Below are 288,358 nucleotides of genomic sequence, written 5' to 3' on the forward strand. Positions count from 1 at the left end.
GGGCTAGGCCAAGCTGAAGCCAGGGGGTGGGAACTTAGTCTCTATCTCCCACATGGGTATCAGGGTTCCAACAATTCTGGCCATCATCACCTGATGCCTCCCAGAGTGTGCATTACCAGAAAGCTGGACTCAGGAGTGGAGCAAGAACTTGAACCTAGGCACTCAGATACAGGACCTAGATATGCAAGCAGCTGTCTAAAACATCATGCCAAACACCTTACTCCTTCATTTCTTTTAAAAAAAAAAGGAAAAAAATTTGAAAGGCCAAAGAGAAGGAGGGAAGGAAAGAGGGAGAAAAGAGGAGGAGAAGAGGAAAGACAGAAAGAAAGAGAGAGAGAGAGAGAGAGACAGAGAGAGAGAGAGCACTCCCATTAGCTGGTTCACTCCCCAAATGCCTGCAATAGCCAAGACTAGGCTAGAACAAAGCCAGGAGGCAGGAACTCAATCTGAATATCCCACATGTGTAGTAGGAAGAAAAGTACTTCAGCCTTTACCTGCTGCCTCCTTTGGAAGCTGGAACTGGGGGCAGAGCTGGGTTTTGAACGTAGGCACTCTGAGAAGGGATGCAGGTATCCCAACTTGGCATTGTAATTGCTGTGCCAAACACCCATCCTGCCTCATTTTTAACTAAAGTACTGAATACATCTAATACATGTAACAATAGCTATTATACAAATGTACTTATACACAAGGAATTCAATTTTTGTTTTATTGCTTACATATGAATTGCACAGTGAATTTTTACACTTCAAAAAAAACTACTTCATTACATTTAATACATAGATAAGACAAATTCCATTTCTAGACAGGAAGAAGAGAAACATTTTGGGAAGGGATTGAAATTTAATTGCTGGTAAAGTGTAGTATTAGTACCCTAAAAGATAATTAGTTCAGAAGTACCAAGCAAGTACATGAATATGTATGTGACAACCAAACACTACCAATGCAGTGATGGTCAATACACATATAGAAGGAACATTCAAATGTTACCTGTTCAACGTCAAGGAAAAAAATAAAGTGATATAAGCAACTGTATACAGCAAAAATGAGAATGATTAACAATTTATTGAATTTTATATACTACAAAAATAGAGCAAGACAGTGAACTTCAGCAAATCCTAGCTTTCATTGTCTGAACTGGCTACAATACAGTATGCTCTCCTAGTCTCTGGAGAACCTCCTACAGACATGGTAGGTCACCAGAGAAAAGATCCATATCTCGGGAATCCTTGTCAACAAGACCAGTTCAGTGATCCAAGGTTTATGAAATCTTCTGTGATTCAAAACCAACATCAACAAAAATCCCAAAAAACCCAAGTCAACAGTTTACAAAGACCAAGAGAAAAGTGACAAACATGAACTGTGATGGTTTTCCTATGCATGCAGCACGTGCATTTCTAAATCACTGAGAAATGGTAAATTTTATAGAGCAAAGTTTATGTTTTGCATGAAAGCAAATTAATATATATCTTTTCTTAAACTATGAAATTTATATATCTTCATACAAAAGCACACAGTGTTGATCTATAAAATGGCATCCAAGTGGATGATGATTGTTCTGCATGTCCCCCTGCTTAGACTTTTTAAATGTACAGTCAGGAATTCACATCCTTCTTTAGAAATACAAAAGGTAAAAAGAAAAACCATAACATAAACTTTGACTTATTAACTGGTGAAGCATTTTATTTGATCAGAGGCAGTGACAGTGACAACAGGGCCATCTAGTCCTCCAGTGGTGACTGCACTGTTGCTCTGAACACAAGTCTTGTGCACTGACAGTTAATCCACCGTTTTAGTGTCAGTTTCCAGCTTAAAATAACTATTCTTTTCAATTGGTTGCCCTTTGGTTTAAATATTCAACAATTTTCAAGTATTCCATTATCATTTCCTCACTTTTTTTTTTCTGCTTCTACTAATGATGACCAAATAACTATAGAACAAAGTTAAAACATTCCATTCTTCATGGTGATTTTTCAAACAAAAACCAAAACTGAATTATATTTTGAGGTACAATTTTTGATATGTAAGAAGAAATTGAATCTGAAAAAGCAGTACAACTATAAACAGGTGATTTTATAAAAATGTCCTAAGAGAATTTTATTAGAGTTGGAAAGAGAATTGTTCATTTTTACAATGTGATGGAATTCACTAAAATGTACCTAGTTTCATGTCCATCAGTACATGTATAGGGTACACCTGTGATCCTGATAGCGAAAATCAAAAGAAGCTCACAAATTAAAAGTCGATTTGAAGAATTTTTGACCATGAGTATTTAAACCAATGCACAATATAAAACTATAAATTCATGTGCTCCTAACAGAAATCAAATGTATAAACTCCTCACAGGTGAACTAGTGGCTGTTTTAAATGTCTTTTTTTTCCTATACTAAATATATATATATTTATATATATCATATAATCAATGAAGCCACAGCAAAATACTATTCAAAATACTATTCAAAGCATGGCCTGTAAACGAATACATCTTATGATATAAAAAAATATTGCACAGTTCGGTACTCCAAGAGCAAGCTCTAAGCCTCTCAAGTAGAATGGTCAAATTTTTAGCAAAAACACACAGTATTACAAGAACCAGATGCTTTAGTATGGCGATTCTTAGGGTCATGTTCTAGGAAACTATTCCACAAGATGTCATTACTGTAAACACATTAAGGAATAGCTACCCCATGTTATCACAGGAAATGACTACAGGGATGCTTGTCACCACTTACCTAAGTCAGCATGGGAACAGAAAGCCACAGGACAGTTTTGCAGCCCCAGGATCAGGAATATAATTGTATGTATTTGCTTTTGAAGATAACCAAAGTCAAAAGCAATTCTATTTCTAAACAGTTCTGTTGACATTTAAGAAATACAGTAGACACATTACACATTTTCAATCCTCTGGAGGCTTACTTTTTACAAAAAGTTAACGTTTCTGAAAAGAATAAAATACACCATTTAACAATGGAATAATGTGAGACCAATACATATTCAAATTTAAATGTCAAAAGGAACCTCAAAACAAATTACATGGTATAAGTCTAAATTCAAAAGTACTCTAAATCATATATAGTTCCAAAACTTCTTATATGATATGCTAAGCATTTGGTTAAAGATAAGTTCCATCATTATTTTCAACAAGTATGTTAATATGCATTAAGTAAACCCTGAAAACTCAACTTGGCCTTAATTTTAAGCTTTAAAATCCTATGTTGAGGTCTTCCTGGGTCACTCAGTACACACACAGATCTGGAAACTTCATCTCATACACTGGGACAGACTGGTATTGGGCATGCCCAGAAGTAATTGTCAGTGTTCCTGATGGACTGGGAGGAGGACTGCAAAAGAAGAACGGGGCATTATCAACAGGTGTATCTACCAGCTGTTCATTTCACACAGCATTCTGTTTACTATCTACACACAGCAAAGTAAACCTCCTTAAGTGCAGAAATCAATGTGATGAAGTTTCTAGCCTTCTGTGAGGCTGTACAGCAAATAAGCCAGGATGCAGTCAAGTTGTTTTTTAAGTCTCATGTACAATTTTTATAATGGAATTGTAATCTACGAATTATTGTGAACTTTTCTGTTTCACTAGTAAAAGACCTTTCATATAGGCATATATTATCTTTGCTGAATACCATATGGTATTTCATTAAATGGCTACACCATCACTGAGTTAAAGATTTATTTATTTATTCATTTGAAAGCAGAACATGAGAGAGAGAAGAGGACACACATGCGCACACCAGAGAGAGAGAGGGAGAGACAGCAAGCGAGTGTGAGATTTTCCACCTACTGGTTCACTGCCCAGAAAGCTGCAAAAGCCAGGACTGAGTCAGGTGAAGCCCAGGAGCCAGGAACTCCATCCTGGTCTCGCAAACGGGTGACAAGGGCCCAAGCACTTGGACCATCACCCACTGCCTTCTTAGGCTCATTAGCAAGAAGGTGGACTGGAAGTGGAGTAGCTGAGACATGAACCAGCACTCTGATATGGGCTGCAGGCATTGTAAGCCCTAGCACAGCCCAGACCCCATTGTTGTTTCAAACTACTGGACAAATGCAGGTTCATTTTCATTATTAAACAATGTTCACAAGTACATTCTTTTAAAATTTTTTCCACTTTATTTGAAAGGAAGAAAGAGATGAATACAGACAGAAACAGAGAGAAATATTCCAATCTCTGGTTTGTTTATTCCCCCAATGCCCACAACAGCCAGGGTTGGGCCAGGCTGAATAAAGCCATAAGCCCAGAACGCATCCTACATAAGTACTTGGGTTTCCCATGTGGGTGGCAGGGACCTAAGTACTTGAGCCATCAAGCCGCTGCCTCCCTGGGTGTGCATTTGCAGGAAGCTGCATTGGAAGCAGAGGAGCCAGGACTTGAGCCAGGCACTCTGATATGTGATGGGCTTCCCAACTGGCATCTTAATAACTGTATAAAATGCCTACCCCTACAAGTACATTCCTAAGCATGCCTAATTTTATTCTTTCTCTTTGGTTTATAATCACAAAAGCAGAATTTCTGGTTTAAAGTACATTCACAATTTTGCCATTGGGACATTTTACTAGAACACCAGCAATTTACACTTTCAGCATTTGAGTATAATTTTTCTCTTACACTGTTATAAACATTGGACACAATCTAAAAAAAAGAAACACTGCCAATCTGTCAGCCTAAAGAGAAATCATTCTTTGAAGTTGTAGAATGCCTATGTGTCCACTGCCAGTGGACATTACTATTACTCATAGGCTTTTTTTTTTTCTTATCAATTTGGAAAAGTAATCTTTTGTCATATGACACAAATGCTTTCTACAATTATTTAATTCTTAACATTTTGACAAATGATTAAAAACTTCACATGGCAGCAATTATCTTCTTATGCTTTCTAGTTTTTGAGTTACAGTAAGAAAAATCCACCCCCCTCAACCAAGATTACAAAAAGTATTCTTGTATAAGTTGTAGTATTTCTTTTTTTTCTTTTTTTTTTCAAAGACTGGTCCATGCCACTTTTGGTCCAGTAACTGTTTTTTGTTTTTTGGGTTTTTTTTTTTTGACAGGCAGAGTTAGACAGTGAGAGAGAGAGAGAGAGAGAGAGAGAGAGAGACAGAGAGAAAGGTCTTCCTTCTGTTGGTTCATCCCCCAAATGGCTGCTACAGCTGGCGCACTGTGCCGATCTGAAGCCAGGAGCCAGGTGCCTCCTCCCGGTCTCCCATGCGGGTGCAGGGCCCAAGCACTTGGCCCATCCTCCACTGTCTTCCTGGGACACAGCAAAGAGCTGGACTGGAAGGAGCAACTGGGACAGAACCAGCGCCTCAACCGAGATTAGAACCAGGAGTGCCGGCGTTGCAGGCGGAGGATTAGCCTAGTGAGCCACGGCACCAGCCTAAATTGTAGTATTTCTATGTATTTTTCCAGAGTTAATTTTTCTATCTTAGTAAAAGAAATGAAATAGGAATCGCCTCCCACAGCCTTTCTTCCCTGCTGGTCAGTAGTTTCCAAGAGGTGTCTAAACAAGACTGACTGAACTGAACATTTGCTCTTCTAGAAAATCTGAAATCTTTATCACAATACTTTTTCATTCTGAATTTTCTTCTATCTATATGTATACTACATATACTACAAGTACGAAAGATCAATCATGTTTTCCTATCAACCAAAGCAAATGTTCCCTTGTTCTTTTCTCCTATAGAATTTTCCTGATTTTTTTTTTTTTGACAGGCAGAGTGGACGGTGAGAAAGAGAGACAGAGAGAAAGGTCTTCCTTTGCCGTTGGTTCACCCTCCAATGGCCGCCACGCTGAGGCCGGCGCACCGCGCTGATCTGAAGGCAGGAGCCAGGTGCTTCTCCTGGTCTCCCATGGGGTGCAGAGCCCAAGCACCTGGGCCATCCTCCACTGCACTCCCGGGCCACAGTAGAGAGCTGGCCTGGAAGAGGGGCAACCGGGACAGAATCCGGCGCCCCAACCGGGACTAGAACCTGGTGTGCTGGCACCGCTAGGCGGAGGATTAGCCTGTTGAGCCACGGCGCCGGCCTCCTAACTAATCTTGTTTGTGGACTCATTTGTATTGCCCTCAGCATCATTTTTTTCTGAGTGACATTGGATAAGTTACCTAATTCCTATGTGCATGTTTACACACTTGTAAAATTAAAAAAAAATCCACTACTACCTATTTTTAGGTCTATTGTAGATATTAAATTAAATAGTTGGGATCAGCACTGTGGCATAGTAGGTAAAGCCACAGCCTGTATGCCGGCATCCCATATGGGCACTGATTTGAGTCCTGGCTGCTCCACTTCCGATCCAGCTCTCTCCTGTGGCCTGGGAAAGCAGTGGAAGACGGCTCAAGTCTTTGGGCCCCTGCACCTGTGTGGGAGACCCAGGGGAAGCTCCTGATTCCTGGCTTCGGATTGGTGCAGCTCTGGCTGTTATGGTCAATTGGGGAGTGAACCAGTGGATGGAAGACTTCTCTCTCTGCCTCTCTGTAACTCTGCCTTTCAAATAAATCTTAAAAAAAAATTAAATAATGCAGGTAAAGTGCCTGGAATATCATAAGTACTCAATAACTGTTAACATTTGGTAGCCAATGTTCAATAAATGTTAAGTAATGGTAATAGCTAATATTAATTTGTTAGTATGACTGAATGTAACATGGTGACCCCAAGTGACATAGCCTTTAGGGACACAGGTTATGGATTTTGACTCTGCACTCTCCAGCTGTACGACTTACTACAAACTACCTACCTTCTCTAAGCCTTGCTATCTTCACTTAGAAAATATGAAAACATAACATCTACCTACCTCTCAGGGCTGTGGTGAGGATTAGCAGAAATCACAGGTATAAAATGCGTGACAAAAGATCAAATATACATAGACACTTGGTATTACCACTAACAGACATTAAAGAAGTAACTGCTCATGCCTAGCAATGTTCTCTGAATCCTGAGTCTATCATATAGTGCATTTTTTAGCCCAATTCCCTGTTCTGAAATTCTGTAAACGAGCGATCCTCTACTTAGTGGGGATCAAATGAATCCTAGGAAGGTGCCTAGAATAAGACTTGAAAATGATGAAAATGTACCTTGCATATGAAAAGAAAAAGGGCTGAAATAAAGAAGCGGATCTTGTTTCTTCCATTTACAAGTTACAGGGGTTGAAGCAAACCATATTTAATTAATAACTCTAAAAATATGAAAGACCTGATGTAGAAAAATGTTACAGAAGCATAGCTACCTGAGGCTCCTCTACCAAGCTACTGCACACAAGGCCTGGTTTCCCCACTGATGTCAATGTTCTTTCTTTGGATAGAACCCAGAGTTCTACCTCTCTTTCCTTTGTTACTTAGTTAACAAACAGATTCTAACCCAAGTGCTTTAAATACCACATGTTTTGGAGTATAGTAACTCATAACAGGACTCAAATGGGTATGCCATAGGCAAGATCAAGGGAAGTTCAACAATTCCACCCTGGAAAGAACTATGAGCTAAACCATATGAACTGCACACCTTTCTATCATGAAGGAATGAATGATCTAAAAAAGGAACTAGAAGATTAGAGAAGACAACTGAGCAAGAAATGGTGACAGATCCCATGTAGTAAATAGAATGACTGCTAAGACAAGGGGTCACTTGTCTGATCTTGTATTCAGCCTAAATGGAAAAAAAAAATAATAATGCTTAAACACAATCAGCTGCAAATTCATAGGAGTTTAACAGTTTTTATTTTGCTGTTGTTGTGTTAGTACTGATGCAGTAACAAAATGCTTACCGTATGGTGAGCTCCAATATTTGAGCAAGTCTATCATGTAGCAAATTTGCCTGTGAAGGGGGGAAAAAAATGAAGATAACATTTGTCATTTTCCAAATATCCACAGGAATATAACTAATGTAATTAAAGAACAAAGACTAACCAGTAACCATCATGCTGATGGTTCAGAATGCTTTAATGTTTTGACTTGGATTCACCTATTGGAATTTAATGTAAGGTTTCTCTTCTTTTTGTTTATTTTCATTTATATTTGAAATGGCACAGAAATACCACCGCAAGGGAGAGACAGAGAAAGACGGACACAGAGACAAACACACAAATTTTCCATTTGCTAGTTCACTCCCAAAATGTGCGCAACAGCTGAAGCTGGAGCTGGAACAGGCAGAAGCCAGGAGCCTGAACTAAATCCAGGTCTCCCAGTGGTAAGGACCCAAGTACTTCAGCTGTCATCTACTACTTTCCAGGGTGTGCATTACCTGTAGCCCTGACTTGAACCCAGGCATTCTAATATAGGATGCAGATGTCCCTACTGTCTAACAACTGTGCCAAATACTTGCCTCACCTTTCCCTTTCTTAAGCTCATTGATAACAAATAAAACACAGAACAAACCAGTCACAGCAAAATCAGTGAAAGCCACTGTAAAGTATTCATAAATATTCAGTTTGGGATCTGCCATTTTTATCAGTTTACACCATACAAATCATTTGGGCTTCATAGTTATGTTTTCAGAGTTTTTGGTGCCTGATATATTTTTTCTTTATGTTCTGAAGAGTTTCTTGAGGTTTGGAATTTACCAACCAAGAGTTTCTGTAAAATCACACTCCAACCTCACTTGTCATCTGTTTACTTACTTTGGATTCACACTGTGCTGCTATTTCTTCAAAAGGTGCTTTCTGGAATTTCTCTATGACAAGACGTCTCTTTTCCTTTTCTTGTTCTTCCATCCCACTGGTATCTACATAAATGTGAAGATCCATCAAAACAAATACAGTGTCCCAAAACCTTTCCAAAGACCCTGAGAGCTATGATCTATAAACCAAAAAAGGGCAATTTATGGGGGCACTTTTATAACAAAAAAATGCAAAAGGCATAACATCCTTGAAATGTCTAATTTGAGGCTAGAATAGAAAATTTTTAAATCTGAGGGTTTAAAAACAGATGTACAATAGCATCTCCTACAGTGCCTTTGTCTCTCTTTAAAAAAGTGGAGGGGAATAGAAACTTCCTACAAGACAGAAAAACTTCAAGATTCTTCCTAAAGGACCATTCTGGTTATTTTTTTGTTTTATAATTATGCCTTTGCATATATGAGGCATTAAATAAAATATCTGCTAAACTGAATATTGATACTGAGTGGACAACTGAAATACAAATGGGGTCACTGGAAGTTATATTTTTATTTATCATAATCTGAAATGGGATTTTTTTAATATTAAAATAATATATAGTCTGGCCAGAGTCTGAGAGACAATAACATCTTTCTACTACCACTGATGAAACAGCTGTGTGTGTCTGCTTAAGGAGTATGATAAGACAATTTTAAAAGACAGAAAATAGGGCTAAAAATGATATATTTATATAGAAACCAATTAATTTCTTTTTTGGTCATAATGCTTCTATTTATTGTGGCATATAAAATAGTACCAAGCTAACGATGGGTAAAACATTAGAGGAGCTCCTAAGTGCACAGTATCTTACCAATTGCTTTCTTCAACGCTTCAAATGTGATTTCTTCAGTATTATTAGCCTAGAGGAAAGTGGTTTTAAGTAAAATAAAGAGTTAAAGAATGTTAATTCAGATAATACCTCTGCCTAGTTACAAGTCACCTAAGAAACTCTTAACAATTTTTTTCTTGGTGTTGGCTTGGTTTGTGACTATCCTCTGCAGTGTCCAATACCTTCTACTTTTCCATTGCTCTAACAAGGTCTACTGCAGTATAAATTCCCCCAAACAATCCTACAGATTAGAACTAGACTGGCAGAATCAGCATCCCCTAGGCAACTCAATTCAGTCTCCAGGAATGTGATGTTCAACAACAGACCTGGGCTTCATAAGGAAACAACACACTGAGGTAGTCAAAGCTGAGCTGATACATTTTTAGCCTTGTGGTAAATAAGAACTAAGCACTCCACAGTCTGTAATTTTGGGAAACCATGGATGTTTACAAATCAAAAATAAAATATTCTACAATTTTTAAATGGTTTAAAATAACAGTCACTACTTTGGGCAGCATTCAATGAGAACGTTAATCAGCATCTGAAAATAGGCATATTTTAGGTCTTCTACGCTGAATCACCAAATTTTATTCCACATAAAAACCCTTTCACTTGGACTCTTAGATCAATCTCTTACTTTGAGATATATAAAAGGTATGACATCAACTTCTTCATGATAAAAAAGTCATTAATACTATTTGTGACAACAGCACATTTTTAGAAGGAATAATATATCTAGTTACTGTGGTATCACTGAATGAAAAATTAAGAAATGATACGTTGGGACTCTGGTCATCCCTAATTTTAGCTCATGGGCTTCTTTTGCTAAGTCTAAGACAGCAAGACTAATGAAAACAAAAGACTTCATGCTTTGCTCCTTAGCTTCTTTATAATACAAAATCAAGCAGCAAGAGTTCCACTACCTCAGTGTTTCTACTGAAGGTTCACATTTCTAGTTGCAGTCAGATTAAACCTGGGAATCTTCAGTTGCTTTGCTCTGGATGTTCGGAGCAGACATACAAGATTAGGCTCTGGCTAGTTAATTGTACCTAGCAGCAACCTAGTACTTTAATGAAAAAACCCACGATTGCTTCTATACTTGGCTAAGAGCTTTGGACTTCTCACAAACAACTATAGCACAGGAGAAAGAACATGGGAGAAGTTAGAAGATCAGTATTCTTGATACCTAAGATTTTTACTTATTACCTGTTCAGTGCAGGGAAAATGAAGAGCTAAAGTACCTTAGCGTATGAACTCTTTCCCCCTGATTTCTTCTAGTCTTCCTTGACTCACCTAATGATGATAAAATTCGTAGCAACAAGAACCTCCAAGTCATTCTGTCCATCAGTGTTTTCTTTACCTCCTCTAAATCCCTGGGAGTTATGTGTTGGCCCCATTCCTGCTCTCCTGTCTCTGCTCATCTCCAGCCAAGTTACTCTACTGTAGGTCCTTGTTCCCTTAAGTGTGGACAGTTACCATGTCCTGCCTCTAGTTTCTTCTTTTTAATTTAGCCTAGTCATATTTCTAAGATTTGTTTCTTGAAAATATAGTTCCAAGAACTGCTCTGCCTGAATATTAGGGCCTCCTTACTTCCTATCCAATTACATACAGAGCCTTCAGACCAGTGATAAATCCTTCTAAATTTGGCTGGAATGTATCTCCCAATCTTCCCTTTCATGCACCCTAGTTGAAAAATCAAAAGAAAACAAATAATAATAAAAAAAAAACCCAAGTGATTTATACCATTAGATGACTTTTATTTTCATGCAGTATAGCTGCTAAACACAAGCTACCTACTTTATCTGACACTCAACTAAACTGCAATCTGTCCTAACTGAGCAGAAACGGGTGCAAAGGCAGCATCCTAAGAGTTAGAACTTTCCTTTTACTTTTCCAGTTTTTGTTTACATATGACCTATGGCTCTACCTACAGTGTATAATGTTCTTGGGCCTACATGAAATCTGTTCTTCATTTTCTTCCAAGCATAGCAATTATGTCACTTCCACTGACACCTTAGTAATTTGATAGCATTTAGCATCGTAGGTTGTAACTAATACTGACTTAATGCCAGCACATATACAGATTTCTCTAACTATATTTGGGGAAAATGCAGAAGCACATATGTATAAAACAAAGGTCTGTTAATTGTTCTAGAACAAACAACAATCCTGTGTAGTCAATCTATGACTTCATTTTGTACAAAGAGAAATTTAACATGGACACAAAATTTTTTATATATATATACATATGTTTGTTTGTATGTATGTGTATCTATATCTATCTATCTATCTATATCTCCCATATGTGCCCCCAAGTAATCAAGAAACTTACTATCACCTTTGAGAGGAAAGAATCAAACAGTGATTTCAGTTTTCACTCATATCCATTCTTACACAGAAGAGGTCAAAGAATCATACCTATAGTGCTTTCTTTTTTTTTCTTTTTTCTTTTTTTTTTTTTTTTTTTTGACAGGCAGAGTGGATAGTGAGAGAGAGAGAGAGAGAGAGAGACAGAGAGAAAGGTCTTCCTTTTGCCGTTGGTTCACCCTCCAATGGCCGCTGCGGCCGGCGCATCGCACTGATCTGAAGCCAGGAGCCAGGTGCTTCTCCTGGTCTCCCATGTGGGTGCAGGGCCCAAGCACTTGGGCCATCCTCCACTGCCTTCCCGGGCCACAGCAGAGAGCTGGCCTGGAAGAGGGGCAACCGGGACAGAATCTGGCGCCCCAACCAGGACTAGAACCCGGTGTGCTGGCGCCACAAGGTGGAGGATTAGCCTGTTAAGCCACGGCGCCGGCCAATGCTTTCTAATGGTTAGGCAGATGTTCTCATATCAGGAGGCAGAGGCACTTTGTTTATGACATTCATCCTCCTGAATACCTTGATTTAATTTAGGTATCTTTGTATGTGTGTGTATTGAGGTATATGTATATGCTCACATACATAAATTTACATACATATATACATACATCTTTTTATATATGGCAATTTTTATAGAAAATCTCATTAAGTGAATTAAGGTTTGAATTGTAAATATTAGAACAAACATATCTCAAGTGGCACCAGGCACTTCCATAAACTGTAGTAACAACTGGCACTATATCTAAGGAAAATTAGAAGTTTGCTATGATCTCCATCTAAAAAAAAAACCTTTTTTTTTTTGGACAGGCAGAGTTAGAGAGAGAGAGAGAGAGACAGAGTTCTTCCTTCTGTTGGTTCACCCCCCTAATGGCCACTATAGCCAGTGCGCTGTGCCGCCAAAGGCAGGAGCCAGGTGCTTCCTCCTGGTCTCCCATGTGGGTGCAAGGCCCAAGGACTTGGGCCATCCTCCACTGCACTCTCGGGCCACAGCAGAGAGCTGGACTGGAAGAGGAGCAACCGGACAGAATCCGGCACCCCAACCAGGACTAGAACCTGGGGTGCTGGCGCCGCAGTGGAGGATTAGCCTAATGAGCCGCGGCGCCAACCATTTTTGTTTTTGTTTTTTTTAAGAATAAGCTCTAGGACTAGATATAACTGAAAATAAACTAGGATTATGTATAAAAATTTCAAATCCTTTTAATTAAATGAATAATGTTTACTGAGCAATTTTCATATCTTATTTCACTGGAAGTAAATAAACTTATCTATAGTTTGCTATGCTATTTTATTACACCATTAACTGGTGAATACGTGATGGGAATTTCTTCTAGGCATGCTATGAAACTGATTAATTCACTTTAGCCTAGAGATAAGGTTCTTATTCTGCCTTCTGGTATATATCAACAATTGTGTCTAATATACAAAATACAATGGCAAATGAAGTCAAAGCTCAAGTGCTTTCAAGTCAATGTGATACTAAACTGTATTTCATTTTTCAGCTGCTCAGAGACACATCTGACTTGGGACTTAGAGCAAATGAAAGAAACAATAAGATCTTCAAAAAGTACTGAATTATTAATGGATATTGAATGTGAAATGTGTCAAGAAACTTCTCACATTGTCTTTATGTACTTTTTTTTTTTTTTTTTTTTTTGACAGGCAGAGTGGAAAGTGAGAGAGAGAGACAGAAAGGTCTTCCTTTTTGCTGTTGGTTCACCCTCCAATGGCCGCCGCGGCTGGCGCGCTGCAGCCAGCACCTCGCGCTGATCCGAAGCCAGGAGCCAGGTGCTTCTCCTGGTCTCCCATGTGGGTGCAGGGCCCAAGGACTTAGGCCATCCTCCACTGCACTCCCGGGCCACAGCAGAGAGCTGGCCTGGAAGAGGGGCAACCGGGACAGAATTCGGCGCCCCGACCAGGACTAGAACCCGGTGTGCCAGCACCGCAGGTGGAGGATTAGCCTATTGCGCCAGCCTGTACTTTTTTTTTTTTTTTTTTTTGACAGATAGAGTTAGACAGTGAGAGAGAGAGAGACAGAGAGAAAGGTCTTCCTTCTGTTGGTTTGCTCCCCAAATGGCTGTTACGGCCGGAACACGCCGATCCAAAGCAAGGAGCCAGGTGCTTCCTCCTGGTCTCCCACGCGGGTGCAGGGGCCCAAGCACTTGGGCTATCCTCCACTGCCTTCCTGAGCCACAGCAGAGAGCTGGATTGGAAGAGGAGCAACCGGGACTAGAACCCAGTGCCCACATGCCGGCGCTGTAGGCGGAGGATTAACCAAGTGAGCCATGGCGCCGGCTCCATATGTACATTTTTGTATTTAATCCAAATAGACACATGCTTTACAAACAGTTTCAAGTGTTCTCTCATGTATTTTTTGAGAGAAATAAAAACAGTTAACAAAAGAATAACTGAAAAATACCAGTCAATAAGGATATATTGCATACCTGTCATCATTAAGTCAATAAGATAAAGATTTGGATGCATTTCTTCCCTCATGGGTAACAACAGGAAGCTCACAGTGAAAAAAAAGCAGAACAAGCACGATACTTTCCTCAGTAAGTAAGTAGTTCATAAACTAAAATGGCTTTGAGAGCAGAGGCGAATTTGGAGAAGACAATTTCTTTCAGCCTGAAATTGGTAAGAAACTTTAAACCAGACTTAGTATCCAGTTTCAGAATGAATTCTCACTGCCTCTTCAAGTACTCCTGCTGCTCTACTGATAAATTCTTAGTAAACACAAATAATCCTATAGGATTAACAGGGAGTTGTGCGGTCACAGAAGGTGTAAGTACCCTGATCACCAAAGAGTCTTAATTATTGAAGACAAATTAACTGACAGGGATTGGAAGACGGTGAAGAGAAAGGAGGCTGAGAAAGCATGAATTCAGACAACTTCCTTTCCCTTTTCTTGTACGGATATTCTTTTAATTATTTACACTGTACCAATGAGAAATAATAAAATACCTAGGAAGGCAAACAATGGGTAAATCACAAGGAGGAGACTGACTTGACATGCTGGCACTTCGGCATTTTTACTTGACTATCAAAAAATTCTCTGGTGGTTTGTGAGGAGTAAGTCCTAGAGCACACTGGCTGCGTTTTCTTCCTATAACTCAGGAGGGTACACTCTGGTGCTCTATTGAAACAGGAGGAGAGCATTCAGTCTATGAGGTTTCAAACAAGCCACAGTCCTCAAAAAGTACACAGTTCATTGATAACAGCTTAATATAAGCTATACTCAATTCATTGTTTTCTATCCAAAATGATTAAAAAATTTCCTGTAGATGTGCAGTTTTGAAATTTCCTAAAGTCAGTGACCATTTGACCTCACATGAGTGTGTATAATTCCATTTATTCCTGTAATTTATGTTTCATAAATTTTAAAAAATAAACAGGATACAGAGGGCCTACGAACTGAATAACATTGTGTAATACTTTTACCAACACACTCAAAAATCTTAGCTCTGTTTTAGTTTCTTTTATTATGCTGAGTTATAATGTGAAATTTTAATATAATAACATACAAGGGTAAGTTAATGTATCTTTATAGACAGTTGAAATGAGTTCAGCAAAATCAATTATAAACAAATCCAAGGCTAACTCCGATTAATTTCTACTAAGAATTTACTTGATTTGGGAACAATCTAGAGTTTTATTTTCTTCTGTTTTACAGAATGAAGAGCACACAATTCTTTTCTATAGTGACTATCTCAAGAAAGTATTCCAGAGTAAATATTCCGTGACTTACCACGTCATCAGGAGGAATGCTGTTCGGTAAAATATCCACCTGAATAGACACAGTGTCTACAATGCTTTTTCTTCTGGAAAGCCGATCTTCATCTAAAATAAAAATAGTTTTCCTCTCATTATTTGTTGAAAACATTACATTGATTTTTCGTTATAAACTCTACCTCTGGCTTTGAAAAGTTTACAAAAAATAAGAGTGTGTCCTTTTTGCTCTTTCTAAATATATAAAGTAGTGTGTTCTCAGACTTGTTTTTGTTTTATTTATTTGAAAGTCAAAGATACAGAGAGAGAGGGAGAGACAGAGAGATGGATCTTCCACCCTCTGGCTCACTCCTCAAACGGTCACATGGCAGGTCAAGGAGCTCAAGGACTTGGGTCAATTTCCACTGAATTCCCAGGTGCATTAGCAGGGAGCTGGATTGGAAGCAGAGCAACGAGGACTCGAAATGATGCCCATATGGATGCAGGTGCTGCAGGCGGCAGTTTTACCCACTACAATGCTGGTACCAAGTTTTATTTTATTTTTTAATTGAAAAGTAATTGCATACACTTAGTGTATTTCAAAAAGTTCATAGGAAATGATTCATATTTTGGTTTACATATTTTCAAAATCCATGCATATCAATGGGGTACAATGCACTATGTCATTGATGAATGATGAAATCAGGCTGATTTGCACATCTATGACCTCAAGTATTTATCATTACTTTCTGGTAAGAACATTTAAAATTCTCCTTTAGTGAATGGGCTGTCAAAGAAGGAGGCAGCTTTCTCTGAAGGGAGGAGAGAACTAATTTGATTATGGCCTTGTCTAAATAAGGTCAGAGTTTGTGAACTCAAGAGGCTTCCATAGCCTTGGCAGCTCATGACAAGAGCCTAGGGGGATTACTGATGCCATAAACAAGAGTGTCAATTGTTAAATCAACAACAGGAGTCATTGTGCACTTACTCCCCATGTAGGATCTCTGCCCTTAACGTGTTGTACTATGCAAATTAACGGTAAAACTAGTATTCAAACAGTACTTTATACTTTGTGTTTCTGTGTGGGTGCAAACAGTTGAAATCTTTACTTAGTATACACTAGTTGATCTTCTGTATATAAAGATAATTTAAAATGAATCTTAATGAAGAATGGGATGGGAGAGGGAATAGGAGATGGGATGGTTTGCGGGTGGGAGGGTGGTTAAGGGGGGAAAAACAGCTGTAATTCAAAAGTTGTACTTTGGAAATTTATATTTATTAAATAAAAGTTTAAAAAATTCTCCTTTAGCAATGCAGAAATATGTATTATTATTGTTAATATGGTTACCATGTTGTGTAAGTAAACATCAGAACTTATTTCTCCTATGTAAGCTTAAGAATACACATGTAAGTAAAATCATTCTGTATCATCACTCTGTGGCTAGTTTACCTTACTTAACATAATGTCCTTCAAGTTCATCCATGTTGTTGCAAAAGACAGAACTAGCTGTTTTTCATTTTTTAGGCAGAATAGTATTCTACTGTATGTATTTATGTGTATATATACACCACATTTTAAAAATCTACTCATCCACTGGTGAACATTCATTCAGGTGCTTTGGTATACACTACGAGTCACGATATCAATGGAAGTGCTATGAGACAGTACAGAGCTATCTCTGCTCACCTGCTTTTAGCTCTAACCAGGTTATCTTTTTTTATTTGAGGGGAAGAATGACAGAGAGAGAGAAAGACAGAGACAGAGACCTTCCATCCACTGGTTCACTCTGCCAATGCCTGGGACAGTCAAGGCTGGACCATGCTAAGGCTAGGACCCTGGAACTCCATCTGGTCTCCTATGTGAACGGCAGGAAAGCAATAAATTGAGCCATCATCTGCTGCCTCCCAGGTATATTAGCAGAAACCCGAGGCAGGACTTGATCCCAGGCACTCTGACATTGAAAGAGATGGGAAAGCTCTTCCTGTAAGCGGCCTTAGGTGACCTGCGAAAATGGTTCGCTACTCACTGGACCCAGAAAACCCCACAAAATCATGCAAATCAAGAGGCTCAAATCTTCACGTTCACTTGAAGAACATTGGAGAAACTGCCCAGGCCATCAAGGGTATGCATATACAAAAAGCCACCAAATACCTGAAAGATGTCACAGTAAAGAAGCAGTGTGTGCCGTTCCGTCGGTACAATGGTGGAGTTGGTAGATGTGCCCAGGCCAAGCAGTGGGGTTGGACCCAGGCTCGTTGGCCCAAAAAAAGTGCCAAGTTTCTGCTGCACATGCTTGAAAATGCAGAGAGTAATGCTGAGCTGAAGGGTTTGGGTGTAGATTCTCTGGTCATTGAGCACATCCAGGTGAACAAGGCCCCCAAGATGTGCCGCCGGACCTACAGAGCCCACGGCCAGATCAACCCGTACATGAGCTCCCCGTGCCACATCGAGATGATCCTCACTGAGAAGGAACAGATTGTTCCTAAGCCAGAAGAGGAGGTGGCACAGAAGAAAAAGATATCCCAGAAGAAACTAAAGAAGCAAAGACTTATGGCTCGGGAATAAACTCAGTATAAAATAAATATGAATTAAAAGAAAAAAAAAAGAGATGGGAAATGTGAGGAGTTAACTAGGCTAATGGGCAGCTGGGCAAGTTGGAAGGCAATCAGGTCAGTTAACCGCACTTACCAAAGCTAGACAGGATAGTAAGCCCTTCCTTCTGATTAGCTGTTTTTCTACTCCTGCCCTGATTGGTTAAATCTAGGTTTGATTTTCAGAAAGGGGCTAATCAGAGCCATATCTTGTTTATAAAGGGCAGACACTGGCAAGCTTCCTTGGCAACTCCTCCCTTGGAGCTCACCTCCTGAGTACTGTGGTAAGAGGTTTCTCACTTTCAATAAAACTTGCTTTATTCACTGCCCCTGTCCACATGGAAATTCTTCTTTGACGTGAGACAAGAACCGAGATCACCCTTGTCTTCTTCATCATCCTCCCCGACGATATGGGGCGAGGGCATCCCATTTGCAGCTTATTTTACTGCAACAAAACATCTACACCAAGGTCAACTTTTAAGGTCTCCCCAGAACTAAAAGTGAGGAAAAAATAAAGCCTGCTTCTCGTAGAATACACTATGAAATAAACTTCATGTTCAATCACACAGGCCAATGGTTGTGAAAGAGTCAAACTGAAGATAAACATAGGTAAGAAAAGAGAAGGGGCAGAAGAGATCATGGAGTGGCAAACCAAGGGGCAGAGAGAAAGCACAGTGGCCTGATAGTTAAGAAAAATGGTCAGAAATTCTAAAAGGAAAGAAAATGATATTCAATGGGAAATTCTTAAAACTACATTCTCATAACCTTTTCTCTTCTCATCTACATATTCATCTGCTTATGGTGGCTGCAGAGTAGCCCAGACACAATTACAGCCAAACATCTTGTAAAGCTCTAAAGTAGAGCTCATGGAGGACAGCACCCCTGTGTGTCACATACGTTCTTGCTCTGCCTTTCCTCTGTGGGCTGCACTGTGCTGAGTCCCCGGACAAATGTCAGGTCAGCATCTCCTAGGTCTCAAATGCACCCTCTGGAGAGGCTCTTGTTTTCTTCCCCAGATTGAGTTACCTCACTCTCCATTTTCTCATTCCTTTCTGCTACTCACAAAGGTAACAATCCCTTCTCTTTTTTTGTTCTTATCTGGGCACAAGGATCTACAGTTTAGAAGCAATACTTCTAAATGAAGGCCAGCATTAGAGCTCTGCCTAGCTTCCCTCTGATATTTTGCTGCTACCTGATGTATCCATGCCTAATTTATATAACTGCACCCAGATGGCTAAAGAAGAAAGAAAATAGTCTGAATGCAAGTCTGGTACAGGACTACATTAACTGAATTCTAACATAATTTGATATGGCTAGATAAAGAAAAAAAGATACAGGAACTGACTTAATTACATTCAATCAATCCTGAATGTATCTAGCATTATTAGACCACCCAGATTCAGATCAAAAGCTAACTGGAATGAGTGAAACTTGCAGGTACTTTGTTTAGACACAAACTTCAAAATGTAGTCTAATGCAAATATACTACTTATAAAGATACGCTGCATTGGTTCTATGTAAAAATATGAAATTACATCTCAAACTAATGTTCTACAGAATAAAAACAAATCAAAGCTCTTTTCAGTAGGGAATAAAAAATCATGTGAAAAACAACCTATTGTTTTTAAGCAAACTTTAAAACAGAAATTCAATCCCCTCCAGAAAGGAGATGGGACCTACATCGGAAACCAGGTTTACAAGTTTTGATTCACATGTAACCCTGGCACACTGCTATGGAGGAGAGTGGTGATCCAATCAGGCCCCATCAGGCCATGAGCATCTCTCCACGTTCCCCACCCTTCCTCCATGTTTGTGGTCTCCGAGCTCTTCTCCTCCAACAGGGGTTGGTTAAAAAACAACATTTTTTTTAAAGGGTACACTCTTTTTTAGATTTTTAAATTATTTTTATTTATGTGAGAGGTAGTTAAAGACAGTGAGAGGGAGATACAGAGAGAAAAGCTTTCCTTCCGTTGGTTCACAACCCAAATGGCTACTATGGCCAGCACACTGAGCCGATCCAAAGCCAGGAGCCAGGAGCTTCCTCCCAGTCTCCCATGCGGGTGCAGGGTCCCAAGCACTAGGGCCAGTGCTTTCCCAGGCCACAGCAGAGAGCGGTTTGGAAGAGGAGCAGCTGGGACACAAACCGGCGCCCAAATGGGATGCCAGTGCTGCAGGCGGAGGATTAACCTACTGCACCATGGTGCTGGCCCTAACAACAGATATTTTGACAAAGCAAATTAAGATAGCCATGTATTATAAGTGCTTTTAATCAACAGGACAAATCAAAACTATCTGAAAGTCAACTAGAACATTAAGACCTGAAATAAATACTAAAATCATTCCTATATTTATAGAAAATTGTTTCGTTTTTAAAGTACTTTCATGGAGCTGGCATTGTAGCATAGTGGGTGAAGCCACCACCTGCAATGCCAGCCAAAAACACATGGGTGCCAGTTCATGTCCTGCCTGCTCCATGTCCATTCCAGGTTCCTGCTAATGGCCTGGGAAAACCAGTGGAAGACAGCCCAAGTATCTGGACTTCGCCACCCATGTGGGAGACCCCGAAGAACCTCCTGGCTCCTGGTTTCAGCTTGGCCCAGTGCTGGCAGTTGCGGATGTCTGGGGAGTGATCCAGTAGTTGAAATATCACTCTACCCCCTTCTCCCCTCCACTCTCTGTAACTCTGACTTTCAAATAAATAAATGTTAAAAATAAATAAGTAAAGCACTTTCAAGTACATATTTACGAGCTAAAACACTGAGGGTTTTTGGTCCTTGCTTTCTCTCTGAGAACAGGTCACCAACATATTAATGGGCATGCCCAATGTCAAATGGTTATAACACAGCCAAAATTAATATAATAGACTTTTGACTCCAAGCCAACATAGACACAGCTTATGTTTTCTGGTTCAGACAAAATCAATTACCATCAGTTCTTTCAAACTACATTGCTTCACCTACTGCAGCTGCTTATCCATGGCAGCAAATGGCTGTTTGGAGGAAGATAAGACAATGATTGTATTTTTATTTATAAGTGATTTTTTTTCCTATTCTTTGTACAATGTTATGAGTTGTGTGTTCAGTGTAAAAGGATACACATACACACACATATCTGTGCATGTGTATCCTCTGTCCTTTCTTAGCAACTTTTTCAAAGACTAAGCCATACTAGAGTCTATTCATCCTCATGGACAATAACAGCAACTGAACAAATCCTAATGACAATGCATATATATGCTTCTATTTCTTTTCATTTTGCCATCAAAACTGTTGTTGCAAAGGCTGTCAATAATCATCTAGGAAAACCCAAAGAAAGGCTGTCATTCAGTCTCAGACTCCCTGAAGTTAAGTTATTGAAGCTTTCCCCTCCACCTCCCCAGGCGTCCTACACATCCACAATACAGCATTACAACTTTCTCCTGTTACATTCTAATGGGACACTTTGAGTCGTAGCCTTTTACATGCTCCTTCCCAGCATTCCTTTGCTAAGGAAAGGGGAATTCTTTAGCCATTCTGTCCTTTTCCTCTTCTTCACATCTTCACTTTGAGAGGTTACCCAGGAATCTTCCCTGAAGGCTTTAGCAAAATGTCCTATGTTGCTGACAACAAACTTCACTATAACCTCTCAATTCTCATACAAAACCCAGCCCTGACTCCTAACTGCCTAGAGGACTTTACTTGAATGTCCTCTTCCAAACTAGTCATGACTTCCTATTTATGTTAACAAAAATTCTACTTTCTATCATCTTAGATTCAAAACTACCTTACAGACTGTTATAGCTGTACACACACTTTTTTCATTCCTCATACAAACCTGGTCACATTAACCAATCCTCCTGAAACCAAAAACCAAAACCAAATCTAAGTGGCAAGGGAACCCTGTTCTCAGTTCTGAACATCCATACAAGTGCCAAAGTTGGAAACCTAGACACAGTCTCTGGCCTCTCCCTGTCCTCCAGTAAATTGTGTGTAGACTCTCCTGTAAATTTTTCCATACCCACTTCCCTGTATTCTCACTGATACCTTTTTAGTACAGATTACTTTCACCTCTCCTAGAGACTACTGAAAAACTCTCTTAAATGGTCATTCCATACCCAGTTTGCTAAACTACAACCACTCTGATTATTGTATCTCTTAATTAAAACTATTCAATTCCTCCTCATTGATTTCAGAATGAAATTCAAACTATTTAACTTGGATTTGCAATTTCCAATCCCATTCCCTCAATTCACTCCAAACTGATTGCATTAATTCCCTGAATAAATTGTTCACTCACACACGCTATCTCTGTTTAAACAGGGTTCACTTGTCTAACATTTGTCTTAGACTCTACTTAGGGACTTTTCTTCTTGATGATATCCCTGGCCCATCAAACCTGGATTGAATATTCTCCTGGATGCTGACTGAGGATCCTAAACTTCCCAGATTAAAGACTTCAGGCATATTACAACTGCTCACTTATAAGCCTTTTTAGAGACAAATTACACAAGAAAATGAAATTCTTTCCTATAATCCAGAATATTAGTAAAGCACTATTTTGGGAGAATTGAGAAAAAGAGTCACTCAAATCATTTTCTGTGTGTTGTGGTTTGGATGAGACCCCAACTTAGAAAGGCTCCTCAGAGAGTGGTGCTTAGCACATGCAAAGACATACACTATTCCCTCGAGTTCTAGGGTTACTGGAGATTTTTTTCAAAAATGCAATAATCAACTAAAATTGATGAGCACTTATTATATCAGTCACCAACAGTTCTGTTAGGTTTTAGACAGATCATATTCTTTCTCTAGAATCAGTTAGTGCACTTCCATTCTTCATTCACCTTCCCCACTAGATCTTAATCCTTGAAAGTAGAGACTGCATCCTTAATATTTTCCACTCCCCACCAAAGTCAGAAAAGTACATTTAGAAAAGGGGTATGAAATAAATGGAAACAAAATTCAATCTATATCATTCTGGGTCCCTGAATAATCCTTAAGCTAATTTATTAAGTACCAACTGTACAGGAAAGAGTTAATTCTACTGGTGTAATCTAATTGAATTATTTCAGCCTCACTATCTTCATTTGTAGACTGAGATGTTATCTTCCTCACCAAACTTTTATACAGATGAAGAAAGAATTGAATACAAAGCGCTTATCACAGTACCTGCATATAATTAGTCAATACATGGTAGCTACTACTGTGATGGTGGTATGACATGGTATTGATGTAGGCAGGCATCCAGGTGAAAACTGATTAGGTTGTGAGCTGGAAGACCATGCCTTCACCATGCCCTGTGTGACTTCATGCCCCTACCTTGGCCACACCTGTGTGCTCTCCCACCAATCAGGTTAATAAACCACTCCCTTTTGAAAGTGGATTAAAAATCTGGGACACAGTGTGCCTGCTCTCTCCTTTCCTTGGCTTCTTGCCAGTGCGGGGCTTGCTGCGGCCCTGCACCTAGATGCTCCTCCTGGCCTAGATGCTCCTCCACGTGGCTGGTTCCTGGCACCCGGTATGAATCCAGATTTATCCCTCTTTTAGATAAAGCTCTCACTCTCCGATGCATCCTTCTCACTGAATAAAAGCTTAAAAATGTAACATGCTGCCTCGTTTATCTATGCCAGTATTTAGAATCCTTCTCTGAATATTAGGCAAGAACCCACAAGAGCTTATTAATATTGGGAATTTATTAATAAGCATACGGTGATATGGTATGGCACCCCATATTCTGATTTCATATGGCACCCCAGATGGGACTTTTGGGGGAACTTTAAGAAGGCTATATTCTGATATCATATTTTAGGGGGGCAATCCCAATATCAGTATGATACACAATACATGGGTATTTTGCTATTTCTTTTTACATACTGCTATTAAATAACTTTAATTTTTAAAATGAATATCTGATGGCCATACAGCAAAAGGAAATGTCTTAACTGAGTATCCCATAGAATATCACCATTTCTTCAGCCTCCTTTTTTCATTAAGGCAAGCCACAGACTGGTTATAAAGTATCAAAGTCCTTACAAGTCAGAAAAATCGTAATTCATACATAGTGATTGCTTTGCACCCATACCATTAATTATAAACTGAAATATTCAGAATTCTTCCAGTCAATGACAGAAGGACATTACAAAGTAGGACAGATATTTTTCAGGGGTGGGAGGAACTAAGGAAGAGCAAACTATCTGTTTAAAAAAAAAAGTGCTAGAATTTTAATTTAGAATTAAGAGTAAAGTAACAGGGTAGAAGCACATAGCAAAAGAGTGAAAATAAACAATTGCTATAAGGAAGGCAAAGCAAAATACAAACTAAACTTCTAACTATGAAATACACAGGGAACTGGCTCCGTTTCTAAAGGCGCATTTTAGGAAGCTGTTTTCCTAGAGGACAGACGAGGGAAAAGGCAGGCCTAACTGGCAGCTGGATTTACCTTTGCACTTGCGCCTGGGTTTATGAGGCTTTTTGCCTGAAGGAAAGAGAGCTAAATCCAAATTATAAGAATAAAATATTTTAAGTCTTCTTAAAAATTGCTTTAAATAGAAAGTTCTATTAATACTTTTTCTTACATTTTTATTTCCCGAGAAATTCTTGAAGAACATAATCTCTTAATAGTATGACATTTAAAAAAATCGTGAAAGCATTCATGAACATCTTAAGACTATTCTGAATAACCACCATTGTAGCAGATGTGTACATATTTTGGATCTGCATAAAAAAGACAGCTATTTACAAAGATTTGACTGTTTCAGCAATTAGTCCAGAAAGCGATCTCACTGAAACCAAACAGTTCTCATATATATCAGAGGCACCCCACAGGAAGAACTGTTGCTTCCAACAAATGTAATATTTATGTAATCAATGGAAAGTCAGAGTATAAAATAGAAATTCCTTTTTTTCATTTTTAAAATAAAAACTGAATATAAAACACGATTCAGTTTTGCCTTCAAATACCACAGATTTACTTCAGGCAATGCAGAGAATGGAAGGAAATGCACAGTCCACAGCTGACAAGAATACTCCTAACTTAAATATAGTTAACAAATTTCTTTACACAGCAAACAGACTGTACTCCTTCACAGACAAAAGTGGCTAAATAATCACTAATTACTCATTAAACAATTTTCACCCATTTCTATAAATTAAATACAATATTATTCATGGAGGAAAGACATCATGTTAAGATAATTTATTAAATGTAATAATAAAATAGCAATAAAGACTCAAAACTTGATTTACTAATGATAAAATCATATTTATATCTTTGGATTTCCTAAAGGATTTTAAGTGAAACTTAAAAAATAAACACTCTTAAACATTTGAAAGAGTAGGCTACCCTCTTTTCTTGCCAATTGGATAATGTAAAAATTACCGAACTATAACCAGTTACCAAGGTTAAGAGTTTCAATGATCTTCCTCTTACCTGTTACCTGTGGTACGTATGGAACTGACAGCCTCTCCACGCTGTATCCACTTCCTCCCAGCGACTCTGCAATTTTGTTGGTCAGGAAATACAAATTTTTTTCATGTTTCTCTAAAGATTTTGGAAGCCTGCCAGGTTGATCAAAACAACAATCATTCAGTATTATTTAAATTACTTAGTAAAAAGTTATTAAGCAAAGCACTCCAGAGCAAAATCCTCTCTCTTCTAAATATAATCTCAAATTAATCTGTAATTAGTAACAATCAGTGCATTTTAGGTGACTAAACCGAGCACTTTAAAAGCAGATGGTGGGGGCCCTGGCCTGTAGTGCCAGCATCCCATTTGGGCGCTGGTGCGAGTCCCGGCTGCTCAACTTCTGCTCCAGCAATCTGCTACGGCCTGGGACAGCAGTGGAAGATGGCCCAAATCCTTGGGCCCCTGCACCTATGTGGGAGTCCAGGAAGAAGCTCCTTTCTGGCTCCTGGCTGTGGATCAGCACAGCTCCGGCCGTTGTGGCCATCTGGGGAGTGAACATGCAGATGGAAGACCTCTCTCTCTCTATTTCTCTCCCTGCCTCTCCTCTCTCTCTGTGTGTAACTCTGACTTTCAAGAGGAGGGGTGGGAGAGTAGGTGGGAAGAGTCAGTATGGTGGAAAAAATCACTATATTCCTAAAGTTGTACTTATAAAATGCATGAAATCTGTATTCCTTAAATACAGTTTCTTTGGGGGGAAAAATAAAATAAAAAACAAACATGAAAAAAAAAAATCTTAAGAAAAAAAGCAGATGGTGGGGTCAGTGCTGTGGCATAATGGGTAAAGCCACCACCTTCAGTGCTGGCATCCAGTTCAAGTCCCAGCTGCTCCACTTCTGATCCAGCTCCTGCTATGGCCTGGAAAAGCAGTAGAACATGGCCCAAATCCTTGGGCCCCTGCACCTGCATGGGAGACCTGGAAGAAGCTCCTGGCTCCTGGCTTCGGATTGGTGCGGCTCTGGCCACTGCGGCCAATTGGCGAGTGAACCAGCAGATGGAAGACCTCTCTTTCTCTGCCATCTCCTTCTCTCTCTGTGTAACTCTGACGTTCAAATAAATAAATAAATCTTAAAAAAAAAAAAAAAAAAGGAAAAAGCAGATGGTGTGTAGTCCCACATACTAACTACGGTGCTCTGACTCTTCTCCCCGTGATGTTCCAATAGTGAATTCAGCCTTATAATCTCTGTTCATATTGAACATGAGAAGCACACAGTCAAATCAATTCTTACTTTCATGCTAATTAAAAATCTTCTGTATAAAATAAAAAATGTAGCTCATTGATTATTAATAAAAACTACAATCAATTAGCCAAGTGACTGAAAGCACTTCCCAAACCATATAGTTTCACTTTGCTTTTAAAGTGCTGATATGATCTTACGCTGATGCTTCCAATATTAAATAGCTTGTAGAGCCAAAAATTTGAATAAAATATAGAAGTTTATTATTCATATATCTGTTTCCTTTGGCAAGCAAGTTACCAATTTTAATACATTCTTTCACAATTTTATGAGTATTGTTATCTATTACTGAAAATTTGCAACAGGATATTATGTTCTCTTAAATAAGGGTCTATTTATATAAGAGAACATAAAAAAAGTTATAGTTAAAAGACATATTCCTACATTAAAACAAATATGATATAGCTCTTTTTTTCCTTTTTTTCTTTTTTTGCGACACTCCATGTGCACATGAGTTGATATTTATAATGCACAAGAACTTCTTATAGTAAGGAGAGAGGCTGGGTTAATTAAATGACACAAACACAAAATAATGATCAGTATAAAATGGGAAAAAATAATTACAGCAATAATTTATGTCATTGGTTTTTCCAGTCAGCACTTCCCTAGAAGTATAAAGAATTCACATACATGCACTTATCTCTGAAAATATGCTCTGGTAGAAAATAAGGGGCTTCCATAGTTCGAATTTCAATAACCTGAAAGAGTCAAAAACAAAACAAATATCAAAAACCTTAGCTCTCAAGACCTTGCTAAAAAACTCTGTAAAACAATTTAAAAAGGACAAAACCTTTAAACATTTAAATGAAATATAATTTTATTTTGAAATTTAAGCTAAGTCTTGAGCCTAGAGTTCATTTTTGTTTTATTATTTTAAAACCCTAGAGTACACTGTAAAATTTTAACAATAAAGTAATATATAAAGTAAGAAATGATATTTTACATTTGCTCAAACCTACTATGAAGGAACAAGCATTTTTTCCAAAGAACTACTTTGGAAATACCATTGCAAATCACCACCCTGCAGGTTCTGAACACTTTCTGTAGCCTGTGCATGAGGCCTCAAACCGTTTGCGTAATGTGGCTCCGCCACGGCTCTGTGAGCAATGCAAACAGGGTATTCTGCTGTTAGAATATCTGCATCTCTAATGGCAGGCCTCAGAACTTACCCACATGTTTACTGAATGACTAAGTTTTATCAAGATACACAACAAAAACCTATATTTTTTAAGGACTGAAAGATGTACTTCCAATTTCATAAAAATTAGGTTCTTCTAAATGTTTTTTAAAATTTTTTTTTATTTTTATTTTTTATTTTTGACAGGCAGAGTGGACAGCAAGAGAGAGAGACAGAGAGAAAAGTCTTCCTTTTGCCATTGGTTCACCCTCCAATGGCCGCCACGGCCGGTGCACTGCGGCCAGCGCACCACGCTGATCCGAAGACAGGGGCCAGGTGCTTCTCCTGGTCTCCCATGGGGTGCAGGGCCCAAGCACTTGGGCCATCCTCCACTGCACTCCCTGGCCACAGCAGAGAGCTGGCCTGGAAGAGGGGCAACCAGGACAGAATCTGGCACTCCGACCAGGACTAGAACCCAGTATGCCGGCGCCTCAGGCAGAGGATTAGCTATTGAGCTGCGGCACCGGCCCATGTCAGATGTTTTTAAAGTGGACCCGGCCCATGTCAGATGTTTTTAAAGTGGACTTGTTCTGCTAAGTTAGGGACTCTGAAGTGTATGTTAAATCACATAAGTAACTATTTAAGAGTTATTACTGAAAAAACCTTAAGCATAATTGAAGGACTCAAGACAAAATTTTAAGACTCATGTTAATTCAATTTTTAAATATGCCTCAAGTAGAGTAAAATAATAATGTAACATAAGAACAAAAGTAACGTGATTTTGGAAAATTTAGATATTAAGAATCATAATGCTAAAAGAAAAAATTATACAAGTAATCACATAAGATATTGACAAAGAAAACTCACCCACTACATTAAAAAATTCTAATAAGTATCAAAGAAAATATAGGATAAAAATACTAACTGTAGTTGAGCTGTCATTTCAATTTAATTACTATTTTTATAGAATTGTCTTAATAATTTGATATATAATCATAAAATTAAAAATAATCACCACTGAAAGAAAATAAGCCATTTTTAGACAAGTTTAAGGACTTTTGTAAACACATTACCTTGCTAACATGCTGGCAAAATGCAGGGACAGCTATCATCTGACTTACAAAGTTGAGGTACGCTGCAACCAGGGCCATGATTCCACACCGATGGAACATTGGCAAATTATCCTCATTGATAATCGCACTGTCCTTGAATAAGAAACAAACACATCCAACAGATCACATTCTTAAGCTCCACTGACATTTTCTCTATGATTACACTGGAAAACTGCAGACAGTCTGGAATGCTAACAAAAACATCATCTTGTCAGAAGTTATTTTTTAAAAGAATTCTGAAAGGACAATAAATGCCCATTCACAGTGGAGTTAAATCTCTCAACTTCAATGTCTCTATCTTGAGAAAGCCTTTTCTGTGCTAACATCTCTGCTCTAACATCTCCTATATTTTATAATGTACAAGTGCAATTTAAAAACATCAAATATATAATTAGTAGTCAAGGACTATCTTTTCCATTAGACAGACAGTATGGGTGTACAGGCTGTCTTTTTCATCACAGCACCCCTACAGCCTTGAATGATATTTAGCATGAAGTCAATACTCACTTGTTAAAAAAAAGAATGCTATTATAATCTTGGTTATTTTAGATTTATAAGTAGACATCTCTAATTAAAATTCATGTCCTTGGATAAAGGCAATAACACTTTAGAAAAGGTGTCTGTTTCATTAAAAAAAAAAATAAAAACACAAAAACAGTTTTCTTCAGTGACAGGTAATGAAAGCACACCTGTAAGGCAATGACCAGGCGGATAAGATCGATAACCACTTCTTCGTTGGCCAGTTCAATGGTTATAAGAGCAAGAGAAGTGTAAAGTAGCTCATAGTTTTTCTGAACATTGTCTTCCTCTTTACAGCCCAAATATATGTGCCGATATAGCTGTTGCCCATTCTGTAAGGAAATGACAGAGAAAAAAGATAATTCTGTAAAATGTAGTAAAGGAAAATGTCACATGCATATAACCTTATAAAATAGTTCTTTTATTTCATAATGTAACATGGAAGTTGAGGTGATAATTATATGGTCAAACTGAATTCAAATGATTAACATCAGCAAATATGCTAACATACAACTACAAAACAATGGTAGAGTTGAAGAGCAAACCTTAAAAACAGCTACTAAGAAATAGTTCTAATGTAAACAATGTTTTTAGCAATAATTTGGGAAAACAAAATCAAATTATAGACTGATTTGAGAAAACACTAAAATGGATGGCAGAATCCTGGGAAGATACTTTTGTAGTACAGCCTTGGCAATGACACTGAATACTCTGCTGTGGGGAAATGGACTGGCTTTCTTGTCTTGGGGATAAACCTTATGCTGTGGGCTAAGAGCTATCCAAGTGGGCAGACACAGTGGCACAGTGAGCTAAGACTCAACCTGCAGTGCCAGCATCCCCTCTGGGCAGTGGTTGGTGTCCTGGCTGCTCTTCTTCTGATCCAGCTCTGTGCTAATGGCCTGGGAAAGCAGTGGAAGATGGCACATGTTCTTGGGCCCCTGTACCCACATGGGAGACTGAGAGGATGCTCCTGGTTCCTAGCTTCGGATCGGTGTAGTTCTGGTCACTGCAACCATATGGGAAGTGAACTAGCGTATGGAAGACCATTCTCTCTAATTCTACCTCTAACTCTACCTCTCAAATAAATAAATAAATAAATATTAACATAGGAGTGGAGTCTCCAAAGGCAAGTCCAAAGTCCATTTACAGGAAAGAGGGAAAAGAAACTCCACAGGCATTGCACAGAGGTTTCTCCCTAAACTAGATTAGTACGTTAATACCTAAGCATTAACCTAAGTATTTTAATAAAGGATATAGGGCTGGCACTGTGGCATAGCGGGTAAAGCTGCCACCTGTGGTGCCGGCATATCATATGGGCGACAGTTCAAGTCCTGGCGGCTCCACTTCCAATTCAGCTCTCTGCTGTGGCCTGGGAAAGCAGTGGAAGATGACCCAAGTCCTTGGGTCCCTGCACCTGTGTGGGAGACCAGCAGAAGCTCCTGGCTCCTGGAATGGCTGCCATGCTCCTGCCTTCCCTACTCCTCATCCTTCCCCATATTTGATTTAACTAGTTAGTGGTCAAGCATTAGTGTTTTTAAAGCGCCAAGCTTCCCAGGTAACTGTAGTGTTCAGCCAGCGTTAAGAACATGCATACCGCCACGTGGCAGGGGTTGGGTGGAGTGGGGGCTATCAGGCCTGTTTCTTGGCAGGTTCCTCTGAGTACTTCAGAAGAGAGAGCTGAGCAAGAACAGCATGAGACTCTGGTACCCAGCCTGTCTACAAAAAGTGTGTATTGTGCTCTGTTCTCCGTCCATCTGTGACAGTGACTGCTACATCTGCTGAAACCAGTGATGCATGCAGGCAGGCCTCTGTTGGTTACAGACAGGAAAACCGCTCTCCTACCAGATTCCTCTGTCTTTGAAGTTGACATTCAGCTCTGTACCACTCTGAACTCAGAGTTTGCTTTTCTCTAGAAAGGTCTTATGTACTAGGTCTTCTCAAACCCTAAGAAATACTCTTGAATCCCATGCTTTCTAAACATTAAAAAACATTAAAGCAGGCCGGCGCCGTGGCTCAACAGGCTAATCCTCCACCTTGCAGCGCCGGCACACCGGGTTCTAGTCCCGGTTGGGGCACCGATCCTGTCCCGGTTGCCCCTCTTCCAGGCCAGCTCTCTGCTGTGGCCAGGGAGTGCTGTGGAGGATGGCCCAAGTGCTTGGGCTCTGCACCCCATGGGAGACCAGGAGAAGCACCTGGCACCTGCCATCGGACCAGCATGGTGCGCCGGCCGCAGCGCGCTACCGCGGCGGCCATTGGAGGGTGAACCAACGGAAAAAGGAAGACCTTTCTCTCTGTCTCTCTCTCTCACTGTCCACTCTGCCTGTCAAAAAAAAAAAAAAAAAAAAACAAACATTAAAGCAGTGCTCACATACATAAGAGTTCAGGTTTCAGGTTCCATAAGTAATTTAAGTGTATTTTTAAAAATCATTTCTACATACCCACCATATTAAATAAAATTAAACTTTTGCAACTTTTATTATAACCATGCAGAATAAACAGGTTTAATGACTTTTTAAAGTATCTGGGTATTATTTAGTGAATTTGAAGAATGCATAACTTCTTTTGCAGTGATTTCTCCAACAGCCTTTTCAGAAATGGGAACTGAACACACCATAACACACACACAAGCATGCTTGTTCATATCATGGAATACATTTACTCCATGGAATACTGTGAAAGCTACCTACACATGGATGGATTCCACCAAGATAGAGCTGAATGAGAAAAACTAAACAGAATAACACACAAACTGAGGTTCCTCACATACAAAATATAAGTAGCCAAATAAACTAAATAATGTTGTTTAAAAGTCAGAGCTGTGGGACGGGTATTTGGCTGAGCAGTTCAGTGGCTGCACAGGAAATCCTTAGGAAGCCCACATCCCACATCTAAGTGCCTGAGAATGACACAGCCCCAGCTCCTGACTCCACAGCTTCCTGCTACTGTAGACCCTGGGAGGCAGCAATGATGGCTAGGAACACCTCCCAGGGTCAAGTGGAAGGGCATTCTGCCCAGGGACTGTCTTTTTTTTTGACAGGCAGAGTGGACAGTGAGAGAGAGAGACAGAGAGAAAGGTCTTCCTTTGCCGTTGGTTCACCCTCCAATGGCCGCAGCAGCTGGTGCACTTGCGGCCGGCGCACCATGCTGATCCGAAGGCAGAAGCCAGGTGCTTATCCCTGGCACTTGGGCCATTCTCCACTGCCCTTCCGGGCCACAGCAGAGAGCTGGACTGGAAGAGGGGCAACCGGGACAGAATCTGGTGCCCCGACCGGGACTAGAACCCAGTGTGCTGGCGCCGCAGTGGAGGATTAGCCTAGTGAGCCGCGGCGCCGGCCAGGACTGTCTTTTTTCAAACAGACTCAATCTAAGATGTTCTAAGATGAGCAAGTTTTAGGCATGGCAATAACATGAAACACAGCTTCCTGTACAGACAACTGCTAGCACAGAAAACATACTACCCATGCTGAATGCAAGATTCTCTCACAAAAAGGGCAGTCCACTGTCCTGTGGCTACAGAACACAATCCTTCTCTTTAGAACTTTGTAGAAATTTTTGTAAACTGCCAGTTAATGTTGCTTATGAAAATCAAATAGCATTTTTACTGATAAATTAAAGTGGAAAGGTAAATTAAAAAGAGTGTCTAATTCTAAAAATAAAATTTTGATGAAGGAAAAAGTATGAACTGATTTTTCCCAAGGAAGAAGATCCTATTAGTCATAGTCCATCCTATCAGTAACAAATGCTAACCACTTTAGCTATTTGACACTGCAAAACAGGACAACTAACTCAGGAACCAGTTAAAGGATTCAAAATTTAACATATAACAAAGCAGTCTCATCTTGCAGGCAAATAAATCAATCATTCAAATTGATGATGAGAAAAACTAAGCATGGAGAAGTGTTATTTCTATCACTATCATAACAGATAAAATGAAATCCAGTCTCAGTGTTCAGTATTATTGAAGGTCATCACATAAATACAAAGACCTTGAATCAATCATCAATTTAGTTTGCAAAATTCATTGTTTTATTCAGGATTAAAAAGTTCCTCAGTGATGTGCAATATCTTCTTTAGCTGGGTTATATTAAAAAATATACAAAAAAATACAAGTTGGTAAGAGTTAATGTCTCTGCCCTCTTGATTAACCAGCATTTTGATACACAAGGGTACTTCAAAATGTTCATGGAAAAATGGAATTAAAAAATAAGCTCAGTTTTATGCTAGAAAACTTTGAAATCTATGCAGTTTTCTGAATCCACATTTTCTATGAACTTTTTATGGCCTCTTTTTTTATGGCCCCTCATTATTATAACCCAACCTAAAAAATATTTTTATTCAAGGAATCAAGGAACAATATTTTCTTTTTTTTAAAAAAGATTTTTATTTATTTATTGAGAGAGTTACAGACAGTGAGAGGGAGAGTCAGAGAGAAAGGTCTTCCGTCCGTTGGTTCACTCCCCAAATGGCCGCAACAGCTGGAGCTGTGCCAGCCCAAAGCCAAGAGCCAGGGCTTCCCCTGGTCTCCCACACGAGTGCAGGGGCCCAAGGACCTGGGCCATCTTCTACTGCTTTCCCAGGCCATAGCAGAGAGCCGGACTGGAAGAGGAACAGCCAGGACCAGAACAGGTGCCCATATGGGATGCCAGCGCCACAGGTGGAAGATTAACCTACTGCACCACTGTGCCAGCCTACAATATTTTCAAAATAAATTTTGAAACTGAAGGAATTCACTTGATGCACAGAAATCAATAATGATAGAGATGGCAACATTAAAGATGGTGACTGCAGACAGTGTGGTCTAAGGAGGCAGAAGCATGGACCCAAGAGATTTCTGCACCAACCTTCCTACGTGTCTGTGTTCCCTGCAACTCTATAGACAGAGCTCCATTACCCACCATGATGAGTGCAGCACGGAGCTTAGAACATGTCATCTTTCAACACTAAGCTCAGTGTCTGCCAATATTAGGTGCTAACGCTTTGGATAAATAATGGCCCAGAAATTCATTCAATATGCTAGAAAACCCTACGGAATTTAAATTATCATCATGGAAATCTAGCTAGATAGTACTTAAGAGATCCTGCCTAACTCATTTTTGTAACCCAAATGTAGATAGAACAGTGCCTAATACACAGTAAATACTCATTATAGTTATTTATTCAATGGTGACTTTAAGTTGTTTATAAAAGAGCCACTAAAATGTAAAATCAGCATGTGTGTTCTGGATGGGGGAAGAGTACAGGGTAGAAATGAGAGAGTTTTCATTCAAAAGAAAAACTCTGGAACTATTACAGAAATGTAAGCTGGAGGAGACACCAGCAGGAATGTTGTAGCCATGTGGGGTGGCTGAAGTCAGCATCATGATTCTAAGGCTTCATTTTAAAAAGCAACAGATCAATAGAAAAGCACCTAAAATTTACATTATGGACTTAGTTTTCACAAGACGATCTTACCTTTTTCATGAAACTTGTATCTTGTCTACAGATTTTTTCTCTTTTTATCTTTAGGTCAGCTACATCTGGTATTATTCTAGAGATAATCAATATAATGTTTTGAATAAATAGCATATTTAGTTATAATACCATGTCGTATATGGAAAACTGTATTTATAATTAGGAGTTTATTTAATTTTTAACGAACATTTAAAATATGCCTATATGTATTGATACTACCGAATTATCAAGACAAATTAAGGAGGATTAAATATAGCAATCTAAATAATAATAAAGCAATTCCTAAATTTAAAGCAAAAGTGAAATAAAAATCATGTTAATTAGTGACTACTAGCAGATAAGACCTTTGAAATGTACATTAAACAACCTCCAAGCATTTCCTATCTTAAATATATTAATCGTTAAATAAAACTCTGTAAGAATAAAATCTGAAAATTTTTGATAGAAAAAAATCACAATACTTTAAGGCACTCACTTAGAAGACATCATCAACTCAGCACGTTTCAGCACCATTACCTGATCCCCCGGAGCTTGGCTCTATTGTCGTGGCGATCCATGAGGTTGTGCATGACCTCCAGAACTAACTGTCTCAGTTCATAATCTTCCATAAGAGATGGAGACAACAAAGGATCCAGAAAAGACCCTGGAAGTGCAGTAACAATTGTCTTTGCTTTGTATCCAGAGGTTACCTGTTTATCAGGAGGAAAACAAATAAAAAAACATTTGTCACTAATGCTTTGGTAAGATTCTCATATTGTTTTATAAGAACCATAAACCTATAGAAACAGAAAATATGGACATAAGCTTGAAGGAAAGACATAAAGGAAATTAGTGAAGTGCCATTATTCTTAAAAGAATAAAACTTCTAACAGGGCAGTTACCAAGTGCCAGGCACGATCTAACCACCAACTACGTATTGATTCCATCCACAGCACATCTGGTGAGCAAAGCCCCATTTTGTAAAGGAAACTGAGGTTCTCATAGGTTAGGAATAGGTAGTGAGCATGAAGAGGTGGAAAATACTAAAGGTAAGTCCTTCAAATTTTATTTTATTTTTATTTTTTTATTTTTTTGACAGGCAGAGTGGACAGTGAGAGAGAGAGAGAGACAGAGAGAAAGGTCTCCTTTTTGCCGTTGGTTCACCCTCCAATGGCCGCCACGCTGCAGCCGGTGCACCGTGCTGATCTGAAGGCAGGAGCCAGGTGCTTCTCCTGGTCTCCCATGGGGTGCAGAGCCCAAGCACCTGGGCCATCCTCCACAGCACTCCCGGGCCACAGCAGAGAGCTGGCCTGGAAGAGGGGCAACCGGGAAAGAATCCGGCGCCCCGACCGGGACTAGAACCCAGTGTGCCGGCACCGCAAGGCGGAGGATTAGCCTGTTGAGCCACAGCGCCGGCAGTCCTTCACATTTTAAATTTAAATTTGTAAATTATTCTTTTAAATTAAACAGTTGGATAACAGGAACACAATTTCATTTTGGAATGTCATACTTTATTAATTATTTGACTTGACATTTTGAGAATATTAGTATTCTCTAAATTTAAAGTTTTTAAGGAAAATATACTTAAATGTTATCAATATATTTTAATTGTATCACACATATATTTTTCAGTTGGCTATGTGGTATAATCAATTTACTTAGGGAATATGTTTAGTATAAACAAAGATCAGGACCAAATGAAAATTCAGCTGGGAGTTTCTACTTATTCTTGAGATTATAAGCATATATGAACTATTAAACATTTATACTTTGCACACTTACTATAGAATGGAGGTTATTTTCTAAATTGGCAGGGAAACTGGTGGGACAATTAGCTACCCACGTAGGAAATTAAAAATATATACATATTTCTCACACTATATTCAAGAATTTTTGAAATAAAAATTCTAAATAGAGAATACCAAATTTAAAAAAAATTATAATATACATAAATGTGTTTATTGCACAGTTGGCCATAACTTATTAAATAAGACACAAATAAAAAGGTGAGAAACAGAAAGCACTGATAACTATGTCTATATTTAAATATCACAAGCACCATGAACAAGATTGAAAATGAAATCACAGAAGATACTATTGTACTTATCTTTAGGTATGAGAGAATTCCTTAAAAAAAATAGGATTATGGGACATTAATATTTTCCCAGAATAAACCAGGAAGATATTGAATTGGAAAGACACACTTTCCAAACAACTGGCCCCTGCCTGGTTCTTATCATTACATTTGGAGTAGCTGAATAAAGAAAGAATACTGTTAACTATGAAATAATCAGCATTTCTCATTTTGGCTATAATTTTCCTTTTCAACTACTTACAGTCACTCCCAATTTAACGTACTAGATTTTCATTTTCATGAATTCTTTTCCCAGTATAAAATCAGTATGGTCAGGGTGTGAAGGAAGGAGCCTACTATGTAAAAGAACTCTAGACGTCAAGTCCAAGTTCTACTCTTTAGCACAGTGGCCATGGTGAACTTCATCTCCCTCCACTCCTCTGAGACCAGGCATCTGCATAATGGCAATATTTCCTTTCCTTTGTATATTTCATCATTATGAAGACCAAACAAAATGACAGAAGGAAGGAAACAGTAGTAAAAAGTATAGGGTAATAAAGAAAAATGCAAAGTATTTAATTCCAGAAACAGTGTTTAGCAAATAAGAAAATGAAGCTGATGATGTGAGGCTATTCTTTTATTTTTCAGTAACTTACAGTGTGTCCTTCATATGCCTTAAATGCCTTACCATGAGTAAAGACCTCAGCAACATTATCTGAATCCGCCTCGTTCCCAAATCCCTAAAATAACAAAATGCTGGCATTAAAACTCATTAACATTCACTCCTATTACTATTTATTGATTTTAAAATTCTGTTCCACTGGCTGTTATTTTTATGATAGCAAAAGGCCTGGCACACTTTATAAGCTAAGGTAAATTTCATATGAATTAAATTTATTATACATATATAAAAAATCAAATTTAAACAAAAAATTGAGATATTGGCTTTCAAAGCAAACAGTACTATGCATATGATGACATGAAAATTAAATCATATGAATACATAAGTGAACAACTCAAATTAAAAGACACTATAAATCAGGAAAAATATGTACTGTGAATATAGGTGATGAATATTTCTTCAACATACAACAATAAGTAAAGAACAGATGATTAAAAACAATTAATACATGGAAAACCAAATAAGATACTGCCATTTCCTTATTCAATTAGCAAAAAAAACCCTACAAACTACAGCTTTGGTATGATATGAAATCACATCAATTATATAAAATAAGGGGAAGAGAAGAGGTTACCTTTAAAATCACAATCAGTTCTAGAATTCTAGAATAAGCCAATATTCCTGATACACTAACATTAAAAGGATTTTTAACAGACAACTTCAAACTTTATCTTAATGTATGCACATACATAATGACCAGGTTGAATAAACCTTACACTTGTTCAATAAAAGACAAAGAAAATTTGAGATTTTATAAGCTGAAAAATTATTTTATTATTTTTTTAAAGATTTATTTATTTATTTATTTACTTACTTAAAAGCCAGAGTTACACGCAGAGAGAAGGAGAGGCAGAGAGTGAGAAAGACAGAGAGAGGTCTTCCATCAGCTGGTTCACTCCCCAATTGGCCACAACGGCTTAAGTTTCTGGCTCCTGGCTTTGGACTGGCCAAGCCCCAGGTGTGTGCAGGCATTTGGGGAGAGAACCAGTGAACAGAAGATTTCTACCTCTCACTCTGTCACTTTTTCAAATAAAATAATAGTAATAATAGTAAAATAAATAATCTTTAAAAATACATACAAAGCTATAATTTTCTAGATTTCTTTCAGAAAAAATTTAATCCAAGACTAAATTCAAATTTAGTCTGAGAACATACCCTAGTTGACTGATATCCAAAGTATGGGTAGATGTTCCAAAAACAGGTACTTTCCCCATGATGAACATCATGATTTCTGACCTCTGATAATCTGGCAGATTACTTCCAAAAAATCCTGTAGAAATATTAAGATGAATTTTGCAAATTAGGAAGGTTTATTTTTTCATATAATACAAAATTGTAACATATTGAAAGCTTCCAATATGTGGCAAAACAATGACTGCCTTTAAGGTAAATATAACAGTAAAGATAATGGAATTTCATTTGTCCAAAATCATTTCATCATGTATAATATGTATCTAATGAACCAATATGTAGGGAATGTAATAAACTGGAGCCACAAATATCTTGCTTTAGCTAATAGTGGCAAGCCATTATCAAGTTGAGTGGAGTGGAGTTTTAGAAAAAGGTGAAAGAGAGCTTGATAGTATTTCTGATAAAACTGTTCATATACTGAGAGTGGAAATTCTTGTTCTGGAAAAGACGTCAGTAGTTGGGCTACACTAGTTGGTAAAGAAGTCAACAATAAGGAGACTACTGAAGCATCTTCCCAGGATTGCTCAAACGTTAACTCTGAGTTAATTCAATAGACATCATTCAATGGGTATAAAAAATATGAAATTTATACATTTGTCATTTTTCTCATGTACTCTTGGGTTTTGAGGACATTTTAAATTTATCTGCTGCAGCTTTTTGATGGCTGACATGCTGGTCAGAAAAGATTTCCAAGTTTCAATTATTATTTATTTGCATTTTAAATGTTCTTGTTTCGTTGAAAGATAAGAACAGATATCAAATCCTAGTTGTTCTTATTCCTTTCTTAAAATCTAACATAATCATTACGGACTCTTTTGTATTTTTAACATTTCTTCAACAGTGAGTTTGCTTTTTTTTAACTTAACTCTTCAGCTGCTATTATTAGGATTAATAATTTATTTATACACCCTCAAATTGCTTTTCTCATCATTTTGATTGGACTTAGGGGTAAAAGTCATCTCCCAAAATCAGACTAGCAATCAAAAATCTCATTATCTTAACATTACTTCATCTGCATAAAGTATATTATACTAGCTAATATTTAATGAGTACTCTTTAATAAAACAAGAATCTATTTCGTATTTGAATCTTCAAAGCAGCCTTATGAGTCTAGGTATTATTATTTGTCTAGTTTCTTCTGTGGAAATGAGGTCAAGAGACTTAAGAACTACTGTAAGAAATTACACAGCTAATATTAAGGCCTCAAGAAATGGCTATTTATTTCCAAAGTCTGCTATTAGTATGTTATTCTTCCTGTTAAGAAGCTACTTTTAACTAAGCACCCAATTAGATATGTTCCTAAACAATGCAGAAAACTGGATACTGTTTTTCTGTTCCCAACGTCAGCCATTTGCACAAGAACATAAAATAGCATGCACTTCTGATTACCATAGCACCTGGCACAGACTGACCACCTATCAAGCACCACCGATGCCTCTCCATATGACAGCACTCCTACCCTTAGTCCATAGTCACACATCATGCTTTTCAAAGGTGTGGAATAGTTTGCTCTAACCCAGTAGTCCCCAAACTTTGCTGCATATCAGAATTACCTAGGAAACTCTGAAAATGCCAGTGCTCAGGTCATACACCAAACTAATTAAGTCAGAGTATCAGTGGGTAGGAGTCCAAGCATCAGTTTTTTAAGATTCCGAGCTAATTCCAAGTTACAGAAAATTTTAAGAATCAATGAGGGAAAATTTATTTTTCTTTTCCAAATATAAGGTCAACTGAGGCTGGTATTGATTAGATAAAAATAAGACTGCTGAAGAACTGAAAATAGTCACAGTAGGAAGGAACTTATGCTTTACAATTTATTTACAATTTATTTTCTTAACGTACAATCTGGCAGCAGTCTGCAACATGATCAACTGTGAGGAAGGAGTCTAGGGCAGCACTCGTTCTTCACACTCATTGTTTGTGGTTGGTGCACTGAACAGAAAGGTCAATGGACCCAGGAAAGAACACGACAGAGAGACATTCCTGTTTCAAAAAAAGAAGGACGTGGCCAACAGCCTCCTAACCTAAAGTCTAAAAACTACAGCAGTCTTGTTCCATGGCCCTCCCACAAGAGAATCCACATCACCTGGGAACTACCAGAGTATAAGAAATTCTAAAAGAAAATACTAAGAAAAGTCAGAGGTGTGACTTTTTTTTTAAAAAGGAAAACTTTATTCATTGTGTCACACTGCATTTCTTTTCTCTCATGTTTAAATTCTCCCGTTACTCTGAATGTGCTTTATTATAGAAATACTGAGTCTGCCTACACACATTTTGTAACAAAATCCTTGAGAAACAAAAAAACTAAATAGAGTAAAACAGTAATACTGAATTAATCAGAAGTTATAAAAACCATCTAAATTAATTCTATGAGAATAAGATTAGCTGTTTTGGTATATCATCTTAGAATATCACAGAAAATCCCCAAATAATACAAATAAATACAAGAGTCACCACAGAAACTAGGTTCACTTTACGTTGATAGTAACAGTTTTAAGCAGTAATTACAATGTCTCTAATTCACTGAAGCTCCAAGGTAAAGCTTAACTTTATTTTATATGGTCTTTTTAGTCAATCCCCAAATCTTACACATTTATCCCACTAGAGAGTATACTGGAAAAGATACTCCAACGCGTTGCCTCTCATGAAGACCATTTCTATACACATTATGAGAAAAACTGCAAGAAGGTGAAATAGAGGTACCACACTAGGCAGATCAGTTAAACATCTCCAGCAAGGTGACAGCTGCGTGCATCATGAAGCCCTGGCACAGGACCTGGCATAGACATTGGGTTCAATATGTAGGAATTGAATGGGGATGCAGAATGCATGTGTCCAAGTTCATAAAACTTCAGAAATAAGATAAGGAGAAACTTTGTATTAAGTATTCCAAAGAAGTATCAAAGAGGTAGCCAAGTAGAAAACTACCCAGATAAAAGGCGTAAACCTAGTTCCAAGTATATAGGTACTATACTCTATAAATATAAACCAATTTTGAAATTATCATAGCACTCCACTCAAGTAGTTACAGCAAAATATGATCTGGCTATTCTGAAGAAAATATTGGTGGAGGGAGGTGTTGAAATAGAAAACAGCTTGGTTGCTTTAACTTATTTATCTACAGTCAGGTTATTTCATTTTCCAAGAAAATACACTCTTAAGGCATTTTTTTATTTTTTATTAGGATTTATTTATTTGAAAGTCAGAGTTACACAGAGAGAGGAGAGGCAGGCAGAGAGAGAGAGAGAGAGAGAGAGAGAGAGAGAGAGAGAGAGAGAAGAGGAGAGGAGAGGAGAAAGAGGGAGGGAGAGAGGGAGGGAGGGAGGGAGGGGGGAGGGAGGAGAGGTCTTCCATCTGATGGTTCACTCCTCAACTGGCCGCAATGGCCAGAGCTGTGCCAATCCTGGCCAGGAGCCAGGAGCCTTGAGCCTCTTCTGGGTTTCACACAGGGTTGCAGGGGCCCAAGGACTTGGGCCATCTTCCATTGCTTTCCCAGGCCACAGCAGAGAGCTGGATCGGAAGTGGATCAGCCAGGTCTCGAGCTGGCACCCATATAGGATGCCAGTGCTTCAGGCCAGGGCGTTAACCCACTGCGCTACAGCACCAGTCCCAGGCCTTTTTTTTTTTTTTTTTTTAAAGGAAGCTCTTTCATTTGTATATATATGTTCAAAGGTAGAAAACGATGCTTGTGCTTATAATAATGCACTGAGCACCAATAGGTAGTTGTGGAAGGAGTGCTCAACTTTATTTTAATATTGATTTATTTATTTCAAAGGCGGAGTTACAGAGATGCAGAGGCAGAGAGAGTGAGAGAGGTCTCTTATCCGCTGGTTTACTCCCCAGATGGCTGCAACGGCCGGAGCTGCACCAATCTGAAGCCAGGACCCAGGAGCTTCTTCCAGGTCTCGCATGCAGCTGCAGGGGCCCAAGGACTTGGGCCGTCTTCCACTGCTTTCCCAGGCCACAGCAGAGAGCTGGATTGGAAGTGGGGCAGCAGGGTCTCAAAATGGCACCCATATGGGAATGCCAGCACCGCAAGGGGTGCTTTTACCAGCTGCGCTACAGTGCTGGCCCTCAGAATGCTCAACTTTAAAATCCACTATTTTGCAGCCATCATGGTAAAAGACTGGTTTAGGAAAGAATAGAATTGTATGCTAAATGTAGGGAAAGTTTAGATAAAAGGCAGAATATTTCTGCTTATTACTTGTCCAAAAAACTCAAACTACACAGTGAAGAAATAGGAAAACACACTGACTAATCAAAATTACCTTCACCAGTGAGAAGCACATGTATGCCGTATACCTTTGGATGTGCTGCTCTGACAAGAACATATCACAAATGCAGTATTCCAGACAGGACTGTGTAACCTGAAGTTAATCATGGGGAAATATGAGACAAAAAAAAAAAAAAAAAAAAAGGAGAAGTGGGGCCAGCATCGTGGCACAGCGGGTTAAGCCGCTGCCTGCGGCTCTGGATCCCATCGGAGCACCAGTTTGTGTCTTGGCTGCTGCACTTCTGATCCAGCTCCATGCTAATGTGCCTGAGAAAGCAGGGGAAGATGGCTCAAGTGCTAGGGCCCTTGAAACCACATGAGAGACCTGGAAGAAGCTTCTAGCTCTTGCTTCAGCCTGGCTAGTGGTCACGGCCATTTGGGGAGTGAACCAGTGGATGAAAGGTATCTATGTAACTCTGCCTTTTAAGTATGTAAATAAATCTTCAAGTAAATAACTAAATCTTAAAAAAATTCCTATGCCATAATAAAATGTCCCACACTAATGGAGCTAAAGACATACTATAACTAAATACAATATATGATCCTGACTGGGTTTTGGACCCAAGGAGAAAAGAGCTATAAAGGACATTATTGAGCCTAGTGACAAAACTGAAATATGGAAGGTTGATTAAAGTATTGTACCAATGTTAAATTTACGGATACGGGTAACTTTAGTCTTATTATGTAAGGCATGATGTATTCAACTTACTATATCCAGTGATTTAGGAGAAAAGTATACGTGTGTATATATGTATATATTTTAAACATATACACACACATTTGCTGAGAGGGAAAGAAAGTGGAAAGAAGGGAATGGAATGAGAAAGAATGGGAGAGGGAGTGTTGGAGGGAAGAGGGAGGAGGAGATGACAGATGGGGCTGGGGCTGGGGTTGGGGAGACTGGGAAGAGCAAATGAAAAAGTAAATGGCATTACAGCTCTCAATAAATGAATCTGGTAAGGGAAAGCAGCATTCTTTGTCCCATTCTTATGCAGGTTTACTTTCTAAATATAGTTTAGAATCTAAGCTGCCAGCCTTCTTTAACAACAGTACTGTAAAAGTACTTTAAGTGAGAGCTTTTTTAACCAGCGTTTTCCATTATAGTATTATTGGAAAGTGACTTGCACTCACCTATTGTTTGGATGATAGCGTTCTGCACAATCTTCTCGTCATTGTCTTTGGAACTTGTGCTTAAGTTGGCACTACCTGTAGGTCCCCCCTGTAAATCGTTTGCTTCAAATTCAACACTGAGACGCAGATGCTTCAATAGGGTATTGAACACTTCCAGCACGGTGGGCCCTGTGAAGAATCACTTAGATGAGTAGATCAAAATCAATTCTCATATTTCTCATTAGAGTTTTTGATTAGTTTCTAAATGATGAAATATATAATAATTTATGAACTAACCAGTCCATTAAAACAAAAGAGAAAAATACCTAAATAATAAAGTACCTCCATTTTAACACAAACATTTATAGGATATCTATGAGAAGCTTACTGTTTAAATCTCTGCTATAATCCAAACAAAATGTGCAGTGGCATATAAAGGTTACCAAAAACTTCCTACCTATCTAATCTTGTCTACTCAGAGTAATGTGGACTGAGACAATTAGCTTGACTGTTGACTGGTCGATCTGAATCTATATGATTACAATATACAGTTCACTGTCCCAGAGAAACTTACTTAGCATCTAGTGAGATGGAAGAAAGACAATGCTGCCTCAGTTATGAGACTTATACTAGCCAATTTATCAGACTAAGCTAAACTGAAATTGCTGATTTTTGTTCTATGAATTCTCCAGAGAGCCCTACCACTGCCTCTATAACAGGATGTCTTAATCTGTAGATTTCATTTCTATTCCCCCCTCTCCACTGGGACTCCTTCAGCATAGCTCCAGGTTCACATGCTCCTTCAAATGTACAAACACTGGCACACAGTACCTAACACACAACAGACATGAGCAATTATGATGGCTCAAGGTATCATCAGCGTCTCCTTTCATACTCTTATCAAACAATCTATCATTTCTAATTAAATCAATAATTTATTGATGGATTATTAATTTATTATTTTATGAATTCAATAGCTTGCATGTCAATAATCTGCTTCACCAATCTGAGGTCAGTTTAAGATAAATAATAAAAAGTTCATAGTCAAAATACCATTTGACACTGAGAGGATATTAGAATATTTCATTAGTTGCTATATTTCTACTTTAATTTTGAAACAAAGAGACCCTAACCAGATTCTCCTTCTGAAGTTTCATATCCCTATTAAGAATCCTTGCATTTTTCTAATCACACATAGGTGAAAGGTCATACTTTGACCTGTCACCTCTAATCAGCCAATTACCGAATTCTACTGACTTTATAATTTTCATCTCTACTGTTGCTATCCAATTGGCAAGTCCTTTCTCTCACATCTACAATAATGATATTGACTTGACTCTAATGAGCCCTACATTTTATTGCTAGATAAATTATCCTAGTACATTTCTGACAAAAACTACAATAAGTCTTTAAAGACTGTCAATCAACTACAGAACTAAATCTACAACCTAGCTGAAATTTCATTTTAAAACCACTTCTCTGATTTGTTTCCAACATCATACATTCAAGTCATATGAGACTCATAATATTTTGCTCATGCTAATCCCAATTCCCTCTCTTCTCTTGATACCGGTTTTCTCAAGATATATGATTAAAATCTGCCTTATAGTATCAGGTGGCTTGTCTAACCACAGTAAGTTTCAGTTTCTTTTATCTGTATTCTCCCAATGTTCAGTACATACTCAAAACCTAAAGGAAGGGAAGGAGAGAGTGGTTTGGAGGGACATGTTTGGACACAAAAGCAGCCTGAAAATAATAACTTGGATTCAAACTTTTAAGAGAAATTTATAGCACATTTTAAAATGGATAGCAATTTTATTAAGTTGTTTTTTCATAATCTACTAAAATGCCTTGAAATATATTAATGCATCATTTTATTATCTTACAAAAAAAAAAGACACTCACCTATGGAGCCTTTAGCAGCAATGGCAACAGCCTCTAACAGAACCTGAATAATACCCGCACGAACCCGTGGAGAATCTTTTTTACAAGCATCAAGGTGTCCTAGAATCTCCTGGATCACATGATGAGAATACTGAGCCTAAAATAAACAAAATAATACAAAGATGAAGGAACAGTATATGCATTCTGGCACAATTCTTTTCACAATCACAATCAATCACAGTGAATGATACTAGAATCAACCACAAAAAAAAGGCAGTCAGAAAAATGTTTGTTTGATTCCAAGGAACATTTATTAAAAAACAACAGTAGCATGGTCCTGTGACATGAGCATAACTCCAGTCCTGTACCAAGCTGTAAAAAGAAATGGCCTGTGATCCTGAAGCTCCCTATTAGTGTGTGCCTTCAGACAGACTCCAAGCTGCACTGTTTTCAAGTTAATTACTTATTTTTTCTTCTTTGGAGTGTTTATTTTTATTAAGAGAGCATCCTACACATAATGGCTGCTCTGCTCAAAAATGAAAAATTCCCTTGCAGCTCCATCAACATGATAAATTTCACATCCCCGTATTTCTGGCATTTGTGCCATAGCACGTCTCCTTTTATAACAATGCAAAGTGAAAACTAAGTTTGCATTTTCATCACCGCTTCAGCTACAGTTGTATTAGAACAGAGGAACATTATACACATTACAACCTGAAACTGAACTTCTCGCCAAAGTAGCTCTGTGTTTCTGATAGCTGAACTTTATACAATGACAGTTTGCCTTATTTTCTATATTTTTCTAAACAGAAAAAATGTACAGTACATTATCTATAATCACCCTACTATAGAAAACTCCAAAACTTACTTCTAACTATAATCTAGTACCTGTCAATCAACCTTTCCCCAGCGTTCCCTTTATAAGTGTTGCTTGCACAAACAGCCCTAGGAGGCAGGTTCAGCTCAATTAGTCTATGCAAGCACAAACAGAAACTCAAAGGAAGGGCCTAGGAAGAGAATTCTAGGCTGATACTGGATTCCACCTCTTAATCATACCTTACTAACCCCCATTAATCAATTTAGCACAGAAGACCAGGCTTAAACAAAATATTTTCCTTGTACCACAAATGTCCTGCCTACTGTATTTGGAACTATTTAATCTCTTAAGGATATAAACCCTGGTCAGGGATAGCCAATTTGTTTTGAGAAGACTGAAAAATTATCTAAGAATCATACCTCTATTAATTTTATACTAAATTGAAATTTTAAAAAAGTCTATGATCAGTTTGAACTGTACCAAGATAGTCTTATTAGACAGAAATTCATATTCTGTTGGACACTAATATTTAATTCTTAATTAATGAACTTCATAAAATGTATGGTGTAATTACAAATATTTTTAAAGCACTGTGTAGATCAGAAGACATTTTATGAACATTTAATTAATAAATGTTGATTCCTAAGTTTTTACAACATTATAATTTATTTTCTTCATTTCTATAAAAAAATTTCATCGTGCAATTAAATCTGAATGAAGGAGGGTGAACGACAGAAAAACACAAGGCCAGAAAAGACCCTAGTTTATGTGTACAGACTGTCAGATCTACTTCTATGTTAAAACTAAACTTAACAATTACTCTTCCATATAACCAGATCAACTTTATAATAACTATCACTTATTGAACACTTTATGTTAGGCATTTGATATCAATCTTAACTTAATGGTTACTTCAGAATAGGAATTCCAGAATAAAATGATCAGAATTTGAATCCTGCTTCACTTTCTACTTGTGTATACTTGAGTCATTACTTGACCTTTCGGGAAGTTAATTTTCTGACTTTTTTTTTTATTAAACTTTTATTTAATGAATATAAATTTCCAAAGTATAGCTTATGGGTTACAATGGCTTCCCCCCTCCCATAACTTCCCTCCCGCCCGCAACCCTCCCCTTTCCCGCTCCCTTTCCCCTTCCATTCATGTAAAGATTCATTTTCAATTCTCTTTATATACAGAAGATCAGTTTAGTATATATTAGGTAAAGATTTCAATGTCCAGTTTATAGGCAAAGGAGAATTAAATGAGCTAAACCAGGTAAGACTATGAGCCATGTCAAGGGACACAGCCAGCACCTGATATAAGGTTCTACTTTAATGTATAAGTCAACCATTTAAGGTGTAAGTTAAAAGTTTCTTCTTATAGATGAGGAATATAGTAATCTGAGAGGCTGAACAATTTTCCCAAGTTCATATAACGAGTAAACAGCACATCCACAGTGCAAATCCTGGTATGACCTGTGTTAATATCTGTGCTGCTTCTGACAACTCCTTTTAAGTAATGGTGATGTTTTAAGTACTAAAAATGTAAATTGTGTAAAAAAGGATCTGAAGTCACTATTAAATTAAGAGCTGGCCAGGACTGTTCAGGTTTAGATAAGAACCAGGATGGTTGCCTACAGGAGCCAAGTGTTTCACCATCAGTTTCCGTAACGACTAACAGTTCTTACATGTACTATCCCAAGGAGCCATAGCCAATACTCAGTAAATGCTAGCTGTTATTACCAGCTACACGCTGTTACAATAAATATCAAATGCAATACTAATCCATCAGTAAAATAAAAATACATATAGTTAAATGCACAATAAAAAGCATCATCATAAAATTTAGTTTTTATTATATATTTTTCATATTAGAAAATGAGAAATGAGAAAAATATACATATTAAAAACATGTTTTACATCCTACAGCTTACTGTATATCTGATGATGTGCTTATCTATACAGAAACAAAATTACTTAAATAAAAATACTTATATAGTTAACCAAAACTTACCTGAATAGAATACATTATAATTTTAAAGCAGTGAACTGCAAATTCATTGGGATCCCACAGTTTGTGATGATCTAAATGCCTGTAAATAACAAAAATTACTTTAAGGATTTTCTTGTCTTATTACAGTTTCTTCCTCTAGAATTGTCAACGATATTGAAAAGCTTAACACTCAGAACATCTGAAAGAAGGTAAAGGTTTCCAAAAATAAGAATTTATATCCCTCAACTGCCAAACCATGTCAAAAAAAAAAAAAAAAAGATAAAATAGCAGATTATATATGACTTTTAAATACCCAGAAGTAGCAAGGAAGAAAATTCTCTCAACCAAACCAGCAGGCAAGCCTCTGCAGAAGTGAGTACACTGATGGCAGCAGCTGTCCTGGACACAGCCTCAGGTCTCCAGGGCCCAGAGCCAAGAGCCTCAAGGCTGTACACACCAGAGACTGGAGACAAAGCTTAGGGCCCACCCAGGAAGGACAGGCTATAATTTGAGATCAGCCATCCTAGCATCAACTCAGAACCCCTAAAGCTAGACCCTCAAAAGATCGGGGTGAACCTTCCATATTCACATAATTGTTCAATTTTAAATATAAAAGAAAAAAATAAGTTCATAGAAATGAAAAAAAAAAAAAAAGTAGTAGAATGTTGAAGCTTGCCTGTCTTGACTTTGGCTCTGAGGGGAACCGCAAAAAAACAGAAATCTTTCCAGGGGCCAGCGCTATGGCGCAGCAGGTTAATGCCCTGGCCTGGAGTGCCGGCATCCCATATGGGCACTGGTTCAAGACCCGGCTGCCCCACTTTCGATCCAGCTCTCTGCTATGGCCTGGGAGAGCAGTAGAGGATGGCCCAAGTCCTTGGACCCCTGCACCCACGTGGAAAACCCAGAGGAAGCTTGTGACTCCTGGCTTTGATCGACACAGCTCCGGCCATTGTGACCCTCTGGGGAGTGAACCAGCAGATAGAAGACCTCTATCTCTCTCTGCCTCTCCTCTCTCTTACTTTCAAGTAAAATAAATAAATCCTTAAAAAAAATTTTTTTTTTCCAGAGACTTCAATCACTCAGCCAGTAGCCAGGCCAGGAACATGGGAGATATTTTATTTCTAGTTAATGAATGACTCTAGAAAAATGGTTCTTAAAATGAATAAAATTGCTCTGGAAATTTTATCTGTAGAAAAAAAAAATCCTTCAGTTCAACAATGAAGCATGTTTATTTCAAATGTTACTTGAGTTAGTACAGACAATAAATTATAAAATAGAAATTTTGAGTATCACACTTTTAATCAACAGGGGGCACACAACACATTTTTTCAGTATCTAAGAATACTATACAAGGAAGTAGCAATGTTGTTATTAAGATAATAAAGAAAATTGTAGGTTTAAATTAAGTTAAGGGAGAATTAAGTGGAAAAGAATTTTTAAAAACTCTTCTGGGGTCAGCACTGTGGCACAGTGATTTAAGCTGCTGCCTGGAGGCTGACATCCCATATGAGAATGGTTTGAGTCCCCGCAGCTCCACTTCAGATCCAGCTGGTTCACCCCCAAACAGCGACACAGCTTGGGCTGGGACAGGCAGAAAGCGGGAGCCTGGAACTCTCTCTTGGTTTCCTACGTGGGTGGCAGGTACTAGGCTTTCCAAGGCACATTGGCAGGGAGCTGGATGGAAAGCAGAGCAGTGGGAACTTGAATCAGCACTGGTGTCACGGGTGGCAGCTTTTACTAAATGCACAACCATATCACTGCCCCTACCCCCACCTGCCTTTTTTAAGGTTTATTTATTTATATGAAAGGCAGAGTTAACAGAGATAGAGGGAGAGACAGAGAGAAAAGGTTAATTCCTTCAAAGGGCAATTCTGACCATTTCATACCTTGGAGCCAAAATCTCCACTACTGCCTACAGATTTAAATATAAAACTCTTAAGATCTCTACAGTGTAGCCTAAACTTTTTCTTCTTTTCCCACACTAACTCCTTAATGGTATCAGTGTCTTGTGTTCACTGTTGGTTAAAGGGAGATAGTCAAATTTCCTACTGAATCATCTATTTGCTTTACTAAATAACTGAAATTTTAATTATTTAATTTTGTTAATACAAAGAATACAGATTTCACATATTCCATGAATACAATTCTAAGGATATAACGATAACTTCTTCTCTCCCTCAAACCTCCCTCCTCCTTTCTTTTTTTAAATTTTTGCACTGACATATTTTTGGTGTTTCACATATACAGTTTTAAGTATGATGATACTTCTCACCACACCCTCCCTCCCTGCCTCCTACTCTCCCACCTCCTTCTTATTTCTGTTAATTCTTAAAATCACATACTTTTTTTTTTTAAGATTTATTTATTTATTTATTTATTTTTTGACAGGCAGAGTGGACAGTGAGAGAGAGAGACAGAGAGAAAGGTCTTCCTTTTTGCCGTTGGTTCACCCTCCAATGGCCGCCGCGGCTGGCGCGCTGCGGCCAGCGCACCGTGCCGATCAGAAGGCAGGAGCCAGGTGCTTCTCCTGGTCTCCCATGGGGTGCAGGGCCCAAGCACTTGGGCCATCCTCCACTGCACTCCCGGGCCACAGCAGAGAGCTGGCCTGGAAGAGGGGCAACCGGGACAGAATCCGGCGCGCCGACCAGGACTAGAACCCAGTGTGCCAGCGCCACAAGGCGGAGGATTAGCTTATTGAGCTGCAGCGCCGGCCAAGATTTATTTATTTTACTTGAAGTCACAGTTACACAGAGAGAGGAGAGGCAGAGAGAGAGGGAGGGAGGCAGAGAGAGAGGGAGGGAGGGAGGGAGGGAGGGAGGGAGGGAGAGAGAGTCTTCCATCCGTTGATTCACTCCCCAATTGGCCACAATGACCGGAGCTGCGCCAATCCCAAGCCAGGAGCTTCTTCCAGGTCTCCCAAGTGGGTACAGGGGCCCAAGGATTTGGGCCATCTACTACTGCTTTCCCAGGCCACAGCAGAGAGCTTGATCGGAAGTGGAGCAGCCAGGTCTTGAACTGGCGCCCATATAAGATGCTGCCACTGCAGGCAGCAGCTTTACCCGCTACGCCACAGCGCCGGCCCCAACAATGACATACTTTCAATTTTCTTTATAATCTTAAGCTTAATCTTCCACTATAAATAAAGAGTTCAACAAGTAGTAGTAAGTAGAATAACCACTGTTCCTCAAGAGTATAAACAAGGACTATAAACAATAATCACATCTCAAAAGGTCACTTGTGATCATTTACATTATATTTTTTGTGCTCTGCATATTAGTTACCACAAATCAGGGAAAATATGTGGTATTTGTCTTTTTGGTACTGGCTTCATTCACTAAGCATAATAGCCTCAAGTTAGATCCATTTTGTTGCAAAAGACAGGATTTCACTCTTTTTTGCAGGTAAGTAGTATTCCACTGTGTGACTATAGCATGATTTCTTTAACCAGTCATCAGTTCATGGACATCTGGGTTGATTAATCAACTTCAATATCAAACCAAAGCATTCTTTGTAAATAAAATTTCCAGAGCATTTTTGATAAACATGTATCATGTATATCTATCTCAAAAGATATCACCAATAAATTCTACAGTTAGATATCAATTCCTTGCTGAAAACTGCAAGAATACTTTTTGTCTTTTTCTCATAATCTGTATAGTAAAATTACTGTGGTCACTAACTCACCAAGTTTGTTACTAAAGTACATATTCTTCAAAATACCTGATACCTTACTTGCAGAGAGCATTCAATATCTAATTAGCTAATAAGATAATACACAATATAAATATATTAATATTTAATTGGACTAACACATGACCAGAATGTAAGGGTTTTTTTTTAACAAAATTTATTTATTTGAAAGGCACAGTGAGAGAAAGAGTGATGGATTGAGATCTACCATCTACTGGTTCACTCCCCAAAGGCCCTCAATCGCCAAGGCTGGGCCAGGCAGAAGCCAGACCAGGCCACCCAGGTCTTCCACAAGGGTGGCAGGTGCCCAAGCACTTGGGCCATCTTCTGCTGCTTTCCCAGGTGCTATAGCTGGGAGCTGAATGGGAAGTGAAGCAGCTGAGACTCAAACTGGTGTTCTGATATGTCAGCATCACAGGTGGTGGCTTAACCCTCAGTGCCACAATACTGGCCCAGGACTTAAGTTCATAAATTCTTATTTTTTAAAAAAGCTTTCTTTATTTTATCTGAAAGGCAGAGCTACAGAGAAAGAGACAGAGAGATTATCTTCCACCCGCTGGTTCACTCCCCAAATGACCACAATAGCCAGGGTGGACCAGGCCCAAAGCCAGGAGCTTCATCTGGGTCCCCCATGTGAGTACAAGGGCCCAAGCACTTGGGCCATCTTCTACTACTTTCCCAGGTGCATTACCAAGGGGCTGGATCTGAAGTGGAGCAGCTGGGACTCGAACCGGCGTCCATATGTAGTGCCAGCACTACAGACGGCAGCTTTACCTACTATGCCACAGAGCTGGCCCCTAAGTCCTTAAATTCTATGTAGAAAAGGACATAGCCCACTTCAAGGTAGTTAACTCAAGTACAGCCAATGGGTAACCTCTTTCTAAACCTCTAGATTTTTTATATGTTCACTCATTTGAGAGGCAGAGATATAGACAGAGACAGCGCTCCCATGCACGGTTCATTAAAAAGTACCCACAATGGTTAGGGCTAGGCTGGAGCTAAAGCAGGAGTGCTGTCCAAATCTCCATCTCACAGGAACCCAAATCCTTGAGCCACCATGACTGCCTCCCAAAATCTGTATTAGCAGGAAGCTGGAATAAGGAGCTGGGCTCAGTATCAAACCCAAACACTCCAATGTGGGATGTAGACATCTTAACCAATGTCTTAACTACTAGGATGAACACCTTCCTCAAATTCTCTAGATTGTTAAGGCTTTATAGATTACTGTGATTAACAACAGTATTAAAAATAAAACTAGAATTCTTATATTCACAAACATTAAAAAATAAACCTACCCTTTTATTAAAAATTTTTAAATTATTATTTATTTTCATTGTACTGAAAAGGCACAGAGAGGGGCACAGGGAGAGGGAAAGAGAGAGGGAGGGAGGGAAAGACAGACAGAGATCTTCCATTTGTTGACTCACTCCCCAAATGCCTGCAATAGCTGGGCCTAGGCCATGCCCAAACCTGGCGCCCAGAACATAATCTGAGTCTCCCACAGCAATGACTGGGACCTAAGCACTTGAGCCATCATCTGCTGCCTCCCAGGCTGTACATTAGCAGGAAGGTGAAAAGAGATGTGGAAACAGGACTCAAACCCAGGCATTTCTGCCCTTAGTACATTGGGTAGGGTTCTGATTTAGTATCATTTCCATAAGTCCAAAATGTCTTTAAACAGTAGCTCTCAATTTTTAAGTGGTAGTTGTAGTGGTGGGGATCACAGATTTCTTTGAAAAATCTAACGATTCTTTGATTTTTAATTCTGTGGTTTACAGATTCTTGTAATCAAAGCTTAATACTGGACGAGAGAGCGGCAAGATGGCGGAATAGGAAGGGAGCACACTGATAGTCTGGGAAGAGACAGTTTAATAAAAGTGGAGATACTGCAGGGTCAAGGAAGAGTAGGGGAAGAAACAGCAGAGGAAACTCTTCCAGAACTAGTGATTCACAGTGGACCTGCGTGGAGAGCGTGGGAGCCCACAGTTAGGGACCCCAGCGGCAGACTCAACACACCAGCGCTGGAACGCGAGGTGAGCTGAACCTCAATAGCCCGAGACACCAGTGGGCAAGCGGAAAGAGGAGACTACAGGGAACAAGGCTTGAAACCCCGTGGGGAAAAGTTCACCTGGCTAACTAGAAGAGAGAGAGAAAAAAAAAGGTGACCTATACAGACACGAGTTTCTCTCTCTCCGCCCACCTCTCAAAGGCGAGCAAGACAAAGAGCAGGCGCCATTTTGGACATGCATCATAAGCAGGGCGACCTCAGGTCTGCACTGGCCCTGAGCCTAGCAGAAAAACCTGACTCTGGAGGGGCGGGGGGCGGGGGGGGGGGGGCGGGTGAAATAACAGCATATTGGGACATAGTGAATCTGTGTTGCTAAAGAACTGAGACTGAAAAAACAGACGGTGGGGGAGAGAACTCACAGAATTCACATGAGTACTCTCCAGAGACCCTACAATTCAGTAACCTTAGCAACCCAGTGGGAGACTGGGAGAATTGGAGCCCACACTGAGGGCAGTAGAGATTCCCTGTGTGGTCCTTGGGAAAGAGCTTCCAATCTCTGGCTCCTGTGGGTATATCATTCGCCTGCTAACCACCTTGAATTCCATTCAGCTCTGCGGAATTACTTCCCTTTTGAATCAAAAGAGAGAGAGAGAGAGAGAGAGAGAGAGAGATTGATTGATTGATTGATTGATTTACCATGCCTAACCTGGGAGTGTCACCTTTGACATACCCTCAACCCTGAGAAACCAAACAAAGCTCTCAGGACACACCCATCTCAAGCCTCTAAGGCTCCATCGAAAGCAGACAGTCCACTTAATCTAGAGTCACAGTATAACAAGAAAAAACACCACAGTGAAGAAACCAAAGAATATTTCCAATATACCAAACAACAAACGCAAAAACCGAGGTAACAAGAACAAGGAAGACACTATGACGCCCCCAAATGAAAAAGACACCCCAATTCAAGATTATGAAGATGATGAGGTAGAAAAAATGCAAGAAGCGGATCTCAAAAAATTGATAAGAAAATTAAGAAGTTCTCAAAAACAAATTCTTGAACTACTGAAATCTTTAATGGACAAGATAGAAAATCTCTCTCATGAAAATGAAATATTAAGGAGGAATCAAAATGAAATGACACAACTAGTAGTACATGAAACTGTGATAGTGATGAGAAATCATAATTAAATGAAGAATTCAACAGATCAAATGACAAACACATTAGAGAGCCTTAAAAACAGAATGGGTGAAGCAGAAGAGACAATTTCGGACTTAGAAGAAGGAGAACAGGAAAGTATACAGACAACCAAAGAGAGGAAGAGGAAATTAGAAATCTAAAAAATATTGTCGGGAATCTACAGGATACTATTAAAAAACCCAACATTCGGGTTCTAGGAGTTCCTGAAGGCATGGAGAGGGAGAAAGGATTACAAGGCCTTTTTAGTGAGATACTAGCAGAAAATTTCCCAGGTGTGGAGAAGGACAGAGATATCCTAGTACAGGAAGCTCATAGAACCCCTAGTAAACATGACCAAAACAAATCCTCACCACGACACATTGTAATTAAACTCTCACAGTGAAGTAGAAAGAAAAGATCCTAAAATGTGAAACAGAGAAACATCAGATTACTCTCAGAGGATCTCCAATTAGACTCACAGAAGACTTCTCACCAGAAACCCTAAAAGCTAGAAGGGAATGGCGAGACATAGCCCAGGTACTAAGAGAGAAAAACTGCCAGCCCAGAATATTATATCCTGCAAAGCCCTCATTTATGAATGAAGGTGAAATAAAGACCTTTCATAGCAATCAGAAATTGAAAGAATTTGTCGCCACTCGTCCAGCCCTGCAGAAGATGCTTAAAGATGTGTTACATACAGAAACACAGAAACACGGCCTTCAATATGAAAGAAGGTAAAGGAAGGGAACCTCACAGCAAAAGATCACAGGGAATTCAAAGCATATATTAGAAAATGTCTTTGGCAAATGGCAGGGCAAAGTTACCACTTATCAATAGTCACATTGAACATTAATGGCCTGAACTGTCCAGTTAAAAGACACAAATTGGCTGATTGGGTTAAAGAACAAAACTGATCGATTTGCTGCTTACAAGAAACACATCTTTCCAATGAAGATGCATTCAGACTGAAAGTGAAAGGCTGGAAAAAGATATACCATGCCAACAGAAATGAAAAAAGAGCAGGCGTAACCATCTTAATATCGGAAAACATAAACTTTAACACAAAAACTGTTAAGAGAGAGAAAGAGGGGCACTATATAATGATTAAGGGATCAATTCAACAGGAAGATCTAACAATTATCAATGTATATGCACCTAATTACAGGGCACCTGTTTATTTAAAAGATTTGTAAAGGGACTTAAAGGGAGACTTAGACCCTAATAAAATAGTACTGGGGGACTTCAATACTGCACTCACAGAAATAGACAGATCGACAGGACAGAAGATCAACAAGGAGACAGTAGATTTAAATGACACTATAGCTGAAATGGATCTAACAGATATCAGAGATGAAATAGGAAACATAACAACAGACACCACAGAAATAAAAAGAATCATCAGAAATTATTACAAGGACTTGTATGCCAGCAAACAGGGAAACCTATCAGGAATGGATAGATTCCTGGGCACATGCAACCTACCTAAATTGAACCAGGAAGACATAGAAAACCTAAACAGACCCATAACTGAGACAGAAATGGAAACAGTAATAAAGGCCCTCCCAACAAAGAAAAGCCCAGGACCAGATGGATTCACTGCTGAATTCTACCAGACATTTAAAGAACTAACTCCAATTCTTCTCAAACTATTCAGAACAACTGAAAAAGAGGGAATCCTCCCAAATTCTTTCTATGAAGCCAGCATCACCTTAATTCCTAAGCCAGAAAAAGATGCAACATTGAAAGAGAATTACAGACCAATATCCCTGATGAACATAGACACAAAAATCCTCAATAAAATTCTGGCCAATAGAATGCAACAACACATCAGAAAGATCATCCACCCAGACCAAGTGGGAGTTATCCCTGGTATGCAGGGATGGTTCAACATTCGCAAAACAATCAACGTGATACACCACATTAATAGACGACAGAAGAAAAACCATATGATTCTCTCAATAGACGCAGAGAAAGCATTTGATAAAATACAACACCCTTTCATGATGAAAACCCTAAGCAAACTGGGTATAGAAGGAACACTCCTCAATACATTCACAGCAATATATGAAAAACCCACGGCCAACATCCTATTGAATGGGGAAAAGTTGGAAGCATTTCCAACAAGATCTGGTACCAGACAGGGATGCCCACTCTCACCACTGCTATTCAACATAGTTCTGGAAGTTTTAGCCAGAGCCATTAGGCAAGAAAAAGACATTAAAGGGATACAAATTGGGAAGGAAGAACTCAAACTATCCCTCTTTGCAGATGATACAATTCTTTATTTAGGGGACCCAAAGAACTCTACTAAGAGACTACTGGAACTCATTGAAGAGTTTGGCAAAGTAGCAGGATATAAAATCAATGCACAAAAATCAACAGCCTTTGTATACACAGGCAATGCCATGGCCGAGGAAGAACTTCCAAGATCAATGCATTCACAATAGCTCCAAAAACAGTCAAATACCTTGGAATAAACTTAACCAAGGACGTTAAAGATCTCTATGATGAGAATTACAAAACCTTAAAGAAAGAAATAGAAGAGGATACCAAAAAATGGAGAAATCTTCCATGCTCAAAGAATTGGAAGAATCAATATCATCAAAATGTCCATTCTCCCAAAAGCAATTTATATATTTAATGCAATACCTATCAAAATACCGAAGACAGTCTTCTCAGATCTGGAAAAAATGATGCTGAAATTCATATGGAGACACAGGAGACCTCGAATAGCTAAAGCAATCTTGTACAACAAAAACAAAGCCGGAGGCATCACAATACCAGATTTCAGGGCATACTACACGGCAATTGTTATCAAAACAGCATGGCACTGGTACAGAAACAGATAGATAGACCAATGGAACAGAATAGAAACACCGGAAATCAATCCAAACATCTACAGCCAACTTATATTTGATCAAGGATTTAAAACCAATCCCTGGAATAAGGACAGTCTATTCAATAAATGGTGCTGGGAAAACTGGATTTCCACGTGCAGAAGCACGAAGTAAGACCCCTACCTTACACCTTACACAAAAATTCACTCAACATGGATTAAAGACTTAAATCTACGACTTGACACCATCAAATTATTGGAGAGCATTGGAGAAACCCTAGGTACCGGCAAAGACTTCCTAGAAAAGACCCTGCAGGCTCAGGCAGTCAAAGCCAAAATTAACTATTGGGATTGCAACAAATTGAGAAGTTTCTGTACTGCAAAAGAAACAGTCAGGAGAGTGAAGAGGCAACTGACAGAATGGGAAAAAATATTTGCAAACTACGCAACAGATAAAGGGTTGATAACCAGAATCTACAAAGAAATTAAGAAACTCCACAACATCAAAACCCACTTAAGAGATGGGCCAAGGACCTCAAGAGACATTTTTCGAAAGAGGAAATCCAAATGGCCAACAGACACATGAAAAAATGTTCAAGATCACTAGCAATCAGGGAAATGAAAATCAAAACCACAATGAGGTTTCACCTCACCCCGCTCAGAGTGGCTCACATTCAGAAATCTACCAACAACAGATGCTGGAGAGGATGTGGGGAAAAAGGGACACTAACCCACTGTTGGTGGGAATGCAAACTGGTTAAGCCACTATGGAAGTCAGTCTGGAGATTCCTCAGAAACCTGAACATAACCCTACCATACAACCCAGCCATCCCACTCCTTGGAATTTACTCAAAGGAAATTAAATTGGCAAACAAAAAAGCTGTCTGCATATTAATGTTTATTGCAGCTCAGTTCACAATAGCTAAGACCTAGAATCAACCCAAATGGCCATCAACAGTAGACTGGATAAAGAAATTATGGGACATGTACTCTATAGAATACTACACAGCAGTCAAAAACAATGAAAACTGGTCATTTGCAACAAGATGGGGGAATCTGGAAAACATTATGCTGAGTGAATTAAGCCAGTCCCGAAGGGACAAATATCATATATTCTCCCTGATCGGCAACAACTAACTAAGCACCAAAGGGGAAACCTGTGGAAGTGAAATGGACACTATGAGAAACAGTGACTTGATCAACTCTTGTGCTGACTGCTGATGTACAATGTAATACTTTATCCATTTTAGTATTTTTGTTTTGTTTTGTTCTAGTACTATTGGTTGAACTCTGTAATTAACACACAATTATTCTTAGGTGTTTAAATTTTAATTGAAAAGTGATCCCTGTTAAGTATAACAGTGGGAATAAGAGAGGGAGGAGAAGAACAATTTGGGACATGCTCAATCAGACTTGCCCCAAATGGGGGAGTTAGAATCGTGCCAGGGAATTCCAATACAATCCCATCAGGGTGGCATGTACCAATGCCAACTCACTAGTCCAAGTGATCAATTTCAGTTCACAATTGATCACACTGATAGGTCTAAGAGTCAAAGGGATCACATAAACAAGACTAGTTTCTGCTAATACTAACTGATAGAATCAAAAAGGGAAAGAACAATCCAACATAGGAAGCGGGATACATAGCAGACTCATAGAATGGCAGATGTCCTAAATAGCACTCTGGCCTCAGAATCAGCTCTTAAGGCATTCGGATCTGGCTGAAGAGCCCATGAGAGTATTGTAGGCATGGAAAGCCAAGACATTCTGGGGTGGGGGGGGTGGGGGGAACACCACACCTAAATGAAAGATCTCTGCCAGTGAGATCCCAGTGGAAAGAACGGGGCCATCAAAGAAGGAGGTACCTTTCTCTGAAGGGAGGAGAAAACTTCCACTTTGACTATGACCCTGTCAGAATAAGATCGAAGTCAATGAACTGAAAAGGCTTCCATAGCCTTGGCAACTCATGACTAGAGCCTAGGGAGATTACTGATGCCATAAACAAGAGTGTCAAATTGTTAAGTCAACAACAAGAGTCACTGTATACTTACTTCTCACGTGGGATCTGTCCTTAATGTGTTGTCCAATGTGAAGTAATGCTATAACTAGTACTGAAACAGTATTTCACACTTTGCGTTTCTGTGTGGGTGCAAACTGATGAAATCTTTACTTAATATATACTAAATCGATCTTCTGTATATAAAAATAATTGAAAATGAATCTTGATGTGATGGAATGGGAGAGGGAGTGGGAGAAGGGAGGGGTGAGAGTGGGAGGGAAATTATGGGGGTGGTGGGAGGCCATTGTAATCCATAAACTGTACTTTGGAAATTTATATTTACTAAATAAAAAATAAATTAAAAAAAAAAAAGCTCAACATGAACCCTGGGTTAGTCATCTGCCTTAAATAAAAAGTTTTCGATGCTGCATTTAGAATACTTTATAGGTTCCATAAAGCCATCCCTATAGTCAAAAGGGGAACAGAACAAGATGAATTTTAACAAAATAAAGACTAGCAAAAAAGTCCATAAATGATACAGAATCTGATATTGATCTATCTGTTGATGATTGAACTACAAACACAAAGGCTTGCCATGACTTGAGAGGTAACATCTTGTAGAAAAGCTCAAAGCTTCTAAATGCATTCTACCTGTAGATAAATACCCAAGTACCAGTGAGAACTTTAATATTCGTGCTCTTAGTCACTGGATCAAAGGCAGAATATACTCAGATGACTGAATGTGATCTCAAATAGTCCAGCCATGGCAACAAGAAATCGAAGCCTGGCAACAAGAGATCTGACCACAGAGCAGTACCAGAACACCTGGATACTGCATCAATACTGCCCTGCACCTACACATGTCAGGGTCTGCAAGGGGACAGTCAGTTACATGGGGCACATGGTAGTAAGCACATTTTAACATCTTATACTTGCGGGGAAAACACCAATTAAGTGACTGAACCAGCACTTGAACACAGCTTGTCTGACTCAATCCTATACTACTTCCATAACTGCTACATTGGTTCTGGTACCATCTTACTCACAAAACTAAGAAAGCATTTGTCTTGTGTAAGTCAATTAATACAAAATTAACAGAGCAAAGTCACAAATAATCAGGAAAACAGCAACTACTTACGCAAAAACTGGTCTAACAGCATTATTCATATTCCCAAAAGTCGCTCTACCCAGCAGTTCTCTGAAACAGCTCTCGGCCAGCACAGCAGGATTCTCCTCTTTATCAGCTGCAGAAGGAGAAGAAGGAGGGCCCAGGCGACTGACAATGAAAGAGAATGATGGTATTAGTTCTAACAGTTAAACAGGATACACTTGACTTCTCAGAATTGTTAAGATATTTTGTTTTTAAAGCTAAATTCTAACATGAATTTAACACCAACAAAGCTAATTACACCACCTTTCAAATAAGAACAAAATTCAGCTTTGTAACCTGTTTCCAACTAACAGAACTTCCCTCACATAAGTAAAGCGTTCAGCAGCTTGCTATATGTTCACTCTGACACAATTTCTACCTTACAGCAAACATTTAGCAAGAACACCTTTAGGTGTCCCTAGTTTAAGTGCAAATGGGCAAAAATAAAATGAAGTTAAAAACTATGATACAGCCTGTGACTAAAAAGCAAATTACTGAACAGTAGGGTGACTACGATTAATAATACTGCATTGAATACTGAATATTTCAAAATAACTACAAGGAACAATTTTAATGTTCTGACTACAAAGAAATGATAAAAGTATGAAATGAAACATATACCAACTACCCTGATCTGATTTTTACACAATGTGTACATGTACTAAAATTTAAACTATATATCCCCAAGTATGTAAATTGGTACATACCAATTAAAAACAAAATTAATAAAAAACTTCGGTTACAACATCTGTATATGTATGTATGTAAAACATCTGCATATGTAGATGTCTTCGGTATACAGTATTGGTTTTGTTCATCTCTTGAAACATGATTTTAGGTTAATGTATTCATGTACAATAATAATAATAAGGCCTATCTATGGCTTTTGGGATTATACTATGAAAAACCGCAATTTCTTAAGATTCAGCAACTAATCTTTTTTCTCTTATGCTAACCGTAGACTTCGATATTCATATTTATGGGAAATGAGTTCCCAACTAGCTAGTGACCTTTTAAATTATAAATATTTTAGATGGGGAAATTAAGCCTCAGCAGCAGTGCCAAGAATAAGAAACATACAGAAGGTGTCAAAATATACCAAGTCTCATACTTTAGAAAAGGACTTAAAGCTGGAAAACAGTCATGTCTAAGGAATTAAGCATAAATCCATCCTGCAGTTTGCATAAATTTCATGGATATATAAATTCAATCACAGTATTAGCTATTACATCTCATTTTTAGACCAGTAGGAAGGTCAAGATAACAGGTCAAATTGGAGAATTCCACATCTGAAGCCTAATCAACCACACATTATCTATGTGTGTAGCAACAGAAATGCAGAGGAAAAGCATGTCTGGCATTTGAAAAAGTGAAATAGAGTACAGAATTCTAAGTGCAACTGAATGGGACTGTGTGAAAGAGAAAATTAGCATACATCCAAAAAGAATATTCCATCCCGAATCTATCAGAATGAACTGCATCTAAACTTTTTGTTTAAAAAAATAATGAGTAGCAATTATCATTATCATCATCATTATTTTGGTTCATTGTAGTTCCCTATGAGAAAGCATGCTGGATCCTTAAAGAAAAACAGAAGTTCAGCTAAAATTTCTATTTCTCACATCTGAAACTTTAAGTAGTATTAACTAAACAACAATTCTGATGCTCAATAATAAGCAAGAAGTATAAATTTACTCTAGTAAGAAATAAAGGCCAAGAGCACAAGCAGGAATCTGTGGTCTGCTAAGTCTAATGTGCTCATTAAGATAAATAATTGCTCCAGAAAGGAACGCATATTTAAACTCATGCAACTTTACAAGACTACCACTTTAATCTTACTAAAGACAAAGCTTACTGAGCAAGCACACATGTTAAATAATAGGCTGAACTCTAACATCTTTATTAATACCTGTCAACTTCTTCTATCTTTTGCATGTTAAACAGGAGGGATGGAACAATCTTATCCATATGCTGAGGTTCCCAGATGGTCGCCCGAAGTTCATCATTAACTGTCTTGCGAACCACACCTTGAATACCCCTGATTCCAGCAATTCGGATTCTGTTAACCAAATAGAAAAAAAAAAAAAAATGAACCATGAAAATGTTATTTGAACAAGTCTGTTTGCCAACTAAAGAATCAATGTCAAGTACATATTGTTATCTTAACAAAATACCTTAAAATAACATGTGGTAATTCTAAGAAATTAAAATTTCAAAAATCTAAGATGGATGCAGAGACTATTCCTAAGAATTTGAATATCACCCTTTTAAAACCAGAATTTATAATCACTCCACAATGTATACATTTTTTAAAAGAATTATTTTATTTATTTGAAAGAGTTACAGAGAGAGACAGAGCCAGAGACAGAGAGAGAGAGGTCTTCCATCCACTGGTTCTCTCTCCAAATGACCGCAACCGCCAGGTGCTTCTTCCAGGTCTCCAACAAGGGTGAGACCGGGCCCAAGGACTTGGGCCATCTTCTACAGCAGGTGAAGGGGCCCAAGGATTTAGGTCATCCTCCACTGCTTTCCCAGGCCATAGCAGAGAGCTGGATTGTAACAGGAGCAGCTGGGGCTTGAACAGGCGCCCACATGGGATGCCGGCACTGTAGGCTGGGGCTTTAACCCACTGCACCACAGTGCTGGCCCTTCCACAATGTATACATTTATTGAAATATCACTGCAATCCATATGTGTAACTGCTAATAAAAATCTTAAAAATATGTAAGACAGAAACAATCTGATTTCACCAATATACATTGTATAAATGTATCAAATTATCACACTGTACCAAAAATATGTACAATTAAAATTTTTAAATTGTTTGGGAGATTTAATTATTTGAAATTCATAATGACAGAGAGGGAGGGACAGACAGAGAATGAGATACTCCATTTGCTGGTTTATCCCCAAAGGCTTGGAATAGCTGGGCCAGGCCAGGCTGAAGTCAGGAGCCAGGAAATCTAAGTCTCCCACATGGGCAGCAGGGACCTAAGTACTTGGGCTATCATCTGCTGCCTCCAGGCACACTACCAAGAAGCTGGATCAGAAGCAGAGGCAAGACTCAATTCTAGGCACGCTGAAATGGGATGCAGGAGTCCCAAGCTGCAGTTTAACCCATAGTACCACAATGCTTATTCCTAAAATATTTTTAAAAATTTAAAAAGACATAAAAACACAGCTCAGAAACATTACAATATAGACATATGTACTTCATGTATCATAGGTTTTCCTATGATGATGATAATAACCTCAATAATATGAACTAGAGTCTTTCTACTTCTTGCCTATAAGTAAAAGCTGATAGAATCTCACTATTCCTGTTATACCCTTCCTGTTTCTGCAGACTTTTCTCACTGGTCTTCCCTAAGAGTCTCTTATCTCCCACAGTCTGTCTAGAAAGAAGACTAAGGTGGCCCTTTTAAAGGTATGGCAAATAAGCACCATCAAAATGTAATAGATATCTCTGCCATAAATATACATATATTTACGTATAAATATATGTATTTTAAAGATTTATTTATTTGAAAGTCACAGTTATATAGAAAGAGGAGAGGCAGAGAGAGAGAGAGAGGCCTTCTGTCTGGCTGGTTCACTCCCCAGTTGGCCGCACAGCTGGAGCTGCACCAATCCGAAGCTAGGAGCCAGGAGCCAGGAGCTTCTTCCAGGTCTCCCACATGGGTGCAGGGCCCAAGGATTTGGTCCATCTTCTATTGCTTTCCCAGGCCACATCAGAGAGCTGGATCGGAAGTGGAGCAGCCAGGACTCGAACAGGTGCCCATATGTGATGCCGGCACTGCGGGGTGGCAGCTTTACCTGCTATGCCACAGCGCCAGCCCCTAAATATAGATCTTAAACTGTTCAATATAGTGAGCAATGTTAACTATTCTCCTCTCCCAGTTCACAGCCCCCAACTTCCTCTCAAACATCTGTAGGCTCATAAGGAGAGACTAGTAGAATGAAACAGCTTACAGAAGCGGTGGAAGAACAGGCTCCAGCACACCTAATCTGGTGGCCCACTTGTTTCAAAAACGTCTTCCTTCTAGCCAGATCTGACTGCTATTTACTTTTTTTTTTGGGGGGGGGGGCATGGAGGGACAGGAGAGTGAGCCACCTGAAATACTCACCAATGAAGAGGTTTATTCACCCTATCTAGCACTGTCTTCCATAAGCTGCTTAATGGCAGATATGGGGAAGGGGGTGATAGTGCTTTCCAAACCCACAGAGAAATAACACAAACACTCAGGGGCAGCAAACACAGAAGAGGAGGTGGCAGCAACAGGAGACTGCAGAGGTGAAGAAAAGGAATTAGAAGACATAAAGACAAATACTGCTAATTTCAAAGTAGTCATGTATCCACTGTTTTCTAATAGGTAAAGACATCTTGAAAGATTATTGCACAGCTATCATAAGAGGGCAAAACTAATAGCACTACAAAAAAAAAAAAAACAAGTTTGCTTCACTTGTTGCTAGTACTCTTACTTGTGACAAGAAAGCACAAGGTTGCAGAGCACACATGAGCAAACAAGACGACACAGGGAGTAGCAGCAAATGGTGGCGCCTGTGTTTGGGGTGGGGGTGGAAAGGGTGTGGCAGGAGTACCAGTGGCTACAGCTACACTGCTGGAATCCAATCCAGATCTAATGGCTAGCCATAACTCCAAAAAGATTTCAGTTTCCATCAGTAATATGGAACAATTATACCTACCACACAGGAATGTCATAAAATTTAAATGAGTAAATGCAGTTAAGTGCTTAAAAAATAACTTTCAAACATAAAGCACTCGAAAAATGCCTAGGTGTTCCTCCTGCTGCTAATCAGCATGATGATAAGCATTATCTCCACCACAGCCAAAGGGAACCGTTTCTGCAAGGCATGTATTTTAAGAAAATCTGAATAGTCACCAGCCCCATTTAATAAAGATTTCCCAAAACTGAAAGGACGGATAAGTATCTAAGTGAAAACCTAAATGAGGATACAAACACACCCAGAGAAAACCATACAAGTTTTTACTTAAGGAAAACGAGAAAAATAGGACCAGTGTTGCAACACAGTGGGTTAAGCTACTGCTTATGATGACAATATCCCATATCAGAGTGCAGATTTGAGCCCCCGCTGCTCCACTTCCAATTCGGTTTCCTGTCAACATGCACGGGGAAGACAGTGGAAGATGGCCCACGTGCTTGGGGTCCTACTGCCCATGTGGGAGACCTATATGGGGTTCCTATCTCCGGGCTTTGGACTGACCCAGACCTGGCTATTGCAGCCATTTGGAGAATGAACCAGCAAATGGAAGATTGTGTGAGTGCTCTTTTACTCCCACGCTCTCTGTCTGGCTTTGCTTTTTAAATAAATAAATATATAAATTTTTTTTAAGAATCAAGCCCTCTAATATGTTAGAGCATTTTAATTTATTCATTTGTTCTACAGTGATTAAAAAAGTGCTGGCATTTAGGAACTTCAAATAGCACATAATACTAGAGAGACCTATAATTAGGAACCTTTCATTTGGATATAGGAAATTTCAAGTTTCTTTTTGTAAATATTAATGAAGACCTTCATGTGAAAATATATTCATAAGATATTTCAGCAGTGGGTGATAAACACCTAAATATATAAGATCATTTATGTCACAAAATTTTTTAAATGTATTCTTTTAAAAATATTATGGATATCAGAAACACTTTTTATCTACAGTGGTTTATATGTGAAATTCACTTTAGCCAAAATTTAAGAAATGCCTGCCTACTTTACTAATCCTCATAATACTAAAGAAATGCATACTACATTCTATTTTCTGTATTTTAAAAGAAAGCAAAACTTTTAAAATCTTGGGGGAAAATGCCATTTTCTATGCCTACTTTCATTATCTGTTTTGCCCTATTAACAATTTAATAATTTGCCTTTGAGAAGAGAGAACATTTTATAAAATATTTTTAAAATGTCCTTGAGGGAGGGAAATAAAAAAAAAGGGTTTTAACTGGGATAATTAGGAGATTTATTCTTACAAGGTAATTATATTATCCCACGTCTAAGGCTTTATACTTCATAATAAAGGGATAACAGCGGTACTGTGTGTGACCTACATTACTACTTTATACTGAGGAAAATGTAACACTAACAGCATCACCGACAGAAACGAATCTTTTATCTGAAAATAACTATCAAAACACCTCTCAGCTTTCTTTAAGTTAAAAAAATAATTTGTATTTGTTTTCATTTATGTAAACCAAACATGTAGCTTGCATATTTCCTTATTTATTTTAAAAGTAAAATTACAAACAAGCTAAGTTCTGATCATCAGGTCTTGAGTACTGACTGTCCATGATAACCCGCTGAATTCAGGCGGACTTCTTTCTGTTTAGGTGTACTAAAGTCATACTGAGACTACTTCCTATATTTCCCAAGCTTGTTTTGGCTTTGAAGTTTCTACACAGATATCAACCTCTAGGTTGTGTCTGCAGGTAGGCATTCTGTTTCAGATTTTTACTAGGATATATCTAAAAGAAATGTTCAAAAATGTCCCAGTCAGTTGTCACAACTGTCAGACTAACAATGATTCAGTAGTAATCACTCAGTTTACTGATTTATTCATTCTAGAAGTGCTTACCCAGAGCCCTGCATGTGCCAGACACTATTTAAAGGGCTAGTGATACATCAGTCATCCAAACAAGGACCTAGGGGCCTCCACTGTAGCTCAGTGGGTAAAGCTGCCACTGTGATGCCAGTACTTCATTTGGGCACTGGCTCACGTCTGGGTGCCCCACTTCCAATCTAGTTCCCTGCTAATGGCCTGGGAAAAGCAGCGGAAGATGGCCCAAGTGCTTGGGCCCCTGCTACCCACATGGGAGACCTGAAAAAAGCTCTTGGCTCCCAGCTTCATCCTGGCTGTTGTGGCCATCTGGGGAATGAACAAGTGGATGGGAGATCTCTCTCTGTCTCTCCTTATCTCTTTAACTCTATCAGATAAAATAAATCTTAAAAAAAGAAAGAAAAAGTCCTCACTTTCCTGGAATTTATATTCCAGGGAGCAACAGACAAAGAGATATATAACGAAGATAATGAATGGTGGGAGCTGATATCTCATAAAGGGTGGTAAGGAAAGCGTGATAACATGATATTTGAGCAGAAATCTGAACAAACTGAAGCAACAAGCCACTTGGGTTTCTGAGGGAACTGTTCTAGGCACCAAGAGCAATGTGCCCAAGTGCCTTGAGGAGAAATACATCTACAGAGTGCAAGAAACAGCAAGGATACCCATGTAACTACATTAGAGTCCGTGCAGGAGGAAACGACAGAATGGCAGAATTGGAGACGAGTGGGGGGGAATGAAGGAACATTCTCTGGTAAAGACCCTGACTTTTCAGGAGTGATCTGGGAAACCACTGTAACTGTGCTGCTTCAGCTGGCCATTATAACTTCCAACAGAAACCAAAGGCCACACTTCAGCCATACCTCTTTTCCTTTCATAATCATTACAGAATCTGTAAACATACTATTGATCAATAAAGAACTCCATCAATTACTATACATCATAAAGTAAAATAATACATACTCTGTTCGTATTTCTGGATCACTATGACAGGAATGACACATGGCACTAAATCGAGACACAAAAAAGTCATAACGCCTGTGATAAGATGGTGTATCTTCTTCAATATTTGCAAATTTCACAAACTGAAAGACAAAAACATCAACATAAGCAAAATCTGGAACTGTGAAACAAATACATTTATTTTCAGTTATTATTTAACAAGCAATATCCAAATAAAAAACAAATGAAATACATGAAACAATCAGCGAAAAGATTATTCTCTCTCTCCCCTTTAGCCTTTCAAGTAGATGAAAATATACGTTTTTTTTAAAAATTGACACAAAAATAGTTATTTTAACTCTATTTTCCAAACTTTCTGATGTACCCTCATGTATAGAAAGGAATTTTTAAATAATGAACTTCTATAAAATCAAGGGTATTACATTCTGAACATTAGCTGTAACTTTGCAATTCAATTCCTTTTAGAGAATGAGCCCACTCTCTAGAAGCAGGGATCTTACTGCAAAGTTCTTTTGCATTTCCTGGACGCTGACACTGCTTCAGTGATGAACTTGGGACATACCCCTAGGGAATACATTTCTTAATAGTGGGTAGAAATCTTCCTAGACAGCTGTTACAAAACACATGAATGAGTAAAACTTACACAAAAAAAGAGGAGACAAAGAAAGGGTACATAAACTGAAGGAAATCATGACAAATTCAGGTGACAAGAAAAATCCTGAAATGGTAGAATTTGTTCTGTCTTCTTTGTAATGATCAAAAAGAGAAGCATTATACTTAGGAAATTTTAAATATCCTCACATATGTCATATCCCTGGCTCCTAGGATTCCTCAATATGCACTCTCCTTTATCATTAGCTTTCTTGTTAATTTTGTGATTTGTAACAAACTTTTACTTGCAAATTTAATATGTATCTGATAGGATATAATTAGTTTTAAAAGACTGTATCCAAAAGAATTACTCAACCAGAGTATCAACATAATCAAAATTACTAATCTTTTAGAAACAAAACTGAAATAAGCATAGAATAAGCACAAAAATATACAATTATGATACCGAAAAGGTTTTAAACTCAGCTAGAACTAGGACACTTGTTCAAAATTAGAAATTTATATCATTCATATTATTTAGAAAGGAACACAAAACTATCAAATACTACATCTGGCTCAGGTTAGACTGCGATCCATTAAATATTCTGCAACACACACTGTGCTAGGTAGGTGTTTCCACATGAGTTCTTACCTAATCACTTCAACATCCTGCACAGGGTGTGCCGTTATCCCCATTTCACAGATAGAGATTCAAATTCAGAGATTAAGTCATCATCCAAAACAAAAGGCATCACAGTCAAGAGGTGTGATAAACTTTTTTTTCTTTTTAAGGTTTATTTATTTATTTGAAAGTCAGAGTTAGAGAGAGGGAGAGGCAGAAAGAGATCTTCCATCCAGTGGTTCACTCCCCAGATGGTCATAACAGGTGAGGCTGGGCCAGGCTGAAGCCAGGAGGCAGGAGCTTCATTCCAGTCTCCCACATTGGTGGCAGGATCCCATGCAACACTTGACCCATTTTTGCTGCTTTTCCCAGGCCATTAGCAGGGAGGTGGATTGGAAGCAAAATAGCCAGGACATGACCAGTGCCCACATAGGATGCTGGTGTCGCAGGTAGTTGCTTTACCAAACACTATGCCATAATGCCAGCCCCAGTTTCCAACTTTCAAGAATCTCAATCTACATACCAAACAGGGGTAATTTCAGAAAATATTTGGCCAAATACTTATGCTTTTGATAAAAATGAACCCTGAGGGGCCGGCACTGGGTCACAGCGGGTTAAAGCCCTGGCCCAAAGCGCTGGCATCCCTTTTGGGCGCTGGTTCTAGTCCTGGTTGCTCCTCTTCCAATCCAGCTCTCTGCTATGGCCTGGGAAAGCAGTAGAAGATGGCCCAAGTGCTTGGGCCCCTGTACCCGCATGGGAGACTGGGAGGAAGCTCCTGTCTCCTGGCTTCGGATTGGCTTAGCTCTGGCCATTGCAGCCATCTGAGGAGTGAACCAGTGGATGGAAGACCTCTCTCTGTCTCTACCTCTCTGTTAACTCTGTTATTTCAAACAAATAAAATAAATCTTTAAAAAAATTTTTTAAAAATGAACCCTGAATGATCTGGGAAAATGCTCAAATAATTTGAATGAAAAAAAAGTGCACAAAAGCCTAAATATAATATGTTCCCTATTCTCTAATATAAACATTGAAAACAAACCAAATATTAAGGGATAACTTCTGAATTTTGGAATTACAAGTGACTATGACTTCAGTTTATTTTTTAATAATTTTTAACATTTTCTAAATTTTTTGCAAAGCCTTAGTTCAAAATTTAGAAAACTAGCCGGCGCCGCGGCTCAGCAGGCTAATCCTCAGCCTTGCGGCACCGGCACACCGGGTTCTAGTCCCGGTCGGGGCGCTGATCCTGTCCCGGTTGCCCCTCTTCCAGGCCAGCTCTCTGCTGTGGCCCGGGAGTGCAGTGGAGGATGGCCCAAGTGCTTGGGCACTGCACCCCATGGGAGACCAGGAGAAGCACCTGGCTCCTGCCATCGGAACAGCGCGGTGCGCCGTCCGCAGCGCGCCTACCGCGGCGGCCATTGGAGGGTGAACCAATGGCAAAAGGAAGACCTTTCTCTCTGTCTCCCTCTACTGTCCACTCTGCCTGTCCAAAAAAAAAAAAAAAAGAAAACAAAATTTAGAAAACTAAAAAATCAGATTTTTTTTTTAACTGCCCATTAAAATCCTGCATGGTCTGGAGCAAAAGTACAAGTTTTATTCTATTCTCATTTATTGGAAGTCACAAACGAGAGTATAACCTGAGTGACCACTCACAGAAGCAATCCTTGTGCATAAAGAACAGGATAGGGGGCCGGAGCTGTGGTGTAAAGCCTCTGTGGGTTAAGCCTCTGCCATATGGGCGCCGGTTCATGTTCCGGCTGCTCCTCTTCCAATCCAGCTCTCTGCTAATGGCATGGAAGGGCAGCAGCAGATGACCAAACTGCTTGATCCCTGCACCCATGTAGGAGCTCCTGGCCTCTGCCTTAGGATCGGCCCAGCTCCAGCTGTTGTGACCATTTGGGGAGTGAACCAGCAGATGGAAGATCTCTCTCTCTTGTCTCTCCCTCTGTCTGTAACTCTGCCTCTCAAATAAATAAATTAAAAAAAAAAAAAAACAGGATAACAATAGGCAGCCGTGGGAGTAGGCATTGGGTCTAGTAGTAAGACACCAGCTGGGATGGCCACATCTCATATGGGAGGGCCTGGGTTGCAGTTCTAGTTCCAGCTTCTGAGTCCAGCTCAGTGCTATTTCACACTCAGGAGGCAAATGTGAAGTCTCAAGTAGTTGGGTTGCTACCACCCATGTGTGGAAGACCTGGATGGGGTTCCCATTTTCTAACTTTGACTAGGACCCATCAACAGCTATTGCAGGCAGTTTGGGGAGTGTCCAGGAAGATGGGTGTTCTCTGTCTCTCTGTGTGTATCCCTGTATTTACCTTTCAATTAAAAAAAAAAAAAAAAAGATAGCTACATTCCAGAGCAATTACACAAATCACATCTCCCTTTCTAGTTTCATGGCTCTTCTCATTCTTGTTAACTCTGAGGATTCTTTACCAAAGTTGAAAGCCATATTATCTGTGCTTTCCATAAAGACAAAAGAACTATCAGTACACACATCTTTCCATGTGTAGTAGAAACCCCTGAGACGCAGTACCATGCCTTGATGAGAATAGATTATGTTACACAGATCTGGATTTGAATTCTGCATTTATTAACTCTATGTGACCTGTGAAATGGGATCTCTCTCGTGGGGTTCAAATGAGAACCAAACAAAAGTTAGCACAGTGCCTTGCATGTGGTCTACACACATAAAAGTGAGTCCAATTGTTTTCACTTAAAAATTGAGGAGGAGACTTAAGATATGTTTCAGAAGGTAAACCAAAGGGAGTAGTAATGCATTCCTTTCATGGGTAGGGAAACTGTTTTCTGCCAAGGGCCACTGGGATATGTATGACATCATTCACAGGCCATATAAAATCATCAACTTAAAAATCAGCCTGCTATAGATTTATTGAATTTCGAGTCCCACCTGCAGTTGCCTTGGCTGGACCAGACCAAATGATTTTGTGGGCTGTACATTCCCAACAGTGTTTTAAATGCTGAGTTTCTCACTATAAGCTGTATTTTGGACCTAGAGACATCTTTGTTGTGGGGACCATCCTGTGTCCATTTAAATGTTAAAAGGACCTTAAGCAGCATTCTAGGATCTTGGATACCAACAGTACTTCTTCCATCCATCACAAAACTCAAAAATGCCTTTAGACATTACCAAACAACCAGGGAGGCAGGTGAGAGAGAAGGATCACCACTCACTGAGAATAGTCAGTAGCTTCACTGACAGGTGTCCCTAGGTAACTATCAGTAATATTTAAAGAATAAGGTTAAAATAATAAGGGGGTGGACATCATGGTGCAGCAAGTTAAGCAGCCACTGAATTTGGGAAGTCTGCATCCCAGTTCAAATCCCAGCTATTCCACTTCCAATTCAGCTTCCTGCTAATACACCTGGGAAAGCAGTGGAAGATGGTCTGAGTGCTTGGGCCCCTGCCACGCACATGGGAGACCCAGATGGAGTTCCTGGCCTCAGATTGGCTGAGCCCTGGTTGCTGTGACCACTTAAGGAGGAAATCAGAGGATGGAAGACATCGATATCTTTATCTATTCATCTATCTCCCTCCCTTTCAAATAAATAATAAATCTTCAACAAGTTGAAAAAAATTAAGAAGAGGTAAAAATAAAATGTATACCTCGCACAATTTTCCCAACAAAGAAGAGTCTACAAAAATTTCATAAACTACTGCCATACTGGGTGGGTATCAGCACAGAGAGGCAAATATCAACAAATTGAAATAACATGTACAGAGACCACTAATAAATCTAAAAATATTAAATCTCAAGTATTGGTCATATTTAACATAGGGCACTTAGCACACTAAGAAATTAATACAAGGTTAGTCAAGATCAGACAGCATTTACTTAATATAATTTACTCAAAGCAGATAACTGAAGAATTTGTCTTTTTGCCCAAATGATGCATTAAAATAGTACATATGCACTGCTGGTTACAAATAAAGAAATTTCTGACAATATACACTAAAACTCCTCCCCCACCAGCTATTAAAACATTTCTCCTAAGCTTTCCTCGCCTAACTATAAAGGAAAAGGAGAAGTTTAAGCCGCCTTGTTGGAAACGAAACCCACTGCACTGCCTAATTGCATTTAGAAAACCCCATCGCTCCCCTTGGAAAGGAATGGAAAAAAATCATACTAAGGGTTTCTGGATGAGGATTTTATTTACACACTTTGCATTTTTAACAATCTAATACTGATAAGGACTTCAGTGGCCCCTAGAAAAGGAATACAAAACATAGAAAAGAGAAAAAACACACCATGTACTTTCCGGGAGTCCTGAGGATGGGAGTCTGTAATGTTAAGATGTTGGTGAGTCTGCCAAACTGACCTGATTGAGCACTCTGAACACTTCCGTGCAAAACAGGCTACTCCAATGTCAGCTCCCTGATTGGTTCATGTGGCATGTCTCATTAGCATACACTTTCAGTTCCCTAATTGGTTGTTATTCTGACCTCCTGATCAGCTGTTATTCTGCCTCTCCACTGATTGGTTAAATATCTACTCACTTCTCAGAAAGGGGCTAATCAGAAACAGACAGTTTGTGTACCAAAGAGCCAGCGCTTGCAAGCTTCTCTGGCAACTCCTCCCTTGCGTCTCCCTCCAGACTGCTGCATCAGGAGGCTTCTTGATTTCAGTAAACTTCGCTTTGCTTACTGAACCTGTCCACACGGAAATTCTTCTTCAGTAGGAGAGAAGAACTGACATCACTCTCCTCATCCCACAACACTGCCACCAGTGCTAACAGAACAGTGCCACGTATTCCTCTAAGAGCTTCACATATATTACATGTCAAACAACAATCATTTAAGACTGGTGCTACTGCTATCTTCATTTCACAGATAAAAAACTGAGGCAAGGAGGAATTAAATAACTTGCCAAGATAAACAACCCCAAAGTAGTGCAGGCTCAATTCAAATCAGAGCTATCAGACTCCACACTGGCAGTCACTTTACTTCCTCTTCTTGTATCAGAACATAATTATTCAGAAACAATAGCAGATGATATATGATGTTATTAGTTGTTAATAAATATCTGAAGGGGGATATATAGTGATAGAACAAAGACATAAGCCTCAGCCATTCTCGCTCATTCCCCAAAAGATAAACACTGGAATGCATTCCTTGCCCTTGAATCTCAATTGGGTCTCACATCCTATAGCCTTCATACCCAGCCCCCACAGCCACCTGAAAGACCAGTTGCTGGAACACCTGAAAGTCCCAGGAATTCCCCTCTGCCTGCTGTCTCTTACCCCCACCCCCATCCCCATCCCTCCTAAAATATAAAAAGGACCAGCCCCTGGGGGTTGGGGCCTTCTGCCACGTGTTCTATCATGGGCACGCGGGCAGTTGGTCACCCACCTCTGTGAATTCATTTTCTCTGAATAAATTCAGTCTGGCTGTAAATTCGTACACTGCCTCTTCTCTATTCTGCACCTCTTTTCCTGACATTTACGGTGCCCCGTATGAGGAGGCACCAATCTGCAACTCTTTTCCTAACATACAGTATTCATGTAGGAAGAATTCCTTAATGCTTCCCCAGAAATGAAGCTGGAACGGAAAGACTGAAGGTTATACAATGAAATTAAACCTTATCTGTATTTTATTTTCCTCTTTAGGTACATATGCCTTCCTTAACCTCCCATATGTTTAATACACTGTGGTTCAGATAGAAGAAATGGATATGGCAAGGAGAACTAGGTCAGAAGTCTTAGGAGGAATGAAGATATTCATCCTTACACTCATGCTTAATTGATTTTCCAAAGTGTTCCAACTCCATTCAATGGGGAAAGAATAGTCTGTTCAACAAACAGTAATGTGACAACTGAGTACCTTTAAACAAACTGTGGATAATGGGAAGGGGGAAGCCATTGTAATCCATAAGCTGTACTTTGGAAATTTATATTCATTAAATAAAAGTTTAATAAATGAAAAAAAAAAAGCTGAACCTCTAATTTACATTAAATACAAAAATTAACTCAGGAAGGGTAATAGACCTAAAAAATATAAAACTTTAGGTTTACAAAAGAAGTAAATCCTTATGACCTTGGAATAGGCAATTACTTCTCATATGTAAGATTAAAAGCACAAAAGAAAAAAAATAAACTGAACTTCATCAAAATTAAAAATATCAGTGATTTAAAACATACCATAAAGAATGACAAAAGCAATGATAGAACAGGAAAAAATATTTGCAAATCATGTATCTGATGGAGGACTGACATCAAGAATATATAAAGAACTTTTACAACTCAACGATGAACACAATCCAATCAAAAGGTGAACAAAGTGTCTAAAAAAGGTTTCTCTGAAGAAGATATACAAATAATCAACCAGCACACATGAGAAAGTTTCAGTATCACTAGTCACTAGGGAAATGAAGATCAACATCACCAGGAGATCCCACTTCAGAACCTCTGTGAAGATCACAGGCAGTAACAAGTATCAGCAAGGACATGGAGAAACTGGAACATGCAGTGCTAGTGGGAATGTAAAATAATGCAGCCACTAGGGAAAACACTGATTTACCACAGGACACAGCAATTACACTGCTAAATCTGCACAACAAAAAACATGTTCATACATAAGGTTGTAAACGAATGTTCATAACAGCAATATTCATACTGGCCAACAAGTGGAAACAATTCTAATGCCCAAGACTGATGAGCGGTTAAATATAGTGTATTCATACAATGGAATATCAGACATAAAAAGGAATAAAGTACTAATATATGCCATCACATGAATGACCCTTAGAAACACTAGGCTACTTTAAAGAATTCTGACCCAAAAGATTGCATAATGGATGATTTCCTTTATTTAAAATGTTTAGAATAGGCAAATCCATAAAGACAGAAAGTAAACTAGTCAATTCCAGAGACAAGGAGAGAAGGGAATGGGGTGATAAATACATAAATCTGTGAAGATAATAAAAAGTAATGAACTCTATACTTTAAATGGATGAGCTCTATGGTACATGAATTACATCCAAAAAAAGAAACTATAATATTTGAAGATATAAAATAGAAATTCAGGAGTAGGATTCAAAGTTAGTGTTGTAATAGCCAATCCAAAGAAAATTAAAATGTAGGCACAGATTCACGTACAGGCAGATATTCCATTATGATTAGTTAATATCATAAGGAGCAGGAGAAAAAGCTAATCATCTTTGTTAATAATAATTGCTAAATTACCCTGCCCAAGGAATTTGCCTTTATCAGGTAAAGACATTCTAAGAAGAAATTATTCTAAATATGCTAATTAAAATTATTAAGAGAATACTTTTACTCACAGAATTTGTCCCAAGAACTTGCAGCTTTGGTTCCCCTGATTCCAGCAGCTTTGCCACCATATGAAGAAAGCTTTCTACAAATGGTTTGATGCTTTGAGAATGGCAAGCCATGAGAAGCTGGTCCAATGCCTCCATAGCAATTAAAACATACCTGAGGATAAAAAATGATGGCAAAGCATTTCTAGCTGTTTTAATTCCAAGTGCTTTTCACTGGAATCTTAATTAATATATAGCAGTAATGATCTTAAGATTATAAAATAATCCTCACGTTGAAGTACACAAAACCTAAACTACTCCATTTTCCCTTCTTAAAATAATGCTATCATAGCTGCTTCAACTTTGTAAGCTTTGTGTGTTGTCTTTCCTTTGTATTTTCCAGACTTTCAAGCATATTTATTTATATCTGTTTCAAAATAATTATTACAGCAATATCCCTAAATCTCTCAAGTAATCTACTTATATTTGTAAATATGAATAAACCATACAGCAGCAGCAACCACATTCTACTACATGAAAATGTCTCACAAATTTTACTTCTTTCAGATTTTAAATCTTGCATTAAAAATTAAAATTCAGTCTTTAGGTAATTTTCCTTCAAAAATCAACAATAAAACTCTGCCTTGACCCAGTAAAATGGTCTAAATTTTACTAAACGATGTTGAGGTGCAGCAAACACATTTATCACTTGGGGAATTAAGTACTCTAGGATCATATATTGATAGTATCAGAAAAAGCATTATCCAAGTTGCACAGTTACTACCATTCAAGCACAGAGATTAGATGAAGATGATGGACTTCAATTTAGAGAGAGTAATACAGCAAGCACAGCACTCCGTCCCACATTGGTATCTAAGCCTAACATGGTTCTCTCTTATTATTCCTCTAAGGGGTAAAGCTGAAGTTGGGCTCTTTCTGTTTTGTTTTTGAATCTAGAGGCTGATTTTTAAATTCTAGCATAGCACTGACAGACTAGGGCAGTCAATTTCCAAAACTTCTCATTAGAAAAATCTCAGCCATTACTGGAGAGTTACACTGAAGCTACTCTGAACTAACTTGAGTTTTGGTTTTTGTTTTTTACAAAATCTGACCACCACCAGGAAAGTAAGAAAAGCTGCAGCATCTATGTAGGTACCACACATTTCTTTGTATAATATGACAGTATTTTATCTCCAAATACTATCTCTGCCTGACTAGATGACATAATAACTTACAGTACAATGTAGCCCAGGGAGGATTTTCTGAAGCTACTACATTAGCAGCAATCCGTCCCCTTACCCGGAGCGATGTCTGACAACATCCCTGCTCAATCTTTCTGCCAGGTAAGCACCAATTCGATCCAACTTCTCTGGAGCAGATACTGCATAAAATGTCAATTTCTCCATATCAGCTTTAACAAGGCCATCCTGAAAGTAAAAACAACAAGAGTAAGATAACAAAGTTACCTATATTTTAAAGCTGGCTTATTTATTTATTTGTTTTGGTTTTTAAGAGTAGCCTTCTTCACACTTCCCCCTGGAGATTTATCCATATTTATGCTAAAACATTGTGAATATAACCTCCTCAGTTCTAACATTCACCATTCTGGATACACAGAACCTTTCAAAATTTAAGGAAATGTCTCATTAGGCAAAGCATTTAAACGGATAGTCACAAACAATGAATGAGACACTATAACACTTTCCTTTACAGAGAAATGCCCAATGAACTACAGTATGCAGGAACTAGGATATACTTTAGAGAAAAGATTTCAAACAAAATTTGTTTCAATTTAAAAATGTTTTAAATGTTGTACTAAGTCTATTTTACCCCTATAAAAATAGTGAACATGCTGTGTTTTTAATGATTCAGAATTTGCTGATATCATTATAGTTTTATTGTAGTTAACAAATGAGACAGCATTCAGAATGGCATGAATGTATATTACTCAGTGTATTGAAAAATATCAACAAGTCTGATACAGAATTATGAACTGTCACCCATCTCTACCCTCTGAAACATGAAACACAGCAGATCTAATGAGTCTTCTACCCTCACAGCACTCTGGCATGCTTTGGTATAGTGGATAAAGCTGCCATCTGTGGCACTGGTATCCCACAAGGGCAGTGGTTCCAGTCCTGGCTGCTCCACTTCCGATCTAGCTCCCTGCTAATGTGCCTGGGAAAGCAGCAGAAAATGGCTCAAGTGTTTGGGCCCCTGCATCCACATGGGAGACCCGGAACATGCTCCTGGTTTCGGTTGAGCCCAGCTCTGGCCATTGCAGCCATTTGGGGAGTGAACCAACGGATGGAAGACCTGTCTGTCTCTGTCTCCCACTCTTTCTCTGTAACTCTTTCAAATAAATAAATAAATCTTAAAAAACAAAAACAAACACAAAATCTCCCACTTTCTCAGTGTCCTCTTAGCCAGTCAGTTTCCACCAGGGGTGACTTTATTCCACAGGGCAATATGTAGATCCATTCTGGATTCTCATGGCTAGGAGCAGAGGGTGCTAGGATCCAGCAGAGGGGGACAGAGATAGTGCTAAAAGTACTCAGTGCCCAAGACAGTCCCCCACAGAAAAGAATTATATGAACCCAAAAGTCCACAGAATGTAAGCTGGCCTAGGCACAGTGCAGGAGCCCCATTTTCCCTGTCTAGGAGGCATCACATTGCCTGTTCTCTATCCATGTATCTCAAAGCCCCAGAATCTGGTTTCAGCAGCAGCTCTCATAGTACTGGTTCTCTGACCTTTGGCATTGTTATCAGTTCTTCTGCATCATCAGTTAAATATGACTGAGTCTCATCTACTCTGTTTAACCCCTTACTGATTTTACCGAGAAGTATTTCACCTATAGAAATTGACATTTTGGGGCCAGCGCCATGGCTCACTTGGTTACTCCTCTGCCTGTGGCGCCGGCATCCCATATGGGCGCCGGGTTCTTGTCTCGGTTACTCCTGTTCCAGTCCAGCTCTCTGCTGTGGCCCGGGAAGGCAGTGGAGGATGGCCCAAGTGCTTGGGCCCTGCACCCGCATGGGAGACCAGAAGGAAGCACCTGGCTCCTGGCTTCGGATTGGTGTGGCACGCTGGCTGTAGCGGCCATTTGGGGTGTGAACCAACGGAAGGAAGACCTTTCTGTCTCTCTCTCTGTCTATAACTCTACCTGTCAAATAAATAAAAAACTGAAAAAAAAAAAAATTGACACTTTGAGAAGCAATGACTTGACCAGCCCTTATCTTGACTGTTGAGGAACAGGTTTTTTTTAAATACTATTTGTTGAACTCTTTAATTAACATAGTTACACATAGTATATAAAGTCAACTGAAAATAGATCTCAGTAAAAAATAAGAGTGGGAATGAGAGAGGAAGGAGGAAGACGGGTTGGGAGTATGGGTGGGAGGGTGGGCACTGTGGGAAGAATCACCATGTTCCTAAAGTTGTAATTATGAATGTATAAAGTCTGTAACTGTAAATTGTATAGTTCTGCATACATTCCTATGGCCTTACTTCTAAGGATATAGTTTAAAAACTTGCCATAGGACCCCAAATCCCCTAAGCTAGATGGTAAAAATACCATCGTAAGCATTAAAGTGGTCATATGGATAGGATTAAGGGTCTTGGTAATAATAACAGAATTAAAAAGGAGTGAATGCCCAAATATGGGAAGCAGTCCACACAGCAGACTCATACAATGACAATAGCTTTAAATAGCACTCTGACCTCAGAATCAGCCCTTAAGGCACTCTGGTCTGGCTAAAAAGCCCACAAGAGCATTTAAGGCATGGAAAACCAAGACACTGGGGCAAAAAAAATGTCCTACATGATGGATCTTGCTGGATGAGACCCCAGTGGAAAAAAGTGGTCATCAAAGGAGGTACTTTTCTTTGAAGGGAGGAGAGAACTTCCACTTTGCTTACAGCATTGTCTGAATACTGACGGAGTCTGTAGATTTCAAAAGCTTCCATAGCCTAGGCAGTCCATGTCAAGAGCCTCGGGTGGTCACTGACATCATACATTAGAGTGTTAACTGTTAAATTAACAACAAGAGTCACTATGAACTAACTTCCCATGTATGACCTCTGTCCTCAAAGAGTTGTATTATATCTAAATGTTCCCAAAAGATTATCATTGAGTGCTTTGTTAATTAAGTTTCTATTAGAAAAAAAAAAAAGAAGAAGTGAAATTAACTTCAAGACGCAATGACTTTGAACAGCTCTCATCTTAACTGTTGAGGAATAGTTTTTGTTTGTTTTGGTTTTTGGTTTTTCTTACCATGCAAATTTTTGAACTGTTTAGTTTGTACAGATTTGGTCTCCTGTGTATAAAGTTCATCAAAAATGGATCTTAGTGGAGAATGGGACTGGGAATGGCAGGAGGAGGAGGAGGAAAGATGGGAGGGCAGCTATAGTGAGAAGAATCCCTATATTCCTAAGTTGTACTTATGAAATGCATGAAGTCTGTATTGCTTAAATAGAAGGTTTATTTGGGGGGAAAATAAATAAAATAAATAAAGGATTTCACTTACAGTAAACATCTACTTCAAGTATATAATTTGAAATGTGATCACTCTGTAGGGCTGTGAAAGCACCACTAGAAACAAGATACCCCTGTTCCCATCGTTTGCAGATTCTCAGGTGCTCTGCAGTCCATCCTCCCCTCTCCAAGCAACCACAGCCCTCCTTTTCATCATTCTGAGTCTGTATGCACATTACATAAATGGAGCCAATCTGTTGATTCTTCTGTGAATGACTTCTTTCAATCAGCTAACTTCTTTGCTTAAGAACCCCTTTCTAGTTCACCTGGATGACATCTATTCCTCTTTCAGTTCTTAGCTTCCTCCAAAGACTCTTCATGGCATCTTTCCAATCACCTTCCCAAGACTGGATGAGATTTTCCCACTTTATGTCTTAATCACAGCACTTACTCCAGTATTATACTATAGCACATAGTATTTTCATTAAACAAATAGCAATTGAGTACCAACCATGTGCCAGGTACTGTGATAAACACTGGGGAAATAATAGTGAGCAAAGAACTGTATTAACTCATTTAATTCTCAAGAAAAGATTGTTAAGAATGGTACCATTTATTACTTCCACCACACAATGAATAACTCAAAAAGTTGCTCCAGATCACCTATCTTAGTAATTACAAAAAATCATTTGCTTGTTTGTCCCTCTACAAGACTGCTTTCCTAAAACAGTGACTGGACTATAGCACATATATCCCTGTTTTAAAGGTATCTACTTTCTGATCGATTCTGAATACACAAGATGTTTTCATTTGTTTTACTAAATAAAAAGAAAAATGGCAAATTAAGTAATAATTAAGTAATGTACATAGATTCATGCATTTTTAATTTTTTTAGAGATTTATTTATTTATTTGAAAGTCAGAGTTAAAGAGGCAGAGACAGAGAGGTCTTCTATCCACTGATTCAATCCCCAAATGGTCACAACAGCTGGAGCTGGGTGGATCTGAAGCCAGGAGCCTGGAGCTTCTTCCAGGTCTCCCACACAGGTGCAGGAACCCAAACACTTGGGACATCTTCTACTCTTTCCAGGCCATAGCAGAGAACTGGATCAGAAGTGGAGTGGCCAGGACTCCAACCGGTGCCCATATGGGATACTGGCACTGCAGGTGGTGGCTTTATCCGCAAGGCCACAGCACTGGCCCTCATTTTTTATTTTCTATGAATCTTATTTTATAGACTGTCATTTAACTAAAGCTTACCTAAGGCCAGCACCGTGGCTTAACAGGCTAATCCTCCACCTTGCGGCGCCGGCACACCTGGTTCTAGTCCCGGTTGGGGCGCCAGATTCTATCCCGGTTGCCCCTCTTCCAGGCCAGCTCTCTGCTATGGCCCGGGAAGGCAGTGGAGGACGGGGTTGGGCCCTGCACCCGCATGGGAGACCAGGAGAAGCACCTGGCTCCAAGCTTCGGATCAGCACTATGCGCCGGCCGCAGCAGCCATTGGAGGGTGAACCAACGGCAAAAAGGAAGACCTTTCTCTCCGTCTCTCTCTCACTATCCACTCTGCCTGTCAAAAAAAAAAAAAAAAAAAAAAAAGAAGAAGAAGAAGAAGAAAAAGAAAAAGAAAAAAAAATAGTAAATAAAGCTTACCTAAATCTCTGGCAAAAATAAAGATTCTTTCAGTAGTCATTCTCCAATTTATGTCATCGCTCCCATGAGCAAGCTGAAGAGTCTTGTGCTGTCTACAAGTTAAAGTGGATAAGGCAGAAGTCTTGCCTGTCATTTACATTCCCCCATAATTTGGCCTCCACTTTACCTTCAGTGACCATATGTCAGATCGTCAGGGAAATAAAGATCTGAATATTCTCTCTCTCTCATTCCCCTTCTCTAACTTTGCCTTTGAAATAAATAAAAATAAAATTAAAAAAACAAAACCAAAAAAAAAAAAAAAACAACTCTAGAACAGTCTTTCTTTACCTCTCAATTCTCTTCTAAAAGAAAAGAAGATTACAGCCAATCCCTACTTATTCTTTGGATCCTAGCTTAGATTTCATTTCCTCCAGGGCTTTCATCTACTAAATCCAAATTAGACAGCACTCCTGTGTATGCCATAGCGCCTTTTTTTTTTTTTTTTTTTTTAAAAACAGGCAGAGTGGACACTGCGAGAGAGAGAGACAGAGAGAAAGGTCTTCCTTTGCCATTGGTTCACCCTCCAATGGCCGGCGCACCGCGCTGATCCAAAGCCAGGAGCCAGGTGCTTCTCCTGGTCTCCCATGGGGTGCAGGGCCCAAGCACTTGGGCCATCCTCCACTGCACTCCCGGGCCATAGCAGAGAGTTGGCCTGGAAGAGGGGCAACCGGGACAGAATCTGGTGCCCCGACCGGAACTAGAACCCGGTGTGCCAGCGCTGCTAGGTGGAGGATTAGCCTATTGAGCAGCGGCACCGGCTGCCATAGCGCCTGTCACAAAATTTTTTCACACAATATCGTAATAGCCAACGGATTTATCTATGAGCTGGGTGACGGCAACAAATCATGCTCTCTTCAGTTATAACTTGAGTACTCAGTATACATAATCTTTTTTTATTTTTTATTTATTTATTTTTTTTATTTTTGACAGGCAGAGTGGACAGTGAGAGACAGAGAGACAGAGAGAAAGGTCTTCCTTTGCCATTGGTTCACCCTCCAATGGCTGCCACGGCCGGCGTGCTGCGGCCAGCGCACCGCGCTGATCCGAAGCCAGGAGCCAGGTGCTTATCCTGGTCTCCCAAGGGGTGCAGGGCCCAAGCACTTGGGCCATCCTCCACTGCACTCCCAGGCCACAGCAGAAAGCTGGCCTGGAAGAGGGGCAACCGGGACAGAATCCAGCGCCCCGACCAGGACTAGAACCTGGTGTGCCGGCGCCGCTAGGCGGAGGATTAGCCTGTTGAGCCACGGCACCGGCCTCAGTATACATAATCTAACACTGGTTCATAAGTTTTTGCTGAGTGTTAAATTAGACATTATACAGATTATGAAAGAATATCACCTATCACTCCAGATTTGTGTTTAATCTATGAACAGGATCTGAAAAGTAGAAAGTCGAGCATAGGTCACTCAAAAGTAAAAGACGGAAGTATAAAAATAGTAATGTATAAGACGAGATGTAAGGGTAAAAATAGAGAAATGAAATTAGGGAAACCTTAGGGAGGTCAGCAGGGGGCAGAATGGGTCAGCAAAGAGAAGGATCAGTAGATGTAGATCAATTTACTTTTGGATCTTCAGGGAATATGTTGTCCACCAGGCGTTTGTAGCGAGGACGCAATGCAGAACAGCAGCAACATACTCCTGTTTAAAAAATAAAAAGTACAGAAATATTAATATTGTAAACTGACCTAGAAATTTCAGTTTCTGAATATGAGTATGCTACTTAAAAAGTATAAACTGCCACAAACAAGAAAAGCTATGCAAATTCAGAAAGTGACACAGAAATGAGAAAGCTGTATTTTTCACCCCTCCCAAACACAGCTTCTAACAATCTGCATGTGGGGTAGATGTCTGGCACAGAGGTTAAGGTGCCATTTGGAACACCCCCAATCCCATATTGGAATGCATGGATTTGTGTCATAGCTCTGCTCCCAATATCAACTTCCTGCTCACGTACACGCTGGGAGGCAGCAGCGATGGCTCAAGTAGTTGGGTCCCTGTCACCTACATGGGATACCCACATTGAGTTCTGGGCTCAGCCCTGGCTGTTGCAGGCATCAGGGAGGGAACCAGTGGATGGGAGATCCCTGTCTGCTTCTCTCTTTGCCTTTCAGTGAAATACAGCTTTAAAGATTTTTTAAAATTTAGAGGCAGGGGCCAGTGTTGTGGTGCAGTGGGTTAAGTTGCTGCTTTGAACGCTGGCAATTTGTATTTGGGTTTGTATTTGGGTTTGGGTTTGAGTCCTGGCTGCTCTACTTCCAATCCAGCTCCCTGCTAATGTGAGTGGGAAAGCAGTTAAAGATGGCAAGAATCTGGGCCCCTGCCAATCACTTAGGAGGATCCAGTTAGAAGATACAATGTGGCCATTTGGGGAGTGAACCAGTGGATGGATGCTCGTTCTCTCTCTTTCAAATCAATACATAAATATTTTTTAAAAAAATATGTGTGGAGCCGGCACTGTGGTGTAGTGGGTAAAGCTGCCGCCTGCAATGCCAACATCCCATAAGGGCACTGGCTGGAGTCCTAGCTGCTCCACTTCTGATCCAGCTCTCTGCTATGGCCTGGGAAAGCAGTGGAAGATGGCTCAAGTCCTTAGGCCCCTGCACCTGCATGGGAAAATTGGAAGAAGCTCCTCATTCCTGGCTTCGGATCAGTGTAACTCTGGCCGTTGTGGCCAATTGGAGAGTGAACCAACAGATCGAGGACCCCTCTCGCTCGCTCTCTCTCTCTCTCTCCCTCTCTCTCTCTCTCTCTGCCTCTCCTTCTTTCTCTGTATAGCTTTCAAATAAATAAATAAATTAAAAAAAAAAAACATATGGGGCCGGCGCCGCGGCTCACTAGGCTAATCCTCCGCCTTGCGGCGCCGGAACACCGGGTTCTAGTCCTGGTCGGGGCGCTGGAGTCAGACATACATGCGGTGAATCTGGAGACATGTCCAGCAGGGAAGGGGAGAAGTAGGGGTGGGAGACACAAGGAGGAGGTTACTTGTCTTACCACACCTATCCGTCACCAGTAAAACAGATGTAATAATATTTTTTCATAACCACTATGAAAATTGAATAAAATTATATATATTTATTAAGCATTCCAGAAAATGGTAACACTCTTGGTAATGTAGAGTAATAATACAATCAGGCTAAGCTTAAGGTGATCAAGGGTGCAACAATGAGAAATCTTTGCTGTAAACTAATCATTTAAAAATCTCAATAAATTTCATATACAATGCACAAGTTTTCAATAAGAATAGTACCAGCTGGGTTAACTGCCATTTTCTGAACACGATGTGTGTACCGTACACTAGGGCTTTTCAACATTATTCCTTTACTGCTAAAGCAGCTGTGTGAGATGGGGTTATTATCCCCATCGACGAAGGAGGAAACAGAAGTTTTGTGAGGCCCATTTGCCCAGCTTCATCTAGCTGGTGAAAAGCCTCAGCAACCATGAATCCTACCCAGATCTGATGACTTCAAAGGGCAACTCTGACACTACATTCAAGTCCAACGTCAAAACTGCTTAAACATTTTAGCTTTCTACAAATCATGACTGATACACATGATTGCAGGAATGTGTGTACCTAACAGATGAGGAATGTGCTGCGTAACAGGCAAGTAAAAACACCAGTGAGATTTTCAGGAAAGGCCATAATGAAACAGAAATACCTGCATGAACACATACTATAAATGAAAAGCTGTCCACTATAAAGAAGATTTATGAAATGAGGTTAAAATTTCCATTTCCCAAACTTTTTATGAAATTGTACTATACAATAGACAATATAAGGTTAAAATGATTGGCAATAATCATAAAAGAAATTACTTGAGAGATTACATTAAGTAAGAGAATACAGTACTTACGAACATCACAAGAATAGATAAAATCAAACCATTAGACCTACTCGGATATAGAAATGTGGTTGACTCCCTTGAAGTAAATTCATAAGGCTTTTCTAGTTCGGCTGCAGGTACCTGAACGTAGTCCTTCATGTTGTATTAGACTTTTTTCTAGTTGATCTTCCTGCTTCTAGATCCTTTTACCTACTGATCAGGAAGTGCCTAGTTCACTTTACTTCTAATTAATTAGGAAAGGACACTCAGTAACTTATCTGCATTGTGGTTGACATCAAATATAAAGCTAACAAGAACTTGATAATATCCATATCAAATTCTGCTAACAAAGCCACTTAGCCTAAATAGAATACTAAGGCACTTGCATTGCTAGTTGAATAAAAGCAGATTTTCAAACAGTTTAAATAAGAAAGTGCACTTACTTATATTTTTTTTCTTAAAGCATGCTTTTAGTACCTCCCAACAAACTCACTTGACCCAGATACCATCTTATTTCAACCTCTTCCTTTTTTCAAAATGAAAAATAAAAACTGGCTGAACACACACAAGTCCCCTCCCCAAACTGGCAAGCCTAAGCAATATGAATTCTTCATTTAATTTAGCACATGAAGTGTGAGAAAGTCATTCATTCCTCTCCTAAACATGTGAAACTCAAAAGCCCTGATTATGATACATAAGAAGAGATGAAACAGGAAGGCTCAAGTAGGATAACTATGGAAAAATGGAACTTGAGTACAGTCAGAAAAGAGAAATTATAGGAGGCCGGCGCCACGGCTCACTAGGCTACTCCTCTGCCTGCGGCGCCAGCACCCCGGGTTCTAGTCCTGGTTGGGGCGCCGGATTTTGTCCCGGTTGCCCCTCTTCCAGGCCAGCTCTCTGCTGTGGCCTGGGAGTGCAGCGGAGGATGGCCCAAGTCCTTGGGCCCTGCACCTGCTTGGGAGACCAGGAGGAATCACCTGGCTCCTGGCTTCAGATCAGCGCGGTGCACTGGCTGCTGTGCGCCGGCTGCAGCGGCCATTGGAGGGTGAACCAACGGCAAAGGAAGACCTTTCTCTCTGTCTGTCTCTCTCACTGTCCACTCTGCCTGTCAGAGAGAGAGAAAGAGAGAGAGAGAGAGAGAGAGAGAGAGAGAGAGAGAGAGAGAGAGAGAGAAATTATAGAGGGAAAAAGTACCAGACTGCATTTTTTAAAGATTTATTTATTTATATATTGGAAAGGCAGAGAGACCTTCCATTCCTAAATGGCTGCAACAACCACAACTGGGACAGGCTGAAGCCAGGAGCCTGAACCTCCTCCCAGGTCTCCCATGTCGGTAACAAGGGCCCAAGCACTTGGGCCATCTTCTGCTGCTTTCCCAGGTGCATTAGCAGGGAGCTGGATCAGAAGTGCAATAGCCCGGACTTGAACTGACACCCATATGAGATGCCAGCACAGCAGCAGCTGCTTAACCACTGGGACACAAGGTCTGTCCCTGCATATTCTAATAGTGTGCAGACAGGCTCAGGGGGCATTAAGGGTCTCTGAGCATTAGTGAGCAAACAGAAAACGCTTCTACTAATCTCTTAAGGTTCGGAATCTAAAAATTTCCTGGGGTAGATAAGCCACCTAAAAGCATTTAAAATGCTTTTTGCAATTCATGCCTTTTACAAACTCCTAAACTATCACTTCTTAAAAACACTCCAAGAGAATTTCTTCTCTTTATTCTCATGTGGATTCACCAGTCTCTGAAAAGAGGGAGGTACAAGGATGCCTATGAGAGGAAATAAACATTCTTCGATGGGAAGGCATTAGAATTAATCCCCGCCCCTCCTCACTCACAGAGGCACTCACAGGAGGATTTGAGCAGCCATACGGAGAACCTCACCACCCAACTCACAACATGGATCAGGCCCATGGAAACGCAAAGGTGTACTGACAAGAAGCAGCATTCTGTTCCACCAATGAGTACCTCTGGTTAGGGATAACATCTGTTTTCCTGTGTAACTAAGTGTTGGTAGTTGGATAATTAAAATGACTCCTTTTTAAAAAACACAACTTTCAACTGACGTTACCCTATAACAAACTAAATCTAAATGGAAATACTGATATCCCCATCATGAACTGTACACCACTGTGCCACAGAATTCCTGGGATAAAGTTACTCTCCCAAACAAAAATGCTGTCACTGCAGTTGACAAATGCTTAGATCCTATTGTGAAAACTGACTATGTGACTTTGTATCAAATTTGTATCATGAGCTGTAAAAGCAAACAATAAATAGTATCTTTAACTTGTATGTGACAATTATATTATCTAATTTCATTCTTATATTGAATATGTTAGGAATTTGTTGACATATGTAGAGCTCACTAAATTCTCCATACTTTTAAATGAGAATGGTAGGACCTGCTCTGGTCCAGGTGGGTTGCTGCTTGTCTGCAGCACCAGTAACCCGTATGGGCACCAGTTCAAGTCTTGGTGGCTCCACTTCCAATCCAGCTTCCTGCTAATAAACCTGGGAAAGTAGGACGACCCAAGTCCTTGCACTCCTGCACACACGTGGGAGACCCAGATGAAACTCCTGGCTTCAGTCCAGCCCTGGCCATTGCGGCCATTTTGGGGGTGAATCAGCAGGTGAAAGATCTCTCTCTCCCTCTCTCTCTGTAACTCTTCCAAATAAATATTTTAAGAGAGACAAAGAGAGAGAGAGCGAGAGGGAGAGCGCGCGTGCGCAAGAGAGAGAATGGCTATGATTACTAGATTTGGGTCCTTTATGAATTTACCATATATTTCTACCATAGTAGTTACAATAATTTATTGCATTTACTTATATACATATGTATTTTTACCACCAAAATGAACCCCTTAAATTCAAAGTCCATATTCATTGTTGTATGTCTCACATATAGCAGACATTTATAAAAATGTTTCTCACTAAATGAAGAAGCACAAAAAGTTCACTACCAAAATGAGTTTAGTATCTGTTCCTATATGTGATAAAAATCAAAAGATAAAAAAAGATTAGAGCAGCAAGATGGCGGAATAGGAAGGGAGCACATTGATAGTCCGGAAAGAGACAGTTTAATAAAAGTGGAGATACTGCAGGTTCAGGGAAGAGTAGGGGAAGAAACAGCAGAGGAAACTCTTCTGGAACTAGTGATTCACTGTGGACATGCGTGGAGAGCGTGGGAGCCCAAGTTCGGGACGCCAGCAGCAGACTCAACACACCAGCGCTGGAATGCAAGGTGAGCCAAACCTCAATAGGCTGAAACACCAGCAGGAAAGCGGAAAGAGGAGACTAGAGGGAACGAGGCTTGAAACTCCATGGGGAAAAGTTCACCAGGCTAACTAGAAGAGAGAGAGGGGGAAAAAAAAAAGTGACCGATACATACACGAGTTTCTCTCTCTCCGCTCACCACTCAAAGGCAAGACAAAGAGCAGGCGCCATTTTGGACATAAGTCATAAGCAGGGCAACGTCAGGTCTGCACCAGCCCTGAGCCTAGCAGAAAAACCTGACTCTGGGGGGGTGAAATAACAGGAGATTAGGATCTAACTAGGCAACCCAGTGGGAGACTGCAGGAGAATTAGAGCCCACACCAAGGGCAGCAGAGATTCCCTGTGTGGTCCTTGGGAAAGAGCTTCCGATCTCTGGCTCCTGTGGGTATATCACTCGCCTGCTAACTACCTCCAATTACGTTCAGCTGTGCAGAATTACTTCCCTTTTGAATCAAAAAAAAAAAAAAAAGGAATGAAAGAAAGAGATTTACCACGCCTAACCTGGGAGTGTCACCTTCGACACACCCTCAACACTGAGGAACCAAACAAAGCTCTCAGGACACACTCATCTCAAGCCTCTAAGGCTCCACCGAAAGCAGACAGTCCACTTAATATAGAGCCATAGTATAACAAGAAAAAACACCACAGTGAAGAAACCAAATATCTCCAACATGCCAAACAACAAACGCAAAAACCGAGGTAACAAGAACAAAGAAGACTCTATGACGCCCCCAAATGAAAAAGACACACCAATGCAAGATTATGAAGATGAAGAGAGAGAAGAAATGCAAGAAGCGGATCTCAAGAAATTGGTAAGATCATTAAGAAGTTCTCAAAAACAAATTCTTGAACTACTGAAATCTTTAATGGACAAGATAGAAAATCTCTCTCATGAAAATGAAATATTAAGGAGGAATCAAAATGAAATGAAACAACTAGAACAGGACACTGTGACAGTGATGAGAAATCATAATTAAATGAAGAATTCAATAGATCAAATGATAAACACATTAGAGAGCCTTAAAAACAGAATGGGCGAAGCAGAAGAGAGAATGTCAGACTTAGAAGACAGAGAACAGGAAAGGAAACAGGCAAATCAAAGAAAAGAGGAAATTAGAAATCTAAAAAATATTGTCGGGAATCTACAGGACACTATTAAAAAACCTAACATTCAGGTTCTGGGAGTTCCTGAAGGCATGGAGAGGGAGAAAGGATTAGAAGGCATTTTCAGTGAGATACTAGCAGAAAATTTCCCAGGTTTGGAGAAGGACAGAGGCATCTTAGTACAAGAAGCTTATAGAACCCCTAATAAACATGACCAAAAGAGATCCTCACCACGACATGTTGTAATCAAACTCACCACAGTGAAACATAAAGAAAAGATTCTAAAATGTGCACGAGAGAAACGTCAGATCACTCTCAGAGGATCTCCAATTAGACTCACAGCAGACTTCTCATCAGAAACCCTACAAGCTAGAAGGGAATGGTGAGACATAGCCCAGGTACTAAGAGAGAAAAACTGCCAGCCCTGAATATTATATCCTGCAAAGCTCTCATTTGTGAATGAAGGTGAAATAAAGACTTTTCATAGCAAACAGAAACTGAAAGAATTTGTCGCCACTCGTCCTGCCCTGCAAAAGATGCTTAAAGATGTTTTAGACACAGAAACACAGAAACATGGTCATCAATATAAAAGAAGGTAAAGGAAGGAAACCTCACAGCAAAAGATCACAGGAAGCTCAATTTCTCTTTGACATAGAAATAAAATCTGATTCTCTGTTAAAGCAATATCTTAAAGTAATCTATTATGTTCTCTTGATGTCTGTTAAATTCTAATTGTTCAAAAACAGCTGAATTTTTATTAAGAGCTATGGGATATTTAAATAGGTGGTTATTTTCAAAGATTTGAATAATCACCTTGTAACAATGATCAAATTTGGTCTATGTTATGTCATGATTTTAAGGAATCTTATTTCAACCAGATATTTTGGATTTTGAGCCTTCTTGGCATTCTTGACAGGCGTTCAAAAAATCAAAGTTTCAAACAATCTGGTCTCTAAAATTTCCAGTAAATCCTGGACTTTGGTTTTTCCAGTTTGGGCCCAACTGAAAAAATCGAAAGACCTATGTCTCTCATCTTATAGAGACACCAACTAGTCAGGCTATTTGGATTATATTAGAAGTACTGTCAAGATGTGACGTGGTACTAAATTTTAAGTTTCTATAATGGAAAATGCTATTAATACAAATTTTTGAGAATTAAAAAGTCTAATGATTTGTGTTACTAGACATGATAGTTATCTTAATGAGAAAGCCCCAGAGGCCTAAAGGGTTAAATACTTGTAAAATCCTACAGGTGCTTTCAAAAATACTGTGAAGTAAGCAAGTGCCTCTTGTTGGTTGATGAGTTTATAATTTTAAACATGGCGACTTAAAGTCTTTTGTCATCCACAGTTATATATGATTTGCTACTCATAAAACTAAAGCGTTGTTGGTTCTGTGTTTAGCTGTCCTCCTATAGGTTCCTATGGACGTTTTCCAGCCACTTCTATTGTATTCCTTACTTTGGGATGGCTCTGCAAACAGATGAAGCCAATAATGTATTAACAGTACCAACTGAGAGAAAGTATGGTTAACTGAGGTTACTAAAAACAAAAAGCAATTCAAATCAATTGGCAATCTACAAAAAGAGTTAAAGATTTTAAAAGCTATTATTAAAATTCCTATATTGCTCTATTATGTTATGTTATATGTGTGTACATATTATATGTCCACATAGGAAAATTTTATTAAGAATTTTATTTTAATTGGCTTATAGATAAAATTGTCCATAAATTTAAGCTGCTAAAATCAATCAAAGATACATTTAATTCATGTGACCTGAATCTCTGCATCATATGTTTTAAACTTGTTGGTAGAAAGAAACTAAAAACATTCTAGATGGTTGTGCTTAAGTTTACTGGTTAAACAAACTACACCATGTTAGATATTTAAGAGGTGTTTCCAAATACATGATTCTTAAAATTTATAGAAGGCATTGGACCTTCTGGTAAATGTTTTCTTAAGTTGTTATCTAATGGTTGAAACGGTTTGCTAAGTATTCATGTGATATTGCTATTGTCAGCAAGCGATCTAGGACTTGCTCCCTCATTTCTCTATTCTAAGCCCAACTTGTTCTTTCATTTCTCTATTCTCCTCAAGGTAGGAAACTAATACTATTATAAAGGAATCTGTAGGACGCACAATTTAATCTTTAGACCTTATAAAAGAGATGGCTAACATTTTTCAGTTATAGCATAGCCAAAATAAGAGCTTAAATAATAATCTCATAGCTAGATTTACTTTGCCATCAGCAAAGTAAACAGTAAGTAGAAAAAAACCTCCCTTTCAGACCAAAGGGAAAGAATGTTTTTAAGTGAGAATATAATTTTCCTCACGGGCATTGTCTACCTTAGAAAAACTACTACAGAACATGCCTGTGACTATAGACTTGTAGTTCAGGCCACCGAAGATTAGAGATGGGACACGGGCACTCCCTTGACTTGCATCCTCTGGTCTGCTTTAACACAAACCAGGAGGAAAAGAAAGCTAGGCATCAGAAGCAATGGGTGGCAGGCCTATTAATGGCTCATCTCTACAGTGATCTGCCCTCAAGCAGACCCAACAGGCCAGTCCACTGCAGTGGCTTTCAATGTGGTAAGCCTGGGCTTCAGCAGAAGTCAACTTGTGAAGAGCCCTGGCAGCTCTGCCAAGAGTTGGATCACTGGAAATGGACCTACCCTGGAGTCGAAGGATGCCCAAGTCAGAGCCACAGATCTTATTGGCTCTAAGCTGAAAAGCCCTTCACTCAGCCCAACTTCCAAAGTGACCACTGCAGCTGAGGGGATGGTCAAGTAGGGTCAGCAACATTGCAGGCAGAACTGTAAATTTCTTGTTAGAGATGCCCCCTGCCTTTACCTGGCCAGCTCTCCTCCCAGCCGAGCCAAGTAATGAAAGTCAACAGAGTGCCTTCCCCTAGGAGGTTCACACCTCCCTTAGGATGTACCCCATGTGAAGAGATAGATAGGTCTGGGCCTCTTAACTTACAAGGCCTAAAGCCCACCAGATTATTATCAAGCCCCTTCTGTCAGGTTCTATTTGCCTCTCAATCAGAAAACTTAATTGTAGCTTAGACAGCACCTTTCTTAGCTCCTCTAATAACGACTCTGTCCTTTGTTCTAGACCCTGTCTAGCGCACTTGGGCCTCATTCCTTTGTAATCATAACCTCTACTCTACCACCAATGGCTCTACTCCCAACCTGTGTGTACTGATGGTCCTCTTCCCCACTTAATGCTTTATAATTGTTCAGACCTGGTTAAGGCCACTCTTAGGATCATTGGTTACTATCCTCACCCTGTCTTTTATGACCTTGTCTAAATATGATCAGAGTCGGTGAACTTGGAAGGCTTCCATAGCCTTGGCAACTCATGACGAGAGCCTAGGGTGGTTACTGGCGCCATAAACTAGAGTGTCAATTTGTTGGGTCAACAACAGGAGTCACTGTGCACTTGCTCCTCATGTGGGATCTCTGTCCTTCATGTGCTGTACATTGTGATTTAATGCTATAACTAGTACTCAAACAGTATGTTTCACTTTGTGTTTCTACGTGGGTGCAAACTGTTGAAATCTTTACTTAATGTATACTAAATTTATCTTTTTTATATAAAGAGAATTGATAATGAATCTTGATGTGAATGGAAGGGGAGAGGGAGCGGGAGAGGGGAGGGTTGCGGGTGGGAGGGAAGTTATGGGAGGGGGAAGCCATTGTAATTCATAAGCTGTACATTGGAAATTTATATTCATTAAATAAAAGTTTAAAAAAAAGAAAAAAAAAAAGTACATTGTGGGGCCAGCGCTGTGGCACAGCGGGTAAAGCCGCCACCTGTAGCACAGCTTGCCTGTAGCGCCATATCGCATATGGGCACTGGTTGGAGTCCCGGCTGTTCCACTTCCCATCCAGCTCTCTGCTATGGCCTGGGAATGCAGTAGATTGCCCAAGTCCTTGGGCCCCTGCATCCACGTGGGAGACCTAGAAGAAGCTCCTGGCTCCTGGCTTCAGATGGCTCAGCTCTGGTCATTGTGGCCAATTGGGGAGTTAATCTGCAGATGGAAGACTTCTCTCTCTCTTTCTCTGTATAACTCTGACTTTTAGTATAAATAAATAAATAAATCTTTTAAAAAATAGTACATTGTTCACTAAAAAAGGAAAAAACAACATGATTTCTCAAACAGGCAGATGACAATGTCAACTAAATCCCTTTTAACAGCTCATGCTTTATGATTAGGGTTAACAGAAAAAAACAGTATTCAAAGTGAAAAGACTTTTTCTTAAAAGATCTTAAAAATTCAACTCTTCAAAAACTCTAACTCTGAAGTATCTAAAATCATTTAAGAGTCCTCCATATGTATTACTTTCAGGTTAAAATTAAATTCAAGTTATTCATTCAATTAGTGCCAGAACAAAAGGCTTGCCTCACATAATCAAAAAAATTAGCAATATTACACATATCCTTTCCAACTAACAGAATAATTTATATATATGAAGGTACTTCAAAATATTCATAGAAAAATGAATTAAAGGTAATTATTTTTGTGCAAAAAATGGGAAATACATGAAGTTTTTCTTTTTTTAACATTTTATTTTCATCTACTTGAAAGGTAGAGCAATAGAGACAGACAGAGACAGAGACAAAAAAGAGAGATCTTCCATTTACTGGTTCACTTCCCAACAGTCTGCACCAGTCACAGCTGTGCCAGGCTGCTGTCAGGAGTCTGGAACCTTATCTGGGTTTCCCACAAAGGTAGCAGGGGCCCAAGCACACAAGCCATCATCATCCACTGCCTCCCAAATGCATAAGCAGGCAGCTGATTGGAAGCAGAGGTGCTGGGACCTGAACAGGCATGCTAATGTGGATGCAGACATCCCATGAAGCAGCTCAACCTTGCATTTTCAGGAAACACTTGAAGACCTCTTATATGCATGGATTTCACATACTTTTCACCAAAATAAACATATCTTTTAATTACATTTTCCATAAATGATTTGGATATATAGTGTGTATATGAGAGAGAGAGAGAGAAACAGAGACCGCTAATGATTGTTATTTTGGTACTCAGCATATGTACACAGAACACCTGCTAACAGTGAACTATAGAGGATTAAACATGTAACTATCTAAGAGAAAACACAAAGTTTTAAAAATGAAGTGTTAAAACAAGTTTGGGACACTTGAGGACAAGAGATAGCCCAACGTTAGATGGATCACATGGCCATAAAAGCCACTGAAGTTCAGAGGAAAGAGAACATACTTCAGTTCATGTGAAGAAAGGTTTTACTAAGGACAGCCTTTGAACAGGACTGTTGAGAGCATTGCTGAAGAAGGAGCAGAATTTAACCACAGGGATAATTTGGAGACAGTGGAGGACAACTATAATCAAATGCAACAATGCAAGCATCACTATGAAACAAGGCACACTAAAAAAAACAAAACAAGGGCCGGCGCCGCAGCTCAATAGGCTAATCCTCCGCCTGCAGCGCCAGGTTCTAGTCCCGGTCGGGACGCCAGATTCTGTCCCAGTTGCCCCTCTTCCAGGCCAGCTCTCTGCTGTGGCCCGGGAAGGCAGTGGAGGTTGGCCCAAGTGCTTGGGCCCTGCACCCCATGAGAGACCAGGAGGAAGCACCTGGCTCCTGGCTTCGGATCAGCGCGGTGCGCTGGCCGCAGCACGCCAGCCGTGGCGGCCATTGGAGGGTGAACCAATGGTAAAGGAAGACCTTTCTCTCTCTCTCTCACTGTCCAATCTGCCTGTCAAAAACAAACAAACAAACAAACAAACAAATAATTTAGTAAGTCAAAACTTTGAAAGGAACTCTGAAAATGCCATAAAGGAGGCATGAAAGTCTGGTGACTAATTAGGTGAGATCAGAAGAAAGGGAACAAATGGTCTTATCATCAGGAAAGTGTTCCCTTGGAAAGGATTTTAATCCACTACAGGAGTATTTTATTACACGATCTTTTCCACATGTAATTCTATACCATCTCTCTTTCATTCTCCATTTCACTACTTATTTTATTCCCAGTCATATAAGCCTTATGGGAAAAAGAAAGACAACAAAGCAATAAATAGAACTGAAAATAAAACTGCACTGCAACATTTTGCTCAACAATAGGCACAACACAGACCAAACTCTGGTATATTTTTCCAAACTATTCTGAGACTGTATTAAAAAAAAAAAAGCCTTTTTTTCCCCTGAGTCAATTTCTGACTGTTCAATATATAACATCTTATATTTTCCCACTATTGCCATCTTAATTTAAAAAAAAAAATTAGACATTCTCCTACTGACAAGTAGTCAACCTACAGATTTGTACCTAGATTCAGCTTTATCATACAGAAAAAACTTATCTGAAAAAAATTAAATATTGCTCAGCTGTTACCCAAGAAAGAGAGCAATAAAACCATAAAATTCAAAATAATCTGGCTTTTACAAAATATCTTTCTGAAAGATTTCATTCAAAAACGTCCTGGAATAGCCATATGGAAAAAAAAAACACAAAAATAAAGTCAGAAAATATAATTCCTTATTCATTTCACCTGATGGAATAGTTTACAACGTAACTAAGGAACAATCCAGTGAGTGCCACAGAGATAAGATCTGCAGCCAGGCAAGAAAAGCGCTTATGTCTCTGAGCTACCACTTCAGGACACTGCACGTGGCTCATCTTCCATCTAACAACACATCACCCATGGACCCTAGCTCATCCTCCATCTAACAGCACAGCACCCGTGGACCCTGGCTCATCCTCCATCTAACAGCACATCACCCGTGGACCCTGGCTCACCCCTCCATCTAACAGCACATCACCCGTGGACCCTGGCGGCACAGGTCCTCCTCCTACACACTCAGGTGGCAGAGCCTTGGTGTCCCAATCTCCAAAGGTAAGTAATTAGATGACACAGAATTGAAAACTGAAATAGTATGCAAATGCTTCTTAAAATTTCTAAAATACTTGGCTGGCGCCGTGGCTCACAAGGCTAATCCTCCACCTGTGGTGCTGGCACCCCAGGTTCTATCCCCGGTCAGGGTACTAGATGATGGCCCAAGTTGCTGGGCCCTGCACCCACATGGGAGACCAGGAGGAAGCACCTGGCTCCTTGCTTCAGATCACCGCAGAGCTGGCCATAGCGGCCATTGGGGGGGGGGGGGGGTTGAACCAATGGAAGGAAGACCTTTTTCTCTAACTCTGTCAAAAATTTTTTTCTAAAATACTGACTAATGTTCTCTTCAATGTCAGAAGTGCTGTTAGAATTACAACTTAAGCGTATGGGAGGCCGGCACCGTGGCTTAACAGGCTAATCCTCCACCTTGCGGTGCCGGCACACCAGGTTCTAGTCCCGGTTGGGGTGCCGGATTCTATCCCAGTTGCCCCTCTTCCAGGCCAGCTCTCTGCTATGGCCCGGGAAGGCAGTGGAGGATGGCCCAAGTGCTTGGGCTCTGCACCCACATGGGAAACCAGGAGTAGCGCCTGGCTCCTGCCTTCGGATCAGCATGATGCGCCGGCCGCAGTGGCCACTGGAGGGTGAACCAACGGCAAAAAGGAAGACCTTTCTCTCTCTCTCTCTATCCACTCTGCCTGTTTAAAAAAAAAAAGTATGGGAGCAATGACTTTCCTCTTTAGTCAAAAGCAATACATTGATATTTACCTTGCATAACTAATATGCTTCAAAAGGAGGAAGTAACTATGCAATAATCTATGATAGATATTAGGAATCAGTACTAAAAGGGAGACAAGTGGTGGAAAGGTAAAAGGCAAATCAGATTACATAGAACTTAACTGAGAAAGTAAAAGCACTAATAATGTATTTTAACAAATGCACTAGCTAGCAACAAAACACTCAAAAAAGAATCTTGTAATTTTCAAAAAAAGAGAGATGTACTGTCCAGTTAAGGAAAACATCTGGGAAATCAGTAAGGGAACACTTTCCATCTCTGAGTACACTTCAAAATTCAGTATTTTTGGAGCTTTCAACCAGAATTTACTTTCAATTTCTTACAGCAAACTTGCTAAATATACAAAATAACACAGCTAGTCAAAGAGTAGGGAATGCTTTGCTTTAACATTAAACAAAAACTATGAGTGTATATCCAAAGGCTGTTAACAGTTTCCTTTCATCTGAAAAAGGACAAAAGAAACTGAATTTACAAATTTTATTTCTGCCTGCTTATAAATTGAATATTTCTTCTGAAGAGTCTTTAGATGAACTAAACACATTCTTATGGAACACCAAGAAAACAGTTCTGAAAAGTTTTTGTTATATCAATGCCTGGATATAAGCTAACGGTCTAGGAATCTTCACCCATTACAATAGTTTTGAAGGGTCAACAATTTCTGGCAGCAGTCAAAACATTCCATAGTTTTTAAAATACGGTTAATTTAGGGGCCGGCGCTGTGGCACAGCAGGTTAATGCCCTGGCCTGAAGCGCCGGCATCCCATATGGGCGCAGGTTCTAGTCCTGGCTGCTCCTCTACCAATCCAGCTCTCTGCTATGGCCTGGGAAAGCAGTGGAAGATGGCCCAAGTCCTTGGGCCCCTGCACCCACGTGGGAGACCTGGAAGAAGCTTCTGGCTCCTGGCTTCAGATCGACGCAGCTTCGGCAGTTGCAGCCATCTGGGGAGTGAACCAGTGGATGGAAGACCTGTCTATGTAACTCTTTCAAATAAATAAATAAATCTTTAAAAAAAAAACAAGAATTCATCTAAACAAAAAAAAAAAGGTTAATTTTAAAAACTACATGAAAACATAAAAATTCCCATCAAAAATAGATGTTACTAGTGCTACTTGTTAGGTGACATCCTAACTGGGAGTCCACAAAATTCTCACATTATAAATCAAAACAGAGAAAGATTCATTAACACCAGCACACAAAATGTGGGCTTAAAACAAGTGATAGCAAGAATTCAATTTGCAAACCGCTGATTTAGATACTTCAAAATTCAACTGTACTTAGATAATTTAGCGTCTTGAGAGTGACCAAGGGTACTATTAGTAATTATGCAAAGGCTAGTGGCATAAACTTTGACCATCTCAAACAAACCAGGGCCTATGGTTATCCTACTCATTCTCTTCGAGTATTGAGACATGTGCAAAGACATCCTCAAATTTTCAATTAGTTACAATATGAGGAAAAGCAGGGACAATCCAATAAGGGCAGATAAAGACAAAGGTAAGGTTACAAACCACACCTGGAAGAAGACTGGGGCTGCAGGATGGACAGCAACATCTTCAGACTTTAGCTGGCTTTAATTTTCCTGGTATATAGTCATGATAATGCATCAATTTTTTATGATGGTTCATTAACTGTAATTAAAATATTTTAGAAAATGTCTACTACATTCAAGAGACTAACCTGGTTGTGAAATGTACAAGTAAGTTATAAAATAGGTTCCTGACATAAAGACTTTTAAAATACAAGGGTACTAAATACTAAATACTAAAGTGTCCACAGGAAGATAAAATTAAAAGGTAAGTTTATCTTGGTACCAAAAAATCCTGAAAACCATGCATAGTTCTAACCATAATACACATTTTTCTTTTCTTTTTTTTTTTTTTTTTTTCATGCCAGCATGAGGAGCCATTTATTGTTCAGGGGCTGGGCCCCCACGTTTGGGGGGAGTCCCCCCGCTGCTTCCTCCCCCCATGGTCCCTGTGGACCCCTCAAGTGGCAGGCTGCTGATCTGGTCGTTCAGAGAGCACATCTTGAGGTGCAGGTAGTCCAGAGCGGCCACCTTCTCCTCCGGCTTCGTCTTGTCCGTCAGCAGCAAGTTCTTGGCCCGCAAGGCCTTGTCTTGGGCCAGTCGAAGGGTGGAGCTCAGGGCCTCTGCCCTGACGTGTTTGGCCAAGGCTTGGCGCTCCAGCTCCAAGAACCCCCGATGTGCTCTGTTCTCTCCATCTCACTGCACGGAGCCCCAGGGCCTCGCCCGCATTGCGCCTGCAGCCATGTCACTTCCCACCCAGCCTCACTCGTCTGTCCATAATACACATTTTTCATGAATGGTTTGAAGACTCTACTCATGCACAGATTTCAGAATTTTTTGCACTAAAATAAACTCACAATTTCATTTTCCACAAACTTTTAGAAGTACCTTCATATATCAATGTTATAGAAAATGAGATAATTCCCTTACCAAAATCAAAAGATAGATGCAAAATAATTATAATAATACCAAACAACCGAATTCACCCTTGGTCTCTAGGTAGAACTACATACTATGCCAGTTTTCCTTTCATATATATATTTTTTAGAGATTTACTTATTTATTTGAAAGGCAGAGTTAGAGAGAGATCTTCCATCCACAGGTTCACTCCCCAAATGGCCAGTTCCGATCCAGCTTTCTGCTATGGCCTGGGAAAGCAGAAGATGACCCAAGTCCTTGGGCCCCTGCACTCGTGAGGGAGACCTAGAGGAGGCTCCTGGCTCCTGGCTTTGGATCGGCGCAGCTCCGGCCACTGCAGTCAGTTGGGGAGTGAACCAGCAGATGGAAGACTTTTCTCCTTCTCTCTATGTAACCCTGACTTTCAAAGCAGAAGAACCTACTGGAGCATTTGGATTTTTTTAAAAAAATTATTTATCTCATTTGAAAGCCACAGAGACAGAGTGGAGAAGACAAAGAGATCTCTCATCTGCTGGTTCACTAGAGAAAGAACCTCAACCCAGGGCTCCCCATGGGTGGCAGGGACCAATCTACTTGAGCCATCTCCTGCTGCCTCCCAGGGTGTGCATTAGCAGGCAGCCGGAATCCGAAGTGGTGCCAGGACTCAAACCCAGGCAATCGTGTATCCCCAAGATTGCTCTGATATGCTTCTCAGTATTTCATATTATTCTGCCCTTTAAATCATCATAGTCCTCTGGGCCTATCTTACATGCAATAGCTAGAGAAGAGAGTATATTGTTTGGCAGAACTATTTTACTCCCGTCCTTATCTTCCCTAGAGAACACTTCTGCTATAGGAGAAAAAAAGGAGTGGCTTTCTTCTCAGTCTGGAAGCAGGCAATGAGGACACCCTAAAACACACACCCCAAGTGTCTATCTCAGCACCTACACAGTGCCCAGCACGTAGTTAGAGCTATGTACCTGTCAAATGAATAAACGCGCAAACTCTAAGAGTCTCTCTCCTAGATGTGCATTCCATGATTTCATTCTTCTTGCTTCCATGTGCTAAGCATATTTAGGTGTGGAAACCTGTTTATGTGGCCACTCAGTTACAAAAAAGTCTGAGTCAGCATGCCTTCTGTGGAAAATTCTGGATAAGTTTGCTCTAGTGACCTTAGATACACTGTTGGAAGCTCTACATTTGGAGAAAAAGTAGCGGCCTGGTGATGGACAAAGTCCAAGACCATTCTCTAACCCAGCTTTATTCTGACTTCTATCAGACTAACTTGTATATTTCAGCTGGCTGCAAACTCAGAAGGGGACAAGGGTGAGAATGTTCCCTTTGGAAAACCAATAAATATATGTGCCTCAGAAATATACCTGATTGGGAAAAACACTTAGCTTCAGTATCACTTGTTTTTTAACACATATTTCATGAAGTATACCATGCTGCAGGCACTTAGCAACATGGGAGGAACACAAAGGCCCCAATTCCTGGCCTTTATGGCTCACCACCTGGCAGGAGAACACAATCTATACAGTCAGAATTGCAACTCTGTGCTAACAGTCGGGACAGAACAGGTTGTTATGGGACAGACAGCAGGGGAGAGCTGGAATGTGCTGGGCAAGGCAAAAATCCATCAGCAGAAATTCAGAGTATTTAAGATGTAAGTAAATGTGAAAACAGGATTCTACGGTAATGCAATTTAAAATGTCAAGAGGGACTAAATATATTGACCAAAAATAGAGCAGTGGGAGTTCCAAAATATCTAGACTGAAAATCATCATTATATAAAGTCTACATCTGATATAGAAGAAAGGAAAAAAATCACATAGTTTATGACATAATTATATCCTATAAAAATGATTATGAAATATCCCTTATAAGGATCTACTCACATATGCTATTACTATTTTAATCAGCTCTTAGTAAGGTAAATCCTCTAACTAAAATATACAATTTAAGGTTACATTTTATAATCTGGGATCAATGTTGAAGGATAAAATAAGGCAACAGCATAAGGGAAGTAATACTAAAACAAATATCTAAAGAAAAAAATGTTTTTCTGCACCTGCAGAAATCCCACTCTTTTATCTGGCATTTGATGCCAAACTTAAGATAAAAGCATAGATTTATCCTAATAGGATCAATAATTGGGCACCGTTCTTATTCTAAGAATTGATACAGTAACAGTACTTCTACATTGAGTTCTTCTAAGACAGACATTCAAAAAACAGTTCAATTATTTCATGATTAATCAATCCATCAAAATAGATTTATAAGGTACCCATTACATGCAAAGTGCCAGAAATACAGATGTATCTTTGGAAGTTCCCAAACTATGTAGAAAGATAAAATTCAAAAAACTGTAGCTTCAGATTTTAGTATTCAGTCACCAATTTTTTTTAATATTTATTTATTTATTTGAAAGGCAGAGTTAGAGGCAGAGGCAGAGAGAGGTCTTCTATCTGCTGGTTCACTCCTCAAATAGCCACAATGGCAGGAGCCAGGAGCCAGGAGCTTCTTCCAGGTCTTCCAAATGGGTGCAGAGGCCCAAGGCCTTGAGGCATCTTCCACTACTTTCCCAAGCCACAGCAAAGAGCTGGATCTGAAGTTGAGCTGCTGGGACTCAAACCGGCATCCATATGGGATGCTGGCACTGTAGACGGTGGCTTTACCCACTACGCCACAGTGCTGGCTCCCATCACCAGAAAATTTTAAGATTATGGTGGCAGATGAGGTTGGCATAGTGAGCTAAGCCTCCACCTGCAGTGCTAATATCCCATATGGGTTCCAGTTCCTGCCCTGGTTGCTCCTCTTCTGATCCAGCTCCCTGCCAATGGCCTGGGAAAGCTGTGGAAGATGGCCCAAGTGCTTTAGACCCCTGCACCTACATGGGAGACCCGTTAGAAGCTCCTGGCTTCGGATCAGTCCAGCTCCGGTCATTGAGGCTATTTGGAGAGTGAACCAGTGGATGAAAGACCTCTCTCTCTCTCTCTTTGCCTCTGCCTCTGTAACTCTGCCTTTTAAATAAATAAATAAAATCATAAAAAAAAAAAAGACTATGGTGGCAGAATTACTGTCAGTAATGTTGAGACATCATGATCAGGAAGTTCTAAAAGGCTGGGGATTTATAGGGCTGCTTTTTTTTTAAGATTTATTTATTTATTTGAAAGTCAGAGTTATACAGAGAGAAAAGGAGAGGCAGAGAGAGAGAGAGGGAGGGAGGGAGGGAGGGAGGGAGGGAGGGAGGGGGAAGAGAGGTCTTTCATCTGCTGGTTCACTCCCCAATTGGCCACAATGGCCGGAGCTGTGCCGATCTGAAGCCAGGAGCCAGAAGCTTCCTCTGGGTCTCCCATGCAAACGCAGGGGCCCAAGGACCTGGGCCATCTTCTACTGCTTTCCCAGGCCATAGCAGAGAGCTGCACTGGAAGTGGAACAGCCGGGACTCAAACCAGCAGCCAAATGGGATGCTGGCACTGCAGGCAGTGGCTTTACCTGCTATGCCATGGTGCCAGCCCCTATAAAGCTTTTTATGGTTATCATATCTACATCTGTTCTTCTACTATTTAAGTGCAGTTTCTTACTGATGTGTTTACATGCTCACTTTTTTTTTTCTGAAATAAATCATAGTTGTTTCCAGTAACTGGAGATATAAAAGGTGAGGGTAGAAAATGTGTATCAATAAATACCACCAATCATCAACAAAATTACAGAACAAACTAGCTGATGATTTGTGATGTCTTAGTAGATTCACAGTGGTTCCTAAGAAAATGTCTTGCTAAAAGTGTTTTCATTTTCTGTATGCAGATTTGCATGATGATCATTTTATAACTAGGTTAATGCAATACTGATTTTGGTGCTTATTTTTGCTTCTGGGTCTAAAACCATACTGGCATCAAGTAATTACCTAAAATTGCAGTCCTTGACTTTTCTTTGTTTTCTGAAGACTTACCATTGGAAAGGCAGAGTGACAGAGAGAACAGGAGACAGAGGTCTTCTATCTGCTGGTTCACTTCCTAAATGGCCAAGGAGGGGCTGGCTCACCCAGAAGCCCAGCGCTCCATCCACGTCTCCCCCATGGATAGCAGAGGCTCAAGTATTTGGGCCTTCTGTTGCCTTCCCAGGCATGTTAGCAAGCAGCAGATCAGAAACAGAGAAGCCAGGACTACAATGGTACTCCAGTATGGGATGCCTACACTGCACCACCATGCTGGCCCCAAGTATTCAACTTTTCATGCAGTACATTTCAATACAGGGAGTGAAAATCCTCAAGTTTGAGAAACCTAAGGAAGATTTCTAGTCATTGCCACAAAGCTCTGGATGGTATCCTTCTGTTTAACAATTCCACAGCTTGGCTCTAGAGCAGACACACAATGTTCTGAATGTCACTTATATATAAAACAGTCTTGGCAATCTAGAACACATGCAGAACAGCACAGGCTCTCTTCAGGCTGTTCCTTTATACCTTACCTGCCAGCCTCACACCAGCATTACTCCTCACGGAAGTTGTCCCTGACACTTACGGAAGCTGGACAGGAGCCACTCAACTCTTCATCACCACCACAGTCTTCCATGCCTTAGACAACCTACTAATCTGTTGTCTTCCTGAGACGGTTATAAATTACTCAAGGGCAAGGTTATGGTTTCCTCCTTTTTAAAACACTTGAGAATGAAACATGTTGAAAGGGTAACAATCTACAAATACCCAAGTTAAAAACATTTTTCCCTTCCATTAAAGAAAATGCACCCTTAGGGGCCGGCACTGTGACGTAGCAGGTAAAGCCGCTGCCTGCAGTTCTGGCATCCCATATGGACACCGGTTTGAGTCCCAGCTGTTCCACTTCTAATCTAGCTCTCCACTATGGCCTGGGAAGCAACAGAGGATGACCCAAGTCCTTGGGCCCGTGGACCTACGTGTGAGACCCAGAAGAAGCTCCTGGCTCCAGGCTTCGGATCACAGCAGCTCCGGTCATTGTGGCCATCTGAGGAGTGAACCAGCGGGTGGAAGATTGATTTCTCTCTCTCTCTCTGCTTCTCTGTAACTCTGCCTTTCAAATAAAATAAATAAATCTTAAAAAAAAAAAAGAAAGAAAAATGCAATCTTAGAAACGTGGGGTACTCTTTATATATTCAGATTAAATGATCCTTTTTTCTTAATCAGTTATGGTAAACATAGGCAAAGAAAAATAAAAGCATTTGACTCCCAACATAAATTATATAAAAGTTTAAACTGATTATCATAAAAGTTATGTTTCTTGAGCTATAAATAACCATGAAAAATCAGTGTGTGCATATATATATATATATATATATATGGGATCTTCAAAACGTTCATGGAAAATATGTATTCTGAATAAACTCCACATGGACCTAGGTTTTCTTTGCACCAAAATAAACATATCTTTTAATTCTACTTTCCACAAACATTTTGAAGTACCCTTGTATAACACCAAAAAAAAAAAAAAAATCTAATACTTACCTATTACTCTAATAACAGATTTTGTTTTATTCATTGACTGATCTGGTTTTACCCTTGTAGCATTACATTTATGACTTAGCAAATCTGGATAATGAGGTAGGGGCAGGTACTTTATTACAAAAAAATTAACCATAGGATACAAACTACATACTCTTCAGATCTTCTCCATTCAGATTTTTGCATAAGGATTCATATCTTGCTTTATTTTTCTAAGTGTTTTTGTATTTAATGTCCTTTGAAATTAAATCAAAATCACTTATTCAAAACCATGCTTATATAATATTCTGGAAGCTCTTAATCACATATTACTGGTCAGAAATGTTGAGGGGCCAGAGTTGTGGCATGGGGGTAAAGCTGCTACCTGCAACATCAGTATCCCATATAGGGTGCCAGTTTAAGTCCTGGCTGCTCCACTTCTGATCCAGCTCCCTGCTAATGTGCCTGGGAAAGGAGAGGAGGATAGCCCACTGCTTGGGCCCCTGACACCCACATGAGACCTCAAAGAAGCTCCTGTTGCAGCCATTTGGGGAACAAATCAGTGGATGGAAGCTCTCTCTCTGCCTTTCAAATAAATAAAATAAACAGATAAATAAATCTTAAAAAAAAAAAAAGGACTGCAATGCATTCATTATCTAATTGCAAGAGCTAAGCAGGTATCTTACTGTTAATTGAGATTTTTGCCCTACCTTCAAGCATTCTACAGAAATGAACTGCTACTACATTTCATTAATTCAAGATTTTGTGGTCTATTTGAAAGTTAAAGTGTATAATGCATAACAAAAATCATTATTTTAGTTTTAAAAATGCCTAGTGCAGAATGTGTTACTTAATAAATGTGAAACTACCAGCTATTAAATATTTCAAGGACATCAGGTAAAAAGGGGACTAGTCTGTGATGCCCACAAAGGAGAGAATTTGCATATAAGTGGTCAAAATTAAAGTTTCCTCAGAGTTTGCAAACAGCAACAAGTGTCAGTAGCTGTTAAGACCCAAACTACAGGTTAGGTTATAATTCAAATGCAAATAAACATTAATGAATATTGAATATTAATTATGTGGAAAGCATCCTACAAAGTACTGTAGAAGATACAAGAAAAATTCAGCAGTGGGAAATATTGACAAGAATGTACATGTTTAAACGGAATCAAAGATCGACACATAACAATATTAATAACATAAGAGAAACAAGAAATTCCAAATACAAAAGTCTAGTAAAGCTTTGTAAAAGCTATAAAAAATGAGCTCAGCCAAGCACGAGCACAAAATGCCTGGACAATTTATTAGAGACTGGGATATTTTTGTGAACTGGAAAGAGATTAGGAAAGCTCTGCATTTAAGAGATCACAGCTCTGTACTGGCCTTTGAAAAACAAGAAGAAAATAAAAACAAAGAACTTGGTAGACAACGTGAACAACTGGAATGTGTGACCAGGGCAGGAGATGGATAAAATGAATGATATTATGAGATGATTCTGTGACTGCCCCCAAGGATTACTATATTGGTAAAAAAAAATTTGAGATAACATAATAACGTCTATGAAGAAAAATGCAGAATCAAGGATAAAGGTATAGATTTTTCCATTAAAACATGGTTTAAAACAACTGCACCTAAAAGCACTTAATACACTTCAATACACTTTTTAAAAAGATGTATTTATTTACTTATTTAAAACACAGAGTTACAGAGAGGGAAGAAGTGGGGGGAAGGAGGGAAGGATAGAGATCTTTCATCGACTGGTTCGCTCCCCAGATGGCCACAATAGGTGGGGCTGGGCTTCCTCTGGATCTCCCATGTGAGTGACAGGTGGCCAAGGACTTGGGCCATCCTCTGCTGCTTTCCCAGGCATATTAGCAGGGAACTGGATTGGAAGTGGAAGCTGGCTTTGATCCAGCACCCAAATGTGTTGCCGCCACTACAGGTGGCAGCTTTAACAACTACACCACAATGCCAGCCCCTTAGTGCCCTTAATATGCATATAGCATTGAGTAAACTGAAGAAATCAGATTTTTCAGACTTCTGTTATTAAGATACCTTCAACTTGTTTAACCAGATGTTTATTAATGTTATTTCTGAGGATATAAAATTACTTAAGGAGGTATCTGAATGAATTCTATGGTATAAAAAGAAATACTCATACTGTGGAAATGAATAACCTCTACAATGGTTTGGTTCTCAGGAGAAATAATTTAATAAACATTCTTTTTATTATTTGGGAAGAGGTACACAGCAAGACACACCAATTACAGGAAGGTAAACAAGGGTTTACAATACAAGTTAAATGTAAAAATGCTAGTCACTGTGGGGTAGACTTCAACTTTTTACCTACAAAAAGACACAACTTACTGAATCTACCAATGGTCATTTCCAAATATACTGCATCCATCTTTACTTCCTAATGTATGTCCAAGAGCACTGCTTCCTTACAAAAACTGAAGGGATGCTGCAGGCTTGGTAGGAAGCAATTCTTCCCACACACACTGGCATGTAAGGAACAGTGAGCAGGAAGTCATGGCTTGGTTAGCTAATGTTAGTTCTCTCAGTTTGTTTTTCTCTTCTTCTCATTTTTTATGCTTTGATACTTCCCTTCTGGATTAAACTGGCATGAAAGTGACAAAAAAAGTCTACTGTAGAAGTTCTTGGTAAATAAAAATTTTCTACTAAAATCAGATGAATGTTTAAAGTTCCAATCCAGATTCATAATAATCATTTCTTAGTCTTCCTGAGAAGTCATTTAAATGTTACATTTCCAATTTGTCAAGTTAAAAAAAGTGACATTTTCTCAGATGCCTTTGAAAAGGCTGTGAGGCTTATATAAGGCAAAATGAACATTAGAAAAAAATACAAGTACAAAACACTTTATAATGTCACAAATTGAAAATAAAAATACAGTATACACAATTCAACAATTTATAAGACAGTTTATCTAGAATACATCTACAAAATTTAAAAACTTAAATCTTTAAAGAAAAAAGTATATTTATTTGAAAGTCAGAATTAAGAAGAGATGGAAAGATCCCAGATGGCTGCAATGGACAGGACTGGGCCAAACTAAAGCCAGAAGCCAGGAGCTTCATTGGATCTCCCAGAGGGGTTGCTGGGGCCTAAATGCTTGGGCAGTATTCCACTGATTTCCCAGGCCATTAGCAGGAAGCTGGGTCAGAAGTGGAACAGCCAGGACCAGAACTGACACCATGTGAAATGTCAGCACTGCAGGCGGTGGCTTTACCCACTACACCATGATGCCAGCCCCAATGTATACATTATTAATAGTTTATTTTGGTTTTACACACATACATGCACACATGTATTAACTATATGTATCGTCTCTGACCTCAGAATCAGCCCTTGAGGCATTCTGGTCTGGCTAAAAAGCCCCAAACAGCATTTCAGGCATGGAAAGCGAAGACACTGTGGCAAAAAATGTCTACATGAAGGACCTCAGTGGGTGAGACCTCAGTAGAAAGACGCAGTCATCAAAGAAGGAGGTACTTTTCTCTGAAGGGAAGAGAGAACTTCTACTTTGCTTATGGCCTTGTCTAACCAGTGATGGAGGGGGCTGGAGCTGTGGCGTAGCAGGTAAAGCCGCTGCCTGCAGTACTGGCATCCCACATGGGCGCCAGTTCTAGTCCCAGATGCTCCACTTCCAATCCAGCTCTCTGCTATGGCCTGGGAAAGCAGTGGAAGATGGCCCAAATCCTTGGGCCCCTGCACCCGTGTGGGAGACCCGGAAGAAGCTCCTGGCTCCTGGCTTCAAATAGGCACAGCTCCAGCCATTGTGGCCAATTGGGGAGTGAACCAGCAGATGGAAGACCTCTCTCTCTCTCTCTCTCTCTCTGCCTCTCCTCTCTCTGTGTAACTGCCTTTCAAATAAATAAATATATAAATCTTTAAAAGAAAAAGATATATATTGATGGAGTTTGTGGATTCAAAAGGCTTCCACAGCCTAGGCAGCTCATGTCAAGAGCCTTGGGTGGTCACGGATTTCATGCATAAGAGCGTTGTTAAAGTAACAACAGAAGTCACTGTGCACTAACTTCACATGCAGGATCTCTGTCCTCAAAGAGTTGTATTATAACTATGTCTAAGCACTCCCAAAAGATGTATCATTCTTGGGTGCTTCGTTACTAATTGAGTTCCTAAAAAAAAGAAGTGAAATTAACTTCAAGATGCAATGACTTGCCGGTGCCGCGGCTCACTAGGCTAATCCTCCACCTGCGGCGCCGGTACCCGGGGTTCTAGTCCCAGTTGGGCTGCCGTTCTGTCCCGGTTGCTCTTACTCTGGACTCTGGACTCTTTCCAGTCCAGCTCTCTGCTGTGGCCTGGGAAGGCAGTGGAGGATGGCCCAAGTGCTTGGGCCCTGCACCCATGTGGGAGACCAGGAGGAAGCACCTGGCTCCTGGCTTCAGATCAGCGCAGCGCCGGCCATAGCAACCATTTGGGGGGTGAACCAATGGAAGGAAGACCTTTCTCTCTGTCTCTCTCTCATTGTCTAACTCTGCCTGTCCAAAAAAAAAAAATGCAATGACTTTGAATAGCCATTGTCTTGACTGTTGAGCAAGTTTGTTTTTTTTTCTTGTGCAAATTGTTGAACTCTTAGTATACAGTTGGTCTTCTGTGTATAAAGTTAATTGAAAATGGATCTCAGTGAAGAATGGGACTGGGAATGGGAATGGGAGAGGGAGAAGGAAGAGGGGTGGGAGTGTGTGGGGGAGGGCAGGTATGTGGGAAGAATCACTATATTTCTAAAATTGTACTTATGAAATGCATGAAGTGTGTATCCCTTGAACAAAATGTTTCTTTGGGAAAAAAAAAAATACATGTGCCAGAATAAAATTCCCTAATTTATTTATGTTTCACTGACAGGCTGGTCTTAGAGGTGAACTTGGCCTGACTTCCCAGTTCAGCATAACATTTTTCACAACAAAACCTGAGAATACGCAACAGCTCTCAAGTCAATTCCCTCCCAAACTTTTTCATTCCAATGCATTTGCTCACATTATTGTCTGTACAGAATACCTCTGTCTTAATAAAAAGTTATACAGATAATAAGCACTTAGTAATGAAGTAATATGCGTATCAATTACAAAATGCTTCTGAAGATTAACATAAAATAGAAAAGTCAACAATTTTAAACACAACTTATAATATTCAGTTTGGTAAAGAAACCAAAAAATTAAGAATTGCCAACAAACTGAAGAATCAACAATGAACTATATATGTACCAACACAATGGGCTAACCATCAGGCCAGGCGAGACGGCTCCGAGTTGTCAAGCTCAAGTACATCAACTTATGGCAACAAAGTTATGCATTAACAGTCAGGAATAACTGGAGGATTAAACAGAGAAGTCAGAAGTGTTAAGAAACTGGAGCAGTTTTATCTATGGTATGATCTATACCCTGATTTACATCCTAGGCCCTAGCCCCTACCACCATTGCTGGAAGCCAGGTGGCCACATGGCCCAACCACTGATGTCAAGCTCCACCCCCATTCTAATGGGATTTGCTGCTCCTGCTTCCCTGCCCACCCTTCAGCAAAGTTTTAAAAGGGCCTGTTCCTGAACTCGTGGCTCTCTTGGCTCTTCTCTCCTGCTCTCCTCTCGTCTCTCTTCTCTCTGCTCTATCTTCTCTCCTCACTAGCTCCTCTCCTCTCTGTTTCTCTCTTATACTCTCCTTCTCTCTCTTTTCCTTCTTCATCCCTTCCCTCCAGCCTGCTGGTTTTCCCCAATAAACCACTTCCCTTACTCCAGTGTTTGGTGTGTTTTGTGACAGCCTAACAGAAATACCTAACAAGAAGTAACACCAACTTTTAAAATCAATGGATACATTTCATAGGTTGAATTGTGTTCCCCCAAATGATACACTAAAGCACAAGACCCAGTATTTGCGACTGACTTTATTTGGAAATAAAGTCCTTACAGAGGTAATCAAGTTAATGTGAGATCATACTGGATTAGAGTAGACCCTTAATACAGTGCCTGAATCCTAAGAAATAAAGATACAGACACACACAAGGAGGCCAGTGAAAACGCAGAGGGAGAATGGGATCATGCTGCCACAAGCCAAGAACTCTAAGAATTGCCAAGAAACAACAGAAAACCTCTTCCCTAGAGCCTTCAGGAGGAGCAAGGATCAGCCTAAACTTGAGATTTCTGGACTCCAGAACTGTGAGAGAAAATACTCTGTTGTCTGAAGCCACCCTATTTTTGGTATCTCATTATAGCAGCCCAGGAGAAGTAGAACAAGTCAGATTTCAAAGAACAGGGGGCCAATAAATTCTATAATCAGTTGATAATGTGCCACTCCTGAAAGCAATTCAAATGCCAAAAAGACTTTAAACACCCAGAGACTTTTATTCACTCCTTGCTATTTCATTCACTTATTGCAACAGTGGTGTACAAAATAAATGAGACAAGGAAATAAAGAATTTTTGCTCAATTCTAGCAATTTTTTTCAATTGTAAATATACTTCTTAAGCTTCAGTAAATGTTTGGCTTTACTGAAAGAAAAAGTGACTTTACATCACTTACATCAATGTTTAATAAGAAACAATTTAAATAATGTAAACATTGTAAATAAAAAAAAAATCTGTTTCACTCTTGTATCTCAAATGCATCTGTTATGAGCTGAATTTCCCTCCAAACTTCAGATGCTGGTGTCCTAACTTCCAGTGCCTCAGAATGTGACCCTATTTTGTAAAGGGAACCAAATTAGAATGATGTCATTAGGGTGTGCCCTAATTCAACAGAACTGTTATCTTTATAAAATGGCTAAACATATACAAGGTAGAACTCCAGATATTATGTCTAAAAGCCAGGTACAGGCCTGGAACAGACATCTCCCTTACAGTCCTTGTAAGGAACCAATCTTGTCAACACTTTGTTTTTAGATATCCAACATCCAGAAGAATTGCAAGACCATAAATCTCTGCTGTGTAAACCACCCAATTTGTGGTACTTTGTTACAGTAGCTCTGGCAAGCCAATACAACATCAAATATCAAATTCAACTGTTGGGGCAGGCACCCTGTCACAGCAGGTTAAGCCACTTGGGATACTGGTGACCCATACTGTAGGACTGATTTGAGCCCCAGAACCTCTGCTTCTGATCTAGCATCCTTGAAATCGGATAAGACCCCCTAAAATTTACACTGAAATGTGGCCCCTTAAAGTTTCCTAGAAATGCTATCCGGGGTGCCACATGTGCTACCAGAATTTGGGATGCCTTATGATTTCACCACAGGCTTATTACTAAATCCCCAATATTAATAAACCCAAGAGGGTTCTTGACTAATAATTAGAGAAGAATTCTAAATACCGGCACAGATAAACGAGGCAGCATGGTACGTTTTAAGCTTTTATTTAGTGAGAAAGATGCATAGGGGAGTGAGAGCCTTATTTAAGAGAGAAGTAAATAGGGGTTCATACCAAGCACCAGGAACCAGCCACGTGGAAGAGCCTCTAGGCCTGTATCTGGGCCAGGAAGCCTAGAGCACATGGCCTGAATGAAGGCCATGCGCCCTGCAGGCGTGGGGCTACAGCAAGCCCCCTCCAGACAAGAGGCCAGGGAAGAAGAGCAGGCCGGGCCACACCGTGTCCCAGGGCTTTTAACCCACTTCCAAAGGGGAGTGGTTAATTAACCTGATTGGCTGGTGGGCACCCAGGTGTGGCCAGGTAGGGGAATGAGGCCACTCAGGGGCATGGCAAAGGCATCAGGTAGGGGCATGAGGTCACACAGGGGCGTGGCAAAGGCGTGGTCTTCCAGTTCACAAATCTAACAATTTTAACCTGTATGCCTGCCTACTTCATCCTGACTCCCTGGGAGGCAGCAGATGATGGCGCTAGTACGTCTACATGAAAGAACATGGAGTTCCAGGCTTCTGACTTCCACCTGGCCCCGCCCTGGACATCTGGGAAGTGAACCAGAAGATGGAAGATATTTCTCTTTCTCTCTCCCTCTCCCTTTCAGATAAATAAATAAACTTTAAAAATAAATAAATCCATGTGTTCCACAAAGGCATAAATTTTGTTTTCATGAGTAGTGTAAAATACAGTAGATAACCAGAAATTCTAACCAAATGGTAACAGAGCCAATCTACCCCAGGAATCCCTGCATGCTTGCATCTACACTTCATCTGCCAGTTTGAGTCTTTGAGAATGCATTCAGTGACTATTTCAGTATCCATTATATTCTATGTTTTATCTTATTTAATGTTCAGAATGACTGATACTAGCATTTTACAGATAAAGAATATGAAGTCAAAGTAATTTGTCCAAGGTCACAACTAATCTGCTTTAAGAACCTGTGCTCTTAACATTTTAATATATCGTACTACCTTCCTGAGATGGCTCTTTAAAAAAAGAAGAAAGCTCACTGATTTGGGGACCACTGCAACACAATATTTTGCAGCTACCACAAACTTACACAAGTGTCACTACTGCTCTCCAGAGGTACAAAGCCAAGCCGGTGGCAGAGAATGAAGTGACACTCTACCTGAGAATCTGTCATGTCACAAAACTTACTCCTTCTAGAGATTGTCTTCTTTCAATAGGTGACTCTGAGCTCCAGAATGTCCTACTACGGGAACAGACTGTTCTGTTCAGAGTTGCTTCCATGAGAAGTTAAAGGTAAATTCCCAGCATTCCAGGGACAGGGAAGGGCAGTGGCAGTGTTCAACCTCCTTCTTGCTACAAGTACTTCTTAGGAAAGGGGGAGGAGACCCCCACTGCTTTACAGACTCAGAACTTAAAGGCTACTGCCCTCTCTTGTCTAGAATATCTAAAACTTGTCCAACACATTGTGCACTGTGAGTTTGGGCTACAACAGCAAAACTCAGTGGCAAGAGTTTCCCAAAACCTAACAAGGAAAATAACTTGTAACTTTCCACAAAACTAGTAGTAAATCCACCCTCACGCAAGCTCCTGTTTTGGAACTACGGTCCATTTTCAGTTTGTAAAGATAAAATGGGAATCCTCCGCTTTATTATAACCGGAGTATGCAGAGGGAAGTCCTTTCAAGTCCCTCTTCCATATATTAAGATGCCTGTAATGTAATTATAATAATCAGATACTGGACGTCTCCATGTTTTTAAACTAAAAAATAGAGGGCACAGCGGGTTAATATGCCACCTCTGATGCTGGCATCCCATGAGCATAGGTTCAAGTCCCAGCTGCTCCATTTCCAGCCCAACTCCCTTCTGCTGCACCTGGGAAAGCAGAAGATGGCCCAGGTGCAGGCACTGCCACCTACCTGGGAGACTAGAGTGAGTTCTTGGCTTCAGCCTGGCCCAGCCCCAGCCTTTGTGGCCATCTGGGGAGTGAGTCGGCAAACGAAGATCTCTTTTATTCTTTCCCTCTCCCTCCCTCTCTGTAGGTTTCTCTCTCCCAGTAACTCTTTCAAATAAATAAATCTTTAAAAAAAAAAAACCTCAAAAATATATGATCTAAATTCAAAAATAAAAATATCTCCTTTACAAAATTAAGAGTTTAAAAGAATTGGAACTTCAAAATCTTTAATTTTAGCCAAGTCTCCCAATATTTATCAAAGTATGGATCCAAACTTAACCAAAATTTAGGAGAAGAAAAAACAGGGTATCTTGGAATTCACATTTGTTAGTAATCATCCAAGCAATTCCTAAGGTTTTTGTTTAACATAAAAACTAAGTCTTTCTATTCACCTTAAAGTCAAGAAATATTAAATTAGAACTCAATAAAACTTTTAAAGTCAATTCTTTCTGTATATGTCTTGTAACCTTAATATGCACTTGTAATACTAATGTCACATATTAAACTCAACTAGGGGGCAGGCACTATGACATAGCAGGTAAAGCCACTGCCTGCAGTGCCAACATCCTATGTGGGTGCTAGTTCGAGTCCTGGCTGCTCCACTTCCATTCCAGCTCTCTACTATGGCCTGGTAAAGCAGTGGAAGATGGCCCAAGTCCTTAGGCCCCTGCACCCGCATGGGAGACCCGGAAGAAGCTCCTGGCTCCTGGCTTTGGATCCGTGCAGCTCCGGCTTCATTTGGGGAATGAACCAGCAGATGGAATTCTCTCTCGCTCTCGCTCTGCCTCTGCCTCTGCCTCTCTGTAACTCTGCCTTTCAAATAAGTAAATAAATCTTAAAAAAAAAAAAAAAAAAAAAAAACTGGTACACTGAATACATGACCACAAAAAAAGACAGGGGTAGTTTTCTGCAGTTTTCAGCCATGTGCTAAAAGCAGCATTGGCAAACAGACCTGCTTAAACAGATTAAGGCATTATAGCTTGGGAAAATAAGTTCTGAAATCAAAATAGTATCACCATATGAGGATAAAATATTCTATCACAAGCTATGACTAGGATCGTTCTCAGTTACCTCAGTTGGTTTACATTATTTTAGTTTAAATCCACTGAATATTTCATAGGCAGGGTATCAGTTATTATAGACAAAATCTGCAACAGCTTTAAAATTCCCAACTACTTAAATTTTAACAAATTTTTATTTCCTTATTAGTCATACAGTAACAAATGTGTTAAATCTGTGGCAGTATTTGTTAACTTCCAAAATTACTTTTGGAAGAAATACATTTAGTGCACCAACAGCATTGGTTCTTCTTATAGACTCCACAACACCCACAGCACCTGTGCCACATGTTAAAGATTTCCATTTGAGCTGAGATGACTGATTTTTTTAAACAGTAACTAAGTAGGCAGACAGCACTCTAATTGTACAACTGAAACAGGAAATATATTTTAAATAATTTACCTATCCAAAGTTTGAAAACAGCAAAATGTAAGATTTAATAATGAGCCAGCCCTGTGGCACAGCGGGTTAAGCTGCTGCCTGAGACGCCAGCATCCCATCAGGGCACTGATTTCTGTCCTGGCTGCTCCACTTCCAATCCAGCTCCTTGATAATACGCCTGGGAGAGCAGAAGATGGCTCAAGTGTTTGGGACCCTGTGCACATGCGAAAGACTCAGAAGGAGTTCCTGGCTTCGGCCTGGCCCAGCTCTGGCCACTGTAGCCATCTGCAAAGTGAACCAGTGGGTGGAAAATCAAATCTCTCTCTCTCTCGCTCTCTCTCTCTCTCCTTCTCTCTAACTCTGCCTTTCAAAATAGAGAAATAAATCTTAAAAAAACAACTGGGGCCAGGCTGTGGCATAGTGGCCTAAGCTTCTGCCTGCAGCACCGGAATCTCATACGGTTGCCGGTTTGAGTCCTGGCTGCTCCTCTTCCAATCCAGCTCTCTGCTATGGCCTGGGAAAGCAGAAGATGGCCCAAGTGCTTGGGTCCCTGCACTTGTGTGGGAGACCCAGCAGAAGCTCCTGGCTCCTGGCTTCGGGTTGGCCCAGCTCAGCCACTGCAGCCATTTGGAGAGTGAACCAGCAGATGGAAGACCTCTCCCTCCCTTCCTCCCTCTAACTCTGCCCTTCAAATAAATAAATAAATCTTCAAAAAATTTTTAAAAATGAATTACTGGAGCAGGCATTTAGCATAGTAGTTAAGAGGCTGCTTGGATGCCTACATGCTAGGATTCAAGCTCTAGCTCCCATCCCAATTCCAGCTTCTCGCTAATGCAAACACCCTAGGAAGCATCAGGTGAAAGCTCAAGTAGTTGGGTCCCTGACATGGGGCTTTGGCCTGGCCCAGCTGGGAGATACCCCTCTCCTCTCTCTCAATCGCTCTCTCTCTCTCTCTGTCCTTCTTCCTGTCATTCTGCATTTCAAATTAAAAAAAATAATAATAATTTATACCTTCAAGTTTCAATGCTTGACAAATTCTCCCAAAATTTCCAACACAGAGAAGTTCTCAACATTTTTGTATTTACTTCATACATTGAGATTTTGGTAACACAAAGTCAAAAGCCTAATAAGATCTCTTTAAATTTTCACATCTTATTTTAATTTATCATAAACACAGACTATATTCACTATCTCATAAAGTGTTGATTTTATGTTAATAACTCTAAAAAGGCAATCAAATACTTTTCTAGTCAATTTTTTTTAAAGATTTAATTTATTTATTTGAAAGGCAGAGTTACACAGAGAGAAAAGGAGAGGCAGAGAGAGAGGGAGAGAGACAGAGAGAGGTATTCCATCTGCTGGTTCACTCCCCAATTGGCCACAATGGCTGGAACTGTGCCGATTAGAAGCCAGGAGCTTTCTCCAGGTCTCCCTCATGGGTGCAGGGGCCCAAGGACTTGGGCCATCCTCTACTGCTTTCCCAGGCCACAGCAGAAAGCTGGATCGAAAGTGGAGCAACTGAGACTCAAACCGGAGTGTGGGGAACCGCAGGCTGGCCACCTGTGGGAACCTCCTCATTTCTGTATCTACATAGCTTGCAGCAATCGGTCGACCACAAGTCCTACGAAAACAACCAGGTGAAACAGATGAAACAGAATGGACTCTGCATAAACAACTAGGAAGAACCAGGTGAAACAGATGAACCTTCAATCTGAGGCTATACGTGCCCTTTCATCTGATTGGACGATATCAGCATAAACTGCATGTGAAGAGAACCGCTATTGGCTGTGGAGCGCATGCTCCACGGGACTTGGGATATAAAGGGACATTGGGATCTGGGCGGGGCCGCCACACCCCCCCCCCCCCCCCCGGCCGCCGCCCCTCCTCTTCTTTTCTCCTCTTCCCTTGCCCTTTCCTTCTGTCTCCAAGAGTGAAAGTTCCTTGAGAACCGAGAAACAGTGACTGTGTCGTGACTGCGTTGGACCCTTGCTGGCGAGGGTCCAACACTGGAGCCCAAATGGGATGCCAGCACTGCAGGCGGCGGTTTTACCCACTACATCACAGCGTTGGCCCCTAGTCAATATTTTTAAATAGATCATAAACCAAAAACTTGATGTTATTATAAGATTTCAATGTATTAGTAACTGAATTACCTCAAGTTAAAAGGTTACGAGTTATTACTACTGATGCACAGAAAACAAGCCAATTTTCTGTGGCATTAAATGAAAAGAAATTATCTAAAAATCTATATACATTTTTAGTATCCATTTTATTATTGCAACTGTAAAAATGAACTTAGCTTATGCTGAAAATTAAAAGGATGAGCAGAAAATTATCTCTATGAAGATACTCAAAGTGTTCAGTGAAGTTGAATTATAGTACAATTTTAGATGAAAAATATTAATAATGGGTAAGTCAACTGCCATTCTGGGTAGAAGTGCCACATCCAAGCCACATTAACACTCAATCTTCCCTAATGTTCTCTGAGCCACTGTAAAGGGGATATTAAAATCTCAGTCTTTAATCAGCACGTTGCTATACCCTAGCAGGGCAGGCTCAAGAGAACAGCAATATTTCCATACTGCAGAAAAGAGAGAAGAGCCTGTTTACTGTATTATTTCAAATAAACCCACAGAAATGAGCAGGCAGGGAAGGAGGCAAGAGTTGTATGATGTGGGAGGGAGGCTGCATTGAGGGAGAGGGGGTGGATATTACTGGAAACTCAAAGTGCAAACTGCTGACAGACGCTCTCAGGTGACAGCTCAATTCTCTACATGCTCCCTGAGTTCTTTGTTTGAAATAAAGCATTCCCCAGGAACTTCCCATAAGCATCGTATCTGCTGCCAGCAAATCATTCAGCTCTTTCCTATAAACACACATTATAATGAGACTCAAACAAGACAGCAATGAAGTGATAAACTCCTGAGTTCTATATGATCTATTTTAGAATACATACATGGAGGTTTTTACTTGCAAACTGTGCAATTAACAGTTTACATCCTCTTACCCAATTATAATCCGACAAGCTCTTAAGAACTGTCAAGCAACAACAAAGTTAAGCAGTGACAAGAGAGTTAAGGACACAGCAGAGGTTAGTACATACCATGGGTAAGATATGATGATCATTTTTAAGTTCCAAACCTTAAAAAAAAAAAATTTTCCTGCCAGCACCGTGGCTCAACAGGCTAATCCTCCGCCTTGCGGAGCTGGCACACGGGGTTCTAGTCCCGGTTGGGGCGCCGGATTCTATCCCGGTTGCCCCTCTTCCAGGCCAGCTCTCTGCTATGGCCCAGGAAGGCAGTGGAGGATGGCCCAAGTCCTTGGGCCCTGCACCCGCATGGGAGACCAGGAGAAGGACCTGGCTCCAAGCTTCGGATCAGCGCAACGCGCTGACTGCGGCGGCCATTGGAGGGTGAACCAACGGCAAAAAGGAAGACCTTTCTCTCTGTCTCTCTCTCTCTCACTAGCCACTCTGCCTGTCAAAAAAAAAAAAAAATCCTAACACTTCAAAATTGTTGTTATTGTCATAGCATTAGATCAAACTGTAAGAGACTGTCCTGGTTTTTTTTTTTTTTTTTTCCTTTCCATTCTGAGATGTCCAAATGATATCATAAACAGACTGCTATGTGTGTCTTATATAACTCATAAATATTTGTTGCAACAGTCATTTGGTTAAAACCTGCCCCATCTGCTCCCTCTGTTTCCCCTCTCATTCTATACCAAAATGATCATGTTCCTAAAGAATAAGCCCTCAGCCTCTTAACTCCCTTTATAATCTTACCTTTAGTAATCTGATTCATTGGTATCCCTACAAATGTTTTCCAAATGCCTGTAAAGCACCCTACACTCATATTCTAAAATGGACTCATCATCTATTTTCAATTCTCCCAAACTGCTCTTTCTCCAAAAAGTCACTGAATCAAACCAGAACAACTCACCCAAATGATAAAGCCAGAAACCTAACAGAAACTGACTCCTCCCTAAATCTCTTCTTCCAACTAATCCTATCAACCATGCTTCCTCGGCAGTGGTCAGATTTGTCCACTGCACTCCTTCCCACTACCTCTACCAAGTCCAAAGCCCACCACTCTGACTCACAGACTTTAATAATCTCTAACTGTTCTCCCTTCAACCTTACTTAATTTTTCCACAGCAAGCTGTTGATTCTCTTAGTAACATCCATTATATTTCTTTAAGTCACTTAATAAATATGACTATGTACCATGGTACTATGTATCAAAAGCTATGTATACAATAGTAAAACAAACAGTATAGACCCTCATAAAGTTCCCTGTTTGGTCAGTCTAATTATTTTGTCTCCCACTAGACTATGCTTCATGAGACCAAGGACGATATCCATAATGATGTCCATAGGTCTGTGTCTAGTGTGAAGATACCACTGTATCCTCATTGTTTAGCATAATAAATGACACAGAGGAAGGATTCAACAAAGAATGCTAAAGACAAAGTTACTAAATTTATATATATATATAATATATATATATATGAACACACACACACACACACACATCAAAGAGAGTTACAGTTTCACGTTCCCCTGCACTGAAGTCTCATTTCTACTGCCTGCCTGTCCACTCGCCTCACACACCCAGCATTTCTAGATCACTATTTCCATAATATTTTTAAGGCACTTGGGCTTATATAGTTACCTTCTACTTATCTTCCACTTGCCCTCCTCTTCCAATCAATGGTGCAATTTCTCTCGTGATTCCTACATTCCCATTCTCACGAAAATTGCCATTTCCTTCTCTGTAATACAGCTAGCTTTATACCCCTCCATACACAGGATACACTTTTTGAAATTAAGGACTGCTTTTTTCAACTCTGCATTATCCACCACGCTATGCCCTGCAACCGCAGGCACTAAACTATCTGCCAGATGGATGAGCCCCTAAGAGAAACGGGACAAGAGAAGCTGAAAGAACATCTATGACTCCGAAAGCACACTGACAGTGTCTGTGACTGAACTGACTACACAGATTATAACATCCCCAATGCCATCACTAGAGCAGAACAGGTGAGACATCATCAGCTAAATGGCTCTGGGTTTTGCCTCACGGTTCCTAAGCTTCTGATTTTAAAATACCTTAAGCTCTTGTCAGAGGACACATTCTAATGTCTAAGACTATAAACTTCAAACCTTTAAGAAGCAACCACATGACTTCCCTATGGAAATCAAATGCAGAACCCCACAAACACCAGACTGCTCCAGCTGAAGCTGGTTCAGGCACAGGGCCGACTGCTCAGGGATTTCAGCACCCCTTCCACACAACAGTCCTCACAATACCTCCATGGCAGGCATTCTGAAAACACTGGCTCTAAAAGTGGGTCGCGCTTCCCTGTGCCACCCTCCATCGTGGGCCAAGAACAACAAGGAATCCCCAGGAACAGACAATAAAGATCCTGTGCCAGGGCAAGGAAGCTTTGTAAAAATACCTTAAATAGAACTGACATCATTTTCTTGAAGCTGGTACAGTAAGATACACTTGGGACAGCCTCCCAAAAGTGCCCCATCCCTGGAAGACCACGCAGACGGAACCAAGGGGAAAGGCAGCATGGAGCAGATAAGCCACTCAAACCTGCTGCTAATCCGAGCTGTAAAATGCAGAAGAAACTGGACCCCTGAAACTCACACGGTCTAAGCCAGCTAAGAGAACGGGAGAAGCCATGGGAACTTGGCCTCGGAATCCTAGTGGTTAGGTATTTGCCCAGAGTGCCCTCCCCCTGCAGATGTCCTGGAACCAGTAGCTGCAGATGCTGCGATGTTAATGTGAGAAGCAACTATCTTGTTCTGACAACATGCTGATGTTCATAAAGAATTTTACCTCTCAAGCACAGTTATATAAATTTCTATGGCATCTAATATCTCTATACTTTTTCCATTTAGTGGATCAAACAGCTAATATAATGCTTTTAATGGAGTTCCTGAAATGAATCAGTCTAAATCAGATATCACATAGGCCCCTCCTTTCAATTTCCATGCCAGTCCTGCAGCCAGGCACAGTAACTTCTGAGATCGTAGAGGTGGACAATCTCAAACTCAGACACCTTACATTTCACTGTTTCAGCTCAGCAGGATGGAGCTCCATTTGCAGTTAACTGCAACCACAGCACAGAGAACTTGGAAGCCAAGACAGCTATTCAAAAAAAAAAAGTCTATTAAATAGCAGGGGTGTGAAGAACACTTAGCATTCTCCAGTTCTGCAGGAGAAATACCTTGGAGTTTAAATAATAAAAAAAAAGGGAGGGGGGGAGGTACAGTTGAATAACTCACCAACTAAGAATAAAAAAAAAAATGGCACTTAGAAAGATAGATCTCTTGAAGACTACAGTGCAAAAGCTTTAATAGCTAATTTTAGAAAAAGCAAACTCTTGGGGCTAGCACTGTGGTGCAGTAGGTTAAGCTGCCTCCTGCAATGCCAGCATCCCACATGGACGCCAGTTCGAGTCCCAGCTGCTCCACTTCCAATCCAGCTTCCAGCTAATGTGCCTGGGAAAGCAATGAAAGACGATTTGAATGCGTGGGCCCTACACCCACATGGGAGACCAAGAAGAAGACCCTGGCTCCTGGTTTTGGCCTGGCCCATCCCTGGCTGTTGTGGCCATTTGGGAAGTAAACAACAGATGGAAGATATGTTTCTCTCTCTGTCTCCCCCTCTCTATAACTCTGCCTTTCAAATAAATAAATGAATCTTTAAAAAAATTTAAAAAGAAAAAGCTAATTCTTGATCCAAAAGTACAACAAAGAACCTGAGTAGTGATTCTTTCTTTCATGAAACTAAAATCATGCTATATAATAAAACGCAGTTACAAAGCAATAAATATGTAAAAGGAAAAATGTTACTATGTGGAGATAAGAAAATTAGTATTAGCTTCTGCTTGCTTTAGAACATACTCAAGAGCTAGTTCATTTCAAGAACTGAGAGAATTTTGACAGGTTTGACATATTAATCATAGGAGAGATTGCCAATATTCATTTTGTAATCATACTTTCCTAGAATTGTATTCACTCTATAATGTATGATCATTCCAAAAATAACCTACAATCTACCAACAAGCTGAACTCCTACCTAATGAGTCATCTGAACTTTTCAGGTTTTCATGACTGAAATTACTACATAGTAAGTTAGAAATTATTCCTCCTTTAAAAATATATAAATTATAAGAAAAAATTATTTTACTTCCTACTCAGGAGCAACATAACCCATCAACCATTACTCAGTCATTCACTGAATTTTACATTTCCTCACATGTGACAGCAATCAAAGACCAAATGCTCTGTTTTCCTAAGCCAGTATACACAGCCAACACTGATCAGTTACTCAGTTATCTTTTATTTATTTATTAAAAGTCACAGTTACAGAGAGGTAGAGGCAGAGAGAGAAGGAGAGATCTTCCATCCACTGGTTCACTCCCCTGATGGCTGCAATGGCATGAGCTGTGGTGATCTCAACCCTGTAGCCAGGAGCTTCTTCTGGGTCTCCCATGCAAACGCAGGGGCCCAAGGCCTGGGCCATCTTCTACTGCTTTCCCAGGCCATAGCAAAGCTGGATCAGAAGCAGAGCAGCCAGGACTAGAACTGGGGCCCATATGGGATGCCAACACCACAGGCGGAGACCTAACCCTCTATGCCACAATGCAGGCACCAACAAGTAACATTTTTAATAGTTGCAAGATATTTTGTTGTCAGATTGTTTTATGTCAATTTGCATCACTCCTCCCTTACCGGTATGTTTCTAGGCCTTGACAATTTTATAAATAGTACTATGACAGACATCTTGATGCAGAAATCTAAATTCAATCTGCTTTAGATCACTTCCTTGAGAATGGATCCCCAAAACTGCAATTACTGGGCCAGGGGCATAAATACTATCAGAGCAGTTGAAAACACATCACCAGGGGCCGGTGCTGTGGCATAGCAGGTTAAAGCCCCGGCCTGAAGGGCCAGAATCCCATATGGGAACTGGTTCAACTCTCGGATGCTTCACTTCCAATCCAGCTCCCTACTAATGAGCCTGGGAGAGCAGCTGAGGATGGCCCAAATCCTTGAGCCCATTCGGTGGGAGACTCAGAAGAAGCTCCTGGCTGCTTGCTTCAGATTGGCTCAGCTCTGGCACTGGCAGCCATTTGGGGAGTGAACCAGTGTATGAAAGACCTCTCTCTCTCTCTCAGTGTTACTCTGGTAATCTGACAGTACAAACATTATCTCAGCTTTTTTTTTTTTTTAAATTATTTATTTATTTATTTGAAAGGCGGAGTTGCAGAGAGGCAGAGACAGAAAGAGATTTTCCATCTACTGGTTCATTCCCCAAATGGCAGCAACAACCATGGCTGCTCCAGGCTGAAGCCAGGAGCTTCATCCGGGTCTCCCACGTGGGTGCAGGGGCCCAAACGCTTGGGCCATTTTCTGCTGCTTCCCCAGGCCATTAGTAGGGAGCGTGATTGGAAGTGGAGCAGCTGGGACTTGAACTGGCACCTATTTGGGATGCCAGTGCTGCAGGCGGCAGCTTTACCCACTACACCACAGCACTGGCCCAGCACTTCTTTATTACTAAAATTGATTTCCCTAAAATCTTTCTCAATTATTGTACTGTTTTTATAATAAGCATAAGTGGGCAATCATGTAGGACTGGTGTTTTGCTATTGGATTTGTACAAATACTATAAATACTATTATTTTCTATTTGATATTATTATTATTATTATTATTTTGACAGACAGAGTGGATAGAATCCGGTGCCCCAACCGGGACTAGAACCCAGTGTGCCGGCACCGCTAGGCGGAGGATTAGCCTAGTGAGCCGCGGCGCCGGCCTCTATTTGATATTACTTTTGAATCCTTGTTCAAACTGTTAGTCATGAGTTTCACAATGCTGCTCCCCAATATCCCTGTCGTCCATGGAGGCAGAATGTGAGCACGCCCAGAGTATCCCTGTGGCCTGCATTCTGTTATCATTACTCAGCTTAATGGCATACTTGAGCTGCCATGGTTTCATAATGACTGGACTAAAATTCTTTTTTTGGTTTCAAAATTCTATTTCACCTTTCTCTCTATATAGTTCCTTCTCTTGTGATTCTACAATTCTTAAATTAAATCTCTTCACAGATACTGATTTTAGAAAAGCCATACTAAACATTCATCTACATAATAATTAGGAAGATTCTGGTATGCTAATAGAGAAGATTAAGACAGTAAAACAAAAAGAAAAGCATGTAAACAAATTAGGAGACTGGGGTGGGCGTTTAGCCCAGCAGCTAAGACACCCAGCATCTTTCATCAAAGTGCCAGAGTTCAATGCCCAGTTCCGGCTCCTGACTCCAACATCCTTCCCTGGGAGACAGAAGTGATGCTCAAGTGACTGGGTTCCCACACCCACCCACATGGGAGACCTGGACTGCATTCTGGCTTCTAATTTGGGGAGGAAAAGACAGCTGCAGCCATTTGGGGTGTGAAACAGCTGATGGAAGTGCTCTCTCTGCCTCTCCAATAAATAATACTTTTAAAAAAAAAGATTTATTGATTTATTTGAAAGGTAAAGTTAGTGAGGGTTCACTCCCCAAATGGCTGAAATGGCCAGAACTGAGCTGATCTGAAGCCAGGTGCCTCTTCTGCGTCTCCCATCTGGGTACAGCATCCTAAGCACTTGGTTCATCCTCCACTGCTTTCCCAGGTGCATTCAGTAGGGAGCACCACTGGAAGTGGAACAGCTGGGACTCTAATCAACACCCCTATGGGATGCCGGTGTCGCAGGCAGTGGCTTTACCCACTACGCCATGTCAGTCCCTAAATAATACATTTTTAAAAGGGGAAAAAACAGACAGAAATGTAGGAAAAAGTCCTTAGGATGGCATGATGTACTTAACAAAGAATGGTCTGCTTTGTTTTTCCAAAGGACACATCTCAGTGTGCCTTTAAACCACTTGAAATTATATACAAAACTTTGTGGGAGAATTTGCATTTTTCTGGAGAAGAATAATCAAGGCTTTTCCCAATTTTCAACAGGGTCCACTTGACAAATATGTTGAAGGCTTCTTAACCTACACAAACAGCTCATGTCCTTTCTTCTAATTCATGCCTTCCTCCCTGGAACAGCTGAGGGCCTTTGGGATTCTCTATTTCTGAGAATGTCTGGGACTCCATTTCCTTCAGGGATATCAACAAAATCCTTCCTACCACCACCACAGGATAAAGGGGAACTTAACTTCCTACAAAGAGGCTTCTACAGTGAAGACAGTTCCTGACACACAGAGTTTGAGATGGAACTGGTGTTCATACAGAAACACCATATAGGGGTTGGCACCGTGGCTTATTGGGAAAAGCTGCTATCTGCAGTGCCGGCATCCCATATGGACGCCGGTTCGAATCCTGGCTTCTTCACTTCTAATTCAGCTCTCTGCGATGGCCTGGGAATGCAGAAGATGCTCCAAGTGCTTAAATCCCTGCACCCATGTGGGAGACCTGGAAGAAGCTCCCGGCTCCTGCCTTTGGATCAGCTCAGCTCAAGCTGTTGCAGCCATCTGAGGAGTGAACCAATGGATGGAAGATCCATCCCCATCTCTCTCTCTCCCCCTCTACGCAATTCTGCCTTTCAAATAAAATAATAAACTATATAATTCAGAGGTACAATGAAAATAAATGACTCCTTCTTTAACAAAAGATAGAATCACACTTTCTAGTATCTGAAGGTAAAGAGCAGTAACAAATATGCAAAAAGGATAACATGACAGCCACACAGAATCAAATTTGTCTGCTGCAAGCCATCCCACTACTACAGAAACTGTATATGATAACTGAATTATTTCATACCAGATTCGAGCCATGTAATGGATAACATGTGATTTCATCCTAAGAATTCTAAAAGGGCCTGTGCCTCCCAGAACAAAAAGGATTATTTCCTTTATAAGGGTATATGGGTGAGACAGGGGACAAAGCTGTTACAGTGAAAATCACTGCTCTGGAAAACCAGAGAAAGATAGCTGCAGCAGTTTTTGGTTTAAGTTACCCATTCCAAATCACCCAAAATGGGAGTCTAGGCAGACAGGGTTCCCAAAATAAACCTGGGCTCGCTCTCCCATCTGTCTAGCTACTCAGACAGTATATTTTTGGGAGGTGCTTAGGAACTGTCTGGAAATCCTCAAATGGATACGTGAGGGTATCAAGGGAGGGGAAGCTGCCTACCCAGGCTCCCACAGGAACCTGACAGGGTCAATCCCAGGCCAGGGTCAGGAAAGACACTGCCTTGCCCCAACAGATAGATCCCTACACCCTAGACCAGGACTGCAGGCTGCTGCACATCTGGGTTGAGATGGCAATCTCTGGGGAACAGGCTGCAGGGAACCTGGATGGTTAAGCAGGCCAGGCTGTGGGTACAACTTAATCTATAACATTTAAATATTTCGAACAGGGATTCTCAGCCAGGTACAGTTCTGTCCCCTGGGGGACAATCGGCAATGTCTGGAAACAGGTTTTGTTCTAACAATTTCTGGGGCAGAGAAAACTTGGTTATTACTGGCTTCTACTGAGTAGAGGCCAAGGATGCTGCCAAACATTCCACAGTGCATAGGACAGTCCCTAGCTGCCCTCCAAACAAAATCTATCTGGTCTAAGGCATTAACAATACAAAAGTTGAAAAACTTTGACTTAGACTTTGATTTGAAGGCCTCCATTTGTATTATTTTCTCAGATCTCAAAAATGTTACAGGCAGGTCTGCTGAGAACCTAATCATGAACTGTAAAACTTTTTTATTTATTTATTTTTTTTTTGACAGGCAGAGTAGACAGTGAGAGAGAGACAGAGAGAAAGGTCTTCCTTTACCGTTGGTTCACCCCCCCAATGGCCGCTGCGGCCTGCGCACCGTGCTGATCCAAAGCCAGGAGCCAGGTGCCTCTCCTGGTCTCCCATGCGGGTGCAGGGCCTAAGGACTTGGGCCATCCTCCACTGCACTCCCGGGCCACAGCAGAGAGCTAGACTGGAAGAGGAGCAACCGGGTCAGAATCTGGCGCTCCAACCGGGACTAGAAACCGGTGTGCCGGCGCCACGGGTGGAGGATTAGCCTATTAAGCCATGTCACCAGCCAACTGTAAAACTTTTATAACACTTTATATGAAAAAAATTATTTCAGGTTATGGGAGGGTATTATAGAATAACTCTCTGACTCCAACAGGATTCAATCATTCATTTCTTCAACATTTATCAAGCACCTGTTATGTAACCAGTCATAGTGCCAGGCAAAGGTGACAGTGTTAAAACAAACTGATAGGATGTGACAACTCCTGTCTGGCTCAGAGCAGTGCAGTAAGAAAAAAGAATCAAAATTTGGAAGTCGGACATATCTAGTTCTAATCCCAGCTCTATCACTGACTGTCATTAGGCATGTCACTTCCCTTTCCTGACCCTATTTGCTCCATCCATGAAACAGGTCAAATCCGGTCTCCCTCGATGATAATTCACTTAAAGCACAAACCGGTATGCTGTGGAACCACTACTCAATATTTAATTCCTATTACTAAAAACAGGAAGTCTTTTAAAGTAATCAGGGGGCCAGCATTGTGGTACAGCTGGTTAAGCCACCACATGGGACACCTGCATCCCATATAGATACCAGTTCAAGTCCCAGATGCTCCACTTCCTATCCAGCTCACTGCTGATGTGCCTAGGAAAGAAGATGGATCAAGTACTTAGGCCTCTGACACCCACATGGGGACCCAAATAGAGTTCCTGGCTCCTAGCTTCAGCGGGGCCCAGCCCCAGGCATTGTGGCCATTTGGGGAGTGAACCAGTAGATGGAAGATAATCTCCTCCCTTCCTCCCTTCCTCCCTCTCTCCCTCTCTGTGTGTGTGTATGTGTGTCTGTCTGTCTAACTCTGCCTTTAAAATAAATAAACCTATCTTTTTTTTTTAAATTAACCAGTAAGTAGGAAATTATTATAATATGCCTATAAAAAAGTCACTATGACTATGATGGTTTAAACACTTTCAAGTAAATTAATTGCTTCTTTGCATGGCATATAAAGCCCTTCAAATATAGCTCCCATCTCCTCTCTGGCCTTCTCTCCTGCCACCTACAAAATCTTTAATGCAGCCCTAGGTCTCATAAGCAGGACAGACTGAAAGATGAGATCTTGACAGCAACCAAAGCAGGTCAAACCAAAGGTCACTGTGAGAAAGAAAAGTCTTCAGCTACAACTTTGGATACAAAGGTGCTGTGTGAGAGAAGACAGAAAAAGGAGGAGAAAAAGAAAATGAAGAAAAGGAGAAAAGAATAAGAATATGAATAAATGAACAAGTGTGAATAAATGAACACAAAAGGCTCAAAAGCCAGTAACATGATTGACTAGGTCAAGTTTGCAGGTGTTTAAAAGGAAACACATGAACCAGCAGCCATCCTTCATGTTACAATTCATTCTGTACTTCTCTTTATGAGAGAAAAACAGATTGAAAAATAAGTTAAAAATAATTTGTCTCATCTAAGGAAAAACCAAACATGGAATGACTACGTTACCATATCCAAACAAATATATCCAGATATCAATGCCAATAACTAAATGAGGAAAGAAAGCATTAACCACACATAATTCCTGAAAGCTTGGTTTAATAGCAAATAATAGTTGGGAATTTTGGTTTTCCCTAACATATATATTCTAACATTTCAGATATAATAAAAGAGCACACTTTGGGGTCAGCACTGTGGTACAGCAGGCTAATCTACCAAGTGATTATTGCAGTGCCAGTTTGAGTCCCAACTAATCTGCTTCCAATACAGAGCGATGTTAATGTACCTGGGAAAGCAGCAGAGAATGGCCCAGGCACTTGGGTCCCCACCACCCACACAGATGGAGCTCTGGGCTCCTGCCTTCATCGTGACCATTTGGGGAGTAAACCGGCAGATGAGGAAGCATGGATCTCTCTCTCTCTCCCTCTCCATGTATGTCACTCTCCCTTCCAAATAAATAATAAATCTTTTTTAAAAAGAGAACATTATGCTGGACCTGTTCTGAGGCAGGTTCTCAGAGCTACAAGAACCCCTTCTATGTTAGTAGTTCACTTAAAAAGTTTAAGTTTGTGCCTATATAACCAGGAATCTACTTAGCACACCTGTAAAATCCACAGCCTCCCTCCCAGACTTCTGTGACAACATGCAAGCAAAGATGTTAAACTCTGTTGTAAGTTCACAGAAAAATTTCATCTAAATTTTAGCCTTATACCTGTCTTAATGAAATTCTAAATTCCATCTAAATTTTAACTTATACCTGTCTTAATGAAATTCAAGGAAAAAAAAAAAGACCTCAATGCTGGGGTGGGGCAGGTTATGTGTGGTCATTATATTATAGTTACTGATTACAGGGGCCACGTTTGTTTGAATCCTGATTCAACTCCACACTTTACCTTACAGAAATCGCCAAAACTCAGAGTGTCAGCCTCCTGATAGGCAAAATAAAATGACAGGATTAAGAAGCCTGAATATTCTTTTCTTTTCTTTTTTTTTTTTTTTTTTTGACAGGCAGAGTGGACAGTGAGAGAGAGAGACAGAGAGAAAGGTCTTCCTTTTTGCCGTGGGTTCACTCTCCAATGGTCGCTGCGGCTGGTGCATCTCGCTAATCCGAAGCCAGGAGCCAGGTGCTTCTCCTGGTCTCCCATGCGGGTGCAAGGCCCGAGGACTTGGGCCATCCTCCACTGCCTTCCCGGGCCACAGCAGAGAGCTGGCCTGGAAGAGGGGCAACCGGGATAGAATCCGGCGCCCCAACCGGGACTAGAACCCGGTGTGCAGGCGCCACAAGGCAGAGGATTAGCCTGGTAAGCCAGGGCGCCGGCGTGAATATTCTTTCCAATTTAAACACTGATTCAGAGTTTGAAAACCTTTGAAATCAAAGCCCCCCTTAATGGTTCTGCGAACAAAGAATGAAATACAGGCTTTCAGAAAAATGAAGCGTCAAATTATAGGTCTGTTGCTTTGAAAAGGTCATTCAGTGACAGTCCTGAAATCTGTGCCTAATGACTGCTTCAAACTAGAGTGAAGGGCCACAGAATTGTTCCTGTGTCTCAGCAGCTTCCTGCCAGCAACCTTCCGGCTAGCTGTGTTCTCAGAGAATATGGATCTCCAAAATTACTCCTGTGAAGCAGCTGTTAACATTCACAAGATACACAAGTGTTCAGCCAGTAAGGTAAACCACATCTGGCTGGATTTCATTTATCAACTGGTCTCAAAGACTGACTACCAATATTTCAAATGAGCATTGAAACAGCAACAGTAGAATAATTCTATGACTCGGCACAGGGGTGGTTCCATCTGGCCTATGGGCCAAGTAAGGTCCACCCAATCATTTGGTCTGGCCTTGCCAAGGCAACCACAGGAGGAACTCAAAATATAATAAATCTATTGCAGGCTAAATCTTTAAGTTGATAATGGTGTATGGCCTTGAATGATGTTATACACATACAAATGGCCCTTGGCAGATAAAAGGTTGCCCAGCCTGACCTACAGCAAGGGCTGCTTTCAGAATTCTAGAGTCTGAGAGACCAGAGAGATCATTCCCAACCTTTTGATTTTACAGAAAAGCATATCATTTATTGAGCTAAAATTCTTTAGAATTAACTGGCAGAGTTTGTGAGCCTCTCAAGCTTTTCACACACACACACAGTGAGAGAGACAGAGACAGAAAACCATTTAGCTCATCTGAACAGATTTTCTTGCTAAAAGCAAGCCTAAAGAAACAAACTTTTGCTTTCTCGGCTTAGATGCTTAACATGTTGGAAATTCACTGCACACAAGGAATCTAAGAAGCACTACTGCTCACTGCACTACCCCAGGAGCTCTGACCATCAAAGGAAAGGTAAATATTACTCCCTTCATACTGGCACCCCCCCGGCAGCACACTTTTATTCCAACATTGAAAATGGACCATGACAAGGACAGGCATTTGGTGCAGCAGTTAAGACACAAGTTGGGATGCCTGCATCTCATACTAGAGTGCCCAGATTCAAGTGCTGTTCTGATTCCAGCTTCCTGCCGACGTGCACACCGGAAAGCAACAGATGATGGCTTAAGTGCTTGGGTCCCTACAGTCCATGTGGGCCACCAGGGCTAAGTTCTGGACTCCTGCCTTTGGCCTGGCTGATATGGGTCTTGGGGGAATGAACTATAGATTTCTCTCTGTTTCTGTCTCTTTGGTTTTCAAATTAAATGAAAAATAAATAAATTTATTTTAAAAAGAAAATGTAGCGTAACAACTATTAACAGTGGTAAAACAAGCATTTCACTTCCCTGCCAGCCAAGGAGTGAAATCTGCATTCTTACTTATGCAAATTACATCAGCAGTTCACCCTAAACTGATTTTTGCAGAGTAAATCAAACATTTTAAAAGGAGCAAGTTTCCTATACTCAATGAAGCTAGATTACTCTAGAACCGTGTGGGGAACACCTGGCCCGCGGGCTGTGGGAGGCCTGTGAAATCATTTGGTCTGGCTCTGACCAGGCAACCACAGGCAGGACTCAAAATTCAATTCATCTATAGGCGGCCAACTTTCAGTTGATAATTTTGGATGGTCCCTGGGTGATGTTATAAATATCCAAACAGCCCTTGGCAGAAAAAAAGGCTCCTGGCCTCTGCTCTAGAATCTAACAATGTGCTACATTTCTTGGGGTGCCGACTGGCATTTTACCAACAAATTACACTGGAAGCCTCAGCTTTGTAGAACAGGTGTCCAACCCCTCCCCCTGGCTTCCTCAGTTAAGATTGACCACATGGCATTTACTGAATACAGTGAACGTGAACCTAGAAATCGTGCACTGACCATCGTGAGAATCACCACGGCAAGTGACATTCCCGAGATTAGAGGAATGCAACAGAAACATCAACCGCAGACTTATACACTGGGTACAAATTCCAAGAAGGAGAGCAAAGGACACAATCCATGGAACGAAGAACAAAATCCACCCGCTCATGAACAAGAACTTAAAAGCGACATCCAGATTACTAAAAAAAAAACGTGCCACCGTGCAAAAGGGAACCCTTCTAAGACCAGGACCTAAGCCCCCTTGACCCATTCGCTAGACAAAACCTGCATCGGAGACTGACCTGGAAATTCAATTTTTCCAGTTTCCTATGTCTTCAAAAACAAAACGAAGAGCGAGTTCTGCATTCTAGGAAATAACATTTTCTAAAGTCCGCAGCACGTCCTTGAGGAAGAATCCCGTGTCCACCACCACCAGGCTTCCCGCACCCAGGGCCGCTGGGGTCAGGGCCACCGCATCACCACCCAGCCACCACCCGCAGCACTGTGGTACTGGCGCCGGTCCACACCGCCTCCAACACCCGGAGACTCTCACGCTTTACCCTCGCGTCGGGGACAACCCGGGATCCCGAGTTCGATCCTGCTTCGGGGGGGGGGGGGGGGGGACACCCGCACCGGCCTTTCCACAACGCGCCGCCCGGGGCACTCTGAAGCGGGCGTCTCCACGGCCTCACTCGAGGGGCAGCTACTTCACCACCCGGACGTGTCGGAGACGGCGAGGGTCCGCGGCCCCCGGGCGCGCCTGGCCCCTGAGGTGACAGGCGATGGCGCCGGGGGCAGCTTTCTCCTGCGACGCCGCGTCACGGGCTGCGGGAAGCGCCGGGCTACCGTCAGCCCTGCCAACACACCAGCCGCGCGTCCCAAGCAGGCCCCCCGAACGCGTGGGCCTCAGTTTCCCCACCTGTGCAACGGGCGCGCAGCCGCCGCCGGGCGGGATGCCTAGCCCGAACCGAAACTAACTCAGCGGCTCGCCGGCATTTCCTGGGTCTGCGCAGCGCCTCCCGCTTCCCCCCGCCGACCCGGGCGCACGGCCCGGCCCGGGAGCGCCCAGCGGGCCCGCAGCCTCCCAACGCCCCCCGTCCGGCCCGGGCCCGGGCGGCCACTCACGGGTGGGCATGGCGACCCCGAGCCGCGCTCGCCGCCGCTCCGAGGCTCAGCGGGGCCGCGCAGGCCGCGCCGACGGCATCACGACGGCCGGCGCCGGGCCGCTGAGGCGCAGACCGGGCGAAGGGCGAGGAAGCAAGAGCGCAGCGAACGGACGCGGAAACCGCGGCTCCCTCAGCGAAGCCAGCGACAGGGCGCCCGCGGCGGCCCCGCTCCGCGCCGGACGACGCGCTGGGCGGGCCCACGCCCGTGACGTCAGCACGCCGCCGCCGCCGGCTCCGCCCCCTGGGCGGAAGCGCGCTGGCTGGGAGCAGGTGTCGCGGGGTGGCGGCGGGCACCGGGTAGTCTGCGCGCCGGGCTGCGCGCTTCCTTGAACTTTGCAGTCCTGGTGGCCTACGAGGCCCTCGTTTTTACCCATCCGTGCTCGGGTGCGCCGCTCTGTGAGTGAGCACGGCGGCTTCGAGGGCTGAGACTTGTTCTTCTCAGGCCTTCGGCGCGCCGTGCAGTCCACCTTCCCCGAGGGCGGGCGGTCCCTCCCGGGCAGGGCTCCCCGGTGACCTCACGGGCATCGAGCTGAGCGTGCAGAGATGTGAACGCGCCCGGGTGACCTCGCAGAACTGCTAAAAAGCGGGTCCCCCTGGGTCACGTGTGCGGGTGGCTTGCATGCACGTTTGCATTGGAGAGCCTGTGTCCTGGGGAGAGGCACCCAAATGCGCGTTCAGAAGTGATGTTCCGTACTGAGAGCAGGTAGGAGCCAGGAAGCAGAAGGCACACGGTAGAGAGCTGACGCACAGAGGGCCAGAGCACAGTTCTTCAGAAACTACAGAAGTAATGTGCATACTGGGACAGGCAGCCATCTGTGTCCGTGGGCTCCACCGCAGCAGATTCTACCAAGGATCAGTGGTTTAAGCCACTGGCCTGCAATGCTGGCATCAGTGTGGGTGCCAGTTCCAGGGCAGCTGTTCCACTTCCCATCCAGCTCTCTGCAAATGCACCTGGGAAAGCAGTGGAAGATGTCCCAGGTGTTTGGGCCCCTGCCTCCCACCTGGGAGACCCCAATGGAGTTCCAGGCCCCTATGTTTGGGGACTGAACCAACAGATGGAATCTCTCCCCCCTCTCCCTGTAACTGCCTTTCAAGTAAATATTCTTAAAAATCCACAAAAAAAAAGTGTACGAAACATGCACAAACCTTTTTTCTTGTCAACAATACAGCATGGCAACTATAATGTGTAGGTTTTTTTGTTTGTTTGTTTGTTTGTTTTTGACAGGCAGAGTTAGAGAGACAGAGAGAAAGGTCTTCCTTCCGTTGGTTCACCCCTCAAATGGTCACCACTGCTGGCGCGCTGCCGATCCAAAGCCAGGAGCCAGGTGCTTCCTCCTGGTCTCCCATGTGGGTGCAGGGCCCAAGCACTTGGGCCATCCTCCACTGCACTCCCAGGCCACAGCAGAGAGCTGGCCTGGAAGAGGAGCAACTGGGACTAGAACCGGTGCCCCAACCAGGACTAGAACCCCGGTGTGCTGGCGCCATGTTGTTATCTTATATAGGGTATCTGAGCATCCGTGGATCCTCTAGGGTCCTAGAATCAAACCCCTAAAGATGCCAACAGACAAGTGAAAGGAAAAACAGGTGAAACAGGAATTAATAAACAACTGTACAAGCAAGCTTGCTGTTCATCCTGTGACCGTCCCATGCTCTTTATCGGGAGAGTGGCATTCAGGAGCAGGGTAGTCAGCATGGTAGAGGAGTCACGGATGAGCAGGCAGCTGGGGGCCTCCATGCCCACGCAGAAGATGGTAAGTGAGGGAGAGCTCCTAGTCTTACTGCAGAAAAAGAATCCCTGGATCTGTTGCCTGCTGGCTTGGAGCAATAGAGACATCTGCTAGTTATGTAACTCCAAAGTCGGAACAAGAAAAGCCCCGGTGCTGGGAGAGTGGTAGACAAGTTGGGAAGTGAGGTTGTTTTCTTGCAGGGTGAGGGTGGTGACAGAAGGATGTGAGTTTCTCCTTGCGGTACTGAGCATGGGGTGAAAGCCAAGGGAGACATCTTAGTGACTAGATCAGAAGGCAGGTGGCCTGGGCATGCTGCCTGAAGGTGGGCTGATGGATCTCAGGGTGGGAGATTTGCAATCTTGGATTCACAGACAGAAGCCAAAGCCAAGTGTCAGAGAGAGCCCTGTGAGGGTGGATGTGGAGCTGGCGAAGGCGCAGACAGAAAGATCAGAGATCACAGTGCCCCAGCAGTCAAGGAAAGATACAGTCCAAAAAGGCAGACATCTGTGCTTAGCATGAGTCAAAAAGGTAGAAAGGTGCTGAGATGGACTGGTCTGTGAAGTTTTGGTTTGTTCTGGTTTCTAATCTCCTTGGTCTTTAGATTTTGTATTATTGCCAAAAACACGATCAACAACCATATGTTCTGAGAAAGGACAGATGGAAGTCAGGAATAATGGGGTTGTAATAACTGGGCGATATGAAGTGTGCTTTTTCTTTTCCTGCTTTGTACACACAGGATCTGAGGAGCACTAGCACCATAGAGACCCTGGTTTCCTATCAAGCCCTTCCAGAGTTCCACCTGTGCAGCTTCCTCAGCGCAATGATTCCACCACTATCCGTTGTTGGTTATCTGAGAGGCAGAAGCAGAGAGAGAAGGAGAGACAGAGGTCTTCATCCACTGGTTCACTCCCCAAATAGCTGCAAGGGTAGGAGTTGGGCCAATCCGAAGCTAGGAGCCAAGAGCTTCTTCTGGGTCTCCCACGTGGGTGCAGGGGCCAAAGCAACTTAGGCCATCTTCCACTGCTTTCCGAGGGCATAGCAGAGAGCTGAATCAGAAGTGGAGCAGCCAGGACCTGAACTGATGCCCATATCAGATGCCAGCACCACAGGCAGAGGCTTAACCTACTATGCCACAGCGCCGGCCTCAGGTACTTTTTCTGAGACCGCTTTCCTGTCCCCTGTTGCAAGCACCCTTTCCCTATCCATGCTTTCTGCACCAGTGCTTCTCTCTTAAAGCCCAAGCTGGACTGGTAGGAGCTAGCATTGTCCATCCCCGTCAGTCCCCGCACTTCCCAGCCCTTGCTTGGACATGGTGTGGCAGGCATGGGGATGAACAGCTAGACCCCTCTTCAACAAAGGGCACAGTGCCTTTTGGCATTTGTGACATTTCAGTATTGAGCTCAGTGTTTGAGATCTTACTTTGTCAGGGTGCAGAGCAGGTAGAGTGGCCCTTCTAACATGCAAATCTGACAATACCTCTCACCTGCTTAACATTGTCAGTGGCTCATCCAGGTGATCAATCTATGATTCAGACCCTTCAGTTTAACAGAAGAGCATGGGAGGCCTTTCAGGACCTGGGTCACAGACCTCTCCAGTTTCCCTCCATCACACTCAGTGTTCTGCTTTCCCGGCCCTGAGGATCTCACAATTCCAGAACCCGTCCTGCAGGACTCTTCCGCTCTTCTGCCCATGCTGTGGCCTTTCTTAGACCTTTCTTAGACCCCGTATGACTTCTGTTCTTCCATCCCAGCTCCTTGTGAGTGGTTAGTGTAACTAGGAAGGGCCCAGGACCCAGTGATCACCCTCCTTGGTATGTCCCCTGGAAAGTTTCCCAGAAAGGTCCTGAGAAACACGGATAAGGAGGTTCACACTAGCATGGCTCATGCTAGTGGAGAGTTGGAGGCCCCCCAGATATTTGTCGTTTGTAAAATATGTGGATTCATAATACTCTTGATGCATATCAGCAACATGACTTGCTCTTAAAAATATAGAGTTGAATGAAGTATCTACTTGTATAAATTGAAAATACACATATAAAACATAAGTTTTTACAGTTGTGCATAAGGAATGGAGAAGAAAAGGAGTGGGAATAAGGAAGTCAAGGAAAAAATTAAAGGGCCGACGCTGTGCCATAGTGGGTGGAGCCAGTATCCCATTTGGATGTAGGTTCAAGTCTAGGTGCTCCACTTCCAACTCAGCTCCCTGCTGATGGCCTGGGGAAGCAGTGGAAGATGGCCCAAGTGCTTGGACCCCTGTACCCATGTGGGAGACCTGGAAGAAGCTCATGGCTCCTGGCTTCGGATCGCCCCAACTCTGGCCATTGTGCTCATTTGGAGAGTGAACCAGTAGATGGATGATTCTCTCTCTTTCTCTCTCTCTCTCTCTCTCTCTCTCTCTCTTTCTCTCTCCCTCCCTCCCTCTCTATGTCTGTAACTCTGCCTCTCAAATAAATAAATAAATAAATAAATTTAAGCACAGAGAAAGAAAAGAAAAAGATTGACAAAGGAGGTGCTCTGTACAGATAAAAATATACAAGGGATGACAAGTGTGATTGCTGTGCCTGATCTTAAGAAAAGGTCAAAACTATTGTTCACTCCAAAAAGATTGTCCTAGGCCACTGAATTGTCTTTAAGTTACTTTTTTCAGGGTCCCAATGCTGTTTCCATCATATCTCTGAAAGGACTCATTGTCTCTCTTGGAGAGTGGCAGGTTGCAGGCGCTCCCAGAAATAACTAGAGAAGATTCTAGGAAAGGCTGCTGAGACCTTGTATGTGTGATTGAGCTGAAGAAGGCATGTAATTCGGGCATTACCATACATGTGTTTATATCTGCCATCTGGTCAGTTCTGCAACATTTGTTACATAATGCCCTGCATCTTAGTCAATAATAGTACCAGTTTAGTGACTTATAATGCTTCAAAAACTAATCTCAAGTTCAAATCAAGAAAAAGTTCACTAGCATGTAAATAGAATACGTTTGTATGCTTAGTGACACTTTTTCAGAATATATGCCATTAAAAATAGAAGTTTTTTTGTCCCTTAGTGTTTTATTCCTCCTCCAAAAATAATTAAAAGATCAAAATAATATTAGAGAGGGCATTTTCCACATCCTCTTAAGCATTAACTTTTAGCTCAAATTGCCCAAAATAGCTTTACTGCCAGTTTAGTCCAGTGTTTGCTCCAATTTCTAAATTCTGCACTGATGATTCACTTTTAATTAGACCACCTTTTAGTGCTTCAAAGGTAATTGCCAGCAAATTTAGAGTTCATAAGAAATAACTATAAGGATATTTACTTCTCCCAAAGACTTATTCTAATAAGTATCGATAATGCAGTTTGAAGTGCTCGTTGCATAGTTTTCTTTTTTGCTAGATATTTCTACCAGTGATAAGCCCTTTTATTTTATTTGTTTTGTTTCATTATATTTTATGCCTGCCAATGCTTAATTGTGACTCAAGGCTTCCCAGGTCTAATGAGATATTAAAAGCACAGATTTTTGGGATCGGGCGCTATGGTGCAATAGATTAATCCTCCACCTGTGGCACCGGCATCCCATACAGGCACTGGTTCTAGTCCTGGCTGCTCCTCTTCTTATCCAGCTCTCTGCTATGACCTGGGAAAGCAGTAGAAGATAGACGATGACCCAAGTGCTTGGGGCCCTTGCACACACATGGAGGAAGCTCCTGGCTCCTGGCTTCGGATCGGTGCAGCTCCGGCCATTGTGGTCATTTGGAGAGTGAACCAGTGGATGGAGGACTTCTCTGTCTCACTCTCACTGTCTGTAACTCTACCTCTCAAATAAATAAATAAAATCTTTTAAAAAACCCACAGATTTTGGACTTTAAAAACCTGAATTTGAATCTTTTCTTCCCCCGTACCTGGTTTTTACAATCTTTGACCTTTCAGGATTTAATTTCCTTTTATGTAAAGTGAAGAAACACTGCATTTTGTGGCAGTGCTCTGTGGGCCTGCTTAAAATAGTGGTTCACAACTTGTGTGAACTTTAGAATTGAAAGGGGGAACTTTTATAAAAGCTGTTATTTTAAACTAACACCATAATTTACATATTTATGGGGTACAAGTTGACGTTTGAATATATGTATGCATTATGTAGTCACCAAATCAGGGTACTTGGCATATCCATGACTTTATATACATATCATTTCTTTGTGGTGAAAGCATTCAAAAATCCCTCTTTTAACTTTCTTGAAATATATAATACTATTTGAAGTACACAACAATTATAGTCATTCTTAGGTGTAGTAGAACCCCAAAACTTACTCCCTTTACCTATTTGTAACTGTACACAGTGACTAATGTCTTCCCATCCTCTTCTCCCTGCCTCCTCCCCCCAGTATCTGGAAGCCACTATTCTACTCTCTATGTCTATGAGGTCAACTCTTCTAGATTTCACATATGAGTGAGACCAGGCAGTATCTGCTTTCTGTGCCTGGCTTATTTTGCATAATTTAATGTCTTCTGGGTTCATCTCTTTTACTGCCAGTGGACAGTATCCCATTGTGTACAAATAGCACATTTCTTTTATCCATTCAACTATTGGATATTTAAGATTGATTGCAAACTTTGGCTTATTGTGAATAGTGCTACAGTGAACATGGGAATGCAGATGTCTCTTCCACATACCAATTTCATGTCCTTTGGATATGTACTCAATCGTGGGATTGTTGGATTCTATGGTAATTTTATTTTCATATTTTGAGAAACTTGCATACTGTTTCCATAATGGCTGTACTACTTTACATTCCAACTGACAGCCTTGCCAGCACTTGTTATATCTTGTCTTGTTGATAGTAGGCATTCTAGCTGAGCAAGATGCCATTTCTTTTTTTTTTATTTGTATTTCCCTGGTGATCAGTGATGTTAGTGTATTTTCAGATATTTGTTGACTATCTGTATGTCTTCTTTTGAGAAATGTCTGTTCAAATCTTTTACCACTTTTAATTGTTTTTGTTTTACTATTAAGATGTTTGGATATTAATCTAACGAAGTATAGTCAAAGTATCGAGTGAAAGTAACAAAGTTTGAGGCACTTCACTATCTGATGTCAAAGTCTGCTACAAAGCAATAATAGCCCAAACAGCATGGTACTGGCATAAAAGCAGAAACACAGGCCATGGAACGTAATAGAGGATCCAGAAAAATACGCGTTTATAGCCTTCTGATTTTTTACAACAATTCCAGGAGCACACATTGAGGGAAGGATGGCATCTTTGATAAGTGGTCCTGGGAAGACTGGGTATGAACATAGATACCCAGAATCTCTCAACTGAAAAAAGAAGCTAAAGGTGGATTCAGCACCTAACGGTAAGACTCCAAACTGTGCAACTATTAGAAGAAAATATAGGTAATGTTTGTGACATTGGTCTGTGGCGTAGTGGGTAATGCCGCCGCCTGCAGTGCCGGCATCCCATATGGATGTGGTTTGAGTCCTGGCTGCTCCACTTCTGATCCAGCTCTCTGCTATGGCCTGGGAAAGCAGTGGAAGATGGCCCAAGTCCTTGGGCCCCTGCACCCGCGTGGGAGACCTGGAAGAACCTCCTGGCTCCTGGCTTCCAATCAGCGCAGCTCCAGCTGTTGCAGCCAATTGGGCAGTGAACCAGCAGATGGAAGACCTCTCTCTCTCTCTCTCTCTCTGCCTCTCCTTCTCTTTCTGTGTAACTCTGACTTTCAAATAAACAAATACAATCTTAAAAAAAATACTGTCACTTGGATCCCATGTTCAACGTTCTGTTGTACTTGATCTGCAGCATGGCCTGGATTGGCTTACTTTGAAAGCTCCCTAGAAATTTCTAACGTGCAGCCATGGTTTACACCACCATTCCCAGGAAGAGCTGAAGAAGGGTGAAGCTGTGTTTCAGAGTCTTGTGTATAGTCTGTGCCTTACAAAAAGAATCGCAAATGGATAGGGAGCGAAATCCTGAGAGAGTAAGGTTAATAGTTTTTTTTATTAAATCAGACAAAACAGCTGTAAACCCTTCCTTAGAAACACTGTGATTTTAAGCAATTAGAGGAAAACATTATGTTTCTTTTTCATTTGCCAAAATGCTAGCTATCTTTACCATTTAATATAAGGTATTGTGGAGCTGGTAAAAGAGGGAGAAAAAACTCTATTTAAATAAAGTGGTATTCTAAGTAGAGAGATTCTTTAAAAGACTTGTATGACAACTGGATTCAAATACTATTCGTTGCTGTGCCTGCTGGCCATGGAACATAGTGGGTGCTTATCTGAGGAAGAATGGGGACACGGTGGAATGGAATGACGGAAGATAATATAAAAGGGCACAAAAAGATGAGAAACATAGAATCAAAGTAAGGGAAGGGGATCTGGTTGGTAGATTGGGAAAATGGCCTCACGTTTTCTTCCCAAGGCTGTGTGTACATTCTTTTTCTTTATTTTTACAAAATATTTATTTATTTAAAGGCAAAGTGACTGTGTGTGTGGAAAGAGTGAGAGCGAGAGAGAGAGACAGAGAGAGATGGATCTCCCATCCACTGATTTGCTTCCCAAATGACCACAACAGCTGGAGCTGGAGCAGGACCAGGCTGAAACAGGAACTCAGAACTCCATTCAGGTTTCCCATGTGGGAGTCAGGGGCCTAAGAACGTGGGCCATTATCCACTGCTTTCCCAGGCACTTCAAGGAGCTGGATTGGAAGCAGAGCAGCCGGAACTTGAACCAGCACTCTGATGGGGGATGGCAGAGCCACAGCCGCAGCCTCACCCGCTCCCCCGTAGCACTGGCCCCAGTGTGCACGCTCTCGCAGCTGATTTGGAGGCTCCTCCTGAAAGAGGAAAATCTGTCTCCACCCCCGGATCTGGGCAGCCTGGCCACATGTTTTGGCCAATGGGAGAATGACATTGTGTAAGCAGGGACTTGAGTGTGAGGAAGCCAGTCGTCCAATTGGAACAGCAAGGTCTCCAATATCCTGACCATCACAGACCAGGCCAGGATAAGCCAGCCCCTGCTGAGCACCCAGCTGAACAGAGTCAGAAGTGAGCAATTCACAGGAGACCAGCATTGACAACATACACGGGAAGAACTAAACAAGGAGCTGTTATTTTAAACCAATAAATTTGAGAGTGGTTAGTTATGCGACCCCTAATCACTAGTACTAGTTATCACTAAAACTATAGGTAACTAATAACTAGCATATGAAAATTGCCATAGCAGGTATAAATGATCAAAATCTTACTAGGTGCCATTGCCATGCTAAGTACCTTACATGTACTTTCTGACATAATCCTCACCAAAGCTTTGAGCCTGTGAGTATGAGTAGCCGCACTGTCTTCATAGGAGGAAGCTGAAGGTTAGAGAGGTGACATAGGGCGGGGAAGGGTGACAACAGCAATGGCCCTGGAATCTGAATTCAGAAGTGTGTGCCCCACAACCAAGCCTCTGAACTACAGGAACCTGGGTCACCTGAGGAGTAAGCTGAGAGCACAGAGGAGATTTAGATCGCATGGATCGAGAGAGAATCACTGCTTCACCTCCAGTTTGTCTTGCAGAAAAGAATCAAGTTCTCCAGGGGAAGAATCATGTTTTCCATCTGTTTCTAATTCCTTAAAGAAGGCCAGCAGGTTTCCTATTGATTCTCCTTTTATAGACTGGAAGCTGAAGTGCAATCACCATGTAATTGTTTTTCTTTCACTTGGGAAAAGATAGAAATAAGAAATTGTGGTCGTGGACTACTGCAGATATGTGCAGATAAGTTCTGCTGATACGGATGCTCATTTTTCTCAAAAAGTATATCTTAAAATATTGCACCCAGTCAGAAGTGCAATATGCAATATTTGTAAAAATTCCTCTGAGAATTATTTGCCTATAAACCAGTCTTAATTGTAGCTAATAAGGAAAGGTGGCACATACTTATTAAATTTGCCTTAAATAAAAAAATAGAGTTAGTCACATTTACCTTGAATCTTTAAGTGGGGGTGAGGGACAGTATTTAGAAATTGTAAGAACACTTGATGCTTTTAAAGCAGAAACCCAATTGCAGCCAAATCGTACTGAAAACCAGTGACCCATGGAGGAGAGGTGGTAGCAGACAAGCTTGGAAATATGAAAAACAGATACACCTCCAAAGCAGAAGGCTGAAGCCAATATGAGTGTTTCTGATTATTGTGTAGCACTGTCTTTGTTAGAGAATAAAAGGGCATATGAGTAGTACTTTGAGTGGTCTTTAGGTATAGATTTTGAACTATAGGATTTGTTTTCAAAGCGCAAAATTAGGCCTACCTAATTTACCTAAAGGAGTTCTCTGTGGGTTTTGCAAATGCATGACTCAAACTGCCCTACAACATCCAGAAATGTACACTAAGGGAATATTGTGGTGTTGGGAGCGTCAAAGAGAGCAAACACCCCTTTTAATGGGGTTATCGGTGAGAGACAAAGATACTCAGAGCTCAAAGAGCTACCCTATAAAATCAAAACACCAGATTTGATGGATGCTGAGAGAGGTATTTTTTCCTCCCTAAAGTGTTTCTGGAACAATGATGCATCTGACATTCGATGTCAGTTATGGAAGGGAGGGTTTTGCATACCAGTAGTCGTCATTTCCTGCCTTAATCGTGCTTTGATCTGGGCAATTATCCCAGCAGTTATCATCATTAGTAGGACCACATGGGGTTGGATTTTAATTTAATTTGGACTCCTAATTGTTATAGTGCTTAAGCTGGTTCTAAAAGATCACACTATAATGCAGTATTAAGACAAAAATAATATTGTGTGTGTTCATAATGAGACTAAAGATGATAGAAATGACTGGTGACCTTAAAATTATAGATTATTTAGATTGTAAGTAGGTAAAAAATATTAATAATAGCAGACCATTTTCAAAACTAGGAGTCACCCTGAATGGGTCATGCAGCCAACAAGTTCCATCACTACATTTCCAGCTGACATTTAACAGAAATAATTTTACTTAATGATAGCAAAGTTAATTAAGAAAAAAAAGAACAAAACAAATATCCATGATGCTGTGAACTTAGATATAAAGTACAGTTAAAATCCTGGCTTTATATTAATGAGTATCAAATTTGAGATAAGTCTCAAATTTTACCATCCAGATCTCACTTTTTACGAAATAAAGAGTAGTGATCTGTTACTTCAGCAAAGGTGAGCCAATCAATTAGTCACAGTTTCCTCCTACTGTTGCTCTATAGGAGGGCACTTTAAAAGTTGTTGAAAAAAAGTTGGAATTAAAAGAAGCTTATTTTGATAGCAAAATTTTGAAATATATGCATAGTTTTTTCATAATATGGATTTTTCTTGAACATTTGGAAGGTTCCACTTTATACATGGATTTCAAACATTTTTGTATCAAAATAAACTTATCTTTTAATTCCATTTTCCATGAACTTTTTGAAGTATCCCTGCACAATAAAGTCTGCAGTGAGAATTTATACTCCATGTGTTTCCTGGAAACTCTAGCACCCATTTGCAAATTTCTTTGTTAGAAATATGATCAAAATATTGAAGTGGAGTCCCTTTTGAGAACTAACAGTGAGCTTGTTGATAAAACATGGAACTCAGCCCCAGGAACTAATCATCACTATTTTCAAAGAACAAGTTGATGGGGTGGCGCTGTTGCACAGCAGGTTAATGCCCTGACCTGAAGTGCCAGCATCCCATGCGGGTGCTGGTTCTAGTCCCAGCTGCTCCTCTTCCGATCCAACTCTCTACTGTGGCCTGGGAAAGCAGTAGAGGATGGCCCATGGGAGACACCACCATGGGAGACACAGAAGAAGCTCCTCCTGGCTCCTGGCTTTGGATAGGCACAGCTCCAGCAGTTGCGGCCATCTGGGGAGTAAACCAGTGGATGTGTCTCTACCTCTCTCTGTAACTCTGTCTTTCAAATAAATAAAACAAATCTTAAAGAAAAAAAAAAAAAGAACAAGTTGGTATTTCATATAAGGCCCTAGGGAATCATGAATACAATGGATGAGTGGTTGAGTGAGGTCTTGGACAATGAAATCAGACCCCTTGAAAAGTAAAAAGGTGTTGTTGAGGGTTTTAAACTTTGGAGAAGTCATTGCTATCCAGTAGCATCCGTAGGGCACTCCAGTGAAGCTTAAGAGACATACTTTCCCTCCAGAGAACCAATAAGGAGTTTTTCAGGCTTAGGTAGTGAGCTTGGAGAGTCTGCTGCTACCAGCATGACTGTGTCCTCATCACTCAACCACTGGACTCATGTTTCTTGTGCCACACCATCGTGGCCTGGCTGGCAGTGTGCTGGTGGATCTTCCCTCCTAGTACGGCTTGGAGCAGCAGGTGCCACAGCAGACTGGCAGGGCAGCATACCCTCCTTCTCTGTCTCCAGGCTGCTGCAGCTTCCTCCCCACTCCAGGCCTCTCCAGAAGACCGGGCTACATCCCAGAAAGTGCTTTCCCAGCTATTTTGCGTCAGGGACTCTTCCATTCCATAAAGCAGGGAGTAGGAGAAAGGGAAAAGCCAGGGAACTGCACATGACCACACGTGCACACACAAGCATGGGCACACTCCCCCTCCTCACCCCAAAGAACTGCACATGACCACACGTGTACACACACAAGCATGGGCACACTCCCCCTCCTCACCCCATAGAACTGCACATGACCACACGTGCACACACAAGCATGGGCACACTCCCCCTCCTCACCCCATAGAACTGCACATGACCACACGTGTACACACACAAGCATGGGCACACTCCCCCTCCTCACCCCATAGAACTGCACATGACCACACGTGTACACACACAAGCATGGGCACACTCCCCCTCCTCACCCCATAGAACTGACCATGACCACACGTGTACACACACAAGCATGGGCACACTCCCCCTCCTCACTCAGGAGAACTGCACATGACCACATGTGCACACACACAAGCATGGACACACTCCCCCTCCTCACCCAGGAGAACTGCACATGACCACATGTGTACACACACAAGCATGGACACACTCCCCCTCCTCACCCCATAGAACTGCACATGACCACACGTGTACACACACAAGCATGGGAACACTCCCCCTCCTCACCCAGGAGAACTGCACATGACCACATGTGTACACACACAAGCATGGGCACACTCCTCCTCCTCACCCAGGAGAACTGACCATGACCACATGTGTACACACACAAGCATGGGCACACTCCCCCTCCTCACCCAGGAGAACTGCACATGAGCACACGTGTACACACGCAAGCATGGGCACACTCCCCCTCCTCACCCCATAGAACTGCACATGACCACATGTGCACACACACAAGCATGGGCACACTCCCCCTCCTCACCCAGGAGAACTGCACATGACCACATGTGCACACACACAAGCATGGGCACACTCCCCCTCCTCACCCAGGAGAACTGCACATGACCACATGTGTACACACACAAGCATGGGCACACTCCCCCTCCTCACCCCATAGAACTGCACATGACCACATGTGTACACACACAAGCATGGGCACACTCCCCCTCCTCACCCCATAGAACTGTACATGACCACATGTGCACACACACAAGCATGGACACATTCCCCCTCCTCACCCAGGAGAACTGTACATGACCACACGTGCACACACAAGCATGGGCACACTCCCCCTCCTCACCCCATAGAACTGCACATGACCACACGTGCACACACACAAGCATGGGCACACTCCCCCTCCTCACCCCATAGAACTGACCATGACCACATGTGTACACACACAAGCATGGACACATTCCCCCTCCTCACCCAGGAGAACTGTACATGACCACACGTGCACACACAAGCATGGGCACACTCCCCCTCCTCACCCCATAGAACTGCACATGACCACACGTGCACACACACAAGCATGGGCACACTCCCCCTCCTCACCCCATAGAACTGCACATGACCACACGTGTACACACACAAGCATGGGCACACTCCCCCTCCTCACCCCATAGAACTGCACATGACCACACGTGCACACACAAGCATGGGCACACTCCCCCTCCTCACCCCATAGAACTGCACATGACCACACGTGTACACACACAAGCATGGGCACACTCCCCCTCCTCACCCCATAGAACTGTACATGACCACACGTGCACACACAAGCATGGGCACACTCCCCCTCCTCACCCCATAGAACTGCACATGACCACACGTGCACACACACAAGCATGGGCACACTCCCCCTCCTCACCCCATAGAACTGTACATGACCACATGTGTACACACACAAGCACGGGCACACTCCCCCTCCTCACCCCATAGAACTGCACATGACCACATGTGTACACACACAAGCATGGACACATTCCCCCTCCTCACCCAGGAGAACTGTACATGACCACACGTGCACACACAAGCATGGGCACACTCCCCCTCCTCACCCCATAGAACTGCACATGACCACATGTGTACACACACAAGCATGGACACATTCCCCCTCCTCACCCAGGAGAACTGTACATGACCACACGTGCACACACAAGCATGGGCACACTCCTCCTCCTCACCCCATAGAACTGCACATGACCACATGTGTACACACACAAGCATGGGCACACTCCTCCTCCTCACCCCATAGAACTGCACATGACCACATGTGTACACACACAAGCATGGACACATTCCCCCTCCTCACCCAGGAGAACTGTACATGACCACACGTGCACACACAAGCACGGGCACACTCCCCCTCCTCACCCCATAGAACTGCACATGACCACATGTGTACACACACAAGCATGGACACATTCCCCCTCCTCACCCAGGAGAACTGTACATGACCACACGTGCACACACAAGCACGGGCACACTCCCCCTCCTCACCCCATAGAACTGCACATGACCACATGTGTACACACACAAGCATGGGCACACTCCCCCTCCTCACCCCATAGAACTGCACATGACCACACGTGTACACACACAAGCATGGGCACACTCCTCCTCCTCACCCCATAGAACTGCACATGAGCACATGTGTACACACACAAGCATGGACACACTCCTCCTCCTCACCCCCATCACAGTGTTTTCCTTTGTATATTTTGCAAGATGAGGTATTCCTTCTACAAGTGCCATTTCCTCCACTTCCTCCCATTAGGGAATCTTACAAGTAGGTCACTAATCTGTTAAGTATTTGAAGCACATATCAAATTTTCTTGGTCCAAATCCTGAATTCACTAAGCAGTCTTGATTTCAAACTTCGTCTATATTGCTACAGGAAATAATGCACTGATGAGGCCATACAAACTCCTGCCATCCCCAACAATTTTATTTCTCACCCTATGGACATTTGAGTTATTTATGCTGTCCTCTCATTATTTCAATCAGACTGAGTAAACTGGACAGGGCATACCAAGGCATTGTGTACTCACAGCTCCATTTTTGCATTGATTACCATCTTGTTTCATATAATTGTCAACATTAATGGAATAAGATTTAATTTATCCATTAGTTTAAAACATGGATTGAGTGCACTATGTGCTGGGACATAACTGTCACCAACTCACAGCGATTACAGTGTCAGAGAGTAGATAGTAAATAAGTACTGAACAAATATATGATTCCATGTTGTGTTAAGTACCACAAAGAGATCTGTAGTAGGATTCTGTGATTAAGAGAAATTTGAGGCATCCCATGTGGGCGCCAGGTTCTAGTCCCGGTTGCTCCTCTTCCAGTCCAGCTCTCTGCTGCAGCCCGGGAAGGCAGTGGAGGACGGACCAAGTGCTTGGGCCTCTGCACCCGCATGGAATACGGGAGGGGGGGGTGGGGGTGGGGGGCGCCTGGCTCCTGGCTTCGGATAGGTGCAGTGCACGGCTGTGGCGGCCATTTTGGGGGGTGAACCAAGGTAAGGAGGACCTTTCTCTGTCTCTCTCTCTCACTGTCTAACTCTGCCTAATTAAAAAAAAAAAGAAATTTGAATATAGAGAAGTTATATTTACGAGATGGACAGTCAGAGAAAGGCAGGGTCCATCACAGATGCAGCCTATAAAGGGATCTACTCTTTATGGAAAACTTAACAATAATAAAAAAGCAATTAACAGCTATCTTGTTTTTATTATGATCATGTGCTGGCTGTTGTAAATAATGTCACTGACAAAATACTTTTAAAAATATCTTTTGACCTGAGTTCTAATCATGCACAATTAGCATGTTTTAATTATTTTTCTTTTAGCAAACATTTGTATATAGAAGTTATTTTGAAGAACTCTCAATTAGAAAATTGGGCCTCCACACACATAGATACACGTTATTCTGAGAGTGGAATCAGAATGGTTCTGAATTATAGGAGCTCAATTCTAACTCGATTTCTGTCTCCAAACCCTATGACATGACCTACCTCTGCAATTAAGAAGTCGATTTAAAATAAATGATACCACCGTGGTTTAAAGAGAGAATGAGGCACTTAAGTTTTGTGTAGCTACTTGGAGGTTTTAAGTTGAATTTAAACTTTAAAAGAACAAATGGCATACTGGGAGGCATAATACTATTTGGTAAGTGCACATTTTTGTTCATACATGAACTATTTTACTGATTTTGAAATTGCTTTAACATAAAAAACTCAATATTTTATTATTACTACATAAGTAATGTTGTCATATAGAGGGAGAGAGTGTTAAAAATATGTCTGTTCCAGGTGAGAAATCTTTTAGATATCATGGGGTCTTTCTGAGATGGGCATCTGCCTGGTAAAGTCTAGCTGTGTGAAGTTCAGCATTTTTATCCACAGAGGGACACTGCACGATCTTACCTGAGATTGGTACACCTCAAATCTAGAATTTGACCTGGAGGGGCCTGCGCTGTGGCATAGTGGGTCAAGCTGACTCCTGCAGCACCAGCGTCCCATATTGGTGATGGTTCAAGTCCTAGCTGATCCACTTCTGATCCAGCTCCCTGTTAATGTACCTGAGAAAGCAGTAGAAGATGGCCCAAATCATTGAGCCACTGCATACACATGGGAGACCCAGAAGAAGCTCCTGGCTCCTAGCTTTGGACTGGCCCGGCTCTAGCTCTCATGACCATTTGGGAAGTGAAGCAGCAGAAGGAAGATCTCTCTCCCTCTGCCTCTGCTTCTCCTTCTCTATAAGTCTGCCTTTCAAGTAAAATAAATACATCTTTTTTTTCTACCTGGAAATACAGGGAGAAATTCAAGAGCTACCTGGAGGAGCAGACATGAGAAGTCATCTCTGAGATACCATGGGAAGGTAAGGAAAGGACCATGTACTAAAGCTGAGACCTGAGAATCTCCTTTTCCTTTTTACTATAACTCAAGCCTGCCAGACTCGTAGTGGTTTTAGCAAGGAGTGATAAACATTAATCTGTTAAAAAAGTAGGGTGAACCTCAGGGCAGCAGAGGTGGGGTCTTCTAGGCCATTTCCCATTCTATGTGTCGTTTTTCCCAGCAGCTGTCAACCTCAGAGGATTTGGACTCTCTCTTTCTCCCTCTCTCTCTCTCTCTCTTTTTTTTTTTTTTAAGATTTATTGGCCGGCGCCGTGGCTTAACAGGCTAATCCTCCGCCTTGCGGCGCCGGCACACCTGGTTCTAGTCCCGGTTGGGGCGCCGGATTCTGTCCCGGTTGCCCCTCTTCCAGGCCAGCTCTCTCTGCTGTGGCCCGGGAAGGCAGTGGAGGATGGCCCAAGTCCGCAGTGGCCATTGGAGGGTGAACCAATGGCAAAAAGGAAGATCTTTCTCTCTGTCTCTCTCTCTCACTATCCACTCTGCCTGTCAAAAAAAAAAAATTAAGATTTATTTATTTTGTTTTAAGGGCAGAGTTACAGGGAGGCAGAGGCAGAGAGAGAGAAAGGGTGGCCTTCCATCCACATTCTGGTTTACTCCCCAGATGGCCACAACCGCCGGAGCTGCACTGATCTGAAGTCAGGAGCCAGGAGCTTCTTCCGGGTTTCCCATGTGGGGAAGGAGCCCAAGAACTTGAGCCATCTTGTACTACTTTCCCAGGCCATAGCAGAGAGCTGGATCGGAAGTGGAGCAGCCAGGACTCGAACTGGCAACCATATGGGATACTAGCACTGCAGTTGGTGGCTTTACCTGCTATGCCACAGCATCGTCCCCTGGAACCTCGTTTTAAAATATATTTTATTATTTTTTAAAAAAATTGACAGAGTTATAGACAGTGAGTGAGAGAGAGACAGAGAGAAAGGTCTTCCTTCCATTGGTTCCTCCCTAAATGGCCGATCCGAAGCCAGGAGCCAGGTGCTTCCTCCTGGTCTCCCATGTGGGTGCAGGGCCCAAGCACTTGGGCCATCCTCCACTGCCCTCCCAGGCCACAGCAGAGAGCTGGGCTGGAAGAGGAGCAACTGGGACTAGAACCCAGCGCCCATATGGGATGCCAGCGCTGCAGGTGGAGGATTAACCAAGTGAGCCACGGCACCAGCCCCTAAAATACATTTTATTAAAATGCAATATACATACCAAAAATGCATGTAAGTGTACAGGCCAGTGAATTTTTTTGTCATCTGATCACCCTCATAACCAGCTTACAAACAAAGAATTACTGGTATCCAAAGAGTCCTAACTATTGCCTCTTCTCTGTTTCTATGTTTTTTTCTAACGTGAAATAAGAATGTATTGTCCTTTACATTGATTAATTCAGTGAAGCAATATTTGTAACTATATATAAAATAATCTAATGTTCACACAATTTTTATCCTCTCTATATATTAACCACAAAATAAGAGAAAGTATAAGAGTTTTATTTTGGGGTCTGGCTACCTTCACTTAGCATAATGATCTCCAATTGTATCCATTTTGTTGCAAATGTCAGGATTTCACCCATTTTTTTGTGGCTGAGCAATATTCCATCGTGTACATGTACCACATTTTCTCTATCTAGTCATCAGTTGATGGACATCCAGATTTATTCCATGTCTTAGCTATTGTGAATTGAGCTGCTATAAATATGGGAGTTCAGGTAAAACTTTCATAGGCTGTTTTTCATTTCCTTTGAGGATATTTCCAAGAATAGAATAGCTGGGTTATATGGTAGATCTATTTTTAGATTCCTGAGTAGTTTCTATGCTGTCTTCCCAGTTTAAGTTCCCACCAACAGCCTGTTAGGGCATCTTTTTCTCTACAACCTCACCACTATTTGTTATTTTTTGATGATAGCCATTCTAACGGGAGTGAGCTGATACCTCTCTGTGGTTTATCTGCCCACTGATGAAAGTGGATGTTGAAGTTCCCCATTATTATTGTGTTGGAGTTTATGTCTCTCTTTAGATCAATTAATATTTATTTTATAAAACTGTGTGCCTGGAGCTGGCACTCTGGCATAGCAGGTTAAGCCACTGCCTGCAGTGCCGGCATCCTACATGGGTGCCAGTTTGAGACCTGGCTGCTCCATTTCCAATCCAGTTCTCTGCTATGGTCTGTGAAAGGGTAGAAGATGGCCAAGTTCTTGGGCTTCTGCACTCACGTGTGAGACCCGGAAGAAGAAGCTCCTGGCTCCTTGGCTTCGGATTGGCACAGCTCTGGCCGTTGTGGCCAATTGGAGAGTGAACCAGCGGGTGGAAGACCTCTCTCCCTTTCTCTCTCTCCTTTCCTCTCTGTGTAACTCTGACTTTCAAATAAATGAATAAATCTTAAAAAAAATTGTGTGCCCTGGAATTGGGTGTACGTACATATACTGTAGTTGCATCCTCTTGCTGAATTGATACCTTAATCATTACATAATTATCTTTTTTTATCTCTTCTACAGCTTTTGTCTTAAAGTCTATGTTATCTTGAGAAAACTATTCCTGCTCATTTTAAAAAGAGTTTATTTATTTACTTGAGAGGTAGAGTTACAGATGAAGACAGGGAGAGACAGAGAGAGAGGTTTTGCATCCAGTGGTTCACTCCCCAAATGGCCAGAACAGCCAGAGCTGGGCCGATCCAAAGCCAGGAGTCAGAAGCTTCTTCCAGGTCTCCTGTGTGGGTGCAGGGGCCCAAGCACATGGCCCTCTTCTACTGCTTTCCCAGGCCATAGCAGAGAGCTGGATCAGGAGGAGAGCTGCAGTGATGAACTGGCGCCCATATGGAATGCTGTCGCAGCAAGTGGAGACTTAGCCTGCTACACCACAGCACCAACCCCTCCTGCTCATTTTGATTTCCATTTTTATGGAATATCTGTATCCAACATTTGACTTTCCATCAGTTTCTTTATTGGTGAAGTGTATTTTCTGTAGGCAGTATATAAATGGAATTTGTTTTTCAATCCATTCAGCCAGTCTATTTTTTTAAAGATTAATTTATTTATTTGAAAGAGAGAAAGTTACACAGAGAGACGAGAGGCAGAGAGAGAGAGAGACAGAGGTCTTCCATCCACTGGTTCACTCCCCAGATGGCTACAAAGGCCAGAGCTGCAATGACGTGAAGCCAGGAGCCAGGAGCTTCCTTCAGGTCTCTCACGCAGGTGCAGGGGCCCAAGGACTTGGCCATCTTCCGCTGCATTCCCATGCCACAGCGGAGAGCTGGATCGGAAGTGGAGCAGCCGGGACTAGAACCAGCACCAATATGGGATGTCGGCACTGCAGGCAGCAGCCCAACCCACATTGCCAGCCCCAGTCATTCAGCCTGTCTGTATCTTTTAATGGAAGAATTTAGTCTGATTACATTTTATTGGCAAGTAATGGCTTGGTCCTGTCATGTCTCCATTAATATTCCTTTTGTTTTGAAACTGCTTTACTCCTTTATTAGGTTTTCTTCCTTCCTCATATTCTTTCATGATGTTGAATGTCTTTCTCTGCTTCTGTTTGTAGTACACCCTTAAGTATCGTTTATGACGCTGGCTGATTGGTGACAAATTCTTCCAATTTTGTTTGTCTTGGAAGGTCTTTATTTAATCTTTATTTATGAATGAGTGCTTTGCTGAGTAGAATATTCAGGGTTGGTGTGGTGGAATGAGAAGGCCATGCCAAGATGGCCACTGGCAAGTGAGCATCAGTTACTCAGGAATGGCTTTGGAACCCACCTGGCAGCAGAGCCTGCCTGGCAACAGGCTGTGATTGGTTAGGGCATAAACCCTCCGTTGACCAGATTGGCTGCCTTGGCTATATAAGCGGCTGTACCAACTGAAATAAACAAGTCTGCGGGCTGCTCGCCTCTGGCCTGCTTTCACCCGACTCCTGGTGTCTGTGTGATGGCTCCGCGCCTCTTTCCCCCTCTGTACTCCTCCTCTCAGAACAAATCCACAGCAACAGGTTGGCTGTTATTTTTCTTTTATGACTTGGATTATATCTCTCCATTCTCTTCTGGCCTGTAGGGTTGCTGTTGAGTAATCTGTTAATCTGATGAGAGATTCTTTAAAGATGATCTGGCATTTATCTTTTGCATATTTTAGGATATTTTCTTTAAGATTTAATTTTGGAAGTCTCACTATAATGTGTCATGATGAAAATCTTTTCTAATCATGCTTATTTGAAGTTCTATGTGCTTCTTATATTTGAATGTCCATATCTTTCTCTAGATCGGAGAAATTTTCTGCTATTATTTCACTGAACAAGTTTTCTAAGCCATTGTTTTGTTTTGTTTTTGCATACCTTCAGGAACTCCTATGACATATTTTTGTCATTTGATGGTATCCTATAGATCCTAAACACTGTTTTCAGTCTATTTTTTCTTTTTTTTTTAATTTTTGACAGGCAGAGTGGACAGTGAGAGAGAGAGACAGAGAGAAAGGTCTTCCTTTTGCCGTTGGTTCACCCTCCAATGGCCACCGCTGTAGGCGCACTGCAGCCGGCGCACCGCGCTGATCCGACGGCAGGAGCCAGGTGCTTCTCCTGGTCTCCCATGGGGTACAGGGCCCAAGCACTTGGGCCATCCTCCACTGCACTCCCTGGTCACAGCAGAGAGCTGGCCTGGAAGAGGGGCAACCGGGACAGGATCGGTGCCCCGACCGGGACTAGAACCTGGTGTGCTGGCGCCACAAGGCGGAGGATTAGCCTAGTGAGCTGCGGCGCTGGCCGTCAGTCTATTTTTTCTTCCTTTTTTTTTTTTTTTTGTTTGCTTGGGATGTTTCAAAATACCTGTCTTCTAGATCAGATGTTTTTTATTCCTCCTCACAAAGTCTGTTGTTAAGGCTTTCCACCGTATTTTACATTTGACATATTAGTATGAGGTACTTCATTTCTGCTATGTCTGTTATCTTTCTTCAGTATCTGTGTCTCTGCAGAATTTCCTGTCCCCATCATGTGTGAATTCTCTTGTTTCATGTAACTGTTTCTCTGTATTCTTGAGTAACCTTACAATTATTCTTTTAAATTCCTTTTCAGACACTTCATCAATCTCCCCTTCTTCACAGTACAATCTTAATGTAATTTGTGTTTCTTTTGAAGAATTGTATTGCCTTCCTTGTTCATGTTTCTTGTGTTTCTCCAGTGGTTTTTGTGAATCTGGGGAATAATTTGTTGTTATATCCTCTAGGAGAAGGTTTTGTTTTGTTTTGATTGAAGGGTTTTTTTTCTTCCTTCTTTTCTTTTCTTTTTTTTTAATTGCCTCAGTAGAGTACCTGAAGCTTGCACTAGAGTCCCAGGGATGTGTGCTGGGTGGGGCCAGGGAGCTCTGGCCATCATCTGTGGGTGGGACAGGAGTCTTGAGTGACAAGTTGAGTTGGTGGAGCACTTTAAGCTACAGTCAGTAGGGGGAGGAGATGTTGGAATTGGTTAGTGTGTTCACAGCTCTAGCCCTTCTCTGTACCAAGATGAGCCAGTGTATTCATAACCTAGAGTGAGCTCATGGTGCCTTCACACCCGACCCACCCAGACACACACACACACACACAGAACACTGACCTACTGCTGTAGTGTGTCCCCCAAGCTCTCCACAAGATCTGTCCCCATCATGCTGGGTTTTCTGAGTTTTCTACTGTCAGACTGTGTGGGTGCAAAGAACCGAACCACAACTGTGACTCTCTCAGCTCTGGGACCTATGCTCAGAATTTTCATGGTCACAGGGCACAGGGGTCCGGTCTTCACCCTTTGAGTTGCGCTATCCGAGGCACGGGCTGCCTACCATTCCGCAAGTCAGGTTAGGGATTGGCTACAGATTTACCTGAGAAAATTGAGTCTAGTGGTTTTGTGGGAGAGGAGAGAAAAGCAACTGGTCTCCCTTCATGGAGCAAGGTAGTATCTCAGGCTACCACCAGTTCTCCAGGCTGGATTCATAGCCAATGAGGACTGGGGAATTCTCCCTCAGTCAAAGCCACCAGTGGCTTAGGTTGTTCCAGCCTCCTCTCTCTTGCCCGGGAAGATGGTGCTTCACAGCCAGGCTCTGGCAGCTTCTGCAGGAGTCACTGGGAGCCTGGGGCTGGCAACTGTGTGTCCTCTCTCCTCACTGCACCACTGAATTTTCTCTCAGTCAATTCCCTGGGAACATGATCCTTCTCTTGTTTGTCTGGTATTTGTGGCTGAGGTCAGTGCAGCTTCTCCCTGTTCAGTGACCTTGGATTTCCCAGGAGCTTTCTTTTTTAGGAAAGATGGAAATCTTACTAATTTACAGAAACATCCAATAGGAAAAGTGATAGATCCTTGAGTTTGCAGATTAAAGGATCACTGGTAACAACAGAAAGAGCAGTTGTAACTGAATGGCTTATAGATGAATACGAGATGATCTAGGGAGAAAAGAAGGCTATAGGGATAGATGTCTAGTAACACAATGAAAAGAAATTTACTTCCCAAAGATGGAATTAGTTGGCCAGAGGAAACCCCAACAATTCATAAAATATAGCAAATAGAATTTCCCATTTTGCTATTAAACTTAGTTTTAAACGAATTGTTTGAAACCACACTGAAGTCTGTACATTTTTAAGAGGCACCACAAAAGGGAAGCTTGGTGAGATTCAGAAGTCTGAACATTTGGGGCTATTAGATGACTCAGATAAACAAACACAGCATGAAGAATGAGCTGTGGAGGAAGAGAAGAGAAGAAAATGTCACGGATTTCTGTTGATATGACTGTTCATTCACCACAGAGGGAAGGTAATACAATTTTACATAACTAGGCAAGTGCCAGAGTTGAGACATTTAACAAGTTAGTTTTCAAATTGCCTAATTTAATTGCAAATCTTTTAAGAATAGTTTTGACCTTTAGCTGTTTATTCTAATATTCAATAAAATTATTCTTAACATAGTCTTATTTGCTTTACTTGTTTTATAGCTGTGCTAACAAGAAAATAAAACATATCCTCTAAGTCATATTAAGATATATTATGTTAATCAATTTAGTGTGATCTCATATAAACCAGACATAGTCTCCAACTGCTGAAACAATGATGCAGGCTAGTGGAAAGCAGCATTTTTATTTCATTAGCTGAAAATCTTTAAGATTCCCAGGTGGAGAATGAAGTGCAATCTGTTTAATGAGAAAGATTTGTTTTTAAAAGACATGCATGCCGATTATAGACTGGAAAATGCAGAAAAATATAAAGAAGAAACTACCAGGTATATCTAATTCACCTCACTCCTACTCATAAACAACATGTTGCCTCTTTCAATCTAATACTCAAGCTTTAATATCAGGGAAAAGTAATGTCATGGATTTCCAGGAGAATCAACTCAAAGATATTTTCAGTATTATGTGATAAATCTCTTCCTCTCTAGAATGTGGAGTCCATGTAGACAGCAGCCAAATATGCATTTGCTCACTGTTGTGTTTGTGATATTAAATGGCCCTAAGTTCAGTGCCTGGCAATGCCAGGATTCTAAATTTCAATGAACAGAAACAAAATCTGACTGATTTGAGCCAAGAAAGAATTCAGTACAATATACATGGGTAACTCAGAATAGTTTGGAAGGCATGTGAGCAACTTGTCTTCAGTGTAGTACAAAGGCAGGGTGAGGGGATTTCCAGGGGCCTGCAGCTCCTTCTAACCCCGTGCCCTGTTCAGTCCAGCCTCCATCTGCAAGGAGGGCCTAATCATGTTCCAATCACTGCCCAGTGACTTCCCCTTTCCTACTCAGGCATCCCCTTCACTCTGCAACAAACTCCGTTACGACAGCTTTGACCAATTGTTGGAAGACCCAACACCAGAGCTTTGCTAATCAGTGTGGTCATGGAGCACCTGGGCCTAATGAGCAGGCTGCTGTGCCAGCACCATTAGGTTAGACTTGCAGCGCCAGCGCCGGGTGATACCTCTCCCTAAGACACACAGGTTTCAGGTCCTTGGGGCCAGGATGACACCACCTCACTATGGCAGTGTATGGCCTGTCCTTAATTGCTGCTAATTCTAAATCTGATGAGGACTCCTACCCCATTGTTGCCCCCAAAGCATCAGCTAGGCCAGAGTGATTTCTTACAAGTAAGTGGAGGATGAGTCCCTGCTTCCCTCGGAACTCAAACAAAGGGAGCCGACTGCAGTGCTGCGTTGGGCTTCTCAGCCTTCCGGCTTGACCCCACACCAAAATCCAGATGTAACCTTTGCATGTTCCCCTTCCTGGGAGAAAACATTTGCCAGAGGGTATCAGTCGCCCCCGTCCCAGCTCCATCCTTCACCTCCAGTGAGTCCTGGCTTTCCCCATCCCTCTCTACAGTGCCTGGTAGACAAGTGCTACGTTGAAGAATACAAACCTCTGTTCAGACTTGTCTTGTAGCTTGGTATTACAGATGTGCTATTAGTGCAATAAGGTGAAGGCTGTCCGCCCAGGGAAAAACATAATTTATATAATAAAATAAAGCTTCTGCTCAATGGCCATAGCCAAGTCACATGACATTGGGCTGATGAAGCGTCACTGGTTATGCTACTGTCCCCAGTACTACTGCCCTGGGCTCCTGCTATTGTTGCCTCAGGCAGCTCGGGATGCCTGCTCCTCTTGCTGCTGCCCCCATCCCAAACAGTGCTGCAGTGAGATCCCTGTTCTATCTTCCTTTTGCATTACTACTTCAAAGTTTGGTGTGGGTATATATAGTGGGTAAGGTTGAAGCCAAGTACTCAGGTGCAAAAATGGGGGAGGCAGAGCTTTCAGCTTATCCTGTTGGATGATGCGACCAGTCTCCTGGACCACTAAAGACAATCGTTTCCAAAGACACCTCCAAACACCAGAGGACAGATAAGACTATCCATGACCAGCTCTGTGCCATATACCAGCTTGAAAAATACAGATCTTTACCCCTGCTACCCTTCACAAGATGAGGGGTTACTTCTCTTGAGGAGGAGATTTAGGGCACTAGGTAGATGTTAGCCTAAGTGTGTAAGAGAGGTAAAGAAAATGGATATCGCTTTTTAAGAAAATAGGAATTTTTGTGTCTTTAAAAGAGAAATGCAGAAGCAAGCCTTGGAAGCAGGCAAAGGTTTACACATAGAAAATTTTGTCCTTGTTTGATAACCTTATTAGATGGGTCTCAACCCTCTTCTCTTGGGAGCAGCTTAGGAGAATCTTCCCTGCCCTACATCAAGGGTGCTATTAGGCTCATATGAAGTTCTTGGAGGAATTTCAGGAATTGCATGCCCAGGAAGCCCTCCACCCAGTGATATCTCAGGCAGGGAGCAGGGAGAAGAAAGAGTGGTCCCCAACTCATGTCCATAAAAGTTTTAGTCCAAAATGTACTGGGCATTCAGTCCTTTCCTAAATTCCTGCTTGGTTTATCAGGTGTATCAGGTATATTTCTCTTCATTGGACTTTGCTACCTCATGAACACACACACACACACACACACAAAGAATGGGAACAAATAGACAATATTTTTAGATTCTACTGGGAGAAGGTTTTTGCTTTTCCAGGTGTGAGTTCTCTACACAGAGGAGGGTTTAGAAGGTGGGAAGACAAAAATCACAACAAATGTCCACCCTTCAGCCACTCAGCCTCAGGGTGCTTACATTGTTCACACATTGTCACTATCCAAACAAAACAAAAACCCCACAGAACAAACCAATCAACAAAGCCTCACTTAATATAAATTGAAGTTTATTATAATATTTGTTGCAATAAATTTTCATAAAATTGAAAATGCTTTTCTTTCCTCCATAAAGTAGCCAATACAGACATTTCATTTACCAACTCCACCTCCAGACCAAAGATGTCTGGGAGCTATCTTTCTCTTTTCCTTTTTAAAAAAATTTAAAGCATTAATTTTCATTTTCTTTGAAAGGGAGGTGGAAGCTATCTTCCATTCACTGGCTCATTCCCCAAATGCCCACAAAAACTGGAATTGGACCAGGCCAAAGCCAAGAGATTGGAACTCAGCCTGGAGTTCCTACTTGGCTTGCCAGACCTCTAACTACTTGAGTCATTAGCTGCTTCCTCCAAGAGTATGCATCTGGAAGGAACTAGAATCAGAAGTAGAGCTGGGATTTGTCGCCAAGTACTCTAATATTTCATACAGGCATCCCAAGAAGCAACTTAATCATGGGACCCAAATGTCCTCCTCTGTCTGAGAGTTTTCAATTCTTACTGTACTCCAGTGTCAATCCTATCTCAATATTCTCTTTTCTATGGAAATACAAAGGGTCTAGACAAATGACATGGAAAATATCTCTTACAAAAACACTATGTATAGATCCAATTTCTTTTGCACCAAAACAAACTTATCCTTTAATTCCATTTCTCCACAAACTTTCAGAAGTACTCTTATGAATGGTGAAGCTAACTATCACTCAAATGCTTTAAAAATGTAGCAGGACAGAGAACAAAGATAAAAATTTGTCAAAATGTTTACAATCAAGAAAATAAGGAAAAAATGCCAGTAGATACAAAGCAATGATTACTGTGACTGCTTACAATGCCGTAGTTGATAATTATTATAAGGAAAAGAGTGCAGATTTGGTGCCTCCTCACCGGGCACCAAAATGTTAGGAAAGAACGCAGAACAGAGGGGAGACAGAATACAAGCTTGCAGCCAGATCAAATTTATTCAGAGAAAATAAACCTGCAGAGGTCAACCAACTGCCATCATGCTCACAGGCCAAACACGTGGCAGAGGCCCCGACCCCAGCAGGCTGGGCCTTTTTATATCTTCGGTGGGCTAGCAATGGGGATGGCAGGAGAGTAGGCAGAGATGAGTTGCTCCATACTGGTTCTTCAAGTTTGGCCCACTGGCTTCCAAACCTGGGGAAGAATGCATGATGATGGTGGTGGTTGGGGGGGGGGGAGGGGGCACAATACGACATGCAAGACTGAACCAGTCTCTTGAAAGAATGCAGGGGTAACAAGAACCTAAAATGGCTGAGGCTTACCTCCTTGTTCCATCAATTTATGCCCGCCTTGTCTACCACACGTGTCCATTGACTTTGATCCCGCTCCTCAGCCATCTGTGGGTTTTCTACTGGTTGAGTAGCTCAGATTCTCATTTTTGAGATGCAAAGGTTCTTTGTGTTCTGCCTGTATGGTGCTGCTGTTATCTTCCATTGACTTTTACCACTAGACAAGGCAGCCGTGCTAAGAGGTACCACAGCAGTTTCCTGGGTTTGGGATGTAGTCTCCCAAGCCCCCATTGTTAGGTAAGCTGTCCAGCCTCTTCTTGCTTGTCAGAATCCCTCATCACACCCAAAGTTTTGGCATTTCAGCTTCCACAGAAGGTGGATTCCACCTCATTTGTGAGTTGAGGTCAGATGCTAGGTATGGCAGACCGAGAACTATCCTCTACTTGAGAAATACAGAGCCACAGAGAAAGAGGAGAGAATGGAACGGAAAGGTGATATCTTAATCCTCATAATTCCCTCTCAGTTCATGTTCCTCTTTGTCTCCAGCTGGATGGACTGCTTAATAGGGTTAAATTTAGAATGCGGAATAACTGTGGCCATTTTTTCAAATAACCTACCACACAGGCTGCACATCTGGACATAGCTGGAGCTGGGAACCTGTGGTTCTCCCCTAACACATTTCTTTTAACCATCATGGCAGAGGCAGGAAGAAACATGTGCTTCCTTCCCCAGGCAAAGAGAGCATCAGGGAAAAGCTCAGAACTGCATGTGGGGATTTGCAAGTTCCTCAGTGTGGCCAACGTGAAGTTGGAGAGGCAGGAAGCGAGTCAGAGCCGCAGTTGGAACTCTGAATTGAATCCAGCGGTTTGAGAGTGGTCAGTGCAGAAGCCTGCAGGGCCAGGCCTCTGGTATGTGAGAGAGAGGCAGGGTGCTGGGCCCTGTGGGAAACTGACGATGAGTAGAGGAGCCCAGGAGGGCAGCGGTTCCTCACTTCCAGTCGATTGTTGCCATGTGAACTATGACAGCAGAGTCACCACATTTGCCCACTTTCTCCAGGAGCTGGAATCATGCTTCCTGTGAAATGTCCCAGTATTTACACATTTTAAAATTAAATGCAATTTATTTTTTAATTTAAGGTATATAAGTGTTGTGTATTTCATATATACAGATTTAGGAACATAGTGATACTTCCCACCCTACCCCTCCTTCTTGCCCATGCTTCAACCTGTTTCCTCCTTCCTCTCCTATTCTCACTCTTAATTTTTACGAAGATCTATTTTCAGTTTACTTTAAACTCATAAGGTTAACCCTACACTAAGTAAAGACTTCAACAAATAGTATGAAGAATGAAACACTGTTCCTCAACAGTGGAGACATGGGCTGTAAATAACCATCAAATCTCAAAATGTCCATTTCACTCCAATACATTACATCATAGGAACTCTATTAGTTACCCCAGATTAGGGAAAACATTATCACTGACTATACATATCAGTGAGGTTGATTTGTCCACCAGACTGAGTCTTTGTAAGACTCAGCAGAGTCATTAATACTCTCAGAAAATTCAGTGTTGGTCTGTCCTGGGTATAACAGGGAAGCAAATTTAAGATTATTTTGGTGCAAAACATTTTTGAAATGCCTTAGGGAAAGAAGAATAAATTAATTGTAGCTCAGGCAGACTCAAATTATGTTTTCAAGTACAGAAGGATTTGACTGGACAAAACCATAGGACAAATGACAGGTCCATCTGCTTGTTTATTCAAACGAAAAAAGAATTTGCTTTGTCAAACAAGGGACATTTCTGCTCAACATCTCTTGTTTCCTTCCAAGTGTAGGGAGTTCCAGCACAGTAACATACCAGGCTTTTGACCTTTCCAAAGGAAAGAGTGCCTTTGGGGGTATGTGGACTAAGGAATTGGAAATGCACAGCCACATTCTCATGTCTCTCCTTTCCTCCTGTGTGCAGGTGTGCCTCTAGAGAGCACCTGCTTCTCTCTGCCTCTGTCATGTGGTAAAAAAGAAGGCAGTAAAGGAGAGCCACAGGCTCCCAGCTCTGGATATATCTAGATAAACAGCTTGTATAGTGCAGGCCAGGGCAGGCCCATGTGACAGGAAGCTAAGATGTATGCTGGTTCCTACAGCTGTGCAATTAGTCCCATATGAAGTGCTCTGCAAATATTGGATGCCACTAGGATTTATCGTTATCATCATAATATTACAGGTGAAAAGGCAGAAGAGAAAATATTACCTTGGTTCTTTGTCTCATGTGGAAGAAGAATTCCGTAGTGGACAAGCCAGAAAGTATTTAAAAGTATTTAAAAGCAAGACTTATTAGAGTCATAGTGGGAGGTCTCCAGCCAGAATGGCATGGAGGGGAGCTCCAAGAGAGGCTAAACCTGAAGGGGCTAGTGGTACTGCGGTATTTAAGCACAGTTTTTGGGAAGAAAAAAAATATCAGCTTGACATTTAGTTACGAGGCAGGGACAAAACCCATCAAAAGACTTGATTTCCAATTTTTTTACCCTGTCTGGCTTGCTCATGATAAAACAGAAGATCCAGCAGAAAGGTGTGATACCTAATGTGTTGTACAGTGAACTGGGAGCTCAAAAGTAACCACCACTCCCTTGCTATTTTCATGGTAAAATGAAAGATTCCTAAGGAAGGAGGGCAGGCTCTTTTGATCTTGCTGAAGATAACTTTTGGGGGGAAGAAAGCATTTTGCACCCTCAATTCCCACTGGGGCCAACCTGACTGCCTATTAACCCATTTGACGCCTCACAATAATATAAATTCATATGTATTACAATAGAATGTAGTGTAATAATGTGCTATCATATATGTGTGTCTACCTATCATTACAATATTTTTTTTAAAGATTTATTTATTTATTTGAAATACAGCGACAGTTATAGAGAGAGGGAGAGACAGACTGAAAAAGACTTTCCATCTGCTGGCTCATCTCCCAAATAGTGGCAATAGCCAGGGCTGGGCCAGGCTGAAGCTAAGAGCCTAGAACTCTATTTGGGTGACCTAGCACTTGGGCCATTAACAGGCACATTAGGAGGGAGCTGGATCAGAAGTGATGTAGCAGGAACTCAAACTGATGCTCATATAATGAAGTAGGCAGGCATACAGGCTAAAATTAATTAGATTTGTGAAACTGGAAGACCACGCCTTCACCACGCCCCTGTGTGACTTCACTCCCTACCTGATACCTTTGCCATGCCCCTGTGTGACCTCATCCCCTTACCTGGCCATACCTGGGTGCCCACCAGCCAATCAGGTTATTTAACCACTCCCCTTTGGAAGTGGGTTAAAAACCTAGGACATGATATCTTGGCTTTCCATGCCTGCTATACTCTCATGGGCTCTTCCGCCAGATCCGAATGCCTTGAGGGCTGATTCTGAGGCCAGAGTGTTGTTTAGGACATCTGCCATTCTATGAGTCTGCTGTGTATCCCGGTTCCCATGTTGGATCTTTCTCTCCCTTTTTGATTCTATCAGTTAGTATTAGCAGTTACTTGTCTTGTTTGTGTGATCTCTTTGACTCTTAGACCTATCAGAGCTATCAATTGTGAGCTGATATTGATCACTTGGACTAGTGCGATGGCATTGGTACATGCCACCCTGATGGGATTGTGTTGGAATCCCCTGGCACATTTCTGACTACACCATTTGCGGCCAGTCCGATTGAGCACGTTCCAAATTGTTCATCTCCTCCCTCTCTTTTTCCACTCTTAGATTTAACAGGGATCACTTTTCTGTTAAAATTTAAACACCTAAGGATAACTGTGTGTTAATTACTGAGTTCAACCAATAGTACTAGAACAACAACAACAAATACTAAAAAGGATAAAGTATTACATTGTACATCTAAAGTCAGGACAGGAGCTGATCAGTTCATTGTTGCTTATAGTGTCCATTTCACTTCACAGGTTTCCCCTTTGGCGCTCAGTTGTCACCGATCAGGGAAAACAAATGATATTTTTCTCTTTGGGACTGGCTTAATTCACTCAGCATGATGTCTTCCAGATTGCTCCATCTTGTTGCAAATGACTGGGTTTCGTTGTTTCTTACTGCTGTATAGTATTCTATGGAGTACATGTCCCATAATTTCTTTATCCAGTCTACTGTTGATGGGCATTTGGGTTGGTTCCAGGTCTTTGCTATTGTGAATTGAGCTGCAATAAACATTAGTGTGCAGATGGCTTTTTTATTTGCCAAATTAATTTCCTTTGGGTAAATTCCAAGGAGTGGGATGGCTGGGTTGTATGGTAGGGTTATATTCAGGTTTCTGAGGAATCTCCAGACTGACTTCCATAGTGGCTTAACCAGTTTGCATTCCCACCAACAGTGGGTTAGTGTCCCTTTTTCCCCACATCCTCTCCAGCATCTGTTGTTGGTAGATTTCTGAATGTGAGCCATTCTCGCCGGGGTGAGATGGAACCTCATTGTGGTTTTGATTTTCATTTCTCTGATTGCTAGTGATCTTGAACATTTTTTCATGTGTCTGTTGGCCATTTGGATTTCCTCTTTCGAAAAATGTCTATTGAGGTCCTTGGCCCATCTCTTCAGTGGGTTGTTTGTTCTGTTGTTGTGGATTTTCTTGATTTCTTTGTAGATTCTGGTTATCAACCTTTATCTGTAGTATAGTTTGCGAATATTTTTTCCCATTCTGTCGGTTGCCTCTTCACTTTCCTGACTGTTTCTTTTGAAGTGCAGAAACTTCTCAATTTGATGCAATCCCAAATGTTAATTTTGGTTTTCTCTGTGAGTGAGATCCCAGTGGAAAGAACGGGGCCATCAAAGAAGGAGGTACCCTTCTCCGAAGGGAGGAGAGAACTTCCACTTTGACTATCGGAATAAGATCAAAGTCAGCGAACTCTAAAGGCTTCCATAGCCCTGGCAACTCATGACTAGAGCCTAGGGAGATTACTGACGCCATGAACAGGAGTGTCAAATTGTTAAATCAGCAACAGGAGTCACTGTGTACTTACACCCCATTTGGGATCTGTCCCTAATGTGTCGTCTAAAGCGAAGTGATGCTATAACTAGTACTGAAACAGTATTTTTATACTATGTGTTTCTGTGTGGGCACAAACTGATGAGGTCTTTACTAATTATATACCGAATTGATCTTCTGTACATAAAGAGAATTGGAAATGAAAAAAAAAAAAACAACCTGGTGTTAAAATGGAAATGGCATAGAAAATTAATTAATTTGAAAAAAAAAATTATGTAGGATCTCTGTCTTTAATGTGCTGTACATTGCTATTTAATGCTATAATTAGTAATCCAATGGTAGTTTATTCACTTAACGTTGCTATGTGGGCAAAATGTTGAAATCTTTACCTAATATATACTAAACTGATCTTCTGTATATAAAGAGAATTGAAAATGAATCTTTACATGAATGGAAGGGGAGAGGGAGCGGGAAAGGGGAGGGTTGCGGGCGGGAGGGAAGTTATGGGAGGGGGGAAGCCATTGTAACCCATAAGCTATACTTTGGAAATTTATATTCATTAAATAAAAGTTTAATAAAAAAAAAAAAAACACCTAGGACATGATGTGTCCAGGCCTCCTCTTCTTCCCTGGCCTCTTGCCCGGAGGGGGCTTGCTGTAGCCCTGCGCCTCCAGGGTGTATGGCCTTTGGGCTATATGCTCTAGGCTTTCTGGCCTAGATGCTCATCCACGTGGCTGGTTCCTGGTGCTCGGTATGAACCCAGATTTACCTCTCTCTCTTAATAAAGCTCTCACTTTCCTATGCACCTTTCTCACTAAATAAAGCTTAAAATGTACCACGCTGCCTCGTTTATCTGTGCTGGTATTTAGAATTCTTCTCTAAGTATTAGGCAAGAACCCTCTTGGGCTTATTAATATTGGAGATTTAGTAAAAAGCCCATGGTGAAATCGTATGGCACCCAAAATTCTGGTAGCATATGTGGCACCCCAGACAGCACTTCTGGGGAATTCTAAAGGGCCACATTTCAGTGTAAATTTTAGGGGGTCGTGTCCGATTTCAATGGGATGTCAGCATCACAGGCAGGTGGCAGCTTAAGCTGTTGTGCCACGATGCCAGCCCCTATCCGTGTAGTATTCTAACACTATGTCTGTACTTACCAATAGGTTCCTCCTCTGGGCAAGGCCAGGGTCATGTCTTATGCTTCTGTGGACCCTGACTCCTTGGCCTCAGCCTGAGCCAGAATATAAAGTTCAAGAAGTAATAGTGGAAAGACTTCCAATGTTCTGGTAATAGGGTGATCAGGAAAATTTCTCCGTGAAGATGACATTTCATCTGAGAAGTGAGTTCCAAGGCCCAGGAGGGGGTCTTGCTTGTGCATTTAAGTAGTAGTCAAGTCCCATGGAGATTGGACCAGAGAAAGTGATGTGGAAAGTGGGAGACAGAGCCTGAGAAATAGGTGGAGGCCAATGTTTAGGGATATACTGATCTGCATGCCTAGATATACTCATATTAATGATATTTAAGTGATAAAACTCCTTGCAATAAATACTTCAGAATGCACTAACTGGAGAAAATAAGGCAAATTTGGGAAAAAGGGAGGAAATTGGGGCTGGTGTTTGCCGTGCACAAAGGAATCCGTGAGGGAATCGACTTGAGCTGCAGATCAAAGGTATTGTTCTAAGCCTAAGAACCGAGACATTCTTGGGTAGAGCACCCCTCTACACTGTCTGTGTTGTGTTGTTATTGATACTCAGGGAGGATTTTGGTTTGCAATTGTCACAAGCCAAGTTGTGTCCTCACATAATTTGTGTGTTGAAATCCTAACTCCTAGTACCTCAGCTTGTGTTTAGAGATTGGAAATTTAAAGTAACAATTTAAATTAAAATGAGGTCACTGGGGGGTCCAGTCTGATGTGATGGTATCCTTACAGGAAGAGGTTATTTGGCTTGGATACTTACATATACAACCGCAAGGGAGGGATGTGTGAAGAAATGAACTTGGCTGCCAACTTGGTCTTGGGGTTCCAGTCCCCAAAGGTGTGAGACAAGACTGTTTAAGTGATCCAGTCTGTAACACTTGGCTCTGGCAGCCTGCATAAAGCTATAACTGCATTAGCACTATACCTCTGTATGACCCCCCAGGGCATTTCCAGTCCCATGAAGGGGTTGGAATCAGTGGAAAGAGACTGTCTACCATGGTGCATCACTGATGTGGTCTTCTTCCTGCTCCTCAATTCCCTGTTCCCAATTTTCATTTGTGTTTCCTGCTGGGATTGGCCCCTGGGCACAGTTTGCTTAGAAAAGGTTAAGAAATTGAAGGCTTTGCCTTGTTGATCTGCTTCTGTCCCATCATGTAATGTTTGTGGCTGATACATGATGTGCTAGACATTGGGTAAGTAATCACATTATATCTTATATGTAGCCTTATGACTGTTGTCCAACAAGGTAGAGGAGGGCCGTCTTCCATTGCTTTCCCAGGCCATAAGCAGAGAGCTGGATCAGAAGAGCAGCAGCCAGGACTAGAACCAGCACCCATATGCGATGCTGGTGCCATGGGCAGAGGTTTAGCCCACTATGCTATAGAGCCAGCCCCAATGATGAAACTCTTTAATCACTGCTTGGATATGATCCCACTCTCGATTCATAGTAGAGTTAACTATGTCACATTAGCATTACTGATTTGTAGTCCATTTTTCTGTCCTGTTTAGTTTTCCTAACTTATACCTAACTTATGTAATGTATTTCAAGGGGCCAGTGCTGTGGCATAGCGGGTAAAGCTGCTACCTGCAGTGCCAGCATCCCATATGGGCGCCAGTTTGAGTCCTGGCTGCTCCACTTCCAATCCAGCTCTCTGCTATGGCCTGGGAAAGCAGTGAAAGATGACCCAAGCCCTTGGGCACCTTCACCCGAGTGGAAGACCCACAAGAAACTTCTGGCTTCTGGCTTCGGATTGGCACAACTCCTGCCATTGTGGCCATCTGGGAAGTGAACCAGTGGATGGAAGACTCTCTCTCTTCTCTCTCTTTCTCTCTCTCTCTCTCTCTCTCTCTCTCTCTCTCTCACACACACACACACACACACACACAGCCTCTGTCTTTCAAATAGATGAATAAATTGTTAAAAAAAAAAGATTTTAAAAACTACTGAGCACTTTCTCTGGGCACTACGGATTAAGTGCTTGTGTCTCTTCAAAGTTCCTATGTTGAAATCCTAATCCCTAAGGTGGTGCTATTAGGCCTTTGGGAGGTGATTAGGTCATGAGGGTGGAGCCCAGGTCATGAACAGGATCAGTGGTTTTGTAGAGAACCCCAGAGAGATCCGGTGTCCCTCTGCCACAGGAATACACAGTGAGAAGATGCAGGCTCTCAGCAGACACTGGATGTGTCAGCACAATGACCTTGGACTTACTTCCTAGCCCCCAGAACTGGGAAAAGTACATTTCCATTGTTTAAATGCATCCAGCTTATGATGTTCTGCCATAGCAGCCTGGATGCAGGCATACTTCAGCACCGTGGGTCAAAGACAATGACAGGGACTCCTGAATCCAGAGGAGTGCCACTGACCCCCTGCCTCTGAAATAGTAGCAGATAAGTTTGCAGTTTAATGATAAGCTTGGGGAAGCTGTTCCAAAGAGCAAGATACTTTGCAAAGGCAATGAATGGAGCCACCTAGGAGGAGCTGAGCAGAATTGGAAGGTACGGCAAGGGCAAGAGAATGGAGAAAGATGAGGCTGCAGACCTGGGCTGCATCTAGACCATGATGCGCTGTACAGGTCTCTTAGAGGCCTGGATTTTACGCTGAAGTCCATGGAGAGCTGAGAAGGGATTTTTTTCAATCAGACAAGCACCATGTTCTGCTTTGTATCTGGACAAGGTAGAGGATGGGAGACTAGTCAGATGGGAGGGTGCAGCTGGTGGACCACGGCCCCTTTCACCAGATGAGGCTTCAGGGTGAATATTGATGAGTGCAGAGAGTGCAATTGTCTCTCTTTTCACCACTGGATGAATCACTAGGCAGTTGGGCACAAGTGTCAGTAGCTGCCCCAGAGGGAAATAGGAAATTTTGGGCAGCTACTAAGGAGGTCACATCTGAGAGTGAAATGGTTCTACACAAGTCATTCATAATCCGGGGTGCATGTTGTGACCACGCAGGTAGCCCTTTGTTTTTGGAGGTGGAGGTAGCTTTTAAATCCTGCCACAACTCTGTATATGGATTCAACTGATCTGGGCTAAAGACTGGGATTGGTGCTTTAAAAATATTCCCAGGATAACCTAAGCAGTATAATGAATATAATACAAATTGCATTACATTTTAGAGTCACTCTACCTCTTTTGTTGATCAGATTGGACTCTCTGACTCACAAAAATTACATATAAAATAACATATTCACATAATCACATATCTCCACAAATAACAATGACCTGTTCATTCCTTCATCTCCTCTGCTATACCATAAACTATGAGGGCTGTAAAAGCATGACAGACATCTGCCAAACGGCTGGAAGAAGAGAAGGGATGTTCCACTTATCCATGTTCTGGGGAGCAGGTGACACCGGGTGACACTCTGTCTACTTTCCCTCCCATGTGACAATAGCAGATCTGGAATGTGGGCCTCTTCCAAGTGGCAGACACTGGCCAGAGTACTTGATGTGAAGTATCATCTTGAGTTTTCACAGCATCCCTATAAGACAGGTACTATTATTATTTCCATTTGACAGATGCATATCTGAGGCTTAGAATGATTAAGTAATTTCTCAGTGTCCTAGTCCTAGAAGTGGCAGGTGGAATCATTTCTGGATAACTCCCGTGTCTCCTTTACCCACTACAAACCATTTAAATGCTCTATTGCAGGACAGCCATCACTTTTCCCACTGTCACAGCACCATAGCACACTGTATTGTAGGACCTTTTAGATTACTTCTCTCCCCTGCCCTACTCTGTGTTCCAGGAGGATACGATTCTCAGTGCTTCGCAGCAGGCTGGGCACAAAGTAAATGTTGATTGTTGAATGTGTGATTGTTGAATGTGTAATTGTTGAATGTGTAATTGTTGAATGAACAAACTCTATTCCCTTAACCATGAAGCATATCCGCTCCTAAGAGCTCAGCGTTTGAGACTCTGTAGGTGCACCTGCCCATTTCCTGTAGACATTCTCCTTAGGCTTTCTTTCAAGATTTGGCCTCATTCTGGCCATCTTCCCCTCCTCTGTCTTCCCCTTCTCCTGCTTTGCCTGCCTTTGCACCTCTTTTCCCCCTTCTTTTCCTCCATCTCCTCTTGTAGTTTTGCCAGTTGCTCTGGGTGTCCCTCTTTTTTTTTTTTTTTTTTGACAGGCAGAGTGGACAGTGAGAGAGAGAGAAAGAGAAAGGTCTTCCCCTAGTGGCCACTGCGGCAGGGCACACTGTGGCCGGCGCACCCCGCTGATCCGAAGCCAGGAGCCAGGTGCTTTTCTTGGTCTCCCATGCGGGTGCAGGGCCCAAGCACTTGGGCCATCCTCCACTGCCTTCCCGGGCCACAGCAGAGAGCTGGCCTGGAAGAGGAGCAACCGGGACAGAATCTGCTGCCCATATGGGATGCTGGCGCCACAGGTGGAGGATTAACCAAGTGAACCACGGCGCTGGCCCCATATGTCCGTCTTAAACTGAATGCACAGTTGGGATGCCAGCCTAACCCTGGACATACCAATACCCAAAGGTGACAAAGACCCAGGGCTTTATAGGGAGCCAGACAAAGTACTCAAGGGATCACCCACATGCTTCTCATTTTAAGGCTCTCAGCAACCTGTCTTTTCTTTCAGATGAAGTTGCTGAGACTGTGAATGAATTAGCTCCAACCTCACTCTCTCACCACTTTTCCAAACTGCTCAAGTACTTTCTTATTCCTATCATTGGCATTGTCCTGAGCTCCATGGAAATCAGAAATAAGTCAGAGATTTCAGCGAGCCAGACATGAGGCAGTGGCTCAGACCAGACATTGCTGTCTGATTTTTGATTCACTACATCTCCTTTACGCAATTCGTTCTCTGTAAATGACTGGTCTGCTGATTCCTGCCAGAGAAGGTTATGAAAAAGCGGTATGGGAAAAGGACAGGAAATTGAGTCTGCCCGCCCGTATTTCCTGAGCATCTCAGTAAAGGACTAATTTGCATTAGTAAGGATTCAGCTCAACGAGGGAAAGCAGCTTTGGGTTTTCAAAGTTCTATTTAAACTGCAGTTAAAAGACATTTGCCAATCCTGGAAAAAGCATGGAGACTGTGTCTGGATTGCTTTTTATCTTCAGACCTTTGAGTCAGTAATCTATGTGGGGAATGGCAAAGTCAAATCACAGGAGGCAGCATGGTCTGCAGAAAGCTAATCCGGTAATTGTTACATGCACCGACTGATGCTCCGGAGAAATGGAAAAATGGGTCTCTCCAGAGAGCATTTTTGGGCACATAATCTTTTGGTTTCAGCCTTTACACTCTTCCATGGATGCTAAAGAAAGAAGTCTCTTACAGTCAACAAATAGGGAGCTTTTAAATATAGCATTGGAATGGAAAAAGGGAGGAATGAAAACCTCAGATAGTGTCACCTGAAGAGAAAATAGAGAAAAATGTCTGATAGAACCAAAGGCAGAGCTTGGAAGTAGTTTTGACAAAATGAAAATCTCAGTGCTCACCAAACCTAATTTTTTTAAACTGGCTTTAAGCTATAGGGAAATGATCTTTGGAATGTGTAAACAAACAGAAGCAAATGTTTTTTAGGAGCAGTTGTTACATAAAAACCTTCAATTCATTTCGACTGACCTGCATTACATTCAATTTGTTGTTTTTATTTATTTAAACCCCAATCTGTCCAAAAAGAGATTTAAGCATGAAAATGTATTACAACTACTCTGTGCAAAAAAACACCAGCAGTTGCAAGGAGGGATTTCAGAGAGGGAAAGGATCCCTGTCTCCTAAGATAATTGGTAGCTTTGGGATCCCCAAGGAGGGCAGGCCTATACTTCCGGGAATGAAGGGTCCCTACTTGTACTTCCGGGGAAGAAAGGTCCTTGTCAGGGTCCCCACGGGTGCCTAAAGGTCAACCAATGAGGATCAGACCTGCCTCAACCTTTAACCCCCATGCCCTGAATCTATAAAAGGAGCCCTCCCAATCTCTGATGTGCGACTTCCCTGGCCCCCGCTCTGTTGCTCTGTTGGGACCGGGGAACCTCACCTGGGAGCGAGGTGAATTAAGTGATTCGTCTGCCTGGGAAGATTTGTTACGCGCCGGACACTTTGCTTGCAATAATCAGGACCTTGAAGGAGAGGTGAGGTTATGGTTAGCATTAGAGTTCTTAGTTTCAAGAATAAAAGTCATTTGTGTTGGTGAGGTCGTTCTGTATAATAACTTGATGGAACAAAGATATAAGCCTTAGCCATTCTTGTTCATTGCCCAAAAGATAGATAAACGTTGGAATTTATTCCTTGCTCTTGAATCTCAATTGGGTCTCACATCCTACTGCCTTCACATCCCACCCCCACATTATTTCTCAGGTTCTCAAGGTCCTGCAGGACCACCTGAAAGACTAGTTCCAGGAATTCAATTCCACCTGCTGACCCCTATCCCCATCCCTCCTAAAATATAAAAAGGGCCCAGCCCCTGAGGTTGGGGCCTTCTGCTGTAACCAGAGGCAGACCCCTTAAAAGTCCCATCAGGTGTGCCATATGATGTCAGCGTATGCTTATTAATAAATTCCCAATATAAATAAGCCTGTGTGAGTTCTCGCCCAATATTCTGAGAAGAATTCTGAATACCGGCATAAATGAACGAGGCAGCATGATACGTTTTAAGCTTTTATTCAGTGAGAAAGATGCATAAAAAAGTGAGGGCCCTATCTAAAAGGAAAGAGGTAAATCTGGGTTCATATCAAGAACCAGGAGGCAGCCATGTGGAGCATGTAGGCCAGGAAGAATGGGGTGGGTGGTCTGGAGGCCACGCACCCTGGAGGCACAGGGGCAGCAAGGGCCCGCAATGGCAAAAGAGGCAAAAGGCCAAAAAGCCAAAAAAGGGCTGGGCTCACCATGTCCCAGGCCTTTAATCCACTTCCAAAGGGGAGTGGTTAATTAGCCTGATTGGCTGGTGGGCACACAGATGTGGTCAGGTAGGGGCATGGGGTCCCACAGGGGTGTGGTGAAGGCATGGTCTTCCAGCTCACAAACCTAATCAGTTTTATCCTGTATGCCTGCCTACAACACTGCTATGTGTTCCATTAATGTTCATGCTAGCAGTTGGTCTATGGATTTATTTTCTCTGAATAAATTCAGTCTGGCTCTAGATTTGTATACTGCCTCCTCTCTATTCTGCACCTCTTTTCCTAACATAATTACCTTAAAACGTGGTGGCTTAAAACAAGAATTTGTTATTAGATTTCATGGCTTTATGACTGCCTGGGCTCAGCTGGGCAGTTCTGGCTTGGAGTATGTCAGGTAGTGTGGCCAGGTTTGAGCTAGGGCTGCAGTTGTCTGTAGGCTTGTTGTAGGCAGGCATATAGGATAAAATTGATCAGGTTTGTGAGCTGAAAGACCACACCTTCATCACGCCCCTGTGTGAATCATGCCCTTACCAGGCCACACCTGTGTGCCCATTGGCCAATCAGGTTAATTAACCACTCCCCTATGGAAGTGATTAAAAGCCTGGGACACTCTGTGCATGGCCCTTTTTGGCCTTTTGGCTCTCTCATTTTCTGGCCTTTTGCCAGTGTGGGCCCCTGCAGCCATGCACCTCCAGGGCACGTGGCCTTTGGGCCACCAGCTCCAGGTACTCGGTAAGAATCCAGATTTGATAAGAATCCAGATTTACCTCTTTTCTTTTAGATAGGGCACTCACTTTTTTATGTATCTTTCTCACTGAATAAAAGCTTAAAATGTATCATGCTTCCTCGTTCATTTATGCCGGTATTCAGAATTCTTCTCTGAATATTAGGCAAGAACCCACACAGGCTTATTAATATTAGAAATTTATTAATAAGCATAGGGTGATATCATATGGCACCCCAAAGTCTGATATCACATGGCACCCTAGGTGGGACTTTTATGGGGCCAAATTCTGATTTCAGGCTCACTGGCCTGGGAGTCCAGATTGCTTGCTCCTATGGCTGCCAGTTGTTGTTGGCTGTCATCTGGGACCTCAGCTGTGGCTGACAATTAGGCCACTGTTGGGGAAACATAATTTAAAATAGTTTTCCCCTCCCACCCAAGAAAACTTGTCCCCAAATGAGGTAAAGGAAGAAAAGTTTAGCAAGCATTAAAGCCAGAATGTGATGCCCATCACAGGCAATATGCTAAGAGCTTGTAAACCAGAAGAAATCTTGCTCCGTGGAGCTGCCAGGCAGCTGTGCACTGGTCATACACATGTGGGATTAAGCAACCACTAGTCCTCAAGCAAGGGAAGTCTACACTACCATTTGTCTTAGTTCTTCTTGCTTTTACGTGGTAACTGTGACCTTTTATGTGTGTTAGATGATTGGCTTTCTCTAGAGAAAAACAAACACCCCCAAGCCCTATGACTGGAGGTAGTTTTGCACCTGGGAGCAAGATAACTGCTGAGATTAGATTCCTACTCTCCCCGGAAACTGCAGCTAGGGGTGTTCTCTTCTTTGATGTTTACATTTCAAAGAGATGGCTCCCAGGTTCTAGGGAAAGACATTCCTGGCTGGAAAAGCCGACAAAAAGCCTATCTGTCTTCGAAAGGATTTATATCCATTTCAAAGAGAGGAGAAATTACTTACTAGTTCCCTTAAAGTAAGTGCTCTGAGAGAGCGTTAAGCCTCTTATTTTTAGTTTGCATTTGTCCTTACACTACAGGTAGCCTCTCTGATAGCAAAGCAGCTGGGTGCCAAAGGAGCCAGCATTCTAAGCAGAAGCTCCAAGAAGTCTTAAGGCTTGATCTGTTCTGAGTGAATCCCAGAGCCAGGCAAGATTCAAGAGAAGTGGGTAGTGCATGGAGACTAGCTCTCATACCCTTCTCATAGGTTTGAGCAGGAAAAAAATGTTTTAAAGCAATAGGAAACTTAGAGACTCCCAAGGACAGTTAAACAAGCTCTATATTAGAGAACAGTGCTCAAATCACCATGCGAGGTGACCTCAGATCCTGTGATATCACACCTAGACAAGGGATGCTTGCCTCTGTTTGATGGAACCTCCACAACTTCATCACAAATATCTCCGAGACAATGAATTCCACATAGTGTGACTTCTTCCCACTGTCATAGTAGAGAAGTCATGGGGTTCTTGTCTACACCCAAGAAAGAATTCAGGTGTGAGACAGAGAGCAAAGTAATATGGTTTTATTGGGGATTGGGCATCCATCAGAATGGAAGGAATAGCGAGAGAGCGCTCGGTCACTGGTGTTACCGTAGAACTGCAGGGTCCTTGTCTTCGTGCAAGAAAGAATTCAGGTGGGAGACAGAGAGTAAGTAGAAAGCAAATAGCAAGGTTTATTAGGGTAGGGACATCCGTAAGAATGGATGGGAACCTCTCCAGACAGAACCTGAGAGAGAGTGCCCAGTCGCTCAGACTAGGGGAGAGCGAGGTTACATGGTTGAGTGGAGAGAGCACACCTGGGCAGGCCAGGCAGGCAGCTGAGCATAGAGGCAGAGGGCTGAGCCGAAGTCTGGTTGAGGTGGGGAGTTTTTAAGGGGATGGGTCATGCCTCCTCACCTGTGCTCCTCTTGGAATAAAGGACTTCTTGGATGTAAATAGAAAAATTCCTCTCTGAGTTTCCCCCTGAAGTTATCAGACAGGGGGAAGCCTGGCTGGCATCACCCCGCCTTACAGGTTATGGGGCAGAAGGGGCAGGGCAGGATGCAAATACTGGGCTGCCCCTGGAAGGTTATTGGGATGACTTTGAGATGCATATGCTGGACCTAGATGTCAACTCTTTTTTTTTTTAACTTTTATTTAATGAATATAAATTTCCAAAGTACAGCTTATGGATTACAATGGCTTCCCCCCCATAACCTCCCTCCCACCCGCAACCCTCCCCTTTCCCGCTCCCTCTCCCCTTCCATTCACATCAAGATTCATTTTCAATTCTCTTTATATACAGAAGATCAATTTAGTATATATTAAGTAAAGATTTCAACAGTTTGCCCCCACATAGCAACACAAAGTGAAAAAATACTGTTGGAGTACTAGTTATAGCATTAAATAACAGTCTACAGCACATTAAAGACAGACCCTACATGATATTTTTAAAAAATTAATTAATTTTCTATGCAATTTCCAATTTAACACCAGGTTTTTTCTTCTGTATATAAAGATAATTGAAAATAGATGTCAACTCTTTAGGCCTTTGTCACACACACATGAGCTCATATCTGACTTCCTACCTAACACGGGGACTGGGGGAAAGCAAGGTTCCACAGTTGAATGGAGGGAATACACTGGGCAGGCCAGGTGGTTGGCTCAGCAGAGAGCAGAGAACTCAGTGCTGTCTTTTGTTTAGACTCCCAGTTTTTAAGGGAGTCTCTTTACCTCCTCCCCCTTCTTCAGAACAAAGGATTTGCTGAGTGTAAATTAGCAAATTCCTCCCCAGGTTTGGGGAGCCCTGGCACCAAGCCAAGAAGCTTCCCTCTAGGGTGTCTGAGAAGGTTTGATTGCCCCATGTTCTCAGGTCTGGTAACCCATTGGTCCTGAGGGGAGAGAATTCTTCTAGGAGCTTTCCTTGAGGGAAGGGCTGGGACCACCTAGAAGGTTATCTGGGTCTGGGCAGGACTTTGAAATGTAAAATGCTAGACTTGTTGGGTTTCTGCAGATGCACTGGTTTCTTCAGGCCCCTCTCACATACATAGGCTAATTTCTAACTTCCAACCTAACATTACCACTCACTGTTGAGCAGATGTCTTGGACTTATGCACCTGCTTGGCAGTGTGTAAGTTACATGGCTGTGTTCTAGCTAGGAAGTAGGTGGTGAAAATGAAATCTCACCTTGGACCAATAGAACTTAAAAGTGTTTACCCAGTTACCCAAGTCAGATGTCTGGGAGTCTTCGAACTCTATCTTCCTCTGTCCCCAAATCCAGTTTCACAACTAAGCATGTTAATTCTATTGAAAATATACCTCTCTGGAAGTTATCCATCCTCTCATCCCAGCTTAACCAAATCTTTATGCCTGCATAGATAAAATTAGTCTGAACACAAGATGGTAGAAGTTGATTTTTAATTTTCAAATAATATGTTAATTTATTCTATATTTTTAAAAAGATTTATTATATTTATTTGAGAGGTAGAGTTATCAACAGTGAGAGGGAGAGACAGAGAGAAAGGTCTTCCTTCTGTTTGTTCACTTTGAAGGACCCAAAGCTGGCGGGGTCCTGGGTAGCACCCTGGGGACCCAGAAATTCAGACTCCAGACACCGGCGATGCAAACACAAGAGGCGGTTTATTTACGTTTTGTGCAAAACGGACCCCTCCCTCCTGAGAGAGTGAGGTGCTGGACGAGGGTTACAGGCAGTATTTAAAGGCAAAAACCACAAAATTATCTTAAGCAAGTAAATACAAAGGGGAAGGGGGTTTTTGTTTACAGCAGTTTCACTTATCTTAGTATACAGCAGTTCTACTTATCTTAGTACACATCAGTTTTTCTTATCTTAACCATTGCACAAGGGGGGTTTCCAAACTGGTATTCCCTGTTATCTGCTAAGTTGCAGTTTCCCAGAAACTGACCTTTCTTGAAACTTTCTAACTGACCTTTCTTGAAACTTCCTTGTTTTTCAGCAGGTTAGGCTCTGGTAAATTTTCACAAGTCCTTCAACTTCCTAAATGGCTGCAATGGCCGGAGCTGTGCTGGTCTGAAGCCAGGAGCCAGGAGCTTCTTCCAGGTCTCCCACACGGGTGCAGGGGCCCAAGGATTTGAGCCATTTTTTACTGCTTTCCCAGGCCACAGAAGAGAGCTGGATTGGAAGAGGGGCAGCCAGGACTAGAACTGGCGCCCATATGGGATGCCAGCGCCACAGGCAGAGGATTAACCTACTGTGTGGTAGCTTTGGGATCCACAAGGAGGGAAGGCCTACACTTCCGGGAATGGAGAAGTCCCTACCTGTGCTTCCAGGGAAGAAAAGTCCTTGTCAAGGTCCCTGTGGGTGCCTAAAGGTCAACCAATGAGGATTAGACCTGCCTCAACCTTTAACCCCCATACCCTGAATCTATAAAAGGAGCTCTCCCAATCTCTGATGTGTGACTTCCCTGGCCCCGGCTCTGGGCTCTTTTGGGACCGGGGAACCTCGCCCGGGAGTGGAATCGCAATAAAAGCCTGTGAATTAATTGATTCGTCTGCCTGGGAAGATTTGTTATGCGCTGGACACCTTGCAGATGGTGCCAAAACCCAGGAGCTGAGGTCAAGGAGACACAACAGGCCAGTCCACTACAGTGGCTTTCAATGTGGTTAGCCTGGACTTCAGCAGAAGTCAGCTTATGAAGAGCCCTGGCCGCTCTGCCGGCCAGGAGTTGGATCACTGGAAATGGACCTGCCCTGGAGTCGAAGGATGCCCAGGTCAGAGCCACAGATCTTACTGGTTCTAAGCTGAAGAGCCCTTCACTCAGCCCAACTTTCAAAGTGACAACCGCAGCTGAGGGGACGGCCAAGTAGGGTCGGCAACACTGCAGGCAGAACTGTAAGTTTCCTGTTAGAGATGCCACCTGCCTTTACCTGGCCAGCTCTCCTCCCAGGCCAGGTAGGTAATGGAAGTCAACAGGGTGCCTTCCCAAGGAGGTTCACACCTCCCTTAGGCTGTACCCTATGTGAAGAGATAGGTCTGGGCCTCTTAACTTACAAGGTCTAAAGCCCACCAGATTATTATCAAGCCCCTTCTGTCAGGTTCTATTTGCCTCTCAATTAGAAAATCTTGTTGTGGCTTACACAGCACCTTTCTTGGGTCCTCTGTCTCATTCCTTTGTAATCATAACCTCTACTCTAACATCAATGACTCTACTCCCAACCTGTGTTTACTGATGGTCCTCTCCTCCATTTAATTTGTATGATTATTCAGAATTTCTCTACAGACAAACCCCTCTACCTGCAAAAGTTGAGTGGCCTTTCTCCCGGTCTTAGCTGGGATCAGATTTAAACCATGTCCATCAAACAATCCTCGCAAGGGTCCAGAAGACCACCCCCCATTTCCTCTCCTCTATGAAATCCTTTCATTACCGGGTTAATGCCACTCTTAGGATCATTGGTTGCTATTCTCACCCTGACTTGTATACTACAGTGTCTGTTTAAGCGTTTACAGCAGGTGATAGTGGAATGAAACAAGGCCTTCAGCAACCAGGCAGTCAACCAGATGCTTCTCCATCCATACATGCCTGTCCCTATGGAGCCCCAAGATACCCCCAGCGGGGCCCCTGTAGATGACGTCCCCAGTCAGCAGGAAGTAGCCAGAGAGACTCATCGTCGCCCCCTTTCCTATCATCAAAATGTTGGGATGGTAGCTTTGGGATCTGAAAGGAGGGAAGGCCTACACTTCCGGGAATGGAGAAGTCCCTACCTGTACTTCCAGGGAAGAAAAGTCCTTGTCAAGGTCCCTGTGGGTGCCTAAAGGTCAACCAGTGAGGATCAGACCTGCCTCAACCTTTAACTCCCATGCCCTGAATCTATAAAAGGAGCTCTCCCAATCTCTGATGTGTGACTTCCCTGGCCCCGGCTCTGGGCTCTTTTGGGACCGGGGAACCTCGCCCGGGAGTGGAATTGCAATAAAAGCCTGTGAATTAATTGATTCTTCTGCCTGGGAAGATTTGTTACGTGCCGGACACCTTGCACTGCGCCACAGTGCTGGCCCAATGTATTCTATTGCTTTACAAACTAGGTAAAAAAAGGCTCCTTGTCATCCTGTGTCTGTCCATGTGGCATGTGACACACATGTTTTTTGAGTTTCTTTCCTAGAATTTTTTTTTTTTGGAAACACAATTGCTAATGGGAAAAATGAAGCAGTGATGCTATGCCTGGTGCTCCTATAGACTGGAGCAATCATGAGTTCTCACATGCAGAGATTTAGTGTGTTCATCAAGCATTTAATCCCCTTTTCATAGGGATTAGAACTGGATGCACTTCAACATCACCACCTGAGGCCAGGCGCTTCTTGAGCCTTGCGGTAAATCAGTATTGCCAGAATTTCTGATTAGCATAACCTCCAAAAATAGCAGCTCATTATTTTCTTCCCACTCCAGCTCAGCCAGATTGAATCTAATTAAAACTTTATAGGAAATAAAGTGAACATTTGACAATTTTTATCTCTCCCTGCCTTCTTCTACGTTTTTCTTATTTCAGTTTTTGTACATATTAGGACTATTTTTTTTTCCTGTATTCCTTATGATGCAATGTATGTTTTGAGAGCTTATTGGGATATTAAAAAGACATTGAGAATCCTTTATTGCCCTAGTGTGCTACAGGAAGTTAAACAACAAAATGTTTTACCATGATTCACTGAAAGTTGTTCAAGTCCATGGAAGCATCTTTGTAGAAGTACAAAGGCCTCAGGGCATGTTTGTCATCAATATATTCTCACCTCAGAGAGACTAATGAATAAAAAACCCACAATAATAAGAGTGGAGTCCCATGGCATTTTTACTCTCCAGAATGCCTCAAAGGATACTCTTGAAGATATTTCTCTAAATCGAGTACAAAGATGTTTTCATGTTCTCTATTTTTAAATTTTGCCTCAATATTATTGCGCTACAACAATACAGATAAAATCTGATCCTGCTACAGTTTGCTGAGTATGTAGTTGGAATTTCAAGAGTGTCTTTTTTTAAGCTTTTTTTCACCCATGATTTATATATTTATTTGAAAGGCAGAGAGAGAGAGAAAGAGAGAGAGAGATCTTCCTTCTGCTGGCTCACTCCTCAAATGGCTGCAATGACCAGGGCTGGGTCAGGCTTAAGCCAGGAGCCAGGGGCTTCTTTCAGGTCTCCCATGTGGGTGCAGGTGCCCAAGCACTTGGGCCCTCTTCCAATGCTTTCCCAGACACATCAGCAGGGAGCTGGATAGGAAGTGGAGCAGCCAGGACTAGAACTGGCACCCATATGGGATGACAACATGACAGATGGTGGTTTAACCCACTGCACCGCAGTGCTAACTCCTCAGGAGTGGTTTCAAAAATATTAGTTTTAGTTCTCTAAAGAAAGATGAGATGGTGGATGTGAAATTGGCGGAAAGAAGTTGTTTACAGCATAAGTTAGTATTTTAAAATATTCCTAACAGTTAAGTAATTTTTTCAGAAAGACATGTGTTCAGGAGTTGACTATATGCCTGTATTCACATAATTTTTTCAGAAAAGCATATTGTGTTGGACTTATGGTTAGTTTCTTCTGGTTTGGTATGGTCAAATCTTTTTAGGAAAAAAAATGTATTCTACTACTACCTCTTCTCTTTGACAAGCACTTGTTGAACACGAACTATATTCTAGACATTATTTTAGATGCTGGAAATGTGAGAATAAGGAAAAAGAGACATGGTCTCTCCCATTAAGGAGTTCATAGTCTAATGAGAAAAATATGTAATTAGGCAAATAAACAAATGAGATAATTTCAGATACTAAAAGCTAAAGCAAAAAAAAAATCATCTCCATAACAGTGTCCTCATCTACAAAATCAGTATTTTACTATCCATTTAAGTGAGGTAACATCTAGACATGGTAAGAGAATAAACATACACAGTGAGTGTGCCACTTCGTACATATATGTGCCCTCACATACACATATGAAGTTTTTAATAATAAAATTACTGTAGCAAGAGGTCAAAGTTTTAATGGAAGGATGACAAGATTTGAGTTGTTTTAAGGTGGTATCAGGCATATAATACACATTCAATGAAAGACTGTTGTTTTATACTAAAATAGTTTAAAACTGTATGTACTACTACTTCTGTTAGTGGAGATGGGTTGGATAGATTCTTGTCTTCACTCAAGAAATAATTCAGACATGAGACAGAAAGCAGTGGTAAGCAAGCTATCAAGGAAAGGCATCATCAGAACAGTTGGACACCTCTCCACACAGACTCTGAGAGGGAGTGCCCAGTCATTCGTACTGGGGAGAGCAAGGTTACATGGTTTAATGGAGAGAATACGCCTGGCAGGCCAGGCAGGCACCTCAGGAAAGGGCTGAGAGTTGAGCACGCAGTCTATAAGGTCTTATAAGCTCACTGGGTCCAGTTCTTCCCAGTTTCTCCTTCCACTCCTCCTCCCTCTCCAGGACAAAGGTTTGCTGAGTGTGAATTAGGTGGAATTCCTCCCAAGGTTTCACTACTCAGTGCTATGAGATTGGGGAGCCCACCTGGTGCCAGGCAGAGGAGCTGCCCTGACGGTACTCTCCTTGGAGGAAGGATATAAGTTATCACTCAATGTTATCTGTCCAGGTAATCCATTTGGAGCAGAGGAGAGAGGATTTTTTCAGGGAGCTTCCCTTGGGGGAAAGGCTGAGACCACCTGTGAAGTTATTGGGGATGGGTAGGACTTCGTGGTATAAAGCACTGGGCTGCTTTGAAGATGAGCTTCTGAGATGCTTTGATTTCTTAGGCCCCTCTTCTCCTCTGGGCTGATTTCTAACTTCCTACCTAGCACTTCTGTTCAGAGGACCAGTATTCTGGACCAGAGCAAGTGCTGGTTAGGGAAGAACGGGTTAGCTGCGGGGAGAATGTGAAGATCGGAGTGGACTTACAGCACACATGGAGCAGATGCAAAGGCACCATTCAGAGATGGAGGAGACAAAGTCCTTCTTTGGAGCTTTGATCAACTTGGGCTGCTCTGACAAGGCATCATGGATGAAGTGTCCCATAAACAACACCGATTTACTACAGATGGTTCTTGAGGAACAAGGACATGAGCCTCAGCCATTTCAGCTCCTTCTCTTTAACCCCTTACCCCTGCTGTCTTTCAAGAGACCAGCTCTGCCCACCCCCTGTGTTATTCCACACCCTGTATTCTTTCCCAAGTTTGAAAGCCCCGGAAAACCCTGTATGGAGAAACCCACCACTACTGCCCCCACCCCTTCCTCTGGGCCCTTAGCCCACCCTCAGACATAGAAGGCCCAGCCTGCTGGGGGATTGTGCCCTCTGCTACACGTCCAGTCTGTGTGCATACCAGCTGTTGGACACCTCTGCGAATTTATTTTTCTTCTTGAATAAACTCATCTTGGCTGTGAGTTCGTATCCTGTCTCCTCTCTGTTCTGTGCCCCTTTTCCTTACAGTTTTGGAGGCTGGAAGTCCAAGATCATAGAGAGAGCACGGTCAGGCTCCTGCGAGGGCCGACTGCTGGGTAATAGGCTGCAGGCTTCTCATTTTAGCCTTGGTGTAGAGAGGGAAGAAAGCTCTCAGTGTCCTTTCATAAGGGCACTCATTCTCTCCATGAAGGCTCCACCCTTGTGAGCTAATGACCTCCTGGGGGGCCACCTCCTAATACTATCACACTGAGGGTGAGAGTTTCTTTTCTTTTTTCTCTTTCTTTCTTTCTTACTTTTAAAAAAAATAGATTTTGCAATTACTTTCTTTTTTAAAAAAAATCAACTTTCCTTCTTCCTTCCCTCCCTCCCTCCCTCCCTCTCTCCCTCTCTCTCTCCCTCTTTCTTTCTTTCTAAGAGTTATATATATAAGAGAGAGTTATATATATAAGAGAGTTATATATATATATATATATATATAAGAGTTATATATATAAGTTATATATATAAGAGAGAGAGAGAGAGAGAGAGAGAGAGAGAGAGAGTCTTCCATCCACTGGTTCACTTCCCAAATGGCAGCAATGACCAGAGCTGAGCTGATTTGAAGCCAGGAGACAGGAGCTTCCTCTGGGTCTCCTACATGGGTTCAGCATCCCAAGCACTTGGGCCATCTTCCATTGCTTTTCCAGGAGCATTAGCAGGGAGCTGGATCTGAAGTGGAGCAGTCAGGACTCAAACTGGTGCCCCTACGGGATGCCGGCACTGCAGGCTAGGGCTTTGACCCGCTGCACCACAGTGCCTGCCCTGAGAATTTCAACATAGAAGTATTGGAGGGGTCACAAGCAATCAGTCCATTGCATAGGGTCAGTCATGAGGATTGTGGACTAGGGTGGAGAGGGGAGGTGAGCCAGGAAGTGAGGAAATATTAAGGAGAAGCCACTGCTGATGTAGGAGAATCCAGGGAAGTCTCTGTCATACTTGTATCTTCACCAGGTTTGGCTCCTCAGTACTAAGGTTATGTACAAGTCTTACAGAAAATTTGGAAATAGAATAAGACATATGGGAGAACCATTGTTAAAAGTCTGTTTCCTCTTTGCATGCTTGTATGTTGTTTAACAAAATGGGCCCCACTTCTGATTTTAAAATTTAAGCAAAAATCAGTGCACATATATATATATATATTTTCATTATAGAAAAATACAGGTAAACAAAAAGAAGAACATGAAAATAATCCATAACTCCACATTTCAGAAATAACCATTGTTAAAATTTATACACAATCTTCCAGAGTTTTCTCTATGTATTTGTACACATGGACATGGATAAACATATACTGTATAGATATTTTCTCTACAGCAACATGGTTCCTATTTTCATTTTTTAAGAAAAGATTCACATCTTGTGAGCAGCTCTGTAAGTACAATGCTTGAACATCATACTTTGTATTCATAGATAGAATTGTGAATCAAAGGTTATTTGCTTATTAGTTGCCAAGTTGCCTTTTAGAAAGTTTTCACTAATTTTTACTCCTATGACAGACCCATTTCTCCATATCATCACTAACACCACGATTTTAGCTTTTTATTGGCCCTTAAATGTTTATTTATAGTTTTGATTTGCACTTCTGGCTTCCTTCAGCCTCACATTAACTTGTTTTCAAGTTATGGGTCACACCCACAGGCGTGCATATCCCTTGCTTATACAATCTCTTTTGAACAGTATGAGTTATTTTTCCCATTGATTTGTAAAATGTCCCAGTTCTGAAATGCATGATATTCTTAGTGTCTTTGAGTCTTGGGAATATGTCTAGAAGCCAAAGGAAGAGTTGGAATCAGAAGCTCTGGAAAATAAAACCCTTGGTTAGTCACCCATGCTGGTGATACACTGAGGTGTGACATCAACAAGGGCAGGTCAGCAGCTGCGGAGCAGCTTCCTGATGGCACAGATCCAGAGACAGCCTGTGTGGAATGTGTTCTTCCCAGAGCTTTGTTGGGCCGGAGTCTCTCCCATCTGTTTTGCCTTTGGTTTGCCGAAGATACATCACCTAGAGGAAAATGAAGAAGAGTTGGCTCACTAATTTGATTCTCAAAAGGAGGGATAAATGGGAAGTGATTGCCTTATTCTTATATTTTACTAATATATAAGGGCACAAGAACTTGGGTCTATAATCTTGCTATTAAAAGAGATACATCATATTTGCATAAAAACAATGCAAGCTGATTGCTATTGATATGCCCAAGCTCTTTACACAGATTACTACATTGCCTAGTTTCTGAATAACCGTCTAAAGCAATAGTGGGGCAGGAGGAATGAAATTAGGGAGAACAAAAAAGCTTTAGCAGGGCTCACCAACTCTTACAGGAAGTCCAATTTCACTTTTCCAATCTTGATGATCTCTAGTGTCTCATGTGTGCTTACAAACACCATCATCTCAAAGAGCACAGCTTCAGTACTGTGTCTTTTTTTCAGTGCCTAGCTATGGGCAAAGTCTATATTCAAGGGTCTTAGTGGAACCAGTGGAGTTGGGGGAACAATTGCATTCATTGTGAGCCATCTATGGGGAACCATTTGGGATGAAGCTACACCTTTGTCCTACTGCCATCCGGATCTTAGATATTTTAAAATCTGGTTGTGATGGTAAAATGCAGACAATGAAAAGGACTATATGGACCAGAGAAAACTGTGGCTGCAAGGACACATTTGGGATTATTTATTTGATGTATCTTGAGTGTGAAGGAAGAGAAGAAGATGTGGCTTGCTCTGGAAAAAATAGAGAAATGGAAAACAAACAAAAACAAAGTCAACTCCCTCTAAATCCCAGCATGCATACAACTGCATTTATGTAAATTATATTTATGTGCATGTGTTAAAAATTTAAAAGCATATAATTATATTAGTTTCTACTATTTTTTTAAGAAAAATTTTTAATTATTTATTTGACAGAGTTAGACAGTGAGAGAGAGAGACAATTGGCCGCAACGGCCGGATTTGTGCCAATCTGAAGCCAGGAGCCAGGAGCTTCCTCCAGGTCTCCCACATGGGTACAGGGGCCCAAGGACTTGGGCCATTTTCTACTGCTTTCCCAGGCCATAGCAGAGAGCTGGATCAGAAGTGGAGCAGCCAGGTCTCGAACCGGCACCCATGTGGGATGCCAGCCCTGCAGGCCAGGGCGTTAACCCACTGCGCCACAGCGCCGGCCCCTGAAGATGGAGTCTTAACCCATTAGGCCATAGCACTAGCCCCTAAATAAATATTTTTAAAAGAGATAAGCTGGGGCCAATGTTGTGGTGCATTATGCTGGACTCTGTTTCAGGTCCTGGCTGCTCCACTTCTGATCCAGCTCCCTGCTAATAAACCTGAGAGAGCAAAAAAGGATAGCCCAAGTACATGGGCCCCTACCACCCATGTGGGAGACTTGGATGGAGTTTCAGGACCCTGGTTTTGGCCTGGACCAGCCCTGGCTTGTTGCTGCCATTTGAGGAGTAAACCAATGGAAGAACTCTATTTCTCTCTGTCTCTCTCTTTGTAACTCTGCCACAAATAGATAAATAAATCTTAAAAAAATAACTTATTTTGCTGCAAAATTTTTTGAAACCTGTGCATAGAAGGGGTTTTCAAAAAGTTCATGAAAGTGGCTGCCATTGTAATGCAATGGGCTGAGCTCTGCCTACAGTGCTTGTATCCCAAAGGTTGCCAGTTTGAATCCTGGCTGTTCCACATCTAAACCGGTTCCCTGATAATGTGCTTGGGAAAGGAGCAGAGTATGGCCCACATATTTGGGCTTCTGACACTCACATGGGAGACCCAGATGATGCTCCTGGCTTCAGCCTGACCCAGCCATGGTCATTGCAGCCATCTGGGAGTGAACCAATGGATGGAAGATCTCTCTCTCTCTCTCTGTGTCTCTTCCTTGGTCTGTAACTCTTACTTTCAAACAAACAAGCAAACAAACAGTAATTCTTTTTAAAGAGTTCATGAAAAATGTGTATTATAAAAAAACATGAACAGATTTCAGATTTTTTTCCAAGGCAATAAGCCTATCATTTAATTCAGTTTTCCTTGAATTTTGAAATTTTCTCATATGACTGTACTTGATAAAAATAAAGATAGAACTCTGACTATGTGCTGCTGTGTTGTAGGTGTTTGAGAAGCAAGGAGAAATGTGTGGTGAAAGGCAGAAATCTGAATTCCTCTGCTAAGGCTGCCATAGCAAAGTAGCACAGATGGAATGGCTTAAATCACATGAATTTGTTTCTCAAAATTCTGGAAAGTGAAAGTATCAGATAAACATGCTAATATGGTCCAGGTCTTGGTGGGGATTCACTTGCTGGTTTGCACAAAGCATGTGGCATGCTGCCCTTCACTTAGTGGAGAGAGGAAGGAAGGAGAGGGAGAGAATCCTGGGTTCTTTTTCTTTTTAGAAAGACTCTAATCCCAATCTTGGAATTTTGCTCACATACCTCATCTAAACCTGGTTACCTCCCCAAAGTACCACCTGCAAATAGCATCATATTGGAGATTAGATGTCAAGATTTAAATTTTGGGAGATACAAGCATATTGTAGTGGCCTAAACAACAGTTTATTCTCTCACAGCTCTAGAGGCTAGAAGTCCAAGGTGCTAGCAGGGTTGGTTTCTTCCGTGGTTTCTCTCCTTGGCAGGAAGTGGTTGTCTTCCCCCTGTGTCTTCACAGGGCCTTCCTCTTTGTCTGGGTCCTAATCTCCTTTTTCAAGGACAACAGTGCTTTTGGGTTAGAGCTCCCCTCAATGATCTCATTTTTAAAAAGATTTATTTATTTATTTGAAAGTCACAGTTACACAGAGAGAGGAGAGGCGATGCGGGGGGGAGTGTCTTCCATCCACTGATTCATTCCCCAATTGGCCGCAATGGCTAGAACTGAGCCAATCAGAAACCAGGAGCCAGGAGCTTCTTTTGGGTCTCTCATGTGGGTGTAGGGGCCCAAGGACTTAGGCCATCTTCTACTGCTTTCCAAGACCATAGCATAGAGCTGGATCAGAAGTGGAGCAGCCAGGTCTTGAACTGGCACCCATATGGGATGCCGGCACTGCAGGTGATGGCTCTACCCTCTATGCCACAGTGCTGGCCCCAATGACAATGATCTCATTTTAACTTAACCCCTTTAAAGGTCCTGTCACCAAACACAGTGACATCTTTTGGCACTGGAGGTTATGAATTCTACACATGAATTTTAGGGGAGTGCATTCAGCACATGTGGCAATATCCACCTCTTAATTTTGAATATTTCAGAAGGTGGCATGGGAAGAAAAATGGAAGAAACTTGTTGGGTTGATTTTTTCTTTGTTTAAGATTTATTTTATTTAGTTGAAAGGCAGAGTGATAGAAGGAGGGAGGGAGAGAGAGAGAGAGAGAGAGAGAGAGAGAGAGAGATCCTCCAATGGCTGCCATAGTGCTGATCCTGGCCAAAGCCAAGAGCATGGAGTTCCATCTATGTCTCCCAAGTGTGTGGTCTGAGCCCATGAACTTTGAGCATCTTTCACTGCTTTCTCAGGTGCATTATCAGGGAGCAGGCTCAGCAGTCGAGCAGCAGGAGCTTGAACCAGCTATCCAATGCTGGGATGCCAGCATTGTAGGTGGTGGTTCAACCCTCTGCACCACAACTCTGGTCTCTAGCTTTGTCTTATATGTCATTTTATTAGTTCTCGTACATATATATATATATATGAGAACTAATAAAATATACAATAATACATATTATATATATGATATATAACATATATCATATATCATAATATATAATATAATATATATATAGTTTTTTTGTAGCTTGAAAGATACAGGTTGATCCATAATAAGCAATTATTGACTTATAAAGTGAAAAAGGTCAGAAATTGTGCTTCAGGTACTGTCTGATCCAGAGGTCCATGACGTAGTTGAGGCAATTCTCTGGGCTTTGTGATTTCTGTGTTGCTTTGCCCTCCAACTGCCACCTTACATTGTTAACTCTTTAGCTTACGGCAGCAGTATTAGCTGCAAAAGTTCTAGAACACATGGCCTCAACCATGCTGTGCTGTCCACAGGAAGGGGGATGTCTTTTCTTTTGGCTCCCATAGAAAAGGGAGATATTTCTTTCCTTTTAATGCTAACAAATGTCTTCTCTTACCTCACTGGTTTAAATTTTAAAACACGCTCCTCTGAAAATTGCTTAGATCAGTTGAGACTCACCCATAGAGCTTATGGTGTGACAATTCTGTTCCAAATATTTTGTTGAAAATGGAGAAAGGGCAGCTCTTCAGAGGAAAATCTGGGTGATGCTGGGGTGGAAGGCCTGGGTGCTGAGGAAGCAACTAGTCAAAGCTTGCCTCTCACCAGGCCTTAACAGTGGATCTGATCTCAGTCATCAGGACCAGTGACCCTTCTACACAGGCTTATCCATTTTTCATTTCTAAGTTCCTTGGATTCACAGTTAGCAAAAATCTTTCACTAGAATGTAGGCCCCAAGAGGGCACATTTTGCCCATCCCTTGAAGTAGTCAGTGGTGTTTAATAAGTAGCTGTGGAATAGATGAACACATGTGAGTGAGCATGCATGGTGTGCTGGACCATTATCAACCATGAGGATGCAGTGATAAAAAAGCCCTGTCTTCCTAGAGTTTACATCCAGCAGGGACCTAGACTAGGGTACTTCAAAAAACCTCACGGAAAATACAACTAAAAGACATATTTGTTTTGATGCAAAAAGTTCTTTGAAATCCAAGCATAGTTTTTTTTTTTACGTACTTATTTGCATTCATTTAGTTGAAAAAGACAGGATTTCTTTTAACTGCTGAGTAGTATTCTATAGTGTATATATACCATAACTTATCCAATCTTCAGTTGATGGACATCTGGGTTGATTTCATATCTTAGCTATTGTGAATTGTGCTGCAGTGAACATGGGGGTTCAGATCACTCTTTCATATGCTGATTTTTTTTTTTTTTGGTTTGGGTAAATTACCAGGAATGGAATGGCTGGATCATGTGGTAGGTCTATATTCAAATTTTTGAGGTATCTCCATACTGTCTTCCACAGTGGTTGCACCAGTTTACATTCCTAGGATATTTTTTCCCCTACATTCTTGCCAGCATTTGTTTGTTGATTTCTGAATGAGAGTCATTGAAACTGGGGTGAGGTGAAACCTCATTGTGGTTTTGATTTCCATGATGACTAGTGATCCTGAGCATTTTCTCAATTGTCTGTTGGCCATTTGAATTTCCTCTCTTGAAAAATGCCTGTTCAAGTCCTTTGCCCATTCTTAACTGGATTCTTTGTTTTGTTGTTGAATTTCTTGAGCTCTTTATAGATTCTGGATATTAACCCTTTATCAGTTGCATAGTTTGAAAATATTTTCTCCCATTCTGTTGATTGCTTCTTCACTTCTGAGATTCTATTTTGCAGTCCAGAATTTCTTAGCTTAATGTAACCCCATTTGTCAATTTTGGTTTTGATTGCCTGTACTTCTTGGGTCTTTTCTAAGAAGTCATTGTCTATGCCAATGTCTTGCACAGTTTCCTCTAGTAATTTGATGGTATTGGGTCATAGATTTTGGTCTTTGATCCATTTTGACTAGATTTTTGTGTAAAGTGTAAGGAAGAGGTCTAGTTTCACACTTCAACACACAGAGATCCAGTTTTCCTAGCAGAGCCTGACCTTTCTCCAGTGACTGATTTTAGCTCCTTTGTCAAAGATAAGTTGGTTGTGGATGTGTGAGTGATTTCTAGAGTCTCTACTCTGTTCCATTTGTCTATCCATTTATTTTTATGCCAGTACCAGGCTGTTTTGATTATAAGTGCCCTGTAGCATGTCTTGAAATCTGGTATTGTGATGCTTCCAGCTTTGTTTTTGTTGTATAAGATTGCTTTAGCTATTTGGGGTCTGTTGTGTTTCCATATGAATTTTAGCATCATTTTTTTCTACATCTGAGAAGAATGTCTTTGGTGTTTTGATTGGGATCACACTGAATCTGTAAATTGTTTTTAGTAGTATGGACATTTTGATGATGCTGATTCTTCCAGTCCATGAACACGGAATATTTTTCTATTTTTTTGTATCTTATTCTACTTCTTTATTTAATTTTCTGGGATTTTCATTTTAGAAATCTTTGACAATCTTGGTTAAATTAATTTCAAGATATTTAATATTTTGTAGCTATTGTGAATGGGATTGATCTTTAAAGTTCTTTCTCAGTCATGACATTGTCTGTGTATACAAAGGCTATTGATTTTTGTGTGTTGGTTTTGTATTCTGCCACTTTATGAAACTCTTTTATGAGTTCAAATAGTATCTCAGTGAATTCTTTTGTATCCTTATATATAGAATCATGTCATCTGCAAATAGGGATAATTTGACTTCCTCTCTCCCTTTTTGTATCCCTTTGATTTCTTTTTCTTGCCTAATGACTCTGACTAGAACTTCCAGGACTATAATATATAGCAATAGTGAGAATGGGCATCCTTGTCTGGTTCTGGATCTTAGGGGGAATGCTTTCAGTTTTTTCCCATTCAATAGAACGCTGGCAGTGAATTTATCATAAATTGCCTTGATTGTGTTGAGGAATGTTCCTTCTATACCCAATTGCTTAAGGTTTTCATCATGAAATGGTGTTGTATTTTTATCAACTGCTTTCTCTGCAACTATTGTGATAATCATATGATGATTTTTTTTTCTTCAGCTTGTTTATGTGATGTATCACATTTGCAAATGTTGGACCATCCCTGCATACCAGAGATAAATCTTGCTTGGTCAAGGTGAATGATCTTTCTCATGTGTTCTTAGATTCAATTAGTTAATATTTTGTAGTTTTTTGCATCTGTGTTCATCAGGGATATTGGTCTAAAGTTCTATTTCTCTATTTATTCTTTAAATGTCTGGTAGAATTCAGCAGTGAAGCCGTCTGGTTGTGGGTTTTTCTGGGTTGGGAGGGTCTGCATTACTGATTCAATCTCTGTCTTGGTTATTGGTCTGTTTAGGTTTTCTATATCTTCAAGACTCAGTTTTGGTAGATTGTATGTGTCTAGGAATCTCCATTTCTTTTAGGTTTCCCAATTTGTTGGCATACAACCGGAACTGGGTGTATCTGAAGTCAGGGGCTTCTTCCTGGCCTCCCATGCTGGTGCAGGAACACAAGCACTTGGATCATCTTCCACTTCTTTCCTAGGCACATTAGCAGGGGGCTGGATGGGAAGTGGAGCAGCCGGGACTCATACCTGCACCCATATCCACTGCTGGAGCCACAGGAGGGGGGTTAACCTGCTATGCAGCAGCACTGACACCCATTCTGGACAGTAATAGTGTATTTTGAAGTTGGCTGTTTGAAGGTAAAGCCTGGATCTGCTTGAGCATGAAACTATCACCAGCACCTAGCAATTCTAGGCATACAGTAGGTGTTCAATTATTGTTTCATATTGAATTACAATTGGTTTTTACATTTCACAAATTCATTCCTGTCCTGGTGTCTCTCCCTGCCCTCCCAACTGGGACAGAGATGCCTCTTGGAATGTGTGCATTATGCCCACTTGTTTGAGCATCTTCTATTATCTAGAACAGCGCTGATCTCTACCAAATTTAAGGTGAAACAGCATTGGTTTTGTTTTCTCGGGAAAGTTCTCTGTTGTATAGGAAAGAACTTGCTCACAGACACTAGGTGGTGCTGTAAGCAAGGCATAGAGGCCTGGAGAAGCGTTTTCTTCCAGCGCAGTGTGCATTGGGAAAGAAGGCTTCTTTCTCACCGTCACAGATGTTTATTTTCTCTCTCCTGAAGTGTTGCTGTGGTTGTTGATCAGGAATTGGAGGAATCTGAAGATCCCACTGTTAGAGCTGAGAAATGTTTAAGTATGTGCTGTTCAACAGCCAGGAAAACATAGGCGTTTCTGAGAATCAGTGTCTTGGGAACGGAATGAGGCTGATCTTCCCCATCACAAAGCCTTCAGAAACCATCAGAGGCTGGGAGGCAGCAGAGCACCCCCAGAAAGTGCAGAAATAGCTTCCCTAGCAGTCGTGAACAAACGGCTCCGTGACCTGGGCTTTCAGTCGTGGTGCCTGGGCCTGTGTTCAGCCTCACTCTGGAGCTCAGCTCTACAGAGCAGTGTGTTTGGGCAGATGGGTTTTTGTCCACCCTTCGTCTTCCTCTACCTGGTAATAGCCTTCAGTTCGTTTGGATGCCCGGGTGACCTGCCTGTGACAGCCACCGCCTCCTGACACTTCAGAATGAATCGCTCCACCTGGCTGGCTGCCAGGCTGGCTGCCTCTGTCCTCAGTGCTCCACAGACAGTCATTTTGACTGAGTTCCTCAATTACAGAGCGTGAGAGTGCTTCAGCGAAGGACATGAGAGTTGCAGTTCTTTGGGGTCTACTGCAAAGGTCAGTTTGCCAACATACCTTCATTAAGGTCCCTTCTACATCAGAAAACCTCATTTAGTGAACATTTCTAGGTTCAAGGCTCTGTGGTAGGCCCTTTCAAATACATTGTTATGTAATCCTTCTTGCAATGTGGTGCAGTCATTATCAACATCATCATTTTCACAGAGGAAACCAAGAAACAGAGGAGTGTAGGTAGCTTGTCTTAAACTACACAGCAAGGAAGTGGTAGAGCTGCAGTTAGGACCTTGGCAATTCAGCATATTATTGCTTTTGTTATACCGAGGCACTGCATAAAGTGCAGAGAAAATGTAACTGAACGATGTTTGTCATACAACACTTTTGCAATTCATGCCTACAAGGGATCTTCAGAAAGATCATGGCAAAAGCATATTATAAAAGAATCTATGCATGGATTTCATTTTTTTTGCATCAGAATAAGCTCATCTTTTTTTTTTTAATAAAAAACCAATTTATTTATTCAAAAGCCAGAGTTACAGGGAAAGATAGGGAGAGACAGAGAGAATGAGAGAGAGAGAGAATGAGAGAGAGGGAAAGAATGAGAGATTCATTCATCTATTGGTTCATGCCCCAGATGGCTGCAACGGCTGGGGCTGGACTACATTAAAGCCAGGAGCCTGGAACTCTAGCCAGGCTTCCCATGTGGGTAGCAGGAGCCAAAGCATTTGGACGATCATCTGCTGCTTTCCCAGGCACAATAGCGGGAGCTGGGTTGGAAGTGGAGGAGACAGACCTTGAACAGGTGTTCATATGGGATGCTGGTGCTGTGGGCAGTGGCTTAACCTGCTGTTCCACAATGCAACCCCCAATAAACATATCTTTTAATTGCATTTTAAGCACATTTGAAGTATCTTTGTATATATGAAAGTAGTTGCCTCCCCTCCTCCCCCATTCTCAGATCCTGACATTGACTGTCACTGTGGGGTTTGTTACATAGCTTCTCCTTGGGTGCCTTATGCTTTATTTAGCACAATGAATAGCTCAATTTCAGACATGGAAAGCCAAGACACTGTGACAAAAATGTCCTACATGAAGCACTTCAGTGGGTGAGACCCCAGTGGAAAGAAGTGGTCATCAAAGAAGGAGGTGCTTTTCTCTGAAGGAAGGAGAGAACTTCCACTTTGCTTATGGCCTTGTCTAAGTATTGAAGGAGTTTGTGGATTCAAAAGGCTGCCATAGCCTAGGCAGCTCATGTCAAGAGCCTTGGGTGATCATTGGTGTCATACATAAGAGTGTTAATTGTTAAATTAACAACAGGAGTCACTATGTACTAACTTCCCATGCAGGACCTCTGTCCTCAAAGAGTTGTAGTATGAGAGTTCACAGTAAAACTTGTTCTCAAAGCTTTATTTCATTTTAATGTATTAAGTGGAAGACATTCTTATGTTGCATAAGTCTTATTTATGCTTAAATGTCTAACTCCATTGCTTGTTTTCTTAGGTGCTTCCTTAATTAATGATAAAACTCGTTCTCAAAGACTTACTTTCTTTTAATATATTAAGTGGATGATATTCTTATGTCTCATAAGTTATAGTTATATCTGAATGCTTACAAAAGATGTATCATCCTTGGGTGCATCTTTAAGGTTAATTACATTTCTAAAAAAAGTGAAATAACTTCAAGATGCAATGACTTTGAACAGCCCTTGTCTCGACTGTTGAGGAACAGTTTTTTTTTTTTCATGTACATTGTTGAACTCTTTATTTAGTATAGAGTTGGTCTTATGTATATAAAGTTAATTGAAAATGGATCTTAGTGGAGAATGGGACTGGGAATGGGAGAGGGAGGAGGAGGAGGGGTGGAAGTGTGGGTAGGAGGGCGGGTATGGTGGGAAGAATCACTATATTCCTAAAGTTGTACTTATGAAATGCATGACATTTGTATTTCTTAAATAAAAGTAATGAGTAGCTTAGTGCAAACTTTATTTGTCATCGTCCAGTTGAATGACAGCCTCTCATAAAATTAGGAGCCTCTGAGACCCTCTGTGTTCATGGTCTTCCCTTGAGTTTCTGCAGAGCTGTGTCCTGATGCATGATTGGGACCCTGACTACCTCTTTTTCTTCTTTTGTAGTCTATCTTCCACCTTTCAAAGCATAACATGAACAGCTACATCATGTATCCTTGGCAATGAATCAACCGGTTGTACTGCAGCTCAAAATATGCCTCATCAGGACGACATTCTCAAATTCATTCAGTTAGGGAAAGATGGACACTGGACAGGAGCAAGCTTCAGAACACTGGGTGGCACTGTTCCTCTTCAACCACGACACCAATGCACACACACTGGGTCCCTGCCACTCAGTACTGTGCTGAGTACTGAAGTGCACTCCAACACCCACCTCAATTGTTCCCCTGTGAGTGCAAGCATTTTTGCTGGGTGAAGGTGACTCCCTGAGGCAGGGGCATCCCCTCCTGTGCCTTGGTGCAGTGAATGACATACCTGTGGCCCTTTCCGGGGTGTGGGGTAGGGATCTAATGTCCCTGCAGCTCTTGGTAACCTTCGGCATACACCTACAGCTTCCTTGCTCTAAAATTATCTGCTGGAGCCAGCGCTGTGGTGTGGTGGGTAGGGCTGCTGCCTGCAGGATCGGCATCCCATGTGGGCGCAGGTTTGCATTCTAGCTGTTCCTCTTCTGATACAGCTCTCTGCTATGGCCTGAGAAAGCAGTAGAAGATGGCCCCAGACCTTGGGCCCCTGCATCCACGTGGGAGACCTGGAAGAAGCTCCTGGCTCCTGGCTTTGGACTGGCACAGCTCTGTCCGTTGTGGCAATCTGGGGAGCGAACCAACAGATGGAACACTTCTCTCTCTGTCTCTCTGCCTCTGCCTCTCTATAACTCTGCTTTTCAAATAAATAAAAAAAATCTTTAAAAAAATAAAATTATCTGCCAATTCCAGATGGTAAATTTCTATTTTCACAAAGGTTGGAGCTGTATGTAGTGTTTTCCCTCTTCATTTCTTCATTTTTTTCTTCTGTGAAACTTCTTACTCTTGTCAGAGCCCTTCCAGTGTCCCCTGCACTTCCAGTTGTCTTCTGCCCCCCCACCCCCCCCAAGTCTTTAACTTCTTTTCCCTATAGCACATTCTTGGACCTCCGGGGTCAGCTGTAATAAAGATGTACAGAAAGAGCCGAAGACCGTTGCTGTCCAGAAGGTGCAGGTGAAGGCTCCCTAGGAATAGTGGCGTGGTCTGAGTACGGTGGACCCTGCCCTCTGTGACGTGTCCTTCTTTTATAAGGTTCCTTGTGCCTCCATGAGGATGCTGCGGCCGCTAGAGGGCGCAGTCCTCACTTCAGACCACACAGTTACGCAGTAGCAAAGTGCCTGCAGGTCAGAGGTTTAGCTTCTCCAGCCTCCAGCCACCCACGCATCACTCATTCATTCATTCATTCATTCACCACATGTTTGCCGAGGGCCTTCTCTGTGCTGCTGCTGTGCCATACACAAGATCACCTGGTAGCAACACAGGGATGTATGACATTAGATTTATGATGGCAGGGGAAATACCAAGTCCTAGGGGATTTGTATTTTAGTAAGAGACTGGCAATGGTTCAGACACCAAACAACAATGACAAGAATATACAGTACCCCAGGGAATGATAGTGCCACACTCTGATGTGTGTGTGTGTGTGTGTAGGCACATGTGCAAGTGTGCAAGTACTCTATCTGGTAGATGTCAAGGAGACATGGATAGGAAAGATATATGTGATCACCAATAATTACAAGCCGCCTTACTACCACACTTTGTTGAACTGCTTTCCCCCTCTTTCCCATCCCCTCCTGTCCAGACTGAGTGCAGTTGCTAAGCTGCTTGTGCTGGGAGGTAGAGGCAAGAGTGGCCCGTGTAGCCCTGCAGCAGGGCTAAATTGTTTAATACAAAGTTCTCTTAGAGAGGAACCAGGAAACCACTTATGAAAAGCAAGCTCCTGGGGCAAGCCTTTGGCCTAGTGGTTAAAGTGCTGGTTCAAGTGCTTGTATCCTGCATCCCAGTACCTGGGCTTTATACCTGGCACCTCCACCTGATGGCAGCTTCCTGATAATTCCAGCCTTGGGAGGCAGCTGGTGACAGCTCAAGTGATTCGGCTTCTGCCACCCACACAGGCAACATGGATTGAGTTCCTGGTTTCCTGCTTTGGTCTCACCCAGCTGTGGCCATTGCAGGCATTTGGGAACTGAGCCACTGGCTGTGAACTCCTTCCTCTCTCCTTCTGCCTCTCTGCCTCATGAATGAATGAATGACTGGAATGACTGAGTAAAAGACACGAATGAATGAATACATAAATAAATGTAGTTTTTTGATGTTGGCCTGTATATCACGTTTCCCCTTTTACTTCAGAAAGAAGCAGGAAGAAATTCTGAGACTTGAGGTTTCTGTCCATGGGCTCTTCTTAGGATTTCAGTGTGCCTTGCCAAGGTATTTCTTCATAAATGACCTCATTAAATAGTTTGAAGGGAGTGACAGCAGAGGGCACTGCTGGCAGAGGGAACAGATACGTGGCAGGGGTGGGGGATCAGTGTCATTTCACGAAGCACGGCTACAGGTATGAGTGGCAGGAGGGAAGACTGGGGGTGTTGAGGCCATAAAACTGGAAGACCTTGTGGCAGTTAAAAGCAGTGAGCTTTTGGGTGTTTGTAACCACCACTTGAGTGGTGACTTGCTCTACAGATGGGCAATACCAGGGTCCTTGTGGAGGGTGGGCTGGAGGAGGACTAGCAGATAGGACATGGAAGAGGTGGGTGGAGCAGATGGGACACAGTTAAAAGGTGCATAAGGAGTGTGATTAGCAGAGCTTGATCATTGATGAGGTGCATGGTTAGAATTTATTGAAGAATTATTGTGCTTAGATACTGTTCAAAATGCTTTCTACATGTTACCTTCTATAACACTTGGGCAATCTCACAGAATTGTTACTGTTACAATCCCCACTCACAAATGTTTGAAAAGAGTTTCGAAGAAGTGAAATACACTGCCGAGCAATTCACAGTTAGAATCTGGAGTTGCTAGACATCAAGGTCAAGTTCAGAGAGGTGGGTCCCAAGCTGCTCACTTTCTACATTGCTCTTTTTTTTCTTTTTAAATATTTAGTTATTTATTTGAAAAACAGGGTTACAGAGAGGCAGAGGCAGAGAGAGAGAGAGAGAGAGAGAGAGAGAGAGAGAGAGAATCTTCCATCTCTTCTATCCACTGCTACACTCCCCAAATGGCTGCAACAGCTGATCCAAAGCTAGGGGCTTCTTCTGGGTCTCCCATGTGAGTGCAGGGGCCCAAGGTCTGGGGCCATCTTCTCTGCTTCCCAAAGCCATAGCAGAGAGCTGGATTGTAAGTGGAGCAGCTGGGACTTGAACTGGTGCCCATATGAGGTGCCAGCGTTGCTGCAGCGGCTTTACCTGCTACGCCACAGCACTGGCCCCTACCTTGCTAGTTTGTCTTCCAGTATTAGATGGGGCAGGGAATGAGGGAGAGGGAAGTGTTGGGAAGTGATCCCAGGTCTGATCAATCCAATTCTAGAACCTTGATGTCCCATGGCTGATGTTCTACCTTTTAGGTCCTTGCTAGTTGTTAAAATGTAATCATCATTAACGTACAAAAGTCCTCAAAACTCAGGCTGATGTCACTGCCTGGAATGTCCTCAGGCTGTGTCTTACAGTCTGTTGTCTTTTTTTCTGCTTTCCTCAACCTTTCTGCTAATTTCAAGAGACCTGTATTCTGCTCGGTGGCTCTGCTGCTGAGTTTCTGTTCCTAGAGGATTCTTGGATTCTTAATCAGAGTTTCCTTTTCTGTGCTTGTGTTTTACTGTCTGCCCTGAGCTGACCCAGATTTCACATCCTTTTTGTGACTTTGGAAGATGGAAACAGTTCCGTTTACTATTGCTGAGTTAACAAGCAAACTGCAACATAAGTAGTAGAAAGTAACACTTTGTTTCCCCCACTTTTTATTACTATTGCTGGTCAATAATTCACAGTTCACCGTGGATGTGGCTTCTCCACTTTCTCATATCTGCAGCCTCGAGAGCCAGTGACTCAGTCAGCTGAGGACCAAAGCATCCAGAGGCGTCTTGTCTCACATGTGTGACTCAAAGGCTGTGTCACACAGGAACTGTCAGCCGAGCACCGATGTGTGGCCTCTCAATGTGATTTGTGCTTCTCAAGGCATGGTGGCTGGATTCCAGGAAGGAGTGTGTCTAGAACAAGAGGGAAAATACTGTACTTCCCCAAGCAAGTCAAGAGCCAAGGGATTGAGTGATTGGGTTCTGCATTCTCTTGTGACTGTCTTCCTAGCAGAAATAGCTTTTTCATTGTTTTTTCTTTTTAAAGATTAATTATTTGAAAGACAGAGTTACAGACAGAATCACACACACACGCACACACACACACAGAGGGAAAGAGAGAGAAAGAGAGAGAGATAGAAGTATCTTACATCTGGAGAGCGGCAAGATGGCGTAATAGGAAGGGAGCACACGATTAGTCCGGGGGAAAGACAGGTTAATAAAAGTGGAGATACTGCATGGTCAAGGAAGAGTAGGGGAAGAAACAGCAGCGGAAACTCTTCCGGAACTAGTGATTCACAGTGGACCTGCGTGGAGAGCGTGGGAGCCCAAGTTCGGGACACCAGCGGCAGACTCAACACACCAGCGCTGGAACGCGAGGTGAGCCGAACCTCAATAGCCCGAGACACCAGCGGGCAAGCAGAAAGAGGAGACTAGAGGGAACGAGGCTTGAAACTCTGTGGGGAAAAGTTCACCAGGCTAACAAGAAGAGAGGAAAAAAAAAGTGACCGATACAGACACGAGTTTCTCTCTCTCCGCTCACCCCCCAAAGGTGAGCAAGACAAAGAGCAGGCGCCATTTTGGACTTACGTCATAAGCAGGGCGACCTCAGGTCTGCACCGGCCCTGAGCCTAGCAGAAAAACCTGACTCTGGGGGGAGGGGTGAAATAACAGGAGATTAGCATCTAACTTGGCAACCCAGTGGGAGACTGCAGGAGAATTGGAGCCCACACTGAGGGCAGCACAGATTCCCTGTGTGGTCCTTGGGAAAGAGCTTCCGATCTCTGACTCCTGTGGGTATATCATTTGCCTAACTACCTCCAATTACGTTCAGCTGTGCGGAATTACTTCCCTTTTGAATCAAAAAAAGAAAGAAAGAAAGAGAGATTTACCACACCTAACCTGGGAGTGTCATCTTTGACACACCCTCAACACTGAGGAACCAAACAAAGCTCTCAGTCCACACTCATCTCAAGCCTCTAAGGCTCCACTGAAAGCAGACAGTCCACTTAATATAGAGCCATAGTGTAACAAGAAAAAACACCACAGTGAAGAAACCAAATACCTCCAACATGCCAAACAACAAACGCAAAAACAGAGGTAACAAGAACAAGGAAGACACTATGACGCCCCCAAATGAAAAAGACACACCAATGCAAGATTATGAAGATGATGAGATAGAAGAAATGCAAGAAGCGGATCTCAAGAAATTGGTAAGATCATTAAGAAGTTCTCAAAAACAAATTCTTGAACTACAGAAATCCTTAATGGACAAGATAGAAAATCTCCCCCGTGAAAATGAAATATTAAGGAGGAATCAAAATGAAATGAAACAACTAGTAGAAAAAGAAACTGTGATAGTGACGAGAAATCATAATGAAATGAAGAATTCAATAGATCAAATGACAAACACATTAGAGAGCCTTAAAAACAGAATGGGCGAAGCAGAAGAGAGAATATCAGACTTAGAAGACAGAGAACAGGAAAGGAAACAGGCAAACCTAAGAAAAGAAGAAGAAATCAGAAATCTAAAAAATATTGTCGGGAAGCTACAGGATACTATTAAAAAACCCAACATTCGGGTTCTAGGAGTTCCTGAAGGCATGGAGAGGGAGAAAGGATTAGAAGGCATTTTCAGTGAGATACTAGCAGAAAATTTCCCAGGTTTGGAGAAGGACAGAGGCATCTTAGTACAGGAAGCTTATAGAACCCCTAATAAACATGACCAAAAGAGATCCTCACCACGACATGTTGTAATCAAACTCACCACAGTGAAACAGAAAGAAAAGATCCTAAAATGTGCAAGAGAGAAACGTCAGATTACTCTCAGAGGATCTCCAATTAGACTCACAGCAGACTTCTCATCAGAAACCCTACAAGCTAGAAGGGAATGGCGAGACATAGCCCCGGTACTAAGAGAGAAAAACTGCCAGCCCAGAATATTATATCCTGCAAAGCTCTCATTTGTGAATGAAGGTGAAATTAAGACTTTTCATAGCAAACAGAAACTGAAAGAATTAGTTGCCACTCATCCTGCCCTGCAAAAGATGCTTAAAGATGTGTTACACACAGAAACACAGAAACATGGTCACCAATATGAAAGAAGGTAAAGGAAGGAAACCTCACAGCAAAAGATCACAGGAAGCTCAATTTCTCTTTGACATAGAATTAAACTCTGATGCCCTGTTAAAGCAATGTGTTAAAGTAATCTACTATGTTCTCTTGATGTCTGTTAAATTCTAATTGTTCAAAAACAGCTGAATTTTTATTAAGAGCTATGGGTTATTTAAATAGGTGCTTATTTTCAAAGATTTGAATAATCACCTGTGACAATGATCAAATTTGGTCTATATTATGTCATGATTTTAAGGAATCTTAGTTCAACCAGATATTTTGGATTTTGAGCCTTCTTGGCATTCTTGACAGGCATTCAAAAAATCAAAGTTTCAAACAATCTGGTCTCTAAAATTTCCAGTAAATCTTGGACTTTGGTTTTTCCAGTTTGGGCCCAACTGAAAAAATCGAAGGACCTATGTCTCTCATCTTATTGAGACACCGACTAATCAGGCTATTTGCATTATATTAGAAGTACTGTCAAGATGTGATTTGGTACCAAACTTTAAGTTTCTATAATGGAAAATGCTATTAATACAAATGTTTGAGAATTAAAAAGTCTAATGATCTTGTGTTACTAGACATGATAGTTATCTTAATGAGAAAGCCCCAGAGGCCTAAAGGGTTAAATACTTGTAAAATCCTACAGGTGCTTTCAAAAATACTGTGAAGTAAGCAAGTGCCTCTTGTTGGCTGATGAGTTTATAATTTTAAACATGGCGACTTAAAGTCTTTTGTCATCCACAGTTATATATTATTTGCTGCTCATAAAACTAAAGCATTGTTGGTTCTGTATTTAGCTGTCCTCCTATAGGTTCCTATGGACTTTTTCCAGCCACTTCTATTGTATTCCTTACTTTGGGATGGCTCTGTAAACAGATGAAGCCAATAATGTATTAACAGTACCAACTGAGAGAAAGTATGGTTAACTGAGGTTACTAAAAAGAAAAAGCAATTCAAATCAATTGGCAATCTACAAAAAGAGTTAAAGATTTTAAAAGCTATTATTAAAATTGCTATATTGGTCTACTATGCTATGTTATATGTGTGTACATATTGTATGTCCACATGGGGAAATTTTATTAAGAGTTTTATTTTAAATGGCTTATAGATAAGATTGTCCATAAATTTAAGCTGCTAAAATCAATCAAAGATACATTTTAATTTGTGTGACCTGAATCTGTGTATCGTATGTTTTAAACTTGTTGGTAGAAAGAAACTAAAAACATTCTAGATGGTTGTGCTTAAGTTTACTGGTTAAACAAACTACACCATGTTAGATATTTAAGAAGTGTTTTCAAATACATGATTCTTAAAATTTATAGAAGGCATTCGACCTTCTGGTAAATGTTTTCTTAAGTTGTTATCTAATGGTTGAAACGGTTTGCTAAGTATTCATGTGATATTGCTATTGTCAGCAAGCGATCTAGGACTTGCTCCCTCATTTCTCTATTCTAAGCCCAACTTGTTCTTTCATTTCTCTATTCTCTTCAAGGTAGGAAACTAATTCTATTATGAAGGAATCTGTAGGACGCACAATTTAATCTTTAGACCTTATAAAAGAGATGGCTAACATTTTTCTGTAATAGCATAGCCAAAATAAGAGCTTAAATAATAATCTCATAGCTAGATTCACTTCGCCATCAGCAAAGTATACAGTAAGTAGAAAAAACCTCCCTTTCAGACCAAAGGGAAAGAAAGTTTTAAAGTGAGAATATAATTTTCCTCATGGGCATTGTCTACCTTAGAAAAACTACTACAGAACATGCATGTGACTATAGACTTGTAGTTCAGGCCACCGAAGATTAGAGATGGGACTTGGGCACTCCCTTGACTTGCATCCTCTGGTCTGCTTTAACACAAACCAGGAGGAAAAGAAAGCTAGGCATCAGAAGCAATGGGTGGCAGGCCTATTAATGGCTGATCTGTAGAGTGATCTGCCCTCAAGGAGACCCAACAGGCCAGTCCACTGCAGTGGCTTTCAATGTGGTAAGCCTGGGCTTCAGCAGAAGTCAGCGTGTGAAGAGCCCTGGCAGCTCTGCCAAGAGTTGGATCACTGGAAATGGACCTGCCCTGGAGTCGAAGGATGCCCAGGTCAGAGCCACAGATCTTATTGGCTCTAAGCTGAAAAGCCCTTCACTCAGCCCAACTTCCAAAGTGACCACTGCAGCTGAGGGGATGGTCAAGCAGGGTCAGCAACATTGCAGGCAGAACTGTAAATTTCTTGTTAGAGATGCCACCTGCCTTTACCTGGCCAGCTCTCCTCCCAGGCCAGCCAAGTAATGAAAGTCAACAGAGTGCCTTCCCCCAGGAGGTTCACACCTCCCTTAGGATACACCCCATATGAAGAGATAGATAGATCTGGGCCTCTTAACTTACAAGGCCTAAAGCCCACCAGATTATTATCAAGCCCCTTCTATCAGGTTCTATTTGCCTGTCAATCAGAAAACTTAATGGTAGCTTAGACAGCACCTTTCTTAGCTCCTCTAATAATGACTCTGTCCTTTGTTCTAGACCCTGTCTAGCGCACTTGGGCCTCATTCCTTTGTAATCATAACCTCTACTCTACCACCAATGGCTCTACTCCCAACCTGTGTGTACTGATGGTCCTCTTCCCCACTTAATGCTGTATAATTGTTCAGACCTGGTAAATGCCACTCTTAGGATCATTGGTTATGATCCTCACTCTGTCTTTTATGACCTTGTCTAAATATGATCAGAGTCGGCAAACTTGTAAGGCTTCCACAGCCTTCGCAACTCATGACGACAGCCTAGGGTGGTTACTGGCGCCATAAACTAGAGTGTCAATTTGTTGGGTCAACAACAGGAGCCACTGTGCACTTGCTCCTGATGTGTGATCTCTGTGCTTAATGTGCTGTACATTGTGATTTAATGCTATAACTAGTACTCAAACAGTATGTTTCACTTTGTGTTTCTATGTGGGTGCAAACTGTTGAAATCTTTATACTAAATTGATCTTCTATATATAAAGAGAATTGAAATTGAATCTTGATGCAAATGGAAGGGGAGAGGGAGCGGGAGAGGGGAGGGTTGCGGGTGGGAGGGAAGTTATGGGAGGGGGAAGCCATTGTAATCCATAAGCTGTACACTGGAAACTTATATTCATTAAATAAAAGTTAAAAAAAAAGAAGTATCTTACATCTGCAGATTTACTCCCCAAATGGCCACAACAGCCAAGGTTGAGACATGACAATGCCAGGTGACGCAAACTCCATTCTGGTCTCCCATATGGGTGCAGGGACCCAAGCGAAAATGTGGGGAAAAAGATACAATGATCCACTGTTGGTGGGAATGTAAACTAGTGCAGCCATTGTGGAAGATACTATGGAGATATCTCAGAAATTTTTAATTAGATCTTCCATATGACCCAGCAATCTTACTCCTTGGAATTTACCCAAGAGAAATGAAATCAGAATACGAAAGTGCTATCTGTACCCCCATGTTCATTGCATCTCAATTCAAAATATCTAAGATATAGAATCAACTCAGATGTCTATCAACTGAATACTGGATAAATAAATTATATTATATATACACTATGGAATACTACTCAGCTGTAAAGGTTAATGAAATCTTGCCATTACAACAAAGTGGATGCAATTGGAAACCATTATACTTAATGAAATAACATCAGTTATGTTTTTCCTGATCTGCAGTAACTAATTGAGTACCTAAAATGTACTGTATAGAAGTGAAATTGACAAATTGAGATTCAATTGTTGTTTAGAGCCTTTGACTCTACTGTTGAGAAAGAGTGTTTTTTTCTTCATACTATTTGTTGAACTCTTTACTTAGTGTAGAGTTAATCTTTGAGTATAAAGTAAATAATGTAGACCATTGTAAAAATCAAGACAGAGAATAGAAGAGGAAGGAGGAGGGGCTGTGGGAGTGTGGACAGGAGAGAGTAGGGTGGGAAGTGTCAGTATGTTCCTAAATCTGTATATATGATACGCATTAAATCTGTATACTTTAAATAAAATTTTTTAAAAAGGTCATACTTGGAATTCATGAAGTCAACAGGATGGATGTTCAGGGTGGGTGTTGAATAGCCTATTGTTAATGGCAGAGATAGGCTGGAGTTCAGCATGTGTCATGGAGGTTGGTTGATGATTGCACTGAGGATATAGAGGCCATGGTATGAGTCACAATAAGTTGATGTGAGCCTCCAATAGAAAGGCAGGTGATGATGGCTGCCATAGAGGAGCTCTGTGGCTGATACTGGTAGGTGTACAAAGGTCTATTTTTTAAAGGACTTATTTATTTATTTGAAATGCAGAGGTACAGAGAGGCAGAGGCAAAGGCAGAAAGAGAGGTCTTCCATCTGCTGGTTCACTCCCCAAATGGCTGCAAAGGCTTTAGCTACACTGATCCAAAGCCAGGAACTGGGAGCTTCTTCCAGGTCTCCCATGCAGGTGCAGAAGCCCAAGTATTTGGGCCATTTTGTACTGTTTTTCAAGGCTATAGCAGAGAGCTGGATCAGAAGTGGAGCAGCCGGGTATTAAATTGGTGCTCATGTTGGATGCTGGCACTGCAGGCAGCAGCTTTATCCATTATGCCACAGTGCCGGTTCCTGTAAGTCTATTTTTAATATAAATTTCTGGAAGTAGATCTGGACACAGAGTTCTAGGTTCCTAGCAGTTTGGACACTAAGAGACGTCCCAAAGGTCTAGTACATCTTTTGCTTGAGCTATTTCAATTTCTTCTGGATTTTAGCTATGAGGAAGTTGAAGCCAAGACTCTAATTAAGGAGTTAATTTGCTGTGGCCAGGGAGTGCAGTGGAGGATGGCCCAAGTGCTTGGGCCCTGCACCCCATGGGAGATCAGGATAAGTACCTGGCTCCTGCCATCGGATCAGCGCGGTGCGCCGGCCGCAGCACGCCTACCGCGGCGGCCATTGGAGGGTGAACCAACGGCAAAAGGAAGACCTTTCTCTCTGTCTCTCTCTCTCACTGTCCACTCTGCCTGTCAAAAAAAAAAATTTGCTCATTAAGAATGAGACTTCTGAGGCCAGCACTGTGGTACAGTAGGATAATCCTCCACCTATGGCGCCAGCATCCCATATGGGTACTGGTTCTAGTCCTGGCTGCTCTTCTTCCAATCTAGCTCTCTGCTCTAGCCTGGGAAAGTAGTAGAAGATGGCCCAAGCACTTGGGCTCCTGCACCCACATGGGAGATCCAGAAGAAGCTCCTGGCTCCTGGCTTTGGATCAGCATTGCTCTGGCTGTTGTGGCCATCTGGGGAGTGCACCAGCAGATGGAAGATCTCTCTCTCTGTCTCTCTGCCTCTGCCTCTCTGTAACTCTGCTTTTCAAATAAATAAATAAAATCTTTTTAAAAAAAGAATTGTATTTACTATGGTTTTTCTTTCTTATTGAGTTTCATCCTTATCAAATTTTTCTTATTCTTAATTCAGTCCAGCTCAGTCTCATAGTTTATATAATCTGCCCATTAGTTGCCTCCATTTTGTTCTTTAAATCTGTGTTTGTATTGTACATATTTTCCTCAATATTTATTTAAATTTCTCATTTCCACTTGATGGTGGACCTTGCTCTATATGTTTCCATTCTCCAGTGAATTCACTTCAAATGATTTTTTTTTTTTTGACAGGCAGAGTGGATAGTGAGAGAGAGAGAGAAAGGTCTTCCTTTGCAGTTGGTTCACCCTCCAATGGCCGCCACAGCCGGCGCACCGCGCTGATCCGATGGCAGGAGCCAGGTGCTTCTCCTGGTCTCCCATGGGGTGCAGGGCCCAAGCACTTGGGCCATCCTCCATTGCACTCCCGGGCCATAGAAGAGAGCTGGCCTGGAAGAGGGGCAACCGGTACAGAATCTGGCGCCCTGACCGGGTCTAGAACCAGGTGTGCCGGCGCCGCTAGGCAGAGGATTAGCCTGTTGAGCCACGATGCTGGCCACCTCAAATGAATTTTAACTTCAAGATGTCATTTATACATCACAAGCCCAATTATCAGTTTGGAGATGAAAGAAACTTCTGAGAATAAACAGGATTTTGAGTAATCTTCTTGCTTTTCCCACTTATTTCTTACTTCTTCTAACTCAACACTTTGCCTACATTTTGCTTTCTTATTTGTTATACACCCCTGAAGTGATTGAAGGGTTTTGACATCATCAAATTTTGTAGATAATGGACAGTGCCAACACATTTCATGCTTTGCAAACTTATATTTCCAGTTAGCACTATTAATTTGGATTTAGTCAAAGGTGAGATGGATCATTCTTCCTTCCAACAATATTTTTTTCTGTGCAACTACTATATACTTACCACTAAGCTAAGGGTCCCAAATTACTTATCTTCAGGAGATCACAGTCTAATGTGAGCTGTGGAAATGCTGTCTTCTGTTTTATGTCTGCCTCATCACTCCTTATAAAGATCTTCCCTTCGCAAGTCTGTGAATATTTTGGGGCTACCTAATTTGGAGGAGCACAAAACTTTCTTGGAGGAGTACATCTGGGGCAAGGAAGAGAAAGCCACATCTTCCTTGGATAAGACCAAGGGATTATAACTGTGGCAACTTTTACTCCTTCAAAAATGTGTGCATATTATCTCACTTAGCACCTATGCCAATGTTGTAAGAAAAGTATTTGCACTATCCTTACTGTCAAAATGTTAATGATTGTAAGTATCCAAATGGTGGAAGGAGAAGGATAGAAAGTATATGAGTTTGGGAACCCAAAGTTCCTACACAAAATAATAACCATTATCAGATGAATTTTAGTACCACTCCCACACCAGTACTATAAAGTATTTCTTGAGATGTAATACACTTTTCCTCAAACTATTGCATTATTCTCATGTAACATCTAAAGCTTGGTAAAGGGTGTTTTTAATTTTTTTTGGTAAGTCTGAAAAACCATGAATATAGCTAGGTACTGAAATGATCAACATAAAAAATGATAACCATAAAACATTAAAATTATTTCAAGTCTGTGAAGCTCTGCAAGAACTTGATGTAATGAACCAAAATGACCTTTCTCATTTTCTGTCATTCCCCTTCTGATGCTCATGCTTTAGATCTATGTGTAAATGTTATATGGGCTCTTTCATTAGGTAAATATTTGCTCCTGGATGATAAAAAGGTAAATTTCTGTCTCAAATATCATTTTATTCTGTTGCAACCATGGATGATGTGGAATAGCCTTTGGAGATAGGTATTAGCAGGTGTTCCTCTTAATGTGACATCTTGTTATATGGAAAAATTGCTAACAGCCTTGAAAATATAGATTCAGATGGGAAAATGTTAAGAGCTGTTTTTCCAAACTGCAGTGTTCATGAATAAAACTCACAGACTCTGAAAAGCAGCATACTCCATCCTCTGATGCTCTCTTGGAGCTGACATGGCCTCTTTTAAATGTTTGGCTCTCACATACCTATATATCCAGGTCCACAAGTACAGAAGTTTGTCATCTGCCATTCTCAATACCTGGGATGCTATCTCCATCCTGATTTTATCAAAATGAAATGGGCTAGTGTTCATTACAAAGACATAAAGGGGTGATCAGTCTGTGTTTTCTCTATGTTTCCCTGTGCCGGTGATCAATGCTACAAAAGTCATGTATTTAGCCTAACTGTTTCATTTTCTCCTAGAGAACGCAGAGAAACCATATTTCCAAGTTTTCTTTGCAATTGGATCAAGGCTATGAGGCTGAGTTCTGAACATCAGAAGGCATGCAGAAGCCTTCTATGCCATTCCTAGCCAAATACTCTCTTCCCATGGTTCTCTATGTTCTCATTCTCTCTTCCATGGAAACTTTAAAAATAACTGTTGAAGATAGTTGTGGCTGAAGATGGGTGTAGACTGGATGCACGAGTGGTTGTGTGGAGCAGAGTTCTCTGCACTGGACCCTGAGATTAGCAAGCAAAAGTACCTATTGTACTAATGTACCAACTTGCTTTTTGCTACAGTGTTTAGTCAATCCTAATATGTTAAATATTGGCATCCTTTCTTGCTTCTATTATGTGAAGAACACTTGTACTACATGTGCAGTTAATAAGTGAGTTGCCTGAATAATAGCCTGCTCATTTTTAACAGAAAAAAAGCTGACTGAATGTGAATGCTTTTGGATTTACCTGGGTCAGAGATGGTATACTGGCATCTTGCCCCACCAAGAGAGTACCTGTCTACCTGCCAAAGAATTACTTTCTGTGATATAGAACCTGAACCACCAATGACCTACAGAAAAGACAAACAAAGTGTCATGGTAGATCATCAAATAATGAAGAAACCACAGCAGAAGCTATCTCTGAAAAATGTTTATTTTTCCTGGGTTACTGGATTTTACTGATGGAAAGAAATGCATCTTTTTTGCCCAGGTGATGGGGGTTAGGATGGTATGTTTTGGTAAACCCAATGGAGAAGATGCTGACACTCATTGTCCGCAGATGAGGAATAGGCTAAACATAGATATGACCACAAGCTTTAGCAGGCTCAGTAGACAAAACCCCCTTTCCTAACCTCATCAAATCCCATACCTTGTGAACACATGGTACCCAATTACTTGGAGTTCCTCCAAGAACACCATGGTCTGTGTGCCTCAAAACTGTGGCTTCATGTTCTTCCAGTCCCCGGCAACATCCACCCTGACCCACCCATTGGGACCTCCTTGTCCTTCAACACTCAGTGTAGACATTTTCACCTGCAGGAAGTCTTCTCTGATGCCTAAATTAACAAAAACTCCTCCCCTTTGTGTTGCTATGGCAAGTTTATATAATTCCTGTAATAGAAGAAACCTCAAACTGTATAATAAACATTTATTTATAGCTCTCCTGTTAGCTATTTTATTATCTCTGCTTCCCTAGCGCTATATGCAGGCACCTGGCATATTGGAGATGCCCAGTACATTCTTATGAACAGGAAAGCCTATAGGTTGGGAGGCAGAAAGACACAGAAGAGTATAGCTGCTAGTTTTTTTTATTATTTAATATAAAGAGAGGATCAGCATGACTTTAAACTATAGTCACTCTAGGAAGTAGGTGTAAAGGGACATGTCTAAAGGCCACTTGAACATACAAACATATTATTGTCATGATGGACTAAGAATCTTTTGAACAAGATATCATTTAGAACAAAGACAGAGTTGGGACAAAGGATTTTGTCTCATAGAGAATGATTTATATAGGAATTCAGGGTCATTGTAAAGAATGTCAGTGTCTGCTACGCAACTTGTTCCTGGACGAACACTCTTGACTGGTCCCATGGAGAGGACAGAGGGTAAACCTGAAAGGGCTGCTTTAGCAAAATCACCCTGAGATGCCACATTCCACAGCTGTCCTACTTTGTGGCTGCGAGGTGCACGGAACAGGTGGAATTTTTCCTGTCTTGAGTTCCTCCAGAGCACAACCCTGACTCTCACACCTGTGAGCTGAACCAGCCTCAAGTGAAGAAGTACAGTAGATCTCACTCTTGGGTGGGTGTTAGCAGACCCACAGGGACAGGAGACAGCTTCATGGCCAGCAATAGCAGGACTCATCAAGGCAAAGGAGTGAGAGAGGAGGACATGGCAGAACTCAGATGGCAGCCCAGAGGATTTGTTTGCAAATATTGGAGACATCCTCAGTGACCCCTGGGAATTCTGTGTGGGAAGGAGTTGAATCAGATGGGAGTCTGATAATAGTTTGTGAAAAGGAAGCAGAAATAATTTCATTAGTGTTTAAAAAAAGCCCTATTTTTAACCACTATCTTGATATGGCCTGGGGAAATCTTTGTTACATTTCAAGTAGTTGGAATGTGTTTCTAATCTACAAAGTCAAGTTTACCCAAGGTCAAATCGGGATATTACAACCACTAGCAATGATTGTAAATGATTCATGAAGCTTGGGGTCGGGGAGGGTGGTCAAAGTGTATGGAAGGAGCAATTTAAAGCACATTCCCATGAAAGGAGAGAAATGATGGTGCCGCATGATATAGATCTGTCAATGTATCACACAGGGAAACAAACAAACTGATTATCTCACCCAAAATCAATACCTGAGCAGCCATAAGAGCATAGGGGTTTGGGTGAAAGACAGCAGGGCTTTGTGGAGAATCAATGGCATCACGCCGGTCTGTTTTCTTTCTCTGATAGAGAAGTTGAAACAGAGCATATTTTGATTTCGCCAATTGACTTTTCTCAATGAGAATTTCTATTGAACAAGAAGAATAAGTCAATGGATGTTTTTGAATGCCTAGTGCGTATGTTAGTTAACAAGGACACTGCAATGACCTTGGTCCGTCTGTTCGAGACCGAAGACGCTTGTGAGGACAGAGACATAGAGGTAAGTAACTAAAAGCCAGGGCTAACAGGCTTTAATCCAATTAGGTATAAAGTGCTACATAGTACAAATCTAGAATCCCTACAGTTCTCTGAAGTGGTCTGTAAAAGCTTCCTCAAATAAGGAAAAAGCTTCAGAAGTAGCAGGAACCTCATCAGAGGGAGAGACAGAACTTTGGAGGAAAGCACTTCCTTCTCTTACTTAGCATACTCATCTGAACATGCAAAAGCTGCCACGAACTCCCTGGAGAGCACTGTCATTCTCCTCCAGGTTCTAATAAGCTGCAATTATAACTAGAGATATGGAAATAGGTGAGAATGGTCAGGAAAGCATAACACACACACACACACACACACACGAGGATACGCTATTGTCCTAGGGCTGTTTGATCACTTGATTGCCATTGTAATCTTACAAGTCCATGTAATGAATCCCCAACCAGTAGCTGTCAGTTTAAGTCTTTGCATCTAACTTATTGCCTACCACTCTTTTGCTTGCTGGCAAATGAAAGGAAATAAGGTGATGTGTTTCAGAAATAGTCAACTGGCCAGGTGTTACTTAGTGTGGTAGCCATCCAGGCAATGACAGACAAGGGGTCTAAAAAGACACTGGCTGGGGATGTGGGTGTCAGTGGACATAAACGCACAGGCATCCTCCCCTCAGGGCCCTGGCCTCTCTGTTTCCTTTCCTGCTGCATTTTGGGGAGTAGATGAAGGAAACACTGATTGTTAGGTTGTAAATACTGGAGGGAAGACACCACCAGCCCCTGACAAATGAGGACGGATCTTTTCTGCATGTTCAATCATGACAGTTGTCTTCAGTCTAAATATTAGGTGGTAGAGGTGCTTTTGGTTCTTGATTTACTCCTAAGAGGAAAAGCAAATGTGTATGTTCTGAGAGGAAGAAATAAGATAAAACCAAGATTTTTTTTACCTAATTGCTTCACAGGACTTTCCTGGATGGATGCATTATCACATACTAAGGAGTTAGGGGATGCAATGTAACTTGTGCTGAATGTAGCAAAACCACCTGTTTAGTATACCCTGAATAATTACAAGGAGGTGGAAATAGTGTACAGAAGAGACTGAAGATTCTCTCATTATGATATTGGAATACGGGTGCCACACGATATCACAGTGTGCTTATTAACAAATTCACGATATTAGTAAGCCTGTGTGGGTTCTTGCCTAATATTCAGAGAAGAATTCTGAGTAATGGTTTATATGAACGAGGCAGCATGACAAGTTTTTAAGCTCTTAATTTGGTGAGAGAAATGCATAGGAGAGTGAGGGTTCTATCTCAAAGAGAGAGAAATCTAGATTTATACCAAGTACCAGGAGCCAGCCACGTGGAGGAGCATGTTGGCCAGGAAGCACGGGGCAGCTGGCAAGGGTCCACAGTGGCAAAAGGCCAAAAAGACGGGCTGGGCCCACCATATTTCAGGTCTTTTATCCACTTCCAAAGGGGAGTGGTTAATTAGCCTGATTGGCCAGTGGGCACACAGGTGTAGCCAGGTAGGGCATGAGGTCACACAAAAGTGTGGTGAAGGTGTGGCCTCCAGCTCATAAACCTGATCAATTTTATTCTCTATGCCTGCCTACAGCAATATGGCCCAGTACTGATGAACTTTGAAGACACTGTGCTAAGTGAAATGATTCAGTCACCAAAGAACAGGTATTCATTGACCCCCGTTACAGAAGTGGTCAAGAGCTGATGGAGGAGAGCAATGGGGAGTTCTTGTTTAATGGACACAGGGTTTCAGTACAGGAAGAAGAAAAAATTCTGGAAATGGATGATAGTAGTTGTTGTACAACAGTGGGATGTACTTAATGCCACTGAATTGTACAGTTAAAAATGGTTAAAGGGGAAATTTTTATGTTATGTGTATTTTGCCATAAAAAAGATGTTTCCAGTTTAAAAAAAAGGAAGAGATTGAAGAAATGAAGTTAGAAAAATGGGAACCAGTCAGCTTATGAAAGGTTTCATGCATGCCATTCTGGGTCTTTTCAAATTCCTCACCTCTTCCAAAACTTATATGTATTAGTTTCTGTTTTTCTCATCCATCATTAATCCGTTCATTTTCTTCAGCATTTTTGTTGATATAAAACATGCACATAGAAAGTATACATTGTGCTGGGTTTTCATGAGTTGAATAGACCCATGGAAATTTCCTGTAGATGAAAGACAGAACATACACAGTCTGCATTTGCTGCAAGATTCTCTGATGGCAGCTCTTCTACTCTTACCTGATACGTTGTTGTCTAAAGAAAGTTTTTGAGAATAATCCAGAAAAAATAAGTAAGGCAGACACATCACATGAAATCAAAGAAACAGGAAAGTCAGAATCAGAAAAGCTCAGATTCAAACAATAGATTTGTGGTCTCTTAGCTTTTAATTTTTCAGAGACTCTTTTATTATTCATGAGAGGTGTTACTGGCAGAGCAAAGGGTCCTTGTCTTCACACAAGAAAGAATTCAGGCGTGAGACAGAGAGTAGTGGAAAGCAAAATAGCAAGGTTGATTAGGGCAGGGACATCCGAAAGAACGGATGGGCACCTCTCCAGACAGAACTTGAGAGAGAGTGCCCAGCTCACATTTAGGCTGGGGTTTTGAGGGGGAGGGTCTTGCCTTCCTGCCTTTTCTCTCCCCCTCTCCTTCTTCTCCTGGACAAAGGATTTGTTGGGTGTAAATACGAAAAATTGCTTTCTGAGTTTTTCCCACTGAAGTTATCAGACAGGGGAAGCCTGGCTGGCGTCGCCCCGCCTTAGAGGAAGGGTGTTTATCAGACCAGGTAGAAGGGGCAGGATCCCTTGGAAGGTCGTCAGGATTTGGGCGGGACTTCGAAGTGCAGATACTAGGCTGTACCTGGAAGGTTATAGGGATGACTTTGAGAGCAGATGTTGGACTGCTGTAGATGTCAATTCCTTAGGCCCTTGTCACACACACATAAGCTCATTTCTGACTTCCTACCTAACAGAGGGGACAATAATAATGTGATTTTCTCAAATGATTGTAAAAAGAATGGAAACTCACATTTCTAAAGCATGGTGTCTATTGACTGTACTAAGAATTAGCTTCTCAACCCAAATGTATAGTATTCAACTGAAGACAGAGTAGATAATGGAAAAGAATATGTCTTTATGGATGTGGAGCCAGATATGTGTTATCTTTCAATGTGTTTAACTGAAAAATACTGTTCTCTAATTCTGGCCTTATAAGAAGTTAAGACATCCATATAAAAATTAATTGATGAATTCCCCTTATGTCACTCTTTTGTTTCCAAAGTGGAACCTCAAGATTCAACCTATCTAACATCTCTTGCAAGTATTAGGCTGAGTCAAGTACCAGAGGACACTGGCTGGATTGTCAGCTAAGACTCAAATCTGAGAACAACATCAATGACAACAAAATAGGAAGAGAGAGTAGCAGTAAGGACCCATCAGAAACTGTGGCCAGACATCTCTTTCAAGCTTGTTAAGAGGCAGCTAGACTGCATCTTCCATCATCTTTCATGATCTTGTGAGGAATCAGATGGGTTAACAGGCAGTCAGGGTGGTCCCTGTGGAAAATTGGGATTGCAAAAATACTTCCTTCCCTCAAGAAGGTTATCTTTAGCAATTAGATAAGTGCCCTTCCTTAGGAATCTCCAAATTTACTGTGAAAATAGCAAGGAAGTGGGGATTCCATCCTAAGTAAATTAGATATCCCACCCTTCTGATAGCTCTTCGTTTTATCTTAAGCAACCCAGACAGGGTAAAATAATTATAATGTAAGCCAGGTCTTTTGTTGGGTTTGTCCCCACCTTGAATTGACTGACAGTTTCTTCCCCACTACCACCAGCCCTTAGAGTCCTCCTCCCTTGGAACTCCCCTCTTTGCCACTTTGCCAAGAGGTTTCCAACTTGAATAAATCCCACTTTTCTTTCACTGCCTTGTCTGTGTGATAATTCTTCTTTCCCATGAGACAAAGAACCGAGAATGGCTCTTCACCTTTATTCCTCCCACAACAATACAACTCACATCATATTCCCACTGTGAGTGAATAGAGATGTGGTAACACCAGGAGGGAGTCCTTGGCATCTGTAAGAGAACAACGTTGAAGTTGAAACAGGTGTTGACTCTGTGCCAGTGGAGGGATATTGGCACACCACTGTTCTGCAACAAATCCCAGTGATAGGGCTCCAGAGAATCTTTAGAGAAGCAAAAGCACTTCAAGAGAGGAAGCATGTGCCCTGGTTAGATGTCTGTTGGGGCACTGGGCCTGTGGATCTGGCCTGAACCTACCTGGACAGGCGGGAAGGCAGCAGGGAAGAACTGCCAGGCAGAGGGTTGGTGGTGCAGCACCACATCCTTCTATTGCTTGGCCCTCAAAGATGTGTGTGTCTTTCCTGCATCATAACCAGGGTTTCACTGCCCTCTCCCAGGACTGAGCAGCCAGACAAGAACACACCACAAGCAAGAAGCTTTGAGATGCAACACTGGTAGGAGAGCTGAGGAAGAGGGAAGAAGCCGTGATGGGAGAAAAGAAAGCTATTTTGTGTTTATGCCCAATCAAACAGGGGTAATTCAATAATGATTAAGTGGATTAGACGGAAGTTTTGGATGGAACAATGGATTCCTAAAATTTGTACAGAAAGTCAGTCAGTGAAATGCTTCCAATAACGGCATTAGCTCATGTATTAGACATGTGCCCACTATATTGTGAACATTATCTCTGATGTTCACAATAGCCCTTTATGATATTTTGCTCACTCATTTTTCAGATGTACAAACTGAGCCAAGAGGTTTTAAGAAACTTCACAACAGCACACAGACAAAAGAAAGCAAAGCTGAGGTCTAAATCCTGCTTAAGCCTGTCTGACTTCAAAGCCCATATTCTTTCTTGTAATCCTCTCATCAGCCATGTGAGGTAGGCAATATTTTATCCCTGCTTCCCTGGCAAAGGAATGGGAGCATCAAGGGCTGAGGGCTGAGCTCTACCAGGCTGAAGTCCCAGCATTCCTTGTCTCTCCTGCCCAAGTTGTGCAAAAAACATGTTTTTTTTTTTTTTTTTTTTGTGTGTGTGTGTTTGTTTGCTTGTTTTTCCAGTTAGCAACAAAATGGGTGCTAAATAAATGCTCAGTGAATATTGACTCAGTGACTCACTGGCTGCACTATCAAGGGAGAATGAAAATTCTTTTTATTTTCTGGAGGCTTATGGAAAAGAACAGATAAGGATTTCTCTAGTTCAGTGTTTGAGCTGAGAGTTGACAAAATGATCTCTCATGCCCCTTCTCCAGCCCCCAGACTTGATGAGTCAGAACCGTTTCAGGGAAATATGATCCCAGTATAGCCGGTTTCTTAATTAGTAATTTTGCAAGCCTTCTCCGGCACAGCCCCACCCCCTCACAACCTTTGTGTACTGAAGAACTTCAGATTACACAATTCTTCCAGAAACTTTATTGATTTTTTTAATTGAATCTTTACAGAAGTTTTTTTGGTTCACAGACATAAAAGCAAGCAATGAAGTACGATTTATCTTCTGTTTTTAATCTTTACCAAGTATTGAAAAGGAAAGAAATATATTTTATGGAAGTAATAAGCTTTCTTTTGGCTCTAGCTAAGGGATTCATTTTTCTGTTGTTCCAGAGTAAAAGCAGAATTGCCCCTAATAAAACTGTCCATTTGACTGTTTATTCCAAAGCCAGACTTGTGGGCCTTTATTGTTAAGTACTTCTCTGAGAATCTGATGGAGACCTATATGATACTATTCTCTGTGTCTCCTGCCGGCCAGGGGATACCGATTCCCCAGACACAGAGGTGGAAGATCTTTTCCCTGTGTATAATTCTTAAAATTCATGCTGATAGAAATCATGATCTAGTGCTTCAACTCAGAGGGACTGTCCGAGGAGGAACCATGGGGCAGGTGTTCCTTGCCAAATCCCAGGTGCCAGGCTCAGGGAGTAGATGTCACGATCTGTTTCACAACACAGGCACGATGCTTTAGTGTCCAACCTGAACTGTGGCAGACTGGGGTCTCTTATATTGGTTTCTTGGAGGGGGCTGCTGTAACAAATTACATATTCAATATGTAAAACAATAGGAGGACTTGTTCTCACAATTCTAGGGGATTGAAGTCTGAAATCAAGGTGCCATCAGGCCACCCTCTACCTGAAGTCTCTCAGAGAGAATCCTTCCTTGCTTCTTTTGGCTTCTAGAGGTTCAGGACTTCCTGTAGCTTGGGACAGCATCACTCGAAATCTGCTTCTGTCTCCTCATGGCTCTCTCCTATTCCCCTCTATGTCTTCTCTTCTTCCAGCTCTTGTAAGGACACATGCCATTGGATTTAGGGCCAACACAGATAACCAGACATACTATCACCTTGAAATACTTTAGCACATCCATAATGGTCCCTTTTCCTAGACAGTCACAAGTTCAGGGGCATGATCGCCTCTTTTTTAGGGGGGGCAACCATTTCAACTCACTGTGCACTCTTAGATGAGATGAAAGGAAAATATGATAAAGAGCAAGTTGTGTAAAATCTCTGGGGAAGCAGTCTTGGAGTTGGGTAATGTTTAGGAAAGAAATAATTCTTTTTAGAAAGCCACCTGCTTACTAGGCTTGGAATCTCATGTTGAGGGTGATCCAAATTTAGGAGATTAAACCACGGGTGGAGCTTTGGGCTGAACACCTGATTCAACAGAAATCACTTGCTGTGTTTTCTCTCTTCGATGGTTTGTGGTTATCATGCTTCCTGGGGTGTTGTAACTGACTTAAAGAACGTGTTGATGCTACAGTTAGTTGTTTTTAAATCCAGTTAAATTAACTATACTAAAAATATACACCATAACCTCTCAGCATTTGTGAAAAATTGGTTCCAGGACCTCCCTTGGGTATCAGAATCTCTGGAGGTCCCAGTACCTTACATATATAAAAGAGCAGATTGGTGGCTACCAGAGACTGGGGAGAGTAGGGAAGCTTGGCAGGAAAAGAAATGTTGATGAAATCAGTTTGGTAGAAATAAGCTCTGGTCTTCTGTTGCACAATAAGGCGACTATGGCTCACAATAGTGTGCTATATAGTTCAAAAATTTAGAAGAAAGGATTTTTTTTCTCTTCAGGGAAATGACAAATATTTCTGTTATATATTAATGTTAGCCATCGCAAAACACATCAAATGCTGGAATAAGGGAAAGGGTTTATTGGGGAAACACCCAACAGACCGGAGTGAAGGGGCGGCGAAGGGAAAGAGAGAAGGAGACTGTAAGAGAGAGAGACAGAGAGGAGAGAGAAGAGAGACGAGTGGAGAGGAGCCAAGAGAGAGAGCCAAGAGACCAGAGGAGGAGGCTAGAGAGAGGAACCGAGAGAGCGTAGGAGAGAAGAGCCAAGAGCGCACGTGTTCAGGAACAGGCCCTTTTAAAACTGCCTGAGGGCGGGCAGGCAAGCAGGAGCAGCGAATCCCACTTGGATGGGGGTGGAGCCTTGGCTCAGGTAGCTGGGCCACATGGCCACCTGGCTAAAACTGTGCCAGTTTCCTAACAATTTCAAAAGATAGACATGTTTGCCTTGAGTTGAACATTATGCAATGTATACATGTATTGAAACATTACATAGTACCCCATAAATAAGCACAATTTTATTATCAATTTGAATCATTACCACCATGTGGAGTGTCATCACCCCACATGGGCGCCGGTTTTTGTCCCTGCTGCTCCTCTTCTGATCCTGCTCTCTGCTGATGACCTGGGAAATCAGTGGAAGATGGCCCAAGTACTTGGGCCCCTGCACTGGCATGGGAGACCTGGAAGAAGCTCTTGGTTCCTGACTCTGGATTGGCCTAGCTCAGGCTACTGTGGCCATTCAGGAAATGAACCAGTGGATGGAAGACCTTTCTCTCTGTCTCTCTGTAACTCTCTCTCAAATAAATAAATAAAATTTTTTAAAAAAGAATTAAATAGCAGCAGACATTTAACTTAGTGTTTAAGATGCTAGCTAAGACGCCTGAATCTTGGGGGCAGGTGCCGTGGCTCACTTGGTTAATCCTCCGCCTGCAGTGCTGGCATCCCATATGAGCGCCGGTTCTAGTCCCTGTTGTTCCTCTTCCAGGCCAGCTCTCTGCTGTGGCCCAGGAAGGCAGTGGAGGATGGCCCAAGTGCTTGGGTGCCTGCACCTGTGTGGGAGACCAGGAAAAGTACCTGGCTCCTGGCTTCAGATCTGCATAGCTCCTGCCATATTGGCCACTTGGGAGGTGAACCAACGGAAGGAAGACCTTTCTCCCTGTCTCTCTGTGCCTCTCTCTCTCTCTCTCAAATAAGTAAATAAAATCTTTAAAAAAAAGAATTAAATAGCAGAATTTAACTTGGTGTTTAAGATGCTAGGTAAGATGCCTGAATCTCATATCAGAGTAACAAGGTTTGACATCCAGCTCTGGCTCCTAATGACAGGTTCCTGCTAATGTAGATCCTGAGAGGCAACGAGTGACAGCTCATGTAATTGGGTTCCTACCACTCATGTGAGAGACCTGGATTAAGTTCCCAGATCCTGCCTTTGGCCTGGCCCAGTCCTTGATGTTGTAAGTATCTGAGCTTTGAACCAGCAGATGGGATCTCTCTTTGTTTTTCTCTCCCTATCTGTCAAAAAAACAAATAAAATAACTTATTAAAAACTACAATAAAATGGCATAGTATTTGAGTATAACCTATGCAATCCTTCTATATACTTTAATCTCTAGATTACTTGTAATACCTAGTGCAATGTAACTGCTATGTAAACAGTTGTTACTCTCTGTTGTTAAGGACATCACACAAGAAAAGAGTCTGTGCATGTTCTGTACAGATTCAATTTTTAGAAACTATTTTTGATATGTGTTGGTTGAATCTATGATGGCCAATTGTACTTTCAGAACAGAGCTACCTCTGGATTCTCTTTGGCATCATTGCTTATCAGCTGTTAGCACAATTAGGAGCTGCCTCAGATTTGGAGCAAAAGTCATATAATTCTCAACCAGCCCCAGCCAATGACTGAGCAGGCTGAGCTGCTAGGACTGGGACACTGCCACCCCTTGTGGGACCTCTATAATGGGTGATATTTGGTCTGAACTTTCCTGTTGAGTGAGTGGACACGTCATCAGATCTATGTCATAAATGTTAGGTTCTTCCTGCTCAGTTCTGCTTCCCCTTCATTTCCTTAATCTTTTACAGGATTGCTCATAATAAACTTATACTCCTAACTCTGTCTCACTCTTGCTTCTTGGAGAACCCAGTTAACACACTCCTAAACGAGAGATTTAACTTTTTGAACTGTCAGCTTTGTGGCCATGGGCCCAAGAACATTTATTGATTCATAAAGTAATATTTTTTAGTTAAGTTATACATGGTATTTATATATAACCTAAAGTACTTTTATTATACTGTTATGATGTTGCTAAGATGTCACTTAAACTCTACAAGTATTGCTAAAGAAATGCATGAAAGATGATTTTATCAAGAATAAGACAACTTGCATGAAGGATATTCATTAAAATTAAACTAGAGAGTTAATGGAATAACAGTTGGGTCTAGAATTCAGAAGAGAAAAAAAGAAATAAAGACTGACTAATAAAATTCATACAACTTGTGTAATTATATTCTTTGAACTGTATCTATGAACTACATTGAATCTGTTCTTTTTGTGTTAATAGCATATTACCATGAGAATTGGGAGAATTATATTGTAGTAATTATCATGCATTTGCTGTGACTCTGAAAATCTAAAGTAAAATCTATGTAAAAATAATTAAATTAAAAAAATAAAATTCATGCAACTGATTTGGCAAGATGATATCTAAGTGCAACAAGAGTAAAGAAATGTGTAATGCTGCATTCCATTTCTCCCTCAGTGAATCAGTCGTCAGCTAAGCTTGTCCAAGGCCCAGTGAGAAGGGAGTAGTATACAAGGGGCAAGGGACTTCCTCAGCAGTGACTCCATTTACCAGCTCCCAGGGACTTGTGCAGGACAACCACACACTGAATGTGCACAGTTCACACAACCAGCCTTTGTTTCCTTCACAAAGAGGTGTGAATCTGCTGAATACTGTGAGGGTAAAAGGAGGTAAGTGGTTAGCAGAATTTTGTTTGTGATAGTGAAGAAGTGTTTCAAGTAACAGCATGCCACTCTGTGGAACAGACTTCAGCACAGTGACCTATTTGCTTTACCCACATCCCAGTCATGATGCTATTAATTAGATGGTCCAAGTGGCAACACCACCTCGACCAGACTGACATTAACCTGTCTGGGGGAAACGAAAAGGAAATAGACATATGCTTATGTTGATAATAATTCCTCTTTCCTCTCTTCCGCCCTCTGTCATTCTTCCATTCTTTTTTATATGGAGGAAGGGGCATTGCTATAACAAGATGCCAATGGAGAGGCTTACAAACGATATACATTCATTTAGTCCAGTTCTGGTTATTAGCGTTCTGGAGGCTAGAAGTTCAAGACCAAAGGAGTAGTAAATTTGGGGTCTGGTGAGGCCCTCTTCCAGCTCACAGATGGCTTTTTCTCACTGTGTCCTCACATAGTGGCAGAGAAAGCCCACTTTCTTATGTCTCTTTTATATGGAATGAATCTCATTCACCTCCCAAAGGCCTCATCTGCTAACACCATCACATCAGTAATTAGGGCTTCAACAGGTGAATTGGGGGAATGCAAACATACAGACCATAGCACCCCTCTCCCTCTTTCATTTATCTCTATCTTTCTGTCCATTCTCATCCCCATCTTCCTCCTCCTCCTTCTCATTATCGTCACCATCATCTCCTTTTTCTTTCCTCTGCAACTTTCAGAAGCACTTTCTGGTCTAATGGATCAATGCAACTTTAACACACCTCAGAAAATCAGGGAAGGTTTTATTATTTCTGTGCTGGTCCTGGGAGATGGGGCCTTTGCCCAAGAGGAAAAAATAAAATAGAAATTTAAGGCTGAAAAACAATAGTAACCAAGAAAGAAAAGTGATGGAGATCAGTACTCTGAAGCTGAGCTTGTAAATACAGTCTAGAGTCTGTGCCATTCAAATATGGTGGAGAAAATGCTGTTTGCCATGGGAGCCACCATCATGATGGCATAGAAAAGTCTGACATCAGAAGTTCCAAGACAGCACAGCCAGATGACCTAGGATTGTCAACAGGAATTCAGGAGCTGGGAAGTAACGGGTGAGTGCATGGGTGGGTGGGGGACCATGTTGGAGAAAGTTGAATGGTAAATGCCTATAGAGGAGGACACCAGGAGACAAGCCAAGATGTGCAGCTGCAAGACCGTATAGTCTGGTTGGAAGACTCAAGGAGTGTAACCCACAAGAAGACAGGCTGAAAAATAGGAAAACTGGTCAGTAGTTTTTTCCTTTGATTTTTCAAAGAAGTGTTTGGACTGTTAGCCAACAGCTCCCCTCCTGCTGCCCATTAGAAGATGGTTGGTGAGGAGCTCTGTGGAGATAGCTGACTGCAGGGATTTAGCGCCCGAGTGTCAGGTGTGGCTGAGTGCAGGCACGTGAGGCTGCAGCCAGGGGGTTGCAGGAAAGTTGGCCGCCGACACTGCAACCATGGGCCAGTTCCCAAGAAGTGCTGAGTATCAAGGCTGTCAAGCTTGTTTCTCTGGAGCAGCAATGGAGGATTGAGCTCAAGCATGAAGATCGTGACAGGTGAGGGTCTTAAAAGCAAAAACCCACTGCTCCCCTGCCTGGGCTGGCGCTGCTTCCCCGGGGATTGCCTCTGCGGCACTTAGCTGCCCACTGCTAGACGACCCCTTCACTCTGGCTGGCTGGGTCCACAGGCCTGGGACGCTCGTCTCCCACGCGGCTGCTCCAGGAGCAGCTTCTCAGAAAGCCAACCCAGACACAAGTTGGCCCCTTTGTCTACCGCAAGGCTTGGGTGCTGCCTGGTGGGCCTTGCACTCCATCAGATTGGGTTGAATTCCACAATCATTTGCATGACCTTGGCCAGGAGCACTGCTCCACTGGCCTTTGTATTCTCAGCTGTAAAATGGGAACTCTCATTATTGGCGTTGTGCCGTCAGGAAGTCAGGGATGATGCCTGTGCCTGGCTGGGTCAGTTCTCTGCACTACCACAACCACCAGGGTTTCTCTGGAAACGGGGCCGGAAGCTCCAGCCCATCCTGGGGAGCATCTTCATGCTCCTGCCCTGCAGGCTGCTCCGCGAGCTCTCTGATGACCCACCAGGCACCTGCTAGTTCCCCAACTCATCCCCCTCACAGAGCCCCGTGGGGACTCCTTGGTCAGTTCTCTGGTGTTAGGGACAGAGGCTGCCGGGAGTACCTCCTGCTGCTGCAGGCTGGATCATCCACAGGAGGCCCAGGCTGCTGCTGCTCCCACTGGAGGGTGGCCTGGGGCCCCATGGGGCCTCCCTGCAGTCTGGTAGTGGTGCGGGGGAGGGAGGGCACACACAGGCTGTAGTGGGGAGCGTCTCACCGTTCAACTGTGATACAGTGATGGTGAGGAGAAGTCCTTTCACCTTCTTGGCCTCAGGCTGTTTGGGAAATGGAGACAGGGCCTGCTGGCCCTGATACAGCAGGACCAACCAGCGTTCCCCAGGGCAAGCAGAGGCTAGGCAAGGGGAATGGGATGGACTCGCCTCTCCTTGGCCAGAACAGCTAAGGCCACAGAGATGACAAAGGTCAGCTCCTCCCTACCGCAGTGAATAGTGTCTTTTCCAGGCAGGCTCCTCCGTGCCTGGTGTCCCTGGAGGACCTGTTGGTAGGCATGGGTGTCACCAACTCCAGACCCTCCAGGATGGGCAGTGTGCAAAGTCTCCCAGGAGGTAGATTGTGCTCAGCAAACTCCCAGCTCTGTAGAACGTGGTGTCAAACCCCGAGGAATAAAGTATTCTTTTAAATAAAAAATAAATGAAATCTGAAATAAAAAGTCCAGGAAGAGGGTTATTAAATAAGGTTGAAGGAATCTCCCAGAAAATAGAGTTAGAGTATAATGAGATCAACAGACAGAAAAAGAAAAGTGGATTAGACCAGGAAGTCCCGACTCTAAGTGATAGAAACTTAATGGAGAATGGGAGAAATGGAGAAAATTTTATTTATTCAGAGAAAATTCACAAATTTTTCCAAGTGTGATAAGTTTTACTGGATTGAAAGGGATCTGAAATATCAAAAGAAACTAAAAGTTTCCAAAGATTAAACAATCAACCAACCAACTAAAGAAATGAAAAATCCCAAATCTTCATAACAATTTTCAAAAAAAATGAACAAATCAGAAACATGTCAATTGTCAACCTCAGTCTCAGGAGTTGATAGCAATGGAATAATATTTGTAAAAGTTCGAATCCTTCTAGTTTAGAAATTTTTACCCATCGAAGCCAATTAAACAAGATTAGCAACAGTTTTAGACATTCAAGTTCTGAAAAATATTGTAAGAACCCTTTCTTTGGTATGACTCAAACCTCCAAATGAACGTGGAATCCAAGCCTGAAAAATACATGCAGTTGATCCAACAAGAGCAGACACAAGGAGACTCTGTAGGTGGCAGATGGGCACTATCCTAGGATAGAAAGTCATTTCTCTGTGCTGGGCTCAGGAGAAGAGAACAGAGGAGGCTCCCAGGGAATTCGAAACTGCTGGTTAACCTGATAGGCTGGAGTCGAAGGCTGAATAGGCTCTTGTCAATGTGTAGGCCTAAGGAATGAGCCATTAGTATATAAAATTAAGCCCATGAGAAGTGAGAGAAAAGAAAAAACTTGAACAGCCTTGGAAGTGTAACCATATTTTACATGGCTCAGCAATGAATATTATTTATGTTGGTAGTATATTATTGGTGGAATGTTATTTATGTTGGAAGTATATTATTATATTGATGGTATGTTGGTATATTGGTAGAATACTAGTTATATTTGTAGTCTAGTAATAACACACTGTGATGTAACCCAGTGTGGACATTGTGCAGGGGGAGTCATTATGTGTGGGGATGGAATGGGAGTAGGGGAAGGGAGAAAAGATAGGACATCAAAGGAAGGGAAATTCTCATCTTCCATAGCAGGAAATCTGTAGATACTGTGCCTATAAGAGGGCTCAAAGCTGTCAATGTAGTCTGTTTTTTGGAAATAGATAGATAAATGCCCAAGGAAACCATAAAGTGTTTCCTACCTGAAAATGGAATTAGAGATAAGGAGGCTGGAAAGTAGCTGTATGCAGCTATGACTTTTAAAACTATGTTAACACATTATTCATATTAAAAATAAAAAATTAAAAATGAGGATCAGAGAGGTTAAGTATTTAAATCAAGGTCACAGGAAATAAATGGCAGAGTAGGACCTGAATTAAGGTATAGTCAGTTTCAAATACTTGGAGTGTTCAGTAAACTTTTCTCCTTGTTATTCCTCCTTCTGTTTTCTTCCCTTATCTTCATCCCCTCACATCAATTTCTTTTCTTTTCTTTTATTATTTATTTAGTTTTGACAGGCAGAGTTAGACTGAGAGAGAGAGAGAGAGAGACAGAGAGAAAGGTCCTCCTTCCGTTGGTTCACCCCCCAAATGGCCGCTACGGCTGGCACGCTGCACTCATCCGAAGCCAGGAGCCAGGTGCTTCCTCCTGGTCTCCCATACTGGTGTGGGGCCCAAGGACTTGGGCCATCCTCCACTGCCTTCCTGGGCCACAGCAGAGAGCTGGCCTGGAAGAGGAACAACCGGGACAGAACCAGCATCCCAACTGGGACTAGAACCTGGAGTATTTGGCGCCGCAGGCGGAGGATTAGCCTAGTGAGCCGCAGCGCCAGCCTTTCTTTCTTTTTTCCCTTCACATCAATTTCCTCATTCATTCTGTCCTCCCATTCCATTCTCCCTCGTCTCCCTCCCATTTTTAGCTTCCTATTTCTCTTCTACAATTTCCTCTTTCTTTTACCTGAGTCTCAGAAAATGTCTGACCCTTTGCAGAACTCTCAGTGTGTCTTTCTGGGTTGGTCTATGTCCGCTCCAGCTGCTGTTGTGTCTCTACTGCATCCCTGCCCCATCACCCAACTCGGTGCAGCCTGTGCCTGTCGTGTTTTCACGACCTGGTGATTTTTCTTCTTCAGTTTTGTGTTGGCATTTCTCACATGGGAAGCTTGAAATCTAGAGGGTATTATTTTTAGATAAATCATTTCAGAGGAAGGCAAAAACTGTTTCCCTTTGGGCAGATTTCATGAATCCCCAGGAGTATCCAGAACACAAAGCACTGGAAGATAATTCCACTCCTGAGTGATTTAATAGGTTTTTGGTTCAGCAGGTACATTATTTTGGTAAATTAGGAGGAAAAAATTCCTGTTTTCTCATAGCAAAAATAATAACTCTTTCTTCTGAAAAATAAGGAATATAAAAAAAGCACAAGAAAAATGGAAGCCACATTTAACATACTGGTGCCTCTCCTTGTCATTTTTTTCATGCATACAAAAACATATATGTTACTTTTTGGAAAAGTTGAAGACATGCTGTATGCATTATTTTATAATATGTTTACATTCAGTGACATATTTTGTTTTTGAAAAATTTGAGGGGGGGGGAGAGAGGGAGAGAGAAAAAGAGCGAGAGGTGGACTCCTATTTACTGATTCACTCTCCCGAATGCTGCAACAGGCAGCCTAGGGCCAGGTGAAGCCAGGAGCTGCAAACTCAATCCGTGTTTCCCACATGGCTGGGTGACAAGAACCCAATTACTTGATCTGCCGCCTGCTGCCTCCTAAAGCAGCCGGTAATCGAACCCAGACAGTATGGTGTAGGGTGTGGGTATCTCAACGGCTAGGCCATATGCGTGCCCCAGTACATATTTTGAGTGGCTCAAAGACATTACTTCTGTAGAGCAGTAAACACTGATACACAGCCCACAATTATTTTATACTCATTCTCAATACCCAAGTGGCAAAAATGACATTTATGAATTCAACAAATCCTGTTTCTTATCCTTTCATTTTTAGGCCAATGAAATACTGTACTTTCCAGTCCCCTCGGAATTAGATGAAGTCATGGAACTGGTTCTGGCCAAAAATGTTAGTGGAAGTGAAGTGAAGAGAAAATCACTGTGGAGGTTTTCCTATTTTTGCTGTCATGGGATCCTGGAGGCCTTGACTGGGGTGATGGACATAACGTGATGACGTGACTCAGCCTGGATGCCTGAGTCACAGCTTGTGGAGCACAGGCACCCTGGAGAGCTACCCAACCCACTCATCACTTGAAATAAATGAGAAATAAACTTGTGTGGGTTAATCTCTGGGATTTTGGACTCTGCATTTCCCGGCATGAAGCTAGTTTAACTTGACCAACAGAGTCACACAGAGAAATGAGTTAGAACATTTCTCCGTGGTGCTCAGATATGGCCATACATTGAGAAAGATGGAATTCTGGTTCCTAAAACAGTCAATGAAGGAAATGTATAATATAAAAATTAAGACAATGGGAATGCACTCAACCTGCAATAGAATCCCAGGGAATTCTTTGAGGAAGTTTCCTGAGAGCATCAGATGGTGACTAGGAGAGGCCCATGTGAATATGGGGAGGAAGAGTTTCCAGGCAGAAGTCACAGAGATGTGGAGTGGCCTGGTGTTTTTGGAAAAACTGTGTGATAGGGAGTAGAAGACAACAAAACTGGGTTGTTTCCAACAAGATGAAACTAGTAACCTTTTAGGATGAACTATTCTACTGCTGAATAACTCCAATATGTAGAAAAATCTGATGTCAAATGAAAATGTTCCATCTTGTAATTGTTCATTCCTTGGCTTCATTTTACTCTTAGGAGATACCAAGGTGAAAACTAAAAATTTTTTTTTAAGGGAAAGGATCTATTGGGGGAAACTCGACAGACCAGAGGGAAGGGGCAAAGAAGGAAAAGAGGGAGAAGGAGCGCATAAGAGAGAGATCAAAAGACAGAGACAGTGAGAGATCGAAAGAGATCAGGAGACAGAGAGAAAGGAGAGCCACATGTTCAGGAACAGGTCCTCTTTTTTTTTATTTTTTGATAGGCAGAGTGGAAAGAGAGAGAGATAGAGAGAGAGAGAGAGAGAGAGAGAGAGAAAGGTATTCCTTTTCCATTGGTTCACCCTCCAATGGCCACTACAGCTGGCGCATTGCACTGATCCGAAGGCAGGAGCCAGGTGCTTCTCCTGGTCTCCCATGGGGTGCAGGGCCCAAGGACTTGGGCCATCCTCCACTGCACTCCCGGGCCACAGCAGAGAGCTGGCCTGGAAGAGGGGCAACCAGGACAGAATCCAGCGCCCCGACCGGGACTAGAACCCGGTGTGCCGGCGCTGCAGGTGGAGGATTAGCCTATTGAACTGTGGCGCCGGTCAGAAACAGATCCTCTTAAAGCTTTGCTGGGAGGCGGGTAGGAAAGTAGGAGCAGTGAATTTTATTGTGGGGGGGTGAGGCTCACACTCGTGGTTGGGCCATGGGATCACCAAGCTTCCAGCCATGGTGGTGGGTCTAGAGCCTAGGATGGTGTCCCGGATGTAGATAGCGCCATAGATAAGACTGTGCCATTTTACTAACATCCCCCCCTCTTTTTTAAACTTTTATTTAGTAAATATAAATTTACTATATGGATTTAATATATGGATTACAATGGCTTTTTCCCCCCTATAACTTCCCTCCCACCTGCAACCCTCCCCTTTCCCGCTCCCTCTCCCATTCCATTCACATCAAGATTCATTTTCAATTCTCTTTATATACGAAGATTGATTTAGTATATATTAAGTAAAGATTTCATCAGTTTGCACCCACACAGAACATAAAGTGTAAAATACTGTTTGAGTACTAGTTATAGCGTTAATTCACATTGAACAACACATTAAGGACAGAGATCCTACATGAGGAGTAAGTGCACATTGACTCCTGTTGTTGATTTAACAATTTGCTACTCTTGTTTAAGGAGTCAGTAATCTCTCTAGGCTCTAGTCATGAGTTGCCAAGGCTATGGAAGTCTTTTGAGTTCGCTAACTCTGATCTTATTCCGACAGGGTCATATTCAAAGTGGAAGTTCTCTCCTCCTTTCAGAGAAAGGTACCTCCTTCTCTGATGGCCCGTTCTTTCTCCTGGGATCTCACTCGCAGAGATCTTTCATTTAGGTCCTCTTTTTTAAACTAGACTCTTTATGTGATAACTACTCAGATGGACTTTTTAGGTCCCCCTAAATTCTGTGGGTTTAAAAAATGTTGGTTTAGTTATCTAAAATGTAGATCAATAAGTAGAGGGAGAGAGAGCGAGAGCGAGAGCGAGAGTGAGAGAGAGCAGGAATCTTGAATCTGTTGGTTCTCTCCTCCAAAGGCTTGAAACATCTGAAGCCTAGCCAGGCCTAAACCAGGAGTGGGAAACTCAGTCTGGGTCTCCTCCCACATAGGTGGCAGGGGCCCGAGTACTTGAGCTATGATCTGCTGCCTCCCAGGTCTGCATTGGTGGGAATGTGTAGTCAGGAGCCAGAGGGTGTATCAAACTCAGGCACTCTGATGTGGGAAACGAGCATTCTAACTTCTAAGTCAAACATATGCCACACTAGCATTTATTGAACACTCAAATTTTTGCTGGGTTACTTACCAATTTCTTTACATGTATCTTAGTTCAGTTAATCTTCATAACTCTATGATGTTGATATTATTATTACTCATATTTTAAAGTGAAGATTATGAGATTCATAGAGGTGAAGTACCTTGCTCAGTCACACAACTACTAAAGTGTAGAATCAGAACTTGAACTCGTGTTAGTTGATCTTGGAAGCCCAAACTTCACCATTTCACCATTTTTTGTTCCCACATGACTCTTCTGTGTACACTAGCAATTGGGTATTTCACCTCATTTTACAAGTAAGTGCTGCGAAAGTGGGGGAAGCCAAAACATAGCTTGCTCACTTTGAAGGTAGTATTTGTCTGATTTCAGAACCTGTGAGGGCTCAATCCCTTCATACTATTCTGAGTCAAGAATGATTTAGTCAACATTTTTCTGATAAGGAGACAGACTCCAATGTCTCCCTCACTAACCTCCCTTCTACTTTTATAATTTCACGCATATCAATGTCCAGTTCACATACACACACACACGCACACACACAGAGTGTAACCCCACATATCTGCAGTGGAGTTTGAATTCAGGCTCATCTTCCCCCCGGATTTTGGATTTGCTTACTTCTGTGTGGCTTTTGTTGGGATGTGACAGCAGATGCTTTTCCTGAGGCTGAAAGAAGTGAGGTGTTGCAGAAGAACAGAAATCACCAAACATTTACTGGGTAGGAGATTATAGATGTAGTTTCTGATAGATATCCTATAGTCCTGTGGTGTTGGGCAAGTTAAAAGTCCTCTTCAGGCTTCCATTTCTCTCATTTGTAATATGTAGTAATATAAATGTATTTGTGGAACCATATAATTATAGTTATCATTATTGCCTGCTTTATATGTGATGTGTACTCTGCTTAACTTTTTTTTTTCTGTTCCATCTGTTTTTCTTTTTATTTATTTTTTAAGGAATACAAATTTCGGGGCTGGCACTGTGGTGCAGCAGGTTGATTCTTCGTCTGCAGTGCCAGCATCCCATATGGATGCTGCCGGTTCTAGTCCTGGCTGCTCCTCTTCCCATCTAGCTCTCTGCTATGGCCTGGGAAAGCAGTGGAAGATGGCCCAAGTACTTGGGCCCCTGCATCCGCTTGGGAGATCCAGAAGAAGCTCCTGGCTCCTAGCACCTGGCTTCAGATCGATGTAGCTCTGGCCATTGCAGCCATTTGGGGAGTGAACCAGTGGACGGAAGACCTTTCTCTCTGTCTCTCCCTCTCACTGTAACTGTACCTTTCAAATAAATAAATAAAATCTTAAAAAAAGGAATACAAATTTCATCAGTACAACTTCAGGAATATATTGATTCTTCCCACCATACCCACTCTCTCATCCATACTCCCACCTCTCCCCCTCTCCCCTCTCCCCTCCAGTCCTATTCTCCATTAAGATTCATTTTCAATTAACTGTACACAGAAAACCAACTCCATACTAATAAAGATTTCAACAATTTGCACACACATGAGCACACACAAAAAACTGTTTGAGAGCTAGTTTTACAGTTAACTGTCATAATACAACTCATTGAGGACAGAGGTCCTACATGGGGAGATAGTGTACAGTGACCCCTGTTGTTAATTTACTAATTAACACTCTTATGTATGAAATCAGTGACCACCTGCAGCTCTTGACATGAGCTGCTTAGGCTATGGAAGCCTTTTGAATCCACATACTCCATAAGTATTTAGACAAGGCCATAAGCAAAGTGGACGTTCTCTCCTCCTTTAGAGAAAAGCACCTCCTTCTTTGATGGCCACTTCTTTCTGCTGGGGCCTCACAGAGTTCCTTCATGTAGAACATTTTTTTGCCACAGTCTTGACTTTCCATGCCTAAAATGCTCTTGTGGGCTTTTCAGCCAGACCAGAAAGCCTCAAGGGCTGATTTTGAGGTCAGAGTGTTACTTAAAGTGATCGTCATTCTGAGTCTGCTGTGTGGACTGCTTCCCATGTTGGAACATTCTCTCCTTTTTAATTCTATCTATTATTATTACCAGACACTTGATCCTATTTATATGATCCCATTAACACTCAAGCCTATCTGTGTGTTCATTTAACACTTATATGATCATTTTAACACTTAAGATGGCTTTTTTACCACTGCCCCCCCCCACCCCCGCTTAATGGGATTTGGAGTCCCATGACAAGTTTTTGAACTGTACCCTTAGAAGTAAGTCCATCGGAATATATTCTGCTTGGCTTTTTATACTTAATTCCCATGGTAACTTTCATTATTATGCAGATTTACAGATCAGGAAATAGAGAACCAGAAGCACACATAAATCACCCAAAGCCCTATAGTTATCTGCATGGAATATGCTAAGTGCAACAGTGGTATCATTGAGTTGTGAAGTGGAGAGCTGGAAGTGCTGAGGTTAGGCTTTGGCTTCCATATTTAGTCAAATCATCACCTAAGACACGGAGGCAATAAAGTGTCCAACTCATAGGGTTATTTTTTCTGCTTAAAGGAGAAAATATGCCTACAATTCTTAGGCACAGTACCTGGCACATATTAAACAATAAAAGGCATAAATTGACATAGTGTTCTAGAGCAATGGTTAAGTGAATCCTGTTTTGGGGGCCAAATGTTCAGAGAAAAGTGGAGATCTGCAAAATTATCTTGCATGCATGTGTGAGGACTTATGGATTCCTGTACATCCACGGGCATCCAATGGTTAATAAAATCAATGTTAATACTTCTTGTGAAGGACAGTCTCTCCCAGGTGGAATATTTCAGAACCAATTACTCTTTGAATGCTTTTATTTCTTCTTTTAAGGCAATGGCTTAAAACAAAACAAACATACAAAACAAAAAATGGTCTGCAGTAACTACCTCTTGCATCAACTAACAATGCTCCTTTCATCCCTGGGGGACTGACATTCTCCTTTGCTGCATGAAGCTCAGTGGAATTCTCCAATTGCTGTATGCTTACACATTCAGCAGCTATTCCCACATTTTCTACCTCAGCTCCTCCAGTATAATTTCCTGCGTGTGTTATTCCTACCCCATAAAAATTCATGTAACCTGCCAGTGTTGAGCAAGCAGGCCTGTGCTTTGCTTCCAGGGTTTACTGTACAGATTTTTCCTGTTTGTAGAGAAACTGAAAGTGACAAAAATGTTATGTAAACATGCAAATCTACTCTTAGGGTGTGGGATCAGAGTGGGATAGAGTTTGAGAAGGAAAGCTTCATCATTCCAGAACCATGGACAGAGTTAGTATAGAGCAGGGCTTGACAAGTCAGGGTTGAATGAAGGAATTTTGTACAACAGGCCAAAGGAACTACTCTATTATTCTATGATCACGCGTGGTCACTATCTGAGACCTTTTGGGTGACATCACTGGGCCATTCATTGGAGGCTTAACCTTGAACAGTACATAAGGTGAACACTGGCATGAAACATCTAGTGTATATTGCAAATATTATGAAGTCATTAGACTCGATTTTCTTTTTTCACAGACTCTATAAATTCTTTTTCAGTTTTAAAAATTCAGATTTAACAGTTTTTTTTTTTTGACAGGCAGAGTGGACAGTGAGAGAGAGACAGAGAGAAAGGTCTTCCTTTTGCCATTGGTTCACCCTCCAATGGCCACCGCGGTAGGTGCGCTGCGGCCTGCGCACCGCGCTGATCCGATGGCAGGAGCCAGGTGCTTCTCCTGGTCTCCCATGGGGTGCAGGGCCCAAGCACTTGGGCCATCCTCCACTGCACTCCCGGGCCGTAGCAGAGAGCTGGCCTGGAAGAGGGGCAACCGGGACAGGATCGGTGCCCCGACCGGGACTAGAACCCGGTGTGCCGGCGCCGCAAGGTGGAGGATTAGCCCAGTGAGCCGCGGTGCCGGCCAGATTTAACAGTTTTTAACATTTTCCACATTCTCTTCGATTGTGGATATATACACACATACATATATATTATTTTTTTCTTGAAAACAGGGATGTTGATATCACAAATGAGGGATTCATGACAATGATCATAACATGGGGAGAAAAGTATTTATTGCCATGTATATTATATAAATCAGTGAAAGAGTATTTATAACCGTATACCAACAAATTGTGTGATAGTCACACAATTTTATACTTTCTGTATATTAACTTCCACAAATAAGAGAAAATATGTGATATTTGTCTTTCAGGATCTGGTTTATTTCACATAGCATAATGATCTCTAGTTTTATCAATTTTGTAGCAAAGGTCAGGATTTCATTTTTTTTTTTTGTGGCTGAGTAATAATCCCTCATGTGTATATACAGCACATCTTCTTTATCCAATCACCAATTGTCAGACATCTAGGTTGACTCCATATACTTGAAACTGTGAATTTGGCTTCTATAAATATGTAGAGGCAGCTATCTCTTTCTTATTTCTGATTTCATTTCCTTTGGATCCATTCCCAGGAGTAGGGTTGCTGGGACTTTGATGAATCATATAGTCAATCACTATATATTGAGTCCGTTTTTTATTTTTTTTAACTTTTATTTAATGAATATAAATTTACAAAGTACAGCTTACGGATTACAATGGCTCCCCCCTCCCATAACTTCCCTCCCACCTGCAACCCTCCCCTTTCCCACTCCCTCTCCCCTGCCATTCACATCGAGATTCATTTTCAATTCTCTTTATATACAGAAGATCAATTTAGCATATATTAAGTAAAACTTTCAACAGTTTGCACCCACACAGAAACACAAAGTGTAAAATACTGTTTGAGTACTAGTTATAGCATTAAATCACAATGTACAGCGCATTTAGGACAGAGATCCTACATGAGGAGTAAGTGCACAGTGACTCCTGTTGTTGTATTGAGTCCCTTTTTATACCATCATTGTGCCATGCATTAGAGGCTTAACCTTGAATAGTACATACAAGATTATAACTGGCATAAAACATCTACCTCAATTACATATTATAGATTCATGAGATCCAATATTCATTAGCAAGCAAAGGCAAAAGCAAAATGTTTTCATGGTGGTGACTATTGTAATCCATTCCCTTATTCATTTATTCATTCTTTCAATCACAAACATTTCCTGGCAACATACTCTGTGTTAGGTTCAGAACTCTGTTAGGCACAGGGCTTACTTTAATGCAGTATTTCATCATCTTGGTACTATTGACATTTGGGATGAATAACTCTTTGTTATGAAGAGTTTTTCTGTGCATTGGGGATGTTTATCAGTATTCCTGGCCCTACCCTTTGGATGCCAGGTACAGATGTTAATCAGAAAATGTCTACAGATAATTGTTAACTGTTTCTTGAGGACCACTGTTGTAATGAGTAAGACATTGTCTCTTACATCAATATCAATTAAAGGTCATAATAATAGTAATCACAAAAACAATCACAATGGACAAAACATTTCCTTATATCAGGTTTTTTAAAAATTCTGCCAGTATATCAGCTAATTTAGTATCCCCAACCACTCTATGCTCTGAGAGAAATACCTATGGATTATAAAAGTTTATAAGGAGGGCCGGCGCTGTGGTGCAGTGGGTTAACGCCCTGGTCTGAAGCGCCAGCATCCCATATGAGTGCCATTTCGAGACCTGGCTGCTCCTCTTCCGATCCAGCTCTCTGCTATGGCCTGGGAAAGCACTAGAAGATGGCTCAAGTACTTAGGCCCCTGCACCCACGTGGGAGAGCCAGAAGAAGCTCCTGGCTCCTTGCTTCAGATTGGCGCAGCTCTGGCTGTTGAGGCCAACTGGGGAGTGAACCAGCGGATGGAAGACCTCTCTCTCTTTGCCTTTACTCTCTCTGTGTAACTCTGACTTTCAAATAAAAATATATCTTAAAAAAAGTTTATAAGGAATAGCCATATTCACAACTATTTCTATGTGTATTACTATGAACTCCTAAAAGCAAGAATCAGAATTACAGAACTTACATTTTAAGAAATGAGTCTAAAAACAGAAAAATTATTTTCAAGATAAATGGTAGTTTATTTGATAGAGCCAACATGGTAAAGCAAACAGTTTTCCTATGATCAAGTTTACAAGGGGGTGCACACACTTTGTGGAAAATATCCATTATATTTTAGTTCCATTTTTCCACAAACTTTTTTGAAACCCTTCTTACATAACTAAAATTTTCCATTGTTGGTGCTTTAGTTTATATTAATTACACTTTACACTTTACTCTGTGTATTTATTTTTGTTCTGAACACACATATTGATTTTTATGTATAGATTTTAATTGAGTAAAACCTTACTTTGTAGTCTTTTTATGACTAATAAAATGAATATAACAAGATGTTTTCTGGGCTTCAGAACAATAATTAATCATTGATTTTTGGAGTACAAAGTCACTGTTGTGTTTACCAAATTAAAATCACCCGGTTTATGGAGGAAGAATCCAAAGCTAAGTAGGGCAAATTGACTTGCTCTAGGTCTACTCTACTTTTGGTAGCTAATACTTGCAATTCCACAGACAGCTATACAGTTATACAGAACAATGTCTATGGGGGCTCCCATTGTGTAAGTCCAGGTTGAAGGGTCGCATCTTGTGATGGCTTTATTGCTGGCAGAGTCAGTGGTACAGGGTATCACATGGCAAGAGGCAGGAAGTGTATGTGTGTCTGTCTGGTTTCTCTCTTATAAAGCCACCATTGTCCAGTCATGAGAACTCCACTCTGATGTCCTTATCCAATTTTAATCACTCCAAAGGCCCCACCTCTAAATACCACAGTTGGATTAAGTTTCCACCCTCATAATACCTTACAATGGAATACAATCACAACTTATGAAACCATATCTAAACATGTGGCCTTTGGACCAGATTTGGTCTTTGGATCAAACTCAGCCTGACTTGTTTCTGTAAATACAGTTGTACTGGCACACAGCTACACTTCTTTGTTCATGTACAATCTATGACTGCCTTTTTTTTTTATTTGACAGATAGAGTTAGACAGTGAGAGAGAGACAGAGAGAAAGGTCTTCCTTCTGTTGGTTCAGCCCCTAAATGGCCGCCATGGCCAGCACTGCACCGATCCGAAGCCAGGAGCCAGGTGCCTCTTCCTGGTCTCCCATGTGAGTGCAGGGGCCCAAGCATTTGGGCCATCCTCCACTGCCCTCCTGGGCCACAGCAGAGAGCTGGATTGGAAGAGGAGCAGCAGGGACTAGAACCCGGCACCCATACGGGATGCTGGCGCTGCAGGTGGAGAATTAACCAAATGAGCCACGGCGCCGGCCCCTATGGCTGCTTTCATTAGTGGACAGAGGTTCATGGACTTGAAAGCCTGGAGAATTTACCATCTGGCTCTTTGCAGACAGTGTTCATTAACCTCTACTCCAGGCCACACCAAAAACTAGGGCTAAAGGAGAACTGTGAGTTGTTGAATCTATTAATGAACAGCTGTATGGTGCAGCGGCACCATCTCTGGGCTTTGGAATCAGATGGGAATTTGAATCCTGTCTCAACCACTCATGAGCTATTTATCCTTGAATACACAACTTGATCTCCTTGAGTTTTATTTATCTATTGTGTAAAAATACACAGGGATAAATATATATATATATTTTATTAAACTTTTATTTAATGAATATAAATTTCCAAAGTACAGCTTATGGGTTACAATGGCTTCCCCCTCCCAAAACTTCCCTCCCACCCACAACCCTCCCCTTTCCCGCTCCCTCGCCCCTTCCAATCACATCATGATTCATTTTCAATTCTCTTTATATACAAAAGATCAGTTTAGTATAAATTAGGTAACGATTTCAACAGTTTGCCCCTATATAGCAACACAAAGTGAAAAAAAATACTGTTGGAGTACTAGTTATAGCATTAAATAGGAGTGTACAGCACATTAAAGGCAGAGATCCTACATAATATTTTTTCTAAAAATTAATTTTCTATGCCATTTCCAATTTAACACCAGGTTTTTCCTTTTTTCATTTCCAATTATCTTTATATACAGAAGATCGATTCAGTATATAATTAGTAAAGATCTCATCAGTTTGTACCCACGCAGAAACACAAAGTATAAAAATACTGTTTCAGTACTAGTTATAGCATCACTGCACATTAGACAACACATTAAGGACAGTTCCCACATGGGATGTAAGTACACAGTGACTCCTGTTGCTGACTTAACAATTTGACACTCCTGTTCATGGCGTCAGTAATCTCCCTAGGCTCTAGTCATGAGTTGCCAGGGCTATGGAAGCCTTTAGGGTTCGCTGACTTTGATCTTGTTCCGATAGGGTCATAGTCAAAGTGGAAGTTCTCTCCTCCCTTCGGAGAAAGGTACCTCCTTCTTTGATGGCCCCGACCTGGAACCAACCCAAATGCTCATCAACAGTAGACTGGATAAAGAAATTATGGGACATGTACTCCATAGAATACTATACAGCAGTAAGGAACAATGAAACCCAGTCATTTGAAACAAGATGGAGGGATCTGGAAAACATCATGCTGAGTGAATTAAGCCAGTCCCAAAGAGAAAAATATCATTTGTTTTCCCTGATCGGCGACAACTAACTGAGCACCAAAGGGGAAACCTGCTGAAGTGAAATGGACACTATAAGAAACAATGACCTGATCAGCTTTTGTCCTGACTCTAGATGTACAATGTAATACTTTACCCTTTTTAGTATTTGTTGTTGTTGTTGTTGTTCTAGTACTAGTGGTTAAACTCTGTAAATAACACACAATTATTATTAGGTGTTTAAATTTTAACTGAAAAGTGATCCCTGTTAAATTTCAGAGTGGAAATAGAGAGGGAGGAGATGCACAATTTGGGACATGCACAATCAGTCTTGCCCCAAATGAAGGAGTTAGAAATGTGCCAGGGGATTCCAATACAATCCCATCAAGGTGGCATGTACCAATGCCACCTCGCTAGTCCAAGTGATCAATTTCAGTTCACATTCGAAGGCTTAGACAGGTCTAAAAATCAAAGGGATCACACAAACAAGACAAGTGTCTGCTAATACTAACTGATAGAATCAAAAAAGGAGAGAAAGATCCAACATGGGAAGTGGGATACACAGCAGACTCATAGAATGGCAGATGTCCTAAACAACACTCCGGCCTCAGAATCAGCCCTTAATGCATTCGGATCTGACTGTTTCTTTTGAAGTACAGAAACTTCTCAATTTGATGCAATCCCAAAAGTTAATTTTGGTTTTGACTGCCTGTGCTCCTGGGGTCTTTTCCAAGAAGTCTTTGCCTGTACCTATATCTTGCAGAGTTTCTCCAATGCTCTCTAATAATTTGATGGTTTCAGGTCGTAGATTTAAGTCTTTAATCCACGTTGAGTGAATTTTTGTGTAAGGTGAAAGGTATGGGTCTTGCTTCAAGTTTCTGCACATGGAAATCCAATTTTCCCAGCACCATTTATTGAATAGACTGTCCTTATTCCAGGGATTAGTTTTGGATCTTTGATCAAATGTAAGTTGGCTGTAGATGTTTGGATTGATTTCTGGTGTTTCTATTCTGTTCCATTGGTCTATCCATCTGTTTCTGTACCAGTACCATGCTGTTTTGATAACAACTGCCCTGTAGTATGCCCTGAAATCTGGGATTGTGATGCCTCCGGCTTTGTTTTTGTTGTACAAGATTGCTTTGGCTATTCGAGGTCTTCTGTGTCTCCATATGAATTTCAGCATCATTTTTTCCAGATCTGAGAAGAATGTCTTCGGTATCTTGATTGGTGTTGCATTGAATGTATAAATTGCTTTTGGGAGAATAGACATTTTGATGATATTGATTCTTCCAATCCATGAGCATGGAAGATTTCTCCATTTTTTGGTATCCTCTTCTATTTCTTTCTTTAAGGTTTTGTAGTTTTCATCGTAGAGATCTTTAACGTCCTTGGTTAAGTTTATTCCAAGGTATTTGATTGTTTTTGTAGCTATTGTGAATGGGATTGATCTTAGAAGTTCTTCCTCAGCCGTGGCATTGCCTGTGTATACAAAGGCTCTTGATTTTTGTGGATTGATTTTATATCCTGCTACTTTGCCAAACTCTTCGATGAGTTCCAGCAGCCTCTTAGTAGAGTTCTTTGGGTCCCCTAAATAAAGAATCATATCATCTGCGAAGAGGGATAGTTTGAGTTCTTCCTTCCTGATTTGTAAGGGATAAATATATTTTGATATTTAGTTTTGTGCTTTATGAAAGTTTGATAAAGCCTCTGGTATTTATGCAAAGTAGATGTTGTTAAAACACAGAGCCCCTTGTACTTAATAGCTGTAATATTTACTCAGTTATTCAATAAATACTTAACAAAGACCATTGAGGGTACCTTGACAGGGACTGAGGTATAAAGTGAGGGCACGTTGGTAGGGGTTGGGGGTACAAGAAAAATAACAGGCACACTTGGCACCTGAACTCAGTACATTTTAGCCAAGTAGAAAGCAGCTAAGAGAAGCACCTTTCGATCTTATTCAAACATAGTAGGAGAGGACATTTAATCAAAGACTGTTAGAAGTTTCAGAATTAATAAGGCACAGAGGGTGGGGGACAAGGTCAAGGATGTTCCAGGCAAAGGGAACAACATAAATGAAAAGTTTTTTTTTTTAACTTTTATTTAATGAATATAAATTTCCAGTGTACAGCTTATGGATTACAATGGCTTCCCCCTCCCATAACTTCCCTCCCACCCACAACCCTCCCCTCTCCCGCTCCCTCTCCCCTTCCATTCACATCAAGATTCATTTTCAATTCTCTTTATATACAGAAGATCAATTTAGTATAAAGGTTTCAACAGTTTGCACCCACATAGAAACACAAAGTGAAACATACTGTTGGAGTACTAGTTATAGCATTAAATCACAATGGACAGCACATTAAGGACAGAGATCCCACATGAGGAGCAAGTACACAGTGGATCCTGTTGTTGACCCAACAAATTGACACTCTAGTTTATGGCGCCAGTAACCACCCTAGGCTGTCGTCATGAGTTGCCAAGGCTATGGAAGCCTTCCAAGTTTGCCGACTCTGATCATATTTAGACAAGGTCATAAAAGATAGAGTGAGGATAGTAACCAATGATCCTAAGAGTGGCATTTACCAGGTTTGAACAATTATACAGCATTAAGTGGGGAAGAGGACCATCAGTACACACATGTTGGGAGTAGAGCCATTGGTGGTAGAGTAGAGGTTATGATTACAAAGGAATGAGGCCCAAGTGTGCTAGACAGGGTCTAGAACAAAGGACAGAGTCATTATTAGAGGAGCTAAGAAAGGTGCTGTCTAAGCTACAATTAAGTTTTCTGATTGAGAGGCAAATAGAACCTGATAGAAGGGGCTTGATAATAATCTGGTGGGCTTTAGGCCTTGTAAGTTAAGAGGCCCAGACCTATCTATCTCTTCACATGGGGTATATCCTAAGGGAGGTGTGAACCTCCTAGGGGAAGGCACTCTGTTGACTTTCATTACTTGGCTGGCCTGGGAGGAGAGCTGGCCAGGTAAAGGCAGGTGGCATCTCTAACAAGCAATTTACAGTTCTGCCTGCAATGTTGCTGACCCTACTTGACCATCCCCTCAGCTGCAGTGGTCACTTTGGAAGTTGGGCTGAGTGAAGGGCTTTTCAGCTTAGAGCCAATAAGATCTGTGGCTCTGACCTGGGCATCCTTCGACTCCAGGGCAGGTCCATTTCCAGTGATCCAACTCTTGGCAGAGCTGCCAGGGCTCTTCACAAGCTGACTTCTGCTGAAGCCCAGGCTTACCACATTGCAAGCCACTGCAGTGGACTGGCCTGTTGGGTCTCCTTGAGGGCAGATCACTGTACAGATCAGCCATTAATAGGCCTGCCACCCATTGCTTCTGATGCCTAGCTTTCTTTTCCTCCTGGTTTGTGTTCAAGCAGACCAGAGGATGCAAGTCAAGGGAGTGCCCGTATCCCATCTCTAATCTTCGGTGGCCTGAACTACAAGTCTATAGTCACAGGCTTGTTCTGTAGTAGTTTTTCTAAGGTAGACAATGCCCATGAGGAAAATTATATTCTCACTTTAAAACTTTCTTTCCCTTTGGTCTGAAAGGGAGGTTTTTTTCTACTTACTGTATACTTCACTGATGGCGAAGTGAATCTAGCTGTGAGATTATTATTTAAGTTCTTATTTTGGCTATGCTATTCCAGAAGAATGTTAGCCATCTCTTTTCTAAGGTCTAAAGATTAAATTGTGCGTCCTACAGATTCCTTCATAATAGAATTAGTTTCCTACCTTGAAGAGAATAGAGAAATGAAAGAACAAGTTGGGCTTAGAATAGAGAAATGAGGGAGCAAGTCCTAGATCGCTTGCTGACAATAGCAATATCACATGAATACTTAGCAAACCGTTTCAACCATTAGATAACAACTTAAGAAAACATGTACCAGAAGGTCCAATGCCTTCTATAAATTTTAAGAATCATGTATTTGAAAACACCTCTTAAATATCTAACATGGTGTAGTTTGTTTAACCAGTAAACTTAAGCACAACCATATAAAATGTTTTTAGTTTCTTTCTACCAACAAGTTTAAAACATATGATACACAGATTCAGGTCACACAAATTAAAATGTATCTTTGATTGATTTTAGCAGCTTAAATTTATGGACAATCTTATCTATAAGCCATTTAAAATAAAACTCTTAATAAAATTTCCTATGTGGACATACAATATGTACACACATATAACATAGCATAATAGACCAATATAGCAATTTTAATAATAGCTTTTAAAATCTTTAACTCTTTTTGTAGATTGCCAATTGATTTGAATTGCTTTTTGTTTTTAGATTACTTTAACACATTGCTTTAACAGAGCATCAGAGTTTAATTCTATGTCAAAGAGAAATTGAGCTTCCTGTGATCTTTTGCTGTGAGGTTTCCTTCCTTTACCTTCTTTCATATTGGTGACCATGTTTCTGTGTTTCTGTGTGTAACACTTCTTTAAGCATCTTTTGCAGGGCAGGATGAGTGGCAACAAATTCTTTCAGTTTCTGTTTGCTATGAAAAGTCTTAATTTCACCTTCATTCACAAATGAGAGCTTTGCAGGATATAATATTCTGGGCTGGCAGTTTTTCTCTCTTAGTACCTGGGCTATATCTCGCCATTCCCTTCTAGCTTGTAGGGTTTCTGATGAGAAGTCTGCTGTGAGTCTAATTGGAGATCCTCTGAGAGTAATCTGACGTTTCTCTCTTGCACCTTTTAGAATCTTTTCTTTATGTTTCACTGTGGTGAGTTTGATTACAATGTGTCGTGGTGAGGATCTCTTTTGGTCATGTTTATTAGGGGTTCTATAAGCTTCCTGTACTAAGATGCCTCTGTCCTTCTCCAAACCTGGGAAATTTTCTGCTAGTATGTCACTGAAAATGCCTTCTAATCCTTTCTCCCTCTCCATGCCTTCAGGAACTCCTAGAACCCGAATGTTAGGTTTTTTAATAGTATCCTGTAGATTCCCGACAATATTTTTTAGATTTCTAATTTCTTCTTCTTTTCTTTGGTTTGCCTGTTTCCTTTCCTGTTCTCTGTCTTCTAAGTCTGATATTCTCTCTTCTGCTTTGCCCATTCTGTTTTTAAGGCTCTCTAATATGTTTGTCATTTGATCTATTGAGTTCTTCATTTCATTGTGGTTTTTTGTGACTATCACAGTTTCATGTTCTACTAGTTGTTTCATTTCATTTTGATTCCTCCTTAATATTTCATTTTCACGGGGGAGATTTTCTATCTTGTCCATGAAGGATTTCTGTAGTTCAAGAATTTGTTTTTGAGAACTTCTTAATGTTCTTATCAATTTTTTGAGGTCTGCTTCTTGGATTTCTTCTATCTCATCATCTTCATAATCTTGAATTGGGGTGTCTTTTTCATTTGGGGGCGTCATAGTGTCTTCCTTGTTCTTGTTACCTCGGTTTTTGCGTTTGTTGTATGGCATGTTGGAGATATTTGGTTTCTTCACTGTGGTGTTTTTTCTTGTTACACTATGGCTCTATATTAAGTGGACTGTCTGCTTTCGGTGGAGCCTTACAGGCTTGAGATAAGTGTGGACTGAGAGCTGTGTTTGGTTCCTCAGGGCTGAGGGTGTGTCAAAGATGACACTCCCAGGTTAGGCGTGGTAAATCTCTCTTTTTTTTTTTTTTTTTGATTCAAAAGGGAAGTAATTCCGCACAGCTGAACGTAATTGGAGGTAGTTAGCAGGTGAATGATATACCCACAGGAGCCAGAGATCAGAAGCTCTTTCCCAAGGACCACACAGGGAATCTGTGCTGCCCTCGGTGTGGGCTCCAATTCTCCTGCAGTCTCCCACTGGATTGCCAAGTTAGATGCTAATCTCCTGTTATTTCAGCCCTCCCCCCAGAGTCAGGTTTTTCTGCTAGGCTCAGGGCCGGTGCAGACCTGAGGTCGCCCTGCTTATGACGTATGTCCAAAATGGCGCCTGCTCTGTCTTGCTCGCCTTTGAGAGGTGAGCGGAGAGAGAGAAACTTGTGTCCGTATTGGTCGCTTTTTTTTATTTTTTTCCTCTCTCTCTTCTAGTTAGCCTGGTGAACTTTTCCCCACGGAGTTTCAAGCCTCGTTCCCTCTAGTCTCCTCTTTCCGCTTGCCCGCTGGTGTCTCGGGCTATTGAGGTTCGGCTCACCTCGCGTTCCAGCGCTGGTGCGTTGAGTCTGCCGCTGGTGTCCCGAACTCGGGCTTCCACGCTCTCCACGCAGGTCCACTGTGAATCACTAGTTCCGGAAGAGTTTCTGCTGCTGTTTCTTCCCCTACTCTTCCTTGACCCTGCAGTATCTCCACTTTTATTAACCTGTGTGTCTTGCTGAACTATCAATGTGCTCCCTTCCTATTCCGCCATCTTGCCGCTCTCCCTCAAAATGAAAAGTTTTAGATGAGTGATTCATACTAAAAGAACAACAACAACAACAGACAGTCAGTAAAATCTGAGTGAGACTTCAATCTTTGGAGAAAGGAGGGAGAGAAGAATGGCTGGGACGATGAGCACAGTTCAGGTTCTTTTTTTTTTTCAAATCAATAGATCTTTTATTGCATTATTAAAATACTATATGACAAAATTTGGGTTCTTGTTTTTGTTGCTGGAATACTTTTAGATCTTATTCATTAGCCCACTGAACTGTTCCTTTTTCAGAGACACAGGTACCATCCAAAGCTTTTCTGATATCCTTGTTTTTAACTGTTGTTGCCTGCTGAATCAAGTTCAATGCCATTTCCTTCAAGGATTAACTCTTCTTTCTGGGCTTGAGACATTGAACAAGCAACGCTTGGCCCCATCTGAACCCTTCAGGCGTACTTTTCACACAAGAGGTTTTAGATTTCAACAAGGGACCCTCAAAATGACTTCTTTTAGTATAATGAAGAGCATGAGCTCTGGAGAGACATTGCTACATTTAGTCCTGTCTCCAGAACATTCCAGCTCTTTGATTTTCTTGACTGTTCTGTGCTGCAATTTTCTCATCTATAAAATGGTGATACTATTCATACTCCCATGTTTGGGTATTTAATGAGTACTAATAAGGATAAAATGCCTAGAGAACAATGAGAAAATGCGGGTCATTTAATTCTTTTTATAGACTAGAAAAAGGAGAGGTCAGAATTATTCTTTCTGGACCAGCTACATCTTTGAAGAAGGAGCTTTAAATAAAACCTTATGTAACACACACTCATGCGCATGCAGGCATGTGCACATACTCACACACACTCAGTCTCTAGCTATGGTGCAGCCATTTCCTTTGAAGGTGTCATGTCAAGGCTCTCCTTGGTCTTGCTGCACTGCAGGACCATTCATTATGAAATTGCCTTTCACTGCAGGAAATAGGATCTGGCAATACTGAAATGCCTGAGTGAGAAAGAGCATACAGTGGAGGTGAGAGGCAGAGACCCAGAAAAGAGAAATGTGCTGGCTGATGCAGAATCAGGACGCAGCTCTTTCATCTTATTAAGAGATATTCTTATTCCCACTCTGTTATGGTCAGGGAGCCTATTTTAGATTAGTGGGAATGTTAATTTATTTTAGATTAGTGGGAATGTTAACTTATCTCCAAATTCTATAGTGTGATCCTGAGGATCCTGCATGTGTGTGTGTGTGTGTGTGCGCATGCTCAAATGTGCATGGCATTTCTCTTAAACTTATTTTCAAATAAATCCTCATGATATTGTTCAGAATAATTGATGGAGGAGGTATAGGACACTTCTCAGTAATACATAACCAAAGCCAGACGCAAATCATGTAAATTGCTTCATTCGCGGGGATAAAACTAAATTGTTTGGCAAGGCAGGAAGTCAGAGAGAACAGAAAAGATCCAGAGGGAGCTGTGCGGGAATGATGAGTGTATTTTCCTTATTATTTCTGCATTTGTCAAAATGGAATGTATTCCCCTCCTATTTTATATTCTTAGCTCTATACACAAGACAATCAATGGCATTATAAATAAGTCTATTTTTGTCATGGGTATGAGACTGCTCAGGAAATGGAATAGAAAATCACTTTTCAGTCTAGCCTCAAAATCAGTTTTTTCCAAGTTATTTTTCTCATAACAACGCTTCTCTTTGTTTCTTGGAATTTTCTTTCAGTTCCCACCACCCATACTCTTTAAGGTGTTTCATTGCCTCCTCTTGCACCTGTGATTCGCTTTGTGAAATGAAGCCCTTAATTATGTATTGTCATGTTTCTCATCTAGACTGCAAGACTCCTGAAGTCAGGGATATTTCTTACACTCCTCTCTCCCCTGTGGAAGTACAAGTTCTAGTAGGCATACAGGACAATATTAAGCTCCTCAAACTTGACACTGTCACACAGTAATACTGCCCTGAGTATTCTGCCTCTCTTGTGTCTGACACAGAGCCAAGTGCTCTGTGTTATTAGGTTTTCACATGCAGTAACTTCCTCTGTAGCCATGTTGGATTTCCTTTAACTCTCTTCTGCCTGACCCACCTGCCCCTTAGCCATGGTGGTTGGTTTAGAGACAAAGTGTCTTGATCCATTTGGATACCTTTAACAGAATATCATAGACTGGATGGCTTATAAACAGCAGAAATTTCTTTTTTTCTTCATATTTACTTTCATTTTTATTTGAAAGAGAGAGAGAGAGAGAGAGAGAGATTTCATTCAAGTCAGTTAGAAAAACAAAGACACACCCTGCCACCATTCCTCCTCCTTCCTCTCTTATTCTCTCTCTTAATTCTTTCAATGATCTACTTTCAGTTTGCTTTATACTCATGATTAACCCTACACTAAGAGTGCAACAAATAGTAAGAAGAAAAAAAAAAAAAACCTGTTCCTCAATAGTTGAGACAAAGGCTGTAAGTAATCATCAACTCTCAAAATGTTAATTACACTCCTATTCATTATATTTGTGGTACTCTATTAGTTGCCACAGATCAGGGAAAACATATGGTATTTGTCTTTTTTGGGACTGGCTTATTTCACTAAGTACAATGGTTTCCAGTTGCATTCATTTTGTTGCCAAAGACTGGTTTTGTTCTTTTTTACAGTTGAGTAATATTTCATATGTATGAATCACAATTTCTTTATCCAGTCATCAGTTGATGGACATCTAGTTTGATTCCATATCTTAACTTTTGTGAATTGAGCTTCAGTGAACATGGGGGTGCAGATAACTCTTCAATATGCTGATCTCATTTCTCTTGGGTAAATTCCCAGGAGTGTGATTGCTGGGTCATACAGTAGATATATTTTCAGTATTCTGAGGTATCTCCATACTGTCTTCCACAGTGGCTGTACTGGTTTACATTCCCACCAATAGTGGATTAGGTTATATTTTTCCCCACATCCTTGCCAACATTTATTATTTGTTGAATTCTGTATGAGAACCATTCTAACTGGGGTGAGGTGAAACCTCATTGTGGTTTTGATTTGCATTGTCCTGATGGCTAGTAGTCCTCAGCATTTTTTCAAGTGTCTGTTGACTATTTGAATTTCCTCTTTTGAGGAAATTGAAAAATGCCTGTTCAAGTTCTTTGCCCATTTTGTAATGGGATTGTTTTGTTGTTGAGTTTCTTGAGCTCTTTATGTATTCTGGGTATTCATCCTTTATTAGTGGCATAGTTTACAAATATTTTCTCCCATTCTGTCAGTTACCTCTTCACTTTGCTGAGTTCCTTTGCAGTGCTGAAGCTTCTCAGCTTGATATATGTTGCTTTGTTTTAAAAAAGTTTTTGTTTTTCATGGACTGTGTTTGAGGGGGTATTCAAACGTTCGTATAAAATATGTTATAAGAAAGAAATTGCCTGGATTTGAAGATTGTTGCAAATAAAATAAACTTTTAATTCTATTTTCCATTAAGTTTCCAAAGTCCCTTCATGTAGATTATAAAGCCTACGTATGCTATACCTTCCGGGCTTGTGTAAGTCCACTGTGTGATATTCTCACAATAACTAAATTGCCTAAGGATGCACTTTCTCAGAAGGTAGTCCCATTATTAAGTAATATTTGTATTCCTTTTCTCTTTTTATCATGGGGAACCTGAGAATCACAGGGGTTAATCCACTTACTCAATACCATAAAGCTCATTAATGGTGATTCCAGAGTGTGAGCACAAGCTTACCTCCCTCCAAAACCCGAGCTCTTTCACTGAATCCCAAAGGAAAGCTTCTGGTGCTCATTGTGTCGAACTTCTATCCTCAAATTTTACATTTGTTCAGAATTGTGAATTTTTTTCAGCAATTTCACTGCATCCTAGACTGTAACTCTGAACAATTTTTAGATATTCCTTTGAGTCACTGCTTCTTAAACAGATCTTCCTTACTCCTGTAACTGTGGCTTGTTTAGGGAGCAAACCTGGTCATATTTCCTTGCATTCTTCCACATGTTTACATGTTCAGAACAGATGGACCATAGTTCCATCTGTTTTCCCTCCTACTCCTTTCCATCACCTCAAATCTCCCCAATTCTTTCAGACTATCTTCAGTTCCAAAGATGTCTTTCTTAAATTTTTTGTTTGTAAATTTAAATATACTATTTTTAAAGATTTATTTATATATTTGGAAGTCAGGTTTACAGAAAGAGAGGGAGAGAGAGAGAGAGAGAGAGAGAGAGAGAGAGAGAGAGAGAGAAATCTTCCATCTGCTGGTTCACTCCCCAAATAGCCACAACAGCTGGGGCTGTTATTGGAGCCAGGAGCCTACTCCGGGTCTCCCACATGGGAGCAAGGGCCCAAGCAACTGGGCTAAGCTCTGCTTCCCTCCCAGGCACATCACCAAGGAGCAGCCAGGTCTTGAATCAGTGCCCCAATGGGATGCTGGCTTTGCAGGTGGAGGCTTTACCCACTGCACCTCAGGGCTGCCCCTCTCTCCCAAATTATTTTCATTGTACATTTTTATGGGTAAAGTGTGGTAACTAATTCAATATGTGAATACAAAATCAGATAAATTAGCATTCCTGTCACCTTAAACATTTAAAAAAATTTTGATTAACACTCAGTAGCTGTACTTCTTTTTGGGTAATGTGAATCTCAATAAATGTATACACTATATACTGGCAAAATCTTGATAACTAATGTTTCTAATGTTTTTCCTTGCCATTATATTGTGAGTAGAAGTCTGGAGACCCTCTCTTCTATTTTCTCAGAAAATATAAATATATAATATATTTTTTGAACTCTATAGTCCCTCCACAATAGAAACAACAGAAATTTGCCATATCACACAGAAAAGTAACAATAGAAATTTTTCCTTCTATATGACGCTGTTCTAGTGCCCACTATCTCATCTTCTTCTATCCTTTTCCCTCTCACCCTCTCAGCCTTTAGCATTCACTAATCTATGTTCAGATTGACATATTTTTTTGTTTCTTTTTTTTTTTGCTTTTGTATATGAGAGGACATATGGTATTTGTCTTTCTATGTCTGGCTTACTTCATTTCACATTATGTCCTCCAGCTTCACCCATTTTGCTTCAAATGACAGGGTTTCATTTCTTTTTATGGCTGAACAATATTCCATTGTGTGTATTTACCATATTTTCTTTATTCATCCATCTGTTGAGGGACACCTTGGTGGATTCCATATCTGGGCTATTGTGAGCAGTGCTGCAATAAATATGTGTGTACAGGGACCTCTTTGATACAATGGTTTCATTTCTTTTGGATACATACCCAATAGAAGGATTGTTGGATAATATGGTGGATCTATTTTCCAAAAGTATCTTTTAGAAACTCATTATTTCCCGCTTCTAAATGTCATCTAATTATTCACACTTACACGTTTAATGTTTTCAACTACATAAAAATTGATTCCTTCCCATCCTTGTTGATTTATGTCTAACAAACCCTAGGGCGATGTGGTGGAAATGTGTCCTCCTCCTCTATCCAGCTCCTCTCCTTTCCACCTCAATGAGTGGCATTACCAAATTCTGGTTGCCTAAGTGACAGCCAGAGTCATCCTTAACTCCCTCTCTTATGCAAGAGCCCACATTTGATTGGCTCCCAAGTCCCATCAATTCCACTGCCCTAGTACCTCTCCCTATACCACTGCCATGAGTCACTGGGCTGCTGCAAAAACACCCTTCCAGCAGATTTTCCTATGCATAGCCTCCTCCTTCCAATCCATTGTTTGTATTGCGACCAAACTCTTTATTTCAAATAAAATGGAAATTTGATATTTCTTCCTCATTACCTCCTGTTGTCCTGTGATTTTATTTTTTTATGAGATCATTGTCTTAGGGGACTACCAGAGTTGAATACCATGGAGGCCAGAGGGAAGTCGTAGGTAAGTTGCTGCCAAGGCTTCTAGGCCAAGTGATAAGAGGAAAAGGAGACCTCCAGGTACCTGGTTGATCTTAACAACTGCCAACCACGTAGGAAGGCATCAGAGGTGAAGGGCACATGTTGCTCTCAGATGTAGTGTGTACATCTGACAGGTGCTTCTTGTGTCCTTTTCTTGGATGATTGCAAGAGAAATGGTGTATGTAGACAAAAGTCCTTTCAGGCACCATCACCTGGACAATCTTAAGACTTTGCACTTGATGTGTCCTTTACCTGGGATTTTTCCCTATCGAATTAATTATTGCACCTTCATTTCAGTTCCTTATTTAAAACCATTCTGACCACCCTGTGTGATATGGCAACCTTCTCCACATGCTAATCTCCATGCATCTCTCCTGCCTCTATTTTCTTGCTGTGAATTCCTTCTCTCTTTGCAATTCTTTTTTTTTTAACTTTTATTTAATGAATATAAATTTCCAAAGTATAGCTTATGGGTTACAATGGCTTCCCCCCTCCCATAACTTCCCTCCCGCCCGCAACCCTCCCCTTCCCCACTCCCTCTCCCCTTCCATTCATGTAAAGATTCATTTTCAATTCTCTTTATATACAGAAGATCAGTTTAGTATATATTAGGTAAAGATTTCAACAGTTTGCCCACATAGCAACGTAAAGTGAATAAACTACCATTGGATTACTAATTATAGCATTAAATAGCAATGTACAGCACATTAAAGACAGAGATCCTACATAATTTTTTTTTTCAAATTAATTAATTTTCTATGCCATTTCCATTTTAACACCAGGTTGTTTTTTTTTTTTTCATTTCCAATTCTCTTTATGTACAGAAGATCAATTCAGTATATAATTAGTAAAGACCTCATCAGTTTGTGCCCACACAGAAACACATAGTATAAAAATACTGTTTCAGTACTAGTTATAGCATCACTTCGCTTTAGACGACACATTAGGGACAGATCCCACATGGGGTGTAAGTACACAGTGACTCCTGTTGCTGATTTAACAATTTGACACTCCTGTTCATGGCGTCAGTAATCTCCCTAGGCTCTAGTCATGAGTTGCCAGGGCTATGGAAGCCTTTAGGGTTCGCTGACTTTGATCTTATTCCGATAGGGTCATAGTCAAAGTGGAAGTTCTCTCCTCCCTTCGGAGAAGGGTACCTCCTTCTTTGATGGCCCTCTCTTTGCAATTCTATATATTCACTTGTCATATCCCTAAGCTGGGAGTGGTCTAGATGCTCCCATTCTTTTCTTCCACAGCTATGCTGTATTGTAATTCTTTGCCATCTTTCTGTCACTCTCATTATTCTAGAAGGTAAATTTCCAAGAGCTGGAGCTTTGCTTTTTTCATTTTACATTCCTAGAAGTAACTGTTTCAACTTTAATTTCACAGGCGAGAAACAGAGGCAAGAACAATGAAGAGATTAGCCAAAAGTCATGCCATAGTAACTGTCAAAGATGTGATTAGATGAGACATTTCACTCACTCATTGATTTACTGGTTATTTAATTAGGTAGTTAATTCTTCCATTATTTCCACAAATATTAACTGAAGGGCTTCTGTGCTCTGTGGCAAAGAACACTCAATGAAACAGTCTTCGTGCATGCAGGTCATTGCCTGATAGAAAGGAAATATGCATAAAAAATTCCAGAACAGGACATTTATGGCAGCAGCTGGGTACTAAACCTTTTCTTTGGGGGAGGAATTGCAAAGGTTTTTCAGAAAATGTGATTTTCCTAGGGACCCACAAAATGAGTGAGAGTTAATCAGCCAACTACTGAGTATAGAGGTAGGCTAAGATCCACCAAGTACGTAGTTATCCTAGAGCTCAGGGAGTCATGAAGACATTCAGACATTTTTTAAAAGAAAGAGGAAGCCCACAGAGCAAAGAAGAGTAGAACTTCAATCAGAAAATATGAGGAATGGGGATGAGGAAGTTTATTCTGGAAGACAGAATAGCCTGTGGGTGTTTGTGGATGAGCATGGATGTGGGTTGGCAAACAGAGAGGAGCTGGAGGCGTAGCTCAGGCATTCTGTGCTTTCCCTACTTCTTGTTGGACATATTGATCTGGAAAGTGGGATTTGGCTGAGATCACTGAATTTGCAAATCATTTGTTTTATTTTCTTGTGCTTTAGGGTAGGATGAGAGGAAGTGAGAAAAGGAAAGGGGAAAGTATTCTCTGGGTGTTGTTTTGGGTAAGTCAGGCCATTTTGATAAAGGAGGCAAGACTTGTTCAGAAATTACTTTTTGTGAGGGAGGCATTTGGTATTGTGTTTATGACCCCTGCATCCCATATCTGAGTGAATGGGTTGGCGCCTCAGCTCCCCACACAATTACAGCTTTCTGTTAATGTGCATTCTGGGAGGCAGCCATGATGGCTCAGGTGGTTGGGTATGTGCAACCTATATGGGAAATCTATATTGAGTTCTGGGACCCTGGCTTGGGCTTGACCCAGTCACAGCTGTTGTGGCTATTTTGGGAGTGAACCAGATCACAGGGGAGCTCGCTCGCTCTCTTTCTTTCTCTGTCTTCCCTCTTCCTACCTCCCTTCCCTCTCAAATATAGAGAAAAAAGGGAAATGCCTCCTTCGGGCAGTAGGTGGCATCCTTGCCCCTACCTCAGAACACTGAAGTTGAAACGCCCTTTGATAAATTTGTTTCTTCCTTCTCTGGAGACCTCGGTCTCAGGAGTGATGTTTGTAACCCCACACAAACAGAAAACAAGGAAAAGATGAATAACAGATATTAGAATGCTTTTATGTGCCAGGTGTGCGCAAGGCACCTGGATACACAGCATCTTAGTCTGCACAATGCCAAGGCCTTCTTCCCTCTCTTCCTTTTCCAAAGCCTTTCTTCGTCCTGTCTTCCTCTATCTTCCCAACTCCTTCCATCTTAATTTTCCTCATTCACCTTTAGAATCACCATCGATGGAGGACTTGGTATGGGCCAGGCACCTAGCCAAGCCCTCTCCTAAATGATTTTGTTTAATCTTCACATCTGAGTTCTATTGTTGTCCTCCTTTTGCAGACAAGACAATTGTACCTCAGAGAGATAAAGTAATTTTTTGAAGATTGCACAAGTAATTGATAATAGAGCAAGAATTTGGCCCTCATCCATAAGGCCTTATTTTTCTCTTTTTTTTTTCTTTTTTTTTCTTTTTATTTTTTTTACAGGCAGAGTGGACAGTGAGAGAGAGACAGAGAGAAAGGTCTTCCTTTTGCCGTTGGTTCACCCTCCAACGGCCACCGCGGTAGGCGCGCTGCGGCCGGCGCACCGCGCTGATCCGATGGCAGGAGCCAGGTGCTTCTCCTGGTCTCCCATGGGGTGCAGGGCCCAAGCACTTGGGCCATCCTCCACTGCACTCCCGGGCCGTAGCAGAGAGCTGGCCTGGAAGAGGGGCAACCAGGACAGGATTGGTGCCCTGACCGGGACTAGAACCTGGTGTGCCGGCGCCGCAAGGTGGAGGATGAGCCTAGTGAGCCACGGCGCCGGCTACTTTTTTCTAATTATATCGTGTCATTGCTTTTTTAAACTTCAGTTTTACAAACACAATCTTTCTCTACCATACCCAGTGTTATACGCCACAGACTGAAGACCACATCATTTGCTGCTGGGGTGATTTGAAGGATGTCAAGAAAACCCATTCCTACCACATCACAGATGTTCAAATCTGATATCTTCAAACCCAGGTGAACGTTTAGTACCTCCTCCTACCCCTGTGCCACTCCCCAGTGCAGTCCATTTCAGTGTGTGGTGGGTGCGTCGATGTCCTCTGGTAAGTTGTATATTCATGTGTTATTCATTCATTAATCATTTCAGCTAACACTGAAATAAACATCTGCTATGTGCCAGTCTCTGTTCTTTGGAGGCACAGTTGAGTAGAATAGAATCCCAGGTCTCAAGGTGCTCACAGTCGAGGAAGAGCCAGACCAGCGTTGCAGGAAAACTAGTGAGATGAGTCCAAGTCTGCGTCCTGGTGTGACTATGATTTATGAGATTGGATACAAAGGTGAGAACATGAGAAGTGGAGTTCTACTTGAGTAAGAAGAAGAGAAGTAAAAACAGTACAATCAAAGGCGCTGGTAGAAAGAGATCAAGCTGAGGAGGTGTTGCAATCTAGGGGTCTTTGTATGTCCTTAACACATTATCTCCAAGAAACAAGTGTGGTGGTTTTACATCAGTTACTGTGAATTGAGGGCAGGGAGGAGTCTTACTGGAGCCCTTTCTGGCTTGTCTTCATTAAGACCTAGATCTTTCCCTGAAACCTACATCTTGTCTTCGTTGCTAAGTGTTTGTTACAAGGGGCTTCCATCCTGAGTTGTTTAGTGAATGCGTGCTGGGAAGGAGCTGAAGGATGGAGCCAGACTGGCCTCTGGTCCTCGACTCCCTCACCAGGACATGAACAGCACGTGACAAGTGCCACAATAAACAAACAGGGCCTTGTGTTGTGAAGAAGAGGCTCCAAGAGGGACAGCTCTGAAGTTGAGTCATGAGGTGCTGCTTCTCTTTGGTACAAATGCCTCTACCTGTCCTTTCTGATGTTGCCTTTGTTCTGGTTCCACCTTGTCTGGTTGTTTTGTTTCCTAGATTCTTCCCAGCACCCACAGCCTTTGCTCTCGTAGATAGAACGCTCTGCTTTCTCTCTGTACTTTTTCACCTTGTTTGACTTTCCTTATACAGCTATTTGCAGGTACAGCATCCTTTTTCTATTCTGCATAACTGAGGCTTAGCAAACCTGCAAATCCTACTGACTCCAGGAAGTCTTCCCTGATAAACTCAATAACAAATGATCTCTACCTTTTTAAAATCCTTCTACTGGTTTGATTGCCATGACCAGGCAGCCTATCAATTGTCCAAGAGTCTTACCTGTTTCCTTAACTCATTTTTATTTTCTGTTATTTCTTAAATGATTTATTTATATATTTTAAAGGCATAGTGTTGGGGGATAAAGATAGGGAGAAGGAGAAGGGGAGAAAGAGAAAGAGAAAGAGAGAGAGAGAGGCAGAGGGAGAGAGAGAGAGAGAGAGAGAGAGAGAGAGAGAGAGAGAGAGAGATTTTTTACACTCTCCCAAACAGGCTGAATCCAAGATTCAGAAACTTCATTGGGATCTCCCACATAGGTGGCAGGAACCCAAGTACTTGCATATTATCTGCTGCTCCCTGGCATATTAGCAAGAAGCTGAATTGTAAATGCAGGGTAGCCAGGACTCAAATCAGACACTCAGATATGGGATGCAGTCACATATCTGCTGAATCACAAGGCCCACCTTGACAATTAGTTCATAGATAAAGGCCACTGCATCCCAGAAAAATGAAGGCTCATCTTCAAGATTATATACTGAATCATACCAGAGTTGATCTTAGAAGACCACAGTTTCAGTGAATCCCAGCTTTTAACACTGCTCTGTTGCCCTTAGAGATGTTGTCATCTCCTACTCAACTTCCTTCTTGCTGGAGTGGGCTCTTGTCTGTCACTTCCTCACACAGTACTGTGTCAGCACATCTTCTCAGCTTCTTTTAGGAGACTAGACTTTTTATTCTGATGGAGAAATGGACAACTGTGACTCTTCTGTTTGTAATCATGCCTCTGAGCTTCCCAAGTGTCTGTTGTGTATTTGTTAGTATGTGCCATTCCATGTCAGTACATTTTGGGGTTGTAGCTAGTGCTCAAACATACATGCTCACACATACACATATTCTACTCACTGGAAACACACCACAATCATTTCCTCCCTGCTGACATTTTTAGGTATCTGAATTGAGGAAGAGCTCTAGAGCTTTCAAAAGGTACAGATGAAACAGCTGATGTCCTGTGTGGGCTAAGTGATGGAAGATATAGGACTTGAAGTCAGGCAGACTGGGAACCTGTGAAGTCTGTAACACCTTGGGTAAGTCATTGGATTCTCCCACCCTCACTTGTAAGTTGGACTGAAAAGAAAGACAATTCCAGTTGCTGCAATTGAGCTCCCAACCGTCTCTCCTATCTCTGATCTATCATTCAAATGAGCACAGTGGTCCTTCTTTTTACTTCCCTCTTCTCCCTTTCATGGCTTCTCATTTATTTCACAATACAGTTCAAACCCTCAACAGGGCTCATGGGTTCTTAGCCATTTATTGAGTAATCTGTACCAGGGATTTGCAAAGTCTGGAAGAGTACAAGAAAGAAACACAATCTCTTTTTCTAAAGAGATTAACTTTCTGCCCGGTGCTGAACAACACTGCCCTGCTGAATGGCTCAGAACTCAGCATTGTACTTCAATCCTTGGATCTTTGAACACGCCCTTTTCTCTGCCTGCAGTTCCTCTTTTTTTTTTCCCTCTAGGATTACTATGTTAAGGTTTCCATCCCTATGTAGGTGGCATTTTTTTTTTTTTCTGCAAAGTCCACCCTGAACATCTTAGGAAGAACTATCCTTCTCTTTCCTCCCTTCCTGCTCCATGCACTTAATGCTCTTGCAGGTCTCTCCTCGTTGATAGTAATATTTGCTTACATTGTCTGCCTCTGGAGGTCAGGGACTATAGTCTATTCAATCACCAAAATCTACCATCTGTTCGAAGGCTTGGCTACTCTTTATCATCAACTATTGGGTATTTACCATGTTCCATGCTCCAAGCCAGTTAGAGAAGAAAATTAGGTCAAGACATAAAACAGTCCAAACTACTATTTAAAAATCTTATATTTTTCTTCCATACTTGGATTTTTTTTAGAAGGGTATGATGAACTCTGCTACTGATTCTCTAAGACAGTGGTATTATTGACGAGTTCTCTGGTAGAACATTATATGTTGAAAAATCTCATTTTGAAGTTTCTCAATGCCCTTTAACATACTGGTTATTTGTGATGATAAATAACAGGCCATTATGTAGAAATGGGGTTGGGGAAATATACCAAATCCAAAAGCATAAATGATTTCAGACAGCTCAAGGCTCTTATTTTAAGGTGAGGAAATGGGGCTCTTGGGAGGTTGGTACCTGGACTGTGGGCAGTTTGTGGATAAGTGAGCTGGGATGAAAAACTTGGCTCTGGTAATGTCTGCCAAATATCTGTTGATGATGAGACACCTACCCCAGGCTTCCAGGGAAAGAATGGAGAAGCAGAAGGTTCTAGGTCTCTCAGCAATTTTTAGCTGGCCAAGTGTCTACCCACTAGCATTCTCTGATGGGTTAATACTATCTGCTTTTATAGTACTCACAGAAATGTCTCAGAGAACTACTGAGCTAATGCCCAGTGGTGGTTGGCATCTTTCTGACCCATTATTGTTAAAAGTCTCATATACATGAACTTTCAATTATGGCCCAAATAAACAGTGTTTCTGACTTAGATGTATGATTGACATGTAGTCGCTATAGTGATTATTCACACAGAGTTTCAATTGCATCTTATTGGAGAAACTTTCATCTATTTTCTGGTTCAGTGATAGTAAAATCAAGTACAATCATTTAGGGATCAGCAACACATTCCATATTAAAGAAAGGAGTTCTCCAATTTGATGTAGGAAATGATATGCCAAAACAGGTTAAGAGTTTGGAGGAACATAAGTGTATATATACATATATATTGTATGTCCCAGGATGGATGAGCAGCATATTTCAGTGAACAGAAGAAGGGCACAAAGAGCCCTAAAGTCCACCAAAGTTGAATAAGAGCATAGTAGTACAGAGCACTGGTTTGGGCTCATATGCAATTGGTTTAAATCCTCTCTGTTCCATTTGCTATCTGAGTTCTGAATGCTCTTGGGCACACATAACCTTTCTGAGTCTGTTGTCTCATCTGTAACATGGGGCTTATATTGACTATTTTATATGATCCTAGTAAGGATCGAATGAAATAGTTTATTTGTGGCTCACTAGGCTAATCCTCCATCTTTGGCTCTGGCACCCAGGGTTCTAGTCCCGGTTGGGGCGCTGGTTCTGTCCTGGTTACTCCTCTTCCAGTCCAGCTCTCTGCTGTGGCCCTGGAAGGCAGTGGAGGATGGCCCAAGTGCTTGGGCCCCTGAACCTGCATGGGAGACCAGAAGGAAGTACCTGGCTCCTGGCTTCGGATAGGCTCAGCGCACTGGCCGTAGTGGCCATTTGGGGGGTAACCAATGGAAGGAAGACCTTTCTCCTCTCTGTCTCTCTCTCTAACTCTGCCTGTCAAAAAAAAAGTGCCTGTGAGAGGGTAAACATTTGACAAATGATATCACTCCACCACTACCACTTTGACCATTGTCATTGCTACTAATATTAGCACAGGGACCATTAGGATTAGCACCACTGTCACCTCTACCATTGTAACCACCCCTGTGACAGAACCATGCCCTAGCATCATCACCCACATTATCACCCTCTAGGCCCCAGAATGTAGCCTTGCTAACTTACCTTAAAGAGGTCCTCAGGCCTTCCTTCTAATCCTATTTATCACTTCCTATCATTCATCTGTACTGGCAGGAAGTGTTTGGGGTTTGCTGACCCATGTGTGACTACTCCCTTGGCTATCACTTGGCTCAGAATTCACCTCTTTCTGCTCTGTCATCCTCTCATGGGCTTTCCAGTTGGGCACATCTGCAATACCAGGTTGCTAGAGTTCATGAGCCAAACCCACCTGGGACCCGAAGTGCATCAACTACCTCTCAGTCCAATCACCTGTTGGAGCAAGTCTTTCTGGACAGGAACATGGTGTGAATATGGCAAGACTGAACTTTGGGTTTCAGCCTTCCCAGCCTCTGGTGTATGGTACCATCTGCAGGCTGTAGCATCTGCCTGGCATTCTAGCTAGATAGACATTTCTTGAAACCCAGTTACACTGACCAGAACCTAATGTCCTATGCAATTTGGGTAAATTCCCTGTTCCAGAGATCTGGACCCTTCCTTCCATGATGCATAAGTTGCCACCTAGCACCCTAGGTAAATATACAGAGTAACTTCAAGTTATGTTGTCAGTGCCAGTCTGCTAATTATGATTCTTTTTGTTATATGTGACAAAATCAGTGTAGTATCATAAAACTTCTAAAATTCTGGGGAATCCTGGCTTTGATCTTGGTTGGATATAGATGCTCATGTTTTGTCATTGGGAAGTTTCTCCATCTATTGTACTTTTATCCATGTTGGCTTCCTTGTGGGCCCTAATGGTGGTCACTGCTCTGCAAGGTTTATTCCCTGTTGTCACAGTAATTCTGAATGCAAGAGATTCCTCCTCAAATTTGTACAACTGCCTTGTGAATGACATTCAGTGTGCTGATGTCAGCCACATGTCCCCATCCTTGAATCAATCACTGTGACTAAGGGGATGGGACACATATGACCAGTCATGCCTGAGATGTATGGTTATCTCTAAAGAGAGGGCATAAATAAATCAATCCAAGACAAATCACATAGCCAGAGCTGGAGCAGGATGGCTCCTTACAGAAAAGTCTGAAGGTTTGTATCAGAAGAGGAGACTGCATCTAAGGACACAAAAAGAGCGAGTACCTATTATATGGCCTGATGTTGACTGGCCCCTGTCACCTAAACTTAATCTTAACTTTCACTTGCTGGGAACAGTGGAAAGAGTGTGCTTTTGGAAGTGGCAAACCTGTTTGAGTTCTTGCTTTCCCAGTTCCTGACTGAGTGATCTTGGGCAAGTTGCATAACATCAGGAACCTTGGATTCTTCTCTTTAAAGTGGAAATGATAATATCTTCTGGTCAGTGTTTACTTTTTGGCTTAAATTATATATCATTTCTGCAACACAGTAGGTATTCAGGTAATATTAGTTCATTTCTCCTTTTTAGATTGATAATGCATGCATGTACTTGAATCTGTTACACCATGTATACACTTTTATCAGAATATTGGGTTACCCCAGAACTATAATCTATTTTGCATCTACTTTCCTTTTATTACTGTATCAGTGACATCAGAGGACCCACCTCATTCATCCACCCATACTTAAAACTCAACTAATAATAATGAGAAAAGGTAATGATTTTGTTCTTTTCTTATACTTGATCTATTTCTTCCCAAGCTGTTTTTTATTTCCTCTCCAATAGAGGGAGGATTTGCTGATTTTGAAAAGGAAGCATTAATGATACTGATTATCTGTAGTCATAAAGGGCTGATTCACAGCTTGGAAAGAGCTTTCAGTTGTACTTTTGCCTCATTTCCAAGCCCAGCCAGAGGTCCTTATTATTCCATGCCCTCTCAGGGTGCTATGTGGATAGATTGATCCAGAGTCTAATTGTTCCGGCCAGATCATCTGCATTATCATCCTGGGGTGTGAGGTTGCAAGGTTTATTTACTGACATAGGGGGTGATGGTAGTAAAGTGGTGGTGAGAGAGGGGAGTAATAGATCCCATGTGAGCCTGCTCACATATCTCTACCTGACCCCTAATCTGGGGTTTCAGGTACTTGAGCAGTTCTCACTGAAATAGTACATAGTTTAACATTTGTTATTATATGGAGTGTGCCTATGTACTTGCGAACTCTTTGGGGAGGTAGAAATGAATGGAATGGCAGCCTTCATATATAATTATCCCTATACTTTGATCTTAGCACCATCTGCCATTGAGAATGTCTGTCAGTATCGTTTATTGAACATGTTCTGAATGTTAAGGTAGCTTTTCATATATTATTCATTTTGTCCATTTACCAATATACCCATCCATACATCATGTGTCCATCCATCCATCCATGTATCCAACTATCCATTTTTCTATCCTCTTTATCTAACCATTCCATATTAACTGAATAAATCTTCCATGCTAGACCATGGTCTAGGTGGAACTCGCCTTGAAGAAGCCACAATCTAGCAGTTTTGGAGTTTCTTATTCCTCATCCCAACAAAACCTTATCTTCCTCTATGCTAAGTAATGACATTGCTGCTTAACTGCAGATTCAGCAGATTCTCCTTCTAACACTGTTGCTTGTTATGTAAAAATGAGATAATGGATGTGGAAAGCCTCAGGACCATTAGGCTCTAAAAAAACCTAGAAGGTCGTTCTTTGCTAAACTTTCACACCAGAGATGAGGGAGCTAGGAAGGTTCTGTATTAGTTTCTTATTGCTTCTACAACAAAGTACCACAAAGTTAGTGGTCAAACAGTGTAGATTTATTATTTGGGAGGTCATAAGTATGAAATAAATCTCATGAAGCTATTATCAAAGTGATGACAAATATGTGTTCTTTGGGGAGGTTTCAGAGAAGAACCCATATCTTTTCCAGCATCTAGAAGCTTTCTGCATTCCTTAACTTGTGGCCCCTTCTTGAAGCCAGCGATTACAGCCCTTTAACTTCTGCTGCCATCATCTTGTCTCATTCTCTGGCTCACCTGCTTTCCTTTTCTCTACTTAAAGGCCCTTGTGATCCATTGTGCCCACCTGGAAAATCCAGATACTCCTACTGTTTTGAGATCCTAACTTAATCACAGTGCAAAGTTCCTCTTGCCTGTGAATCTGGGGATTAAGACCAGGGTATCTTTAGTGAGCTGTTACTCTGTCCACAAACACTCGGACAAATTTTGAAGCCTCAGTTTTCTCATTCAAAAAATGAGCCCAGGCCGGTGCCGTGGCTCAATAGGCTAATCCTCAGCCTGCGGCACCCGCATGGGAGACCGGGAGAAGCACCTGGCTCCTGGCTTCGGATCAGCGCGCTGCGCTGGCTGCAGCGCGCCAGCCACAGCAGCCATTGGAGGGTGAACCAACGGTAAAGGAAGACCTTTCTCTCTGTCTCTCTCTCTTACTGTCCACTCTGCCTGTCAGAAAAAAAAAAAAGAAACAAAAAAGAAACAAAAAATGAGCCCAACAACAGAATTACCATGATAGAATAACTGTGGGCCTGTGCTGTGGCTTAGCAGGTAAAGCTACCTTTTGTGGTGCCGGCATCCCATAGGGGTGCTGGTTCAAGTCCTGGCTGCTCCACTTCCAATTCAGCAACCTGCTAATGCACCTGGGAAAGCAGTGGGAGATGGTCCTCGGGCCCCTGCACTCATATGGTAGACCTGGAAGAAGCTCCTGGCTTTAGATTGGCCCAGCTCCAGCCATTGTTGTTATTGGGGACTGAACTAGTGGCTGGAAGATCTCTCTCTCTGGGTTTCTTCCTCTCTTTCACTGTCTGTAACTCTGCTTTTCAGATAAGTAAATAACTTAATGTGCAAGCATTTATGTAGAATTTAGTACAATTGGTATGCCATACTAAATGATCATTAAAACACTGTTTTTAAGAGGACGATAATGGTGAGTTCCTGTGGAGTGATTTCTTCTTCAGCTTTCATGGGGTGAGACCCAGGGCATGCAGCCCACAAAAGAGGTAAGGAACAGCTCGCTATTTTACTCTTTCTTTTCTCTTTAGATAAAAAGTCTAGATATTGTCTTTGGCATGATTGGCTCTACTATGGATTCAGTCTAAGGAATTGAGCCAATTTTTCAAGAAAGAAAAGTAATTATTCACCACAATAACAAATAATGCTTTAAGTTCTTGAAAAATGTGACATGTCAGTTTGTATATCAGGGAATAATAGTGTGGGGAAGGTGTGGGAAGAATTATGAGGTGCCTTTGCCCAAAGCCATAATGCCTATGATATTCAGAACTTGAATGTCATTCTTTCCCCTTCTATTCTGCCAGTATAGGTAATATCTGAATCTACCAAAACAATTTGGTTTTCTGCTCACGGGGACTTCAGGTATCACTTTGAAATATTGTTCAGAATAAAACTTAATTGAAAATGTAATCAAACTGAAGAATTGCTTGACAAGCCAGGGTCACATTCATAAATGGATATTTATCTGTCCCCCAGCCATGATGGGGTTTGTGATGTCCCATGAGGTATGGCTGCCGTGGCTGTCCCATCACTCACTGTCCCTGTTGTGAGAGAGCTCCCTCAACCTGGATGCACTGTGTTTGCTTAAAAGTCATCTGTCAGAGAAGCAGAGAGCAATTCCTTGCAGGGAAGGCACCAGAATGGGTTCCCTTTGATTTCACCGCAGAATTCCTGCTTTCTGAGTTTGAATAGTTTGTCAGATGCTGGATGTTTCACAGCTTCAGAAAAGGGCTCAGCCTGTGTCTTTGCTTATGTAAGAAGAGTTCAGCCCAGGGACTCTGGCCTGATAGCCTAGACTCTTCCCAATGTCTCCTCCTTGAGGCTGAACCATGCAAATGTGTCTTAACACTCCCCCAGTAGAAATCCAAAATTCTGGAATGATAATCAAGGAGGAACTCATGGTATTGTTTGCAAAGAGGTAACTGTGCCTTCCCATGAGATGGCTAGAGACAGAAAGGAGCACAGGTCTAGAATCTCAAAGATCATTATGGGATGGATTGTGTCCTTGGCAATTAACATATTAAAGCCCTAATGCCCAGGACCTCAGAATGTGACTGTACTTGCAGATTGGGTCTTTAGGGTGAAGGGAATTAAGGTGGTTCCTAATCCACTCTGATCTTGTACTAATAAGAGGATACAGAACACAGATGTACAGAGGGAAAACCACATGAAGAGGCTGTTAAAACACAGTCATCTGCAGGTCACGGAGAGAGGCCTCAGAAGAAACCAAACATGTTGATACCTTGATCTCAGTCTTCCAGTTTCTGGGGTTGTGTGAAACTAAATTTCTGTTGCTTCAGTCACCCAGCCTGGGGCCTATTTGTATGGCAGCCCCAGCAAACTCATACATAGATCTAACATTTGTATCTGGCCTCCTTTCTGTAGCATTAAGAAAATCACTATATTTCTCTGAATCTCAGTTTTCCCATCTGAAAAATGTTAATCCTGCTAACTTCACAAGGTTGTTAGAGTTATATATGATCAAGATTGTGACAGGTACTTTCATATTCATCTCATTCGTGCCAAGTGGCCAAGGAGTCAAAGCCAGGATTCCTTGTCTAGCCACCACCCAAGCCAGAATGATATTTCACATCTGAATAACTGTGACATCTTGGAGTGGTGAAATGAGGATTATGAGAACACACACAACTTCTTCAGGAAGAGTGTACCAATGGATGCATAGAGTAGATTTAGGGGGAGAAGGAGGTGGGAAGTACACCCAAATGCCAACAGTGAGAATTATTCCCTGATCTCCTAATTCTAGCTTTGTGTTCTTGGAAGTCACCTAACCTCCTGCAGTCTGTTATTCTCAGATTATAGGTGAGTGTGAACTTACCCACCTCATGGGGTTGCTGCAAGAATTCAGTTATATGAGCAACCAACACAGTTCTAAGGGTATAGCAGGCTCTTTGTGAACAACGCTATTTTGTTTCATTTTCTCTGGTTTTCTTCCAGATTTATACATATTTTATAGCCGTTTTCCCCATTTTTCACAGAAAGTGCCATCTCAGACCCAATTCACTCTATTTAGTCCAAGGTAAAGATCTAGGTCTCACATGGACACTGGCTGACTGAGTCACAGCATGTAGGCAAAGAAATATCTTTAGCCTCAAGGAGATCAAGCCTCCCTTCATCCTTTCTCACACATTAGAGATCAAAGCAGTTCTTGGGCAACACACAGAACTCCTTCCCCAACCAACCACACAGAATGGGGTTGGCAGAGTCACCTCACATAGAGTTGCCTCAGTACTATAACCAGTAACTGAGCACTTGCAACATCTGCCTCCAACCCTAGTTCCTAAGAACAATACTGCCTTAGAAAAAGGGAGCATTTAACCAGCCTGAGGACCCCTGGGTCTGTTCTTCAGCCTCAGGATTATCTTGTGCATGGCTAGGGGCTAACATGGGCTCCATCACACTCTCATCTTCTGCCTGGTTCATTATGTTGTCCCCCGGTTACTGCTTTCCTTTTCTGGTAGTTCACATGGTACTTCACTTCAGTCTTAGTGTTGTCAATCTCTTATCAAGCTCACTTACAGAAATTGGGACCTTGTTCTAAAACCCAATTCAGGAAGCAGAAGAGCTTTCTTACTTATGGTGTTGTCTGGTACCAGCTACCTGTTTGAGTCCTGGACTCTCCTGTATTTGTGTTTGGTCATCCTTTTAGGACAACACCCAACCATCCTTCTGCTATCTATTGAGTCTCATCATAACCTGAGTTGACACAGAGTGAACAAAATATAGTCCTGGCTCTCCAAGAGCTCACATTCCATTGGAGGAGACAACTAAACAGAGCTGCACAATACAGTGTGAGCCATTCTACAGTTAACATAGGAAAGAAGACCAATGGAATCTCAGAGGAGTAGGCACTAAAATTTGGGCTGAGAGGTTAAGGAAGATTTCCCAGAGGAGATGATTCTAGAGTTGAGTGTAAGAGGCTGAGCAGCAGCACTTTGCTAAGGGACAAGGAAGGACCTTGGTCCTACCAAATACTTGTGAAGCCTGAAACTTGGTGCCTTCCAAATTCTAGACTGGTAATTCCCAACTCTCCCAAAGAGCAGATGCCATGACTGAATTGTGTCCCCACCGAAATCCTGTGTTGAAGGCCTAAGCTCCAGTGTGACTGTAGTTGGAAATAGCATCAACAAAGAGTAGCTGTAGTTAAACAAGGGTCATAAGGATTGGGTCCCAATGCAATGTAGCTGGTGTTCATGTAAGAAGAGAGACACAAAGCCAGCTTTCTTCCCATTGCATGAGGACACTGCTAGGCGATGGCCATCTGCTTGTCAGAAAGAGTCCCTCATCAACAATGGATTGGACAACCCAGCTTCCATAGCTGTGGGAAAATAATTTTTGATTGTTTTGGCCAATCCAGTCTATGTTATTTTGTGGCATGCTGAGAAAACTAAGACAAGAACTGAAGGAAGTGTTTACTTTTGGTTTCCTAAGAGGCACAATCTAGGTGGTGAGTAGATTTTACTTAATGAAAATAGGCTAAGTGCTGCAAATACACCACCCAGCTAGTCTTCATGATACAATAGGAGATAATACAATTATTACCCCATTTTACAAATGACCAAATTGAGGCTCAGATGGGACTTGTCTGAAGTCTTCTTGCGGAACTGCAGTTTGGACTCAGGTGCACAGGTGAGTGTCGGTTCTCTAGGTAAGGACTATTTGTGGAAGGAGTTAACCCTCAGCTTTTTTTTTTTTTGTTTTGTTTTAAAGATTTTATTTATTTATTTGAGAGGTAGAGTTACAGTGAGAAGGAGAGACAGAGAGAAAGGTATTCCTTCTGTTGGTTCACACCCCAAATGGCTGCCATGGCCAGAGCTTTGCTGATCTGAAGCCAGGAGCCAGGGCTTCTTCCCAGTCTCCCATGGGGGTGCAGGGGCCCAAGGACTTGGGCATCTTCTACTGCTTTCCCAGGCCATAGCAAAGAGCTAGATTGGAAGAGGGGCAGCCGGGACTAGAACCAGCACCCATATGGGATGCTGGCGCTTCAGGCGGAGGATTAACTTATTGCACCACGGAGCCGGCCCCAACCCTCACCTTCTTATTCATTAGCCCCATTCAGGTGGGCCAAATTCTACTCTTGGTTCAGTCCAGAGATTTTACGGATATAGGTGCAGGGCCCTGGATTTCAGGAATATGCTCTATTGACTTCTCAGCTCTAACTGCATCCCCAATCCCCCGTTAGTGACAGAATAATTTAATAACATTCCCTCCTTCCACTGTGTGCATTTATAAGTGTACCCCATCAATTTGAAGAAGTGAAATACACACTGAACCAAATAATTAAACCTACCAGAACCTGCTGGTTAGTAACTGAACTGGCTCATGTGATGAATGGCTTCTGTTTTTTGGATACAATATACCACAGGAAGAATAAATGAAAGATTTGGTGATCTTTGGGAAAATTATAAGTGAAACCCATTTGTTCTTCCTGTCTCTGCTTTAAGTAAGCTGTTAATGGCTTCTTTAGAGGAAGAGTGTCCCTGAATTCATCATTAGTGCACATTTATTGTATACCCACCATACCTGGAGAATCAGGGAAAAATAAGATAGAGCCTCTGAGCAAACCACACACAAAAAAATGTACTTCTGTATGTAACATTGCAAAAATGAGATGAATTTCAGGAAGGCTTCTTACCTGTTCAAGCCTCTGAATGACGATTTGAAAATGAGATCAAAAGACCCATTTTTGGGAACATTCCCAGCAGTTTGCTTGACTCATGTGAGGTACCACTGTGCTTGTATGTCCTACTCAGGTGTAAGAGATAGAGGCAGAGGTGATGCGATTGGAGGGGTGGCTTATTTCAGAGCCACTGGCACTATAGACAGTTATGAAAACAGAAATTAATAAAGCTTTCATATTCCCTAGCAACTTGACCTTTGTCAGTTAAGCCCGTTTCCAGGTTAGGAAGTTTGTGACCACTCTTGGTGAAATTATGCAATGATTGACTTTTTACAAATTAAGTCATTTCTGGCTGCATGGAAGTGATCTAAATAATTCAGCTTAAGATTCACCTGTTGATACTACACATATAGCATCAGAAGACAGAATAAAGTTGTGATTGGAAACAAGATTTAGGAACCAGTGTTTAAATTCTGGTTGTGCCCTTTGCTAGTGGTGGGGTCTGGGTTTAATGCTCTATATATGAGCCCCATTTTCATAATCAGTGAATGAAAGCAAACATTACAATTGTTACTAAGAAGAAAATGCATCAGTTAGAGCCAAAACAGATTGAAGAAGCAGGGAAGGACAGAGAGGGACAGGCCAGAAGGGTGAAGCCCTTTTGTCCATTAGCAACAGCTTCCTAGATTTGAGTTTTCTTATAAATAAAACAGGAGAAACTATTAGTTTCTTCCAAGATTATTGTTTTTTGCTTAGCACAAAATGTACAAGTAGTTGAGATGTAGGTGTTTGATATGAAGAAAAGTCATCCAAGAAGGCAACCTTTATTTTTATTTTAAAAAAAAATTTATTTAAGGCACACATATTTCATATATACAGATTGAGGAACATAGTGATATTTCCTACTCTCTCCTCCTTCCCACCCACACTCCCACTCTTCTTCCTCCTCGAACTCCAAGTCCCACTTTGAATTTTTACGAAGATCTATTTTCAATTTATTTTATACTGGAAAGATTAACCCTACACTAAGTAAAGAGTTCAACAAATAGTATGGAAAAAAAAAAAAAACACTGTTCATCAACAGTAGAGACAATGGCTGTAAATGATCATCAAATCTCAAAATGTTAATTTCACTCCAATACATTACATTTTAGGTACTCTGTCAGTTATCCTAGATCTGTGAAAACATATGGTAACTGTCTCTTGGGAACTGACTTATCTCACTGAGTATAATGGTTTCCAGTTGCATCCAGTTTGTTGCAAAAGAGATTTCATTTTTTTTTTTTTTTACGACTGAGTAGTATTATAGAGTGTGTACATACCATAATTTCCTATCCAGTCATTGGCTGATGGACATCTAGCAATTGTGAATGGAGCTACAATAAACATGGGGCTACAGATCACTATCACTCTTTCATGTGCTGATTTCATTGTGTTTGGGTAAATTCCCAGGAGTAGGAGTGCTGGGTCTTATGGTAGCTCTATTTTGAGCTTTCTGGGGTATCTCCCCATTATCTGATACAATGCCTGATTTGAGTGTATTGAAATATCCCTGCATACCAGTGATAAATCCTACTTGGTCCAGGTGAATGATCTTGCTGATGTGTTGTTGGATTCAATTAGCTGTGTTTTTTTTTTTTTTTTTTTTTTTTTTTTTAGGATTTTTGCATCTATTTTCAGTTAGGGATATTGGTCTGTAATTCACTTGCTCTTGTATCATTTTTGGTTTAGGAATTAAGGTGACGCTGGCTTAATAGAAGGAGTTTGGTAGGAGTCCCTCTCTTTCAATTGTTTTGAATAGCTTGAGAATAATCGGCATTAGTTCTTCTTTAAATGTCTGGTAGAATTCAGCAGTGAAGCCATCCGGTTCTGGGCTTTCCTTTGCTGGGAGAGTCTTTATTTACTGATTCAATCTCTGTCTTTGTTATTGGTCTGTTTAGGTTTTCTGTCTTCATGGCTCAATTTTAGTAGATTTTATTTGTCCACAAATCTATCCATTCTTCTAGGTTTTCCAATTTGTTGGAAATATAGCTCTTTTAATAATTCTTGATTTTTTTATTTTTTTTATTTTTGACAGGCAGAGTGGACAGTGAGAGAGAGAGAGACAGAGAGAAAGGTCTTCCTTTGCCGTTGGTTCACCCTCCAATGGCTGCCGCGGCTAGCGCGCTGCGACCAGCGCACCGCGCTGATCCGATGGCAGGAGCCAGGTGTTTATCCTGGTCTCCCATAGGGTGCAGGGCCCAAGCACTTGGGCCATCCTCCACTGCACTCCCTGGCCACAGCAGAGAGCTGGCCTGGAAGAGGGGCAACCGGGACAGAATCCGGTGCCCCAACCGGGACTAGAACCTGGTGTGCCGGTGCCGCTAGGCGGAGGATTAGCCTAGTGAGCCGCGGCGCCGGCATAATTCTTGATTTTTTTATTTCTGTAGTATCCATAGTATATCTACTTTTTCATCTCTTATTTTATTGACTTGGTTCTTCTCACTCTTTTTTTGGTTAGTTGGACCATTGGTGTATCAATTTTATTTATTTGTTCAAAAAATCAGTTCTTCATTTCACTGTTTTTTTGTATTGTTTATTTAGTTTTCAATTTTATTTATTACCTCTCCAATTTTAATGATTTCTTTCCATCTACTAATTTTGGGTTTGATTTGTTGTTTTTCTAGGTCCTGAGATACACTGATAGCTCATTTAGGTGAAGCCTTTCTAATTTTTTGATGCAGATGTCAACTGCTATGAACTTCCCTCATAACACTACTTTTGCTGTATCCCATAAGTTTTGATATGTCATGTTGTCATCTTCATGTTTTTGATTTCCCTTTTGATTTCTCTTATGACCCACTGTATATTCAGAAGTATGTTTTTCAGTCTCCATATGTTTTCATAGTTTCTAGAGATTCTTGTTTTTTAAATTGTATTCAAGGTAGACAGATTTCATGTTTTTCCTATACACAGATTCAGGAGCATAGTGATAGTTTCCACCCTACCCTCCCTCCCATCTATGCTCCCACCCTTTCTCTTCTGCTCTCTCCCATTCCCACTCTGAATTTTTACAAGGATCTATTTTTAGTTTACTTTATACCTGTAAGATGAACCCTACACTAAGTAGAGGTCAACAAATAGTATGAAGAAAAAAAAAAAAAAAAAAACCACTGTTCCTTGACAGACAAGATTCAAGTTGTTAATCTCAGTTTCATTCCATTGTGGTCAGAAAATATACATGGTTTTTTTAGGCTTTTTTTGAATTTGCTGAAACTATATTGCCTTACATATAGCCTACACTAGAGTAAATTCCATGCACTTGTGAAAGAATGTGTATTCTCCAGCTGTGGGGTGAAATGTCCTGTAGATAACAGACCCGTTTGGTCCATAGTGTGGAGTGGATCTGTTGTTTGTTGATTTTCTGTCTAATTGATCTGTCTTGTTGTTGAATTGATCCCTTATGCATTACATAGTGCCCTACTTTGTCTCTTTTAACAGTTTTTGTTTTAAATTCTATTTTGTCTGATATCAGGGTGGCTATACCTGCTCAAAATGCTTTTCATTGTGTGGAATATCTTTTTTCATTCTTTCACTTTCAATCTGTGTGAATCTTTTCTGGACAGTTTTTTTGTACTTGTTATAGCAGCAAATATATGGGTCTTGTCTTGTTATATATTCAGCCATTCTGTATATTATAATTGAATTTATCCCATTTACATTCAAAGCCATTATTGATAACTAACAATTTGGGCCTACCATTTTTTATAAATATTCCTATTGTTTGCTTTGGATTTCCTTGTACTTTTATTAGGGGATTTTCTGTTTTCACATTCTTTCAGAATGTCTATTGTTCTCTCTCTGTGTGTGTTGTTCATTAAGAATCATTGGTATCTCTGGCAAGTGGTGACAAATTCTTTCAATTTCAGTTTGTTTTGGAAGATATTTATTTCACCTTCATTTATAAATGAGAGCTTGCATCATACAATATTCTGGGTTAACAGTTTCTTTCTTTTAAGATTTAGACTATGTCTTTCCATTCCTTAAACCTGAAGGGTTTCTGATGAGAAATCAGCTGTTAGTCCAATTGGGGTTCTTTTAAAGTAGTCTGGTGTTTTTCTTGTGCACATTTTAGAATATTTTCTTTATGTTTTAATGTCGAAAGTTTAACTATAATATGTTGAAGTGAAGATCTTTTCTGATCGTGTCTATTAGGAGTTCCATGTATTTCCTGTACTGTGATATCCTTTTCTTTCTACCAATTAAGGAAAGTTTCTGCTATTATATTGCTGCATAGGTCTTCTAATCCATTCTCTCTTTCCATGCCTTCAGGAACACTGAAGATGTGTATGTTTGGTTGTTGGTATCCCATAAATCTCAAATATTGTTTTTAGTTTTTCCAATTTTTTCTTTTTTTATTGTCTGACTGACTGAGATGTTTCCAAGGATTTGTCTTCTAGCTTGGATATTCTTTCTTCTGCCTCACCAAGTCTGTTCCTGAGGCTTTCTATTACACTATCCATTTGATACACTGACTTCTTCATTTCTAATGTTTCAGTTTGATTTTTCTTCAGCTTTATAATCTGTCAACAAAATTGCTCATCCATATCATGAATGGATTTGTTTACCACATAAATTTGTTTCCCTGTGCTTCTGAATAATTTTATGATTATTCTTTTGAATTTATTTTCAGGCATTTAATCAGTCTCTTCATCTTCACATTCTAATTATGAAGGGTTATGTTCTTTTTGAGGAGTAATATTGTCTTCCTTTTTCTTGTTTCTTGAATTTCTGCATTTATTTTATTTTATTTTTTATTTTACAGATAGAGTTAGACAGTGAGAGAGAGAGAGACAGAGAGAAAGGTCTTCCTTCCATTGGTTCACCCCCCAAATGACTGCCATGGCCGGCATGCTATGCCGATCTGAAGCCAGGAGCCAGGTGCTTCTCCTGGTCTCCCATGGGGTGCAGGGCCCAAGCACTTGGGCCATCCTCCACTGCACTCCTGGGCCACAGCAGAGAGCTGGACTGGAAGAGGAGCAGCTGGGACTAGAACCCGGTGCCCATATGGGATGCCGGCATCGCAGGCGGAGGATTAACCAAGTGAGCCATGGCGCCAGCCCCTCTGCACTTATTTTTAAGCATTTGTGGAAACATTTGTTGGTTGATTTATGTTTGAACTATGCCTCTGTGGCTTAGTGTCTGCTCCTTCAGTGAATACTCAGAGCCATGTGCTCAGTGGGGCTAAGGAGGTCTGGTCAGTTCTCAAGGGCGGGGTGCGAATCTAGGGTATCACTGAAGTCGGAAGTTCTCCTCTATTGTCAGTAGTGGGGATTGTATGATCATGTCTGTTGGCATAATCACAATCTCACCTCCTTTCTTCTTTGTAATCAATGCCTGGGGTTAGCCCACAGTGGGTACAACCCCTACTCACACAGGTGAATTAACCACATGATTGATCTGGGCAGTCCTCAGTGTGAGCATAGAACCCTTTGCAATGACACACTCCAGACAGTAAAGAGCTCTGAGCCTCTGATGCCAGGACACAGTGATTGCCCAGAGACCCAACTATACCCTGTGCCCTATTGTGCAGTCACCAAATTTCCACAGTCACAACACTCAAGGCTCCCACAGTCTTGGGGTGCAAAGAATCCACTCAGCCCTATGGGCCTGCGCTGTCCATGGAGACAAGCAGAGATGTGCCCAGAGCCAGCTGCCTGTGTATGCTGGGTCTTGACATTTTAAGCCGCAGATCCTGTGATAGCTCGAGTGGATGAGAGCACCTCACAGTCCCAAGTAGGTTCCCAGCCCCCTGCCAATCCTCCTAGCCAGACTTCAAGTCATTGGAGAAAAGGGATTTTTCCCCCTCTGGTAAAATCCCCTAATGGCACTTGCATATGAGAGTCACTGCAAGCTCTACTGGCATCAAGATGGTGCCTTCTCCTCAAGGGTCACCAGGCACCCTTGTGGGAGAATGGGGAGAAAGAAATATGCTTTCCATTCACTGGATTAGATGGGTACTCTGCCCCTAGCTAGCGTTCCAGGAAGGACTCAAAGTCATTGTGGTCCTAAAAGGTCTCCCTTAGGCAATATCGCCAGTGGATGGGAGGCCACTGTCTGTTCTACCTCACTTTCAGAAGCTGGTGTCTCCTCCAGCTCCTGGCTGTGGGAGCTGTGGATGGCATTCCTGATTTCTGCTGTGTATTTGCATTTTCCATGTCATTCTGTGGCGTTCCTCTTCTTTCGACATACTTTCCACTGCAAACTTCTCTCCTCCTCTCCCCTGGGAATGCACTTCCTCTGCTTTTCTCCTGTTATCTGCCCTGGTCAAATACAACATGTACTGTTCCCATTCAGCCATCTTTATAAGTCAGTTAGTGTATTTTTGACAGCTTACTTTCATTTTTAATTTTTAAAATTTTATTTAACTTATATAAGTTTCATATATATATGAAATATATATATATGAAACTTATATATATATAACATATATATATGTTATATATATATATATATATATATATATATGTTTAGGGTCATAGTGATATTCAGAACCTACTCTCCCTGCCACACATGCTCCAACACTTCTTCCACCTCCCTCTCACATTCCCACTCTTAATTTTTTACAACCATCAATTTTCAGTTTAGTTAATGATCATAAGGTTAACCCTACAATAAGTAAAAGAATTCAGCAAGTGGTGTGAAGAAAAAAAAACACTGTTCCTCAGCAGTAGAGACAAGGGCTATAAACAGTCATCGAATCTCACAATGACCATATCACTCCAACACATTAAATTTTAGGTTACTCTATATATTAATTATTAATTACCCTAGATCAGGGAAAACACATGATATCTGTCTTTTGGGGGCTATTATACTTATTTCACTAAGTATAATGGTTTCTAGTTGCAACCATTTTGTTGTAAAAGACAGGGCTTCATTTTTTTTTTTTTTTTTTACAGTGGAGTAGTACTCCATATTGTGTGTGTGTGTGTGTGTGTGTATAATTTCTTTAAGCATTCATCAGTTGATGGACATGTGAGTTGATTCCATATCTTAGCTATTGTGAATTGAGCTGCAATTAACATGGGGGTACAGATCACCCTTTCATATGCTGATGTCCTTTTGGTTTGGGTAAATTCCCAGGAGTATGATGGATGGATCATATGGTAGGTCTATATTCAGATTTTTGAGGTATCTCCTTACTGTATTTAATGGTGGCTGGACCGTTTTGATTAGTATTTCCTGATGGCTAGTGATCCTGAGCATTTTTTAAAACTTTTATTTAATAAATATAAATTTCCAAAGTACAAATTTTGGATTATAGCAGCTGTTTCCCGCCATAACCTCCCTCCCACTCGCAACCATCCCAACTCCCACTCCCTCTCCCATTCCATTCACATCAAGATTAATTTTCTTTCTTTTTTTTTTTGACAGGCAGAGTTAACAGTGAGAGAGAGAGAGAGAGAGAGAGAGAGACAGAGACAGAGAGACAGAGAGAAAGGTCTTCCTTTTCCTTTGGTTCACCCCCAAAATTACTGCCACAGCCAGCACAATGTGGCAGGTGCGCTGTGCTGATCCGAAGCAATGAGCCATGAGCCTCCTGGTCTCCCATGCAGGTGCAGGGCCCAAGGACTTGGGCCATCCTCCACTGTCTTCCTGGGCCATAGCAGAGAGCTGGACTAGAAGAGGAGCAACCGGGACAGAATCCAGTGCCCCAACCGGGACTAGAACCTGGGGTGCCGTTGCCACAGGCAGAGGATTAGCCAAGTGAGCCGCGGCACCGGCCTATTCAGGTTTCTGAGGACTCTCCAGACTGACTTCCATAGTGGCTTAACCAGTTTGAATTCCCACCAACAGTGGGTTAGCGTCCCTTTTTCCCCACATCCTCGCCAGCGTCTGTTGTTGGTAGATTTCTGAATGTGAGCCATTCTAACTGGGGTGAGGTGAAACCTCATTGTGGTTTTGATTTGCATTTCTCTGATTGCTAGTGATCCTGAACATTTTTTCATGTGTCTGTTGGCCATTTGGATTTCCTCTTTGGAAAAATGTCTATTGAGGTCCTTGGCCCATCTGAGCATTTTTTTCAAGTGTTTGTTGCCCATTTGAATTTCCTTTCTTAAAAAATGACTGTTCAAGTCTTTTATCCATTTCTTAACTGAATTGTTCATTTTGTTGTTGAATTTCTTGAGCTCTTTATACTTTGTGGATGTTAACCCTTTATCAGGTGTGTAGTTTGCAAGTTTTTTCTCCTATTCTACTGGTTACCTCTTCACTTTGCTGAGCGTTTCTTCCACTCCCTAAGGGACTTGGACAAGCACGAGCACAGCTTCAACAACTTGAGGGCACAGCCTTAGGATGGTGACCCCTGCACCCTTACGTTCCCGCTAAGAAAGATTGGTGCTGCCAAAACAATGTGTTCTTTCTTCCAGCAAAAACCAGAATGTAGGCCCTGTTCACACTTTTGTTAGAGCATTTACTTTAGAAAGCTTGCAACTGCAAATCTTATTTGTGTTATATATCTTGTTTACATTAACAACAATGACAAGCATCCCTCAGAATTAACCAATTATGGAAAGTCTGTGTAATGAGAATTATAAGACAACGATGAAGCAAATTAAGAGCACAAATAAATGGAAACATTTATGGACTAGCAAAATTAACAGTATCTAAATGTCCATATCTCCAGAAATGAGTTACAACCTGAGTGCAATCACTACGAAAATCCCAGAGACATTTCTTACACAAAGAGAAACAATCCTAATATTCACATGGAACTACAGAAAATCATGGATGGCCAAAGAAATGTAGGCAAGAAAAACAAAATGGTCAGAATCTCATTTCCTAACTTTAATATTATAAAACTATAATAATTTTAAAAAATAATACTAAGGCCATTGACATGGTGTAGTAGCCTAAGCCTCTGCCTACAGCCCTATTTTGTGTCTGTCTACTCCTCTTCTGATCCAGCTCTCTGCTTATGGCCTGGGAAAGCAGTGGAAGATGGCACAAATGCTTAAGTCCCTGTATCTGTGTGGGGGACCTGGAAGAAGCTCCTGGCTCCTGGCTTTGGGTGGGCTCAGCCTTGGACATTGGGACCATTTGGGGAGTGAACAGTGGATGGACAATTCCCTGAAGCCCCCATCCTCCTCCTCCTCTTAACTCTGCCTTTCAAATAATTTTTTTTTTAAAAAAGAGAACCCAATTAGACAATTGGCAAATGACTTAAATAGACACTTCTTAAAAGATAATTGAGATGGCAGGCAAGCACATGAAAAGGTGCACATCAACATCCTAGTCATCAAGGAAATGCAAATTAAAACCACAAAGAAGTATTTCACACCTGTTAAGACTGCTGTTATCAACAGGACAAAAGTCAAGTGTTGGTGAGGATGTGGAAAAAAGGAACCTGTGTACACTGTTGGTGGGAATGCAAATTATTGCAGCCATTATGGAAAAGAGTATAGTGATTCCTCAAAAAATTAAAAATAAGACGAGCAGCATTTCCACTTCTGAGTAGACATCCAAAGGAACTGAAAACAGGATCTCAAAGAGGTATCTGCACTCCCATGTTCATTGGGAGTCAAGGTAGTGAAATGGGCCAGTGCCGCAGCTCACTAGGCCAATCCTCCACCTGTGGCGCCGGTACTCCGAGTTCTAGTCTGGGTTGGGGCGCCGGATTCTGTCCTGGTTGCTCCTCTTCCAGTCCAGCTCTCAGCTGTGGCCCGGGAAGGCAGTGGAGGATGGCCCAAGTCCTTGAGCCCTGCACCCACATAGGAGACCAGGAGGAAGTACCTGGCTCCTTGCTTCGGATTGGTGCAGTGTGCTGGCCGTAGAGGCCATTTGGGGGGTGAACCAATGGCACTGTCTAACTCTGCCTGTCAAAAAAAAAAGATAGTGAAATTTATCATTAAATAGATAAACAGATAAAGACGTCTCTCTCTATATATATATTTATGTGAAATGGAATATTATTCAGCTTTAAAGAGAAGGAAATCCTGCCATTTGTGACATCATGATTAGAACTGGAAAACATGTTGAGTAAAATAAGTCAAACTCTGAGAAACACTACATGAGCTCACTTACATGTGAGTTCTCTAATAGACTCACAGAAGCAAAGAGTAGAATGGTAATTGCCAGGGGCTGGAGGGAAGGGGGAATGAGGTGATATTTATCAAAAAGTACATCATTTCAGGTATGCAAGATGAGCTCAAATGTACAGCATGGAGATGATAATAAAAGATAGTGTATTTTGTACTTACACATTTTATTTAGCAGAGTTTGAGCTCAGGTTGCACTGTTTCTGTACTACTGCAGTGATATTGAATAAAATCTGTCTTGCCATTTTAAACAATGTCTGGAGCAAAGTTGTCTTGAATGAGAGCTAATGCAGAGCCCTGAGGTAGAAATATTTAGAGGGTTGCAAAAGAAGAAGGAGTAAGCAAAGAATGAGGAAGAGTAACCAGAAAGGTGCAATGAAAACCAGTAGCGCATTTAGTCATTTTGCAGATATGAGGGTAAAGTGGAGGGAACACTAGTCAGTTGTGGGATGATGATGGAGATAAGAACAGAGAAGTGTCCAACGTTTTAGCAACATGGAGGTCATTTGAGACCTTGACAGCAGCAATTTCTGTTGAGTGATGGTGTTTGCCAGATTGACAAAAATGTGGCACATATACAGTTCCTTGGGAATTTGTCTTGGAGGAGGAATGGAGAAATGGGACCCTAACTCAATCAGAATGTAGAGCTTTTAAAGATGGGAAACTTAAGGTCATGTTTGCGTGCTGATTGTCATGTATGGATTTCTTTATTTTTAATTTTTTATTTATTTTAATTTTTTATTTGACAGGTAGAGTTACAGACAGAGAAAGAGAGACAGAGAGAAAGGTCTTCCCTCCGTTGGTTCACCCCCCAAGTTGTTGCTACGGCTGGTGCTGCACCGAACTGAAGCCAGGAGCCAGGTGCTTCCTCCTGGTCTCCCATGCGGGTACAGGGGCCCAAGGACCTGGGCCATCCTCCACTGCCTTCCTGGGCCACAGCAGAGAGCTGGACTGGAAGAGGAGCGACTGGGACTAGAACCCGGTGCCCATATTGATGCCGGCGCCATAGGCGGAGGATTAACCAAGTAAGTCATGGTGTGGCCCCATGTATGGATTTCTTTAGTTCATGAATTTGCTTCTGAATGCTTTTGAGTATTCCTATGTTAATCTTTGGAGTTCTGTTTCTGACATTTCATCAATCTCTGTATCTTCACATTCTAATATTGAAATGTTGTGTATTCCTTTGGGGCATCATGATGTCTTCTTTATTCTTATTTTTTGAACTTCTGCATTTATTTTTAGACATCTGTGGAGCTACTTGTTTTTTTTTCCACTGTTTACTTTTATCTTTGAACTATCCCTCTGTGGCTTAGTGGAATGTCTGCACTTTCAGTGAATACCAAGAGGTGTGTGCTGGATGTGGTCAGGTAGCTCTTGTCAGTGCTCCATGGTGGGCAAATATCCATGTGAACACTCACGTCCGTTGTGTTAGATCTCGTATTAATAGAAGGGGGGAGGATGGTCACTTCTCTTGGTGTTATCACCCCCTCACCTCTTCTGCAAGGTGTTCAGTGCCTGGTGTTAGCCCCTAGTGAGTTCAACACTCATCTGTGCTCACAAATGATCTTCACAGTCTGCACTCTGTGCATGGATCCTGCTGCAATGACTTGCCCTAGGCAACCAGGGAGCTCTGAGTGTGTGGAGCCCCACACAGTGATTGCTCTGACACCCAGCTTCATCCTGCACCCTCTCATGCATCCACCAAGTCCCCATAGTCTCAGCACACAAGGCTGCCACAGTCGCTGGGTACAGAGTTTCTGCTTTGCTCTGCCCGCCTATCCAGTCCACAGAGAGGCAGATATTCCCTGAGCCAGCTGTCTGTAGATGCTCCACCTCAGCAGCTTAGGACCAGAGCCTGTGGTATGTTGGGAGGACAGGGGCACCTCACTGTTCTATGTGGGTGCCCAGTCCTCTGTCAATCCTCCCAGCCAGGCTCAAATCAGTGGGGATCACAGATGTTTCCCTCTGCTAGAATCTCTGGATCATATGCATACACAAGAGCCCTCTCCCAGCCCCTGCTGCCAGTACTACCAAGAAAATGGCATCCTGTCTTAGCCAGTTGCTTTGTACATGCACAAGGGCTTCGGCAGCTGCCACCCATGCCCAAAATAGAGCCCTCCCTTTCTCAGCCAGGTATCTGGTGCCATTGTGGGGAGGATGGGGTGAGAGAGATGTGCCCCTTTTACTTCCACTAAGTCTGCGGGAACCCGTTAGTCCCTAGTGCTCCAGATTGGACTCATACCACACTCCCCCTCTGGCGATATCACCACTGGTTGCCACAATGTAGTCTTAAATCCAGCTCCAAGCTGCTGCCCACTCTAGCTCTTGGCTGCTGGGGTCTTGTGTTGTGTCCTTGTTCATGCTGCATGTGTGTACCTTCCACCCAGGTCCACCTGGTTCCTCTTCCTTCAGTAGAATTTCCGCCATGTATTATTTATCCCCTTAGAGTGCACTTCTACACTTTTTTTCCCCCAGTAATCCCTAGTTAGTGCAGTCTGGTTGTTCCCTTTTCTACCATCTTGGAATCCAAAAGTCAGTCAGTGCATTTTTTTAGAGTGAATTTGTGTGTTACAATTCAGAGAATATGAAAACACAAAATTCTGATGAGGAGAAGGGATAATATTATTGAATGTCTAATGTGTGCTGGAATTGGTGTTATTGTATTCACAATGTACAGCCTCCTTCTAGGATCCCTCTCTCTGCTACACAGGCTAAAATATTTTTAAAAAATATTTATTTATTTATTTGAAAGGCAGAGTTACAGAGAGGCAGAGGCAGAGAGACAGAGAGAGAGAGAGAGAGAGAGAGAGAGAGAGATGTTTTCCATCTGCTGGTTCACTCCCCAGTTGGCTGCAATGGCCAGAGCTGCACTGATCTGAAGCCAGGAGCCAGGAGCTTCTTCTGGATCTCCCATGCGGGTGCAGGAGCCCAAGGACTTGGGCCATCCTCTACTGCTTTACCAGGCCATAGCAGAGAGCTGGACTGGAAGTGGAGCAACTGGGACTTGAACCAGTGCCCATATGGGATGCTGGCACTACAGGTGGTGGCTTTACCTGCTACACCACTGTGCCAGTCCCAACAGGCTGAAATCTTGAAAACTCCAATTTCAGATATACTTGGAGCTAACATTTGTTCTTTCAACTAGCAGCACTTGAGTAGGAATTGGGAGGTAGAGCATGGCTCACCAGTCCTTTTACCAAGGAAGCTTTGCTTTCTTTTCCAGCCTCATCTTTCATTGTGTTTTTCCCTCTGAGTCTTTACTTGAGCCATCCTGAGTTTTACCCCCATTCCACTTTGTGCCTGGTTCTCCTTTGATCCTTTGCTGGAACTTCTACTCTCCTTATCATTTGTTCCTGGACAACTCCCACTACTTTATAAATCAGCTTACATATCACTTCTTCCTGGCAGCCTTCAATGATTCCCACAGTCATGTGCCTTGCAGTGAGTAGAATTCTAAAGATATTCCAAAAATACCACCCTCTAGTTATTCAGCCTAACACTAATCTAAGTATTGCTGAGAAATCACGTTGCAGATAGTTTTAAAATTTAATAAGAGGACATTGTCTGGTTGGTTTAATCTAATCACACATATCCTTAAAAGCAGAGCACTTGTTTTGATTGGTGGGAGAAGAGGAAGGCAAAGGAGAAAGCAGAGAGATTCAAAGACTGGAATTGGTGTGTTTATGGTTTGAAGATATAAAGAAGCAAGATTTGTAAGCCAGATTTGAACTGATGTCTAGGAGCAGATACCCATCCCCATGACAGCCAGCAAGGAAAGGGGAGCTCCAGTCCTACCACCCATGTAATTGAATTCTGTGAATCATCTGAATGAGATTGGAAGCACATATTTCCTCTGAGCCTGCAAAACATAGCCTTGCTGGAAGACATCTTGATGTTGACCTTGTGAGATCCTGAGCAGATACTAGCTGAGGCACCTGACCAACAGAACTGAGACATTATCCTTGAGCATTGTTTTATCCATTAAACTTGTGGTAAATTGATACACAGATTTAGGAAACTAACATCCTTGCTCTGGGAGCCCCTGGTGCTCTGGTATCATCCTCACAGTTTTAGTACAAGGGCTTATTAAGTTATGTCTGACACTAGACTGTTAGCTTGCCTCGTGGTTGCACTGGGCTTGCTCATACATGAATTCTCCAACACCATCCCCAGTGCTTAGAACACAGAAGGCACTACATGAATATGGATTTCCATGGAGAAGGGAGAGAAAATGCCTTCTGGCCTCAGTAGAACATGTTTAGGGTGACAGTTTGTAGAAAACTTTGCTTCAGTCTATTAATTCAAGATAAATAGCTGTCATACCAACTTAATATTTGAATAATGAAGTTAAGATGCTACTTAGCTTTCTATGGGTTCCTGAAGCTAGGTTAGGTTTCTCTTCTTTGGTTTAAAATACTTCTTATGGTTTGGGTGTTTGTACTAGCAGTTAAATTGCTGCTTGGGATATGTTCCTCACATATCAGAATACCTGGCTCATGTCCTGGCTACTACAGTTCTGATCAAGCTTCCTCCTAACGTGCATCATGGGATGCATGGCTTAAGTATTGGGGCCCTGCTACCCATGTGGAGATCCAGGATCCTGACTTTGACCTTGCTGTTGGGAGTGAGCCAGCAGATGAAAGATCTCTCCCTCTCTCTCTGTCTTTTAAATAAAATGAAAATAAGTAAGGGATGCTCAACAATTTTCATTGAATAATCGTGAAACTTGAACGTTTCTACCCCACATAGAACCTCCATGGAACCACATTGGTCTTGATGCCAATATCTGTGGATTTGCCTTCCTGGAACTCCTGAAGTATGACTTTTACCTCATTTCAAGTCAGAATTCCTGGTTGCAAGTGGGCTTGAGTAAAATGTGGGTGTATACTTGTCTGTACCTAAGATATCTAGGGTTTCAGGTTCAGGAATGGTTGGATCCAAGGACTCAAAATCCTGGATTTACCTTTCCCATCAAATATGAGTTCAGATTTCCTCCATGTGTGGGCTTCCCCAGGTGAAATTCTCTTTATAGAAGGAAAGATGAGTCACTGACAATTCTATATGATGCTTATAGTCCATACTTTTGCAATGGTCTTAATTAAATATCAGCAAAATGTCTGACCTAGTTTGACTCACAGATCCCATTTCTTTTTGGACAGCTTCAGTTCCTTTGTCCCTTAGGTGGAATGACGCCAGAGGAAGTTACCAGATAGAGTTGGAAGCAATACCAGATGGGCACAGTAGTAGTGATCACCACAGACTCCAGTTTTGCATCTCCCTACATCACCAGCTATGCTCTTCCATTCATCACATCTTGAAGTCATTTTAATGAGTGACTGCACGTTCCTGTCCTCATGGCTTATGAACTTAGCCACTCTGAGCACTCTCTTTCCTCCTTCTCAGCACAAGCCCTGCTGTGTCATCTAACACCCCAACTATCTGGGAAACACCTCCCTTCCCTCCTGGGCAAAGCCCAGGCAAACAAAGCTTTCTTTAACAACTATGCTTGGAGCTGTAGCTAATTAATTAAGATCCAGGTAAAGGATGTAAAATCTAGAAGAGTAAATGTTGTTAATTTACCTTGAGAAGAGAAAAGGA

The 288,358-nt window shown here is 41.6% G+C and overlaps 2 protein-coding genes across 5 annotated transcripts; one reads left to right on the forward strand and one right to left on the reverse strand.

Annotated features, from left to right (window-relative positions):
- Positions 1-1,035: 1,035 nt before the first annotated feature.
- EFR3A (EFR3 homolog A) lies at positions 1,036-136,685 on the reverse strand. 4 transcript variants are annotated; one of them, XM_062187976.1, is made up of 23 exons: positions 136,495-136,685; positions 85,642-85,718; positions 79,219-79,346; positions 77,944-78,094; positions 69,433-69,554; positions 63,787-63,936; positions 61,866-62,003; positions 49,039-49,117; positions 46,230-46,365; positions 44,346-44,513; positions 38,906-39,020; positions 37,757-37,808; positions 35,532-35,704; positions 35,016-35,091; positions 29,735-29,896; positions 29,007-29,138; positions 27,447-27,514; positions 25,546-25,673; positions 15,590-15,681; positions 9,469-9,517; positions 8,622-8,725; positions 7,770-7,819; positions 1,036-3,341 (listed from the first exon to the last, which is right to left on the reverse strand). In XM_062187976.1, exons 1-23 carry the CDS (start codon positions 136,502-136,504, stop codon positions 3,236-3,238), a joined length of 2,466 nt encoding a protein of 821 aa, XP_062043960.1. In that variant the 5' UTR covers positions 136,505-136,685; the 3' UTR covers positions 1,036-3,235. The 4 variants fall into 4 exon arrangements, with proteins under 4 accessions (XP_062043960.1, XP_062043961.1, XP_062043962.1 ...); XM_062187977.1 differs by lacking the exon at positions 136,495-136,685 and adding an exon at positions 107,289-107,424; XM_062187978.1 differs by lacking the exons at positions 85,642-85,718; positions 136,495-136,685 and adding an exon at positions 85,573-85,591.
- On the forward strand, positions 17,531-18,144 carry LOC133758267 (large ribosomal subunit protein uL22-like). Its single transcript, XM_062189452.1, has one exon. The coding sequence runs from the start codon at positions 17,561-17,563 to the stop codon at positions 18,113-18,115; it is 555 nt and encodes a 184-aa protein (XP_062045436.1). The 5' UTR covers positions 17,531-17,560; the 3' UTR covers positions 18,116-18,144.
- Positions 136,686-288,358: the final 151,673 nt, after the last annotated feature.

Source organism: Lepus europaeus, chromosome 4 (assembly GCF_033115175.1).
Source record: "Lepus europaeus isolate LE1 chromosome 4, mLepTim1.pri, whole genome shotgun sequence".
NCBI lineage: Eukaryota > Metazoa > Chordata > Mammalia > Lagomorpha > Leporidae > Lepus > Lepus europaeus.

Excerpts from the sequence above, each read along its gene's own strand:
- LOC133758267 (XM_062189452.1), top strand. The coding sequence starts at position 17,561 with ATGGTTCGCTACTCACTGGACCCAGAAAACCCCACAAAATCATGCAAA.
- EFR3A (XM_062187976.1), bottom strand. Across the intron at positions 63,937-69,432 it reads GATCCAGAAATACGAACAGA|AATCCGAATTGCTGGAATCA; the intron begins GTATGTATTATT and ends TTTGGTTAACAG. Across the intron at positions 27,515-29,006 it reads TTTGCCAGCATGTTAGCAAG|GTTATTGAAATTCGAACTAT; the intron begins GTAATGTGTTTA and ends TGACTCTTTCAG.